General features: G+C 39.7%; 1 protein-coding gene across 7 annotated transcripts; it reads left to right on the top strand.

Moving 5' to 3' along the window:
* Nucleotides 1-70,445: 70,445 nt before the first annotated feature.
* Nucleotides 70,446-261,758, top strand: LOC137255757 (5-hydroxytryptamine receptor-like). Of its 7 annotated transcripts, none has more exons than XR_010954532.1 (5): nucleotides 70,446-70,498; nucleotides 78,843-78,926; nucleotides 114,228-114,340; nucleotides 193,135-193,193; nucleotides 259,429-261,758. XR_010954532.1 is itself a non-coding variant. In XM_067793271.1 (5 exons), exon 5 carries the CDS (start codon nucleotides 259,652-259,654, stop codon nucleotides 261,020-261,022), a length of 1,371 nt encoding a protein of 456 aa, XP_067649372.1. In that variant the 5' UTR covers nucleotides 70,446-70,498; nucleotides 78,843-78,926; nucleotides 186,647-186,735; nucleotides 193,135-193,193; nucleotides 259,429-259,651; the 3' UTR covers nucleotides 261,023-261,758. The 7 variants fall into 7 exon arrangements, 4 of the variants coding, with proteins under 4 accessions (XP_067649372.1, XP_067649373.1, XP_067649374.1 ...); XM_067793271.1 differs by lacking the exon at nucleotides 114,228-114,340 and adding an exon at nucleotides 186,647-186,735; XM_067793272.1 differs by lacking the exon at nucleotides 114,228-114,340.
* Nucleotides 261,759-288,358: the final 26,600 nt, after the last annotated feature.

The raw sequence follows: 288,358 nt of genomic DNA, 5'->3' as shown, positions 1-288,358 counted from the left end.
ATTACTCCGACCAATAACGCCATCCTTCCACACATTACCAGCAGGACCTTGCTGTTCAACAGGAACACGAGGGATCCACATTTTTCAAGTTTTACCCATGTGTTTAGTGTGTGGCTAAATGTGTCCACACTCAAGAACGGCTGAAGGGATGATATATAGACTCCATGAAGGTACCAGCAAAGTTATTCCATGGTCCCTAGTATGGTGGTCTACTCCTTGGAATTTAAAACAAAATGTTTTGCAGTTTGAAATGATTTTTCCTATTTCAAATTGTAACACATACGTTCAATCTAGTTCAGTCTAAAATGCCATCGAATTTAAATGACGAGATTGTTTTTATACTGTATAAATCTCATTTGTATGACACCTTCAAATCGTTATCTACTCTTTTGCTAAATCATTGTTATTGACGAAAACGCGACTACCATCGATCAATAAAAATATTGCATTTAAAATTAATGTTTCATGAGTAGAGTTTATTGAATATTTCCTTACTTACTTAAGCATGGATATTTACTTATAACCCATTATATAGACACAAGAATGGTTCATCAGTCATGCTTCTTAATGCAAAACTTGTTTTGCAATTGTAACTGCTGCAAGACCTGTTTTCACAAATGGTACAGTAAAATATGTATGACGTGTCTTTTCATTAACGCCATTCGTATCTTGTCCTTTATCATTTATCCATATCAAGAATTTTATATGAATCAAATCGGTACATATTCCAGTCGAGGTGCAATGATTAGAATCACCGTGTGAAGTTTCTCGTGAGATGTCATCGCCGTGCGAGATTTTCAGGAGGTGTTGCCGCCATGGCGATATTACTGTGAAATCAAGCTCCACGTTTTTGGATATCGTGAGAAAGCAATCTAAAACATATTAAACATTAACACTCGTGAAAGGAAGCCAACCTCAAGTGTATGTTTTTTTTTTTTTAACTTTAAAACCAATAATAAAACACACCCTGTGTTACAGTAGAAAAAAAACATGCTGATTCTCCAGGGGACTAAGAGCAGCGAGCGACCTTTCTCGCCTGGAAGGGCTAATATGTGTTTAAAAAATGTCGAATCCAAACCTTTTTCTTTTGAACCATGAGGTTACTAAATGTCCAAAGATATATATCTTCATATTTTCACAGTGAGTGAGTGAGTGAGTTATTATTTATCGTCATATCGGCAATATTGCAGCCATATCGTGACGAGAAAAAGTAATAACGACATTGTAGAATGAACGAATATAAGAAAGCCTATTGACGAGGAACAGTAAAACAACTAGTATATATCACAGATATCCATTTAAGACTAGTGATTAAATCTAAAACAATTTAACTATAGTGGACAATAAAATGTATAAATGAGCTACAGAGTACCAACAACTGAAGGTAGATCACCAGACTAGGAGCCATTGGGACTTACATTACTTTTGCTACCTGCATGGACATTTAGAATGGACACGTATACTACGATTAAAATAGCGGGTTATCGATTTAAACTTCCAATCACAAAACATTCATCTATTTACAAGTCTGTTATAAAATCAGTCTTCTGAAAATGCTAGAATTAAACGAGAACTTATGTTACTAAAAAGATCCTTCATAGTTCGTGATTTGAAATATTTATCCCTCGTGATGGAATATTCAACAGTCAAGCAAGACATGCTTGACCGAGATTATTTCATCACAACTGATGCAGAACGGAGGATCCTCACCTTTCAATAAGTATTCATGAGTATATCTCGTATGGCCAATACGACATCGCGGCATGATGACCTCTTCAATCTGGACTGACAACCCAAGTAGGTATAACCAACATAAGGTTTTATTGCATGTAATTTATTAATGCCCACTTTTGGGTGTCCCACTTCTTCTGCATCAGATCACGGATATTAGATCTAATTGTGTAAGGAATAAGATATAGTGTCACTGATTTGTTGTGTGCTGCCTTAGCAGCGAGGTCAGCCAGTGAGTTACCATAGATTCCAACAATAACCAACAGAAGACGATGTCGTATTATATTTAGGGTGTCTTTGAATATATTTAAGAGCCGTTAATATGGCTTTTGCTTCTGCAGTAAAAATAGAGCTGTTATCTGGTACTCTAGTAGATATTGTTCTGGATCCAATGACAATGCAATCTTTAAATAAGGATTTATAACTGCCATATTTAGTTTTTAATTGATTGTATTCTTGTTTCTGACTTTTTAAATGAAGTTAGGTCAACTTCTGAGCTAACCACTTGCTAAGGAGGAGAGGAAAGAAGACGGGAAGGAGTTATATTATGCAGCTCAATGCTGGCTGCAGAAATAAATAGTTCTATTCTTAAGCCAAGAGGCGGCAGAAGAGGAGATCTTTTATTGTATAAATCCTCAAAGAGAGGAAAAGATATGCTGTAAAGCTAATTTTATACGGCGCTGCTCAAGAGATGGTTCATCAGCCTCGACGTACAAGCTGTCAACAGGTGAAGTTCGAAAGGAACCAAGACAAAGAATCTAACAGTTTTAGGTTGCTTTGGAAGCTCCACCATATACAATTGAGTCGTAATCAAACTTCGAACGAACACGTGATCTACATAGGTATAGGCGGGTAGCCTGATCACCTCCCCACTTTGAATTAGACACGACTTTCAATAAATCAAGAGGCATTTAGTTTTTAGGGATTTGATTTGAAAAGTTAAACGAAAATCAGACGTAAGAACCTGGTCTCCTTGGCACCTTTGATGGGAGTGCCATTTTAGAACAGTTCTGGGTTCTTATGTGGTTTGTATTTACGGCAAAAATGTATGAAATTAGTTTTTGATTTAGAAAATTTAAAGACACCATTTATCTATTTTGTTCAACCATAACTGCAGCTGGCGTTCAATGGTATGCAAAGTTTTCCCACGACAAGAAATATTAAAATCATCCACAAAAAAGTGATCCATCGATTGAATCATTTAAAACATTTGATAAGCTGTTGATTTTAATACTAAACAATGTGACAGACAAAGTACTACCTTGCTGGACACACTGATCCTGACTGTAATGATCAGACAGGATTGAACCCACTCTGACTTGAAATTGCCTGCCATTTAAAAAGTTGGATATAAATTGAGGCAAACGGCCTCGTAATCCAAAGTCATGTAAATCTTTTAAAATCCCATGTTTCCATGTCGTGTCATACGCTTTTTCTAAATCGAAAAAGATCGACACTGCATGTTGCCATTAATTATGGCATTCGTAACAAAAGATTCCAAACGCACCAGATGATCGATAATACTTCTGTGTTTACGGCAACCGCATATATCTGCATATCTGTTATTAGGTTATTGGTTTCCAAGTACCAAACAAGTCAATTATCTATCATGCGTTCCATGGTCTTGCAAACGCAGCTAGTTAATGAAATGGGTCTATAATTGGAAGGATCAGTATGATCACGTCCGGGTTTGGGGATGGGAACATCTCGCATCTCGCCATGACGAAGGGAAAGTTCCAATTGTCCAAATGTCATCAAAAATATGTAAGAGTGTCTCCAAACGTGATCCCGGTAAGTGTTTCAGGAGTTGATAATGGATATTCTCAGTGTCTTGAGCCTTATCAAGAGCAGTATAGAGCTCATCAATAGAAAATAGCTCATTGTAATCTTCCCCATTATCTGAATTAAAATTAATAGATTTCCTCTCTTGCTGTTTTTGGTACTTTTGGATTTTAGGCTCATAATTGGACGAAGAAGAATGTTTTGCTAAAGTTTCACCAAGATTATTTGGAATTTCGGTTCTACTAGTTAACAACTGGTCTTTAAGATGATGAATGCAACATTTGGAACCCTTCCCTTTGAGTTTTTGGATCATATTCCAGACCTTAGATATTGGCGTACGAGAATTAATATTTGATACATAACTTTGCCAACTTTACTTTGTTTAAAAGTACGCTGTGCTTTAGCATTTAAAATTTTAAATTTATTCAAATTACGCACCATGGGCTGTCGACGGAAATAGTACTCTGCCTTTTTTCCGTACTTTTCTAGCTTGTTTGCATTTATCGGTAAACCATGGTTTTCGAATATGTGGAATTGCAGAGGACCTTGGTATACACTCGTCAGCAACAAGAGTTACTTCATCGGAGAAACTGTTTATGGCATCAGGAACATTACTGAAAGGTTCCGGGTTACGTTTGTCAACACACACCGTTTCGTATAAAGACCAGTTTGCCTTTTTAGAAATTCCATCTCGATGATGGAGAAAATGTTGGGAAATGGTCACTACCACAGAGGTCATCATAGACTGACCAAATTCGTTTAGTAAGTGTGAGTCTGTAATTGACATGTCAAGGGCTGAATATGTTCCTTTGCCAGGATGTAAATATGTATTGGAACCATCATTAAAAATGCATAAACCGTTATTTGAAATAAAATTCTCCAGTAATTTAGGGTTTATGTTTGTAGTTGAACTACCCCAGAGTGGGCTGTGGGCATTTAGATCACCCATACTGATACAGAGTTTAGGAAGTTTTCACGTAAAGGGCTTGTAGATCAGCCAGTTAAACAGTTGAAGACGGTGGGACATATAGAGAGCATATTGTTATGCAACGTAAGTCGCCCTGCAACAACTTGGAGATTAGTTTTGAGCATAACAGGGCTGTGAATAACATTCTGTTTAACAAGGATGGAAGATTTGCCCTCAGCCCGGGTGGTGAAAAAGTGTGCTATGTTTTGAATTGACGCAAGTCAAAAGTATGAGTTTCTTTTAGATATGTCTCCTGTAAACATATAACTGACGGCATAAACTCTTGCACTAGTAGCTGTAAATCATTAAAATCGGTCCTTAGTCCCCTGCAATTGCACTGTATTAAGGCTGCATTAGTCATTTAAGGGGTAGTAACTGGTGACAGTGCTCTCCCTTTCTTTTTGGGCGAGTTACCACTGGCATTGTCATTAATGTTCACGTGTGTGTGTGTTTGTTGGGGAGGGCAACCCATAACCCATGCTGAGGTGATCGTAACTCCCATACTTTAACTTACGACTGTCCTAGTGCTATGATTGTTAAAACAGGCATCATAATGAGGTTGTGCGTTATTGCCCAGTGGGTTAAATTAGGTCCGATTGCACCACCAAACGGTTTCACGTAGACACAGAAGTGCTTTCCCTGAAGCGATCGTGGCCTAGTGGTGATCAGTTCTTTTGTTCTACTGATTCCAACCAGGATCATGACCGAGGTCACTCCACAGTGGTCAGGCCACGCTGGACATCACACTGTTTCAGCAGAAACGATAACACCGCTGGCGCTCCATATGTTGTGTCGAAAGGTTGTGTCAGTCATCAATTAACTCTCTGCAATCAGGCGACACTTTTCTTTCCTCTGTGTGTTGGAATGTTGGCGACCTTCAGCAGGCTGTTTCGCAACTTATTCAAACGGCTAGTGTGTATTGCTGACCACACCATGATTATATGCGGGCATAATTTCCTTTGTCATATTTTTATATCATGAAGACTTTGGAGAACATACTCACGCATACTGAGTCGTGGAAATAATAACACTTTGTGACTAAGAGTTGAGACAAATAGCAATCTGACAGCACTCCCTGCAGGGTTGGCAATGGATAGATATACATAGTAGGGAGGGAGTACAAGAATGATTGAGGCTTTGCATTCCTGATAGATTAATACGACACTATTTAAGTGCAGTGCGTTAATTACGTGGATTACAATTCTGTTAAATCGCGTAATTCTGTTAAATCGCGTGTCTCATGATGTGATTTATTCACATTAAATCTTTATTTATTTCGCCCCATGTGCACTTAAAGGTGTAAAAATCGATTATATATTTGCAGGATTAACTTAAACAATCATTGTATGACGTCAAAATCCTCCTAAATGTGTTACTAGAAATAGAACGCGTCCCCATGCGTCTAGCTGAGTGTCTGACATCTGGCTATTTAGACACAGCCGAAGATTTAGTTTTGAAGATGGCGACACAGGCCACGTCACAGACAGCTGCAAGGGTGTATGCTTATGAGGCCTAGTTGAAGTGAATGCATTCACTCCTTGCCGGGGAGTGTTGATTGTCTGGAGGTAAAGATAACTGAAAAAACCCATGTTAAAAGAGAATAGGTGCCTTTAAACAGTTTTCTGTGCCAGGTTAATAATGATATGCAATTATGAGAGTGGCTGTTACATTCCACCGACGGTGCACGTACAATGGCAGTATCTTATAAAATCAGTGATTCTAGCCGAAAAGACGCTGACGATAATGTTTAATCAGATGCATCAGTGGTCAAGTTCCCAAGTAGGCCTGGACTCAGAATCCTTGAAGGAAGGTGATCTGCACACACTGTTTGTCTTCATGTAATGTGAGAGTGGATGTAAACGATTATTTCCACATACCGATTCTTTTTCATGCCAGAGTAGTGTAGATGTTCTAACAACTCCCAGAAAATTTTGGTTAGATCAGTTGGTTGGTTGTTTATTTGTGGCCACACTCGGCAATATCCCAGCTATACTGCGGTTTGTAAGTGATCGAGTCTGGACCAGGCAAACCATGTCACTACTCCACCATCAATCATATCATTGGAAAGGTCGCATTGCCACATTGACACTAACACTAACACTAACAAAAGCGGGTAGGTAATCGTGGAAACGTAATCAAGGCCTCGAAAGTACAAACACTTTTTCAAACTGTGTTATGGCAATTCATGTTTGACTATTTAATCACTATACTCTCTACAAACATATGCATTTCAAAATAGGTGACAACAAAAACTGAAACTAATAACTCTCTAAACGCGAATTCGGTCAAAAATCGAAAACGAATTTAGGCCGTAATCGGTAATAAGCCTAACGAGGTGTTTCTAAAAACTCAATATGCGCTTTTGAAAGAAGTTTGAAATTATACACATGACTTTGTCACAGACAGATTACTATTTTCAACTGAAGGACATAATTTCGTTTCTAGAGGTTCCTTGCCCGAGTCATGGGTTAGTAACCGGCTGATGACAGGTGCTTTGAGATTCACACGTGTTCTTGTGAATGTAGCTTTCAAGCGAATCTTCAAATGAACGGATACTTCCTGCCAAGTGTGCTTAACAGTGTTCGTTACCAATTATCCAACGGAGACTGCTACTCAAGGTATTCATTACAGTGAATCAATATTTCGCTGTTATTCCACCTGTTCGCCCACCGATTCAGGTTTGTCCCCCTTCTCTATCGAACTAAATACCTTTTTTGAAAACACATATCTTATTTGATTAAAAATGGAGAAATAAAGCAATGTGTATTGGGACATGATTTGTGCAGACAGAAGTAGGTTCTACGCGATAGGAGCAGATTTGATTGAGCGAGCGAGTTTAGTTTTACGCCGCTTTCAGCAATACACCAGCAATACTCCAATTCCTTTTAATCACAGTTGATCAGTGTTAGTAACGCAACGTTAGTAACGGTATGGCCAACTTGGAGTTATATTATTCTCGTGAAGATCCAGGTTAGAAGCAATGTTTAGCCATCCCTACTTGCTATAAGTGCTGAATTAGGCGACCTGGCTGTTATGCTTCATAACCACATTGATACATGTGGTCGGATCCCAACTGCGTAAATGAATGCTCATGACGTCAACCATTTTTTACTTTAATCTGACTCCATTATATACAGACCGTCGTCATATCGCTTGAATACAGAGTACACAAAGGCAAAGAGGGAAACAAACAAATGCCGATATTTTTCAACATACTCACTTTGTGAAATCATGTAGAACCCCAAAAGAAAGAAACACCCAAAGTAACATCCAAACTGTAACTACAATAATATCCGTGTTTAACGTGTAATACCATCAAGTAGCTTGAGTGTTTAAATTCTTGATATTTTTATTCAGAGCAAATGAGAAATATAACAACTAGCTCAGAAGGTAATCATAACAACGACGCTCCTCACAGCTACAGAACCAACACATTCATCATCACTTATCGATAGAGAAACAGAAAGATTAAAGAAACGAACTGGTTTAACGCTGTGCACAGCCGGCCCTTCAGCGTTTCATCTGAACCACTGGTGATGCTTAGCAATACTTGAAATGTAAAGATGAGTAATGAGAGATCTTGTCAACGGAGAACACCCTGAGGACACGTACTTAACACCCACGCTGTCGTTCCTAAGTGAGACCATTTACTTTCCAACACAAATGGTTTCATGTGCAACAACATGTATATGTCTTTGTGGCCGATCTGTCAGAAATGCGTTCGGTGAGACGTATAATATATGATGAACAAAATGTTTTATGCATTATGTGTATTTATCATGACTATAGAATTTGTTTTAATTACGATATAGATGAACTATTGCCGATGTGACTTAAACTCTTATCTCACTCACACTTTGGGGCTCGTCTGTCAGACTTGCAACAGGGGGTTTAGATGAACAAGATGCATGATTCTCGCCTTGGGATACACACGTGTGTTAAGACGAAAAGAAATGATTGGATGATCAAGATGCATATTTCTGTATGTGTTCTCGCTGTCAGACATACTTATGGTGACCAAAATTGTGATTAGATGCACAAGTTGCATGCATATGTGTTGTCAGAAACGCGTATGTGCCACTTTGAGATGATTAGATGAACAAGCAGCCTGTGTTTCTAAGTTGCCGCTTGCAGAAGCGTTTGATTAGAGACAAAGAAATGTACATCCAGCATTGAAATCTGCATACAATATGTACAATGTTCATACACACCCTTAAGAGCATTTGTTTGCGTGAACCCGCTTTCATGTTGGACGTGTTAAGTGGAAGCGGAAATTGCTTTGTGTTAATAAATTTCTTTTATGAAAATAAGACAGGAATAAGAGAAAGAATACTCAGTGAAACACTTCGCAAACATGTGTATTTTGCTGCGACCCGTGAGAAGGTAATCCTGGTCGTTATCAAACAGCGAAATGACTTCATTTCCCATGAGAGTGGAAGTTAAATGTGGTGTATATTCACGGGCAACACACATGTCCTCGAGACTTCCAGAAGAGCTCATACACAATTGGAATTATTAAGAGAAACTAACACCGGAGTGGAATAAACATAAATATTTCTTTACGAAAGAGAAAGATATGTTCAACATATTTGATAAGAGTGCATCACATGGTTTAAACATATTTATTTCATGAAAAAGCAACGATAGAATTTTCATGAACTGGATTGGTCAACAATCTCAAGCGAATTTATATGAAGATCGCTCCATATATATATATGTGTGTGTGTGTGTGTGTGTGTGTGTGTGTATAATTATATATCTCTCTGTGTGTGTGTATATATATATAAAAGATGTCATAAAAATTTGTAAACTTTCCCTCGATAGTGCTACCCAATCTCAACGTCACATAGTGTTATCGATCTCAACTCCCTGGGGACTATACAACTGTTATTGTGTTTAGTTAAGGACATCCATCGTCCGAATATTTCTAAACCCCCCAAACTGTATAGCCAAACCACATGAGACTTATTTGTTTGTATTTATTCTCCATTCTTAACCTTATCACTATAGCAGTCCACATTTCCATGTCAGCTACCCTGTTCCTCTTTGTCACTTCCATTCATTATTGTATATGACATTTATGGCCTGCATTGGTCATCCCCCGTGGCGCTGTCTGTCATCACATCAACAAGGAAGTGCTATTGTTTCTGTATATATTTATTGTTGAGTCTTTGCCTTTCCATTGTTGTCAAAAACTGTATATATGTGGTCACATCTGTATTGAAAAGTGAAGTCCGGTATTCCGATTGTCTTTGTAGGGACGAGCAGGATTATGCAGAATTATTAGGAAACATCTTGGGGTTGAGCGGTCACCTCATTCATGTATACCTGTTTATGTCATGTCTTGTTGAACCAACGAAAGAATTTTGAACTCATCTATGCCTTCGTTTTCATCATTCGTTCGTCTTCATCAGCATGTTGTTCGTCATGATTGCGAGATAATTTCCAGGTCGACACTCCACGCGTTGACACCTCTAGGCGCACCGAGGTTATTATGACTTTATCATCCTTACTAGGTATTTTACGGCATTTCATCACCAAGGTTACAATATACATTTAATGTTTTACCCCCGACAGCTGTAATCCCTGTGATCAATAACCGTGAAATGTTTTACTTTTCTTTCATTATACGACGTTCTTTCGGAGCTCTGATCATCGGTGCACGGTTTTACTTTCTTATCAGTACGAAACACGCGGCGTAGCTGTCTTGTGGTCCGTTACAAGCTATTTTCAAAATAATTTCTTTTCAACAACAACAACAGCAAATAAAATAATAAAAAATAAATTAATTTTTAAGATCAATTACGCATTTTCTTCAATAAACAATAGCAGCGGAATATCTTTTTACGATCGATTACGCATTTTGTGTGAACAATAACAGCACGTTTTACCTTCTTATGATCAATTTCGTATTTGTTGTCAACCAAAACAATGCAGTGTTTTTCTTCCTTAAGATCAATCACAAGTTTTTGTCAACAACATCACGCAGGCTTGCGTGTTTCGGATCAATAATGACGGCTTCATACATATTTAGAAAATGTAACAGCAAAGTATTGACAGGATATGTATTGACAGAAAATCGATACTGGTTATTCTCTTGTACTGACGTTAAATATTACTTTAAATGGGTCGATGGTTGGCTCAATGCCAAGAGCTTCATAAGAGTGAGTGAGTGAGTCTCACGCCACCTTTAGCAATTCACGGCGAGGGACACCAGAATCAAACCCATGGGGAATCAAACGACCGGACGCTTTAACGACTAGGCCACCTCCGCTACATGAGAACGGTTCAACAGTCAAAGGAAATATATTGTATGACGAAAATTGTCGGTGAGGTAACCCGGTGGTTATGGCGTTTTGTCGCCCGCCGAAGACCGGTATCAACGACATGGGTGCGGTTTGTGCAGACCATTTCCGGTGTCCACCGCCGTGATAGACGCTGGTCCTACAGGGACATGATCACCCTTTCACACCTGGTGCCATTGCCTGGCTCAGAGATCCACTCATATAATCTCTCCTGATATTCATAGATAATGACAATGTACGCACAGTTAACGAATATACCCTGGAAGTTGACAATGTTTTGACTCAAGTATTTGATTCCAGGATTTGACAGGATGTGCAGTTGTGGGAAGGCAATGATAAAAGGGTATAATGACGTCTCACTTAATGAAGACACGGGCCTAGTATTTCGAATCTCACTTAGTGTTAAGACAGTCTTAAGTGCCATACATTGGCATTAAGGTACGACTATCTAAGAGAGCTTCGAAAATATAGGCCCGGGGATGGAATTGGTCTTCAGGAACCCATGCTTGTCGAAAATGGCGACTAACGGTATCGGGCGTCCAGACTTGATGACTTGGTTGACACATGTGAAACCATTTCCTGACGGTAACGCCATCACGTGAATTCCCTTGATCACCGTGTCAGTCGATATACGGTGGCTTAACGTCTTCGGGCGGCAGGTATATACAGCCCCTTCAAAGGACAGGTGTTGACCCCGTCACAGGTTATGTTTGGACCCGAGCTGGTCCCCGTTGGCAGCGACGAGAAGAACAACGTGAACGTTCTGCAATCGCCATCACGTTTTCCAGACATGTCCTATCGAACATATATGGGATGCATTTGACAGACGCGTGCTGAAACGTACTAACCCACACCTGAACAGACAGCATCCTATACAAGCCCTCCAGGCGGCATGGCGTCGGATACCACGTGACCTTGCTCGACGTCTTCGGCTACAAGGAGGCTGTATTGATGCAACTGGTGGAATACAGGATACATAAAAGGGTGGTAGTGAACCTATCGTGTGTACCTCAGTACTTGCGTATCCACTATGTGATTGAAAACTGGTTTTCAGGCCCCAAGTGAACATGCGCTTGTCTGACGCCTCGCATTTCTGTAGTGTGTATATGTGATGTAAAGCTCAGGTGGAATAAAAATGTCATTAACACCCTTGTAGTATGTTAGTGTGTCTAGCTACTCTAATGATAATGACCACTTGAATACCTTGTATACTTCCCTTTCGTATCTGAATGGCATAGATCGGTGCTCATGTTACTGATCACGGGCTTGTCTGTTGCAGGCTTGATTATGTACAAACTGCTCCTATACAGCTGGAATATTGCAGAGTGCGGCGTAAAGCAATAACTAATTTAATGCACGTGCACCATGAAGACTACGTCTTGCTGCAAATACGTACCAAATTTCACGTTGAGATGAAACGTAGCACAATAACCTACTCGCTGATGAAATATTTGAAACTTGCAAAGGGCACGATTACAATACACGTCTCCATGAGCTTACACCTCGTTTGACTAGACCACACGGCGTGTTAGGGTAGGTACGAACGTCCCATTATTGCACCAACTGGGGCTTCATGGCATTTTTGTAGCGTCTATATATCACATTATGGGATAGAATGACGGTGGGAGTTTGGAATTCAGCCTAGGAATGCCAGTGTCCCGCTGTGATTCATATCGACCGTGGTCGCCCACAGCATGCAGGTTGTTGTTTCCTTTTCCCGCACACTAAGCGGGGAGATAACCCGTTATTCAGGCTCCTGTGTTTTAATCGACTGCACCTGAGAAGAACAAGAAAAGATGATTTGTAGTACAACTTTGACTTTCTAGTGAATTCACTCCTGTGTTTTAATCAACAGCACCTCAAAAGAACAAGAAAGGATCATTTGTAGCACAACTTTGAGTATCTAGTGGATTCGCTCCTGTGTTTTAATCAACAGCACCTCAAAAGAACAAGAAAAGATGATTTGTAGTACAACTTTGACTATCTAGTGAATTCGCTCCTGTGTTTTAATCAACAGCACCTTAAAAGAACAAGAAAGGATCATTTGTAGCACAACTTTGAGTATCTAGTGGACTCTAAGCTAACTGCATAAAGCAACCATGCATGTGGCAAGAGTAATCATAAACATGCATCCAGTATGTACCACCCACATGCTTAATTGCTTCATGTCAGGCAGATTATTTCATTCAAGCTATAGTATGTTCGCCATAAACACGTATTGCACTTGTTGTGTACCAGTACGGAATTGGATAATTAACAAGACTGATGCCGACCCAGATGAGTGAGTGAGTGAGTGAGAATGACTTTACGCCGACTTTAGCAATGTTCAAGTAATCACTTGCAATGGGCTTCACACCAGACACCAGAAATGGGCTTCACACATTGTACCCATCTGTGGAATCGAACCAAGGTCTCACTAGCCCCGAAGAAGAGTGAAAAAAACAAGCAAAATAAGGCCTACCATACTACGGACTCCTACAGGGTTCGGTGTGTAACATGTAATATTTTGGAACGAAATGAAATATTATAATTACTGGAGCGATTAATAAAAATATAACACTAGCTGATCAAATTTATACATGTAACAAATGATTCATGCCATACTTCAGACGATATGGCAATATATACAAACTTAAGGAACAATATGGGCTTGCGTGGTTCTATCCACTTGAAAGAAAGATCAGCCTGAGAGACAACATGCATGAATGCATGCACGCATGCACATACGCTCTATCAAGAGTGTGGCAAAATATAGTTACTCACTTGAAGGTACGATCACTACTTGCATGCATACATACACTCACACACACAGACACACACACACATATACATACATACATAAGCACGCACGTACACACGTACGCACTCAAACATACATGCATAGATACAAACATACATACATACATACATACATACATACATACATACATACATACATACATACATACATACATACATACATACATACATACATACATACATACATACATACATACATACATACATAGAAAGTTCAGCCTCACCTAAACCACTCACTGTATATTATGCACATATGTATGATTACACCAAAGATGCATTTCCCTGCTAACTTGGGGAACCAAATGCAAACTTAATTTAAACAATACATATTAAGGATCAAGGGATACTACGTACCTAGACTTATAGAGAGTAGTAATAAATAAATACGCGACTAATATATTTGCACTTTTGGCAACATAAACAGAGAATTTTAACATATACATTCACGTATATTACCGGTACATTTTTTAGGAGTTATGACCAAATTGAGGATCACACAAGGGTCAGCCATTCCTATGTGATTTATGAGTGGACGACAGTGACCGATCGATAAGGGAAATGTCTAAGTAACAGCTATCTATTCATTCAACAAAACTGTCTCAAAATTGACTTCTACTACATGGAAAAAATAGCGAATCATCTTTTTCTGAATGGAACCATGAAGACGACTGAGATCACTGAAATGAACAGGATTAACGACCGATAACTTGTAAAAGGAGTAATCCATAAAACTGACAGTTTTGGGGCTATGCTATGTACATGATTTCCCGTTAAATAGCAGTTTGGATGTTGTGCAAACCCCCGCACCAAAACAAGCACAAAACAAACCCCAAAACAAAAAACAACAACAAACAAACAAGCAAGCAAAAAATAAATACCAAAACAAACACAAAGACAGCAACAAAATCAAGAACACAAAAATATGTTCCTGTTGCTCACCACATAATGATAGTACTTATGTTTTTTGTCTTTCCGGAATACCTTCACCCAGCAGAAAATGGGTGGTCTTACTCCTGCGTATTAACAATCCGACCGTGACTGCGCGCTTTCAGCATTTTCAGACATGGATACATGTAGGCGGTAAAACATTTGTTCGCCTTCGTATCTCGTTTAAATTAATGTAGGTTGAACTTAATATAGCTTACAATAAATATGGAAATGTAGGGGCCGCAGGGTAACATCATAGCTAAGCTTCCGTTCGTCACGCCGAAGACACGGGTTCGATTCCCCACATTGATACAATGTGTGAAGCCCATTTCTGGTGTCCCTGCTGTGTATATTGTTAATGGTGGCGTAAAACCACGTTCATTCCCTCCAAGTCCTTTCTTACAAAATCAGACGCGAAAATGATAAAATTTCAATAGTCAAGGAATAAGACAATGTTTATCCGAACTAGTAATAGTATGCAACTTACCAGTAAGCTACTTAGTAACCTGAGATATTAGATATCTGACCAAATGGGACTCTTGGCTGCATTTTCCTCATGTTCTTCAATCCCACCCAAATTCCGACGTTCCAGCTAATCTATTACACTGGAAACACGGCCAACGCTCCGATAACGACACCGAGGCTATGTCATAATCAGCATTAACTGTACGCTTCCTTGGGATTTCTTGCCACGAATTTGACTGACCATTGATTAAAATGGTTCTATTCATCTCTACGTATTGTGTACACTGTACTGACTGCTTACGCTTGAGATCTTCCGCGGTGATATTAACCGATCAAGTGGACCACTTTACGTTCGTTTAGTTGATAAATGAGTCTGTCTGTTGGGGTTAGGCCTGTTATACTATAGCCATTTGATATTAATTGAACAGTCACAATTCATTTAGACTCGGTGCCACGGACACCTAAGTGTTACTGGGATTCGAAGAATTCTAGTTGTGATTGGCGGCATCAGCTTCGTAATGCCTAATTATGACGCTGGGGAACTGGCTTTGGTTCATTTGCTTAAGATGCAGAAACTGTGCAGTAAACTTCCCCCGCTGTTTGCTAACCAGATACAAACGGTATCACATTGGTAGCAGTCGGGTAGTGGAGTGTTTAAAGCGCACGCTCGTCGCGCCGAAGGACCTGGTAAGATTCCACATGTGCGTACAACATGTGACGCTCATGTCTTGTGTCCCCGATGCGATACTGACGGAATATTGCTATGAGCGGTGTAAAACTAAACTCACTCACTCCTTATCATATTGCTTCATCTGTTCTTCAATGAATAACCTTTTATTTGCTTGTTATATTTTTTGTTTATTTCATGTTGTGTCACCTTAAAAAATGAATGTATGCTTTCTTTTACACGGTAGTTTATTACCTTAAAGTGTTGATTTTTGACAATTATAAGGGGTCACTCAATAAGGTATTTTTTCATAGTGTGAATAGCAATGCTTGAATGAGTTGTGTTTTACGTCGCCAAAAATTATAACATTGGAACACGTGTTCAGCGGATCCTGGCAAGGGAACTAACTCTGCACAGCGTCATGTCGGTACTCTATAGATTGTCAGATTTGCAGGGACAGATCCATTTATCGCATATTTTAGTTGTATGGCGTCTGTCTTTAAATGACATAAACGTATGTACATACAGGTTCGAATAACGCGAACCAGGTTCATCCAGGATCATCATGAAGTATTTCATCTGTATGTTTTTTCAATATTTATATATGTTTCAAAGGCAAGGGTAGCCAAAGTCCCCAGGTGTCTCGTCACTGCACTGTTGTATTACTTCGACGCCTTTGGGCGTCTTGGGCGCATAATCTGTTCTGAACAACTGGTATTTAGGGGCAAGGCATCGGTTGTTTTACAAGTTAAATAATCTTGTTTTACTACGTCGACACCGGCACTTGTGAGTCAGAGACGTTGACTAATTTTTCTTTCCTGTTTTAATATGTCCCGAACAGTTTTGTAATTGGCTAAATCATCAACTCACACGAGGATGATTTTGATGTCTGCGTGAGAATTGCACGTATACACAGTACTAAAGATCGGTACACCATGTATACACAGTACTGAAGATCAGTATACCATGTATACACAGTACTGAAGATCAGTATACAAATATATACACAGTACTGAAGATCAGTATACCATGTATACAGAGAACTGAACGTCATAATAACGCGTACACACAACGCGAACACAGAACACCCACAGCATCCCATAGTACCACACGTAAGTTTCCGGATAGAAATGGTCAACAACCCATGACTCACGCGATCGGACGGTCAGGTTGACTTGGTTGAAGCATGTCACCGCTTCCCAATTACGTAAATCGATGTTCATGATGTCAGTCACTGGATTGTCAGACTCGATTATTATTCACAGACCGCATTCTTAAAGCTAGAATATTGCTTAGTGCAGAGTTAAACAACAAACAAACCTTCATGACCAATTGTACTTTAAACTTCTCCAGAATATTTTAAATCTGTGCTGTGACCCTGATCACTCTTCCGACTCAATATGGAAATAGCCTCCAAATTACTCCACAACAAATACAATCACGGTGAATTAGTCACGCACTAATTCCCGCTTTACAGAGAAGGGAGGAAGAAGGGAACACATAATCATTTGATCCAATTTGAAAAGAATGATTACATTAAAAAACGACGGGGTAATTGATAACAACGTCACGTCAAGCATTAACAAGATTACAGATTCGGTTACAGCAGTAATGGTCCGTGATAACCTCAAACATAGACCATATACCGATCTCGGCCTCAAACGTGGAAAGCGGGTTGATACAGTGGTTGATTCTACATACAACCAGTTTTCTTTTCAATTTTATCAAAGAGTTTTTAAACCATTATGGGCGCAGAGGGATTGGTGGTCCTTGCACTAAGATTTCCCCATCTCTCGCAACAGTTGAATAGGCTAAAGTCACACGCAAAGAGAACAAACAACGTGCGCTTATTGGCAGCGCAATTGCACTCGTCTTGTTATTGCCGCTTGTCCAAGAATCCTTTTAACCACAAGACAAGTTTGTTTTGGAATTAGGAAGGCAGATGGTTTGAGAGCTTGACCAGTCTGGTTTGCAATATAGCTCCGGTGGGAATGGGTTGTAAATGTTTATAACCTCGTATAGTTAATCATTTGTTCAACAGCCAGATTGTCTTGCAAATGTCAAATATCTGACACATCTGAAGAATAAATCTGATTTTGATTTCTCCGAACCTTGAACAGATCCTGTTGTATTGGCTTTGAAGCTCAGCACAATAAAAACATTAATAAAAGTACAATAACACCTTAAGTGATTTATCCGGCATAAACGAAAAATAATGAGCACACGTTTACTGGTCAAGACTTCAACATGTCAGTTTATCGGCATTCTTTTCTGCGATTCTCATGTCCTGTCCCCGCTGAAGTTTCATTCCTGCATGAAATAATAAAATAATGGACCTTCTCAAATAACCCCGCCACAGGGGAAAATTACTTCCTGATGGGAATAGAAAAACTGGTCTTATCTTTGCGCTCTCATTACCCCCAGAACCCAAGATAAGTTTGCTCTTTCTTTGTTTTCTTTAAGTTTGTACGCTACATGCGAATCACTCTACGTCATAAGACAACGTAACACTAGAATTTGTTAAACACATATTTACTTCTACATTTTTTCGCTGTTCTCGCTCTCTTGGAGGTTAGAGTAGAGAAAAGCACACACGAATACAGATGTTTCAGAGACGTGGCAAAATAAACCATAATTTTTCAGTGGATTTTCAGTGGAAACTACAGGAATCTGTAGACCATCTAGTCTCTGAAATGAACATATCTTGAAGATAAGAGACTTCACTGTAAACAAATGTTATGAAAAGGAACCTTGAAATTTTCTTCATTACGCTGTGGAAATCTAGACTTGCCACATGTTCAAGACTTGCATGGGCTCTCTTGGATATATTTGCTTCAGGATCTCTATGGCAGAGTACGGAATCTACAGCTTCACATCTGAATACACATGTGCCATTCATAGATAAACAAGATTTTATTTGCTTTGCGACTTTCATGTAAACCTAATCACCATGTCATTAACAAATCATACTTTCGACGTTTTCCTTCGTTCTGAAATCATTTCATCGTACAAGAAGTAACCAATCTGCAGACAAGAATTTAAGTTTACGTGTTAAATGCTACTTTTCCCCCATGTATAAATCTTTATCCTCCATAATTAGATTCCCGTTTCTCCTTAAATCATCGCTTATCACGTGAGCCCAGACCACGTGACTATGCGTCATTTCTACCGTCGGAGATAAGCTGATTAGGAACATGTGTGTTGGAATGCTGACGGATGTGCCTCCGAGCCATTTACACGCGCCATGAAGTGGAACATTCGCGATATTCGTGAAGAAATGCTGAACATACGTTGTTTGGGGAATAAGGGAATTGATATGATGTTTCGATTAAACCAGGAAGTTATTTAGATAGGACAGGAGCCTAGCTGGAGTAGATTTTGAATAGTTCATTTTCATTCTCGATTTGTAATTGTGAAAGAAAATGTATTATGCGTGATGTTTCTACTATTTTAACCCATGTGCCGTTTCCCTTTTTTTAACAGTTTGTCGTAAAAGTTGTAATCTTCCTTAGTAATTGTAACGAAAAAAACCCCAGACTTTGTACAAAACATTGATATAGGGACAAATAAAAATGTATAATTTCATAATTTCAGAATCTTCAAAACAAATCCTTCAAATGAAACAGGGAAATTCACAAAAATTGCTCTTTGCAATCAGCTGACAGTGGTAAAGAATTTCATTATTTGTTTATAATATATTTACAGTTTAATAGACGAATACTAGGAACTCTATGAAAATCATTCCAAATGTGTAGCGCAAGTAAGGTATGATACTACGGAGCACATACGTTTATTAAAGTTAACCTTTTGCACAAATCACCTTACTAACAAGTTGTTTTTAAGCTTACCTGTTTAATTAACAATTATTGATCATTTCAAAAAACAATGAATAGTAAAGACAATATGTGTCTCTCGCAAGTTAAATATATATATTAAACAATACTGGACTCTCATATCGTTTTGAAAATCACTCAACTTGTACAACCCAGTGGCTGGTCTCCATGGTTGCACATTTTCTTAAAGATCAGTTTATCCCAAACTGGCAAACGGACATTATTTCCAGTCTAAGGGACTTTATTAGCAACACATGATGTAATTTCCTAATTTTGATGCATATCTCCTCCTTCCAAAACGTATTGCGTTACCATTACGAGAACATGTAACCATAGTTTTCCTATTAAGACAGGCCGGTGGTGTCATATCCCAAGAACGAGAGAACATGCCAACTATGCGCTTTTGAAAGCATTGCAGATGAATGATTGTCGTTATATTTTTCCTTGTAAAGTACTAGATACTTTGAGGAAACAATCTTTACATGTTGTTTTCTTTTCTTTGTCTGTCCTTTTTAATTTGAATTTTTGTGTGTGTATGCATGTTTCCAATATATGAATTCCAATATATTGAACTGTATTACGGTATGTATGGCAATTGAATATTGTACTCTGATACCTGTTGGTAATGCATACAATATATATAATTGCTGTGTATATCACACACATACAAATGTATTTTATAATATTTGTGTGTATATATACATGTGTATGTGTGTGATATGCACAACAATTATATCTATTGTATGGAGACAGAGACATATATACTACGATACACACACACACACACACACACACACACACACATATATATATATATATATAATGATGTTAATGATGTTGTACTCTGTACACTGTCGCTGGTAGTCAGAGTGTAATTAAAGTGAAGGTCAGGTTAGAAACTGCAATGAGCTGATCTGATCTTGCATCCACCACAGCCCTTCCAGCATTACCTAGATTGTCATCCGGGACTTACACTCCAAACGTAATATTTCTCTCCACCACGCCCTTCATCTCGTTGGCGCCTAGTGGTTAAATGCGTTCGCTCGTCATTCCTAAGACCCGGGTTCGATTCCCCTCATGGGTACAAAGTGAGATGTCCCCCAAGGTGATACATGTCGAATGGAACATATACTGTTTAAGAACTAAATGTCCTGATTACAGTTTCATGTGTACAATAAAACAGACATAGAAGATGGCACATTCACTGTTGCTGTTTCCCACATATATACTGGTGTATATTCCCACTTGAGTAACTTCAGAGATCGTTTCACTTTGCTGTAATATGTCTGGGCACACATAGATAATAGCGGTCCACACATATACCGATCTCCTCTATCAACCTGTAGCAAATAAACATTCATTGAATGACAGTAAAGAGAGCAATTGCAAAGTTTATCGAATCTCGTTTAGAAAGTGCCTCTTCAACTCCTGCACCCAAGATGTATCATGCATGTTTTTATTTGTATGTAGTGGGCATTCTAAGTTCTGTAATCTACTTTTTTTTCTTCGGTAGAAAGGGTTTGATTTTATTCTTGGGTTATAAAATGGTCTGATGATTTGAATATTAAGACTTGATCTAACTGTCTGGAAAACGGACGTAGATTAGAAACCAACATGAATGGGTTCATTTGTGGTGCAGGTCAGTATCTTCACGTACTCAAAGGAAACATTTTGGGGAAAATATTTTTAAAAAATTAAAATTATTTAATATATATCTAACTGACATAATGCTCCACTTCCTGCTAATTCATCAGAATTGGAAACGGTCACGTGTTTCGTAACACTGTCCAAAGGGCAATTCTTTTTACACTTGAAAGTGGTCACATATTTAAAGATTTAAAAGGACGTAAAGTTTACGAAAACACAAAACAACACAACAGACAGACAAAGTTAACAGTAATTCAAAGGCGAATACAACCTGTGATAAAATAATTATGAACACTTTTTGTATTAAAACAGGACATTTGGTATCGGCAGTGTGAATGTAAAAGGGTGTATTCATAAAATAACACATAGCTGGAATTAGGTTAAGAACTCGCTAATTAAAAACAAATAAAGATACATGCGACGAAGACACCTCACAGATTTCACTTGCAATTAAAATATTGCTGGAATAATGCTAAAAGTTGCGTAAAAACCAACTGACTCACTCAGTTCAATATATGCATATACTAGTATTCTTTGAAATGGATATTAACATAACCCCTAGCCGATAAATTGTATGCAAGGTTTGGAGGAATGGACCTAATCTGTAGCTCTTTCACCCTTATGGTAGGACACAGCCTACTGTTCACAAATACCATATACCCTTCCTATGTGATAGTAATTCTTAAACACATAGCTAAGGCAATGAATTAGACCTTTTAGTACAAAATGTCTTTTGATTGTGGAAATGGCTGCTGCCGCTTTTGACCTACTCAGGGGAACACAATGTAATCTTGATGTAATCTTCGAAATCTCGGATGCAATATAACAAGTGTCATGTTTTCTGTTCCTCAAAGAGTATCGCCCTCTAATGTCGTATCATAACAGCTCCGTGTAGTAATTTTGTCACCGTGATTTCATTTACAAATGGCCAATCAGATTAACCAGAACTATTTATGTACAATCCTTCGTCAGATGCATGCGGCACCCACAACTGTTAACGCAATATAACTATGAGCACAGATATTAACGCCGATCAACGAGCTAACTAGTTAGATTAACGATCTGTAAAAGCTGTTTGATGTTCCATTCAGCAGAGTAAAAACTCTACGCGTCCCCGGGCCTCTTCAAGATTCTTGACATGTTTGAAGGGAGAAGAACTTGTTGTGATAACTATTTTACGTCGTGTTCATTTTTCGAACGAACATGTATTTTTTTCCATTGAGAAAATGACGAAGTAAAAACTGTTTTCCATATCCGGCTAAAATAATTAGATTACAAAAAGTATAATATATGTATGTGGCACACCTGCAGTCCCGCAGTTAATGTTTTCACCAACCTGAAAGTGCTGCGACCCGTGAATTTATCTCCAGTAACTGATGCTTGTCGTAGGCGGCGACTAACGGCATCGGGTGGTCGGGCTCGCTGACTTGCTTGACAGATGTCATCGTATCCCATGGATAGATGGATGCTCATGCTGTTGATCACTGGATTGTTTTGGTCCAGACTGTATTATTTACAGACTGCCGGCATAGCTGGAATGATATGCGTAGTAATGCGTATGATTAAACCCACTGACTTAAAGAACTGTACGAACAGCAACCATCTTGCTTGAATATTTTGATTACTGGATTGTGTGTATTCGAAAATGTAGCGACCGGTGTCATATAGTTGAAATAATCCCGAGTACGTCGTTATTAAGAGACATACGTTGTAGTCTGTAAGTTTTGAGCCTAACACAGCCTAGATTACATTATGGTGTTTTGTGTTCACATGATACATTACGCTGACAAATCTTTGAAAGGAGCAATGGGTTGTGAAAAATGGACAAACTTAGCTTGGAACTTCCAGTGACCACTACTTGCAGAACTGGGGAATATTCAAGCTACATTGCGACCTGTAAATAATCGAGTCTTGAGCAGATAATCCAATGACTGACATCGTGAGCATCAATCTACGCATTTTGGATATGGTGACATGTATCAGCCAAGCAAGCCTGACCACCCGAGCTCTTTAATCGCCTCTTACGACAAGCTTGCGTTGCTGAAAAACAATTCCTGTCCGGATTTTCACGGGTCTGTTAAGTACTTGACGTCACGTATAAGATTTTTCAACATAGAAACATATATGTGCTTGTGCTGACACAAGCCGAGACAAATACCCAGTAAGACCTGTGGGCACTGGGTACGACTCAGTGTGGTGCTACAATGGCTTTAAATATAGAAATCTGGCATTACTATCGTATTGATTTAAAGAAACAAGACCGTTGCTCTGCTTTTAGCCGATATTTCTTATGGATGTGGAAATGGTTTTGTCGCCTTTATTTCCAAGGCAAAAATACTAGGATGAAATAAATTTTATATTACACCCTTTCTCTCCCTTCTACTCATTTAGCGTCCTTTTATGTACCCAAATTGAAGGTTTCAGTAAAAACATCAATAATACAGGCAGTACACTTTCGAAGCTATCTCATTGAGAATTCATGGAAGTATTTCTTTGCCAAGAAATTGAAAAATACCGGAGGTTAAAAATATTTTATTGCGTCATGAATATGACGTCAATTCAAGATATGACATCAAGTGTCATCAACGAAACAGCAGCCTTCTGCGGTAGTAACATTCTATGCATGATTCTGTAAAATTCTCTATCGATTTTTACAGGATGCGAAAAAAGCTTTTCTTTGAAGGAGGATGAGTTTGAGAAATTGGAATCGGAAAGTGAAGTCGATGGATAGAAGTAGTAAGACACATTATTTCGACCCTAAAAATAGAGCTGAAGACACAGTCCAAGTCGACATTTCCAAAACGCCAGCATAGGAATTAGTGTTCAGCAACTTATATTTGGCGACTGAAAGGATCAGATGGTCTGTGAATTGGTTCACCCTTGTCTTCGTATCCCGACTAAGAAGATTGGTGCTCAGGATATCACTCACTGGTCCAAACGCAATTATTAAAAAAACGGAATAGCTGCAATCAACGTACACTAGGACATCTGTCGAAGTGAATAAATACATGTTAAACCTTTCACTCAAGAGAATGAAACAAGGAAAAGGTCAATATGAAGAAGACATGAGGCAGGGAAAAGTGTATACACAGACTCAGAGTGAATAGGGATACATAATGGAAGTCAGATTTACATAAAGACTGGTCAGGCTTTGTCGTCATACATGAGACATGAGTAGGATTGCTGCAGGTAGACAGCCACTCACACTTGCACAACTGGAGCAGTGATTGGTGTTTGTGTAGAACCACTTGCCTCAGCATTCGATCGGGCTCTACTGTGATCAATGAGGCGACGTTGCACGCCCTGTGCACAAGCTCATGGTAGCACTACGCGCTACTAAAGGGACCGTCACTTTTCGCTTTCAGGTTTTTTTTTTACATTTGACGGATTGTGATCAGTGCATACGTATTGCAATTCAATGTCAACAACAACTTACACCTGCTAAATTGACAGTGTTTTCTATTGAATAAATGATTACACATAATTTGGGTTGTCTTCTATTTAATAAAGTGACAAAAAGCTAGACTCGCGTTTCTTTTGCTGTTCAGTATATTTTGTTAGTGTGCAAATATACGCCTTTGAAACTTTATTTATTCAAAGTACCTAACTGTTTCAATATATGTCGAGAGTGCCCCGATAATTTGCCTACTAATACACCATACTGCAAACATTCGGTGTGTATACCACGCTGTCCACTCACGAACCAGCAGCATGTGTAAATGGCCTCACATAACTTCCAAGCCAAATATATGGCGTGCGTAGATGGATATAAATAGCTTCACCCCCAATATATATGGCATATATGGCATCTTATCGTACCTCACTCATAAATGTCAGTTTCTGATTGGATAACCAATCCACCCCACTTACATGCGAATAACATTTTCTATGTTACTCGCTGGAAATGCCGATCTATGGGAGTTTGTTTAGTAGTTCTTGTTAGTAATGTTTGGGTTGTTGCCTAACACTGGTACTCATTATGATCCAATGCCCGTGTCTCAGCCAGTTCAAAAGTTACATTGAAGTGCTCGGTTAAATAGTCACCAGAGCTCAGCATATAACATAGCCTCCACCACGAAAGCATCACATGATGCTGACCTGGTAGCTTCCACCACTAACACAATGTCATGGCATCAGGTGTACCTGAGTACATATAGCTTCCACGACAAATATATGGCATCATATATGGTGGACCTGAGTATATAGAGCTTCCACGACAAACATACGGCATCAGGTGTACCTGAGTACATATAGCTTCCACGACAAATATATGGCATCATATATGGTGGACCTGAGTATATAGAGCTTCCACGACAAACATATGGCATCAGGTGGACCTAGTACATATAGCTTCCACGGGAAACACATGACATCAGGTGGATCTGAGTATATAGAGCTTTTACCACAAACACATGACATCAGGTGGACCAAGTACACATAACTTCCACGAGAAACCTAGCATTTGGTGGACCTAGCTAAAGTACACATAACTTCTACGAGAAACCTAGCATTTGGTGGACCTAGCTATAGTACACATAGCTTCCATCACAAACACTTCAAGTGTATCTGAGTACATACTGCTTTATTTGCATATACCGCAACAGTAAAATGACTTTGGTGAAATATATATGTACTCACTAATAAATGTTATCGTCAAGAAAACCCTGATTTGTTCCACTTCATGGCTTGTCTCCGGTGTTGGATAATGCAGTTGCATTTCTCCGATAATTTACGTGCAATCAGAATAGGCATAAAGAATACAGGGCATGCAGTGGTACCTCCAACGTCTGTCTTGAAAGTTATCTAAAGCATACTTCACCACACAGACAGACAGACTGACCAGAAAACACTGATACAGATTTTAATGCACACTGTCTTAAGCATTAATCAAATCAGTTGACATGACTTCATTTGTGGGTCCGTAGTTTCTTTCGGCAGTACTCCAGCGGTGCAACGGCGGTCTGTAAACAGACGTGTCTGGACCAGACAATCCGAATGACATCTGGATCCGTTTGGAAATCAGCTAGCCAGATTACACCTTAGCGACCTTTTCATAATACATATTCATCGTATCTAAACATCAAAAGAAACTCGGTACAACATGAAGACTTAGAACTTTGGTCGGATACAATCAGTCAGAACAAGACAGTCATCACCGTTAATAGAAACGTTTTCCAGACGGCAACGCATAGATTGTGGTTCTTGTATGCCGTCCAAAGCGCAAATCGGGAAAATGAAACGGATAAAATTCGATCATAAAAAGTAATTTGGGACGAAACCTCTCAAGTGACTTTCCACTGACAAACGCATAAATCCAGTTTGCGCCCTCTTATGTGTTTTTGTAACGCAATTCAGTACATGTGTTTCTTATTTCCATTTCTTGATCATCTGAGCGCACGTAAATAATACAGGGATTGGGATTACAAGTAGTGTATAGCTGTGTCAACATTATTGAACGACACTGGCAAACGTCATCATGTAGGTGATGTAACTACCGATTTCAACACAGTCAACCAAATGTAACAAATGTGCGCAAAATCTGACAGTAACCACCGGATTTGACCTTTACGTACAGTAGTATTATATTCATACGTTGTGTTTTTTTAAAGTTCGGTAAAGCTAAACTTTGGTAAATAATCCACACATAATCTGCCGGAGGAACACAGTGTACATTAATTTTTTATTGCTAAATATGAACTCCGCAAGACAACGTTGTCGATGTCTTTGACATAGGTATGATAGTGGTGTTCAGGGTTGTGTGCAGTGTTTTGGCGCTGTCTTACACATTTGTAGCATTTTAATGGCACTTGTAACGTTCTGGTTGAATCCAATGTCCTGGCAAAAACTTCTTTTGCATTGTAACGTTATTTGAACTGCTTTATGGAGTGGGTTATTGCTACCAAATGCTGTTTTATGTGTATGTAGGTTCATTTTGTCCAAGTAGTGGTTCTATTGTTTCCTGTCTAGACAGTGATCTAGATAATAGTGAAAATGACAACATCTACAGTTGTAATGTTGTCTGAAATACCTCCGGGATTAGTTTAAGTATCAATACCACGAATAAATCACTGTTCATCTGGACGTTTCTAATAAATAAGCAGACAAACAGATGACAAGATGGATATTCAGTCCCATTGAAATAGGATACGTTGTAAATGACATAGATTGCTTTCTGCTGGGTTTGGATTGGATTGATAGGTACACTGGGACATGCAAATGATATTCAGAAATAATAGTAAATAGTGAGTGAGTGAGGTTAGGTTAGGTTTACGACGCGTTAAGCAATATTCCGACAATTTCGCGCCGGAAGACGCCAGAGACAGGTGTTAATAAAGAGACTTTACATAGTCTTTGATAGATTTCCTCATGCGGTATATGTATGTAAGACAGCATATGTATGTATGTATGTATGTATGTATGTATGTATGTATGTATGTATGTATGTATGTATGTATGTATGTATGTATGTATGTATGTATGTATGTATGTATGTATGTATGTATGTATGTATGTATGTATGTATGTATGTATGTATGTACTACGTACGTCTGTGTGTGCGTGCGTACGTGTGGTGTACGTATGTACGTATGCATTCAGAGGACCTAAAAGCAGCGGGGATAGTTTGGTAGGATGAAGGTGGAAATGTTTAGAACAGCAACGAGGAAGAAGCCGTTAGGTGTAGCCTTCTTCCGTACTGACATGTTTGTGGAGATAATTGGCAGCATACGTACCTAGCTGATATATCTGCTCATCAGTCACGCACGTGCTGCAAACAAACACACAGCACGTGCGATATTTGGATTTAAGTGCCAGGAACCGTTACTAGTCAGACCTTGAGAGATGCATAGATACGGAAGGAATGTTAGCTTCCGATTCCAAAACCGTTATTGTTCACACGACAAGCAAAGGCAGTCAGCATTCACAGATCCTTCAGATTTTATTGACCGTAACATAAAGACCTAACAAACATTTGATCACTTTCAAAGCGATATAAAACGATATAAACGATATAAAAGTTCTTAGTCATCCCGTTTCTTCTCTTTATTTCATATTTATCTTCTTAAAGCATGGCCTGTCTTAATGTTTTATCGTCTCGCGTGTTATCATAGTCCAATAAGTATGGAATTATACGTTAGACTTTCTGTTGATAAAAAGCCCTTCAAACCAATGTCCATTGTGTACACAGAGCTGTTGCTATTGGATTGTTAGGGTATGCCACTGGGAATGAATCAGATACACAGTCCTTTGTTATCTCAAGATTATATTACGGAAGTATTTATTGTTTAACTGTATTGATGTTGGCAAGAACATTGCAAATGAAATACAATCAAGGCATTCGGCATCGTGAAATTATAATGAATACAGTTAGGTGTTACAGACGTAGGTTCAACATCACTGGCAATTGTATTATTTAAGGCATCATATAAAGATAAAAACTTTGCGAATGATTGGATGATTAAATCGTTTCATGAAACGGCCATGATAAATATTCCTGTATTGGATTTCGCTGAAGGAGGTTGAATCTTTGTGCCATCGTGACATCTGATCTAACAGATCGATTGATCATGTCATTGTTATCAACACTGGGTCACTGGATGTCGCCAGGATGGGATAACGAGATGGTTTGACGCCTTCTCATTTATAAAGCTGAATTTTCGCTGTATGAATTTGTCACTTGGTTTAGCAGGAGGCGTGTACACGTAGTAACTGCAATAGTTAATAAATATGGGGTGGTTGGGTAGCCTTGAGGTCAGTGCTTTTGATCTCCACGCCGGAGACGTGAGTTCCATTGTCCATAGGCGTGTGGTCGTTTTTGTCCCTATGTCCCCAGTCGTGATTCTGCTGGATCATTGTTAATAGCTTCGCAAAACCAAACTCACTTAAAGTTAGGCACGCTGGAAAAGAGAAAAAATAACAATACTCACTTAAAGGTAGACACACAGGAAATGAGAAGAAAATAGCCATACTCACTTAAAGGTAGACACGCTGGAAAAGAGAAAAAATAGCCATACTCACTTAAAGGTAGACACGCTGGAAACGAGAAGAAAATAACCATGCTTGCTTAGATAATAGACTGTATTCATTTCCCTGCCAGAAAATATGACACACGCAATTTAAACGAAAAGTACTATTTTGATCTTTTTGATCTGGCAAAAACTAATTTCAAAAATGGCATTTGTAGGGAAGCAATACGAAATTATTTGGGGATTAAAGATGCAGTCACAGTTGGCTAACAGTACTTCCATCAACGTAAATGAAATTCATTTTTTCTCATATGTTTACACAGCATAATACATTATTGAAATATGCTGGTATCACTTGACTGTGAAAGTGATGAAACATGTTGCAAATCACTTGAATGTGGAAATGTTGATACATGCTGGAGGACACGTCAATGTGGAAGTATTAACTTATGCTGCAGATGACTTGACTGTGGAAATGTTGGCACATGCTACATATGACTTGACTCTGAGAGTGTTGACACAAATGCAGGACACTTGACTCTGAGAGTGTTGACACAAATGCAGGACACTTGACTCTGGTAGTGTTGACACAAATGCAGGACACTTGACTCTGGAAGTGTTGACACAAATGCAGGACACTTGACTCTGGTAGTGTTGACACAAATGCAGGACACTTGACTCTGGAAGTGTTGACTCAAATGCAGGACACTGCAGTATTGGAGGTTTCATTACCTGTTGGTCGACAACATGACATTAACGAAGCTATCGATCCGACAACATCATCGAAAGCAGGAGTTTGGATAGCGGAAACTATTCGAGAGTTTTCTACAACAACTATGGCGGTTATGATAGTTTGTTCCTGTTTGCCATTAAGTGAAACCAACATATCAGCCGACACTACCGTTTTCAACTTGCATGGCCATGATTCCATTTCTTGACTCTTGGTTCAATTTATGAAAGTTCCACTCCCAATATGATTAAACATTGTGGATAATTCATATATAATACACATTTACTCGCTTTATGTATTACACGAGTGGAGTATTAAACAACGCCGTAAAACCATACTCACTCTAATGGAGAGAAATTTCTTTCACACACAAACGTGCAACATTCCGCCATTGTTTCATACAAACTAATTCAACTTTGTTTTGTGTCGTAAAGTCTTAGGAAACGAGATTTTGGCCACCACCATTCCCTCATTCACGTACAAACGAGCTCAGTCAAGTTGACACAAAGCCATCGTCTTGACCGAAGGGGAGTGTACTAGGGCAATATGTCATCATAATCTCATCTCAGATGCCAGACTGCCAGACTGAAGGATTGCCCTGTTACGGAAGTTCTGCATGACATAACGTTTAACTTAAAACTACCCAGGAAGTATCTGCATGTTAATTTGGTATGAGCGTTATATGTATGTTCTATGAATACCAGATCGATTCACTTTCGTCATGTCAAGCAAGGAGGTGCTATAATTGGTCCTGTGGGAAGCATTGTATTAACCGTTATCGCCCTTGGCTATCAGGAATCTGTGCAACGTCTCCGACGGTGATGAAATTACCCAGGCGCCATGGGAAGGTACAGACATCAAGATGTCTGTCGACGTAATTGACTTTGACTTCAATTACAATATATCACAGATATGTTGATATTCATTTAATTACTGAAAATCGATGAGGGAATTCGGAATATGCAGTTTACCGTGATTACTGGACGTTTTTTGTGTATATTGTATAACGTTTTGTCATATTAATTTTGCATGGACATGTCTATGTTTTTGTGAGATGTGAAATTTAGCATCAACAGGACTGTTGAAGCTTCAAAAGAAAACACTCTTTTTGGTTTGTCTGGTCTGAATTCTTACTGTTGAGTTTAAGACACAGAATGAGGAGTTTATCGAGAACATCGGCTATAGAAGTACAAGTAAATCTGTATCATTTGGCTTTGCAGGAAATTGCTGTGAAACATTAGAGGGGCGACTTTGCAAGTAGTAACATCGTTTTCAGAGATTGCGATCAAGTTTCGTTACAGACGGTAACTGGATGTTGTCGCAAAGTCTTCTTCTTGTGTGGATTAAGTTGTTCACGAGGGGGACAAGGGTTGATGTACCTACTGACTCAGGGAACATAGAGGGTACATCAACCCATGGGCCCCGATTGACCTGTGGACAACGTATTTATCTCACCGACTATTTTGGGTTATTAGTGTACCTTTAAAGCACGGGTATTGGGTCATAATAAGGAGTGCCGGAATAACAACAGCCCAAACTCCGCTAACACGAAGTACCAAACGAATTCTCACAGTTCGGCATTTCAACATTTCAAGCGCGTAATATAGAAGATGTTACTTTTTTGTAAGCGGGGTATATCGATCGGCTCATCCAATCAGAGTCCGACATTTATATCTGACGTAAGATAAGCATCTGTGCATCGTACTCCTTCGCCACACACTCACCGCCATCAATCCCTCAGGACCTCAAGACTCGGCTTACTAGTTCCGATTTATCTTTCTGAGCTGTTGCTTTCACTTTTCATTCTCTTGGCGGGGGACCGTGTTATCTCCGAGAAAGGTCCAACTCACAAGATGGTACCGATTTGTTTTCACGCTGATAACAAAGCATGCTGGACAACGCATGCAGCGAACAAAGCTGCTGTGAACAACAACTTGGAACTCTTCACAGATACCATGAAAAGGATTGCCATGCAGGCGTTTGGGTTTAGTTGGGGGTGTTTAACGCCCCGGACGATTCCAGCTACATGCGCGGGTTATATATAATCGAATCTGGACCAGACAATTCAGTGATCCACAACATTAGCATCGATCTACGATCCCGTTATTCTCCTCTTTCGACATGGGTACAATGTGTGAAGTCCATATTTGATGTTACACGTTTGGGAAATTGGTGGAATATTGGTTAAAGCGGCGTAAAATCATACTCACTCACTCCTCCAAAAAATAATGATGGTGCCAAAAGAGTGGCCTGTATGTGCAGGCGTTCGTCTGAAACGCTGCAAGAGCAGGTTCGACTCCCAAAAGCGACAGCCTTTGTGAGGCATGATTAAAATGTGCTCCGATATGACAGGATTGTTAAGCATGTAAAACCATACTGTGTCGCCTCTATAATCAATGTTTTCCCATGCTGGCAACACGCATATATTTATCCAATATTGCAACTATTAATACTGACTACTTCCTTATTTTACGACCACATGATGTAATTTCTTGAACAGTCGCTCATGTCTTCAAAGAACCTCAGTTATTGATCAGTTTTCTGTCCATGAACAATATAAACCGGAGCTGAGAACATGACATAACATTTGCATTAAGCCGACGTGCAGCTGATAGGCTGTGACTGGTTTAGGATATTGGCTGTGATGAGCGAAGGCAGGTATAGTTAACTGAACATTCTTCACTGGATCTCAGAATAATAGGGGTGACGGGATAGTGAAGTGCTCGCTCATCACACCAAAGACCCAGGTTCCATTCCCCACGTGTGTACAACGTGTGAAGCCCATGTCTGGTGTCCCTCGCTGTTGATGGTATATTGAGAAAACGGCGTACAAACATACTCGCTCCAGCAGACTTATATACATGATGTACGGTTGACGTAATTTACATGTTTTAGTTTCGAGAAACTATATAGCTAAGCGACCCTACATGTCACGGAAGGTTTGGGTCCATACCTGATTGTATGTATTCTACATCTACAGGTAAAAGCGCATGGGAGGATTATCATGTGTGGTGTTGTGCATTAGATCAGCGTTTATGTAAATCGTAAATTCAAGCAGTGAAAGACAATGTGAAAGATACTCTGACCCTTGTTGTGAACACCTGATCTTATGTATATCCAATGATTCTTTTTTGTAAGTTGGTAACCGTATCTGTTTAACGCACAATCGGTTGGAATCGGTTTCGGGGGATAAAAGGTCATGAGTGAATAAGGTTTTTCTCCGCGTTTAGCATTACTGCAGCTACCTAAGGTCAGGGGACATCGAAAATGGATTTAGCACATTGTGGCCATACTTGGTATCAAACCCAAACCTTAGGCGGGAGGAGCGATCGCTTTAAACCCAACGCCCAACGCTTCTAACGTACAGTACAGGTTGTGGTAGTCAGACAGATCACACCGTCCTTAAATCTCGGCATATGTAAACCGATGATTGACATCATGAACAACGATCCACATGATTGGGCCGTATCGGAACCGGATCAACGGGAAGGTTTTCGTCCCACCAGCATGCATCTGAGTGTGAGTGAGTACGGTTTTACGCCGCTCTCAGCAAAGGCTCAACAATATCACGGCTGGGGACATCAGAAAAAAGACTTCACATATTGTACCCATGAGGAGAATCGAACCCGGGTGATCGGTGTGACGAGCTTACGGTTTAATCACTAGGCTACCGGTTATGATGTGAAAGTTAAAAACCTGACACCTTGCCATCCGTGCAACACCAGCTAGGTAACAGTAAACCCTCCACTCTACAATCATGGCACCAGGTGTACTCTCCGACCGGATGTCACCCAGCACCTGTTGCTCGGGTGGGTGTTATGCCAGGGTGGGTACACTCCGGCCTGTCAGTACACATAGAGGACTGACGCTTTCACACTGAAAAGATGATCGATGATGTTGGAGTTACATTAAACACTGAGTGATTCAACTGATCAAAATGCTGATTAATGTAGCGTAACAGCTGAACAGGATGGCAAACCTGATACAGATATTTGTGATCGTGACAGACCAGAGAGGGAGCTTGGCGTTGTATGGCTACAGAGTTTTTACACGGAAATACATGTCATCATAATCCATATATATTCATCAATAATGTTTTTTTTTATTTTTCACTTGTACATTTATTGATAGAGAGACAGATTTTCTCATGGCATCAATTGCAACGAAAATGTATATAAATATTTACGGCTGCGTCTATAGAAAGTGTTGAAATAATACATTTCCATCCTCCTTCATAAAACATTTCTTTGAATTACTATTAAAAATTAGAAATAACCGTGTTTTTACATTTTCTTGAGCGTGGGAACAGTCAAAGAGGCGACATCACGAAGATCTGAATCCTATTCTCCAGACCCGTAGGCGATATTAGCACAACAATGTTGCTTGAAACCACAAGATCCGAATTCAGTAAAACTTATCGTCATTTTCAACCACAGATATACGACCGATGTATTCTATTATGGTTCATATCTTCTTGGCACATATTCTTGGGGTGAGTTCTGTCCAAGATGCGAACGGCTGGATGGCCGAGTGGGTTAGATCGCCGACATTGTGTGCTCTCGGACAGGTGTCTGACTGACTGTGTGACTGGGAGTATTGGTTCGAGTCCCGGATGGGTATCAACCTCTCAAAAGTACGAGAAATTGTATTTTACTGCGAGAGTGTAATCGCAACTCTAAATAGTACGATGTACGTTTGGTCTCTTTCTAAATGGATTTGTGCATTCGTAAGTAAAGGTGTGGTGTCCAAGGTAGGGAAACACTAGAATGTGTAAAAGATGGTTTCCACCGTCGTCAGTGGCGCATGTGCTGCTCATGGCCCCACCCAAAACCATATTTGAACTGAAGGCATATTATTCGTTACCTTTGACATTCTGATTTAGTTTATCAATGTTGTCTTCCAGACAATGTCTCCTTACATCTGCATAAGACCCTTCATCAAGGGGGAGCCATGATGCGAGACTGTGAAAGTGTGGTAATTACCGTTAGGCTGTTACATGGCTCTGATTACACTTTATTCCTAGTATAAAATGGGCCAAGTGAAGGGTTATCTGATAACTGCTTTCAGGATTAATGTCGATTTTCTTTTCACTTAGTGTCCACGGTAGTGCGATATCATTAACGCGGAGCTGGAATGGTTTGGAACTGGTTCAACATTGTATTTGACAGTAGTCCTCAAAGCATTGGGTCTAAAATACAATGACATAAACTGTCCTCAGTTTCAACCACATTCAAACAAAGAGGTGTCAGTTTGTATTTTGGTGTAACAAATGAAGTCATTGATCTGCTGATGTGAAAAAAAAATTATGATTCGCGTAGTTTCTCGTTTATTCTTAACTGAATGTTACTTCAGTACTGCTACACTGAATAAAACGATACACGTAAAGATATTTAAATCAGGTGTTACTTGATATCTTCGGGATCGCTCGCTGTCTGCCTTCCGTGACTACGGGTTTTTCTTTTCATGTCAAAAATATAAGATTTATCTCTCAGTATAGATCGTCAATGCAAACGAGTACTCAGTGTTGGGCATCATCAAAATGGATTCCGTTTGTGTGAAGGGCAAAATAACTAAAACACATAATTCGAATCACCAATCCGAAATCCCGAATCCGTTTCTAACTTCATGTTCCCAACGCATATGAATGGATCATTGTCTATCGACCACAATTTGCATCAAACAAGAATTTTCACAAAAGGATTTCCTCAAAACATACACGTTTCATGACTTTCGCGTATATTGGTAGAATGTACCGGGATGTTTCTACATGTTAACTTGCGCATGATATATAGGTTTAAAGTTGCGTCAGTGAGTGACGGGTTTACTCCTTTATCAGCCGTTTGCTGTATCTCAAAGTACGGTGTCGGTGTGGTGTAAAGGGAGCATTCATATGCTGCAGGTCATTGTTTTGACATTATATTTGTTCAGTTTTCTTGTCTGTTACTAGGACTTTCTAATTAATGTTAATGAATGCGTAATTTGAGGACTTCTGCACACAATAGAAATGAAACAAAAACAGTGAACACCACCACCACCACCAACAACAACAACAAATAAAAAGAAGGCAAAGGTAAAAAAGCGACATAAAACTAAAGCAACAAATATGAGGTTTTCATATTGTAGTTTGAATCACGACACGACCGAACAAGGCCTTAGTCTCTGCCCAAGTACATTAGTTTTCCTGTTTGAAGAGGAATACAAATCGCCATGTAACGTCCGAACATCCGAGAAAAGACGTTACGAGTTGAACAGAATAACTCCTTCATATCCCAAAGGGTTAGCTTTGTACTGACGGTTAAAAATATACGCAGTGAGAAGGCGACTTGTAATAACGATCTCATCTCCCACGTCAGCGTTCAGAGACTCCAAAGAATTGCTGAATCGATTGACGGTGATCTATTACAGTAAATGCGCGCCGTCTCTACATCTATAAGCGTGGGGCAAGCGTATTCGTTTACTATGTGTATGTTTATGAATACTTAATTGCCTCATTGTGTTCAATATCTTCATCAGAAGCAATGCGACCTTGCCGATAGTCCTAAGGGATGGATTGTATTAAGCTCTATCACCTTCGCCTGTAATGAAATTACACGGGGGATCAGAGAGGGAATATATATCAGCATGTCTGTCGGTGTAATTGATTATGACTTTGAAGGTAGCGGAGAGATCACAGACATGCAATTAACAACAGTGATACATTTCATGGAGATGAAACGCATAAAAGATTCAATGGAACATAAATTAACGTTAGGAGAGTCTATTTGGTATTCTGGAATTGTGTTTAGCAAAAAAGTAATTCGTTCGAGAAAATATGAGAAAAAAATATCATGGATTTTTGTAAACGAAAAAAATCGCTTTATCGTCCTCTGAAATGTTCAAGTCTTTCCTATAGGAAGAAAAGTGTCATTTCTAAAAGTAAAATAGGCAGAAAAAACATAAAACCGCCCTACTATTAATAGAAGGGTCCCTTGGTGGTAGATGTACCTGAGAACAAGAACTGGTCCTCAGCAACCAATGTTTGTTGGGATTGGGTGGTCAAGCTTGCTGACTTGGTTAAGACATGCCATCATATCACTGTTACATGATACATGTTGTTGATCACTGAATTGTCTGGTCCAGACTTGAGTATTTACAGACCGCCACTATGTAGCTGGAATATTGCAGAGAGTGGTGGTTACGGGTTTCGTCATAGAGGTTCTGTATGTGAAAGTGAGTGAGTGAATGTTAAGGTTTTACGCCTGAAACATCCAAATAATATCAGGCGGAGGACACCATAAATGGGCTTCCCAGATTGTACTCAAGTTGAAACTCGAACTCGGGTCTTCAGCGTTACAATGGCAGGCATCAGCATCAAGGTAATAACATACTTTCTGTATTTAATACTGTACTATCGATGTACTTTAATGATAATTTACCTTTGTACTTATATTTTATTCATATTTGGGAATACGTTAGTTTAGCACAGTGGTTGGTATTGAGTTTGAACCCATTTGATAACGTCTTTTCACGTCTACTTTTACCCGATAAGGCAATCAAGCTTCTGCACGGAAATGTTGCATATATGGCAATAAAGAAGCTGCATTTGTCTATCCATAATAACCCCAGCTCACACTTTGGTTTATCTAGCGGATAATGCGATCACTAACTTGTTGTTACCTTGGCTGGTCCTCAGTGCCTATGTACTAGTCAGGTCTTGTACAAGCAGACACGCAATGGCCACATTAGAGGAGAAATCGTTTGAAAGTGGACCAGAACGTTAATCCCCATTTCATCCCACTGCCTCTTATTAAATCCTGCGGAAATCGCCTCAAGCGTTAAGGTATATTTACTATCTCGTAGACTTGTAAACATAGACTGTGTCGTATTTCTCATAATCAGGGATTAGAGTTACACAATACATAAACGTGAACAGCTCCAACAGAGAAGCCTATCTGCCAAATTCAGAACCCGCTTTATCTTTCCGTGAAATTGCTTTCACTTATCGTTCTCGCCAAAAGGCGGCATAACATCATGTTAAGAGGGGTGAACTCCCTAGACAGCTTGATTCCTGCTGTGATAATAATGCTTGTCTGATACCATGTGTAGATTACAAGGGACTGTACATGATATCTCGTGTAATGACACAAGGAGAATGGCTACGGCCCTTCATTCCACTTGTATGGGTGTGTACATGTTGTACTGTTGTTTGAATACATGTGTTGAATCGAAATAAGATAAAATGAGTTGAAAAAATGAAAGCTGTCTCTGATGATATTGGGCAATGATGTGCATTCTAGATGTAGTAAAAATAAACGTGTAATACTGAAACGAAGCTACTATATAATTTTTAACATTTCACAGAATCCACTGTTGATGTAGTTGTTGTCAGAACTTGTGCCAACGTTGTTGACAGTGTAGACACAAACTAAGTCTATGAAAAATACATTCCGGATAGAAACAAGTAACTCCTTTCAAACTGAAAACTAGCCCTGTGATTCCCATGGCATTTAAAACCTGAGGATAATCGAGACTTGCTTCATTTAAGGACTTTTCTTTACAGAAAGTCTTTGTGGAGAGGAAAATAATAATCTCCTTTGGGCAATATGAGACATAAAATAGACAGGTTCATTGCATATATTTAGAGTGGCACATGCCGTGTTGTGTAATAAACATCATGTTGAGTAGCACATGCCGTGTTGTGTAATAAACATCATGTTGAGTAGCACATGCCATGTTGTGTAATAAACATCATGTTGAGTAGCACATGCCATGTTGTGTAATAAACATCATGTTGAGTAGCACATGCCATGTTGTGTAATAAACATCATGTTGGGTAGCACATGCCATGTTGTGTAATAAACATCATGTTGGGTAGCACATGCCGTGTTGTGTAATAAACATCATGTTGAGTAGCACATGCCGTGTTGTGTAATAAACATCATGTTGAGTAGCACATGCCGTGTTGTGTAATAAACATCATGTTGAGTAGCACATGCCGTGTTGTGTAATAAACATCATGTTGAGTAACACATGCCGTGTTGTGTAATAAACATCATGTTGAGTAGCACATGCCGTGTTGTGTAATAAACATCATGTTGAGTAGCACATGCCGTGTTGTGTAATAAACATCATGTTGAGTAGCACATGCCGTGTTGTGTAATAAACATCATGTTGAGTAGCACATGCCGTGTTGTGTAATAAACATCATGTTGAGTAGCACATGCCGTGTTGTGTAATAAACATCATGTTGAGTAGCACATGCCGTGTTGTGTAATAAACATCATGTTGAGTAGCACATGCCGTGTTGTGTAATAAACATCATGTTGAGTAGCACATGCCGTGTTGTGTAATAAACATCATGTTGAGTAGCACATGCCGTGTTGTGTAATAAACATCATGTTGAGTAGCACATGCCGTGTTGTGTAATAAACATCATGTTGAGTAGCACATGCCGTGTTGTGTAATAAACATCATGTTGAGTAGCACATGCCGTGTTGTGTAATAAACATCATGTTGAGTAGCACATGCCGTGTTGTGTAATAAACATCATGTTGAGTAGCACATGCCGTGTTGTGTAATAAACATCATGTTGAGTAGCACATGCCGTGTTGTGTAATAAACATCATGTTGAGTAGCACATGCCGTGTTGTGTAATAAACATCATGTTGAGTAGCACATGCCGTGTTGTGTAATAAACATCATGTTGAGTAGCACATGCCATGTTGTGTAATAAACATCATGTTGAGTAGCACATGCCATGTTGTGTAATAAACATCATGTTGAGTAGCACATGCCATGTTGTGTAATAAACATCATGTTGAGTAGCTCATGCCATGTTGTGTAATAAACATCATGTTGAGTAGCACATGCCATGTTGTGTAATAAACATCATGTTGAGTAGTACATGCCATGTTGTGTAATAAACATCATGTTGAGTAGCACATGCCATGTTGTGTAATAAACATCATGTTGAGTAGCACATGCCATGTTGTGTAATAAACATCATGTTGAGTAGCACATGCCATGTTGTGTAATAAACATCATGTTGAGTAGCACATGCCATGTTGTGTAATAAACATCATGTTGAGTAGCACATGCCATGTTGTGTAATAAACATCATGTTGAGTAGCACATGCCATGTTGTGTAATAAACATCATGTTGAGTAGCACATGCCATGTTGTGTAATAAACATCATGTTGAGTAGCACATGCCATGTTGTGTAATAAACATCATGTTGAGTAGCACATGCCGTGTTGTGTAATAAACATCATGTTGAGTAGCACATGCCGTGTTGTGTAATAAACATCATGTTGAGTAGCACATGCCGTGTTGTGTAATAAACATCATGTTGAGTAGCACATGCCGTGTTGTGTAATAAACATCATGTTGAGTAGCACATGCCGTGTTGTGTAATAAACATCATGTTGAGTAGCACATGCCATGTTGTGTAATAAACATCATGTTGAGTAGCACATGCCATGTTGTGTAATAAACATCATGTTGAGTAGCACATGCCATGTTGTGTAATAAACATCATGTTGAGTAGTACATGCCATGTTGTGTAATAAACATCATGTTGAGTATGTGGGTATATTTGAAGAGTGAGGTATGCTGTGCATGCTTAAATGAATTATTGTAAATAAGATAGATTTGGTTAATAAATTACATTAACTTGTAAATTTGGTCTTTGTTTTTAACACTTCTATGTGACACAATATTGTGTCATAAACATTGTACTGAGTAGCACATGTAATGTTGTGTGATATATATTATGTTGAGTAGCACAAGTAATGTTGTGTCACATGTATAATGTAGAGTAACACGTGTAATTTAATGTCATACATATTGTGTTTAAGTAACATACACGATACACATAACACAACATTACATCTGTTACTCAACATGATCATGTATGACACAACTTTTCATGCTTATTATAAAATAATGACTCATTATTACTTGTGTTATTCAACATGTTCGGTGCTACTTAACACATGTAGTACATCAAACCTGACACACTATTAGTGCTTCAGTACAACTTAACACAACCATATCGGACTGAACATAACAAGTGCTCCTTAGCACAACCATATTTGACACATAATAACAAGTGCTACATATTACAGCTGTATCGTTGTTCAGATAACAAGTACTGTGTACCACAACTATATTGCACTTAACATAACAAGTGCTACTTAACACAGTCATAATGGACTTATTATTACACTTGTTGCACGGAGCAATCACGTATGACCTTTCATTTCAACTGGAACTGAACATTTTACTATCTGACTCAACGTTAGCATGCAGCTTTTAACCAATTCAGGCCCGGGAAAGATGGCATTCAGAATAAGAACGGAAGTGATATTTACCATGGAACAGTCTTTAATATTCCATGGGAAATATTTATGACGACGTCTGTGACAATTTACAACATAACCAATCACTTCTGTTTGACAAAAGAGTTTATTTCTTTCATTTCATCTGTCATGAAGACAGTTTTTTCGTTTATGCTTTACTGACGTCTTTTTCTGCCCAATCGTTACAATCACCAGTTCCAAGTGCCCCAACTATTGATCAGTAGCTGGTAAACAATAGACCCAGGCGCTGCGCACGTGACGTGACATTTGTATTGTGCCGAATTACAGCCTATATATTGACTTGACAAACGAGCGATGCCAGACACAGTTAGTTGAATACTCTGTCATTGTTTGCAGAGCATTGGCTTTATTAGGAATACAGACTAGCTAGGGTTAGCCAAACAAATAGCTAGAAATGGAATGATTATATATGTGGTTGGAGGATTCTCGTCCACACCAGTGGAAAATTCAGACTGGGTGCATGGGATGTGTTTTAAGGTGCTGGAGAAGTCTCTAGTGCAAATGTGACGATTGCATGCTGTAATTATCTGATTGGAGAAATGTGACTGTTGTTTGCAAGAAACTCTCAAAGCATGGTACGGGAAAAGAAGGCAAATGCAAAGATTCTAACCAGCTGCCAGCAGATCGTAACTCAGTAAAGAGATGAAACTATGCACTGCTATATAGGAACCCGAAACACCGGGCGAACTTGATTCTCCGGAATAAAAACGATCTGTCTTATCTGGTCTTGGTGAGGAAAAATACCTATGAGTTTATTTTGGGTCCAACTCCTTGTCGACTTCTGATCTTTCATGGTCTTGGGAACGACACGTCTTCGGGAGATAATCTCGATGGTTCCAGAATGTTTGTCCTAGGTTTGCCTGCTGAATAACGTGACTATAATACTAGAATATAACAGCCAACCAGCCTGCCAGGCAGCCAACCAGCCAACCAGCCAACCAGCCAGCCAGCCAGACGGACAGACAATAGGACACTCAGACAGACGCACAGGCAGACAGACAACAATGGAAACAATTCTGTTCAGTTTCCACTCACTACCTTCTGTAAGCACTGACGTGTTGACGACTGTTGAGCATGAGACATTATGTTTATGTCTACTGAAGTAAACAAACAACATAAGCATGAAAACACATTCTTTAAAGAAACAATTCTCTCATCAGACACTTCTGTGCATTGCGGGAAGTCAATTTGCTCCAGTTTCATCGAGATGAAAAACGTATCGAATTGATGTCTCTTTTCCCGTTTTTTGTGCAGGAGAGACCGACAAAGATACGTCACCGTCGTCAAAGTCGTTTGTAGTTGCTAATGCTCCCCATGCACACACATTGGCGGGAGGCGTGAACAGGGGACATATTACTGGTTACCATTGACATTCCCCGGTTATTTTGGCCAGATTGTCTTCGATCCAGCATCCCATGACGTTCCAGAAAAAGTTCAATGTCTGCTGAAATCCGTATAAGACACAACATCAAAGGAGAGTCATGGCGCGAGAGTCCATCTGAATTAGCAGGAATGTGAAAGTGTGCTAATTACTACTAGGAGAACACATGGGTAGGGTTACATTTGATTCCTAGTGCAAAAATAGGTCCATTGAAAGGTTATCGCTTAATATTTTATGCAACGCAGTCTGAATAGTCATGGCTGGTTTCCATTCTTTGACCTACGTATTTCCTGAGAATTATTGATACTTATTTCTTCTGTATTTCTACCGCCTGCTACCGCAGGTGTGACGGATTTTAGTGCTTCAGTGTACTATTTGGCTGCAATGTCATTGTCTCCCCAAAACAGGCCCGTCCTGGTCGAGACAAACGACCCCCTCAGACATCCAGTCACGACGGAGAGCTGTTTAAAAAATCAACACTGGACCAAACAGTGATCGATAATGTGAGCAACGATCCACGCCTTCAAAATGAGACGACACCCAAGAGTGACAAGTGATACATTTGGAGCCTATTTTAACATTTTGTTCCACAAGGGTTAAAAGCATGGTGTCAACATACGTTTAATCATGTTTTGCAAATCCTCTTATCCAAATGTCCGTGCATATTACAACCTTTAGTGCCCCTATAGGCTGACATTCAATTCACCAGCGCACCCGCCAACCACTCATCAGCCGACGTATTCGCTCTCTCGTGTACCCGTGAAGATCCCAGTTAGAATTGGCCTTCAGCAATGCGGGCATATCTAAAGAGACGGGATGAGGTGACAGGCTTGCTACTTTGGTTGACACAAGTGATCATATCCCGATTGCGTAGATCGGTACTCATGCCGTTGACCACTAGGTTATCTGGTAGAAGTCGATATTACTCACTGACTGCCTGGATATGGCGGGGACATTGCTGAGTGCGACGTTAAATTATGTACAAACACTTGCTCAAGCAGGCCAACACGCACTCAAGCACCCCTTTGCCACGCACATGCAGGCAACATACACTCATTCACTCACTTACTCAAGTTTTCTCCGTTATCATACTAATCCAATTCCGCAATTGCCATTTTCATCCCGAAAATAATGCATTGAATCCAAGACCATATTTCTATTTCTATCGCATGATCGCGTCCAACGGTTTCGAAAATGTTCGTGCGGTGTTCCCTCATTGAAGCAGAACTAATTACGTCATCGCCAGTTCATAGGTTCCAAGTTGTTTAGGGCCAATGTCAACAACAGCAGTGTTCTGACAGGGTGCACCGTGGTTGAGTTTTCCTGTTCCTATAGAGATTCACCAACGTTTAATATCCGATGTCGTGTGTAGCGATGACGCCGTTCGCAATGTGGTTGTCGTTACCGATGCCGCCATTAGGAAACTACATTTTACAGGATTCCTTGTCGTTAATGAAATAGGATGGGATGAACGTGGATAAACGTTATAAAACATTACAGAATGTTGGACCCAGATTTACGTTTTACATAATGGGATAGGAATTCAATAATGGTGAAACTGAATTACCAACTAAAATTCACTTTCACGTTGCGATTGTTTATGTAGCAATTTGTAATCCTATCTGATCCCCTGTTGATGTTTACAGTCCCGCGTTAATGCGGGTTACGCATTATTGCATGACATTTAGTCTTCAGTGTTATTTAAAAACCTCTGTTTCTGTTAAGTGTTTGGTAGTTTAAAAAAGACGCCATGTGAAACCGTGGGTGTTGTTGGTCAATCACGTTAACTGGCGTCAAGCGTCTCTAAAGGTGGAGTAACGTCAATCGGTAACGAGGTCTAACCAGGTCAAGGCGACCTGCAAATTGTAACATGATTGTATAATTGTCGACAGTAATGACGTTGCATTTTAACCAAGAAACATGTCAACTGAGTGGACACACATTTGTAATATGAGTGAGTGAATTTAGTTTTAAGCCGCACCCTGTAATATTGCAACTATATAACGGCGATCTGTAAAGAATGGGGTTTGGACCAGACGATGCAATGTTCAACAGCATGAGCGTCACGGTGCGCAATTTTGAACCGATGACGTGTCAACTAAGCTACCCGATCCCGTTAGCCACCTCTTACAAGAATGGGCTACTAAAGATCAATATTAAAACCCGCAGATTCACGGTCCATCTGTACTTCAGTGTGAAAAACTAAGATTTCTGAGTTTCAGGAAAGTGGTATTTCAGTGCAGTGCCATTGATTTGATGTTCACTGCAAAGGAAATATCGCTTTAACGGAACTTGCGGTGGGGTAGACATGTTTTTTAAAGAATTTGCTCGAAGGCCAGGGCCATTTGCCACATACGTGACGGCGTAAAATCATACTCACTTACTACGCCATGTTGTCCAGTATCGCATCACGCAACACAATAAATGGTAATGTATATGGTAATGCAATGGTAATTTTCAAAAAGGGCATATTATCAGCGAGCTTAGAGTCCTTGAGCAGAGGACAACTAGTACTGTAACTGAATGTCCATTCTTCGCTTTGTCCGAGTTACCTTAGTTTGTTTCACAGTCTCAGAACCATAATTATCATTTTCCCTTCAGCCTTGCCCTTCTTGCAACGCCTATGAGGTGTCAGTTTCGGGTGTGAATCACTGCTTCACAACGGCGACGCAATCAGATGTTTAAAAGCGTCATGGAGATAGTGTGTCTGGAAACACGAAAATTGCTGGCAACAACTTGTATCGTTTACAGGCGTCCAGTGCCATTTTGATGCTGTGCTTCCTACATCCTCACCATGTTTAACACCATACACTGTCACAATTCGATCACATGGATTCGATTCATGGCATTGTATAGCCATCCACCGCGTCTGTCAGCATGGGTACGTAAAGAAAGCACAACTGGACATACTCATTTGCGAAGGCTCAAAACAGCATACGAACGTTGACGTTAAAATGGTGGTTCACTTTCACACAGATCTTAGTTACCCTTTGTTGTATGGTCCTACACCCTGTCTACTTAGGTATCTTTGAAGTCTTAACCATGGTGCTTTACCTACATATGTTAAATAACTTTCTAACAATATAAAAGTCTTGAGAGTAAGTGTTTGTAAATTAATTGTCATGTGTGGGATGCGTTCAAACATTCCATGCATTTAATGTAGTATGACTTTTTTGTACTCGTGTGCATGCATCGAGTTTTGACGGTTATCACTAAGAACAAAGGGGTTGTTTAATGGATGGTATTGTAAGTTCTGATCCTATCCAGAAAATTACAATAAGTAGAAAACAACAATTTCCGTTACAAATATATGCTACAGGGAATATCGATAAATATGTTTCATATGTGTGCCAGAACAAAGAAGTGAACATACTTAAGTTTACATTTGGTGAATTTTGGACTTCGTGAATCGAATTCTCTAATTAACAATGTATATTTTTGATAATGAAAATTTGAAGCAAATGATATACAGAGTACTTCACGTGTCTGTTGAAACATGACGTGTCTGTCATTTCGTGACGTCGAGTAGATCAGATGTTTCGTCATAATATTGTCACACTGCTGCCTTATTCGATTTGGAAAATATTGGTCATTACAGTTGTGGAACCCTTCCAAAAGAAGGATTTCTGTGCGTTCCTAGGACTCTTAGGGTTCGTTTGAGTTCCTAGTGTCGGTCGTAGAGTCTCTGAATGGCGATTGGGAACCACATATTTATCGATGGCTACAACCCCTTTGTGCTATAAAATGACAGACATTCCTACGCGAAGGCTAAACCTGGACTCTTTCCAATCAGTAATCAGTGAGTGAATGAGTTTAGTTTAACGCCGGTTTTAGCAATATATCCAGCAATATCATGAAAGAATATATCGATGTTTTCTCATGCCTAAATGAAACACAGGATAAATGGCCAAGCGTGACATTGCACATACATCAAGGTGTATCCTATAACATTTGACGTCTTCACATCGGTAGCAGTTTCCTAGTTCATAGCAATGGAGTTTGAAAATTCTATATTTTCTTTATTTTCCAAGAAAATTATTATATGACGACTTATAGTTACAGTACTTAAATGAGAAAGACAGCTTCTGCCTCATCCCAACTTGAAATCCGCCTCCCTTGATAACCACCTCGGTCGGAATCCATACAATGACATAACCAATGGCAGCAACTGGATACAACTGCTCCATTAAGACCCAGTCCTTGATGATCAAAGACCCTACATCACTTATTATACATTACAACATATTGAATCAATGCAAAGGGTGTTTTAGACGTTTTTATTGTGAATAATCGCCAAACATCTTCAAGCCGTAGGGTAGACATCCACAAACATGAACTATTTGCCCAATTACCGGGAGCAAACATTTACTCGCTGACCTCAAGTCTCTTAGAAGACAGATTAATGGAAGCAATTTTTTACTTAAAATATTTTTATTCACTAAAACGTGATAAGGATTGCGTGGGTGTGTCTAGTCAACCTTCAGATTACAGGATGCCCATCAGGCTGTACTTTTGTATCAGATAGATTTTCTGAATGATTACACGATGAAAGGGTGTGACCAGCAGAATCCCTTAGGCAAATGGAGTTATGGTGCATTTTATTGTGAGTAGTGAGGTTTAACGAACTATGCTGTCACGAGGGTCTTAGAAGTTGGTGTTAAAAAAACCCAACCAAATATTATGGACGTTCACTTCTTTGCCATAACGTTCCTGGCCTTTTCCCTGCCCCTTCGCTGTGAAACGTTTTGACATACAGTAAAGAAGAAGTTGAAATAATATTTTCTTTTTACTATACTGTCATGGGAAAGTTTTAAATCGTGACAATCGCGGCTTTGTTATCTGTGTAGAGGTAGGTTGCTGCAGAGTATTCGGGCCGTTGGATTCTCTTCCCAGTGTCGGAAACCTCCTCTGTACCCTCAACATAGGGATTAGTGTTTTTTTAGTGATAGTTTCTCGTATCATCTAGAGATGGATCCATGTCTGGTTTAATTTGGAGGTTCTTGTACCTTACACAGAGGTAGTCATGCCTAGCTGGCTCTGCTAGTACCTGTACCTTACAGAGAGATAGCCGTGTCTAGTTGATTCTGCTTGTAATTGTACCTTAAAGAGAGGTAGGCATGTCTAGCTGACTGTGCAAGTACCTGTACCTTGGTGAAAGATATCAATGTCTAGTTGGTTCTGCTAGTACTTGTATCTTGGAGACAGAAAGCCATGTCCAGTTGATTTTGCCTGTACTTGTACCTTATAAAAGGGACAAGGTTAAGGTTAGATTAAGAGAAGAGGCCATGTCTATTGAAGTCTGATTGATTGTATCTTGAAGATGGGAAAATGTGTCTGGTTGTGCCTGAACAAGTGTCTTGACGTTCATCAGCGTATTTCAAATGGACATTGCAGTGGTGTCTCAAAACTGTACTGATGAAGTAATTCCCCAGTCAACTACCACAGGTCCGCGTTGACAGGTGTATAAAACCTTCGCCTTTCTCCAATATTTCGCGGACACGCCCTGATATAAATAAATACGGCAGGTCCAACAGCCATCAATCGTTTTAAGGGGTGGTGGGGAGCCTAGAGGTTAAAGCGTCCGCTCGTCATGAAGAAGACCCGGGTTCGATTCCCCACATGTGCCCCATGTGAAGCCCATTTTTTGCTGTCTCCCATCGTGATATTGCTTAAATATTGGTATAAGTGGCGGAAAACACAACTTCTACACTCCTTCAAAGTGTGATTGAGTAGCTTTTTCCATCAGGGAGGCATGATACGGTTTATCGAGGGTGTAAGCGCCGGATTCGCGTAGATTAAAATCGGTTGCGCTATCGGGATTAAAAAAAATGAAACATGCATCTCTGTCGCCCTACAATACGTCAATGGTACGTGTGACGTTGACCATGTACCTATTAAGAACTTTGCCTTTGCTAGACTCAAACCTTTATAGGCCATCGGTATATTGCAGGAACAGTTCAAACTGCGGTGTAAAAGACAATTATTCAATCTCACTGAACTCCTGCATTATTGAAAGATAGCCAGTCGTTTTAATTTAGAGATAAAGCATGATGCAAATTTTGCCAAAAGTCCATGGGGCCATGCCTACCCTTCTTCACGGAAAAATGGATATGATTATTTAATGTATGTTTAATCATACAGATGTTGATGGCAGCTATGCTCCTTAGTCTTCATTTTTTATTGCGATTAAACACTTGTTATAGTCTAATCATATTTAGCGAGATTACCAGCACACCGCTGTTGCAAAGTTGAAAGATTTTCGACTTCCGTATTGTCCAAGTGCGTTCGTTGGGGTTGCTCTCCAATGGTAGTTCAGGATGGTGGATAGGAGACGGAGGACAAAAGTCAGCTGTCGAGTTGAAGACCGTAGCCGCCATGTATTATTCTGGTTGGGATATAATGGTTGAAACAGTACAGGCTGATTGTAAACATGTGGCAGAACGCACATCGCGATCGAGTGGCCAATGTCCCCGATGTGGAGCTCTGCCACTTACACAGACGCGATTCTTCATCGTTGACTAGCCGCACCATCCGCGTCCGCTTCTGTCGATTTTCTAGGACCGTCTCGTCTCCTTGATAGGTCTCTCTGGCTGATGTTCCTAATAGGTCTCCCTGACTGGTCTCCTTGGGTGATTTACCTGATAGGTCTCCCTGACTGATCTCCCTGACTGGTCTCCTTGGCTGATCTCCCTAATAGGTCTGCCTGACTGATCTCCCTTTTAGGTCTCCCTGGCTGATCTCCCTGATCTCCCTGATAGGTCTCCCTGACTGACCAGTCAGGTTTTATGCACAGGGCCATTACCCCACATTGTGCAACGTCACTGACCCATGTACATTTACATACGTAAGATTCGCCGACATAGAGGGGTGTTAACTGACATCTTTTGATAGCGCTGGAGAATTACGGGTCTTATGATGAGAGGGGACCCGTGAAGCTTCGTGGTAGTCCATGTCTGGGGGGGGGGGGGGGGGGGGAGTTTATGATAAAAGGGGATACACCGAATGTTTGCTGAATACATTACATAGACAAAGGGTGTAGAATGTCGGTGCATTTTGGACATATAATGAACCAAATAGATTGTTGTCTTACCCTATGCTGTTTCATAAATAGCTGTTCTCACATAGATTCTCAGATTTATTCTCACTCGCGAACAAATAGATATACCCCAAACTCAAAAACTGAAAATAGGGCACATTGAAGGACTTACACATATCCTGTCCAAAACAAAGAACTGACGATCGGACTTACTCACGAACTAACATAGATACTACTCTCAAACTCTCCTACTCAAACACTGACATCGGACTCACTCACCGACTAACAGATATACAGTCCAACTCAAACCCATATGGTTTTTAGATAAGTAAATACATAAAGCTGTTAACACATTAATGTGAACCGTACATGACGTAATTTGTATATTTAGGTGACCGCCGTGTCAACAATATAAGGAGTTTTAATATTTTAAATTTTGGGAGGGTAACGACTCCGTGTCATTAAATCTGTACAAGTATGCAAACTATTATTTGGTTCATCAAGTAAACACTTATAATTCCACGTGCAGGGAGCTACAAGCAGCCTTGACTTTGACGTGTGAAATTTCACTTTCAATAATCACACATTAAAAATAGTGAGGTTAGCAGGGGGTTCGAACCCGTCCTGTGGCCCATGTGCTTGTTTAGGGGGATTGGTGATAGTTCTGCAATATGCTAAACGTAAACTGAACCCCTACTCAGTTTTACTTTTCTTACCAAATGTAAATGGGTAGATATGATGTCAAAAGTACGAAATTACACGATGCCATTTAGAAAGTGGTCAAATGCAACATATGTCATATTTGGGATTTCACTTTCTTAGTAAAGTACAAATGCTAGTACTTTTTTCGGTTGAGTCCCATCCGGGATTCGAATCCCGGATGGGACTCAACCGAAAAAAGTACTAGCATTTGTACTTTACTAAGAAAGTGAAATCCCAAATATGACATATGTTGCAAAAGTACGAAAGTTCTTTCCTTGCAACAAACTGGAAGAATATCATTTGAGAAATGCCCAAATCTTGGTAGTTTTTATTGGGCTGATTGTATTGATGGCACAAAAGGGTTAAAATCGTTAGACTGCCTCGAAACAGAACCAACCCGATTTGACCTTTCAGAAAATATCTTTGACCTTTTCATCCCCTTGAAATAACCTCTCCCCGCCGAGGGTAGGAATTGATCGGCGCTTAGGGGAGGCGTGTGCGGTATAAAAGATTTTTATTAATCCAATCTGTAATGCCATCCACTTGGAGGTAGGAAGGGAATAAATATTTGCTTTATTATGATATCCATACGAAACATGTAGATTGCAAACTCGCTCACATTTCTGGGATTTTATGCCTCAGGAAATGACTAATGGATCAATAATTTGAAGAATCTTTTGTTGGGTGATTTTTCGTCTATTTCTGGCTCAAACAGTGTAACCTGAAGAACTTTTGTATTAGTATAACATTCATTTTATACACGATTCGTATCAATATGATATAACTTTCAAAAATTAATCTGTCTCACGCCATGTGGAGTTTAAGCATTCATACTTTCTTTAAAAAAATCCTGCAAAATACATAAAGCCAAAATAGCATTTGTTCAGCATTTGTGTCTTTTATCTGCAATGCTTACCATGAACACCTGCTAGCCAGTTCCAAGGCTTTTAATCAACACAAACACGAACCGAGTTCTATTCGAGAAACAGGTATTGTAGGCATTTTTGCAACAGTTCATGTTACTGTTACCTGAAGACAAGGAATTTAGAATCTACTATTATAGAGCGGTATCCAGACTAATTGAAGCGGGACTAATTTGTAACACCGGCGTATCAAGGGAGTGACAGCCGGTTTAGTTAAACGTACAATCTGTCTACTTGGCATGTTACAGGTTGGCTAGTACCAATTCCTGCAAGACAAAAGCTGCACAACAGTCTGCATGAAAACGATTGACAAGAACATCAAACTGTGAAAAGAATTAACAAAAACAGCAAAAGGTTCTTTATGAAAAAGATGAACAAAAAAAACAGCATAACAGTATTCTTGACAAAAATGACACAACGGTCTCCATAAAAAGGTTTATCAAAAACAGCATAACGGTCTTTATAAAAACAAATGAACAGAACAGCATACCGGTGTTAATGAAAATGAAAAAACAGCACAATGGTATGGATGATAAAGATTAACAAAACCAGTTTAATGGTCGGTATGAAAGAGAAGGACATGAGGCTTGGTGATTTCATCACGGTATCGTCTAGCTGTCAAATTGCCCTGGACCTGAATGAGACGGGTCCCGCCTGCTCATGGCCGGGAAGGCTACAATCGTGACTCTTCTCGGTTCAATGAGCCTAGCCTTCTCGGTACCTGATATTATCAACTGCTATGTGCAGAATCCGAAAGCAAGTTCTCCAGAGACGGCCGAGCTTACACGCACAGCAGTAAAAGGAACATTACAATAAAATATTGGATCTACAGCAAGTACTATGGTACAAATATCAGCGCTTGTAATAAGACACGATATACTCAACTTAGCAGAATGTTCAGAACAGTTTACAAAAACTTATAATGTCTCACAAATATTTATGTTCAAGTCTAATTGCATAACCATTATTTTCACGTTTCATGCATTCCTGCAGGGAACGGAGACGTGCTTATCAGGAAAAGTTCACTTTAGAATGTTTGAATAACAATTTTACCATGCTGTGATTTGGTTCCAATCAAACTTTAGGGAAACCATCGTCAATGTTTTGATACCGTTACTCCGAACGTTTTCATAACGTTTCAAAATAACACTTTCAAAGAAAACATTTTAGCGAAACATTTCCCCGAGAAACCACTAGAAAATGCTTTATAATGTTTTGTGTTACCTGGGTAATAATGTTCTGAAAAGAAATCTACCCACTCATGGATTATGCCTGGTGACTATTATTCTAATGTTTTTATAATTAAATACATCTGAAATACAAAAGCCGCGTAGATAAAGTTCTGAGCAAGCGAAGACGATAAACACGTTACTATAACAATGTTGTGAAAAGAAATCTATCTAATTCCGACATGGATTATGCTTCCCAGCACCGTATGTTTAGCTTTGGCAGTGCTTCCAAACTTCCTTGCAAATCAGCTCTCCCAGGAAGTCCGAATTTTACATTTTAGCCTTCCCAGTACGACACCGTCCTCCCACTGTATGAGATACCAGCCCAAACCATGACACTTTCATCACCAAACCTGTCCACTTTCTGTGGACAATTTGCAACGTAGCCTTCGATACGACGTCGATATACACGTGCTCTTCCGTCGGGACGTCGCACCATGTAACGTCACTCATCACTGAAGATAACTGTTCACCTTTGCAATGGCCTTGGGAGATGTTGGCGACACTACTGTCTGCCTTGTTGCCGATGTTGACGTGTGAGGACAGGTCCTCACAAAGATCTTCTGGAACAAATATCAGCCTCGCCTAAGCAGTTCCTCACAGTCCGATCAGAAATTGTTCTGAGTCCTGGCACTACCGATGCTGTGGCGGATGCCGTGGTGAACCCCTTCCGCAAATGTCGAAGCCGAATAAACCTGTCCTGAGCGGGCGTGGTCCCACGGGGTCGACCTGATCTGGGGCGATCACGTGTTGACAATTGCTGCTGGTAGTCTTGCTATGGTACTCTGTGACACATTCGGTTGCCTTGCAATCGGAGACAGAGAAATGACCAATCGCATTGTTGCGCTGAACCTCAGTAAATCTAGGCATGACTTTAACACCACATTTAAGGTTGTCAACTGTGGCAAGAGCATTGAAATTCCCCGACTTTTATTGAAATGATGCATGGAATGTGCCTGCAAAATGAAACGCATGAATTTCTTACCGTTCACAATTTATTGCATTTATTGAAGAAAGCAGATTTTGGTGCGTTTTGGCGAGTTGTCTTCAATGACAATGGTTTCAAACTCGGAAATGTTCGCAGACTGCGTTCACTACAGATATACTGATCACTGGTATACACCAATTATTCAAATTTGAAAAGTTACATGGAAAAATACTATCTATGCGTTTCTCTTTTTTCAACAGTTTATATTTATGCCAACAATTGCAAAGGTTACCCCCATCGCGGGTCTTCAAGATGGCCCAGTAACCCATTCTCGTTTCAGTTTCGGCAAAAATGATCCAGTTAAATAAGATTCATGCTCCTGACAAAACGCGGGCATGCTAATGTGCAGTCATCAGCGACGCTGTGGTGCGATAAAATCAAGGCATCGATTCAGACCACAAGATCCAAACAACATCTCTTCAGGTAGGCATGACACTGACTTGATCTCAAGATCATCTTGGTGTACAAATGCTGCATCATCATTGTTTTGACCGACATGAACTCGATTTGTTTCTGATAGTGCCAAAATACCGGAAATCTTACATGTACATACAGCTATATCAATCTGACTCGCATACCCGCAATATACAGAAAGAAAATGCTTCTCTGATTCTCGTGGTAAGTGTTGGGATACTGGGCATGTATCTCTCTATAGATGAATTTTGTACTGGCTTTGGAGGCCAGTGCATGCTATATGTTTAAACATCATCTACAATGATTCTGAGTCTGCGATCCCAGTTGGTAGGAGGCGGCTCATTTTGGTAAACGTTTAGCATGTTATTGTCAGTGATAGAGCAGGCCACCTGTGATTATGCCCTGTAGACAACAAGCAAACGTGATGAGTCTTGGCAGCTACCAGTACTGTTAACAAGTCCATTTTCTGTGCCAAATTCCTGTAATTAGACATTATGCTTACAAACATATGTTTTAATTCCGTCAGAATCGTGCAATGAGCTGTTTTGAGCAACTGATTATAATGGAAGGTGTTTTATACCTACTTTTATTTTATCTCGAGCTCACAAATATGCAACCCAGCAGTGTTGTGTACCTACTAATTACGTGGACAAATAGACGCGTGACCACTTCTTCGTATTCTGTGGTCAAATGTGCCTTATTTTGTGCTCAGATTTGCTGCTGACCACTAGCTAATTTAGGAGGCTTGTCACTCATCGACTGTTTCCTGTAAGTTTGGAGCCAATTGGCAATGTGGACTCTCTGGCCTCTACCAAATTAACAGTGAAGACAGATCTAAGTGTCGATATGGGTTCGACCAACAGACAGACACGCTATATAACTCTACTCTTAATGACGGGGGATTTCAGAGAAATGGATTTTATTCGTGATTTCATGTTTCCAATGATCTCAATTATTTCCTTTCTGTTGTGAATGGCAATAGACCGTTCCATGATGTTAGGTGGTGGAGTGTTTGCCGATGAGAGTCTATATTGAATCTCTACACAAAGTAGGGCCGGGGATACAGTTGCCGCACCGTTATTGGCAGCAACCAAGATTTCCTAATGGCACCAGTGGTGTACCTAAGCGCTGATCGGACTGCTGGACTGGACGGGAGTGTCCCTTTTATCCAATCCTGAAATGTATTGTCATTGTCTTCAAGGAACGTTGTGTTAGACTCCCCAGAGAGTCCCATACCCACATCTGATGCTCTTCGTTTCTGACCCTTGCAGGCTTTACCAAAGTTCTTTTGAAATTTTAACACCACTGAAACAACACAACATTAAACTTATCCAAAGTCTTTCTCTCAGATGTAAGTAGCATGGTAATCTTACCGTCGTCCTTTCGGACAACGTGCGGTGTTCGTATATGAATTCTCACATCGTGAGTTTTCAGAAAACTCAATGAAACAGTCGTTAATGATAGCTGACACATTAAAATACACCTTAATTACCTCATTACCCTGGTTGGGTCGATGGCTATTCTAATAGTTAAAGCGTTCGGTCGTCATTTTGAAGACACTGTTTCGATTCCACACATGGGTAGAAATCCATTTCAGGTGACCCTGCCTTTATATTACTGGAATACTGCTCACAGAGACGACGTAAATCCAAACTCTCTCGCTTACTCATTACTTTGCTTTAACTTGGTCTGCTTTTCGAACCGTCCTCAGGTTCATACACTTCATTTTATTGAACCAAATCCATTACGCCTTTCGAACGTGTGATACTGAGCTCATATACTTATATATTAGAGAGTCAGTAAATCACCAGTATTTTATTATAGGCTTTCCCATTACATATTATCGTATTTACCAAACTGAATTGAAAGTAGGTCTATACACCCTCTCTATCGCCTATCTTAATTAGTTTATGTCCCTGCTTCGTTAAACATGATTACCTCTCCGAGTTCTATTTCCCGTGTAGACAACTTTCTGCCAGATCAAAGGTAACTGCACAGAATATATATTAAAAGTTCTGTGACATGATGTATCGTTTTGACAGGAACACTGTAGCCATAAATTATAGTCATAAATCACGTCCTCTTTGCTGTGGAGCGGCATTTGTTAAGGTGTCATTATACATCAGACAAATAGGCCTTTTGAGGATGGAACTCTAATCATAGATCATCCATCTTGTGAGGTTTTGACGCAGGCAAGTGGTGAAACGGAAATTCTTCACCAATTATCTGATTTTTGCAATTACAGGAATATTTTTTTATGCTGCTGAAATGTTATATACAACTGTATCACCTGTTTCTCTGAACCAGTTTCAAAGTGAGAATTGATTACCTATTGCATATGATGGAACCATTGGCAAACCGACAATTTTGAAACTTCTTTCCCAAGCTGTGTTGGCGCTGCATCGTATACGGTATCGGGTGAGCATCTAATAAATACTCATATTTATTTAATTTGTAACGTGCTCAGTATAATTGTGAGTATTTGAATTAAATTATCAGCGAGAGGTATAAAACTTTTCTTAAGGCGCTGCAATGTCCGCTGTGATGTCCTACATTGACCGATGAGTGAACAAGGGCAGATAACAAGTTGAAACTTCAATCTGTAAATGTATATCAGGGGAACCTAGAACCACTGAGGCTGGTCAAATCTCCACCTACTCTCCTGCGACAATGATTTGCCTGCTTTGTATTCCGTAAACAGGACAAATACTCAACGCGTTTTTAAGAGATTATATGAAAGTAGTGAATTTTCATTTCAAATGATTCACGTATTGCGCGATTCCTGAATTCCCAAAAGATTAACGACACCTCTTCCAAAATCAATTCCAGTTTGTAGGATAGGTATTTGAATAAAGGGTTGCCTGTCGTGACTTTATCAACCAGCTATAGTGCTTGAATAATTATGACTGTGGTCTTGGAACAATATTAGCTTGCTCTTTTTCTTTCGTGTTGGTCATTTTTGAACAACGGTGTCAACCAAAATGTTTCGCAAGCAAATAATGTTCTTACGAAAATATGTTATATACAAATGTATAGGGCCCATAAGGTACCATGCGTATATTCAAGAGCTAGTTCTGATTCCAAATTGAGAGGACTCGTGGAGGTCCCGGGAGAATAGGCCTTCCCATGATTGCCATAAAAGGCGACTATGCTTGTCGTAAGAGGCGACTAACGGGATTGGGACTTGGTTGACACTTGTCATCGTATTCCAAATCCCGATGCTCATGCATGATATTGTTCACTGGATTGTCTGGTCCAGACTCGATTATTTACATTCCGCCGTCATATAGCTGGAATATTGCTGAAAGCGGCGTAAAACTAAACTCACTCACTCCAAACTGCGAGTCCGCCAAATATGACTTTATCCCACCAGACCAAGTGTACAACAATGATTGGCTGTAGCATCTGCTTGGCAGTTGGGATAGTCGTAATAGTTGGTTTGAATTTGTGTATTCTGCAAGAATTCTCAGTTAATTTCTCAGCATCACAAACTATTGTCGTGTTTGAAAATGTTTCGTTGCAGTAACCAGGTGGTTGAAGTGTTCACTCGTCAGGTTGAGGGACTAGGCTCTGTTCCCCACATTACAATGTGTGAAGGCCCTTTCTACCCACATATTGTTAGAACATGGACGAGACCGTGTAAAGGAGAAGTAGAGTGTAATCAATAATTATAGATAGAGTCAGCATCAGAAGTATTTATAAGCGAAATGTATATTCAGATACAAATCTGGAAACAATGTAATAAAAGACTCTTTCATGTCTAGTTTTGTCTGATCAGAACCAATTTGATCATTATAGGCACAATTACACGTGTTAAATTGATCACAGATGAGCTGTCGTGATATGATTCATGGGTGGCTTGTGCTAGACAGACCCAAGTGCCACTGATGCTTCACAAGGAATAGCTCATTTATGGGCTTGTTTTCTTTGCATCGATGCAGTGTGGTGTTTAGCTCCTATCCAATGTGCGATACTGTCCAGTCTATTATGAATAGATTGTACAGAGTTTCATGAAACCAAAGACCTTATGCTGGCAAGCAACGGTAATCCCAACTGTAAAATAGGGTTATCTATATTTTTCAAGTTAAATAGTGAGGTATGTATCTGTATAACGATCACAGCATGGTGTGTAAAACTGTCTGTTTATTATGGTTTCATGTTTAAAAGTAAATCCTAATGGTTACGTTATAAATTCTGAACAACTGTCATTGACGAGGCAGGTTAGAAGTGCTCATGTTGTCAATCACTGGTTTACATGTTCAGACTCGACTATCCAGCTATAGTGTTAGACTGATTCAGACTGTGATGTAAGACAAAACATGTCTTTAGAATGATGATACTATTTATGTATATACAGCTTTATTGTGCACGACGAAGTTCCGACATAGCTTCGAAAGTCGTTGTCAAGCAAACTGATGTATAACGCTTTAACCCTTACGCTACAGTGGCGCTCAATGTTACAGTATACATTATCCAATATTGCGCAAAAGGTCACAGATTGAATGTCGGAAACTCCATACTGCTGAAACGACTCGTTTTATTGGACACTCGTCAAGATCCTGTTTAGAACTGATCTTCAGTGACCCATGTCTGTCGTAAGAGGCGACTGACGAGATTGGGTGGTCAGACTCGTGGACGCGGTTGACACTTGTCATCGTATTCCAAATCCCGATGCTCATTCATGATGTTGGTCACTGGATTGTCTGGTCCAGACTCGATTATTTACACATCGCTGCCATGTAGCTGGAATATTGCTGAGTGTGACGTTAAACAACTAGCAAACAAAACCTTATTGTAGCATATATAATTGCATGTTTACTTGTACAGAAAGCACTACACCCCTGCAGTTTGAGTTCATTGATCCACTTTTGATAAACCGGTTATGCTCTTGGATAGTTCTCACTGGACCTTTTTGATGTAAGCTTGTAATAACGTAATCACTTTACCGAGGCTATATACGGAAATTTGAAAGCTTATGGGGACCAGCAATTGTTTTGACTGAGCATTCCCCTTTGAAATCATAGCCTTGATCACGAGAACAAAAATATTACGAACATGAAATCGGTTGAAACATTGATTTCGGTATTGTGTATGTGATCAGTGATCGTGATGCGCAGATTCTGTGTTATACTAACCCTCAGTGCCAGGCAACTTGACAAATGATGGATTAAGCTGCCACAAATTTCACATTAAGCTATTTCCACGCAATTAATTGCGCTATTTTTCATTGTTTACTTTAGTTTGCGAGGTAAATTAAGCTTTTATTTATGAAAGTTGACAAAGCTAGAACTGAGGAACATAAAATGTTAAGAGAACACAGACACAACGCCCGGCTTTTCCTTGTTATTAATTAATTTAACCCTTAACATTCCACTTGCGTTAAAGGTGCACTGTCGTGTTTCTCATACAGGAAATATTAATCTGATAGCGATTGGTAATGTAATTGACTGTCTGCATAATCATCGAATTATTAATCCTTCATGCAATACTTGAATTCATATCTCTATTTTGAATCTTTTTAATAAGCGTAATATGTCCATGTAAGAATCATGCTTACATATTTTCACATTTGTTACTGTTGTTGCTATCGTTGATGGGATTGGCATTACTATGAATGCTACATACATACATACATGTAGGAGGGTTCGGGGTACCATTTCCCCAGGGCCCTTGTTCCCTCGACATGAAACCCTGACAATAAATGGAACTGCTCTGAAAAAGGAACTTTTTCAATGTGAATACTCCTCACTAATTCGTTACCCATATCCCAGTGGGTCCGGGTGTATTCTAGGATATCCGGGTACTCTCCCAGTGTCTGTCCAAATAATGGGACGTGGTGAATCCAAGGTGCAGAGAATAGGGGAAATACGCCATCTTAATACCTGGGATGCAAAGATAACATTTAGCAAGCCAAATCTGCAAATGTTAATGTTGCCGGTTGGACGGGTGTTCAGTGATATAAATGATAGGGTTAGATTGATAAGAGACTGATAAACAGAATACGTATAGGTGACCATGATATTTCAGAGGCTGACCGCGGAGCTATTCCCAAGACTATCATTTGCCGTTACTTCCTCTACTACAGATCAAAACCACGGTAAAGACGGTAATTACAGGATTGATCACATAAGATACTATTTTCAGTCAAAATTAATTATCCTGCGCAGGTGTCATCATACCACACATACTACAAAGGTGTCATCACACTACGCATCCTACACAAGTGTTATCACACTGCACATCCTGCACAGGTGTCACCATACTACATATCCTACTGATGTCATTATGCTACTTACCCTTACACTGATGTCATCATACTACACATCCTACATTGATGTCATTGCGCCACACACCCTACACTGTCATCATACTACATATCCTACTGATGTCATTGCGCCACACACCCTACACTGTCATCAAACTACATATCCTACTGATGTGATCATGCTACTTACCCTTACACTGATGTCATCATACTACACATCCTACATTGATGTCATTGCGCCACACACCCTACACTGTCATCATACTACATATCCTACTGATGTCATCATGCTACTTACCCTTACACTGATGTCATCATACTACATATCCTACTGATGTCATTATGCTACTTACCCTTACACTGATGTCATCATACTACACTTCCTACATTGATGTCATTGCGCCACACACCCTACACTGTCATCATACTACATATCCTACTGATGTCATTGCGCAACACACCCTACACTGTCATCATACTACATATCCTACTGATGTCATTATGCTACTTACCCTTACACTGATGTCATCATACTACATATCCTACTGATGTCATTATGCTACTTACCCTTACACTGATGTCATCATACTACACTTCCTACATTGATGTCATTGCGCCACACACCCTACACTGTCATCATACTACATATCCTACTGATGTCATTGCGCCACACACCCTACACTGTCATCATACTACATATCCTACTGATGTCATCATGCTACTTACCCTTACACTGATGTCATCATACTACACATCCTACTGATGTCATTATGCTACTTACCCTTACACTGATGTCATCATACTACATATCCTACTGATGTCATCATGCTACTTACCCTTACACTGATGTCATCATACTACACATCCTACATTGATGTCATTGCGCCACACACCCTACACTGTCATCATACTACAGATCCTACTGATGTCATTGCGCCACACACCCTACACTGTCATCATACTACATATCCTACTGATGTCATTGCGCCACACACCCTACACTGTCATCATACTACATATCCTACTGATGTCATTATGCTACTTACCCTTACACTGATGTCATCATACTACATATCCTACTGATGTCATTATGCTACTTACCCTTACACTGATGTCATCATACTACATATCCTACTGATGTCATTATGCTACTTACCCTTACACTGATGTCATCATACTACACATCCTACATTGATGTCATTGCGCCACACACCCTACACTGTCATCATACTACATATCCTACTGATGTCATTGCGCCACACACCCTACACTGTCATCATACTACATATCCTACTGATGTCATTATGCTACTTACCCTTACACTGATGTCATCATACTACACATCCTACTGATGTCATTATGCTACTTACCCTTACACTGATGTCATCATACTACATATCCTACTGATGTCATCATGCTACTTACCCTTACACTGATGTCATCATACTACATATCCTACTGATGTCATTATGCTACTTACCCTTACACTGATGTCATCATACTACATATCCTACTGATGTCATCGTGCTACTTACCCTTACACTGATGTCATCATACTACACATCCTACATTGATGTCATTGCGCCACACACCCTACACTGTCATCATACTACATATCCTACATTGATGTCATTGCGCCACACACCCTACACTGTCATCATACTACACATCCTACTGATGTCATTATGCTACTTACCCTTACACTAATGTCATCATACTACACATCCTACTGATGTCATCATGCTACTTACCCTTACACTGATGTCATCATACTACACATCCTACTGATGTCATTGCGCCACACACCCTACACTGTCATCATACTACACATCCTACATTGATGTCATTGCGCCACACACCCTACACTGTCATCATACTACATATCCTACTGATGTCATTGCGCAACACACACTACACTGTCATCATACTACACATCCTACTGATGTCATTATGCTACTTACCCTTACACTGATGTCATCATACTACATATCCTACTGATGTCATCATGCTACTTACCCTTACACTGATGTCATCATACTACATATCCTACTGATGTCATTATGCTACTTACCCTTACACTGATGTCATCATACTACACATCCTACATTGATGTCATTGCGCCACACACCCTACACTGTCATCATACTACATATCCTACTGATGTCATTGCGCCACACACCCTACACTGTCATCAAACTATATATCCTACTGATGTCATTATGCTACTTACCCTTACACTGATGTCATCATACTACATATCCTACTGATGTCATTATGCTACTTACCCTTACACTGATGTCATCATACTACACTTCCTACATTGATGTCATTGCGCCACACACCCTACACTGTCATCATACTACATATCCTACTGATGTCATTGCGCCACACACCCTACACTGTCATCAAACTATATATCCTACTGATGTCATTATGCTACTTACCCTTACACTGATGTCATCATACTACACATCCTACTGATGTCATTGCGCCACACACCCTACACTGTCATCATACTACATATCCTACTGATGTCATTGCGCCACACACCCTACACTGTCATCATACTACACATCCTACATTGATGTCATTGCGCCACACACCCTACACTGTCACCATACTACATATCCTACTGATGTCATTATGCTACTTACCAGCAATTACTACATATCCAGCAATTATGTTATCATACCACACATCCTACATTGATGTCATCATGCTACTTATCCTACACTGATGTCATCATACTACACATCCTACATCGATATTATCATAGTATACACCGTCAGTTGATTTCGTTATGGCGTGTATCTATCTCACATCCATGCATTATAAGTCCCTAAACCTACGTCAGCGTGTAGCCACGTGCACATTTATAACTGTTTATACACATATAACCAGGAAACCCAACAATACATCATGCATCTATGTAAATAATATAACCATCACCCTGTTGGATTAAAGACTCTACTTTATCTGTCAAAACACCTATGCAAATACCACGCAGATGTGCAATGACATGCATACAATCATTCAACCAGCATTCTTCAGAAACTGCTTAACGTTTTCAATCAGAAATACATAAAGAAGGAACACGCTGCCACAGCCGTTCAGTAAACAAGCCACGTTTGACCGCTTCTTGACCTCTGAAAAGTCACACACTATCAGAAATCTTTTCGAATGTTTATAGAGAAGAATCTATGTAAACTAATCGATAACCAAACGGAGATCGCTTTTCAAAGCCCCCGCTTGTTACAGAGGAATAAACCACGCTCCTGTCAGAATGGTTGAAACCATTCACACGTCTGACAACGGGATAGACTAGTACCAGTTTCAAACCAATTGTCTTATTCACAGAGCACCGCTTATATATTGCCCTCCGATCAAGGGAACTATCTCCATAAATCTTGCTGTTTACGCATATTACCAGTCTTTGCTTCATTAAGTACTCTGTTGGATTTAATTATAACCGATAGATTCAATTATTCACGAAAATATGCGATTGTAGGTGACTTGAAACATTAATAAGAGATGTTGTGACGTTCTAATACATGCTACTTACCCCCTATTAGGCGCCCTTGAAACGATTCCTGTAATGACTTAAATATAGAGATACTATCATTTGATGACTGTTGGATACTTTCTGGGTTTGTTATGGAATCCATAAACTAATCACCATGGTAACGGTCAGACAGACGATGGTGCTTAAGAAAGGATTATATCGCTCGTGTCCATTATTGCCTCGTTTCGTGATACTTTGCGAGAGGTATACCCATTTATTCACGAGGAACAGATAATTAGTAATTCCTAATATCGAGTCAGTTGTCTTTATTGCCCATGATGAAGTCAATCGAGTTCATGAACAACGCTGCCGAACTCTACAAGATCAGTAGGTACCGTCGAAAAAACGTACGCGTACTTGGCATGAGGTAGAGGCAGTAAATACTATTTTCAGGAAAAGTACTTCAACCAACAACTGCAAAGCCGACGACGATTACTGATAAAATGCCTTAAATTGGTGTTCACTTCAATGAATGAGTGAGAGTAGTTTTACGTTGCGCTCAGTCTGTTCATAACCATGTCTGGACCAGACAATCCAGTGATCAACAGCATGAGCATCGATCTGCGCAATTGCGATGACATGTGTCAACCAAGACAGCGAGCCAACCATGACCACCCGACCCCCTTAGTCGCTTCTTACGACAAGCGTACAGAAGGTGGCGTACAGAAGATCAATTCTAACATGGACCTTCAGAGGTTTGGTCTGCTTTCTGAACCGCTTGTAACATATGTGACATCCATCTGCATTGCTCTGGCTGAAGAGCTGTGAAGATCCGGGTTCCAACGGGTCTTCAGTAGCCCATAAAACAAGATGACTGGACTGGAGAGCATCTGCATTTACCAGAGGGCAGTGCTAAACTGTTATTTTCGTAAAGTCAAGAAAACACCTATCGCGAAAAATGCAAATGAAGATCTCAATTAATGAGACGGCTTGCCCACCTTGAACTCCCCAACCCCTCCCCGACATCATGGTCATTGAATTATCAGCCTTGATGAGACAATGAAGTGCTGGTCTCATGACAATCATACTATGCAGTACGCAGCTGCTTGTCTAATATTCACGAGCAATATCCAATTTCAGATTTCATTTAAACCAGAATGTTCTTCCAAGACAAAATATACCCTCCTCTAAGATCCGTTGTAAAAAGTTGCAAAAACGTCTGAAAGATCTGAAACAGAAAAGATAACAACCATTTGTGCCTCTTGAGTGTACAGACAATTTCACTCAAATAGCGTGATGCACGACTTGTGACGCCGTATGTACACATTGAGGCGGTTAAAAAGCTTCTTTAGGAGACCCACTGCCGAGAAATGTCTCCATTGAATTCTTTCTAATATTTCACTAACATAATATTGAAGGTATCACTTATGTTTGGCATGTCCGAGAATTTATGCTTGAAACATTTCTTTACTGATGGGAGATGAAGACGCGCTCAGCTGTTCAGAGCTAGTCACGTGGGGAATAGCATAGCCTCCATTCCTCGTTCTTCATGTGAAGGCACTTTGTGCCAGTGCCAGAATGCCAGCATATTACAGAATGATTTGATCTGCTGTTATTGTAATGGTCATTTCTGGCTTTCAATCTTTGCATTTTGTGAATGAAATGTAAAATACCTATAAACATCGAAACTATTTCCTCAAATACTAGAAATGTCACATGATTCTGCCTGTTCCAGAAACATATGTTTGCGAATCATTATCAGATTGTGATGATGCGAGGTATTTGCGGAAAAGAGCGTATCCTGCTGTTCCTCTGACGCTACAAACAAATGCACAAAACAGTGGTACACAAGCGGCAGGCAAACAGTACTTTTTATTGGATTCAGTCAATTTCATCACAGAATTTATATTAGCTCTGCTTCTGATTAGAACGGACGACAAATAACCCAACGTGCTTCGTGTAAGAGACTTTTTGAATGGGGATGACAGATAACATGATTTGATTGATGCCTTGACACCGTAACAACTACATTTTATTCGCATGTCATGTGAGATTACTTTTGTGAAGTTTGCACAGCACAAACACACACACACACAAAGACACACACACACCACCCTATCACCATCATCAACAACAACAAACCAACACACAAATTAAAGAACTGAATGAATGAATAACTAAATAAACACATCTGAAATGTGAAATAAATAAGCACATGTTAATAAATAAATAAATAAATAAATAAATGAATAAATAAATAAATAAATAAATAAATGGACGGATGGATGGACGGATCGATGTATGGATGAATGGACGGACGGACGGACGGACGAACGAAAGAACGAATGAATGAATAAGTTTTAAAAAGTAAATACAAACATGTTACATATGCGACAATGGTGGTTCTGAAGTAATATCGTCAACGTCACCACTGCCAAAACTTAACAGTACGTAGATTCATCGGAAGCCTGTCATGACACCAGGTGTTCTCAATACGTACTGTTTCACCCACAGCGACAACACTGACCTGCCACAGATGACACTATGGGTGAATATGTGATTCAAAACCATTATCAGAGGATCGTCGGACGACTGCGGGGCGCGACTCGTCTGAACTAGGTGCGATTCCCCAGATGTTAAGACCACACTTTTCACCATTAAAAGGCGTGGCTAGTTTAATGTACAGGGCAATCCGAAAAACTGTGACAGTATTTAATTCTACTCTCCACAATATTAACACTATAGCGCCACTTCGTCTCGGTGTTATCTCTTTTTATCACCACAAAGAGAAAATGATGGAGCACGTATTTCATCACTACTGGAGGTTCTTCTCCTGTATTCTCCAGCTCACCATCCCTCGAGTGGTTCTACCAATCACAATCTCCTTTATTCCCCGTTGTAATCGTCAAGAGCCTTAATCCACCGATAAACAACTCAACGATTTCATCAGCTGAAAAACGTTTTACCAAATAAACAATACCTAATATGATTTCTTTATGAATAATATAGACTATGGGAATTGTATTGTGCATTTTTTTATGTTTCCTGGGACGTTTGATGCAAAATTCAATCAACTAGTCGGTTGCCCGAATTTCGTAAAGGTCATGGCAAAGTATACCGTCAAATGACGTCAAATGAAAACTTTAATTGTAGCCCCGTGAAGTTGTCCCCGTGTGAGTTTAATGCACCGCGTTATTGACTTTGAGGGAACAAATGGGATTAGTGTAGGTTTTTTGGTAAATCATTGTTCGGTCAAATACTAAAAGCGAATGTGACGTTAATTGAAAATGATTTGTTTCAGTTTTGCGGGGCGGTGAACTTGGACATCATGGCGATTTTTTAATAAGACTCTCCAACGGAACAAACAGATTTCACAAGAGGTATTGACAACATAAGGTACGTAATTATCTCTGTGGAAGAGGTGAATGTTGGTTCATATTCGTTTTAAACAAGCGACATGTCATGGTAATTGAATACCACTGGGAATCTCGGTAATTAAAACTGACACATCCAATCTGGCTTGCAGAGAATGTTTTTGGCAGTCTGATTGGCTGAAAATATTCAATGTTCTTTATCACTTTTTCTGAATATGAATACCTCTTTGAAAATGTAATGATGTTAAACGTTCCATTGCGATATGACTGATAAATTACTGATACATTTTGAATTCGTTCAACGTTCCTTTTTGTGATGTTAATGCTGCATTTGACGTTATCACAGTTTTATTAAAGTGGAATGGCGTCAAATTGTAACATGACAGGTTTGAAATATATGTAGAAGGAAGGTGCCCAAAAGAAAAAGTTAAGTTAACAGGTTGAACAGAGCTTGCTATAGATAAGTGATCACATGGTAATAAAGAAGATGTTGATCAATTCCTATACAGTACAAGCTGTCTAAACCGGTACTCACTGGGACTGAAGAAATAATCCAGTTTAGACAATGTGCCGGATTATGGAGCTGGTGATGTATATACAAGCCACGGGTTAGACTGAGATTATATCCTGGTGTTGACAACTTGCCGGATTGGACAGATGCCTGTTTTGACAGCTTCCACTGTACTTTCTTCCCGCTAAAACTTATTATAGCTTCTCAAAGAATTTGAACATCTGGTGTCAAAGTAGTTTTAGACTCAGACCATTATTTTATCATTCTTCTTGTTTGGACTCAGTTCGAGCAGGTGAGATGGATTATTCTCTGGCTTGGCTCGGAATCCCCAACTTTGCGGCTTCAGCTGGGAGAAACTGTAGCCTGTTGATCGTCAGTAAATTGATAAACCGCCACCAGACAGCCACCAAACTCAAGATCGCCCAAGATCGGGAAGACAGAGAGTAACAGCACATGACAAATCCGACAGATTCTGGAACAGATTCGTGACGCCGACGTCAACGGCTTCGACAGTACTAGTAAACGCCATCGTCATTCCGTGGAACGGCCTTGACACGTCTACAGTTCTAGGAAACATGTAGACTGCAATGGGCACGAACTGCGCATCTGTGGGAGAAAGTGCTGTTTAAAGATGAAAGTCGGTTCAGAAGCGATGTCAGAGTTGCAGTTTTTCCACATAAAGGAGAGCGAGACGAAATTTTGTTCAACCGTTCGACAGTGAGCTGCAATAGTATCCTTTTTGGTCCTAAAACATCAACAGCGGTTACCACCCGAAGAAGTCTTAATACCCAGCGATACAGAAACGACGTTTTGAGACCTTCTGTGCTGCCTTTTATTCAACAACATCCTCGAGGAGTCATTTGCAGCACGACAACGAAAGACCTCAAGTCATCAATCCACAAACGCACTTTACTTATCATTCCGCCCAGATGGACAATTAATTACATTTTCGAAACCAAAACAGTTCTATCTGGAAAACGTTCACAATCTATTACGAAAATGTAAACATGAATATTCAGATACGTCCACTCTTGTATCGGTGGAGTGTGGTATGGTAGCCTAGTGGTTAAAACATTCGCTAGTCACATCGAAGATCAAACCATGTGTGAAGCCAAATTCTGGGGTCTCCTGCTGTGATATTTTGGAATATTGAAAGAAAGCGGCGTAAAGCCATACTTACTCACTGCATCATGCGATATGTCTAAATGAGCAAGCATATGTATAATTTGTCGCCAACGATGTAAAATACACCCCCATCGTCTCTAGCACTGACAATAAATATCGCCGTTTCCTATAACACATTTACGTTCAAATACACGTGCTTGACTGTAGCATAAATACACGTGCGTGACTGTAGCATAAATACCTGCGTGACTGTAGCATAAATACACGTGCGTGACTGTAGCATAAATACACGTGCGTGACTGTAGCATAAATACACGTGCGTGACTGTAGCATAAATACCTGCGTGACTGTAGCATAAATACACGTGCGTGACTGTAGCATAAATACCTGCGTGGCTGTAGCATAAATACACGTGCGTGACTGTAGCATAAATACCTGCGTGGCTGTAGCATAAATACACGTGCGTGACTGTAGCATAAATACACGTGCGTGACTGTAGCATAAATACACGTGCGTGACTGTAGCATAAATACCTGCGTGGCTGTAGCATAAATACACGTGCGTGACTGTAGCATAAATACCTGCGTGGCTGTAGCATAAATACACGTGCGTGACTGTAGCATAAATACCTGCGTGGCTGTAGCATAAATACACGTGCGTGACTGTAGCATAAATACCTGCGTGACTGTAGCATAAATACACGTGCGTGACTGTAGCATAAATACCTGCGTGGCTGTAGGATAAATACACGTGCGTGACTGTAGCATAAATGCCTGCGTGGCTGTAGGATAAATACACGTGCGTGACTATAGCATAAATACCTGCGTGACTGTAGCATAAATACTCGTGCGTGACTGTAGCACAAATACCTGCGTGGCTGTAGCATAAATACCTGCTTGACTGTAGCATAAATGCCTGCGTGACTGTAGGATAAATACACGTGCGTGACTGTAGGATAAATACCTGCGTGACTGTAGGATAAATACACGTGCGTGACTGTAGGATAAATACCTGCGTGGCTGTAGGATAAATACACGTGCGTGACTGTAGCATAAATACCTGCGTGGCTGTAGGATAAATACACGTGCGTGACTGTAGCATAAATACACGTGCGTGACTGTAGCACAAATACCTGCGTGGCTGTAGCATAAATACCTGCTTGACTGTAGCATAAATACCTGCGTGGCTGTAGGATAAATACCGATGTTGGACAAAGCATGTAACCAAACATTTACCACGATTATGCTAAGACTTTCCCTGTAACACATTTACGCAATGGGCATATAAGTGAGTATATCCGGTAAGTTGCCGACAACAACTCCGGGAACATCTATTATGCATTTAATATATATAATAAACCCGATACTGAAGCGATTGCGGCAAGTATGACGACAGAAGAACTTCCACTAATTCAAACTAAACCCAAGCGACACACACCTACGTCAGACCCTTTCGGCGCCATTATGCTTTGATTTACCTATTTTTAGAGCTAAAATCCACTGATTTCATCGCCAGATGCCAACGGATAACAATTTTAGCCTTTGTTGTTGCAGGAGTACCACACAATCGGAATTTACTCAATAAATTTAATTGCTAACCAATCCGGTGAAACAGCACATCTCGCTCATTCGGCTTCTATTAATTAAGCGGTTGTATGGAAAATATCGACCGTACGATATCCGAACGATGGCTTGGCCACGCATGGCGGGGACAACTGTGAAAATGATTCCATGTCCGATACAAGCTTGGATTCGTGTTTTAGTAGCCACCTGTGGTTCTGAGGCGGGTATTTAACAGCTGGCCACGCGTGTTTTCTCACTCAGGTGGGTAACTGTGGATAAAGACTTAATACCATCATCGAGTGTATCAGGTGAGTGGTACTATGTCTGTAGTTATAAAATAAGGATTGTAAATAAAACGAAACTTATAAAGGCACTTTTTAATTATGGATCGTATTCGACTGTGAATAACTCTATTTGTGGAAGCTAGTTTTAGTAAAACTCTATATTTTCTAGCGAAACACGTGTTTACAATGTATGTCTTAAATTTGAGAAAGTGACAGATCATTTTTCAATCGATATGACTTTTCAAAACACAAACTATATTGTTTTATCATTTTCTCATTAAGTCGCGTTGAAAAACAAATTTATATAGAGAAATACATCTTATCGAAACTGAACATCCATTTTGTCATTTCTCACATGTGGAGTTTTTCAAAAGCCTCTTGGTTAAAAGGGGCGTTATTTGAAATATCCATTGTACAAAAGAGCAAATTCATTGGGTCAGGTGACATTATACCAAACTGAGAAAAGCAGTTCAATGACAAAAACATTTTCTTCATCAGCCAACAGTTAATCCTGATGGAACTGCATAAGCCATTTTATTCGTTCTGGTTGTTACGCCCACACATCCACGCATCCTCAAGAACCTGCACCACAGAATATAGTATAACAACTTGTGCACACATGGCAGTTTGAACATCAACCGCTCTTAACCGCTGACACAAATAAATAATTCTAAAAATGCTCCTTTTTCTAATCTGGTATATTTAAGGTTATGATATTATAATCAAACATATATTCATTTATATTATAATGTAGTATTTACATATGCAAATATATACTGTTCGTTATATATATATCGAGTAGAATTGCGTGTCGAACATGACATTGTATGTAAGCATGTACTTTGTGCAAATACATGTACAAATACTGTGCTAATGTAAGCGGAATGGTATAAGACTAAAAAACTATAATTGTCAGTTTTCAACATTTTACCTACGTAATTATGTGCACCAAGCTACGATAATAAGAAATATTTGCTGTTTTATATGCACATGTGGTGTAATGCTCTCTCGTTAAGCGTAAATAAGTACAGCAACTTCCGTATGCATACCATATGATGTTGAGTATAACGGTATTACAGAGGCCGTTATGAGTATGTCACTGGAATATGTTGAACCGACAGGTTCTATTTCTTGAAAGAAATCAATCAACGGCTTTTCAATGAATCAATCAATTGTTTATAGTGTCAGTTAATCGATATTGCATATGGGATTTGCATATCGATGATGTGAGATATGAATGTGTAGAACCCTGCTCCGTGTCTACAACGTGTACAACACTTTGTCCATAGTTACATGTGTTAGATAATGCTGATATAGTGTCGTAGGGTGTGAAACCATGTTTGTGTTCAATTCTGAATTCGAGTTCACATAACACTGTCAGTATTGGGATGAACGGCGAGATGTGACAGATATGGTCATGTACTTGTTGTTTCCGGGGTCGTACAGATGCCATTTAAATAAAAGCGACAAAAACAGTTCTACAATAATAAAACATCTCTGCTATGAGCAGAGTTAATTCCGTGTTTCCTATTTTATCGTGAGCATGTGTTTGTAAATGACTATCAAATGAAGTTCAAACACGTGCACGTTGAAAGGCAGACAGGCGGAAAGACAGACAGACAGATGTAGTTTATTAAATGTGACATGTGCATGATTACATGAAATGAATTACACAACAATGCAATAGGATACTCATTCTGATCTGTTACTTCATTAAGTCTACTTGTTGTCATTCGGGGGAGTTCCTTATCATCCCGAGCCTAAACTGACGAGCAAAAGAAATTACACATGGGTAATTGTTGCTGCTATCCCAAATATGCATTCTAACTAATAACATTAATGAAAAATATTCAGCGTATTAGAACGGAACCATCATGTTTCATTTGCCTAAATGGAACCAAAAACATTTGTAAGTTTCACAAAATTGTGATTATTGTCTCATGCACGAGCAATTGTCGTACAGAGGGTGTAAAACCTGTCTGTCTTGAAGATTGAACAATCACTTGGCAAAACACTCACGAGAAAATTCAAGTATTGACGTCGGCGCTACAAAACGGGTCACAGGAATGTCACAGATCGGTACTTCCAACAGCGATATTGCAAAGATAATGGGTTGCCCAAGACAAACCATTATTCGGCTGATTAACCGTTTAAATATGACAGGTCAGACCCAGAGTTGGACGTCTCAGAGTCACAACACCCCTAGAGGACCGCTGTCTGCGGGTTGTATACCAGCACAACCGGATGTTGACAGTGACGTCAGCATCTGTTACATCATTAGGTCATCGTGTGAGCCTATTCTCAATGACAAAATGAACTTCATGCTGTTGGCATATGGGCTAACCGGCCGCTGGGCCAATCGACCGCTGGGCCAATCGACCGCTGGGCCAATCGACCGTGAGCAGTGGTCATCTCTACGTCGCTGTTAATTGCTACAATGTCAACATCCTTTTTCAATTTCATCAAAAGGTTTTGCTACATTTGTCTTATTGGAAGAAGCACAACCGGTGTACTTTCTTATGCTCGTCAGATTACATGTGCGGGTTAATTCATGTTCCAGTTATTACCAAACACGACAAAACCTTCTTTGTGACCATACGCTAGAACAGCTGAACCGGAGTCCGACTGTATTATGCGTATATGCTTTTACGAACAGATATGCCTAAGAATTACCATCAAACGTGAACTTTGGAAACGCATAGGGGAGTTTTTAGGATATTAATTAGGAAACTATACCAAATGAAAACGAGGTAGCCAACGTCTGTTGATAAAACGAGTTTTGGACCTATTGTCCGAGTTTAAATCCACTCAATGTAGTTGGAAACAGGCAGACTCTCTAAAACGCAACTTCTCCTCATTACATAGATAATGCAATGTGATTGTGGAAAAGGAAATGAACGTGCATTACATGAGGTGTCATGCATTTAATGCAAGGGAGTCAGTGGGGGAGCAGTCATTTGAGACAATGCCTCGGCTGACATTAAAGAACGAGAACATGCTCTTGGACTGTTCGAAGCAGGGACTTCACAGACACCTGATGCCATGCGTCTCCATGTCAACCAGTCAAGCATCAACCGCCTTGTCAGCAGACATCAACAAACAGCAAGTGTTGAAAACCTAGCCAGTTCAGGTCAACGTCCGGTGACGACGGCTAGACAAGACCGACAAATTCGACAGGAGCGCCGCAGAGATCGCTTCAGGACGGCAGCAACAACAGCAGCGAACACCATATGCAGACATGGGAGACGGGTCCACCCCATTACAGTCCGAAGGCATCTGAAACAAGCAGGTTTACGGTCCCGACGTCCCTACCGTGGTCTCATCTATTCCTCGGCGTATGGATGCCATACAAGATACTGTCTGCTGATATGGGGGTACCTTCGTTTGAATGGCGCCCGTGCTTGTTTTCCATGGGCTTTTCACAAATAACATGTGATTTCATTTCATGTCTTACTCTATATTTTTCATATCAAACTCGGCTATGTGTTTTTTCATTTTTTTCAGCATATAAAAGAAGAGTATATATGGGAGGAGTTGCGTACAGTCTTCGAAATTAGCGCCGACCCGGAGGCCCAGCGCCGGTTGTTATTACATCGGGATGGCAGTGTTAAATTTCTGCAGGCCCTTGTGGCCTTCAGTACATTATCTTTTTTTCACAACTGGAATCTTTCCCTAGTTTCTTTCCCCTTTCGGGAATCATCCATGATCCATCAGTTTACGATAACTTGGTTTCACGTCCTGGTCTTTCAGCGTTTTTTGCATAGGAATGTCAACATATGTCTTTCACAAAAAAGAATGTTCTCTGTGTACCACTGGCTTACCCATTTGATGTTTGCTGAAACAGTGTGAGGCTTTGACCAGTGTTTCAGTAGCTTGACGGTTCAAGAAAATGGGCCTGCTTATTTCATTCAGGCCCTGTAGAGCATAAAACCTGCAGCCTGCTGCAAGCCCTGATGATCAACTGACAAGTATTGCAAACACTGGTTGCGTGTAACTACAAAATACATCGGGGGCACGGTTTAAAGTGTAAACATCCTGATCCACGGTGGAGATAGTGCGATGTGTATGGACTTACGAATGGGTTACATCACACCTCAGTGTATTTGCATCACATCAACTTTATGATGTTCAGTGATTGTTTCTTCTCCGGCGTCACCTCGTACTGGCAACCATCAAGAGGGGTTCCTTACTATTTCTTCTCAGTGCACAACCGTGCAAATCCGGGCCATATATTCGACATACCGGTAGTCAACATATCCAGACATTGTTAGCGTTCCGACTTTCCTGCTTTGCATAGTCAGTACAGGTACCGAAAAACAGCAGTTTGAAGTCTGACAAAGATCAGTGTTCATACTAAGCTGACATACACAACTACAGTGGAATTTGTCAAAACCGACATCTGTCCAATCCGGCAAGTTGTCAACACCGGCCAAAAATCTGTCCCATCGGTGGCTGGAGCATTTATCATCAGTTCTATAATCCGGCACATTGTCTAAACTGGATACTTTCTTCAGTCCCAATGAGTGCTGGTTTAGACAGCTTCCACTGTATAATAATTTAATGAACTATAATAATCATCTGGAGTCCTTTTTAATGATGCGTTTATGATCATACACGTATTGTCATTTCAGCTCACCAAACAATACTTCACTGTCCAATTAGAAGCGCTGCAATTTTACACCCCAATCTCTAAACAATCAGACTTGAGTTTCATATTTGGCATTGGTCCTATGTCAATATTTCATCCAAACTTGAGATTCATCGTTTGGACATTAGCGGGATAGAGAGTGTCACATTGCTCGACAGTCCACTATATCAGCGTGTAAGTTTGAATAATAAATGCCCAAAGCAAGGGTCGTTGACAAAAATAAGAGTATTAGGCAGTGGAGATTGTTTTAGCGTGTGATCGTCGAAGTGTTTCCAGCTGTTTAGCTGTCTAGTTTGGAGAGCTGTGCAAGCGGTTCCAGTACTCCTGCATGGCAACAGTGGAACACGTTAACCATTATCCTGTAATGAATACACGATCGTTTGCCTTGAATACGATAGCCCTGTAGATATAACTCGCAAATCGGTAGTCTTGCGTCACGTGGCTATGATGGTGCTTTCAGAAGTATTAAAATTGCCGTATACGGTTGTGTCAAAATCGCTGGAACCTACTAATACTTCGAGTTATCTTAGGTTGGACACCGACATCAAATGATGACTTAACACGAATTGACGGGTCCATGTTTTTTCTTCGATATAATAGTGTATTTGACACATAACAGTTTTTTTACTGTATATATGTTGGTCAAAACAAAAAGATGATTGTGTAGGGATGTGGACCGTTTAATGATATCCGTGTTTCAAACCTTGTCTTATATAACGTCAGGATGGATGATGATATACATCTCCAGAGTTGCAGTTTACCTAAGGAGTCACCATCCTCACTCTTTCACTCAATCACTCACCCACCCACACCTACCCACTTTCGCAACGATTTACTCATTCACTCGCTCACTCATTCACTCACTCACATACCCACTCACCCACTTAGCCACTCACTCACAGACTCATTCACTCACTCAATGATGGCCGCTTTCACCATACAAAACTACATTACATTAGATACAGATATGTAACTCTGCCACAACACAATCGCCAATTTGTTCAACCTGTCAAAGAAGTGGTTGCATTTGTATTCGTCTACTCGTATCTTCTTCTAACTGTGACTTTTCACATACACACAGAAGCGTAAAAAGATCCAACCTCTTATCCTCCCCAATCCTAAGATATTTTGGTGAAGCACGTGTTTACGGATAAATGCGACAAATCCATTATATTAATATGTCCCTACTGAACACACGTCTCTTTCGTTCATAAACATACATTCATTGCTCACTAGATTCCAGATCTTTTTTTAAAAAAACCCTTCCTGGTAGTTGCGCTTGTCAGAAGCACAAACCACATCCTGCTTCTAACATGCATCAAGTTTGTCGTAACGGGTAATATATGGACGTTTTAATTGTATTCTCACATGAGAGGTTTTCTCATTTGCAATGAGATTTACTGGATGGTCCCTGCAAGCAAGAAACAAATATGTAAGATCGTAAGTGAGAACAAAATATGATGAACAAAAGGTGTAGTTGATGATGATGATGATGGTGATGATGATCTTTATTTTTTTACATTCTTCACTGGACGATACAAAATGCTGACCCCCTCAGACTTAGACTCAAATCAGACAATATATCCAAACATGCTCCTCGTTATAGTGTGCAGTTTACACGTAAATCCTTTCTTTAATCACTCACAATTACAAGTTCATTTAGCTGATCGGTTGGTTGTGATGTTTCTGTAGATGAATCCCCATCAAATAATGATGGTACACGAGTATTCTGCACCTCCTTCAGTCAATTGTTCGTTAAACAAGGACATACCGTGTAAGTAAAATAAAGCAATAACACCTGTCTTCGTATTTTCACTGATGCTTCAGGAAAGGGCATGTCCTCAACATGTGTTCGACAAAAAGTTTGGAATTTTTTACCGAGTCATCGAATCTGAAAGCTTTTATCAAACAACTTTTGAGTAAGAGTTTTTGACACTCTTTGAAAACTTCAGTAAACAGCATGACCCATTGTGCAGGAAATAACTTCCAACGTACAAGTAAAGACTGGAGATGTTGAAATATTGCTTGACAAAAGATATTCTCTTTCATGCATAGTGTTTTATTGTTTTGCTATTATTTTTTTTGTTTGGGTTGAGGTGGTAATATTTAATAAGTGTTCAATCTGAACAATGTGAACACAAGAACACGGTTATAACCCGAACAAAAATGACAAGGGAAGATCTCTACCTTTTCAGTGAACAGTCTCCAGTTTAGAGTATGGATCTTACGAAAGAATCCTTGGACTTGTAGACACTTCCATGGAAATACGACGGTGCATGACCACAAACAATGACCATACCCTAACGTCTGACCTGCTTGACCCAATGGATGACAGCTTCCTGAAATACATACAATCCTGACAAATCCACAAACACGACGTCTTCTGACATTAAACATTTGTACCAACTTGAGGCACGTGTTTCTCCTAACAAAATCAATGTATATGTATTGAATATAAGCCTGATGAACTCGACTCATCCGAATCGACAATGGAAGTAATTAACAACGCCATTTGAGTTGGCTGTTGACTAATTCCACCCAATTGACTTATTGATTCGGACAATTAATCCCTTCTATTGTTTGCCAAGGTCACGACAACGGTCAAGCTTTTCTTAGATATATTTTATTGAATTACTGGTGGTCAGAACTTCCCATTCTAAGAACACCTTCCTCTGTCCATCACCAAACCCCTCATCCGACATCACAAATCTAGACCCTATTCGTCAATCGATTACAGATAAGGCACATGTGATCAGAAAGATGAATCAGATCGATGGAAGCGAACGTGTACCACTCTTACACTGCAGTAATTATCCCACGCGTATGCACTACTTCCTGTATGTAGAAACAGATTGAATTGTCACCACTGCGGATCAAACAATTGACAAAATACACGGATGTTTTTATTCGATGGCGTACAGATAATGGTTATTTAGCGAAGGACTGGTTTCCTATTTTCCTATTTTCCAATGTGTATTTATTTGTGTCACTGGAACATCAGTTTTACATCTTTGTGTGATGTCAGGAGACATTAACAAGGGCATATAGGTGGGAATCTTCCCTTGTCCGGTTCATACGGTGTAATCGGCTTCTAGCATGTTTCTGGGCCAGCTATGTAGTTCTCTTAACAGAAGCTTCCACTGAAACATTCACCATTCATCAAATTAATTGTGTCCCATAAAATATTCGTATCGGGTTTCCCGACGTTAATAACCAAATTATGCAACGAATGACTCAGGTATTTGCTAAATACACAGCTACTGAGAACAGGGTGATATATTTTATGCAAAAAAGCTGAGAAGAGCCTATCGTTATAAGATTTCGAACACGCATCAGTCCAACTGTGCAACTTTCCTTTATCAAATATTCATAAATATCAGGGATGTGTTTGTATATTTCCACATCTGCAGAAGGATTTACATACATGTTCACTAAAGGAATACGTTATAGGTATTGAACTGGCAACTAAGAAATTAAACGGTCGTAAAAACGCCCCGCACTGTACACGAGATTTACGTTGGTAACACCTACATCATCGACACATGTTTGCAATGTGTTTGTAAACATTATCTGATTTCCGTCCTATGGTAACATATGTTACATAATCAATACTTATGACAGATGTAGAACTGAGTTAAAATGAAGTGACTGCTTGATCACTGAGTGGCAGTTGCTGATATTGATTGCTTCAGTGGTTAATTGAGTCGTTTATTTGTACAGTGAAATTGGAGATATCTGTAAACAAGCAACTTCTCTGTGAAGTTAAACACCGGAAACCCATGATGTGGGGCACAGCTGACTGAAGTAAGTGTTTTTTTGTGTCTAGTTAGCTCAGTATCTATACATTGATGATATTGTGTTTTGTTTTCATTGTTATATCATGGATGTGTCTCTCCATGTCTGACATAGAAACGTGTTTTCAATCGCAGTACTACCCTGTCCCTCCTTCATACACACACACACGCACACACACACACACACGCCTATACACACACGCACACATACGCCCCCACACACAAAGATACACGCACACACGCCGCCTCTCCCTCTGCACTTGTCTCCGTGTGCACATCTATTATCGTAGTATGTATTTTCTCTCTTTCAATCACTTTCTCTCGTTCTCTCTTTTTTCCTCTCTCAATTTGAAACCACTGATCGTTTTCTGAATGGTAATGCACAAACTACGATAGGGCAAATGTTATTTCTTCGTTCTCAAAATACTCTTAAACGCAGAAATAACAAGTTCCAGTTTAGATAATCATTGAGAGCGGCTTCTACAACATTTCTTTGCCGCTTCAGCGTTGTGGAGTTTTCCACTTTAACACAAACCGTCTTTCAAGCAATTTCAAGCGCTCTTTCCCCAAATATTTGGGTGTAGGTTCTGGGACATGTTTGTGTGCAAAGAGAGTGGACTTTGATTGGTGTCTGGCGTGATTTGTGGTTGGATTTCATTTGGAATTGGATTTGAAAATTGTCTGGACGAGCGTTCAAACACTTAGATGTCTGTCGACGATCTTAGACGATTTCCAGGTGAGAGTAGGATATATAAATGGTAACGACCGTTAAGCGCTCGACTGCTTTAATTCTATTACTCGGTCGCTATTTCATAATTTATTAATGCGGGTTTTCAAGTTTTCGTTTTACACGAATATAGCAATGAAATTGGAAATAAACTGTTTATGGTTTAATGACCGTATAACTGTTCCAGTGGCTGTAGTGGAAAAGCAGTGCGTCATATTTTTCCTTTGACGTAAATCACACACGAACAACTTTTAAATAACTCAAGCGACAAATCATGGTAACATTGGACACTGTATTAATCCAATAAGGTGGGACGTATCTGAAATACTAACTCCTAGTTGGTCGGCAAAGCTAAGCTCATTGTCTTTGTAATGTCTATTTAACATGCTGTGTCGAGGGTGGAGATGTCTCTGACGGATATCATCATGTGCCACAGCTGAAAACTATAAATGCATGCACAGATATATAGTCGACTTAGGATATGTCTATTTAGCAGTCACAGACGCATAAACCACTTACGGCATATCAATGTGGCATGTACACTTTCATAGCCAACTCATAGTATGTCAATGTGGCATCATCACTTGTATATTAAACTTATGATGGACAAACAGAAGATGATAGACAACTCATAGAATATCAGTTTAGCATTCATAGATGCCTAGTCTGTCCATGGTATGTCGATTTTGCATTCCAACACGCATAGCCAACTCATGGTATGCCAGTTTAGCATTGCAAGATGCATGGTCAATTCATGGTATGCCAGTTTAGCATTGCAAGATGCATAGTCAACTCATGGTATGCCAGTTTAGCATTGCAAAAATGCCTACGTTAGTTTTCACATTGACATTTACACATGCAATGGGAAATGATAAACATGCATCGTCACGTAATATGTTAATAGATTGACACTTCCGTGTCATGTCTATGTTAAGTCGATATTGGATTAATACATGAAAATGCAGCTCATCATTTGTACCGATGTTCTATATGTGGTCAATGCGGCATTAAAGGGTGATTTTTAATTAACTTGAAATTAATTACCTTTGAAAAACGCTTGCAGTCACTGCTTGGTATACTGTTGTGACATTCAAATGTGTCCAAAAATATTGCAGGTATATGTGTATATGAATCAATTCAACTCAAGAACGTAACATTTACAGGCATGCAATACACTCTGAATGTATACAAGGTAAATTTAAACACAAAAGGTCATAACCTAATTTCTCAAAACAAAATGTAAACATATACCTTCCATGTTTGCACATTATTATTACTACGTGATGTTTGTAAACAAACTGAAATACAGGTGGTGATCATTCCCGATATGAAGTAACGCGTGGTCGAAGATGATGATCTTCAGTGCAGACATTGTATTGGAGTGTTCCTACTGCTTTGCAATGGCATCAGGAGAAATATGCCTCAGTATTAGAGGAAAGCCTGGTTACATGCCAGTCTATCTGGACTCCTTCTGTCGATTCACCTGGGTGTTTTAAACATAGTTTACTACAAGAGAAAAAAAAGGATTGGAAAATAAACAAACTTCAGTGCGCTTATATAAATGCCTCTCCCTAACATGTACATATTTGAGGAAGCTATTTACAACAAACCAATTGCCAATAGAGTAACAGAATGTACGGGTGCCACACGTTTGCTCTTTATGAATAATTTCATAAGTCACTTTGAAAATGGTGAACAGTGATCAATGGTGATCAACGTTTTGTTAGTTTCAGAGTCCACATCACCAGATAATATCTAAGGTATGTCGTATCCATGTTCATGACAGTACATTGAAACACGTGTCATTATATCAAGACCAGGTGAATAAGTGGTGAATATTGTCTCTTGGGTGACCGCAAGGGCAGGCCCGACTTGAAGAGATGTGTTTATGGAACTTATGAGAATTTACACCCGGTCTTGAGGCGTGCGTGGAATACTAGACATTATCTATTACAAATATTGATATCAAAGAAGAACAGGACACGTATACGTGTAGATATTAAATGTTATCAACAGAGCTTGTCGATTGTTACAAATCGTTCTATTGCCAGATTACATCCGATATAAAGGATCTAGCATAGCGAGTATCTTAGCGTCATTTTTCCTTGGGTGTGTTGCCGGAACCCTTGTCTAGAATTTCAACACGTTTTTAATCGAAGTAGCAAAACATTCTCATTGATATATGGAGGACGTCGTAAAGCCTTGCCTCAAAATATTTTGGGATTACAAACAAATGCGATCGCACCAGGCACAGGATTCTGAGTTAAATGTAATGTTGTCATCCTTCAAACCGGATTTAAGTATTTTTCAAATTTTCTTCTGGAGCAGTTTGAAAGTTAATAGAACTTAAGGAAAATATCAACATGAAAAACATTGGCACACACATTTTGAAAACATTGACCAGAGCTTGCCCTGATACGCATGGCAACACAAATTGCCGTCAAAAAACCCATGAAAATATTTTGAACTGCCATGATCGGTCATGTTTTTGAACATGTTTTGCCTGTGAATTACCAGGTGCCAAACCTGATCTTGGGGTTTTTATTGCTTTTCGATAATTAAACTTGTTTTTGTAAAGTCATTTAATTGAAATATTTACACACCTCAAAACTACTACATTTTAAAAAATTAATTGAAAGTATGACGTGAGACTCTTTTTACTCTAAGTAACCCGGCAGCGTGAAACTAGCTTGCTAAATATTTTAGAGTTCTGTTTTGGTTTCAACTTAAAAACATCTAGAAATATAAATGAGTATATTATGTATCAGTATTATCAGGAGATACTTGAAGGCTTTGAGAATCAGCTAAGTCTCGGCATTCTCAACAAGAGAGAGAGAGAGAGAGAGAGAGAGACAGACAGAGATAGAAACCGGATGTATGTATGTATGTATGTATGTATGTATGTATGTATGTATGTATGTATGTATGTATGTATGTATGTATGTATGTATGTATGTATGTATGTATGTATGTATGTATGTATGTATGTATGTATGTATGTATGTATGTATGTATGTATGTATGTATGTATGTATGTAATATACCTATTGCGACAATGGCTGAGAACAATAATTTCAGGACAATGATCAGCCATAACATTTTGCCATCTCCAGAGATTGACCAGCGGGGCATGAAGGACAAAACAGTGATAAAACCTGAATGAATCAGTGAATCACAGATAATGAGTGTTGACACGAAATGTTCGCTAAAAGGATAAGCATGTCAGGTTGCACCAGTCTCTTGCACAATGTCCATCACCATGTATGTGATTGTTGCCTGACACATGACACCCATCACACTCACCTGATGGAACAGAACTACAGTCACTGAAAAACCCATTACATGGATTTGCTGACACTGAAACTGAATTTGTTTAAGATTGATGGAGACAATGGCGGGTGTAGGTTGTCATATTTGCCCGAATATTCCATAGGGGACACATCGAATTCTCATAGGGCGATAGTAAAGTTAAACGAGTATCCGCTATTGAAGTGCCATCATAGCACAAGTTAGATAAATTAGAACATTTCGTCTCAGTACCATCATATCACAATAATTAGTTAAAGGATGCACGTTTCGTCTCAGTACCATCATATCACAATAATTAGTTAAAGGATGCACGTTTCGTCACAGTACCATCATATCACAACAATTAGTTAAAGGATGCACGTTTCGTCTCAGTACCATCATATCACAATAGTCAGTTAAAGCATGCACGTTTCGTCTCAGTACCATCATATCACAAGAATTAGTTAAGGCATGCACGTTTCGTCTTAGTACCATCATATCACAATAGTTAGCTGAAGCATGCACGTTTCGTCTCAGTACCATCATATCACAAGAATTAGTTAAAGGATGCACGTTTCGTCTCAGTACCATCATATCACAATAGTTAAAGCATGCACGTTTCGTCTCAGTGCCATCATATCACAATAGTTAGTTAAAGCATGCACGTTTCGTCTCAGTACCATCATATCACAATAGTTAGTTAAAGCATGTACGTTTCGTCTTAGTACCATCATATCACAATAGTTAGTTACATAAATAAGTTGAAAGAGCCTTTTTCATCTCAGTATCATCATATGAACACTAAAATTAGTTAATTAGTCTTTTTTCGTCGCAATATGTGTGCTCTCCTCAGTCCTGTCTCAGTTTCATCATATAACAACAATAATATGTTCTGTAGCCTTCTCGTCGCAGTACTCTCAACGCAACACACTATTTAGTTAAAGGAGACTACTCCGTGCCAGCTTTCCCTAGTTTAAGTCCACTAGGTAGTTAAAGAGTCTGTTCTTCTTTCCCACTCCTAAATGGAAGGTGCTGACTTACACTATTAGCTGTGTCGGAAAGAAAAGTGATGTTTAAACACCATCTGAAAGTAAATGTATGCTCGTCTAAACCTTAGAAAAGGTATAACTTAAGAAAGGAATAAACTAAAGCTAATCCCTCAGATTACAATCTGTTGTTTGGAACGCTACTGCTTGTACAGTAAATCTCAGGATTTAGTCATAAATCTAGCCACGGCTGAGTGTTGACATTTATCAAAACTGACAGGCAACACGTGGTGTTATTTTACCTACGCCGTCGCTTCCACCCATTCACCGAAATCTTCTGGCACTTGGCACAAACTCACGATCGTGCTTTACAGAGTATTGTTTATGGACCATGCTTTGATGAAGCTACTTTCATGTTCTTCCAAGCAACGTCCACCTATGAAGACTGACAAGCGAGTCCTCTTACATGATTGTTTAATACACAAAACCATGTGAATGGTTTCAAATGGTAATTTTCATTACTACTTTGCCCCATTAAATTATCAGTGATGGACAAGTGACCACATGCGGTCACCATACCACGGCATAAGCAGGAATTAACAGTATATGTTGTATGTTTTCCGGCTAATTAAGTACCAAATATGCATTAGTAATTACCCCATCAGAGAGTGGATCACTCAACGCGTATGATTGCCTCACACGAAGCCTGAGTTTCATTTCAGAGTGTCCCACAAAATGTTTCACTTTCCTCTTTGGTCTCCACCTGTGATGCTAAGTATAAAAAAATCCGTGTTTTGATGTGTGGAATCTCATAATTCATACATTTAGACTACATTTTGTTGTACAGAATAGTAAGACAGTGTGCGTATTTACTTTGAAGAGAATACTCAATCAATGCTGAAAACTACTTCTGTATAACAGAGAAAAGAATCATGCTATGTCATGTTGAGCTGATAAAATCCATCATATTACGAAGTTTCCAAATAGTCAAACATAAAGGTACATCCAGTGCCACTCTGATGAAAGTTTAATTTCATAATACAATGCTCCCACAGCAAGGTACACAAAGCTTCCATTAAACGATACATCAGTTAATTTTGATCTCGACAAACTATATCACAGGGTTGCTTAAAGGCTGTATTGATTTATGAACATGAACAGACAAGGTCTTTTCCATTATAAACCGAAACATGAGCGACTGCCAATTACAACATTAGGGCGACACACCAAACTCATCCTTAACTTGGAAAGGGAGAGGACTTATATCTGTCATCACGAACTCTGCCTTTGATGTCAAAAACTGGAATTATCTACGTTTCTATGACAATACTAATAGTTTCTGTTTGAAGCGTATTGTTCACCATAATGGCAGTCTTATCTGATCTGGTCAGTTCAGCAAGTCCATGAATTATTGTTTCACAAGGTACACCGCGTTATTATTCCTTGATCTGCATTATTGTTTAACTCACTTGACAACTGTCACTATATTAATGTTGACTATATCTTCTGTAACTTTTGTATATAAAAAGTGACAAAACCTTGCTTGTATGTTAAGCTTTTATGTCAAGTAAGGCAGGATTTCTTGGATGATTTCGACTTCGAAATACAAACTTGTTTAGGAACTGATATTAAATAGTGACAACACACAGTGTTCGCAAAACCATATCCTACCCCAAAGGTTGCACACATCACGCATACAAGAGTAATTATCTTACCTCACACAAATACGTGGCTGAGCGCTCTTCATTTATTTTCAATGTACCCAGCTTACAAGCGTGATTCATTGCAATATACCCCGCTTACAATAGCAACTCGGTACTTCGTGGTAGTTACTTTTTTATCTTTATATTTTATGTTATATGTTACTTAATATTTTTTAACATTAAATGACGCATGATACACGGAAATTGTCGAGATTATGCGAATGGAAATCGATGGAAGGGAGGTAACTCTAAATCTGCTTTTCTTGTGTCGTCCGCAAAATCTAGCGATGGCCACGAAAACATTTGACTCTCTTTCCATTACATAAATTTTGACAAAACGTTCAAATGTAGTTCCTGTGAATATTAAGAAGGGGAATTTCATCATGGTGCCTTTACTATGACAAAACCGACTGGGAGAAACTGCAAGGTGCAAGATTCGAATCGTTTGATCCACACAGGCTGGCTTAAGTGTACGATCCGATACTCATGCTTCAAACAGTTCAAAATTAACATTGAGGTGTTCAGTAAGATAAATACGTCGTTCACTAGGACCATGGGTTGAGGTACCCTCGACGTTTGTTTATATAAACCTCTCCCTTCGGGCCGAGGGACTTGTTCGGACTCATGTAAATATACCGGACGATGCCTCTAATCCAGATAGGGAATTCATTCAATATAACTTTAGCCACAGATGTGTCAAATTTGGAATAGGATAAGAATTTCAGTCGATCGTCACCGCAGTCTGGAAAATCGAATTTGGAAAATGTCTGTACTATTACACTTACAATCAGAGTGTGAGTGTGGCACATTTATACGTGTATACATACATCTGGTTCGAAATTGAATAAAATAGTGTTCAACAGTTTCGTTGCATGATTGCACAATGCCATTTAGAAATATGCAACATGTTATGAGTTTTAATGGATATGTTTTAATTGAACATATAAACTTTGAGCAAAGGTCTTATTGATGAACACTTGCACGGCATGTCCGTTGTATTTGTATAACGTTTGAATTTCGATAAAAAAAATCATATCTTGCCATATTTTACGAATACCAGTTTGACTGAATGACTTTAAATGGCGATAGAGAGGTTCCCTGAACACACGGCAATCGGGTAGGCCATTAAATATCTGGATTCGATCGGGATATTATATTTTGGAGAACCCATGTTGGTCCAGCACAAATGTCGGTAAGGAAATATTATCCTTTCAATGTCCACATAAAGGTTGAAATTGTAATAAACAGAAAATGGAAGAATTGCGAGATGGCTGATTCCATTCAACGTGTCAGTTTGACCTTTGATTGCAACATTTACCTTCATGTGTAAATATGATTCGAAACGTTTGTCGATTTCGGGACTAAACAAATGGAATTTGACTAATTGAATAACTATGTGTTGAATAATATATGTGTAAAAATCGATTTGAAACGTTTCTTTTGAAAACACAATTCTTTACTACTTTTACCATTTAGATTATGTCTTGAATGGTCGGGAAATGAGCATTTTTGGTGAGAAATCAATGTGTCTTGTGAGAGGTCTCAACATAGAATCTACAAGCCTTAACAATTGCGATGCATAACTACACGATATGATGTGTTCCTGTGAAGCACGAGTTGTATTTGACTTCAAGGTGAGCGTTAAAAAAACACGATAGTTGGTTGGTTTGTTTACCCGTCGCACTCAGATATGTAGCAGCCATATAGCGGTGGTCTGTAAATAATCACGTCTGGATTTATCGATGGGCATCTATCTAGTGAAACATGATATGTGTCAAATAGTCAGCGAGCCTGACCGCTAGATCCTGTCAGTCGCCTTTCACAACAAGCATGGGTTGCTGAAGGTTGACTCAAGCCCGGATCTTCATGCTAAAGGCACGAGGCTTTGTTCCTGTGACATCATGGAAGTTTCCATATTCAAGACGTACACAATGCTGTAATAACCATTATACCGATTCGGACCTTTGAAAGCGAGCTTAGTGTACGAAAAGTTCGAGAATGTGTGCTTGTGAGATCGCGATACCGCGAGATTCAGGGTAAGGTCCAGATGGCACGAATGTCCCTTACAGGATTCCGTACTTTTCTTCTCGTGGTTGACAGGCGCCGTATTTCAATTCCTCTGTACTGAACAGATACTGGGCCTTTTTGAGGAGCGCGTTTCTTTGTTCTTGAGAGCAACCATCATAAACAATGTCCCCGAAAGCTAAATTAATCCTAAATGAATCTTTTTGAACTTTCTTTTTTGTTCATGTGTTTGTGAATCATCAAACATTGTCCAGACGATCCGGTGATTGAGGTTAGGCGCTTGACCTCTTCGTTTATTTGGTCTTACATCATAAGACCAGCATGGGTATATTTCAACCTGACACATCGAGTAAACAGTCTAGTACTATTCACTCGCGTTTTCACATATAATGGCGTTACTGAAGTAGATTATTGGTGTATTCACTGCTTCGATACTTATCGATTCTATACCGATATTTACCGTTCATATATATTCTTGTATTTTGTTCTTATATGTTCTTGTATAATTCGGCACAACTTACAGTACAACTGAGATAAAAGGTTTCCCGGAATCACTTTTATTTGTCTTACAGTTTGATGCTTTTTGTCATACATATTTTTTTTACAATTAACATACTGCATTTGTGCGTAATGTATGTTCTAACTGAAGTGTAGCATTTTAGTAGATGATCTTATGTTTCTGAATGTCTCTGAGGAGTATGTTAATTTTCCTGACGATCTAGGACTTCGTCATACAGATGGGTACAATGTGTGAAGCCAATTTCTGGAATATTCCTTGATATTGCTGAAGTAAGGCTGTTAGCGGCGTAGAACCCGAATCACTTTTCTACTCATGAGAATATCAGTTCAACCTTGCACTGATCATCATATTTGACTGTCAGTGAAAACACCACATAACTTAAATGTAAGACTTTCGTCTGGTGTCGATTGCTAAGGGTTATAATGTTTGTCTCTCTATTGGGGCATTGCATGATTGAGCGTGCTAAATTTATATTATGTCTGGCTCAACCATCAACGGCATATTACAAGCTCCTTACAAGTCTGGTCTGTAGACAACCACGAGCTCAGAGACGCTGAGATGGCAGGTTATTACAACTTCATTGTACGGTGAGTACAACGCATTTACTTGATAGCCGGTAAGACCGACATACGACCTCAGGTCAGTAAGACAGGCAGGGAGTGAAAGTGCAGACACTGGGGTGGGGGAGAAAAAAGGATCCGTAAGTGCAAAGGGTTAAGAGATGGAAAGGGGATGGAGTGAATGAAATCGAGAGAGAATGGGGGAGACAGGAGAACGAAAGGTGATGTGATACAAGACGGGGGAGACAGGAGAACGAAAGGTGATGTGATACAAGACAGACTGCAATCCGTTAAAAAGTAAACGTTTAATTTCAAATGTCGTACAGAATGAATATGTGGTACAGACAGGCAGTACGATTAGGGATAAGGACTCCATTAGGATTGACACCACAAAATAACAGAATATCCGATATCTATGTCACTGTTATTATTTACAATAACACTAATCACATTTAACTTCAGAAATCCCATCCTCGTACTGACCTACTGACCAGGAAATACCTTATATTCTTATACATTTGTAACTTGAGGCACCATGTCTCTGACAACCGTTCCAAGTTAAATGATGTCATAATGACGAATATACCACTGGAACAAAACTGTCCCAACTGAATAGTGCCCAGTGTTGTCTCGTTTTTAACCATCAGACTAACCTTCCAATGTAGACAGGTTCTCGAGTCTGGATAAAGTTAACTAAAGTGTCAGTAAACTCGCCTTCTTTGACGGAGAATAGCAAGATAAAGTACCAAGGGATGTGTTTCCAATAATTATGGTCACCTCAGCCTGTCTGAGCATCTATTCTGAAAATAGTCCCCCGAGTTTCAGAGACAGAAACCGATGTGTTCTACAGACGAGGAATTGGAAGTATGACGTTGAAAAACGTGTACCTTCGATTTTCAAGTGTGTGAACCAGTAATTACATTAAATCTTGCCTGGGGAAAGGTCAAAAATGGTATATTGATCTCTGCGACGGTATTGGCGAAATACCCTCAAGCACGGGCCAGGAAATGATATCTTGACCATATATGATACGAACGGGTTCTCTGCATTAACCTACTCAATAGCGTTTACCTACAGCCCTACAACATATACGTATGAGTGTATCACATCCCTATATCGTTTATTTCTTTCTATATGACACAATGCGTGTAGTCTCGTCTATATCGCATTAGCTCACAAGTTTTACTCACTTTATTGCATTAGCACACACCGTTTGTCTGCTTCTGCATCGAATAAGCTCACATCGTTTACTTGCTTTTATGTCGCATGAACTCACAACGTTTACTTAATTCTATATCGCATTAGCTCAACCCGTTTACCTGCTTCTATATCACATTAACTCACATCGGTAAGTTGCTTTTATCGCATTAGATCACACCGTTTACGTGTTTCTATATCACATTAGCGCAACCCTTTTACTTGCTTCAATATAACATTAGATCACACTGTTTACTTGCTTTTATATCACATTAGCTCAAACCGTTTACTTGCTTCTATGTAACATTTGCTCACACCGTTTACCTATTTCTACTTCACATTAACTCACACCGTTAACTTGTTTCTATTTAGCATTAGCCAACAAAGTTAACACACTTCTGCATAACATATTAGCTCCTTTGTTCTAGTTATTTCTATATAATATATATTAGCCTCCATTGTTGACTTATGTGTACATAACATTACCTCCAAAGGTTTACATGGTTCCACATTTCATCGGTTCACAAGTTTTCCATATCACTTTAGCTCACAACGTATTCTCGCCTTTGTATCGTGTGACTAAACAACGCTCAGATACCTCTTTATCATTGTAATATATAACGTTCGGTTACCTTTTCATCACAGTAATATATAACGTACAGATAACTCTTTATCACAGTAATATACAACGCTCAGATACCTCTTTATCATTGTAATATATAACGTTCGGTTACCTCTTCATCACAGTAATATATAACGTACAGATAACTCTTTATCACAGTAATATACAACGCTCAGATACCTCTTTATCATTGTAATATATAACGTTCGGTTACCTCTTCATCACAGTAATATATAACGTACAGATAACTCTTTATCACAGTAATATACAACGCTCAGATACCTCTTTATCATTGTAATATATAACGTTCGGTTACCTCTTCATCACAGTAATATATAACGTACAGATAACTCTTTATCACAGTAATATACAATGTTCAGATCCCTCTTTATCATTGTAATATATAACGTTCGGTTACCTTTTCATCACAGTAATATATAACGTACAGATAACTCTTTATCACAGTAATATACAACGCTCAGATACCTCTTTATCATTGTAATATATAACGTTCGGTTACCTCTTCATCACAGTAATATATAACGTACAGATAACTCTTTATCACAGTAATATACAACGCTCAGATACCTCTTTATCATTGTAATATATAACGTTCGGTTACCTCTTCATCACAGTAATATATAACGTACAGATAACTCTTTATCACAGTAATATACAATGTTCAGATCCCTCTTTATCATTGTAATATATAACGTTCGGTTACCTTTTCATCACAGCAATATATAACGTACAGATAACTCTTTATCACAGTAATATACAATGTTCAGATCCCTCTTTATCAGTAACATATAACGTTCAGATACGTCTTTATCACAGTAATATACAATGTTCAGATACCTCTGTACCACACTACTAAAAATGTTTAGTTATCTCTGTACCACGTTACTACACAACGTTCAGTTACCTCTGTATCACATTACTACACAACGTCCAGTTACCTCTGTACCACATTACTAAAAATGTTTGGTTACCCCTGTATCACATTACAACACAACGTTCAGCTACCTCTTTACCACATTACCACACAACGTTCAGCTACCTCTTCACCACATTACTACACAACGTTCAGTTACCTCTGTACCACATTACTACACAACGTCCTATTACCTCTGTGCCACATTACTACACAACGTTCAGTTACCTCTGTACCACATTACTACACAACGTCCAGTTACCTCTGTGCCACATTACTACACAACGTTCAGTTACCTCTGTACTACATTACTACACAACGTTCAGTTACCTCTGTACCACATTACTACACAACGTCCTATTACCTCTGTACCACATTACTACACAACGTTCAGTTACCTCTGTGCCACATTACTACACAACGTTCAGTTACGTCTGTGCCACATTACTACAAAATGTCCAATTACCTCTGTACCACATTACTACACAACGTTCAGCTACCTCTGTACCACATTACTACACAACGTTCAGTTACCTCTGTACCACATTACTACACAACGTCCTATTACCTCTGTACCACATTACTACACAACGTTCAGCTACCTCTTTACCACATTACTACACAACGTTCAGTTACCTCTTTACCACATTACTACACAACGTTCAGCTACCTCTGTACCACATTACTACACAACGTTCAGCTACCTCTGTACCACATTACTAAAATGTTTGGTTACCTCTGTACCACATTACTACACAACGTTCAGTTACCTGTCTATCACATTACTACAAAACATCCAATTACCTCTGTACCACATTACTACACAACGTAAACAACGTCCATTTACCTCTGTACCACATTACTACACAACGTTCAGTTACCTCTCTATCACATTACTACACAACGTTCAGCTACCTCTTTACCACATTACTACAAAACATCCAATTACCTCTGTACCACATTACTACACAACGTTCAGTTACCTCTTTACCACATTACTACACATCGTAAACAACGTCCAGTTACCTCTGTACCACATAACTAAAAAAATGTGTGGTTACCTCTGTATCACATTACTACACATCGTTCAGTTACCTCTGTGCCACATTACTAAACAACGTTCAGTTATCTCTGTATCGCATTACTAAACAACGTTCATTTATCTCTGTATCACATTACTAATCAATGTTCAGTTATCTCTGTATCACATTACTAAACAACGTCCAGTTATCTCTGTATCACATTACTAATCAATGTTCAGCTATCTCTGTATCGCATTACTAAACAACGTCCAGTTATCTCTGTATCGCATTACTAAACAACGTTCAGTTATCTCTGTATCGCATTACTAAACAACGTCCAGTTACCTCTGTATCGCATTACTAAACAATGTTCAGTTATCTCTGTATCGCATTACTAAACAACGTCCAGTTATTTCTGTATCGCATTACTAAACAACGTCCAGTTACCTCTGTATCGCATTACTAAACAATGTTCAGTTATCTCTGTATCGCAATACTAATCAACGTCCAGTTACCTCTGTATCGCATTACTAATCAATGTTCAGTTATCTCTGTATCGCATTACTAAACAACGTCCAGTTATCTCTGTATCGCATTACTAAACAATGTTCAGCTATCTCTGTATCGCATTACTAATCAATGTTCAGTTACCTCTGTATCACATTACTAAACAATGTTCAGTTACCTCTGTATCACATTACTAAACAATGTTCAGCTATCTCTGTATCACATTACTAATCAATGTTCAGTTACCTCTGTATCACATTACTAAACAATGTTCAGTTACCTCTGTATCGTATTACTAATCAATGTTCAGTTATCTCTGTATCACATTACTAATCAATGTTCAGTTACATCTGTATCACATTACTAATCAATGTTCAGTTACCTCTGTATCACATTACTAATCAATGTTCAGTTATCTCTGTATCACATTACTAATCAATGTTCAGTTATCTCTGTATCACATTACTAAACAACGTCCAGTTACCTTTGTATCGCATTACTAATCAATGTTCAGTTATCTCTGTATCGCATTACTAAACAACGTTCAGTTACCTCTGTATCGCATTACTAAACAATTTTCAGTTATCTCTGTATCACATTACTAATCAATGTTCAGTTATCTCTGTATCACATTACTAATCAATGTTCAGTTATCTCTGTATCACATTACTAATCAATGTTCAGTTATCTCTGTATCACATTACTAAACAACGTCCAGATACCTCTGTATCGCATTACTAAACAATGTTCAGTTATCTCTGTATCACATTACTAATCAATGTTCAGGTATCTCTGTATCACATTACTAATCAATGTTCAGTTATCTCTGTATCACATTACTAAACAACGTTCAGCTATCTCTGTATCGCATTACTAAACAACGTTCAGTTATCTCTGTATCGCATTACTAAACAACGTCCAGTTACCTCTGTATCGCATTACTAAACAATGTTCAGTTATCTCTGTATCGCATTACTAAACAACGTCCAGTTATCTCTGTATCACATTACTAATCAATGTTCAGTTATCTCTGTATCACATTACTAATCAATGTTCAGTTATCTCTGTATCGCATTACTAATCAATGTTCAGTTATCTCTGTATCACATTACTAATCAATGTTCAGTTATCTCTGTATCACATTACTAATCAATGTTCAGTTATCTCTGTATCACATTACTAAACAACGTCCAGCTACCTCTGTATCGCATTACTAAACAACGTTCAGTTATCTCTGTATCACATTACTAATCAATGTTCAGTTATCTCTGTATCACATTACTAATCAATGTTCAGTTATCTCTGTATCACATTACTAAACAACGTCCAGTTATCTCTGTATCACATTACTAATCAATGTTCAGTTATCTCTGTATCACATTACTAATCAATGTTCAGTTATCTCTGTATCACATTACTAATCAATGTTCAGTTATCTCTGTATCACATTACTAATCAATGTTCAGTTATCTCTGTATCACATTACTAATCAATGTTCAGTTATCTCTGTATCACATTACTAATCAATGTTCAGCTATCTCTGTATCACATTACTAAACAACGTCTTGTTACCTCTGTATCACATTACAATGTTCAGTTATCTCTGTATCACAATACTAAGCAACGTCCACTTATCTCTGTATCACATTACTAATCAATGTTCAGTTATCTCTGTATCGCATTACTAAACAACGTCCAGTTACCTCTGTATCGCATTACTAAACAATGTTCAGTTATCTCTGTATCACATTACTAATCAATGTTCAGTTATCTCTGTATCACATTACTAAACAACGTCCAGTTATCTCTGTATCACATTACTAATCAATGTTCAGTTATCTCTGTATCGCATTACTAAACAACGTCCAGTTATCTCTGTATCACATTGCTAATCAATGTTCAGTTATCTCTGTATCACATTACTAAACAACGTCCAGTTATCTCTGTATCGCATTACTAATCAATGTTCAGTTATCTCTGTATCACATTACTAATCAATGTTCAGTTATCTCTGTATCACATTACTAATCAATGTCCAGTTACCTCTGTATCACATTACAAATCAATGTTCAGTTATCTCTGTATCACATTACTAAACAACGTCCAGTTATCTCTGTATCACATTACTAATCAATGTTCAGTTATCTCTGTATCGCATTACTAAACAACGTCCATTTATCTCTGTATCACATTACTAATCAATGTTCAGTTATCTCTGTATCGCATTACTAAACAACGTCCAGTTATCTCTGTATCACATTACTAAACAACGTTCAGTTATCTCTGTATCACATTACTAATCAATGTTCAGTTATCTCTGTATCACATTACTAATCAATGTCCAGTTACCTCTGTATCGCATTACTAAACAACGTCCAGTTATCTCTGTATCACATTACTAATCAATGTTCAGTTATCTCTGTATCACATTACTAATCAATGTTCAGTTATCTCTGTATCGCATTACTAAACAACGTCCAGTTACCTCTGTATCACATTGTTAACAACGTCCAGTTACCTCTGTATCACATTACAATGTTCAGTTACCTGTGTATCACTTCATTTACTCTAGATCACATTTACATGTACTCCGACGTACTCCACATTGCCCATTGATGCAGTTTGCACTTGTAACGTCAGTCACTGTATTGTCTACTCCAGATTCGATTATTTACGGAGGTCTGTCATGAAGCTGAGAAACTGTTGGGAGTGACATTAAACAACAGACAAACCAACCCAAAATGTTTAAGAAATAATGACATTAAAATATAGGACACGAAAAAGTGTACCTTAAATGTAGAATTAACACAATCAAGACAAACGCGCTCAGACCAAAGCGCCTAACCGAGAATTAAACGAAACCGAACACAACGTTCACAAAACAAAAACCCAATTCCAATTTGACGATTACGCGGTGTTTTGTAACCATCCCCTATTTTTCTTTCTAAACTCACACTAAAGGCGGGGGGAGGAGATTGTTGGCGAAAAAACACATTACTGCATCACAGTAATTGTATCGGAAATAACAAATGTTTTCAGAAGACCCTTTTTCAAAACAAAAGAACCCTACTTATCAAGACAGGGAAACCGATGACGTCTATACGCTAGACACAAGGGATATTTTCCCCTTCAGGGAGCGAGGATGTGTTATTTGTAACTGTTAAAAAAACAACGTTACTTTTCCCATCTTAATTCTTCATGGCTTCCATTCATTGCTTCACCATAGTGGCAAAAATAGGTCACTGCGTCCCTATGTGCCAGGGGAAGGGGTCTGACATTAACCTTTGGCTTTCCACATGAGAAACTCTATTGGATTTCCACCACGGTTTTTCCACTCTCGACGGTGGATTTAAAGTTTAACACAATCAAGTTTTAGCACGAAATTGTTTTACGATGCAGAATTTAGAGCAGACCTACGCTCTGGGGACTAGCGGTAATGGGATGAGAAAAAATGCATTACTGAGCAATAAATGTTGCGTAGGGATTTCGAGACTAGACTAAAAATAAGACCATTTAATTTATGGATTTCATGTTCAAAACGTGTGAAATATTTCGCTTTCACTTGAGAATTTTATACAAAGTTTCCATTTGTGGTATGTATGGAGATAGTCCCTGTGTCCCCAACTCGCTTTGTGATTGATGAGAAATTGACAAGCAGCTGACATGAGAATAATGTGAATTTCATACTTCAGCTGTTTGTCTGAGACTGTCAGTTTCTGAGAGCGAATGGTCAGGTGGGTTATGACGCCGCTTCTGTTACTTCCCTTGCACGTATCAAGATCTAATGTTTCAGTTGTACAGTTTGCAGTGATAATGGTACTTGGTTTCTTTGAACAACATTAATGCAGAAGTAGGTTTCATATATAATGGACCAAGTAAGTTACGGATATTGGTATTTTTATTATTCATCAGTGTGTCCATGAGTAAATAGATCATTATTCATAATTTAAAAATTTACATATATACCTAACTATTTTTGTCCCGTATACGTACATTATTTGCTTGCACAACTATTCATTTTAACAAAAATCAGTACTTGTAAGCCTTGATACAATAAATTTACAAGTACTTTATACTCTAACCAATGTATCACTGGACTGTTATAAGTTGCTTGCCACAAAAGTTTGCCTCAGTATTCTAGTATAATTACCGTGTGACATTTAATGACACTCTATATGGACTGTTATATCGTAAATGTCCGGATGTGCTTGTTTAAGTAGTTTGTAAACTCACTGTATATGGGCTGTTATATCGTAAATGTCCGGATGTGCTTGTTTAAGTAGTTTGTAAACTCACTGTATATGGACTGTTATATGGTAAATGTCCGGATGTGCTTGCTTAAGTACCTTGTAAACTCACTGTATATGGACTGTTAGATATTCCATGCCTCAAATCTCCATTTTAAAGATCTTGTACCTGTAAATCTATGTATTAATGTATACAGACTGTAATGCCAACCATGCCTTGATGTACTGCTATCAGTACCTTGTAAACGTATGTGTGACTGGATGTGGACAGTTATATCCCCCAGGCCTTAAATCTCCACATTGAATTACTTGTATAAATATTTTGTACACATGGACCATGTTGTACACAGGACAGATGATCAACACCAAAGTACTGCAACTGCATGCCATCAACAGATAATGTGAGTTCTTAAATTATCTCACAGTTGGGGGTGGAAGACGTAAAGTTCTAACTCAATCCAATGGTTTCAAAATGCCTTTAAATCCCTTAAGTTTAAAGCTTTCGTATGACACTTCTAAATGCAATCCACACAATGAAATAAGTAACTAAAGGTCCTGCCTTGATAGTGGCTTGACAGTGGCTGAATAGGTTGAAGAACCACATGTCTCACAACAAGCAATCCTATTATGCTCTCTTAGACACTTAACATCGTGCCTTATTCCTTCAGAATCCTAAAGCTCTCTCCCTGTCTCATCTTTCGTTTCACACGTGCGTGTGTCTTAAATTCTTTGTCAGGACACTTGTTCTTGATCTGGCCGGAACCCTTACGACACCCATTCACTAGCCAACCAGTGCATCAACCAACTCATCATTGAGGACATCAATGAATCTGTCCCAGCTGGATGGTGACTCACTCCAATAAGGTTAATACCACCTGATTCAGGAATAATACAATTTGATATTATGAAACAGTAGGGGACTGACAACTATGTAACGCTGCTGCCTGACCTGCATGTACCTCATTTACAGTTACAAAATGGCATGTGAAATGTGTGACGAACAGCTGTGCCAGGTGATGCAACATATCGACACGTGGTGACTGAAATAGACACAATATTCAGTAGGTTACAGCAAAGACCATAAATATTCACGATCGATCACATTAGATATGATTAATTTTTACTGACAAACGCATATGATACAACTGAACGCTCCAAGATATATTTACTTCAATTTAAAAAGGGTTACGTTTCTATTTCTGCAACGACTATTGTGGACATCTGCGCTCTCACTGACCCACCTTTCCGATAAAATGTAACTGAATAGCACATATATGGATGAGGTGAATGTTACAAGTATAAGTGTGATTGTCATATAGCATTTCTGTGAATGGTTTAGAGGTGAAAAAAGAATACGAAAGGCGCACACCTGAAGCGGGTAGATGTGATTGGCGTATATATAAAACGGGCAATTATTAATATCGTAAACATACATATGCTGTCATGATACATATTTGAGCGAAAGTGTGTGTGAATAAGCATATACCTGACTTGCATTCAAGCCAAACAAGCATGTATACGTTGTACGGTTTACGTTGTACCTGTACGTGTTCGTTTTACACATGATGAACAATTGGTATGATGTAATAAATCAGTGGTATCTTGGAAAAAGATAGATTAATGCATTTATCCTTTTCAGTTAGCCAGCGATGATCCGGGTGAACTGATCTTCATTAACCTCTTCTTGTCGCAAAAGGCGACTAACAGGATCGGGTGATCAGGGATGTGGTATCTTGGAAAAAGATAGATTAATGCATTTATCCTTTTCAGTTAGCCAGCGATGATCCGGGTGAACTGATCTTCATTAACCTTTACTTGTCGCAAAAGGCGACTAACAGGATCGGGTGATCAGGGATGTTGACTTAGGTTGACATGTTTCGCCGGTTCCAAAGTGCGTAGATGGATGCTTTTGTTCTTGATCACTGGGTTGCGTTGTCCATAAGCGATTATTTACAGACTGCAGCCATATAGGTGAAGCATTGCAAAATGTGACACAAAAATAAACTCACTTACTCATTTTTCACTTAATTGCATATGCATATGACATTTTCCTTTCATCGCTATACGTATATTTGCGTCAAAGTTTTATATAGAGGCGTGATACTGTGACAAGTATACACAAATTCAGTTTTTGTGTGAATTGTGAAACACTTTCATCCAGGAAAATAACACACTTCAGTAAACCAAATTACAAAAGAAAAAAACGACTGTGGCACGGAATTGTTCCAATGATCAAATCAACGCAATAAAAGAAGTTCCATACAAGCATGCATAACAGAATAAACACATTGAGGCATGTGCTAGGATGTGACATTGGTGTGAAAACAAAACCGACAAGACAAACTCGGACACTTTTATAACTAATGAGTGATTATTAGCGTTAAACCTTTTTTGAAATCAATACAAAAGCATCAAAACTAACATAAAATCGCACTTGCATTTAAAATTTAAAAACAATTGAACCGTAAGTCAACAAAGATCGCGAAAAGAGGAATCTAATTTGCAGGATTGTAAATAGTGTCGGTGGGTATTAGCGCCATTGTGTTCTCCTGCTCTTGTGTCGTCAGATACTGATCAATTAAGTGCGTGCCAGGACTCAACTGAGGCAACACCTCAGGAAATCTTCGATTGCCACAACGTGGCGAGCTTTTATCACGTCCATTTCTTGGTATCAATAAAATGTGTTGATATATTGACCAGTTGATCGTGAAGGCGCTGTCCCAGATCAGATACTCAACCGCCTGTTCGGAGATAAACATGTATCTGGTAAGATAGCAGCCCAAGGGCTCGTGTTCTGGGTATGCACTGCCAAACTGCTGATTGAAAGTAATAAGAAATAGTTGAGTGATATCAAGACGCGTGACACCTATTTGAAAGTTTGAGCTCTCAAAGAGGGTCATTTGCTGCAGGAGTGTGATTTCATGAGCTCAGCATTAAAAGAACAACCAAAGAACTTGGAGAAATTATGGCTCGACCGTTCCGTGTTAATCCCAAATTTTCGACTGACTAAAACATTTATTTATGAGCAGCACAAAAATCGGTAATTGGTTAATATCGTATTTTCCCAATAATGAAGTATTGCAGTGCCATGTGGCTTCAACCGATCAGACAACACTGAGAATTGCCACTTTGTTCTTGCGCTGGTCCAGGAAAGCTAGGTATTCTAACTATGTTGAGAAAAATATTTTCCGTATTAAATCGGAATGTCGACAGTGAATAATGCATGTCCTTACCATACTAGAAGTCGGCTACACATCTTTTGATATGAAACCTTAAAGGTATCCATGAACAGCTGATTAGAAATCTAACTCCAAGGGTCTTCCAGGAATTTGTGTTTGGATGAGGACGTGGGTAAGAATGGAAGCAGCTATGTGAGGCCCCCGTCACTATCCAATGATGGAAGGTTTAAGTCTCATATTATTGGTGGTTATCTTCGCGCTTATTGTGGTTTATTTGTCGCCAAGTAGGAAATGTGCACGTGGAAATGAGGCCTCACCAAATATGATTATGTTTGAATTTTTTTTGAGTGACAGAACAGCTTCATTTAAGGCATCAGAAAAACTTTCAAAAAGTGGTCGACATCTGCGGAATATTTCCAATTTTGACTCCCCAATAGAAACAATGTCCGATTGGAGATAATGCTGATACCCGTGTTTTTTAAATTTTAATCTAATGTCAATTTACTATTTAAGTATTCATTTTATTAAAATATCTTGTTATTATAAAAATCATTTTTCATTAATGAATCAGTATATTGTTTAAATTCCTGTTTTTAGAAGTTAACACATTTGTCAAATCCTACATACTGCCTTGAAAATTGATTTTCCTGCTTTATTTCACATCAATGCTGAAATGTCTTTATAATAAACACATACTGAATAATAAAAGTGACCCATTTACGTTTAAGCGAACGTTTATTGGCATATTACTTTTTAAAGACGTTGCCACAAAGGGGTGCCACTTGTCAAACAAATGACACGGTAACTTGCTGTTTTTGTTACACAGTTATTTTTGGGACACATTTTTCTACGAAATGATACCAGATTTAGAAATGTCTTGACATTTTTTTTATTTTTTGTCCAACCGCAACAAATAGTATAAATATGTTATTTTGTATCGTATTGTTCATTGTTCGCTCATTTTCATTTTTTTCTTGAATGATGTTAGGGTGATGACATATACCTGGGTAACGTAAGAGGTGACCAACGCTGGACTCGATTGTGCCGAAGACTAGATTATTTACGTAGTGCCGTCAAAACCAACAATCTCTTGTAACATATACACAATATTTGATAAACCCGTTAAGGGATAACAAAGCATAAAACAGCCTTATTCCTGATATTTTTACTGAGTATTAAAACGCGTGTTCGTAACACAACACAACAATTACCGATAAAAGTAAAAAAAAATACTATCTCGTGCGCTGGCCCTATTATACTGGTAATCAGGAACATTGATGGGTACTCCGAGACATAATTCAGAGAATAACGCCTTTCACGATGATATAGAGACCGTTCCTGAATTCGTTAAACTCCGGGGTTGTGTACAAGTGTTACTCGCAGGGCCATCAATGATGACCTTCCACCATTGCACGGCTGTCGACATTGTGTTGACTCTGCAGAGACGTGCTTCTGGACGCCAGCAAAAACCATCAACACATCAAAGAGCTTGCGAAAAGCCACGAAAACCAAAATCATATTACAAGCCAAGTCATTTCAAATTTTATTGCAATTATTATGTAATTGAGTGAGTCACGTCATCGTTATCAATAACCTTTATCTCAATTGGGCATAACGTGCGTGTAACATTTCAGGGAATTTTTAATATTATTTTATTTCTGCCTCTGCAATATTGTACACACTTAGATATACCCAAAGGACAAAACACACCTCCGTAAAAATGTACATATCCACAAAATATTTTTCTGATAAATCAAATGGAAAGCGGAGCAATGCACAATGTCAATTCTTAGGCGATCAACGCTTCCAAAGTTAATCCTGTGTGTTGGGTCCTGTTTAAGACGCAATAAGATCTGGCAATAAGGAATGCATTTTATCAACGAACTATTATAGGATGTTTATTATAGGATATTTATATGGCGCACATATTCATGCTACTACCGCTTTCTCAGACCGATGGTGTTTGTTTTCCTCGACTATTGGATGTCAATCTCAACGTCACATCGTGTTATCAATCATAACTCCCTGGGGATCATACAACTCTTGCTGCCACTAGGCCCACCAAGTTTATTGTGGCTTACCCAGTTCACAACTGGGTGGACTGGGACACAGAGTACTTTGTCCAAGTTTACTGCACGTTGCTGTACCCGCAACTAGGTGTTTGTACGTATTCATCTGGTCATAAACCAACGGATTCGTGGGTTCTTTTAAGTGCACAGGGTTGTGTACTGTACACTAGGGGTTGTGAAAAATCGGAAAGAGTCTGCACACGAAGCTGATTCGAAGGCTTTTACACTCTGTCACAGGTGGGCTCAATCCTGGTACATCAACCTCGCTGGATCACTAGATATAGCCTGGCGCTTTAGTCAGTTCGCCCACTGCGCCCCATAAAAGCGAATACGTCCAACTATTTCTGACCCCATCTATTTGCTGTATATAATATTCGAATAGCATATAACGAACTACGATTGTAGCTAACAAACCTTTACTATAACCGTAGTTTAGTTGTATATTCTCAAGGGTTTGGAAACAGATCAAGGGATACGTTATGAAGCTGCCGTGAGCTAATCGTTGAGTGAAGTTTCATTTTAGTGACGAGGAGAAATAGCCCAGTGCGTCGGCAGGCGTTGACATCCAAACTCATTTTTGTCCATATGCTTGACAGAACATCAGTTATGGCATGTCAGGTCGGTGCAATAGGTAATTTTTATCGTCTGTGGTTCCAGAAGATATCAGGAAGACCTGGAGGTTTTCTCCACTCCTAAACTGTCACAATCCTGGAATTGCTCTAGACGTCCTCACAAATCGACAAATGTCGCAGTTCACCTATACATACAATAGATACTAAATATGGGTCAGGACAGGTTCAACATTTTTTTTCACAAGCCCATTTTCCAGTTATCGCGATTGAAAAAAGCAACCATACAATAAAAAAATATATTAGCTAAATTCTATAACTAATTCCTATCAACAATTCCGACTATACAATGATAATATGATAATATGTGCATTTATATTGCACCAAACTCCACTCACGAGGTGAATGTTCATAGCGCTAACAGTCAAAGCAGGCATATTATTACCCCGGATAACCCCGGATAACCCAAGCTGCCTGTTAGGCGCGAGAAGGTTATAGTCACGTGATATGTGTGAAGCCCACTCCTAAATATCGCTAAAAGCGGCATAAACTCAATAACCAGTAAGTCATGCTGAGGAACTGGCATCTTCCACTTGGCACTGGGGACCTGCGACCATTCCAACCTGCCTCTGCAGCACTAAATCACTCACTCACTGATGCCAGCACGAACTCACACAGACAGACACCAAACCGCTCACTCACTCTCTCACTGATACCAGCACTCACTCACTCACTCACCCACCCACCCACCAAACCGCTCACTCACTCATCCACTGATGCCAGCATCCACCCACCCACCAAATCACTCATGCCAGCACTCACTCATTCACTCACTCAACACCACACCACTCACTCACTGATGCCACCACTCACTCACCCAAAACCAAACTAATCACTCATTGATGCCAGCACGCACTCACTCACCCACCCATCAAACCACTCACTCACTGATAACAGCGCTCAGTCACTCACTCACCCACCCACCAAACCACTCACTCACTAACTGATAACAACACTCACTCACTCACCCACCAAATCAATCACTCGCTCACTGACGCCAGCATTCACCATACAAAACTACATTACAGATGCAGGTGTGTAACGCTACCTCAAGGTTATCACCAGTCTGCTCAACCACCCAGGATCATTTCTATTTGGATCACTGATCACCATGCAGCCAAACAGTGACATAACTTACCACCACATCTTAGTCAGATATCCTTACATGATCGGTGAACCTATTTTTCTTGTGTAGTGTTCTACCAGCTCTTTGTTCTTGACAGTCAGCCATTAATTAACCCGTCGTGAACAAGATAATAAGGTGTATCAGTTCTCACATCTTGGACAAACAAGATAACTGACCTCCGTCACTGACAGAGTACTGTACGGCTGAAGACTGACCATCTGAAGGTCAGCTCTGTGGTGCTGAGTGAGGTATCTATTTTAACGCATGACGTCACAATGGGCAGCTGCATAATACGCAACTGGTCTGGACAAGCACCCCACACACATACAGATAAACTTAGTTATAAGTGCAGTAATCTTGAACCTATCACTTTGCCTCACCATCAATTCCCTCAAATTATATAACCAGTCTATAAGGTTGCGAATCTCTGACAACAGGTCACGAACACATAAATTCTTATTGTAAAATTAATAGTGAAGATCACGGGGTCAATATGTCTGACCAGACTGGTCATATGTCCTCCCATGACGTAGGGTCTGTCCAACACTAAAATTCAGCCTCGACAATATGCACATGTTAAGTGCAAATCGGTCGAATGTTTCTGAATGCGGCGTAAAACGTAAATTCACTTACGCATAATGTACACCACACATCGGGTGGGAATTGCTCTTCAGCAATGGGATGGGATGGTTGACATATGACATTGTATCCCAGTTGGGGAGATCGTAGTCATATTGTTGATCACTGGATTGTCTTGTCCAGGCTCAGTTGATTACAGGCCCTATGCCGTATAACTGGAATCCTGCTGACGACGGTGCAAGCAACAGAGAAACTTTACCTGTCAATACGATTCTCGTCTCCGACAATCGTGTTTAACGGGTCTCATACTATGTATTGAAGGTATTTCAATCTCCAGTCCTTTCACAGCCGCAGTCTGATCGCCTTCTCACTCGTGTAATCTACTCTACTGCATCACTTTCCGACCACGATGCCTAAAGTTAACCAAACGCCTTTGTCAATAATTGTTTATCGGTGCAAACATTTCATAATTTCGTTTCTGGGACGCATAAAGTAATACATACCAACGGTATAGTTTCAGAACAATAATATCGGGTTGTGCTGTGCATAAAAATCAATTACCAGCAGGTTTAAAGTGAACTGTACTTAGGTGACCCACGGTATTCCATGCAAACACTTTATTTGAATAAAAATTCCATGAGAGGAAATTGGATCTTGTTGTATAATTGATCGTGGCACTCGGATAAATAGATGGTCAAACATAAAAATTGTGTCTGTGAGAGTTGATAATAATTCAACAACTAAAACAGCACGTTTCCTACATAAATCATTTTATTTTCCAATGGATTCCATGTTACGACTGGTCGCCATGGAGAACGCCGATCGCAGATCAGCTACAGTTATATCGTTAGGGACTGTGGGGTAGTCCAGTGATTGAAAAGTTTGCTTGTCACGACGTGGGCTGATCTTCTATTTCTCGCTATATTTCGTAATATAGTGTTGGAATACTGCTCGAGTGTTGGAATAATGCAAAGGGTGGCGTAAAACTACACTCACTCACTCATTCATTCTTTCACTGACTGTAAGTCCTTAAACCAATTTATTGGCGACTTACGTTCAAAGCTTTATGTGAATCAACGGTTCGCATTCTTAGAATGGAGTTCTTTAATGTTGACGTTAAACATACCGCTAGTGTTCAAGTTATTATCAGCAGATATATGAGGCAGGTACTGAACAGTCTTGCATTTAGAAGCCGTACCTGTAATACAGAAGAGTTTGTTTACAAAAGTCGACTTTTATGCAGCGTCCTTTGCTGATGTGTTTGTAAAATATGCCTCTTGAAGCGTATTAATAGCACAGTCTGACAGAATCACGTCGCAACTGCGTAGTTGATACTTACATATACGTAATTTCCTCTTTGTAGAAATATTTATTTATGGGATACTTTCATCTCTGTAGATGACACTTACATTTTGGAAAAGATGTTTTCATCCCTGAATATGTTACTTACATATACGAAGGAGATCCTTTCATCTTCGTAGAAGATACTCACAAAATAGGATACTTTCATCCTCGTAGACGATACTTACACATACGAAGGATACTTTCATCCTCGTAGAAGATACTTACATATACGAAGGGTACTTTCATCCTCGTAGAAGATACTTACATATACGAAGGGTACTTTCATCCTCGTAGAAGATACTTACATATACGAAGGGTACTTTCATCCTCGTAGAAGATACTTACATATACGAAGGATACTTTCATCCTCGTAGACGATACTTACACATACGAAGGATACTTTCATCCCCGTAGAAGATACTTACATATACGAAGGATACTTTCATCCTCGTAGACGATACTTACACTAACGAAGGAGATAGTTGCATCCTCGTAGAAAATACTTACATATAAGGAGGAGATACCTTCTTCCTCATTAAATACATATACGAGGAGACAATTTCATCCTCGTAGATGACACTTACATATAAGAAGGAGATACTTTCATCCGCGTAGATCATGCTTACATTCAAGGAGATGATTTCATTTTCGTGGATGATGCATCTAAGAAAACACACTTTCATCACTGTAGGTGCAAGATAATTTCATCCTCGGCAATAATACGTATGTATACGAAGGAGATAACTTCTTCCTCATAGAACATATTTACGTATAAGAATGAGATTCTTTCATACTCGTAGATCATATTTACACATACAAAGGATACGTTCATACTTTCATGTACGGAGGACATGATTTGATAATACTTGCATATAAGAAGGAGATGATTTCATCCCCGTAGATAATATTTACATCAATATAGAGGATGCTTCACACAAAAACTAAGGATTCTCCAGATATTTGGAAGCCTACATGAAACTGGGTAATGTGACAATCATGTAGGTTTCCCCTCACGATAACTATGACTGTTGGTTTCCAGCAGTGTCCATATATAATAAACTAGTATATCCGTGCATATCGTTATCCGAATCATGATACTGGCTTATGAAGTTTCAGACCCAGTTGGGTGTAGTTTATTCAAATACACAGATGACATATAAATGTTTGACATCGGCTTTGCTCTTGTATCGCAACTCATTTCCATATTATTTGAAAACGATGCTCGTTGAAGAAATGGGTAACTTAACGCAAAATTACCTACTTCTTTAGTTATCTGTGAATGTGTTTCAGACGCCCCAGTAGATTTCCCTCTGTTGTTATTAATGAATTAAGAATAACGACTTTTATAAACTGCCATTCGCAGGTACTGAAATGCGTCAGAGGTTGAAAAATGTGACGTCACAGCAGCAGTACAATGTTTGCTTTATGTTCCAGGCTTAAGCCTTCCTTATGCAAACATCCGAAAATAGACATAATGTGTGAAATTTGAAAGAGAAGGAATTACGGATATGTTTTCCTGCAAATTTTCCATGCTGATAATTGAGGAACTCCATCTGGTAGTGCAGGAGCAAGAAGTATGTGATGACTGCAGTGGTTACCAGGTTGTCCTGTGTATCACTCGTCGCCAGTCGATAATTGTGAGTTCGCGCACATGCCGTGCGTAATGAGCTGTATGGCATACATTGTACGTTCGTTTGCCCTGTCGCGATTTGAGCCGGCATCCCTTCCTTTGGCATCATGTTTTTGAAGGCTGCTGGTGTCTTTTCGAGGAAACTTTCCATGTATGTTGAGGAACTAAGGCAATGAGGGGGTTTCCGTTGTAAATTTTCTCCCCATCAATATTTATCCAGTCGTGTCAACAACAACAACAAATGATTACAATCTTATAATTATTATTCAGTAATGATGATATTGACGTCGACAATAACAATGTCAGTCAAGATTGGGGTCCCCTTTCACGGCCTGTGCGTTTCTCAAAACAGGTTATCATATTATGAGTGAGAAATATATGCGATTAAGTAAAAACGAAGGGGATAAGATCTGTTGTTCTTAGTGTAAAAGTGTCAGTAACCTGAATGTAAAAAGGCAGACATAGATATCTGTGAATATTGCTGGAATATTACAAAACGCCGCAAAACCCTCACTCACTCATAAAAACAGAAATATACCTAAATGTAAAGCATTACATATTTTGACTGTTTCATCAGATGATTCCGAATAACAACAGCGGCAACCTTGCATCCATGAACCAATCAAAAGCGCCTATTTCAAGGTTGAATAACACACGGAAAGGTTCGATTCTAAAATATAAGACATGAAATAGACACAAGAAAAAATAAACATAACAATGTGCATTGATTTGACTGAGGAAATTGATGTCACGTGACCAATTGATTTCTGTTTGCATGTTTGGTATACGGCGATCTATAGTCTGCGTCTGGCACAGTAAGAATGTTACTTCAGGGACCTAAGTAGGTAACGATTTTTTTAATTTGCCAGATACTGCACGGAATCAGTCCATTACTATCCCACTTTCCTCGGATTAGATCAACGTCAAACGACGTTGACAGTTACAACCAACAACGTTTATGACGTGGGGACACGCTACGTCACGCCACAAGATCTTCAGAACTGTGTTGAAAAACACGCACGGATCAATCTGCGTTTGTAAACCTGAGAGTAGTCATTACACGGACATCTGTCTTCCTTCGTAATCCTTACATGGTTGTTTGTTGCGAGACCGACCGGACCGTCTGTACAGATGGTGTCTGCAATTTGACCACCCTGTTAGGAGTCTATTTCCGGAACATACGGTAGACAAGACGTACAATTGAAATCCCAGAGCAGCATCTACTCCTGGGGGTTTTATGCAAGGGGTCTGCTGAGTGACGGGTCGGCCCACTAAGTAAATGACCAGCCCTGGTTCATCGCAGACTAACGTCAGACACGTGAACGTCAGTTTAAAGGGCAAGCACGCCATAATGGACTCGGGTCTTTGTTTGGCTGTCACATGCTTTGTACAGTACATTCAACTTAATGCCGTAAAGTTTCCAGCAACTGTATATGGTATATAAGACTGGATGGTATAAAATCACATTTTGGCACTGAAAATAGCGCATCTATTGTAGATAACCCTTTGTGCTGGATTTTGATGGCAATGTCACTAATTTCAAAAGCGGATGAACCCTTTGCACAAAGATAGAAAATCTGCTTAGAGCTGCGTGTATACTATTCCAGCTCAGTCGAAACATGTTTTCATGAATCACTAACAAATAGAGAAGAGACCAGATGTTTGGGGAATTGTAGATGCCTCGCGGGCGCCTTTGATGCTGTAACAGTGGCATGCTAGCACCGTATACAGGCGTTTACACCGTTCTATACAGTTACACGTCGCTGGTATGGACCTTACTAATCTGCAAGCAACCTGAATTAATGTAAATTTGAATGCTAACATTGTATGCAGACGCTCACAGCGTTGTTTACAGTAACACCTCCATAGTCTGAACCTTAGCTATCTGGAAACAGCCTGACCTAATGTTACTTTGGTATTTGGACACTGTATGCAGACGCTCACAGCGTTGTTTACAGCGACACCTCCATAGTCTGAACCTTAGCTATCTGGAAACAGCCTGACCTAATGTTACTTTGGTATTTGGACACTGTATGCAGACGCTCACAGCGTTGTTTACAGTGATACCTCCACAGTCTGAACCTTAGCTATCTGGAAACAGCCTGACCTAATGTTACTTTGGTATGAGGACATTGTATGCAGACGCTCACAGCGTTGTTTACAGTGATACCTCCATAGTCTGAACCTTAGCTATCTGGAAACAGCCTGACCTAATGTTACTTTGGTATTTGGACATTGTATGCAGACGCTCACAGCGTTGTTTACAGTGATACCTCCACAGTCTGAACCTTAGCTATCTGGAAACAGCCTGACCTAATGTTACTTTGGTATGAGGACATTGTATGCAGACGCTCACAGCGTTGTTTACAGTGATACCTCCATAGTCTGAACCTTAGCTATCTGGAAACAGCCTGACCTAATGTTACTTTGGTATTTGGACATTGTATGCAGACGCCCACAGCGTTGTTTACAGCGACACCCCCATAGTCTGAACCTTAGCTATCTGGAAACAGCCTGACCTAATGTTACTTTGGTATTTGGACACTGTATGCAGACGCTCACAGCGTTGTTTACAGTGATACCTCCATAGTCTGAAACTTAGCTATCTGGAAACAGCCTGACCTAATGTTACTTTGGTATTTGGACACTGTATGCAGACGCTCACAGCGTTGTTTACAGTGATACCTCCACAGTCTGAACCTTAGCTATCTGGAAACAGCCTGACCTAATGTTACTTTGGTATGAGGACATTGTATGCAGACGCTCACAGCGTTGTTTACAGTGATACCTCCATAGTCTGAACCTTAGCTATCTGGAAACAGCCTGACCTAATGTTACTTTGGTATTTCGACATTGTATGCAGACGCCCACAGCGTTGTTTACAGCGACACCTCCATAGTCTGAACCTTAGCTATCTGGAAACAGCCTGACCTAATGTTACTTTGGTATTTGGACACTGTATGCAGACGCTCACAGCGTTGTTTACAGCGACACCTCCATAGTCTGAACCTTAGCTATCTGGAAACAGCCTGACCTAATGTTACTTTGGTATTTGGACATTGTATGCAGACGCTCACAGCGTTGTTTACAGCGACACCTCCATAGTCTGAACCTTAGCTATCTGGAAACAGCCTGACCTAATGTTACTTTGGTATTTGGACACTGTATGCAGACGCTCACAGCGTTGTTTACAGTGATACCTCCACAGTCTGAACCTTAGCTATCTGGAAACAGCCTGACCTAATGTTACTTTGGTATGAGGACATTGTATGCAGACGCTCCCAGTGTTGTTTCCAGTGACACCTGGTCAGAAAATATCTTACATACGCTGGAAACAGTCCGAACTAATGTACCGTTGGAATACGGACATTGTATGTAGACGTTCACCGTGTTCTGTACAGTGACACTTGTTTAGTATGGACCTTAGATGTATATGGACACACCTGAATTCGGATTGCCTCCGACTGGAAAGATACCATGCTAGTCAAGACTAAGTCGTTTATATAGACGTAAGTTCATCGGAAGATTTCACTTAAACATAAAATACTCTAGCATAAAAACTTAATCACTTAAAACTCAAAAACATTAATCTAAATTATAGTATTACGCTACATTATCTGTGAGAGCAAATGTACTCTCCAACACAGGATTTAGCCATAACATTATACCAATGTAACACAAAAAGTTACAAGTCGGAAAAAGCAGTCGCCGAAGAATTGTAAATTTATGCCGAAAATATACTTTTTGTTTCATCCATAGATATTGCAATGCTTTCCGATTCTATTTGTTTCGACAAATTGAGATAAGGACGCGAGTTTTCATTGATGTCATCTTCTGTGTTGAGGAATATTATAAAGTAAGTACATACACCGAAACGTTGTGTTCCTCAGAAGAAAGAAGAGGACATCTATAAACATAATCTCTCTTCCTTATGTGTACCACTCCTAAATGTAACTCAAAGACCTGAGATAAGTAAAAAAATTATTTAGCAAACCAGTATTGGGTTCTGTTCATGAGGACTAATCTCTGCTCATAATAGAACCTTCACAGTAGCTTGTGAGATAAACAGTGTGTACCATCTGGCACCTACGCTTGGCTCTGGGCATTAAACATGAGGGTAATTACAAGCACATGTGTGTAATTGACCCTGAGCCTTCCTGTAAGGTTTTAGAATAATAAACCGGCACCGGACATCACATATAGTGTAATGTAAACAGTAACATCTCCTTATTTCGAACCTCATTTATCCAGAAATCGTGTATTCCGGACATCTGATGCTCACAAAAGAGTTGTATAGCTACAGTGAGTGAGACAATTTTGCATTCTGTGGAAGAATTCAGAATAATTTATGATTCAAAATCATTCACAGTGGTTCAAAAGGATTATACATACGGAACAATATATTAGGATGATACATAATATTATTGAATAAATATTAAAAGAATAAAGGAATAAATAGACTGTAAGCATACATCAACTTGAAGGATTTATGAACCTCTATATGTGTGTAGTTTTAAATTTGCTCACGTATTTAGTGCTGTTGGAGTAAGTGAATTTAGTTTTATGCCTCACTTTGCAATATTTCAGTCATACAGCGGCGGTCTGTAAATAATCGAGTTCGGACCAAACAATCCAGTAGTCAAAAGAAATCTATGCAATTGTGATACGAGAACATGTGTAAGCCGTCTTTGAGCTTGACCATCCGATCCCGTCAATCGACTCTTACGACAAGCATGCTAATGTTGGAAATTAGGCTTACAGAGCTATATAAGTTTGGAAACGTAAGATCATGGAGGACTGTAGAGGTCAAATATTTCACGGTTACATACATAACGTTTTAACAACAGAGGAACATACGTCGCATGTTCCGTTATCGTGTTCTCACCTATCTACTAGTTTCCACCGGAAATATTTTTTTGTGGAATAAATACATTCTGATAATTAAAAAAATATTTTTCAACGGGAAGCTAGGGTTCGAGATAGACTGTTTTTGTAATAATGATATTGTGTCTCCATTCGAGAAAAAACGGTCCTTTGAAGCATTTTCAGCAGAGAAATGTAGGAACTCAGCTGAAACCTAATAAGGATTTACCATCACGTTACATGCACACTGTGTTGTAATATTTCACTTTCTAATTACCTTTCTGGTGTCCCCCACCGTGGTCTTGCTGGAATATAGCTAAAAGCCACAATAAACACACACTTACTCACTCACTCATTCTAATCTCATATATACGGGACAAAAATAGTCAGGGATATATACATATACACATACATGTACATTTTGAAATGGTTAATAGTGCCATATTTCTTTATTGACACAATGATAACATATCAATCATAAAATACCATTTTCCCTAATCTGTGTCCAGTATATTTTCTTCTCTTCTCTTATTATGAAAATAGACATAAATAAACTGTAAAATCTGTTCCCATATTTCACAGCCTTATAGAAATGTTCATGTGGCCAGTCTACCAAATGTAATCTATGGTAAACCTTCGACATCAAAGACTGAAAACAAACAAACAGTCAGGTGGCAAATATTTATATTGCTAATACATGTCTCGTCTATCATCGGGGATCACCCAACCCATGGTACACTGACTCCAAAGACCTGTTCGCCCTAACAGAACAAAGCTATGAAGATCCCATATGACTTAGGCAGTTACAAGAAGTTGAATCTTGTTTCAGATCCACGTAACCAAATGATCTAGGAGATTGGCAGCATGCATGTTAACGCATGTTGAAATACCTATAGAGATTGTCAGAATTCCATGGTAAAAGCTGCCTGCAAGTTCGTGTGTCAAGTAAATTGATGAAATCACGCCAGGGGACTTTAACTGAAATGAAAATGCCTAACTGATTTCCTTCTGACGTTGTCCGTGATGTGCCTACGGGCGGGTGCAATGCTATCATCATTGTCTAAACCCTTCTTACCAAGAGTCGATGCAACAAGTTCTCATAGCGGCTAACAGCTCGGGACTCTTGCAGCGTGGAGCACTGGGTAGTGTAAACACTGTTGCCAGTGCGCGGTGGAGTGGAAAATCAGAACTTATTGGCCATCGGGGCGAACAGAGGTACCTATTAGCAGTGGTCGCTTTGGCCATGTCAGACTCTGTGATGGCAAGGAATGAGTTACATTGAGCTGTTAAACATTCACAAGATGGATATGGTGGTTAGAGAATTTGCACTGGTTATTCCTTGTTTTGGACCATACGGCGTTGATCTGGAACCTTAATGAAGGTCCTGTTTTAAATGTGAACATTCTGACGCGGTTGTTATGGATTGTGTGTTTGTGGATAAGGATTGGTAAAACTAATGGCTGTAGGTGTTTGACGTGTCTCCTCCGAGATAGATTGCTGAATGTGGTTTGAAACATTAACGAGCACTAACAACACTTCCGCGTCTAAATTCAGGTATCGAATGGATAAATATATCCCGACACGGTGCTCCTTGACAACCTTATTTTCTCTTCACCATGACATTGAGATGCATTGTCAGCAGAGATATCCGTCTTCAATAGACTAAGGTAAGTCACATCCCGGAATACATCCAAGAATATCTCTTAACGTAATTACCAGCTCAATGCCAACACCTTACATGAAACAATCGATAACATGTTTTGTGAACACTGTCTATTGAGACGTCGGCTTTGCCTGTTTCAGAACCTTGTAAATGCAATGCCTTGTACATTGACAAAATGTTATACATAATACAAACCGGCGTTGTATAGTTTTCTTACAGCAGAATCTGGAAGCCTCATCAATTCTAATCAGCAGGATTATCGTAGGTGTGCGTTAACGCGTTTTATTCCCTAGTTTCATTATCAATTTCAGACAGATCAAAACATCGACAGTTTGCAATCTGAACTGGTTTGGAGGGTTGGGTAATTGGCATGCGTCTGTGGTATTCAGCATTGGCATTGATTGTATGGAAAAGGAGTTTCCAATTCTTCTATTCGTCTATTCTGTTTTATAACGTGCACATTGCACAGTGATAACAATCCACAACGTTCATCCAATCTTGCCTTTAAAAATATCTGAACATGTCTTCAAGTTTGTAAAACATATGAGAGGGCATAGTGCTAAAGTGATAATGACTTGCACCTTAAACCATACAATGAAGCTAAACCTCTCATGCACCAATAGTGACTATATGGTGATGCAATTTATATTGAATACAAATGAGTGTTGGAGAAATTGTCTCTTTCATCAGCATTTGTAATGCTTAGTGTGTTGATAACACAAAGTGTCGAATTTTGTGTCTAGACAAACACTCATACACACGTGTGATAGGCATTGTAAAAGGTCCCATATTCTACCAGCGTTTCAGTTCGATTAATATGCGCCAGCATAAACACATCAGTACACCAGCAATACGAACAATACCTTGTAATGAGTTCACGTATTCCATGACATAGACATGTTGAATCGCTACTATATATTTCATGTATCACACTGAATACCACTTTATACTGTTCCATTAATGAAGATAAATATATTATGTATACATCCATCATCTTCAGTCTCAGTTCAGTATTGATCCGAGTTGATATTGACCAAGCGTTTATCTTCAGTCCAGTCAGACGCAAGAGAAAATTGTACAGAGAGTTTATAGGAAGAGGTGTCCGAGGGGCCATCAAGTCTACAAGCTACACGTTTTGCATTGCATGTTAGTTTAGGTTTGATTGCATAGTGTCTCTCCAAGAGGTATGCAAAGAACGTATACTCACTTTCAAGGAAACAAGCAATTTATGTACATACGCAGTAGAAACTGGCATCGTTGACAAGTGGAATTTCTACCCAAGATTCTATTTACAACCTTAGGTTACATTTTGATGTCCTCATTCGTCTGCTAACAGCATTAGTTGGGGAACTTTCCTCACAGAATGGCTCGTTTACTAGCGATAGAATGAATTGACTCGAAAATAAATTTGCGTTTGGGTAGAAGAATGGTTAAGTTCTTCGAACGTAACCCTTTGAGATTTAGGAATGTGTATCTTATTTGGAAGAGATTATGTTTCAATTTGTTTGAACTGTTCGCTGGTCATGTTGACCTCGGTTACAATGCAATGACCTATAGATGTATTCTGCTGTTTGCTTAGCCGGTACATGAATATATATGAATATTTTCTGAAAACGCAATAACATGGTTATTTATGTCTCGAATCGTTTCGGATTGCATTGGTTTTGCTGAGATGTCAAAATAATGGTATTGTCTATTGAATAAAACATAAAAATGATACAAAATGTATTGCTCTCATTATCTGTCATGAAATGTTCCATACATAAGTGCTCTGAAAAAAGTAGTAAGATATATATTTTGTAAATTGCAGTGATTTGGATACAGTTTCTATGATGGATTCTGTTGACACTGGAATTAAATATATCATTCATTTAGTAAACAAACTGTTACATGAAAGATGATATTTGTGACGTACATGTATGATTCGAAAAGTCATACTTGCGTTATCTTCGGAGTTCTCTGTTGGATGTGGAAACATTTATATTGAAATGTATATCAACCGAACTGGCATTGAAAACTGATATCTTAGTGAACAAATATGATCACTCGGGAAAGAAGGTTGTTGTTTGTGGTACTTGTCTACAAGTAGCATCTGAGCCTAAACATTGTTTATGGTAACCGTCTGCTGCTGGAGCCCTGTGGGAAACCTTCATTCATATGCTTGAGTTTCTCCCTCACAGCTAACTTGTAAAGTATGGTAAATTTTACTTGTTGGATAAATCTTACTTCTGCGTGTGTGTGCGTGTGTATGTGTGTGTGTGTGTGTGTGTGTGTGTGTGTGTGTGTGTGTGTGTGTTCGTCTGTGTGTACGTGTGTGTATGAGGGCGACAGAGAGAGAGAGAGAGTGTGTGTGTGTGTGTGTGCGTGCGTGTGCCCGCGCGGGTCTGTTTTTGTGTGAGTGTATATGTGTGCAGGGAAGAACATCCCTACCCTGTTTCTCAGGACAGTCGGGGCATGTTTAGATATTTGCGCTGATGTTCTATAGGCTACAGAACTGTCAGCTTTTGTCATAAATTTGCAAAGATTCCTTATTTTGAACAAACAATATAACCGATAACCTGGCGTTTCCTACTAGGACCAACTCCGCGTGTTCATTAAGTAGTCGAAATTATGGTGTCATTCAAGCAAATATCGAACGATAACCATCTCGAAATATATCTGATGATTAACAGGTATCACTGAACAAAGACAATATGACTAAACAGAAAATATCTCCTGTTGTGTACTTAGAAAATAATGTTGCACATGAAAGTGTATCTACCAAACAAAACATTACTTTAAGATGCAATGTTGACATGAAATAGGAAGGTCGGACCATGTACTGATGTATATATGTATCGATGACAACTTTGAATATTACGCAATTGTTTCACGGTTAGTAATCATCGACATGGTGTCTTATGCTAAGGGATGACTGAATGTAGATTTTGGTTTCAAGATTGTCAGGCACGTGTCAAGACAGTTCAGTCACATTCATCTCCTAGAATGTTCAGACACGTGCAATTCCGAGATTGTTCACACTTGTGTATTCCCGAGCTTATTCAGGCACGTGAAATTCCGAGATTGTTCAGACTCGTGTACATTCGAGATTGTTCAGACACGGGAACTTCCAAAAATTATTCAGACACGTGTTCTACCTACATTGCTCAGACACGTCCAATTCCGAGATTGTTCAGACACGTGTACTTCTGAGTTTGTTCAGACTCGTGTGCTTCTGAGATCTTTCAGATACGTTAAGTTTCAAGTCAGAGTATTGTTCAGATGAGGGCATATCCTAGATTGTTGTAACTTGCGTATTTCCGAGACTGTTTAGACTCAGGCACTACTTTATTTATGCAGAAATAAAACATTTAAAAGGGTACATATTACATGATATTCACTTCGTCTCTTTAGACTTGTTAACAGTGTAAATTAACTATCGCATTACAGTTCATTGTCATATGATACTGGTTGATGTATTGATAACCAATTAGCTAGGTAAAAGCAGTTATCGATTCACACTGATGTATATTTACATGAAATGTGATACATGTAACCTGCAGCTGGGCATGCTCTTATTTCATACGGATTGTCAACACCAACCAATGTCCATATACACGTCATAGGGTCTTTGTTCAGGAAACCATTACTTAATCATGGTATAAAAGGACAAATAGTCCTGGACCGTAATGCATTGCGCTAAAAGTGCTTTGTAGACAAGGGATTCTAGTGCTACCATTGATTATCTGCTGATCATCTGGACTTTTAGAAGATATAGTTCAGTGGTACCTTTACAAGAAAGAAACCACAACACAAGTCCGTTAAAAAGAGCTAGTTTATGCCTAAATCTCAAATCTGTATTTTCAGACACGTTAATCGGCCATAAAAGGCGCCATTCGGTTTAAGCAGTAGCAACAGCGACAGCGTTGGCGGCAATAACCAAAAAAACCTCCCCAAACACTGTCAATTATGTTCTTCTTTAAAGCGCATGCCTTATCTTTGCAGAGTACTTTCATTGTTAAAAGTTATTTTATTACTTCATTTGTTTCTATTTTCCAATCCTTCAAAGGCAAATGAAAACTGGTTTTGATATTTCTTTATGTTTTTTATATTTTATGACGTTGTCGATGGCATTTGGTAAATCAAAATTAATTTTTTTCTGCTTTATTTGTCAGAATCAAAACAAGGTAATTTCTCCAAGAAGTTATCTCAGGCTTCGGGTATATCGGCGATATAATATCGTTCAATAGCCATCAAATAGCCAATTCCTGTCCCCTGAACCGTCCTACTGACCTTGCGTGAGTGAGGTTAGACTGAACGTCACAAGGGGCAATACTTCATATTGTACCTGAACCTGAATCAAGGGAGATAAATGAGACCTCGTGGTGAGTTTCACATTTCGTAAGCATGCGTGCGCGTTGAGTGTACATACTCTCAACAAGGCTGTATTACAGCATCTGAAGTAATATTTCAGTTGTTTAGAGTTTGCAAAGTTTGAGGTACAAACGAGAATGCTTAATAACCAGCATCTCTAAGATCGCCTTAGTACTCTTGATCGATCCAGGTTGCAACATTCAAGGTTTCAGTAAATCTTTCAGAGATTTAGACCCGTGAATATCAGGCTTAGAATTTATCGTCAGTAACCCATGTTTGTCGTAAGAGGCAACTGACGGGTGGTCAGGCTTGGTCGACACATGTCACATATCCCAACTGCGTAGGTTTTGCTCATGCTGTTGGTCACGGGATTGTCTGGTCCAGATCAGACAAGTTACAGATCGCCACCATTTAGGTTAATATTGGGGCTTAAACCTAAACTCACTCACGTGCTCTAAGGGTTTTATGGTAGACATTTGGTAGACCTTTCAAAATGTGATGCATCGGTGACAAAAATCATTCCATATTTTGACTTGAAGTAGGTTAAAAAAAACCCCGACCAGCCTTTGCATATGATGTCTGTCACTCGTAACGGTCAAGATACGTTCAACTTCATAGTGATTCACACTTACTTTACTTTGTTATCGTATCTGGTGATGTCAATCGCCGGATATCCTGGTCCCGATTATTTATTGCTGTCATACAGCCGTAATATTGACTTTGAAGTTAAAGGTAATTTGCAAGAGTTGTCGATTTGATGCCCGCGGAGGTAGTCTAAGTACAGGTCAGCGGTAGAATAGAGGATGGCATCAGCCATGTTTTTCATGGTTGGGGAATATTGCTCGAAATGGTACAGGTCGATTGTAAGAGGTGACAGAACACACTCTGGGTCTCAGTGTGACGGCGATTCGACGTATTTGTTGGAGAGAGCCGTTTCGGCTAACGCCCCGACTAGCAGCACAATCCACCCGCTTCTGTCGATGATCTTCCGCTTCTGACTGGAGACCGTGTCTCTGATTGATGATACTATTGAGGTTGACGTACCTAAACATATTATGCAGTGTCATGCATATGTTACAGTCAATCAATCAGTCACTTCGTCAAATGACTAAGACAGTCAGCTATTTCCGCTGTCTTGTGATTCATTATTTTCCCCTCAATTTATGCTGAAACAGGTCGGTTGAAGATATAAAGAAACTCGCGGAAAGGTTCGCACCATTACAACAATGGCTTGCACTATGGCAGTGCCACCAAGCAAACAAAAAAACATGTTCATACTATAGTCGAGATAATAAAGTTTGACTCTGCTTTTTGGCGATATTTCTTATAGATATACAAAGTGTTTTTGTCAGCGTTATCATGTATGAAGCCTGGTTCAAAGAATCTGATTTTGCGTCAGATTTATCATTTACGGACGTGAAGTGCAATGTACATTGCTGTAATCAGAATTTGTGGAAGTCATACTCATCGCATTACGTTTTCGAAAGTATATAACATACCCGAGATGGCAAGCAATGATGCACCCAGGACACCGTAGCGAAGAGGCAGTGGGTTTGGCAACAGGGTCAGTAATAAACGGAACACATAAATATCCACACACCTCTGTTTATTTTGCGTTCAATACCATATACACTCTTCTCGTGTGTGTGGAAGCGTTGAAGAATGTGATATCATCTAAACAGAGTCATTCGGAACATGTCAGTGTTTACGTAAGTCTTTCATTTCGGCAAACAAGACACAAATCAACTACACTCTTGAGCCAGAATTTCAAGCCTTCCAACCTTAATGACGGAACTGAACGTAAATCACCGAAGGAAATCAATGCATTTGATGATATCTCTGGCGTAGTTTCTATTCCTTGTGTGAATACGCGCCAGTTTTTTTAGGTTTTAGAAATTTCAGTTTTCCCAAGAACCTCAACCACTCTTCAACTACGTCCACAAGGCTTGCTGTACATTTGGGTCTCTCCGTTGGTGCCCTTGTGATCATCACATCACATGGCTTAATAGACCCTAGTTCTATAAGTCTTGTTTCCAATCCCTGACTGTGTGAATGACGCATATCTTTTAATTAGATTGCTGGGATTACACACGTATTGGTCTGTGGGGAAATGCGACATGCAGGCGATGATGCTGGCATTCAATAGATTAGCACGTGGATATGTGCCCGAATATCATCACTTGTCCAATGCTTGAATAGTATTGAGATCGGAGAACGATAAGATGGGAGAAAGGCGTAATGGCGAGAGTCAATACATGAAGATAAGCTTTTATTGTATCTGCTACTCGGGTTCACAAATTCGAAATTTGATTCTGGAGAGGATCTATTCATAGATTTTAACCCCACATTAATCTGTTTCGGCGGGTAAACTGATAGAGTATTGTCTGACGTTGATGTTTTGTATTTGCTCGGTCACTTATCTATGCAAGATCCCCGTGTTCACTCACTCACTGACTGAAGACATTCATCAATATATTTTCCATTACTTCCTTGGGGCGTGGGTAAACCGTTGACTAGTCACGCCGAGGACCCCAGTTCGAATCCCTCATCGGTACCATTTTATGTGAAGTCTGATGTCCCCCGTCGTGATATTGATGGAGTATTGCTAAAGCTGGGTTGTACCAAATTCATTCAATCAATTTTTCCGATCGTGTATCCTACCAGGTCAGTGCCGCAGTCTAACGTGGATGATTCACTTTGACATAGTATGATGTCTCCGACCAGACTTATGTTATCCCCATAACATCTAGGGCAGGGCAACGACAAGGAGAGTCTTTCAGCGCCTAGCCGTGTCGCAGACACGGTTGTTGTATTCGTGACCAAAAATTTTATGCTGGATTTTTACGGAGAAGCAGTCGGGTAGCCTTGTGGTTAGAGCGTTCGCTCATCTCGCCGAGAACCTAGATCGGATTCCCCACATGGGTGCAATGTGTGAAACCCGTTCCTGGTGTCCTCGCCGTGGTATTGCTGGAATATTACTGAAGAGGTTCAAGGCCACAAGAACTCACTCACTCGTTTTACTTATTGAAATGATATCAACCTCTGCCTTAAATATGTGAACCAGTTTGTGATTACTACCCACGACATATTCGATTTTGCAGTACATCTTGGTCACTGTTGACAAGAAGGTCGCCAAAAGGACGAGTCTAAACCTTATCTACATGCAGGTAACGAGTTTCAAAGATGTACAACCACGCTTAGATTACTCTTGGAGTGATTCCAGGAGCGTTAAAGAACAGGTCTTTATCGCAACACTCACCACGTTGGCACTAACACCATTCCTTGCGAGTAAGGCAGTCTTAAATGCCCGCCGTAGTGGAATCTTCACAAAGCACTGACACCTTGATACAGACTGATATCCTTTCACAAGAAACGTGATGTTATTCTGATCTTACCCTAGGATTATCTTCACAACGAGGCTCAATGGTAGTACTTACCTGCAGTGGTTTAACAAGCGTGCGTGCGTTATCGTTAAACGAATCCAGATGTGGTGCTACCATCCTGATGAAGAAAATGCTGAATTGGAGATTTATATTGTTAATATCACTATGCATACCATGTAGTTCATGACCGTAATTGTCTGGAATTTGTAGTACAGTGAAATGTTTTACCCAGGTGTTGGCAAGGACAGGATGAAACATGTGAGTCGGATCAAATTCCATGACTGTCATTGGCTGATAAATGCAATGATCTAAGGTCAGATTATAACGGACTACTTCAATGCGTAGTAATACGTTTCTTGTTATTGTATAACACCCAGCGCCACCACCCGTTGGTTTAAGGACAAAGGGTAAACTACCCTTTTAATTATAACAACGGGTAGAATGGCTGTTCCCAGCAAGGGAACGAGTGTTTTCTATCGGTATACGGAATCTCCTGTTTAATGGTAAGCTGAACCTGCTCACAAAGATTATGGTCGCGTGAAGTCATGTGATGTCTCCTGGACCCCAGGAAGCAATGCATGGCGTCATTTTATGGCTGTGAAATAATGTTGTTCCTGAACACCATTATTAGGAAATTTCAGTTCAACTTTCTGAATGTCTATGAATGTTTCTGTAATGTACTCACGAAATTTAAAAATCTGAGGATTGAAGCAACTTAGGGGCAACCCTACTAATTGCTAGACTGTCATGAGAAACTAATCCGCTCTTTTGTGACAAAAAAAAACGACTTACACAATTAAATGACAAGTACTCACTTGCAATTTATTTATTTTAAAAATATACGTTTTCCTAATTAGCGCTCAGAAGCACGTATATCATGTTTCCATATGACAAGGACAGGCTCACTACGCATGCATACGAGCTTTCCGGTCATGTCGACTAAGGGATTATTGCATCCACCGACCTACCCTATAATAAAGTTTTAATGATTTCCGTGAACATAAATCTCACGCTGGCGTCATGTCCATATGATATTTCTTCGGTCAAGTCGATTCAACTATCTAAAATTGTAGTCTGGTCTGCAGCGCAATTACAGCGTCCATATGGGAGGCGAGGTCTAGTATTTCATTTGAGTCTTTTATCACCCTCCACGATGACGAATTATCAGGAGAGATAAGGACCAATACCACAGCACGCAGAACGTGGACCCAAGTCCGGCGAGTCTTGCTTAAGGTGACAGACAATTATGTTATTGTTAACTGAGAATGGGGATTTGGGAATTGGGCGATGAAAGATAGATGCAGCGTCGAGAGGGTCTGGCTTCAGCGGAACGGAATTGGGGACCGCGGGCGATTTACGTCCTCTTGGTGGGCAGAAGATTGCGTTGATAACGTAGGACCAGAGGTCAGAGACAGTTTCCCAGTGAATTATATACGCTTTCACGTTCATTATAAAATATGCTGCGTCAAGGCCTTGGGTTACCGGCCATGTCAATGTATGAATGCTAGGACTGGGATGGTAAGCGACTTGAGAAATATGATAGAAAATTATCTGTAAGGGCTGAATGATCATGTGTCAATAAACTCCGATGTGTGGATTTATCTTAGCGTTTCTTAATGCAAATCGGTCATCTGAAGTCATTGGATGTCTCAGTGTGCCATTGTGGAGATATATAAGGTTTTGCATCATTAACTACAATAGCTTGCATTGACGATTGGCAAATCTTTTCTGTTGGGTGGAAACTTTATTCGTTATTTTTTTTATTTTTCTCCCTCTTAAAATGTCAGTAAGTATTAAATAATATAAAAAATGAGTTAAAGAACCTAGCCGAGACTCGGAGTTTCTGATAACATGTTCACTGTATATGATTGCTGTAAATCCGGCCTCTGAGTATTCACTGGGGTCAAATAGCCTGAAATTCGCAATGTGAGTCGACACTAAACCAAATGCCATTTAAGAGTGTCCAAAGACAGTATGATTCGGAACAAGTATCCCGAGCTGTTAGAGAAGGGACAACTGTCTGTTTGAATACAGTTCATCAGTGGGTCCTCAACGCTTTATTCGTGATTCAGTATGTACACCTACATGGTGTTACAGCAGTGACTAGGCGGCATGTGGGAGGCAATGGCCAGTCAACCTGGCCAACCACTCTCCGAGGGTCAAATCATGACTAACGCAAATCATTTATTCCTAAGGATCGAATCCTGGTCAGACTGCCACGAGTGTGATCAGCCTGCAGTATCCCACACATTCTCCACAATGCCATGCATCAGTGGCTGGTTGGCCGCCATGGACTAGCTATGGACTAGCTATGATTATAGTCATGCATAGTGACAGTGACTAGGCTGCGTTGATTTCGCATCTACTGATAGCAAGTCATTATTTACAGAGCTATTCAGTACACATAACTCAGGCTATATATGAGACTCGTGAAGGTCCGGGGTAGAATAGGCCTTCAACAACCGTTGCTTGCCATAAGAGGCGACCATATTTGTCGTAAGAGGCGACTAACGGGATCGGGTGGTCAGCCTCGCTGACTTGGTTGACACCTATCATCGATTCCCATTTACGCAGACCGATGCTCATGCTGTTGATCGCTCCATTGCCTCCTCCAGAGTCGAGTTTTTTCACACCGCCGCCATGTAGCTGGAATATTACTCGGTGTGGCGTAAAACTAAACTACGATAAAGTTGTATACATGTACTGCACATGTAATTTTATCATGTAACTAAAGATTAAGAATTCTATTCACAAAAAAATCAAGTAAACTCTTTGGTACTATTCATGTAAAAATGAATGATTTAGGATCGCTTCATTACATATCTTTGAAACGAAATGTATTAAGCAAGTTAGACGGTGAGGTAGCCAGTTGTTGAAGTTGTCGCTCATCACGCTGAACGCTGCCTGGACTCGATTCCCAACATGAATTCATTGTGTCAAGCCTATTTCTGGTGTGCCATGACATTTTGCTGCATGATTATTGCTAAGAAACGGCGTACAAGCCAAGTCAGTCTCCAAGTGATCTGAGTATGACCAGGATGACATTTACCACGGGCGCCGTACGATACAGTTGTTTTCGATGTTTCGATTTCTAGGCATCATCGTGGGCGACCGATGGCTACGACGCTTGTGCACATTGTCTACTGGCATCGGGCGATTTCCTTGTGAACAGGGACAGCACGGGGCCGCATAGTGATCATGGGGTAGCCGAGCGATGGCCGTGCGGATATCCCACGATCGCCCTAACATTGTTTCGAACCTAAAATCGTGCGTTGACAGTACGATCACCGTGCGATGGCCGTGCGATGCCACCTACGGAATACGAGCTTACGTTTAGTTCAAAGCGGTTTAACACAATCGTATAGACAAGAGCGCCCAGTAGAATTGTGTTATGATTGTGCAGTCTCCCCCTGCCACCGCCAGGTGACCACACGGCAATGGAGCAACTAGTCATGTGAACCAGACATACAGCGACAATGCGAGAGTTATGGCTGTGTGTACTACAGGGGGCTGACGGTGGTGTTAGTGCTTGCCCAAATAGATACCATATCGCTGTTTAACATGGACGCCCACAGGACCTCTCAGACACGGTATACGACCACTCTTTCTATATCCTTAGTGCCACAAGCAATGCTGGGTAACGACAACCATCTTTTAACCTCTTTGGCTCGTCTCGGTCACAGACGCTCTGCCCATTGGACTGAAAGGCTGCCACTTTATCTTAGACTATCATAATTGTCATGGAGTATGTCGCCAGCCCCAGTTAAAGTCATTCTCTGATAGAACACTATCTAATGAAGCATACGAATTTGCATTAAAGGCAGAGTATGTTGTTTCAGTTAATGGTTTTGTAAGTAATATTCTTTGTGATATAACCGTGTACTCCTCGTGTACTGGACAAAGGTACTAGCACCTGTAGCGGAACGAAGTATGGAAATTCATTGTTAGATCTGGACTTCAGCAACCCATGCTTGTCGTAAAATCCGGGGATGTCTTCAATTATCTACCGATATTTTAAAAACATTTTTGGTATATTTAAAAGGAATACGGATACTTTTATACAATTGATTTAATTCATAATCGGGGCGGAAACCGCTTTTTGAGGAATGGGGTGCGCACTATTAAGAAAAGGGAGGGAGGTGCACATTCATTTTCACCCGATGTGGAACTGGGGGCCTGTCATGCCAAACTATCACCAAGTAACAAGGCAAACTGGCCCGATTCAAGCTGACACTTGTAAAAGCAGGATGATGCATCTGGCCATCGTCTTCCATGAAATACTGAGTAAGACTGAAGATTATAGATGGGGTTCTGAACGCTCATCCGCATTCTTTGTCAATATTTAATTGTCGAGAGTAAGCGGTTTAACTGACGTGAATAAAACAGACCGTTAAATATACTGACCCTCTGAGAACATTGTTGATTCCATATATATTTGGTAAACTATATTCCCATCTGACTGTCTACCATAAGCACCGTGTCTATAAGATTATTAAACAATTTCTGTTACAGCAATCCTTTATCTTTGAGGCACCTGTAACCCAAAATCCGTTGGCACTTTGTACAATTTATCAAACCTTTTTTCCGACAAATTTTACGATATCCAGTTTCTAGAATAATTCAATTACCATCGTTGCTTATTTTTTTAAAAAAAACATAAACTCGTTATTGTTTTGTCAAACAAGGTTTCTGTTTAAGAACTGATTGCTTCACGTTTAATTCAGTCTCGCCCACAAGAATTCCTTTCATCTGAAGTGTGTAAACAGAGGTTTTGAGAAAAAAGTACCCTTTAACACAATCTTTGAACTATGAGTTTGTAAAATCAGTTATTATCACGTGAACGGTTCCTGAAAGTGTGTCTTAAGACGTTGTAGATAGCCTTCAAGTTAACCGATACTCATGTAAGTGACTGCGCTGACAAGAACGATTCCAAACCGTTAACTTTCGACAGGGGTTTATCATGTTGACGATAAGGTTTCTTTGTATATTTGGAACACGTTCAACACCTTGTAATTTGACTCCGTTCGGCTTACAGGAGGAATGTATCTGTGGAATAGAGGTAAATCACGGCGATGAAGATGGCTTAAGGAATACTGAAATAACATCCACACTACTCCCCCACCATGAAACAGATCAGGGCACGTTTCTCTGACAAAAAAACTGAAATAATATGTTTATAAACCATAGTATGGATTCTTTTAACATGACTGTTGCTTCAGTGTGTGTAAGGATCAGCAGGTCCTTGTATATTTTTGTTCAAAATGGTTTTGACAAGTTGTTTTGGAATTACGAGTCATGAAGAAGTATCGAGTTAACGTCAGCTAAACTCTAAGTAAACGTCACGTAATCGTCAGAAAATTCTGTTACTCCTACGTCGAGATACTTTTCACATTGTAAATGTAAATAGAAGCCACAACATATTCATCAGAAATCCCTATTTTTCATGATCAATTTCGCATGAACTGTGAACTATTTTTAACTCTCGTTAACGCGAGTGGAGATCGTGCGTGAAAATGGATGTGTTTATTGCTCCAGAACACTAACATATGCACAGGAAAATAAAAAGAAATGACGTTAAAATGATATCATGATGAAGTGTAAAACAGATGCACCAATCGCACACTGTACACTTAGTGCCACGACTGCCAGTCAGGGTAACGACAAGGTATTAATACACGCATTTTGGTAAGGCGGTGCCAAGGAATCGAACAACCTTCCTTCCACTTGGTCGAAATTGCTGCTCACATTATGCAAGTGGTATTGAATATAGAGGTTAAACCGTAGAGCTTTTTTTCTGACTACCATAATGTTGACAGGTATTAATTTCTGCAGATTATTGTTGTATTATTTGTACTGAGTATGGCTGTGACAGGCGCAATGCTTCTTCAAGATGAATAAGTGAAAAAGATCTCATATAAATTGATATCATAATCATCATTATCATTATCATCCTCGTCGTGATCATCCTCTTTTTGGATAATAAGATTGCTTATAAAGTTGGGTTTTTTACTGGACACTAATATTAATGAGAACTGGGAAATTCTACCACCCTTCAAAGATATTAAATGAACAATCAATACCTGTAGAATTGACAAATTAGCCGGGCGTTTGAGTTAACGCCACCTTCAATAGCATTCTAATCAAATCAAGCCACAGCTCCTTGTCTGAAGAAACTGCAGAAGGATAAAATTTACCGCAAGGGAATGGTATGCTTTGTCAGACCAAGGATTATAATGAAGCTATTCTAGAATCCTGGACAATTCAAGAGACCGAGTTGATCCATATTTACAAAAATATTGATATACTCGAATAACATTATTGCATGGAACATGGCACTAGATGATGACATAATGAAAGGCCATGGTCCCTGATTTTCAAAATTAAATATAGATAGATATGCATTGAAGTCAATCCTAAAGAATACATCTCTTTTAACGCCTACCATTGGTCGTAATGGGCAAAGTTCCAGTGGTAATTGTTTGACTAGGTCGTCGAAAAAGACTAAATCTCAATACGTCATATCATCTGCAATAACGAAATGTGTTTGTGTAAATGTTTGTTTCATAATTATTTTATAATTTAAAAAAATATATCTAAAGGTATGTGATTCATTGTTGAATTTGGTATTGTAATACTTCCAAGCCGGAGCTGACATACGCCGGGGCGTGAATCTGCAGATTCATATCACCGTCCTCATCGTGTTCAGTAGATTCCAGATTGAACACAGGCTTGCGATCCTTTGGCTTGAGGGAAGTCGATCTTACCTCACGCAAAAATTAAAGTCTACATGTTATATTTTGTACGCAATACGTCATATGATCTGCAATAACGAAATGTGTTTTACTGTGAATTGTTTTATAATTTAGAATTAGTATTTCTAAGGGTACCTGATTCATTATTAAATAGTCTCCATTGAAACACTGGGACAGGTCAGCCGAATCATGCAAGTCTTCGTCAAGATACCACTCGATCTGCTATATATAGGCTGATCTCTCAGCTTACGAGGCAATGGAGGCGTATATGAGCGCCAAGGGCATCCCTTCGCGCTTTTGTCAGATGTTGTCAATTATGTTTTAAAAACCCTGACTTGCAATTATTTGTTTACAGTATGTCAGGAACAACCACTTTGGAATAATTTCCTAGACTTGTAGTTTATTGTGGTAGAGTCCGGATTCTCATGTATTTCCTATCATCAACGTATAAACCTAGCTTAAACTTGACAGATGTAATAACGGGATTCTGGGCATTGAGTACAGTTTAAACATTGGCCTCAGCGACCTCAGATGTAGAACATACTAATGGATTTGACATCGTTAGGTTCATGAGCTGCAGAGCTCCAGCACGCTGAACTGTCTTGTAGAGGTGGACCATGGCGGTAATCGTGTAGGATGGTATTACATGGGTATGAACACGTGTGATGAAGATGATTAATATCGCAATAACGTCCAGATGTCAATGTTCAAGACGGTTGGTGTAGGGGTATAGGGCTTTAAACGTGTTGCATGGTTGTTTAATAACTACAACGAAAGGAGTTCTATGGAGAGCATTCATTTGATTTTCAAAGGGATGTGAGATGTTAAATACGGCTTGTGTGGCATCAGACAATCACATACTTAGGATATCCTCCGAACTGTACAATCGACTCAGCTTTCAGCAGTGATTGCTTACGGAAGTGGAAAAGGTATACCGTTTCTATTTAAAACACTCAAGGCTCTGTTTTACGCTTAAAAAATATGAAGTGAAATGTAGTATGAAATAAAACAGGTTTGATGAACAAAGAATATAATAAATAAATTATCACCTGCTTGGGTGCGAAGAAAAATAGCTGAACTCCAAAAGATTCGCAAGTTTAAAACGATACACATTACCAAATCCCCAACACAAGCACGCACGCACGCACGCACACGCGCACACGCGCACACGCGCACACGCGCACACGCACACACATACATACATGCATGCATCAAGAACGAGTTTCCTAGAAGCATGAAAGCTGCAATTTGTAAACTTCAAGAGGAAACTTAAAACTATTAACATGTCCTCGAGGCCCAGAAGAACGTCTTACCATATGTGTGTACTGTCTTACCTATCTCTCTTGGGAGAGTCAGCTGGGCTCACAAACGTGCCAATGTTAAATATAAGAAACCGTTTCCTGAAAATAATTAAAATGAACCACTTTGACACATTTAGACTTGCCCTAAATTTGGTTTTGTAATACTTCCAAGCTGGAACTTCGAATCTGCAGATTCCTATCACCGTCCTCATCGTGTTCATTGGATTCCTGATTTAACAGGCTTGTGATCCTTTGGCTTGAGGGAAGTTTGTTTGATCTTCCCTCACACAAACGTCTACACGTTATATTTTGCATACAATGTTGAAAGCGACAAAGTTGTTTGGCTCATTATAGATGAACCATGAGGCCTTGTGTTGAAATGTGTCGACGTTTGATGTGTTTAAATTATGGTTATCCTTTGTTTCAAGCCGATTCCTTCTTCAGTTACCATTTTGCGATTCTTTCGAACCTGGGATTACCGAATAGTTTCACACCCCCGGCCCCACCCTCCAACTTCTCTCTAATCCGGAATCGGTTTCCTTGTTTGGTGTTTAGCAAATGTCTGTAAATAAACGAGTCTGGGCCACAAAATCAAGTGACAAACACCATCACCGTCGATCTACCTAAGCAGGATACGATGACATGCGTTAGCGAGCGAGCATGAGCGACCATGAGCGAGCTTGAGCGAGCCTGAGCACCCGATCCTGTTAGTCGCTTCTTAGGACAACCATGGGTTGTTGAAGACCGCTTCTAACCCGGATCTTAATATTATCCCTAGAGGTAGTCGTCCCGATAATATACATAATTTTGACAGCAATGGCTGTAAATGATCCATGGCAATACCCTTTCCGAGTTCCGCCACTCATATTTTCAACTGTTTGTTATTTTCTGTAATGAGATAACAAGAAATCTGAATCACTGGCAACATTAGATAAAGTTTCGAAGGAAGCGGTTCCCGAAAGATCGGATCTTACAGGAACCCCTGGGCTGGATAGTTGCTGACCCCACACGTTTAACTTCTATAACCCGAATGATAAATAAACTCATAATGATAAATAAATTTGAACGAACATTTGTTTTATACGACATAATTGCCACCATCACAAAGGTAAACGCCCCGTAGTGGAAGAACATGACCCTGAATCGTCTTTGAAATTAACCCCAGGCGAAACGCGCAAACCTTATAAAATTATTAAGACTTTCAAGGTTCCATACCTGCCTGACCCGTTGTATTATGGGAAAGTACGTAAATACGAAAACTATTCTCGGAATACAGAAGCGGAACTGGCAATTGTTTTTGCGATTCACATAGTCTGTACACGCCTAAATTCGTACCAGATGTTTTCGTATTAAACACGTGTTTTGCTTGACATAACTGTCTCGGGGATACTTACAGGATGGGTTGGTATGAAAGGAACACGTTTTTTCTTGCTAGTCAGGTAAGCACTGTTTATATTATCATTGATACGGTTTTACAATTGTTCTGATGAACAAAACACATCGACATCTGGCTTCTCTTTTGAAGCGTCCGAAACACTGAAGTTCGTTTCAGGTGCATTGACAATGTTGTTTTACGATTTCAACCCTTTCATCATTAACACTTAGAAGATTTGCAAAGAGTGAAACTGATAAATGTGATGTTTATATCATTCTTAAACTTAAACATCATTACATACTTGCTCTGTCGATTGCTTTTGACATATAACATATAATATGACATATAATTTAAGAACGCTTTCAGACCCATATCTGTTTCATTCAGAACGATCAATTATATTTGCATTTATGATCTAATTGTTGTAAACGTGTTTTCTGTTTATGAGTTAGCCTAAATGCTCACAGTTTACATTAAGTATGGGAAACAAAAGACATATGATGTATTGGTGTATATATCTATATACAAATCTATCATGGAAAGATTATGTAACGTTAATTTCCTGTGTTGACGTGTCAAAAATCAGTAGAGATATTCTGTTTCATTTATAATTATTCCTCATATCTTTCTGAACAGCTAAAACAACCAGTGGGAGAGAAACTAGTGACGTCATTTGTGACGTCATCGCGAATGATAACTTCACGGTACTATCATGTGATCATCAAAGCACGATAATGCACTTTCATGACCGCAAAGTCTCCAAGGAAACGCTTAATCCCACTCACGTGATATGTCAAGATCAACCCTGATTTGGTTGATAAATTCAAATATTAATACCATTACTTTCTCATTGTGTGACTATATACTATTTGCCTGATAGAAACTGGTTTATACACAAACCTAATTACGTCTGCAACGTTAATCAGACGGTCTGTTCTATTTCCCCAACAACTGCTGTTATATGACCGGACTATGGCACTGTTGTTAATGACAGGGATCTGGCTGTTCTCATTGATTGGCGATATTAATTGCATATGACCTTACTTGTAACTACTTTATGTGTGTAAGCTAGAGCTATGATTTGGTATGTGGCGAATAATGTTATCCCGCCCTTTAATACTCTAAATAGCCGTTCTCATCCGGTCGAAATAATTTTCATTTTATTGTGATGAAGTGGGCTGGGATAGGATGAAGAGGTGAGGTGAGGTGAGGTGAGATGCGGTATGTTAAAATAACATACGTTAAATTATTAAAAAATGCACATGAATCATATGGCGCTAAACAGCATATGCATTGTAAGAATATTGTAACAAAAATCACTTAGCTGAGCTGAAATGTTGTTTTGAAAAATCGTAACGAGCAAGGTATTGCATAAAAAGAACACAAGTAAAAGATCGAACCCAAAACTAATCTGGATTAATGTAAATTCTACATTGTTTCCAATCTTGAACACAAAGGACTGGTGTCCACAACCATGGGCCATTGGTCAAGCCCCAGTATGTCCGTTATTAATGCCTGCTGGAATCGGATGTTCCGGATCAGACGTCCATCCATTAACGTGAATCTGTGGCACTGATGTATGGCTCCAGCGCCGTGTAGCAGGTTACTTGAATTGGTTCCTTAACCGGGAGTGCCGATACTAATGGTTTTGTAGTCCTGTAGATTGGATCTGTCCTATATTTGTGGCCTGGGTCGTGTATCACACCCCCTAACTCCGTCAGCAATTGTTGTCCTGTCATATGAAATGGAGAGGTTGTATATTGCCACACATGATCGTGTTTGAACTCATGTCGTAAATACACAGTGATCTCCGCCAGCTGCTGGTTACCGTGTACCAAGAACCAGTACATTAGCACGACATGTCTTTTAAGCTGTGACGACCGTTTGTGTTATCTTTCAAAATGTAAATATTTGTTGGCGTTATTTCCTCTACCTAGAAGGTGTTGCGCGGCCTAGTGGATAAGACGCCCGTTTGTGCTGAACTGTTCTCAGGTTCGATTTTGTATAGGCTCATTGAATGTCATTAGCTGGCACATTGCTTTGGGAACTGCTCCCCAAGCAGAAGGTAAATATACTAGGCACATAAAGAAAATGTGCATACAAAAATTTAAAATCTAAATGTATCAAACCTGTGTAGACACACGAGGATTTAAACTCAGAGATTAGTGACATGTATCCGTGACGCCAGTGGTTTCCTCCTTGAGACGATGCAATATGTTGTTGCACGTCATTCCAGGAAAGAGAAACAGAACAAATAAATGCCACACAATACTGTCACTTTGGAAAGCTCAACCCCGCCCTTGCGATCGTTCAAAACCTTAAACGGCTATTGAAACGCATTGCATGCCAAGGCTAACGACTGCATAACGTCATGACGCCATCGGGATGGTCCGTGGGGGAATGTCTCAACGACAAGTGGCTGCACATTTCCATTGCCGCCGGAACACCATTTCTGCACTGGTGAAACGCTACCAGAACACAAATGACGTTATCGATCGGCCACGTTCTGGACAACAACAACGCCAATACAGGACAGATGGATATGGGTGACCCATCTTCGCCACAGGTTTCAGACTGCAGTGATGACTGCCCGGACCATTCTAGGACTTGGCCGTATTCACCCCTACAGAGTTCGACAACATCAGATCGGGATCAGATCACGACGTCCCGCCATACGACCTATCCTAACACAACGTCATTACCCGTCAACGTGTGAGAACGTTATGCACAGGTCTTGGGGAGGAATGGCTGTGGTGATGGTTACGTGATGATTTGGGGTGGAACAACAACTCCTTTGGTGATTGTTCAGGACAAATTAACCGATGTGGACTACTGGGATCAGATTCTTCGACCTGTTGCAATACCTTTTCTGCAACGTCATGGCCCTGGGTTAACATTCCAAAACGACAATGCTCGCCCTCATACGGCAAGGGTTGCTATGGATTTGTTGCAACACCACAACGCTAACTTACCGCCTTACTGCCTTAATTCACCGGATTTTCCCCCGCTAGAGCATGTTTAGGGCGAGATGGATCGACGTCTACGCTCCTCATCCGCCAGATAACGCCCTTGACCTTGCAACCGAATTTGAGAGAATCTCAATGCCGATGGTGACACGCCCATTATTGAGCTTGTGACACGATCGTTTGCCCCTGTCCCGCTTTCAGGGCTCATGATCATGGTGATTGAACTTTTCAACTGAAATTCTACCGACTTGTTATGGTTTCATTATCCCTCCACTATAAAGTTTATATGTACCTTTGACATTGTCATGTCATTGTCGTATCAACTAATTTACATTATTTTGACAATGCACAGTTTCTTTATGTCGCTAGTATGTTATTATTTAATTGGCTGGGACGGTGTGGTATCCAAGTGGATGAAACTTTCCTTCGGCACGCTAAAGACCAAATTTCGATTCGCCACTTATGCAGAATGTGCATTCAAGTCCATTTCTGCTGTCCACGGCCGTGATACTGCCGGAATATTGCTGAACGAGGCACACGTTAGGCTAAATTCACCCATAACTATTCATGGTCACTCTACTAATCGCAGTAAGCATTACACTGTTATAGCATATATAGTACTGAAGGGCCGGGTCAGAATTTATCTTCAGTAACCCACACATGTCTTTAGGGACCACTCACGGGATCGGGTGGTCAGACTCGCAGACTTGATTGACGCATGTCGGTACTATTCCTAAGTATGGCGTTAACAACATCAAATAAAAAAGTGCCTTAATAAAACGTGTTTTTATTTAAAACGTTCCCGTCCTCAAATGATGTTGCAGGAAAACGACCAATGACTTCAAACGTGTCCAGTTTGAATATTCGCGATGTCAATACCCTCGATCAAAGCCCCTGTTGGCCTAATGTAAGAGGTTGAGCATCGTATATAAATGCCAGGCAAGCTTTTGGTTTAATTAAGAGCACTATGTGCAGAATCCCCCCATATAATTGATTCTGTCCCGAGAGAATATTGACGGTAAGTGATAAGAAGGGCATATGACTAGATAGAATCACGGCTCCTTAATCTGAAGGTGATTAAAGCACAGACAAGACGTATACAACATTTATGGGCTGTTTCGTCTTCAGTTTGTGAGGTGTGAGGGTGTTGTCGGATGGAATGTATACAAGGTATTATATACTGGCTATGGTTCCTGGAACTCTTGTAATGTTGATCTGGGCACAACGTGGCAGCTGGTGTGACGACAGTACGCATTTATGATGTTAGGACTAATGGATTGTCACGAGCGTTGGAAGCTTGTAACTTGTAACGACGGAAAATCCTCACGTCCTATACTGGATTAGGTAATACTGATTTATGCAGAAGGTTTTACGGGTTTGGAATGTATCAATGATTTATACAATGCATTCCGTGCACATGTAGGCTATGTGATTAGAGCATCGTGGTGTAACATTCCCTGTGGGTGAAAATGTGTCCAGGAATAGTTTGTGAAGGCGACGAAAATGTAGATCGGGAGGTCGAGTTGACTTATTACGCATCGCAATAAACAGTACGTTTCTCGCGATTTTGCTACTTATCTTTAAATTTGTCATGTTATTTATAAACTGTACTAGCGACTGATTGAGAATCACGAGATACGATGCACAGAACGTTTATCACGTTCTCACTAATTTTACTTTGATACAGTGCCTGAAATACAGATAATGAGATCAGGTTGCATATAAGATGCATCGAAGATGCATGAAATGCATCTGTTTATTAGGCCAGGTGAGGACGCTGAATTCAGACCGTCACTTATATTCACCTGAAATATTCATGTTAATTCATAACGGTCTAGTCTGATGATGAGGTGACGTGACTGTTAGCGGTGCTCTAAAAGTTAATAATGATGACCACGTTGACGTTGACGTCATTGCTGACGACGACGATGTTTATGATAATGGTAATTTCCTGACAGTCGTGTATACTCACTATGCAGCATTATCAGATCACGACTTTGTATCACTCGCTGGATAATGGTGTTAGTACCTACGCCAAAACGTTTCACTCAGTTCAATAAAGACTTTGACGATCCATAGAACTTAGTTTTCCTTGATAATAGTAATGTTGATATTGATCATGATAATGTTGATATTGATCATGATAATGCTGATATTGATCATGATAATGCTGATATTGATCATGATAATGCTGATATTGATCATGATAATGTTGATATTGATCATGATAATGTTGATATTGATCATGATAATGGCGCTGATGTGGACAATGGAAGGTGTGATGATTATGACGTAAAGGATAACGGTCATTACGAAGATCACACTGATGAAAATAATAACGATGACGATAAAGATTACGATAACGGATATGGTGATGATAACGTTGACCATCGCTGATGGCGATTCTGCCTTTACAGATCTTACCTCTTTGAAATGCCCTATAGTATATGTGTAACTAAGAAAGGGAATGTGCCACCAGTAAGGTCTAGAATGTGAAGTTGGCATGTTTTGTACATGCCCCGCAGTGCTCATCCTCTGTGGCACAGCTTGTGCATCATGCTGAACACATAACAAAACCATCATTCCAAACAGTACCCTGATCCCATGGTGGGTACATAATACGTTTTACCTACCACCCACCTACGGAGTTAATGGTGTTTCTGGTTAAAAGGGAAAATATCATTTTTCTAAGATATAGTTTACACATGACTGAAAGAGAATCATTATAACCCAAGTCAATGAATGCTGCACGCTGGATTATTAACATGGTCGTCCTACCGGGCACCCTTTAACAGCTAGGTGAATAGAGGCATGATCCCAACAAAGCCATTTCCTTAGGGAGACCAACAAAGGTTTCATCTGTCTCAGAGTGGGATATGCCCGAAGCTATATAATCTCCCAGGAGTTCGGTGGTCGAAACGGTCACACATTCAACTGCTCCCTATGACCTCCGGTGATTAACTTAACTTGATTTGATATCTGTGTGCTCTTTACGGGTAAAGGTGCTACGACTGGGGATTTGATGTTTCCAAAGTTCATCAGGACTTAAGACTGAAAAGGCTTCAGTGTGAGAAAGAACGTAGATGATATATTGTGACGGTTACATATATAAGCTAAGGTCCAAAGTTGGCCGATAGAGACATGGTGGCGGTTACGATCGCGATTGTCTGGATGAACCCATGAGAGTGTCTTCTTCGTCGATATGTTTGCTTGAATATTTAATATAAGCGCTGGAAATAGCTGTGTTAGGAAATAGCTGTGTTAGGAAATAGGTAGGTTGTTTTAAGCAATATCCAAACCATATGCACTGGGAACTGACTTCAGAATGTTTCACATGGAGAGCGTGAGGATTTGCTTCTGGACCTCCACATACCAGATCCATTCAATCACCTGTTACGACAAGCATAGTATTAAGGACTCCGGACGAATATGCTCACTTCTCATGGATCCAAAATGTCGACAAACGTATTTCTGCAACACAGAATTCCTTTCGTTTGCATAAGTAATCACTGCTAATAGAGAGCCCAGTGTACTACTGAATTTACCATGTGCATGAGTTCATTGATAGCGATTGAGTGAATTTAGTTTTAAGCCCTCAGCAATATTCCAGCTGTATGGCGGCGGTCTGTACATAATCGAGTCTGGACCAGACAATGCAGTTATTATTACACAATGCCATCTAGAAAGTGGTCAAATGTAACATATGTCATGTTTGGGATTACACTTCCTTGGTGAAGTACAAATTCTAGTACTTTTTGGTTGAGTCCCATATGGGAGTCGAAAACGATTTCATGGGAGTCGCTGTGGTTTAGCGGTCTAGGCGTCTGATTTTGTGTGCGGGCGATTAGGTCCCAAATATGGCATGTGTTAAATCCAGTTATTATCAAAATGAACATCGTTCTATGTAATTGGGGTTTGATGACATGTTCAACCAAGTCACCGAGCATGACCACCCAGTTATGGTACCAGTGTTCATAAACTGAACCTGTATTCTAATAACCCTGTGGTACGTACTACAAACAATGTCATCAAGAACAAATCCGGTGTTCGCCTGAAAAACACAACATTGCGAGAACATACGATATTCCACGACACAGTCAAAACAATACCCAGTCCCATGGTGGGTACGTCATATGCCTTTCTGCCAAGCAGATCCCAGCTACTGAGCTAGTTAATGGGGCTTCATATTAATAATTCGAAATGTCCACCCCATATCTACTATAAATCTTTGTGGAGATTCTACAGAGACTTTGAATGTTGAAGCCTTTCCAAGAAAGAAGAGCTATGGAAGCACGAAAGACTGGAACTGCTATAATATCATTTGACAAGGTCTTCACACACTGTGCCCATTGGGAACAGAACCTGGACCCTCGACGTGACCCTCGCCTTAACCCCTCAACCCCACAAACAGCACCTTCCTTCTGTTGTCCCATTGGAACGTTGAACCCATGCACTTTTCTGGTGAGGGTTTCTACCTACCAGCATGTTACCGGTGTGAAACCAGATTTTGCCTTGGTATCTTGACGCCATTTGAGTTCAGTTAAACGACGTATTTTCTCCCAAGATTACTACCAAGGATAACATCACTGTGTATGGCGCCATACAACAGGATAACATCAAGGCGTTTGGCGCCGCAGGAAAAGCCATCAGGATCTGCCGACAAAATCACTCGTCATATATGATCCATCCACGGTTGGACGGAGTCGGAACGGCACTTTGGGAATGCCTGTTTTAATATTTAATAACCAGTAACCTACGGTAATGGATTGTTATTTGGAAAAAATCACCAGTGATTTACGACAACTTAGGACGGGCCTCCAATAAATGAATAACGCCGGATGACGCAGTGCACGTTTGGGAATCCAAAGAAGTCATGGGACGATACGTGTTGTCTTAATTTTCATTGTTCTTATGAAATCGCTGAAAGCCGGTGGAATACCATGAGTGTATGAATTCAGAGTCAGCTGAAGATATTGCTGATATTGGAGGTTTTAGTGACGCATGCTTGTCGAAGAGGTGACAAAAGGGATCGGGTGGCCTGACTTTGTTTACATACATCAATTGTGAAGATCGGTGTTCATGCTTGTCGAAGAGGTGACAAAAGGGATCGGGTGGCCTGACTTTGTTTACATACATCAATTGTGAAGATCGGTGTTCATGCTTGTCGAAGAGGTGACAAAAGGGATCGGGTGGCCTGACTTTGTTTACATACATCAATTGTGAAGATCGGTGTTCATGCTTGTCGAAGAGGTGACAAAAGGGATCGGGTGGCCTGACTTTGTTTACATACATCAATTGTGAAGATCGGTGTTCATGCTTGTCGAAGAGGTGACAAAAGGGATCGGGTGGCCTGACTTTGTTTACATACATCAATTGTGAAGATCGGTGTTCATGCTTGTCGAAGAGGTGACAAAAGGGATCGGGTGGCCTGACTTTGTTTACATACATCAATTGTGAAGATCGGTGTTCATGCTTGTCGAAGAGGTGACAAAAGGGATCGGGTGGCCTGACTTTGTTTACATACATCAATTGTGAAGATCGGTGTTCATGCTTGTCGAAGAGGTGACAAAAGGGATCGGGTGGCCTGACTTTGTTTACATACATCAGTTGTGAAGATCGGTGTTCATGCTTGTCGAAGAGGTGACAAAAGGGATCGGGTGGCCTGACTTTGTTTACATACATCAATTGTGAAGATCGGTGTTCATGCTTGTCGAAGAGGTGACAAAAGGGATCGGGTGGCCTGACTTTGTTTACATACATCAATTGTGAAGATCGGTGTTCATGCTTGTCGAAGAGGTGACAAAAGGGATCGGGTGGCCTGACTTTGTTTACATACATCAATTGTGAAGATCGGTGTTCATGCTTTTAACCCCCATGATAAAAAAGATTTGTCTGATAATCGAGATTGGTCACATGGTACCACTGTTTGAGACTTCCTGGAAGAAAGATGTTATAGAAGGTTAAATGGAATCTGACTGAATGATGAGAGAATGAAGAAAATGAAGAATGAAGAATGAAAACTGATTGGTGATCACGCGAGACCTCATCAAAACCTACAGTCAGTGTCGTATAATGTTCTTCAGTTTATACAAGATGTGTGATGGGTATAAGGCCCTCTTCTATTCTGACGTTAGTCTCTTAGTACTGTTTCTTCTAAAAGTTGTCATTTGCGTCTTTCTTCCAAAGGTTGTCATTTACGTCTTTCTTCTAAAAGGTTCTCATTTACATCTTTCTTCCAAAGGTTGTCATTTACATCTTTCTACCAAAGGTTCTCATTTACGTCTTTCTTCTAAAAGGTTCTCATTTACATCTTTCTTCCAAAGGTTGTCATGTATGTCTTTCTTCTAAAGATCGTCATTTACGCCATTCTTCCAAAGGCTGTAATTTACGTCTTTCTTCTAAAAGGTCGCCATTTACCTCTTTCTTCTAAAACGTTGTCATTTACGTCTTTCTTCCAAAGGTTACCATTTACGTCTTTCTTCTAAAAGGTTGTCATTTACGTCTTTCTTTCAAAGGTTGTCATTTACCTCTTTCTTCTAAAAGGTTCTCATGTACGTCTTTCTTCTAAAAGGTTGTCATTTACGTCTTTCTTTCAAAGGTTCTCATTTACGTCTTTCTTCCAAAGGTTGTCATTTACGTGTTTCTTCTAAAAGGCCGTCATTTACCTCTTTCTTGCAAAGGTTGTCATTTACGTCCAATCAGTTCAGCATCTGAAACCATCTAATTGAAATAAGATCAAAGTTCCTAGTCTAAATATTGTCTGGCGGTGTCAAGGACTAACATGATCTTAATGAGTTCTTTGAGAAGCATTTTAGAAGTTGTATGAAGGAAAACCAAGTTCTGTGTCAACATCTACACTGCAATGAATGCTACGTTTCCGTGCAGGTACTAACACAAGCGACACTTCACTTAGTTGTGTATATATGTATTTGAGACTGTGTGACTTCATGAATGTAAACAACAACAGTTCGCGTTATTTGTGGGGTGTATACAAGGCGTTGTGTGAACTGTACAGGAACAGAACTATTGCTTTCAAGTCATTCGTCTCAGTATATGAAGTTTAAAGTAAACGTTGTTTTTTTTTTCAAATGCATGCCTGATGTAGGACGTTTGGCTATTCATGCTGAAAGACGACCAGGAATAAAGGTTAAAGTCCAACTTAATCACTTACTCACTAAGTTTGTCTATGAATGTAACCAATATACATGTAAACTGAGAAGCACAATATATTAATAACTATTTTTAGCTGACATATTTAGGAAGGCATTCACTATTTTTTGTATATGCTATATAAGTATTCATTCGTTTCCTTGCCATTTATTTATTTATTTATTTATTTATTTATTTATTTATTTATTTATTTATTTATTTATTTATTTATTTATTTATTCATTCATTTATTTATTTATTTATTTATTTATTAAGAGTTGTAGACTGACATGGCTAAATTTCTTTGCTTTGAACTTTGCTGTAAAAGACGTTTTGTGCGGACGGAAGATTATGAAAAGTCATAGACAAAGCGCCTGTTGATAAGTAGTACAGGCCTCTCTCTCGGTAACTTACTAGTTATCCGAAGATTTAGTTTTTAACCATGAACAATGCTTTATACTCACTCTCTAAATAGGATTAGAGCGAGTGAGTGAGTTTTACGCATTACAGTCATATGGCAATAAGATTAAAGGAAGGCATCGATTTACTATCAAAGGCTTGAAGACTTACAGCGACATAAAACGTCACGCGGAAGCCCTTCTTTACAATTCACCTGTGTTATGATTATTGCTTACAACACATACATGAGAAGCAAAGCTCTTGGACACGATCATGCAGTCCTTGTTTGTAGGATTACGCAGCGCGAGGACTTAGCGATCGATGACTACCATTACGTTCACGAAACGTTGACCCCCAAACCATGGTGGTATCAGAGATAAGCTGAAAAACACAATCACACTCACATTTATCGTATCTTATCTCTTTTGTAACCTTATCACAAGATGAATGTCTCATTCGCACGAGGTTCAGCTAACATTGGTATGCCACGCAGTTATTCTTATCCAGTATCACACCACCATTTAATTACCATGGCTCCGCCACAGGTTGCAATAATGCGTAATGCCTTCTTATTTTGGTTCATTAACCCAATCCCACGCAATGTCTTCGTCACATGTGCTCGTTCGGTGATTCACCTTGTGAAAAGGTCAACCTGGATCCCACGTAAGGAACTTGCAAATGCCACTCAGATTGATCATGAAATATGATAACCAGGTGCATATTGTCTTAACTGAAAAGCGAAATCTGGATATAAACAGGTATAGTTTGTGTGCAGTAAACAGGTAGCCGGTACCCATGAATTTCTCTTCAAACAAACAAGTAAATCGATTAAATATGATATAGCTAGGATATCTATATATAGCGCACATATCCACGCACTAGTGCCAATCCTCATAATTACAACTTGCAAATTGAACGATTACATCTCATAATTTTATTCAACCTCGGATAAATGTTGTTGAACAAACGATCTTTGTATGTATTGTTTGGATTACAAGGGGGTATGCATATTACATGAAACACAGAAAACAAGTAGGGTTGGTCTAAGGTAACGCTCACCCTGTACCGCACTCGCAATAGTTTCACTGTTCCAACTAATGCGCTTACCCCCATGTAACCTAAAATCGTATCTGAAACACCTTTTATCCTAGGTTTAATAAAATCCCGCAGCTAAAATGTTCAGTGGGCAATTTAGAATTGTGACGATTCCCAATCTTAATTTCACTATATTTGACTTACGTTTTTTGTTTAATGAGAAATTCATCGGTACGTTTTCTCTGCAAACAAACCATAGTTGTATTTGTTTCCTAGCTATCAGTAAGGTGTGCAGTGGACAAGGTTATCAGTGGAAATCAGAAAGTTTTTCGATTCAGTGTTCAAGATACTAGTAGGTTAAATGATGTTTCTCTGAAGTGACTTAAATTAATGCAAATCATATAGTGAACGGCTCGTATGTCATCTTGGGCAATATTCCAGCAATATCACGACGGGAGACGTGGAGGATGAACATCACCACATCTTGTATGTTGCATTCCATTTTGAAAGACCATGGATGTTGGGTGTCTTCAAAATGGGAAGATTATCAAATATCATTACTATCATCAACATTACCATTGTCCTCGTTTTCATTTTCACTTCAGTTGTCCTTATAATGACCAGTATCTCCTTTTATACCAGTAACTTTATCGTCACTAACATCATCTTCGTTTTAGTCGCCCGCGGCAATATCGGCATCAGTATCAACATTTCTGCGAACATCACCGTCATCACAGGATTTCTGGGTACTAAAAAGATCAAAACAAACTGTCCTCACCAGTAACAATGTCGTTATCGTGTTCAGCATATTCATCGGTACCATTACCAAAACAACTATTACTGTCATCGTCAGAATGTTCACTTGGAATGATATGTTCACTTGGCATAAAGGCAGCACAGAATGGGTTAGCTCATCGTTAGCCAAGGGTACTTGCCCTTCACACGAAGAACAGCGATAGGACTTCTCCCAGGAAACGCTGCCTCCTTCCCACCAAAACCTTTTCGGTGGAAACCTTCCAGCACCTTGTACGTCACCCAGAGTCCGTGTCCCCGTTGGTAAACCCGGTATCACTCTCAATGCCGTTCATGGGTTCGGCACCCAGCAAACTTTGCTTCGAGAATAATTGCGAGTCGGAAATCTTGGTACTTGAGATGCAAAGGCGTGTCATTTCGTAAGCGAGGTCCGCATGTTTTTCTTGAATCCTGTCAATCATATTGTTGTATGAAGGGACAGAAAATTCACGATCAGAGTAAATCGATCTTCGAACCTACTCCTAGCGAGTCATGACAGGTAGGGCTGCAACTCTGCACATCGAGTTCTCCACCACAAAGCTCCTGGCTGCTTGGCCTCGATAGGATATATTACCAATATACAAGGGACACATTGATCTGAGCGCAAACACATTCTAAGTGATTTAACGTGTTGAATAGTGAGAATGAGGTTTGTTGGACCATGCTTCAAATAGCAGTTTAGCTATTCAGTCTTTGCTTGTTTGGGAAAGCTCAAAGTAATTAACATAAAAAATACAGCGAGTAAGGCTGTTGTGTTGCCGGACAACAGTTCACCTAAAGAAATCCGGGTTTATGAGATCGTATCCTAGTAAAATAGGGTAATGTAGCAGCCTTGGGTGAGTTGGGTTTTATGCTGCTTTTAGCAACGTTACAGCCTTATCACGCCGGAGGACACCATCGACAGGCTTCACACTGTAGGGAATCGAACCCGGGGCTTCGGCGGGACGAACGAATCATTCGCACACAGTGAAACCTTGTTAATCTAGACATGCCGGTAGTTATCGAGCGCATGAAGGAACTAATATCCTTTATACAAACATATTTTAACATGGGTCATACAGATTGTGTGAGTGACAGACATTGTGTGAGGCTGAGACAATCATGTAGGCAACAAACCGTTGATCTACTATAATATTATTCGGTACATCTGCCGATAAAAAAATGTGTGAGAGTAGTTTTACGCCGCTTTTAGCAAATTCCCAGTGATATCAAGAAGGGGGACGCCAAAGATGTGCTTGGCATGTTGTACCCATGTAGGGAACAAAACCCTGACCTCCGCATACCGGGCGAACGCTTGAGCCACAAGGCTACCCTACCAATCCAAAAATGGGACAAAGTAATTATCCACTTCATGATGTACATCTTTGACAGGCAGATCGAGATAGAATGAAGGTACGCAACATCACGTCATTGATTATGGTCGCACCTACTTCATCTTCGAACCCGTCCTTTGAACGTACGTTTTAAGAAATCACTGGAGTACACCCCTCCCCTCTCCCACCCATACACACACACACGCACACACCACCATCCCCCATACCACCCTCATTTACCACGACATGAGCTATGACGCCAGGTTTTCGCAGGCTGACTAGGAAAAAGAAAGAAAAACATTTGCCCTACTGGTAGCTTCCGCCAACCCAAGTTTGTTTTTCATCCATGTTTCTTGTGTCCGGACAAAGTAAGAATTGCTGTAAAGGCACACAATCACATTAATCTCGTTGAAGCAACGACAACATTAACGCGACCCAACGCTGGCGTCATTTGATCGAGAACAACCGGCATACATTTAGAATGAAAGCCAATTTGGTTGAAATAGCCCAATTTCACATTCACAAAATGTTTGCTTCAAAGAACAGGCGCTGTTTGTTTATGGCTGTTAAAATTATGGAGGAAGTTGATGGTTGTACATGCGCTCCAACATCAGGTAATTATGTAATTAACTCTCCTAGCCATCCATCATCCCTTTTCGCTGCAACAAGGAACATCGTTACCTTATCGGTGTTAAAGGGGGATTAAACTCGATGAAAGTGGCTGTTTTTGCAAGTGTCATTTAAATGTTCCATGGCATTGAAAAATACGTGATTCAGATTAGACAAAATAGCATGGGCGAAGTAGTTTACATTCTTAATTTATAACAAAATCGTCATTAATATATATCCATGGTAGCAACAGATTTTTTTTAATGTATATGCATCCCAAAAGCATGTTTTGTGAAACCCTTTACAAATCAGTGTTAAGAAATATTCTTATCGTTTATTAATGCCATGTTACATGATCCATAACATCCCTTAATATCATCTTACCATACGAAAATATGTGTGTCAAAGCAAATTCTGTGCACCTTAGGGATTCTACTGACTCACGCGTCTTCAGTATAATGTCACTCGAAGGTTGTTTGATCTGGGTAACAATTGTCAAGACCAAGGCAAAAAAAAAATCATGCATTCACATATATTATTTTAGTGAAAGAAAATAGTTCGCTGCACATGCTGAAATGCATGCACAGAATGCGTATTGAAAACATGGTCCAACCCTCATTACTGGAAAGACAATTCTATGCTTTGAAACAGTCTGGGAGTATTTGTTCTGATTCCAACATATATATTCCAACATAACTCATCAAACGTTAAGACTCACCAGGGTAAATGTAGCCATTTCCTTCAATCAACTGTCCTAAACTAGATTTTGCAAAATGTTCCATACGGTTTAAAAGCTACTATTTACACAAGAACCGGTGACTTGTACAACAAATTCGTAACGATGAAATGGTTATTGTTATGAATTCAATCAATGATGAAACGCAGTGAACATTGGCGAAATCTTAACCCTCAAACGTATACCCTGGGCTTTTGAGGCCCCCATGTGTGTTTGCATGTATGCAAAACCTTTATTGTTATAGGGACGCTAATTTCGGTTCATTTCTCCAAAAGGCCAACATCTTCAAATGTATTGGTAGCATACGTGACAAGCTTTGAAATTTTTTAGCGAAAACATCTTTAATGACAGTGAGGAATATATGAGGTAAATACGGGCTGTGGAAACGGTCTGCTGTATGATGTAAGAACATCAGTAGCCCTTCACAATCAGCAAGAGGGGAACGTCAGGTAAAGTAGCGTTGAAGAAGTTCCTTTCACATGACAGTTCTTCCGATAGTCTTCAGGCAGATTCTGGATCTACAGAAACATTTGATGAAGATTCCACTTCATTCAGAAGACAAAGACATTTATCTAGGAAAAATAACGTAGGAAGATGATAGAAAACTCATCCTGGATCTAGTCTTACTCCTCAACGCAAAATATCCAAAGATCAATCACTGCTACAGCATAGTCCATGAAGAAGACATGTTCATAGTATATTTCAGGAAGCATGGTGGACAGCATTGTGAAATTTTCTTACATTCATGGACAGAAAGTAATAACAGATAAGGGGCCAGGAGATACAGAATGGACAGATACAGACAAGACAGAAATTTGGATACTCATCTGAATTCTACTGACGCGTGTTCCTATTATGAGAGGCAAAATGTCTCATATCAGATTCAGGTCTTTGTTGAGTTCGCCGAAGGTTCGATGACAAGGAAACAAAACGTTTCAGACACACAAACACAAATTGGCACCTATCAGAGATATCTATGATGAGTTTGAACATGCCCTGGCCGATCAGCTTGCACATTACTGTGGTTGCTGTTCGTTCATCCAGTACATGCTAGCAAAACCTGACAAAAAGAGCCTCAAGAATTTCTGGATTCAATATTCTAACAACAGCGAGCATATCAGAGGAATTCTTTTTCTTGGGAAAGCAGGTCGAACCATCCAGATTAAACAGATGATGTTGAATCTGTGCCATATTGGGTCCTGCCGAAATGTAACCACTGACAACTTCTTCACTGACTGCAGACTTGGACTAGAACTGTTGTCAAACGTTGACTTTGCTTGGGACAGTCCTTCAGCATAAGTGCTCTTTGAACCTTAGAGTTTCAAACACAAAAAGAAGTAAATCTCAACACGTCAAGCCTCTACATGCATTACAACAAAGCAAAGGGAGCCGTACACATAATGGTACATCGTTACACTATAAACCGAAAGACCAAACGGTGGCCACGGGTGATGTTTCTGAGCATGTTGGATCTGGCTGGTATAGCTTCATACACAGAATGGGGACTGAAGTCTACGGAGATAAGGATAATGCGATGCAGTTACCTGCAAACTATTGAACACAATACAAGCACATCCACCACAGACGACACACATCTGTGAGTGTTTTAAGTGAGTAAACCTTCTCTGGTAGTATACATTGACCATCTCCCACGAGAGAGTTCTTGGATGCTTTTAAAGCGTAGCATAAATCAACAGAACTCTAAGTGACATTGACCACAGTGTATCCATATTTCGACATCCCTACATCACATATCCGTTGCACAGCTACAATGTGTGTGTTCGGTTCCATGTTTTCAGCTCAATTCAATTAACCCGGTCAGTGTATCTCGTTCAAGTAGGCAAACCCAGTGGGTGGTTGGCCGCGGTTATTAATTGCTTTGTTCTGAAGTTCTTGCAGGCTGCTTGAAACTGCTACACCTCTCTCGGCTCGAGCAGAGATAATAATAAACAAGTGTTGTGTTTTTGTTCTCCTTTGTTCCGTTTCTCTGTTGAAGGTTTTTGTTCCACCACGAACCCAGATGAGATTATTTAGGTTACACGTCACTGTAGCTGTCTCTGAGAATGTCTTCTCTCTTTGATGTGCCAGTACTTTGATTAAAAGCCATAGGCGCAATAACACATTAACCTACATTTTCCTCTCTGTCATGTATGCTTTTACATTGAATTATATAATTTACATTAGACATCATCTCATTAGTCCAGACATCCTGCTTTCCAGGTACAAGCACAATCTAAATGTAGCGTAAACTCGTATTCACTCACTCAAATGTTAATATACAAACCACTTTGCCCAATGTAAAAAGTGCGTTCATTCGCAGTTTAAGGAGACATCAATTTGTAACTGACTGTCCAAACTAACAAAGCTGTGCTATACTTGAACCATTCGTGCATAAGGACCTGCGTTTGGAAGCCACTATGATGACAATCCGCACGGGTGGATCTGTTCATATTTTATTTGATGGTCTAATATGTTTATTTCACTGTAGAGTTGTTTGTAGAGACTATTATGTTGAAATATGATGCTCATACCTTTTCTCGATGGAGCATGGAGTGTGTCTTAAGAGTATTCAGAGCTTCCAGTATCATTGAAAGATACATTGCTGAATATTATTCATGAATAAATTGATACTCTGCATTATTCCCACATGTAGAACACAAATGCCACTCACGATCATATGAAATCTACAGATCTGGGACTGTTACGGGTGAGCAAATGGTCCAAAGGTTGAGTTTTCCAACATGAAACATGATATCTGGGCATAACACAGTGACAGACACGTTACCGTAATTTATTCAGTAAAGGTTCCCGTTATGATAGAGTGCTATTCTAGACGACCATAGTGTAAATGAAACCTCTGCGCTGTACTTTTACACTCAATGTTTTCAATATAACTTTCACGTCCATGGATAATTTGGACTAGATAAAAAAAACTGCAAACATTGCCCGAAAAAATGTCTGTCTGAAAATAATCGCCTAAACGATGATACATGAAGTCCAAAACAAAGCAATAAATCAAATGGATAGCCATGGAATAAGCATTTCTTATTTGTTTAGATTTATCCACCATCAACCAGGGATGTTGACTTTCTTTCGAACATCAGTATATTATGACTTCCAATTACATTTAGAATTGTGCTTAAATACACATTGCTCGCCAGCTCTATTTTGATTACATAATATGCAAATTATTTATTAGAATTATCTATTGATCCAGTTTCTGCTGAAATGTTATTCCGAGTTTTATCAGATTAATTTGAAACTAACTGGTTATGCTGGACCGATTGTATTCGATGCCACGCAGGAAATTGATAAAATATGAGTTGTCTTGGGTGACTTTTCTACGTGAGGCTAGTTTCCGTTGGAACGGACACTGGGATCAAGACAAACAGTATTTTAATTATGAAGTACTTCGTTCGCAGACATTTGAGTAACCCAAAATACTGTTGAACGAAGACACGGAGAATACTATTATCAGTAAAGGATGATCTTTCTGAGTGTGATTACTGTTCTGTTTTGTCAAGACTATGGGACAGAGAAAGCATGCCAGTTGATGACGTACATCGTCCACAGACAGATCGAGATATTGCTAAATGAAGGTATACAACACAACGTCACTGATTACGATCGCACCTACTCCGTCTTCACAAGCCGGTGGATCATCCACTCCCCTCCTCTCCGCCCCGTATCTACAACTACCCTCTAATCCCTTTTTCACCCCGAGTTCCCAATATCTGATAGCGTTCATGTCGGAAGGTACATATCTAGTGTATCGGTTCGGGCTAATTACCCAGCGTAAAGAGCCGTTAGCCTGTAGTTATCTGCGTATAATTACACCCTTATCAGAATACAGCCCTGTCTCAGACCAACGACAGTTCTTTAGACTGTCATTATATTAGCAGCTTGCATAAACAACGGTGTGATATGCGTTCGTACTGTTGAAAATAGTCACAGGTTGCGTGTAATGCTGGTCTTAGCTGCAAGTGACATGTACGCCGGCTGGGTGATAGCTATTTCACATGTAAAATTGCGCGTGAAAATGTACTTTGCAGGGAAATGAAACAGTCTTTTCATTGTCTCTGATGTCGGCAGGGTAGTAATAATACTCTCTTGCGGGTACGGTACCTATAATGAATGATTTATTTCCTCGGCCGCCGCATCAGGGCCCATCACATTAATCAACGCACAGGCTTGTTCTAATCCTGGTTTGAAATGTGCACGCGTTGAACAAGCTCTTGATGAATTACAGAAACTCTCTCAATAACCACTGATGTTGAATTTACTTTATGTGACCTTATCTTGACGTTATTTTATCTGAAATTGCAAGAAAAGTGGACCTGCTTGTGGTTCTTTCGTGTTCTATCAAGTGTTTGTTGTTTCTGTTTTTTGTTTAATTTCTAGTTCTCGTTTCATTTCCGGGACACGGGCTGTTATGTGTACAAAGAGATTTTGAGCGCAGAGTATTCTGTTTACAGGAAATTACCAGTTGAATACTGTGTGTTTGTTTTCTTTCGGCCAGCAAAGGTGTGATGCATCAGCCATCTAGGAGCTCTCAATACATCAGCCATTGATCGTGGTGCAACGTGGATCCCGTTAAAGTCGTAGACATCCTCAAGCAATGTCACTGTGCCACCCATAACGATCTGGCACTTGTAGTCTCTGTACAAGAATCATCACATCGCCTCATTCGCTTATTCTACAGATGACAATGACGACGACGACGACGACGACGACGCCGATGATGATGATGATGATGATGATGATGATGATAACGATGATGATCAAACAGAATCCAGGATAACGACGCTCATGTTTAAGCTAATGACGTTTGCCCAAAATGAAGTAATACTTGCAGTTACTATTGGTCATGATAACATACACTTGTAATGATAAAGTTACAAGCTGTTTTTTTTCTTAAAGACCCACACACACACACTCTTCTTGAACGAGCTTTTACCCACTTTTCTTCTCATCTCCAATTTAATACATGTTAATCCAGTACCTTTCAAACTTTCTTCATCAAATCTAAAATCGATATGCAAAATGTGACCAAGAGTGTTCACATGCTCATAAAACTGAACAAAATCTGTTCTCCCACAGAATTGGACATTTTAAAATGAAAGCTTTCAAAATTAAAAAAAAAATTAAAATAACCGGTCACTGTATATTGTGGAAATATTTTACCAGACAGAAAATGAAAACAAAGAAAGAGAAGTATAATTACTTAACTACTGAATCAGAAACATTGCATGTTGCAGTTGGTATTGGTTTTACACTTTGATAAATACTTCCGGCTGTCGGAAATAAGCCCTCCTTTCGTCAGGTTAAGGATCCTCCACATTTGCCGGTTTGTTCTCCTACCGGCTCATTTACCACTGCATCTGGCTTTCAGATAACCAATTGGTAAGACACCTTGTGAGAAAGTTCGGCCCGTGCAAGTCATTACAAATCGCGAACATACGTCACATCTCCTACAGAACCTGCTTTGCAACGCGAAGAACGCACAGGGTTCATTTGTTACGGGTGAACAAAAGGTCCAATTTGGAGGCAGTGGCCACGTGAAACATACAATCTGAACATGCCAGACAGACAGAGACATTACCGTTAATTATTCAATAAAGGTTCCAAGTGTTACAGATTGCCATCCTAGACGACCATGGTGTAAATGAAACGTCTAACGCTCTACTGTCCTATTGATTTTGTCAGGGATTGGGGAAATTGAAATTTAAGACTTGTAACTTTTGAGGGAATTTCATCACGTCGCATGACTATAGGCATTTCCTGGGGCATATTTCATCCACTAAGCAAATTTGTTTTATTGTGTTAAAAATTTCGTGCGACATTTTCTCCTGCCTTTTAGTTTTTTCAGGAGTTTTATTTTGCTCACACGCTATTCTCAGACGCTACGACGCTGTCGTATAATGAAAAAGAAAAAGAAATGAAATTTACTTGATATCATAGCGTGCCCTCATTTTGTCAAGAAAATGTAATCACAACATTGTTACGTTGCCTTCAAGAAAATAATCTTCTAAAATGGTAATAATATATAATTCTTTAACAGCAAAATAAGATTCAATTGCATGAAATTTATTGCAATTCGTAACAGATGTAGTTATTGCAAACAAATCGTTTAGGGAAAATGTTTGAATATTACCCTAATAATTATTACCCCTTGGAAAGTTCATCATGTGAGGAAACAGGTTGCACACATGGAAAAATTGTAAGATTGTCGATGTGAAATATGGAACGACTGTCCGTTGTGCAACCAGCCAAATGCCTCAAGTCTCGTGTCAGACAGTGCGATAGTTTCATTTCTCGTAAAAACTACACACGCGAAGGTGAAGGACGTTGAGTGTGGTTCTGGTCGCTACCGATCATGAAGGTGATTACCCAGTAACCACAGAATTAGACGGAAACTAATTGATACTAATCCCCCTCACATTGTGGGAATCTTAATTAAAACGCCTTGACATTTACACCTGTACGTCGCAATAAGCCTGCCTAATGGTTGCATCTTTATTAAAGTTTTATTTATTGATACCGGGATTTGGTCTTAGAATTGGGTGGTTGTTTCTCGTGCTACGTTTGAAAGGCAAGTCAGCGGTTTATAAATTTAAAACGGAACTCCATGTAAACTGCTCAGTGGTCCAAGTAAATGAGCCTAGTAAATTACTTGAAATCAATCAGTACTAGAAGCACTGGCAAATAGTATGAACCTGCAGTGTTATGTTTTGGACATTAATCAGAATAATTAATTACTCACATACAAACATACATGTCATTGATAAGAATGAATTATCCAAGTTGAACCAAATCATGATCCTGGTCCTGGACTTCGGTGAAAGTGCTTGTTCTAACCCCGACCGAGTCATACCAAAACATGCTAAACAATGGTACTTGCTGTTGCCGTGCCTCGCAAAATCATGTTATAACACAAACACTGGTCTTTTAGGAATACACATGTTCAACTGCGATGTGAGCTAAAACTGTAAAACCGGTACGCACATACATGCACATGCATATTCACACGCACACGCACACGCACACGCACACGCACACGCACACGCACACGCACACGCACACGCACAAGCACACGCTCATGTGCACGCATACGGACATACTGATGGCAAAAATCCAAGACATTAAACATCTTCACCTCACCCATCCTTGCAGAGTTAATTACCAGTATTCCATTTTCTAATCAGCGTTCATGTATACTTTGAGGTCATTCCCCAGTGCACTAACTTAGGCCATACCCACGTATACACGGAACATGATGCTATTTGATGTGATCTTTCAATCGTCCACGCCTTGGCAATCTTACTTAATAACCTTTCCTATCGCCATGCTTCTTCACAAGCGTTCCCAGGTGTAACGTGTCTGTCACAACCAAGGAAAGTGTGATGAATCAATTAGTTATTTGTGCTGCATGTTTACCGTGTCCATGACTGTTGTAAATCAGTTAACGAACCACTTCAGATCAGTGTGGACTAGACTCAGACATTCCCACCCTGACGGGAAACTAGCAACTAGCACATGAAACTAGCTCTCTCTCTCTCTCTCTCTCTCTCACTCTCTCTCTCTCTCTCTCTCTCTCTCAGTGCCCGTCCCTTTACGTCATCATCAATTAGTATGCATTTACACGACCTTTATAACAAATTTCACCGGTTCCTCACATAGGTCATATCTACTGAACCAAACCAGGAACTTCCTCGTAACGAGCGAACACTCTACCCTCTATGCTACCCAACAGTCACTGCCTGTACAAACATAGTCATACATAAAATCTACCTCCAGTACTCTGAATGTGTCTGTCTGCCCATTTCTTTGCCCCCTCTCCACCTCCCACCCCTCCAGATCCCCACCCCCGCACGCTGACATCATCGAAACAAGGCCATTAACATTCTAGGTACTTATCATTGTCACAGTCCCCGCTTGATGAAGCGACACCATCCCGGTGTCTTATGAGCCGACACTGGGATTCTTTTTAACGCTCATTCTTAATGACATGGATTTGTAAGATCTGCGGAAATGTCACTCTAGTCAGGTACTGGATCAAAAGTCGTCACGGAAAGCACTAGAGCTACATCAGACCATCCAACTATTGCCCACTATCTACCTGTCATTAGGCCATCACATCAACATGCTTTGCTACCAATATAGAAAATATATTGATAACTAATTTCAGATCGTCACACTGAGAGACGGCCACATCATTTGGGACTGGATTAAGTGCATTTTTAGATTTTAGACCCATTTACGAGATTATTGAGTAAGTGCCTTTTCAGACGTTGCGCTGATTTACTGATGCCACGTACAATATTAAGGGTTCGAATTTCCTGTCATACACAGTTGACATTCATTACGGTGCCATTGATCGGGAACCTTCTCAGCCATAACGCGCATGCAGCATGAGTTAAATGCGAGGTTGATGCGCATTATCATGTTGAATATTCCGTCATGACGGCGTCCCTCATCCGCCTCCCTCCTTATTTTCTCTCCCCACAACGGGTGTTTCGTTTTTTCTACCTTCAATATGTATTACGTAAGGTTCTCGCTCGTCTGAAGTTCGTCTCGTTACTTTCTAATCTAAGCTACATTGTCTCCGATAACTCTTTATTTTTTTCTCTTCGACGATTTATTCCTATCGTGCGTTCCATTTTCTCTTTGACAGGTTACTCTTTTTTGCAGACTCTCCAGTATTCCATTTTGCCTTGACATTTCTCAACTTTTTACTTTACCATTCTAGCCCTTCGTGATGTTAATCCTGTCATCTCCATGACTAAGTTGGTAGAGCTTCTGCCCAATGAGCAAAGACTCGGTGGCCGTGTCATATCAAAATACCTTAAAATATGGCACTTTTTATTTCCCTGGCTGGCGCTCGGCATACTGAAACAAGGTCTAACCGATACCATGTGTGACGTGGTAAGGCACTACCACTTAACAAATCTCTGAAAATACAATCATTTGGCTTGTTCCCTGATATTTGGAGACATTTTGCTTGTGGTATTTCTCCTTGATCATTTGTTTTCACCTGTGGACGGTTAGGTAGCCTTGTGGTTACAGTGTTCCTTCGTCACGCCAAAGATCCTTTTTCGATTCCAGTCAAGGGTGCAATGTGTCTACACTGTCTTTGAGTTTGCTGAAATGATGCTAACATCAAACTCACTCACTTACTCATCTTTTCAGCTTGGACTTGAAAATGAAACGGAAGAACTACACGAGGATGACATCACGCTTAATCAGTATGACGTCTTATGTAGATGACTTTGACACACCGTTCTGCGATCTGTTATGGTTTAACGACGAACTGTCGTCCAGACCTGTTGTGTCAAACATTTCGGCTAACTGTTCAGTTCCCAGACTGGATTCTGTTCAGCTAGCACAAGCACAAGCACAAGCACAAGCTACCACTATGACATCATCATGACGTCTTATTCTGCAGCTGTCGTGATCACTGTACAGTCTGTTCTTTCCCACGTATACTCTACAGTTGCAAGGCTTCATTGTATTCAGTTACTGCCGACAACATCATGTCGTTTCACTGCTGGAGACGTCTCGTTATCTAGTCGCTGTTATCACTACACTACAGTCTCATTTCCCTCTCATGACGGTGTGTCTAATTCATTAACCCATACTCAATAACATACTCGTCTGATGCTGCAGGACCTTTTCCAGAAACAATGTGTCTGTCTTACATTTATTGAAGGCGTCGTCAGCAAGTTTATCACATCGTATCTAAGTTTCCTACCTCATCTTATATCGGTTGATTACACTTTTTATACCACGAAGTTGTAAACGTTCCGTTCTACCACCGATCAATTTGGAAATGACTTACAAGCAAGGTTGGTGTTTGTTTTGTTCAATCAATGTCTACGCACCACCGACCTAGTGACAAACCCGTTCAAAAAGCTGTTGATGGCCAAAACTATGTCGGATATCTATATGAGCAGACAAATCCTTGTCCGCGGTGTTTGGGGAAAACCCCTGTGAAAGACGACGAAACAATGATGACGGTTAATTCACCAGTAAACAAGCAACATCGAACACGACGACCTGGGTCAGCCTATCACTGTACAAAATGCCCTTTCCTACTTCAATCCTCAAAATTGAATAATGTTTTGGTGACAGGTCATCAAATCTGTTATGACAATGCAATTTCTCTTTCATGTGAACCCCTATTTTACGACCAACTGTTATAATATCAGCTTATGCTTTGGTGATTTGCAGTTTTAGGACATTGTAACTCTATATTTCAAATTATTAGAGATAGAGACATTGTTATTATAATAACTAATGCAATCGCACATGAAATCTTACGATGAAATACAGACATAAACACTAACACTACAAAAACTTCAGAAGTGATAATATAATATGACCTTGAAACTATTTATACCACAAATGCGTAGGAATTAGCGAACAATTGATGTGTAGGGTGAGCAGCCAGGAGCTATGAGCATGTGTTCATAATTTGATAAATATATCATTTACCACGGTCCGTCCATGACGTTGACTCCCTAGTAAATTCACATTCTAATACCATCAAGTCATGGCACTCTCTCGTCTCCGGTAGGTAATAAAAACATGTTTCCCAGAATATTTCCACACCAGCCATCAATACTTTACCCTTATAAATGATCGTGATTACATCGAATTCTTTTCCGGTAAATGGAACCACGGCAGCCGTCATCGCTCCATCGTCCACCCACTCACAGCAGTAGGTTCATTGTTAAATATACATATGTACTTATGGCATTGTTGTCTACCGTTTCTGAAGCCTCGGACCTGGTACACGGGGGAATGGGTATATTTGTGACGCCATGTCGTGTCTATCTTCAGAGATAACATCGTTGTACCCACATACGGAGGTGATGAAGTCCATTCCTTTAATAGTTTGCAATTGCAGCGTTCAGATTCACACGACAGCCATCTCTGTACTGTTGTGAATGATTGTCCTTCATTTTTACTGGTATCGACCAATTGACTTTTACTTGAGTGCACAAACTCACATATATATGACGACCTACTAATGACTAAAGCCATAATGATTTACGTTTGTTGATTGATTCTAAAGAGGTTGCCAATGCTAAGGCAGATAATTGCTTGTTATTATTAGCATAGATACATATAAATATAGTATGGACACGTTCCTTAGGACCATACTCCTGTAAAAAGTGCTCTTTAGCAAACCTGGATGAATTATCTGTAAATATCAACCTTCAAAAGCGAGAGAATGATCAGTGTTGGTTAACTACAGAATAACATTACAGATTAATTTAACCAAGGGGCATAATTGTGGAGGTTACCTCATGGAACACTGAAATACAACATGACCGCAGCGTGTTCCCCCATCATGCAAGGTAGGACTGCAGTAAGTGAGTAAGGGACAAAGGAAATTGGCGTTCCATGTAGTAGCCTTCGGGAATCGAACCCGTCCCTTCTGCATGACAAGCCAACGCTCTAACCACTTGGCTCCCCACCGTCTACGTTATTGTCACAGCATATAATAAAGTGAATGATTGAATGATTGAATGTAGTTTTACGCCCATTGCAGCAGTTTTCCTGCAACGGACACACGAAATGGGCATCACCCATGTAGGGAATCGATCCCGGGTCTCCACTAAGACGAGAGAACGCTTTCACCACTAGAATACGCCACTACCCCGCTACAGGTCTCCACTGACTTACGTTTGTCTGTTAACGTGATGATGTCATAATAGATGACTCGGTTGATGACGTGTATTGTATCCCTATTGAAAGGATCGATGTTGACGATATCAATCACACGATTGTCTGACATTGTTCTGCAAGCCGACGTCATCAAACGACTTTAATGATGTGTGCGACGTTGAGACAAAACATGTTCCTTCATTTATATATTTAGCGATATTGCTTTTATTACAAGTTCCATTCCTTGTAATTAAATGTTCTTGATAATTGACAGAGGTGAAAGACTACATTTTAGAGTATCAAAAGTTGAATGAGTGAGTGAGATTAGTACTCATCCATCTTCCTGCTATATTGCGGCGTCTGTAAATATTCATGGTTTGGTCAGACAATGCAGTGATCGACCTCATGAGCATCAGCCCACGCAACTTGAATAAGATGACATGTGCCAAACACTATTAGTCACCGTTAGTCACGGCAAACTTGGATTGCTACAGATCAATTCAAAACCGGATCTTCTGGAAGGTGTATGGACATTGCCAGGGAGGACATATGGGATATTGCATATCTGTTTCCGTAGAATGTCACTATCAGATTTCATCGGCGTTAGTCTGTGAACAGTTTCGACTTTATAACATAACCACGATGACATGAATATATAGGTCATGTTCACAGGTATAGGTCATGTTCACAGGGGACAATCAATGTTCAGATGCCATATATTACGGTTTAAGAACAGAAAAACTACACAAAGTGTACACACGAAAGCACATAGGAACATAATCCCTTTTATAAGAACACGCTTTCTGAATCGCTATATTTTGTTTGGGGATTGGATAGACCAGTTAGTACATCATCCCTTCCTCACAGTGGAGACCAGATTTGATCCCAACAATGGAAAACTTTTGAAGCCGACTGAAGATTATACGCAATATGGCTGGAAGATTGCCAAAAGCTGTTTTATTCCCCGTCGTTTCTTTAGGGAAATGCGGTTATGAGTAGGTATGTCTGGCGGCGTTACCATTTTACAATGTTGGCACTATATATAAGTTGCAAAAGTTATAAATGTGTCACAAGTTCAATGTATAAAAACTTGTCTACGACACCACCCGTGACAGCCTGGGAACGCAACCCCTTAAAAATAGTCAGTCACTCCACACACTTATAACAATCTTTTCCTACTTGTTAGTAAACTTTATTTCAGAGGTGTAATATAGTGGATGCTCATATAAAAAGACTGTTAACAGCAAAAAAATTACAAAAAACAGTTCCTGATCATATATACTTTGATGTTAGCTACTCTGCCTTGATTAAGACCGCATATACCTTTGATATACTGGGCAAAGTAAGTTAAGGATATTGTTATTTATATGACTGATCTTTCGTCAGTGTGTCAATGAATAAACAGATCATTATTCATAATTTCAAAATTTACATACACCCCTAACGAATTTTGTCCAGGATAGAACAAACCATCTTAGGGGTGTAATATTATATGCATCTACTTGTCGACTTGTAGAAACACTTGTTGAACTTCATTCCAAGTTTCAATGGCAGGACTCACCACACATTCGAAAGAAAATAGTATCGTACCAGTGTTACTCATTGTATGTAGATTTAAGAATCCCATATCCTCGTTCAAGTTTCTCTGTCATGAATCCGACTGACTATGCTTCTCTCAACTGGTACTGACGAACACACGTACGTGTCCAAATTCCACCCAGCCTCTTCACATGGGACGGGTTCTGCAGTGTTCAAAAACGCTCGTGGCGCGAGGTCATAAATATTACAACAACATACAAACATGCTTAACGCTGCACTGAGAATCCCGTGAAACAAGTTCACATATTCCACCCCGTAGCAAAACTGGGCCTCTGCATATAATAATTGAAACTTAACGCAGAGGAGAGGTGAAGCAATGCAAACAATATCGAGCATGTTATCCCTTAACGGAACCCATCTGTAACTTGCTGCAGAAGAGACTCCGATGTTTACCGTTAGCTTAATCAGGCTCCGGATCTCTAGAAGAGAGCAGGAAGCACTCCTGTATTGATCCAGCGAGTGGTCCAGGATCGCATGGGTCGAACGGGCCTTCAGTTTAGAGCGTGAAGGTACTCTGCCCTATGATGTAAACACGGAGCTAATGGGATGGATACTAGGATGCAAGGGGATCTACACACTCGGATAAAAAGGTAACAGTTTTCTGACTTACACCTACATCTGAAGTATCAGTGTCCCTTCTTGCTGAACATGTTTGTGGTGGAAGAGCAAGTTGTCATTTGGGCCGGTTACATGCCTATTTCGTTATGAAAATGTTATGGATAAATAATGTCCGTTCTTGATACACCGTAGGCTTCGAGATGAAACTCACACAATACATGTGTGGCATTATTGTTGTGACTGTGAGTGGAATATCTACATTAGTATTGTGGTTGTAAAAGTTATTTCATTTGGTTACCATGGTGATACTTTGTTGTTTTTAACAAGTAACGGTTATGAAGTTGATGTAATATGATAATGATAATATTTCATATGCCTGTTTATGATCATTATGGACTTGTCTGGTGAAGGAAATGATATTCCATATAAGATAATATCGATGTATACGTATTCAAAACGTCTCAAGTTTTCACTATGACTGAATATAGTAAATATCTGTAACATGTCAACACGACATGAAGATGTGTTCATTTGTTGTTTTACATATCATCGTATACCTCACGGATATACAAGGTATATCACGAAGACCAGTGGTAAATGGGCAGCGAGAGGGTATCTCTGTGGTTAAAGCGTTGACGCGTCACACTGTTGGATGGGTTCGATTCCTCGAATGGGTAATATATGTGAAGATCTGTTTCCCTGGTATTGGTGGAATAATCGTACAGACAACATGCAGAGTAAACAAAATTTAACAGGAAATGGTGGATAAGACGAAATGCTTTGTTTTATATGTTCGCCGCTTGCGCAGTTTAGTCGAAATACTCATAACGAAGTTCGGTTAAAGCGGTACCGTTTGTGTTTGTTACAACTTTATTTTAAAGTGTATGTAGTTGAGGTCACAACCAACATTCGAACATCGGAAACTAACCAGGGGAAAAGCGATAACACCATTGTATGTATTCCCCTCTTGCGAAGGCACAAATTGTATGATCTTTTCTTACAAACGATCCTCACAGCCAGTTGCATGCTCTCTAGCTAATTTTATACACAAATCATACACAAATACCATCACGTCATGAAATGATATTTATACGGAATATTAACATTTAGTGGAGCGTGATCTAATGCGAATACCATCCTCTATCCGAACATCTAGCAACTTCCGCGTTCAGGTGTCTGGCCGTTTGCAAATACCTTTCTGAACAGAATGCTCACATGATTGTATGTCAACAGCCAACATAATTAAACGAAAACCCCTAATCAAACAATCTTCAACGAGCGCAGAGTTCATTGTACAATACTAACTTCAGAATCAGAATTCCCCCGTGGATTCAATAAACACTGGATTGAGATTGGTTAAACAAAGTCACCCAGAGGTATATATTCACGTTATTTTCAAGCACAGTATGTATTTTTCTCAAATCATAACAACGTTGTTACACGGCAGAATGGAGATAAACGTACTGTGTTGGAAGATCAGAGATCCGTGACGAAATTATAATAGCTCTAATATTTTTATTTAAAAGCTTACACTACGCATGCAAGTTTAAATCAAATTTAGAGCTATTACAATTTTGGTGTATCCCTGATTTATCTCCTAAATATGTGTTCGTGAATCATGACCGATTTATAATGATACATGAGATGGTAGGAGAGCGAGATTAGATGTCCATATCCTATCCTATACGAGGCAACTGTGTCATGCCAGTTTGCAAAGGCAAACACCAACATGTGTGAATGCTTATGACCGGATCCCACACATCAAGAAGAGACGTCAAACATCAGTTATAAACAAAATGTTGCTCAAAGGCCCCAAATTGTATCCTAATGCAAAATCCTGCGTGTGATATGTTGCGTAAAATAACATATGTTCTTCATATACCAGTAATTTGATTGTATACTAATATCATCATGTAAACGGTTTTGAACACTGATATGGTAAACATCTTTGGAGGGCATTTAAAGGTGGATTGCATAAGAATTCCATTTTAGGATCTCAACATATTTATTGTCATCAACACAATGGACCCGACGCAGGAGTAGGCAATCGCTTCGAACGTCATATTGTTCACAACAAAGACGATGACATCCATGAATCTTGCTTTCATTACTGATATGGTATTCCAATGTTTCCTGTGTTATCCCATATCACTATTATGCAAATGGAAATATGATAAGAATATTATGGGTTTTTTTGTCTTTCTTTTCCAATGTCCCTTGTAGTTCTAACCACTTCATACGGGCTATCAGTTTAACAATAACATTCTGTTCGAAAATTGACCCCACCTCCACCAATGTTATCATGTGCCAAAGCATGTATTTCATAACCAATAAGCGTAATATATTGATACTCATAATGTTATCTTTTGTAGTTTTACGCATGTAATAGGTTGTGTTCTGATACGCCAGTGTTGTATAATGGCATTCTGGAAGTTGGTGAGTATCTAACGAAGTGTACATCTTCATGGCAACAACATCTTGTTTATTGCACTGAGTGGCGTGTGAATGTAGATACTTGCAAGATGTAAACAGCTTTTCGTTTTTCGGACACGGTATTTCGTTGCTGATTCTTACACTACTATTCGTTGCTAAAACGTTGGTAAGATAACGATGTAAACTAACAATCTCCATGTAAACGTCAATAAACAATATGTTCTTATCCATGACGTTACGTGCTTCGTTACCCCAGTGGTTTTATATAACGGTAGCAGCAGGTGCGCTCAAAGAAGCACTGCTCTTCTTTAGAAGAATGTACCAGTTAATCTTAAATAGTTTATTTCCTGTGGGGCCGTCAGAAATTACCCATTTCATTTACTTTGCCATCATATAACACAAGTATAATGGTTTCAGATCTACATTTTCTATCATTCCGAAGAAAGTGCAATTGAGGTCCCTGCTTCGGGATGAGTACAAATGTAATAACTATATACTTGCAGTGATGTTCTTGTTATTTATTGGGGACACAATTATAGTTACATAGTAGATCCATTTCTGTTCCTTTTAGAACATGCAGAGAATTCACATAAAACCAACAATAAAAATAGAAGTAGTTGTATTATACAAGTATTCCTTCTTGAAACAGAAGTGCTTTCTACTTCGTCAACGCTCAGTTGCTGAGATCTGTGTTGTCGTCAATGTTGCATTAAACCATTTTGTTGAGTGAGTGATATTTTACGCCGCTTTCATCAATATTACACCGAATTTTAGGAAGCAGTGTCATGATGTCCCATTATCTTTACTCACTACTTGCACTATATATTCAACATAAATATGTCAGATTTTTATAAACTGGCTATTTTATACCTTAAACAGCCCCACTCATACGGCTGATATATTCATGTCTTAACCTATGTGTACCTTCGTAAGGCGCCCCACCTGATTGATGCATGTCATCGTATGCAAAATACCTACATCGATGCCCATGATGTTGATCACTGGATTGTCTGGTCCGGACTCGATCATTTGCAGGTCCAATCATGCAGTTTAAGTATTGTTGAGTGCGACTACACTAAACTCACTCACTCACCTACGTAAGGAAATAAAGAGTCGAGTACAATCAAGTTGATTGTCATCAGTTTAATATTATTATTATTGATATTACTATTTTAACGGAAATCCGGTTGCTGAATAATGAATTATGATCAATGAATTATTTATCAATACGAATGAAACATTCAAACACAATCCATAAAATCAAATTATTTTTCATATATTTGGATCAATTACAAACGTGCGTGAAAACGTATCGGAATCTCCCATAACAGAAGAATGAAACATTCCGGAAGAAACACAAGCAAGTCCAGCAAGTCTTACTGTTATCATACAGAGCAGTTCCATCAGAGGCAATGAGCGAATCAACCTCTCCCCCTTTCTATAGTACAGAGTAAATACAATAAAGCAGGCTGGCTGGGGGCCCGTCTAGCTTCATGCAGACACTGTAGCTGTATCAGCCATCTTGCCTCATTTACCGAGTCATCTTCGTCATAACTGCAGATACTGAAAGAGTGACTTGCCCTTGGAAAAGCAATTTCAAAATATAAATTGCTTTATCAATCCCGTTCTTTGGCCGCAAAAACAAACAAAATCAAAACAAAATTATCATTATATCTGTTCCTGTCCACGCATGTACTTGTCTAAATTCTTATCATATCCGAAGAACATCTTTACACATTTGGGTTGAGGACATGAGAGAGTGAATGAATTTTGTTTTATTCGGCAATATTCCAGCTACTATATTTTAAGTACCGGAGTAATCAACTCTGGACTAGACAATCCAGGGACCAACATCATGAGCATCGAGATGCGCGACTGGGATCTTATGATATGTGTCAACCAAATCAGTGAGCTTGGCCACCTTATGCCGTTAAGCCGACAAGCATGTTTTGCAGAAGATCCATTCTAACCCTGATCTTCACAGATGTTGAGGACATGAATATGCGGCGGAAGAAACATCCTACGGCAAAATATCACAGAAATATCCCGACCGCAAGTATGTCTATATTCAACTGTGAATTTGGGAAAGTGTTATTTTGGTTCTTTGGCCATCAAACTGAAACCAAAAATGCCACAGGAAACAAGGACATCTTCTGCAATGACGTAGTGTGCAAAAAATGAAACACGAGAAAGAGACCATCTTTGACATGTATGTACATACTTGCATCATCGACTCCTGACACTGATATTACACCAACGCTGATGGACAGCATTTTGAGTAAAGAGTAAAAAGATAAAAATCTCAACCAACAATTGAATGTCTCACACACGTAAATGCCACCTTGCTGATGTATATGTTCTCAGTAACAAGGTGTTTAATGATGGTCGTACATTATCTGTCTCTGTCTACATTATGAGTCTCTGAGCCTTTTGGATACAAAGGGTAGAAGTTCGAGATCTCTGAAATTTGAGACAGTTGTTCGATTTTACATCATTCCGCAACAGTTCCTCGATGTAATGTGTTACATCATTTCTGTTATAATTCAGACTTAAGTCCCTGATGACGAAGGTCTTTCTACAGAAAACCCCTTTGGCAGGGGAACATTCAAATGTCTTTGGGGTTTGAAGCAGAAATACATTCCCGGAAACATGTGTGTGTGCGTGTGTAAAGCGACCAATCGACTAAACCATTTTCATAATTACAGCCCAACTGTGCCACAAATATTAAATGCGATTCCTGTTAGGTCTGAAACGTGTTTATGAATCACAACTTTCCTAATCACATGTTACACCAAATAAATGGCAATCCAAAACTGACAGCATAGGACATATGGTGCAATTTTGCTTTTGTCACCGAAATGTGAATATTGCAAATGTCTAGCACTTGAGTTCTATAATTATTTTTCAGAAGCTTTACTGGCCTAAACGGATCAAGCAGGCAGCATATCCACAGTCTGCACACACTTGCGGTGTGGATTTAGCATTTAATGTCACTCTGAAGGTATCTCAGCCTTATGACAGTGTGTCACATTGATGGGGTAGAAATGGTTGAAGGTATGGTGGTGTTATTGATTTCCTAGTTTGACAACCATGATGAAGGTATGGAGGTGTTATTGAGTTCCTAGTTTAACAACTATGGTGAAGGTATGGAGGTGTTATTGATTTCCTAGTTTGACAACCATGATGAAGGTATGGTGTTATTGATTAACATCCATGTTGAAGGTATGGCGTTGTTGATTTCCTAGTTTGACAACCCTGGTGAAGGTATGGAGGTGTTATTGATTTCCTAGTTTGACAACCATGATGCAGGTATGCTGTTATTGATTTCCTAGTTTGACAACCACGGTGAAGGTATGGTGTTATTGATTTCCTAGTTTGACAACCATGATGAAGGTATGGTGTTATTGATTAACAACCATGATGAAGGTATGGTGTTGTTGATTTCCTAGTTTGACAACAATGATGAAGGTATGGTGTTATTGATTTCCTAGTTTGACAACCATGATGCAGGTATGGTGTTATTGATTTCCTTTTTTGACAACCATGTTGAAGGTATGGTGTTATTGATTTCTTAGTTTAACAACCATGATGAAGGTATGCTGTTATTGATTAACAACCATGATGCAGGTATGGTGTTGTTGATTTCCTAGTTTGACAACAATGATGAAGATATGGTGTTATTGATTACCTAGTTTGACAACCATGATGCAGGTATGGTGTTATTGATTTCCTTTTTTGACAACCATGTTGAAGGTATGGTGTTATTGATTTCCTAGTTTGACAACCATGATGAAGGTATGGTGTTATTGATTTCCTAGTTTAACCACCACGGTGAAGGTATGGAGGTGTTATTGATTTCCTAGTTTGACAACCATGATGCAGGTATGGTGTTATTGATTACCTAGTTTGACAACCATGATGAAGGTATGGTGTTATTGATTTCCTAGTTTGACAACCACGGTGAAGGTATGGTGTTATTGATTTCCTAGTTTGACAACCATGATGCAGGTATGGTGTTATTGATTACCTAGTTTGACAACCATGATGAAGGTATGGTGTTATTGATTTCCTAGTTTGACAACCATGATGAAGGTATTGTGTTATTGATTTCCTAGTTTGACAACCATGATGAAGGTATGGTGTTATTGATTAACAACCATGATGCAGGTATGGTGTTGTTGATTTCCTAGTTTGACAACCACGGTGAAGGTATGGTGTTATTGATTTCCTAGTTTGACAACCATGATGCAGGTATGGTGTTATTGATTACCTAGTTTGACAACCACGGTGAAGGTATGGTGTTATTGATTTCCTAGTTTGACAACCATGATGCAGGTATGGTGTTATTGATTTCCTAGTTTGACAACCATGATGCAGGTATGGTGTTATTGATTACCTAGTTTGACAACCATGATGAAGGTATGGTGTTATTGATTAACAACCATGATGAAGGTATGGTGTTGTTGATTACCTAGTTTGACAACCACGGTGAAGGTATGGTGTTATTGATTACCTAGTTTGACAACCATGATGAAGGTATGGTGTTATTGATTAACAACCATGATGCAGGTATGGTGTTATTGATTACCTAGTTTGACAACCACGGTGAAGGTATGGTGTTATTGATTTCCTAGTTTGACAACCATGATGCAGGTATGGTGTTATTGATTTCCTAGTTTGACAACCATGATGCAGGTATGGTGTTATTGATTTCCTAGTTTGACAACCACGGTGAAGGTATGGTGTTATTGATTTCCTAGTTTGACAACCATGATGCAGGTATGGTGTTATTGATTTCCTAGTTTGACAACCACGGTGAAGGTATGGTGTTATTGATTTCCTAGTTTGACAACCATGATGAAGGTATGGTGTTATTGATTACCTAGTTTGACAACCATGATGCAGGTATTGTGTTATTGATTTCCTAGTTTGACAACCACGGTGAAGGTATGGTGTTATTGATTTCCTAGTTTGACAACCATGATGAAGGTATGGTGTTATTGATTTCCTAGTTTGACAACCATGATGCAGGTATGGTGTTATTGATTTCCTAGTTTGACAACCACGGTGAAGGTATGGTGTTATTGATTTCCTAGTTTGACAACCATGATGAAGGTATGGTGTTATTGATTAACAACCATGATGAAGGTATGGTGTTATTGATTTCCTAGTTTGACAACCATGATGAAGGTATTGTGTTATTGATTTCCTAGTTTGACAACCATGATGCAGGTATGGTGTTATTGATTTCCTAGTTTGACAACCACGGTGAAGGTATGGTGTTATTGATTTCCTAGTTTGACAACCATGATGAAGGTATGGTGTTATTGATTTCCTAGTTTAACCACCACGGTGAAGGTATGGAGGTGTTATTGATTTCCTAGTTTGACAACCATGATGAAGGTATTGTGTTATTGATTTCCTAGTTTGACAACCATGATGCAGGTATGGTGCTGAGAAACGATGAGACAGAAGAAACAGAAAATTGGGGAATTAGGAAATTTAGGATTCGAACATAAAGTGATACGTTTCTGACACACTTAGATACTGAGTACTGCAAATCGATGTAAAGCGCATATGGGGGATCATTACATGTCAGTATGTGGTTATGTGAAATTTAATGTGTCAATATGTCTCTCTAACATTTACTGGGAGGTGGGACAGTCAAACAGTTGAACGTTTGCTCGTCACACCGAAGACCGAAGCTTTGATTCCCCATATGCGTATAATGTGTGAAGCCCAATTCCTAAATCCTCTGCAGTGATCCTGATTGAATATTGCTTGAGACGGCATAAAATCATATTCACTCTTAAGTGTAAACTGTCCTATTTCAGGGAAGTAACTATTCATGAGGTAAGTTTATGTTGTCCTCCTTACGTTTGTGTGACTGCGTGTACAAATATAACTGTGTTTATGAGTGAAAGAACTATTTCTTCTGTCCTTTTGCAATCATTTCTTAGATACGTTGTTATACAATATTATGCTGTTATCACTTAATGTTTTATGTCTGGATGCCGCTTGGAATTTTGTGGCCATACATCATACATTTCACAGTCTCCTGACAGAGATGGAACGTTATGAGTTGCGGTTACACAGATACAAAGTTCTCATTTTGGTTCCTGAGGAGTTAGCAAGCGCTGACATCTATATACGTTATTTAGCGCGGTATATTGGTGCTCAGGATAACACTTAAATGTTAAGTCAACAAAGACGTCGCCAAACGCAACAGCTTGGCCATGTATTTGAAAGATCCTGCGGGTTGTTTATGCCGCTGGAAGTCAAACAGGGTTGTAAAAGAGCCGATATTTTCATCCCGATCACCTGTTTCCTTTGTCTTTACTTAAACATTTGAAACGGGTTTATACTTATGAAAACACTTCAGCTCTAAAGATATGTTGAAGGTTTGAGCTTGCAAGATACGTTAAAGGTGAACTGAGAGATGAAATACACTATCAACCAGGTACCATCCTCTGAGTTTGAAGAACCTGAATTTATCGTTAATGCCTTTTCAAAAGTTTCATTTTGTGTGAATTATACCCTGAAAAAGTGCATTTGCACTACGCATACCCTTATCTAAGCTTATATTTTCTGTCAAACACACGCCGCAACGTGTTCTCCCTCCTGCTATCAGTTCATCTTAAACTCATATTGTTTGAAACCATGTGCACATGCTTTCCTTAATTAATATTGCAATGAGTGAGACAAGAGGTTCCGGACAAACATAACTACAAGTTCGGGACAAGTCAAATGACATTTAGTGAACAACGATGTACTGTTGTAGATTGTCTTTTGTCTCTTTTCACAAATGGTACACGTTATATATACTAGAAGCATCTGGTCCAAGTCATATTGTTCAGAACACGTACACAATAATTTGATTTATTTGGGCTGACGTTAATCTTAAAGTCAACGAGATGCTGATAATATATTCCAAATGGATTCATGTCCTGCGCAGAGGTGTCATCGCTAGGCGAATGTATAATTCATCACATATGTGTGAAGATGAGACTGAGTGTGTTCTAAGATACGGAAGCGCATGTAAATCTAAAACGATGCAATCAATATCGTTGACGGTATTCTGTGGAACATGCTAAATAACTGCCATTATTACTCGAGGGAGAACGCGCATGTTAGAGTGCTCTCTCTTCAGCCCAGAGCACATTTGGTGAATATGTAAATATATTTGTAGGATGTTACCCTGAGAATTACTGACCTTTGTATTCGATAGAAAAATTGTACCATGTTGTGTCTATGTAAACACATTCAAACGGAGGAGTGAGTGTCCATCTGTGGACGAGTGGTTACCGATATCTCAAGGACATGTTTTCCCTACTACAAATAGATGCAGTTGAATAGAAGCATGCAGGGGTTTTTTCAGTTGAATTTCAACATGTGCAGTTGTTCTTTCAGTCCTCAAGTGACTACAGTGAGCCTTTCTATAATATTGGATCTGACATTTTTGCGCAAACGTTTTCTTCTTAAATAGGAACCGCTCTATTTGTCCTCAATCAGCATTTCACGTTGAAAGGTTTGATAAAGGGATTTCAGAATTTTCACTGCAGACATTGAGAGGAATTTATCATATTGTAACAAGGACGACACCATCTCAGGTGGTGACTTTTATGTGGAATTTTCACAGTTTTTACTGTAACTTTTACTGACAAGCATGTGGACGACCGTCTTTAAGGTTAGATCAGGGCGTGTTTAGGTATTTCACGAACACGTGATTGGTTTATAATTATTCAAAATTACTGTCATCACGATTTTGGAAAAAAAAGTAATAAAGCATCGGTTTAGCAGATATTTGATATTAATTATTCATTATAACGCTTTCAAAAAACCACTTGAAAGATGACCCCACTCTCACCATATGTTCCCTTGCTTTTTGAAGTGAAAATTGACTTAAAAGTATATATCTGTATTATATTACGCTTCAGTAAAGTACAGATTATAATTCCGTTTTGAGGTTGAGTCCCATCCGGGATTTGAACCCACACCCTCAGAGTAAGGCACCTAATTGCCAGCACACAAATTGACTTGTCGCTGCATGTGTTGGTAACGGGCGGTACCGGTGGAACAGGATTATTGACATACTCGCAAGCACCCGGTGTCCTCTCAGTTACAGATTCATAAACACATGGTAAATATATAATTTAGTCGTATTCATACAATTTCTCTGCTATAAGCAGAATGTCTTAAGCACGTTGAAACGGACTGGTCGTCTTGATTGAAATTCCATTTGACATAGTTGTAAAAGTAAAATACTTTTTTCACACATTCAGTTTTTCTGAAACTACCTGTCTGACTGAATCGAAATATTAGATCCAACTGATACGTAAAGGTATGTTGCTGGTCAACGTCTACAAAATACAGCTGATTTGCGGACAAATTAACTCTTTTAATCTGCTTCATGCTATTCCACTGAAAGGACTCATTTTCCCACCTTTATTCCAACTGTAGCATCTGTTGGAAGTCCTTGCACCTATAACTCTATCTCGTCCACCTTTTCGGTTCATTCCGCTGCTGAAAGAGATATGGATTGGTATAGTGTGCTGGTAACATGCTCATTGGTGTCACTCAGCCGTTGAAGTGACAGGAATGAAGTACGACCGTGTCTCCCAAGCAAGCATTCTTCTCCACCAATGGAGTTTTATTGCTCTTTTCCCGTGATGGATGGCCTCTGTTGCCACTGGGTCCAGGCAGGGTTAATTTCTTTCAGCCCCTCGCTCGTAAGTTATTTGATTTCGGTCTAGGAGTGGAACCCTATGTGAAGTGCTATGTTAGGCTATTCGATATTTTTTCCACTGTTCTTGTGTCTAAATCTGCTTTGCCTGATGTCAGTAACGGTTTCTGGAGAAGATTTCACTGTGTGTGGAATCGTTACTACTTCACCAGACAATTTGGAGGGCTTTCGGCATGGTAAAAATTGCCAGTTGGTGAACTTCATCGTACCAACATCTCCATGTAAAAGACATCGCCCGTTTTTTTCATCTTCCCCCAACTTCATTGGCACGTTTTAGTATGAATAATGATAGAGCCTTTCTTAAGCATTAGTGGATTTCGTTATGGCCTACAAAATTACAGTGCAGATGAAATCGAATGGCAGGGGATTTGGCAGTTTTTGGAGACGGGCAGGCGTGAGTGATCATTTCTAAACATGGTCTCGCTGAGCTGTGTTTTTGTCGTGTTTAGCATATTAACTGCAGGTTCGGACAAAATTCATGAATATAACTTCACATACAAAATGCTAGACTTGTCACACAGTGGACGATTCATTTTTTTCAGATTTGTATTCATACCATCATACATGTATTTAGGGGTTACTGTCTTAAGACAATTTTATAATACACAAGACGGTGGAGTAGCCTGTTGGTTAAAGCATTCACTCGTCACGCCGAAATCCTGGGTTCGATTCCTCTCATTGGTATAACGTGTAAAGCTTATTTCTTGTGTCTCCCGCCTTGACATGCAGGGAAAGTGCTGTAATTGGCGTAAAAATAAACTTATCGTGTCACTCACTATAATATACTGCCACAGTAATCGAGACGGTCGGGTAGCCAAGTGGTAAAAGCGTTCGCTTGTCAAGCAGACATGACGGGTTCGATTCCCACAGGGTACATAGGAAGCACCCGTGAAGGTCCCGGGGTAGAATAGGCCTTCAGCAACCCATGCTTGTCGTAAGACTAACGGGATCGGGTGGTCAGGCTCGCTGACTTGGTTGATACATGTCATCGGTTCCCAATTGCGCAGACCGATGCTCATGTTGTTGGTCACTGGATTGTCTGGTCCAGACTCGATTATTTACAGACCGCCGCCATATATCTGGAATATTGCTGAGTGCGGCGAAAACTAAACTCACTCACTCACTCAACATAGAAAGCCAATTTCCTGTTCCTCTTGATATTATATGAATATTGTTAAAAGTAGCGTAAAACCTCACTAACTTGTTCACAATAACGAATATGACTGTAACCATAAGAAGATGCTCTGGAAATATAATAAACTGCTATAATAACGCGTTTGCCGCAGATTTAGGATAATTAATCTCACGGCGAATGAAGGTTGAATGTTTCAAGATTAAAGGAAGGTAGGGTAGCCAAGCTGTCAAAGCGTTCGCTCGTCACCCCGAAGGTCCGGGTTCGATGCCCCTCATAGATAAACTGTGTGAAGCGGTTTCTGGTGTCTCTCGCCGTGATTTTGCTAGAATAGTGTTACAAGAGACATAAAACTCAACTCACTCACTCCAATTTTTGCCAGAATATGTGTACTTACTGGATGGGTATGTAAAGACATGACACATGCATGACACTGATACCACTTACGCTTTATGAAAAATATTCATTCATCAAAAAGCCAAGAAGAAAGTCCACAGGTCGTGTCATCTCTCACCTCAGAGTACATGACGCATGGTGTGTATTTTTATAAACTTAAATTGAATTGGCCATGACAACTGTGCAATGTATTCCCAAATTGCTATGATCAGTTTTATGAAATGACAGGCATCCCTAGGAAGGATGTTAGAGTGTGCTTTTTATTAGGCAATAAGGCACGTGACAATACTAGTTGTCGCCACGAAAGTTAGGATCACCGATTTTATAGTAGAGACGCCTCAGGAATCATGCCATGTGGAAATCATCCATAAATCGATCCAGTGGCTATAAAAAGGAATTACTGACGTCCGAAATAAGCCAAGAAAAACAAGCCGGGGCGTTTTTAAGAGTTCAACATATTAAGAACTTCGATTGAAATTCAAGTCCTGGAAATTGAGTGTTCCGCAAAGGAGAATTTAAAGCGACGCTCTTGCAGAAAGCTCACCAAATCAATTAGGAAGGATTTACCTTAAAATCCAGCGGAGAATGGTTGTTTTTGCTTCATTCCAAATCACAAAATTCCCGTTTGTTGTTCATTCCCCCCTTCCTTTTGATACTGTAATCATCTTAATCGACAGTTTCTAGATTAATTTGTGATCTGAGCAGACAAAAAGATCTGCGTTTAGATGGAGATGCCTCCAGTGAGACTCTGTGCTTGAAGGGCGAGGCAAACAAATTTGAAACCTTCATACAAATTACGCCATATGGAAGTGCAAGAAGTGTCGAAATCCCTCAGTGTGACACTGATTGATGGCAGACACGAGACACCGAGGACACACTTGAAAGGTCAGACAATGCGTAAAAACCATCATGGAGACACGATAGAAATAACCTTTCTATTCTGGAAACCACATATTCCAAATGATTACTGTTAGATGTGCGTGTAAAATCATATTTCAACACAAGTCATCAAGATAACAGTTACCATTGGTTTCCAAGTTTCTGTATGACTTATGTCTGAGATGCCAGCTGTGATGTATTTGGAAGTGTGTGAGAAAAAGGTTTGTTTTTTAGCACGGGAATATTTCATTTGAAACCTCCGGCTGACGCCGTCGGTTCCAACTGCATTCCCGTGCTTCAAATGACACCGTCGGTTCCAAATGCATTCCCGTGCTTCAAATACTCAATAACACCCGGAAATTGGCCAACACATGATGTTTATCTCCTAATTAATCGAGTCTGGATCTAGTGACTGCCATCATGAGTGTCGATCAAATGAATTGGCATTCGAGCCATGCAAGAAAGTATGACCACCCTGTATCTTTGGCCATCTCTTACAACAGGCATACGGCCAATTTTTGCCCAGGTGTCCACGGATGACGTGTATAGTGCCTGCCATATAGTGTATATTTGTAAAAGAAAATTATACGACACGTATATGAACTGGTAAAATTGATGTATGACGTATGATGTTTACTGCGGTACATATTTAATGAACAAATACCTTTGGTACACGTACAGTTGGTAGAAATGCATACGTGTGAACAAATACACTCGGAACACATACCCTTGGCATACAAAGTTGATATTAGAAAGACACATGTATGAACAAATAACCTTGGTACAAAGTTGATAGAAAAAACACGTGTGAACAAAAACCTTAGTGCATGGTTGAAACAAAAGCACATGCGTGAAGAAATACACGTGGTGCACGGTTCCTGCAAGTGCTGCGTGAACTGACAATATGTAACTGGACTAGTATCAAATATGTAACAGCCTTGCAATACTGTTGCGTGCACCTTCATATACATTCTGTTATAACGATTTGTCTCACCTGTATGGGAATTACTAAGGAATGCAGGCACATGACTCTCAAGGATGACTATACAATGGGACAGGCGTGTGTTTAACGGATTGGTTCGTCAGGGTTCGACACTGGTTCAATTACCCACATGGATAAAACCTGTGACCGTTTTTGGTGTCCCCCGAGGTGATATTGTTGAAATTTTGCTAGACACGGTGTACAGCCATACTCGGTTTTTCCCAAGGTGCGTACAGCTGAAAATGCATTTATATCACAATATTGTTGAAAGCGAGGCTGGAACAGGAGATAGGTAAAGAAATAAAGGAAACAAGGTGTTTGATAGGTATCCTCCGCCTTTCACATATTATCAAGAAATGCAACAGATTCCAACGATTCCATAAGTTATTATACTGGACAAAGATGGGAAAATATGTAAGTTTTGAAATTATTTATAATGATCTATTTATTCATTGACACTCTGATGAAATATCAATCATAAAATACCAATATTCATTTTGTCCAGTATATATGCATTATATATAAATGAGTTCATTGCTGACCTAATGAAATTTACGGATATATAAGCTTCATGTCATTCATTTCAAGGTCATCCTATGCAGCATATTCTCTGTAAGCACACTTCAAAAAGTCTTCTTCAACCGATACATTCATGTTAGTAGAAATATGAACTCGGCATGTGCCGAAGACGCTCTAATGATTTCACAGTTAACGTTATGGTAAAGTCTGCAGTTCAAGAATCCTTTACCTGGGCCAGTTGAATAAAGATGGAGCTGTAATCAATTAGTGCCCCTCACTAACGAGATCCTGCAGCGGATAGCTTCAGTAATCGTCTTTCCTATGGAAACACGGATCAATGCTAGTTGATTGCTAGTTGGTAGAATAGAACCTAATAATTCCCTCAATCTCAGGATATAGGCGATCCATACGGCAAGAGAAGTGCAAATATGCCCCAACCAATGAGGAAATGTTCCCCCTCTGAAATGCCGTATTTGACAGGCGATAATGGCCATGGTCAACCAATCCCTGACCATTCTACTATACTTTAAAACGCCGGACATTCTCGCCATCTAAGTTTAGGTCATGACGATTTTAGAATCAATTTAGCCCTGTTTCCTTCGAGCTGTCGTTATTTAGACAGAATCTAATACCATCCTCTGAGCTTCCTAATTTAAAGGTCAGAACTATTTTGCTTAGGACTCTAGTGTTTGTATTTCTCTTCATGTGGAGATTATCCTGACGCTCTTGCTATTCTTTCTGGCTTGTGATAACATGTCTAGTGTAGATATTTGTTGGACCACTACGATTAAGAACCTTAATGATGGGATCATAGGGATCATAATGAATTATTTACCTTTGTCTTATTTTCATAATTATCTGATAAAAATCGTTAGCTTCACATTTGTAAAGGTACGCCTCGATGTTTCTTTTGTTACCGTTTTCTAATCAACATACCACGGATCTGAGACGGCAGTGTGCTATATCAATATCATCCTTGTGATCCTGACGCATGGTGTCTGTTTCATTGATGCTTGTCAGAATGATACGTTTTCTCGGTAATTGGAGGATCCTAACACAGTTGTCAGCATGATTCTAAAGGAAAGATAACATAGTGTTGATATGGCGTGTTGATGAAGTTTGCCACCGACCATAAAGAATATTGTCAGGATTGCCAGTGCTATTTCATAAATCAGGAATCTTCTTGGAGTGGAATCGGCAGGGAGCAAGCCGCCATGACCCCTATACTTCACAAGAAGTCATGCTTGCAACTAAGGAATTCTGGTTGTTTTGTAAGTTTGGTCTTAGCTGGCAAAAGCTAGTGTTATGAGTTAATTAAACTGAATAATGCTGGACTGCAGACTACATGACACTTCAATACAGCCCCCTTTTATCGCTTCTGTACAAAAGTCGTCCCTATTATGCATTCTGTATGACAATGAAGTCCCTATCATGCATTCTGTGCAATAGTGGAGTCAACTCACCCATCATATACACGAGTGCTTCATCACTTCATCCATTCTATACGACAAAGCAGGCCACATCTTGCATTCTGTACAAGAATTCAGTTACCATCATGCATTCGGAGTGAAAAAACAACTCTAGCTTTTGTACTACTGTATAGCAATGTAGTCCTCATCATGCAGTTTTGTACGATAGCACAGTCCAATCATGCATTCCATACCACATCAAGTCGCCATCATTATATATGAGGAACAGAAACGTCAGAACAGTTTCAAACGACGTCGAAAAGATCGTTTGACATCTCTGTTCAAAAAGAATGCTCGACATTATCTGAAACAAACCCTGATATGCAGACATCGTACAAACGGCCATTCATATAATTAGGGACACAAAAACATCTTGCTTCTATTGATTACATTTCCTAAAAATGACACAAGCAATGACGAATTTCACAAGTGTTAAATTAAGCTGTGTGTCTACTGACATGTTATTCTTGATGCGGACGCATGCTTCTTCACTGTGCCTTTCTCCTGTAGTTTCACCTGTCAAACATGTGTTCTACGAAAACAGTATGTTGGAATACCTTTGTGGAATCTTTTTTTGACATTTTGATTCACAACATTAACTAGTCTTTTGTGGCACTTAACTTCAAATAAAAGCCACACCTTAATGCATGCCATGAATTAAAATCTATTTCCAAAATCGATCGTCGATTTCGAGTGTGAGAGATATTGCATTATGAAATTAATGTGTACGGTCGTTTAGGCAAGGCTATGAATCCGATCTAAACGATGCATGCACTGGCTACCATGAACTAAATCATAATCAACTTTTAAATGTAGCCAAACTAATAATTTAAGGATTTAATCGAATGGAAATATCAATAATCTCGTTTTTAAACGGTAATGTTTCATTAATGATCTCCACAGGAGCCCTCCAGAAGAAAAGGCATTAATCAATATTTGACTTCATGCAAAAAGCGTTTCAAAAGCAATCAGCAGGTTGCTAAAATATAAATCAAGGACAGTATTCTCATATGTTTGATTCCCGAGCAGAATAAACTCTTTTCAAGGTTCGAGTAATTCTTTTTCTAAACTTTCTATGAGGTTGGAATCATTTGATTGTTTCTGTAATGACTAGGCAAGCTAAGACGCGCATTTAGAATATACGATCTGGTAGATTCCTTAAGTCGATAGCCTCCAGCAAGGTTGAATTTTTCATCAGGACATAACCTGCGCAAAATCAATGTTTGGCCAAGGCCGTAACACCGAACTCGATACGTAGCTTTAGTGCAGACTTAACTTCCTGTACTTTTATTTGTAGCGTTCATTGGTGTTATGCCCCTCGTTTCATTGATCATTAATTATCGGAAAAACAAATGCAGTTCCATGTTTACTGTGGACACGTTGTGTTAACTGTAATCGGACAAATACAACCGGTAAAATTGAAAGGTCAAACATGTTTCGTCTGCTGAAAGAAACGTATTCTTCATTTATAACACTGGTCACGCAGATTTCACAGTGTTTTCAGTTTTCAACTGCCAAACTTTATTATCTAACAACGAACTGAATGCACAGTGGCCGAATCATCACAGGTTCCTATACTGACAGAACACCAACAATATCCGCACGAAAGGGGGCTTTGTATCTTTTATGACCATTGAATCTAAAAGGGTTCATTTCCTCAAATGTTGTAGAATCACAGAAGGTTTTAATGGCCTCACCCACTATTAAAACACGCATTAATTTTTTTAAATGGCTGGAATTGACATTTCTGTTACGTTGATCGGCCAATCATATTGCGTCTTGTCATGAAACTTCTGATGTGGAAACTTGGACGGAGTTTGAAAGAAAAGTTGTTTTAATGAAGACGAACTACCCATGCGGTAGAAAAGATGTATATTAGTCGATAGGAGTTTGAGTCGACATAGGATTACCGCTCACAAGGGCAACCATTCCATTATATTACCGTTAGTGTGTCAGCCTGAAGTATTGAATCCGTACCTGCCACTTGTCTTCCCAATTCTCTTGTCTTAACTATGAATAGATATACGTCGAACACCACTTTGAGAATTTCCCTTCTAATTGGTCCTGTCTGGCACGTTACCAAACTGAACTGATTTCGAGATGGTTTACCCAAGTAGCCGGACGCCAGAGTGGCGTATTGCATTCAGACGTCTTCCCCTCGAGCCAGCCCAAATCGAATTCCCAGAGATATTGGGACCCATGACACTGAAATAGCTGACCTATCTCCAGAGGGCTGTAGAGGGAGTAGTTATGAATAAAAATGACCACCTATATTCCTTTGTTGTGGTAGCCGTCATTCGGAGTGTCCATTTAATTCAATTCGTACTATATTGTGTAGTCTCTAAGGGGATTTGTGGTATATTTGATGTAATATCCCCTAAGTATAGATATGAATTATTGAATGCAATATTGCTTGTGTCTGTCTAAGAGTCGGCAATTGATGCCTCGTGGAGATATTCTGGGTATACGCATAATTAGCTTCAGTCTATCGTTGTGGCTGTGCTCTGAATACTTTGTTTCCGAGTTTCTTTTTTATTTTAACTGTAGGAATAATTATAATACAGATTCAGGAAAAAAATGCTAAATATGCGGACCTCACCTTTGAAATGTCCCCAGTCGTCAACCCCCCCCCCCCCCCCCCCCACACCCCCCACCCCTCACTGTTCTCGGTGCCCTTGATTTGCCAAGGTTCTCTACCTGGAATACAGTCTTTCCGACCCTTAGGTTAATGCAGGAGGTTACAGTGTAGGGGAGTCTACATATTCTTCGCAAAGAGCTTGGTGGGTCGACTAGGCAGCGTTTCCTGAGAGACGTCCCATTCCCTGCCGGGGCTGCGTGTAGAATGGACAAGGGCTCTAAGGTGATGTTGAGTGTTAGGAATCTGGCTATGCCAGGATCACACGAACCCACCCTGTGGCATTATATCATCGTTATCTGTGAACATACCAATGTATACGCAGCCACAGAAATGGTGGTGAATGCCACGTCTCAGGGACATTTTAACTCCTATTGGCCATAAAACTGGAGGATTAATTGGCGTATGCTTTATCCCACCAGTTACCCAATTTCTGCTGGGTGATCACAGGCAATTGTGAATACAGTCACTTTAAGTGCTTCATTGTGGGACAGGACAGAAGTCTTTGAAACTTTCATGAACCAATCTGCCCAACACAGTCACCGTTCCAAGGACTCTTTGTGACCAACGTTGGTTAACTTCTACCGAATTGTGACATGGGCCCTTATTCTCCGAACGTTCATAGCCCTACGAATTCGTAACTTTGATCATAGCAAATGTGTTAAGGATGGGCTCTCAAAGTTCGTAATAGCTAACCTGGGCTCTATACACAAGAAAACGCACCATCACGAATAGGGTGGTTCTAAAATGTCAGTTTCTTTTTGACTTGTGTGATGGTACCGATACCTATTAATCTGTTAACTTTAAGTCGGATCGGTTAATCCAAGGAATGATATCACAAGCCAGGATGACCATCCGAACCCGCAATATACCGCTTACGAAAAGCATGGGTTGCCGAAGACCAGTGCTGACTCTGAACCTTTTCTGGAGAGTTATTAAAGCAAGAGTATGATCTATGTAGCAGTGTCGTCAGTGCACTGTTGTGATGAATGTACATGCATAAATTTAGTTTTCGTAAGATCAAAGTAACACATTTTTGAGGAATCATTTTACCTACAATCACATAATTTCGGTTTAATCTTTTGTTGTTTATTTACCGAATGGCAACAAATTAATCAAGATGGTTAAAGTGCCGTGAACCCATTTAACATGGCGGCCTATGGGATTGTGCATTCTGTAACCATACGTCAGTTGATAAACGTGATGTCATTAGTTAAATAGTGGTCGGAAACTTGAACTGGCATTATGTGTTCAGGGCAGAGATGATCTCAATCTTACATGTCAGATTTGACAAAGATCTATCCTAAACTCACTTCATGAAAATCATTTATGCTACACTGAAATAACATGTAAGTCAATGCAAATTATGTTAAGCGTCAGAATGCATTTTGCACGAGTGTGAATGCAGTCAGTTATGGGTTACGATTTCTCAATTTTGACCGAAAATAACAGAATAAAAAATCTGGAACAAGGGGCAATTCATTGTCCATTGGAAGATTGAAAACATGTACATGTGCTTGTGAATCACTACCAAAATGTCGATATTAGTCTTTACGATACCGTTAACGTATTCTGCCCCAACGGTGACATATATCACAAACGCACGCAAAGGCAAGTCAAACAATTGGACAGCCTAACAGATCTTTACACCTCTACCCTCCACGCCGTCATCTGGTATAAACATAAGAACGGGTGCAGAATGTCTGTATATATTTCAGTATAATAGATATAGAACAAAGACGTATACGTCATATGGAATAAGAGGCGTACAACCTACGATAATGCTACTATACTCGGATCAGTGTTGTATGAGATTTAATTATCCCATGGTTTCATTGCATGGCCCTCACGTGTGAAGGTTCTGTACATCTAAGTGTAGTAATCTAGAGTGAAACGCATAAACCATGCCTGACTTTCTTGATCAGCACTCTCATGCAGTGGCAGTCGGAAGACAATATGGTGCTGGGGTGGGCACTATATGTGTGTAAAACATGCAGTGGGGGAGCGTAAAATGGGTTTGAGGATGGGAATGGGGATGAAAATGTTTTGTATTTGGGTTCGGGTGGTTGATGTAGATGCTGATAGGTTATTGGTGGACGACGGGGAATGAGTAAGTGAGAGGCTCAGTTTAGCGTTACGCCGCTGTATGAAATATTCCAACAGCATCAAGGCGGGGGAAATCCGAAATGTTGTACCCATGTGAGGAAGCGAACCCGGACTCAGAAGGAGTGGTTGGGTTCAGGCTGGGCTGTCTATCCGGACGTTTGCCAGCTTCCTAAGGGTTTGGTAGGCGCTGGAGACGAGGATCTGTTTGGGATAGGGACCTACTTAGGTTTTCTCACTAAGTGAGATCTGCTGCAATGGGCTCCCTATAAAGCGACATCACTCCGGACGAGCGAAAAATTTCATTTTAAATGGATGTCGGCTTAGAGGTTTCACACATTGTACCCATGTGGAGAATCGAACACGGTCATCGGCGAGACGAGCAGACGCTCAAACTACAAGGCTACCCCGACCGCCCTTTATTCAGTCTGACATAAATGTGTTACGATTCAGTCATTTATGATATTTTATATTGACTTGCCTTTGCATGTGTTTGTGACCAATGTTCTAAAATGGGATATAACGTCGGTTTCAAAACCATTGAATAAACCACTGAGGCGATCTGACATAGGAATTTAGAATAACGGTGAATAAATTCAACCACATAAAGACAAAATAATGTAACATTAACTTCGCTCAATATCTTAGCAGCAATGAATCGACTGCTTCACATATTTGGACCGGTCTAAGAATGTCAGGGAAAGAAGGTCATACGGTCAAAACACATACATGTCACACTGCCTTTGTTGTGCATATAAAGTATTGGCAATAATTACACCTAATAGACGATTTCACTGCAGGCGTAGTAATTAAACTTGCCAAACAGATCCATTACCCGGCGTTCATCACTTACGAAGTTAAGTAGTCGGAGTTTATGTTCTTGTTTCTGTGGTATCGCCAAAGGTCCTATTCACATTAGCCATTGTATTAGTACAATTGGGGTTGTCATCGCCTACAGTGCCTCATTGGCGAATGACTTTTCGAGGTTTGGTTGTTGTTTGGGACATTATCAAATAAAGCACATTCTAGCAGCGTCGAGTTGCGTGCATGGTGGGTGGTAGAACATAACCGTCTTTCCTGTGCTTTTTAGATCATGCTGTGCAAAGCCACATCAAAGCGGGGAAAACAATGCGGTTCCATGTTGTGTGCTTGTGCGTCTTGATTATCCAACCGAACACGCACCTGCTGTGTAACGCCATATTCCATCCTTTTTGAGGAGTTATGGATTGAATGCCTGATACTTGAAACATTATTCCAGCCACTGAAACGAGTTTCTCACTTTCTTAGTTAGCACCAAACAATGGAATATTTACATACATTAACTAAAAACAGCTAATAGGATTGGGTGGTCAGTATAAAGAAATATATATTTAGTATCTGACAACGCAAAGTGTTCATGCCACTCATGCTATGCCATGCTGATTATGTCTGTGAGACTTAACACAACCTATAATGTATGCATTTTACCCGAACCGTGAAGATCCGGAGTAGAATGGGTCTTCAGGAACCCATCCATGGCACAAAAGGCGACTATGCTTGTCGTATGAGGCGACTAACGGGATGGGGTGGTCAGGCTCGCTGACATGGTTCACACATGTCATCGGTTCCCAATTGCGTAGATCGATGCTCATGCTGTCATCACTGGATTGTTTGATCCAGGATCGATTATTTACATCTATAGCCATATAGCTGGAGTGTTGTCGACGTTAAACAACAAATAAACAAAACAACCAAACAACCAACATAAATTCCAAACAGGACTTGAAGTCCTGAAGGATGTGTTGCTGTGATAATAACCAGGTACATTTCATCAGACCGTAGTTAATAACGAAAACCGCAACAAACCGACTGTGTAATAAATTTATTTCTAGTTTCTGCGGTATGCCTGGAAATATAATAGTTCTGAGATTTGCTGCACTCGGAACATCTCAATGATAAAATATAGACTTTTCAAAGGTAAGTATGTACATGCTTTAGTCGTTTCTTTATGCTTGAAAGAACGGATGTTGTGAAAAGTCTCAGATTGCAATGTCCCAGTCATATAACACGATGTTGCGAACCCGATTCGTCACAGCAACGTCAACTTATCAGTATACGTCAAGTCAATATATGACCATGACAAAGTTCAACAATCAACTTATTTGAATGACATTTAAAAGTTGCGATGAATAAAGTCAACATTATTATTATTAATGTAAGTGGACGTAAGGTAGCCCAGTGGCAAAAGCATTTGCTCGTCACGGCGAAGATCCGGGTTCGATTCCCCACATGGCTGCAATGTGGGAAGCCCATTTCTGGTATCCCCCGCCTTGATATTGCTGGTATGTTGATAAACACGACCTAAAACCATACTCACTCGCACACAATATTAATTTTAGAGACGTATTGGCGTAGCTACGAACACGGCAATGAAGCACGTGGAGTACAATATGATACAGATGACGATCAGTAAGTCAAACAAAATCAAATTCCGATCTGTAATTAAAACACACACCGAACAAATACACATGAGGCAACAAAACACGCAACACGAACACGCCTTAGTTCACTCCATTCACCACCAGCTTCACAGAATAGTGCCCCATATTTCATTGGACACTAGTACAGACCTAAAACCACTAACAGTCCTAAACAGCATCCAATCCTTCAAAGCCGTAGGTATATCTCTTATCAAGAATGTCCTTTTAAATCGCCTTTAATCCCACATAACCGCCTAGTGCTAAAACATAAAAAAAACATTGAAGCAAACAATACAAGCATGCACTGCGTCGGAAAGGGCAGGTTCATCATCATCATCATCATCATCATCATCATCATCATCATCATCACCATCATCATCAGTAATGCACATTACTTGCTTGGTAACCATAAAACCTCCCCCGTTGTATGTCACGATCAAGCTTACATTGAGAACGTACTACCTCCCACCTGTCTGATGGTATCTTCAACACCAGAGAGGATCATCATCATCATCATCATCATCATCATCATCATCAGTAATGCACTTTACTTGATTGCTGTCCCTAGAACCGTTCCCGTTGAGAGTCACAATAGAGATGGCATTGGGTGCAATTTCAACATTCAGTTCAACACTAAAACGTATTCAAATTTGTATTTTTCACTATAAAGCCCATAGGTGTCCGCTAGTGTATAAAAAGCAGATTTTTCAAACCAGATATAACAAAGCGATTCATTGGATGTTCTGGAAATCACTCGAATTCTCTTGAAGTGTCAAACATGATCTTCGGTTATTAGGAACTGAATTTAAAGTCTCTACAAGCAGTGTGCAGAGTCAGAATTGCGTGAATGGAAGAATTCCCCTCTCAGCAACTGAATTTGAATTCAGTAGGTTTAGCGAATAAAGTTAAACTCGTGGTAAAACCGATCTTCGGGTATAACGAATTGAATTCACGAATCCTTAGTTCTTTATATAACAGTGTGTACTGTATCGTATTTGTTCGGAGTTCGAGTTTGAATTGTTAAAACACGATTTTTGACGGCTTTTAGGGCCTTGAGATAATGTCGATACCTTTTACATGACAACACCGGCAAACAGATTTATGTATTAAGTCACTTACATTTTGGTATTCGCTCTTGATAACACTGTGGCTTACAGACGAGCAAGGTTGTCTAACCCTCATCAGTTCATCATTACTACAAAAAGGACACTTCGATTCATTTAACATCAAATCAAGTTTTGGGGGCAGAAGCAAGTGAGGAAATGGGTTGTAAAATGTAATTTCCTAGTGCGGAGCAGCCAGAAAATAGAATTTATGGCTCTTAGCCTGGGGATTCACGTCGGAGTTCCCTCCCCTTTGTACTCTCCGGGCGCTGAGGTGATTTTATCAATCTTAAGTTCTTATGTAGAAAAGGCCCACGCGATGCCTCTGGGAGAGATTCGATAATATCTCTTAAAGATGTTCACTAGTATGGGTCCCTAGAGACTAGCCAGTGTACCCGTGCCTTCCATGGTCACATATACTTCGATCCGTTTCACTGAGCTAGGATCAATCTTAATCAAGCCTCTCATGAGATTCCTTAATCGATATACACAGAGACTCACGTCTACAATGCGGAGATCTATGAGAAGACATGCAAGCTTGTATATAAATAATGTTACTATAAATTTATTAGCTGTTTCTTTCATACACAGGAAGTGCGCAATTGGACGTTTTATGTAGGGTCGGTTTAGCAGGAATTGAGACCACTTTGGCTCTTATATTACAGAGTCTGTGTTACAGAAACTGATTGAATAATGGACTGAGTGAAAATAGGGGATTACAAGTAATTGCCTGACATATCAAGACATCTTGTCAACAGCTAGGATGGTCGGTGTGATTTCAGGCAGTAAATCTGGCATTTTACATCAACGCACGGTTTATTAGATATGCAATGACGTCATCGGTTGTGTATATCTACATCACTGGGTGATATGTAGTGGCGGGAACCAGAGGTCAAGTTCATCTGTGGTGAGATCACATATTCTTTCACACTTGTGGCATTTACTTTTGTCAATCAGTGTAGGCTCAATTCAGAGGCCTGAGTCATCAAAGAAGTCCCCCTTATGTGTTGCTGCAGCTTCAACAAAATTCCAGTTATATGGCAGTGCTTTGTATATACTCGAGTCGAGTGATCAACAGCATGAGCATCGATCTCCGTATCCGGGATATGGTGATTTGTATCAACCATATGATCCCATTAGTTACCTCCTACAAGAAGCATGGTTTAGTGAAGACCAATTCTTATTCGGATCTTCACCGCAATTGAATGTGATTTTACATGGTGTGTGTATATGAGTACGAAAACGGAATTTTCCATTTATTTGTCTCATATTTGCATGCCAAGCCAGCGACCATTTTCAATCAAACATTTCCGCATTGCCTTGAGGATATAGCATGACCTCATGGGCGCAATACGTTCATGTTGTATCTAAACTTGTATATATTGTAGGTAAAACCGTACAAGGGACAGATTGTGACCCAGGTTTCTCGCCTTCATTAAAAGAACATTTTCGCTTACTTCTTAGCACGCCTACCCCGGATCTGGAAATGGTCTCTGCCTGTCCAAAAGCCTTTTTCAACAAATCAATGACGGCGAACGCATTACCACCCAAAAGTATGTTTCATTTTTCACCTTTTTGTATCCGATTAATCAAGTTAAATGTTCTGCTTCTTCTTGGATGATCAGGATTAAAGACCACATTACATTGAAGGGAGTTTGCAACGATCTTTCAGAAGAAGAGTGGTTTCAGACATAAAACACACTCATATTCGTTTAGCAATTGAAACATTCTAAAAAAGTGATCACAAGGAAGATATGTTTTCCTCCGTGGCGTCTTTCCTGAAAGATGCATGTAATCAATCATATCATGTTGAATTTGCCACCCTAACACGGGGCGGATATTTCATTTAGTATCTGATGTGGAACTGACCTTTAGCGATCATTGCCTTTGATTGCCTCAACCGCGTGTTTCATGGATGCTCAGTGCTCGGTCGTCGACGGTGCGTCACTGGCTTGTCAACTGAAGTTCTAATCTTCTTTGAAGATGGCCCGATGTCCTGTGGGGATCTCGCAAAGGTGCCATCTAGGTCAGAAGTAATTTGCTCGTTCCATGTGTCGACTCCCCGAGTGTTTACACTGGCCAAAGCTTGGGTGACTGGTGAAAGATGAAAGCAACAGCATCTCAGCGATTGGTCAAGAGGGTGGTGTCATTGAGAGACGGGGACATGTATGCCATGAAACTTGACTTATCTGGTCCCGTCTGGTATGCAACACTCGTCTTTAGATTTTCCAAGTGCAGATTCACAGAGTGTTTACCCTGGCCGAATTTTGGTCGGAGATGAAGGCGATACACTCTGAGAGATTGAGAAAAATAATTATGTTTCCGTGACAACATGTTATACTATAAAACCTCATTAATCCGTACCTTTCTGGTTTACACTGGTGAGATCCTTGATGAATAGTTGCAGATGAAAGAAACAGCATCTGCGTTATTGATCAACAGATTGGTGTCGTTGTGACTAAAGTAGGAGGTATTTTATACTATAACATCTGGATCCTCCGGAAGTCAGCATTCGTTTTCGGGACATCTACCTGTTGATAGATCATTAAGGAATTCATGGTTCTATCTGTTAGATGGGAGTGACTGTAGGTGATTCAAGTGACATTGCAAGTCAGGTTCCTTTGTTTAGAACAGTGGGCAGTGGATAGACTATCACTGGAATTGTGTTCAAATCCCAAGCGGATGACACTGCAATGGTGCGCTGAAATTGATGCTGACGGGTGGTATTACGTATTGCGCTCTTTCAGAAATCTAAACTTTTCGGAAGAATAATCAGGACCAGGTGTTGTGGGTAGCTGGAATCACCCATTCTGAATCCGGTGCTCTCTAGACTGGACTACGGTTCAGCATGCTTTTTGGTATACATCAAAACCATTTCTCCTAAAGCTCTAGAAATTTCAAAATGTCTCTGCCAGGATCACAGGGAAGACATCCAAATTCGCTCACAGCATCTCTGTGTCCTTGCACAGACTCCAAGTAGAAGCAAGGATTCAGTATAAGACTCTGTGTCTAGTCGGTTAGTGTCTGTGCCAGATATCACACTATGGTCAAGCTCCATCTTTCCTACCCAGTCTGGTCCAAATCTACAGAGCAGCTAGATCACTTCACCTCACAGCTCAGTGCCGTCTTAACGTTTCAAAGTTAAAGTTAGCAACTTTTGGTGGAAATCCTGTCCTGTCCTATCAGCAAACTGTGGAATGTACTGCCCCCTAACTTAAGACATGTCCCATCCTTTGACTCTTTCAGACGACAACCCAAGACCAAGACCAGTCTTTCCAGGGTATCGTAAGATATGAAGCGTGAGGAATATACCCACTTTATATAAACTCTCACCTTCGTTGTATAAAATACTGGTTCAAAATACTGAATATGTATGACCAGCGGCGACCCGGAACACGCTGCTTAATTTAGATAATACTGGTTATGTAACATGACCATTAAATATAAGATATCTGTTATTCTCGGATATGTGTGGATATTCCAAGGTGTCGGTAACGAATTCCGTCAAAGAGCCATGGATATGTTTCGCCAGAATTGGATGAATACCTTTAATTTAGGGTCTAGATTGTAGGTATATTGATCCTTTAAAACTCTTATCGAACCTGAGACATATCTAACAAATATTACAAGCAAGAAAGTAAGAAATACAATAATTTGATTTAGACTTGGCTTGGCAGATATAATGATCAGTTTTGGTCGTAACATGTCACTGGCCAGCATCTAGAACTTTACCCTCTCTGTATGGCGGCTATCGAGGACGAATATCATCACGTTGTTTATATGCGACGCTTGTGCCGATTTAAGAAAGGATCATCATCATCATCATCATCATCATCATCATCATCACAGTTGGGTAGATCAATGCTCATGACGACATTCTCTGAGTTGTCGGCCCAGATTTGTTCATTTTCAGACCGACTACCGGAATGTTACAGAATGCAACATTAAACAACAAACAAACTTTGAAATATTCGTAGAAGCGAACATGATACAATTGTACTTCGTAACCCATAGCTGATAGAGGGCTGTTAAACGCAGCGAAAAACATACCCATTTGCTCCGTCGGCGTGATTGAGCTATTTCTTGATAAATTGCTGACTGAAAGGTCCATGCAGGGGTCCATTTACGCTATTAATTGAATAGCCAATTTGAATGCGATATGCTGTTGTAATGCCTGTGTTTTACACTAACCGCAAGTCGTGTTGTTGCTAACAACTGATTTTAAACGCCGTCAATCATGATTTAGTATCTAGGGAAATTCGTCAAAAACTATGCGAGGAACATGTATATACGTGTTGTGCTGAGGGTCATGTTGACATAATGTTTCCATTATACATGTAAAAACACGTTTAATAACTCTCATTGATATTCTGTGAATTAATAGAAATACAGAAAACTGCATATTTAGTCAACATTCTGATGCTTTGGTGATGTGTTTTTCAATTCATGCACCCATTCACTCGCACTTACGTGCGCGCACACAATGATGTCTGAATTATCAAACGTTCGTCGTTCTCTCCGTCCACCTAGAGGCGGTGGAGTAGTGTAGTGGTTAAAGCGTTCGCTCGTCGATCCCGTTTCGATTCCCCACATGGTCACATTTCTGGTGTTCTCTGCCGCGATACTGCCGGATTTTTGCTGAAAGAAGCGTACAATTCTACTCACTTATTCTACACATGTGGGAAATCGAACCCGGGCCTTTGGAGTGACGACCGAACCCTTCAACCACTGGGCTACCCCGGCACCATCGTGACCAAAGACAGACACCCGAGAGTAACACCACACCTTCACCACGAACGCTTTAACCACCAGGTGTCAGCGTGGAAGTAAGTGTTGGTGTTTGTTCACGTTTGTGCTTGACATCTTCCATTCAAGGGTGTCCTTCATAGAACACCCTCAGTTTGTACCAGCTTCAAGATAAGTTACAATGCATGCAAGTGTACCATTTGAGAGTCTGTAATAGCATAATCTCTACCAAATTTTTTACCATAGATACAACCTAACATCCTCACACATTCTGCATAAATCAGAACTGATCGCCCAATAATCAATACAATCCAGTCAACATTAATGCATTCAATGAATACATTACACAACTGAATGCGAGAACCAGTGATGTGACACATAGTCTGTCAAAATGATTAATAACTATTGGATTTTTTTCTCTATTTCTTTCGAATGTGTGTTGTTGATGATTTAAGCGTTATGTAAACGAAGACAGATACGTCTTGCATAAACACCACACCAAGATAGTGTTGTCAACAGGCTGTTACTTTCTGAACTCACCACCGTATCAATATACATTCAGTCTCAATTCTTTTGAATGCCGCCATACACAGAGGATCTGTACCCTTTAAGTGGTACGTGTGGTAACCTAGTAGTTAAAGCGTTCGCTCATCACGCCGAAGACTGGGGTTCGAGTCTCCTTTACGTGACTGCAGTTGTGAGGAATACGGGAACATGTGTTGAAAGTCGTAACAGCGAGTAGTATTGGAGATAATGATTTTCACATATGGATGTGGCTAAAGTTTAGTATGACCTTGTATACAGTAACCAGATCGGTCATCACCCATCGAACGCCATTTGCAATCGTCATACAGAGAGCATGGATGATAGTAGCATAAATGTGAGCCTTCAACCATCGAGGAAGTATAAGAGAGTCGTGATATTGGGCCAGTATTTGTGGGCTTAGAGGAGGGTTGGAAACCAATTGAAAGTATTGTTGCTGTACAGGGATGAGTGAATCAGTTACTAGTTTAAGTTAAATCCGTAGTATTCCACCAATACCGTGACAAAACCAGTTATACATTCATAATACACCAAGCCAAATTACAAAAAAACTTTCAACGCTGGGCGGAAACAGCAACTACATTATCACGGATAGAGATGTAAACTGAGTGTGTGATGGAGAGTTGTATACCAATAGCTATGTATTTGGACTAACAAAGAAGTTTTTACCCTATAGCTGAGTTGTTGGGTCAACAAGGAAATTGAGAATGTGTAATTGTGTTGTTGGGCTAACAAGGAAGTTGTAAACTATGACTGTGCGGTTGGACCAACAAGGAAGTTGTAAACTATGACTGTGCGGTTGGACCAACAAGGAAGTTGTAAACTATGACTGTGCGGTTGGACCAACAAGGAAGTTGTAAACTATGACTGTGCGGTTGGACCAACAAGGAAGTTGTAAACTATGACTGTGCGGTTGGACCAACAAGGAAGTTGTAAACAGATAACTCTGTTTTGGGAGTAACACGGACATTCTAAACCTGTAACTGTGTTGGTAGGCTAAGTCAATAACTGTGTTGGTCTGTTAAGAAGGAAGGTGCTAAGCTATAACTGCTGTTGGGCCAACAGGGAAGTCTTTACCTGGAAACAGTCTTGTTGGACTGACGAAGGCGTTGTGAACCTTCGAACTGTGCTGGTGGGCTAACAGGGGAGTTGTAAACTCTTAACTGTGTTGTTAGGCTTTGCAGGACATTCGTAAACTCAGGAACAGCGAGCGTTGTTAGGCTTACGGAACAGTATTAAGAGTATTGCTACGATATTACTGGAACCAAGGGGGAATTGTGCTATTGATATGTTATTGTTGGGAGTACTGAGTTGCAAACACGAGAGCAAAGCGAGTTTGGTTTCAAAGATGGAAAGATGGAAACCGTCCTCAAAGTTGTTATCTTCAAATAAAAGTTGTAAATACTGATGTACTGTCCACTGGCTTAAAGTAGACGCGGAAATACTGGTATAGTCATTATGCTAATGAGTCTGAGGCAGATCTGTAATCACTACCACAATGGAATTGGGATAGGAAAAGAGTTGTTTACACTGGACCAATGCTGTTAGACTAATGGGAGATAACCAATGGTGTGACTGGATAATAAAGTGTCAATATCAGTACAATTGTATTGGGGTCAGGAGAATAATGTATTCGTTGGTTCATTGCTCTAAGGATTACGGGAGAGTTATAACCATACCTGAATTACGATTGAGGGATTACCGAAGAGCATGTATAAATTTCGAGCGTTCTTTCTCTGATTTAATGATTAATGTACATGTTAGGGAATAGATTTTGTTAAAATGATACTGTCATGTTATTGGGATAGAGAAAAAGGTTATTTAATTCAAGTGAAATGTAGGATGACCTGGTGCGCGGTGGTTTAGGATTATGTCTATACATTACTATTGCACTATTAGGGGAGTCAGTTTAGTTTAGTTTTTAGCATCAATTCAGAGTGAGTGAGTAGGCTTTTATGCCACTGTCAGCAATATTCCAGCAATATCACGACTTGGGACACCAGAAATGGGCTTCACACGTTGTACGTTTGTGGGGAATAGAACCCCTGTCTTCGGAGTGACGAGCAAACACTTTTACCACTAACCTTGATAATAACGATGCTACATGTCTGACATAAAATTTGCAAACATTGCACTGCACTTACATGAATGTTTGTGAAAATGATTGTGGAACGATATTACACCCAGCGAGAGGTGTGTACAATTATATTGTGCTTAGACGGATAGTTGTACAAGAATGCAAGCTTTCATTTCCGTGTTTAATTCTTTTAGGCGGATGTCGCACATGTAGGAAAGGACTTTGAACTATACTGAACAGCAAAAGAAACGCAATTTTCGAAAAAGTGAAATTTCGTAAACGTAAGCATTGATGTTTATGTCTTCTATTTACAAACTTGACATGAAGTCAAGTTGCGTTTCTTTTGCTGTTGACTATATAATATATATATGTGTGGGTGTGTATGTATATGTACATGCATATACATACATACATACATACACACACACACACACAGATATATATATATATATATATACATACATACATACACACACACACAGATATATATATATATATATACACACACACATACATATATATACACACATACATACATATACATATGGACAGATGAACTAAAATATCCTTTGATCCTTTGTTGCAGACCTGTGTATGATTCAAGCGGTGCAGCAATGAACAGGGCAGCTGTCAGGTAAAACAAAGGTAGGTGTGCATTTCCAAACGAACATAAAATATACAACTATACATATAATGTATTACAATATCAACTGCTTCTCCTAAAGGCATTGGCACATTCATCAGAAGGACCAGACTTCAGTGAAAGCTGTTTAACAGTTACAATTATTGCAATGTAAAATGCGTCGTCAATTGATCAAACCAAATTGAACAATCTCTTTTAAATTCCAGTAATTATGGTTGCACCAATTCAGCATCCGTGCTAGGTTTTCCTGTTTTCAGTATATTAGCTGTCTAAAATATTCATATATTGTACTGGCTAAGGCGGTCTGCTGTAACCTTCAACACCATAGATAATAGTGAAATATTATATTTGGCATCTAACAACGACAAATGTGGACGCCAACGTGCTGTACTATGTCGATTATGTCTGTAAGACTTAGACACTGAAACACGTCCTATTATATGTACATTTTACCCGACCCGTGAAGATCCAGTGTAGATCTTGCCACAAAAAGCGACTATGCTTGTCGTAAGAGGCGGGTATAACGGGATCTGGTGATCAGGGTGACACATGTCATCGGTTCCCAATTGTGCAGATCGATGTTCATGCTGTTGATCACTGGATTTTCTGGTCAATTATCTCTAGACCGTATAGTTTGAATATTGTCAGTGAGTCTGACATCTCGATCCCATTAGTCGCCTTTAACGACAAGGATGCGTTGCCGAAGACCAAATCTATAATTGATCTTCAAGACTTTAAGGACATCCCACGGCCTAAATCCCACAGAAATATCCCGACCGCAAGTATCTGCCTTTTCAACTATGCCTTGGCAAGGGTGGTTTATCAGTTTAATTACATCTTCACGGATCGCGTTTTAGCGACCAGTGAAACACGTCATACGGATGTCATACAGCGTCAGCCATGTTGGCTGAACTTGACCAAGGACAAGCTTCGGACAGACACCCTCACAGGGCAAAAACATACACATTTGCCTCAAAATCGTGACAATACCATACAATATTAATCCTAATATATCGATTTCCATTTTACACCACTGTCCTTGCTTTTTCTTGACAATTCCGGTCACAACATCTACTGTAGTATTTCACTATCCATATCCATTTTGTTCATGATTATCAAAGGGCTATAACATGGAACTAACATCTCCTATAATGATGGGCGTCTTATTAATCCCCTAGTATTTATGCAGTATGTAGTGAATGTGCATATCTGATAACGTTTTCACGATTTGGATCAAACATTCCATCACGCTTATTTTCTCCTGCGTATGATAATTTTCATGTCAAAATAGAAAAATCCTGCCTTGTGCGTGGTGTTTTGCATCATGTTCGCAAACCACGACAAAAGATTTTAACATTTATGCATTTATGCCAACCATTGTTCAGCGGCCTATCTGGAAATAGAAGCCGAAAGGGTCACGAAGTCAGCATTCAAAATTGGACTCGTTGTGCGGTGCGTGTTATTAGTATCAATTTCCAGATGAATGATGGTTGTACCTTTTCTTCAATATCCCAAGAGGCAATAATGTTCCCTTTGTGTGAACGTCCAAGTATGGTATTCTTACCGTAGAGCCTCCTATTTAAGACGCAGGTGTAATTGTTAACATTGGTAGCATTATTATTAACATGACGAATCATTCTTCGAAAGTGCCGATGTCTCTGAGGTAACCTTATGAATCATATATATGATCACCTCGTGTTTTATCGATGCAACTCTGTCTATTCTAGACGGATATCGTTCAAGGAATATTTTTGTGCTATTGAGGTTTCAGGACGGCTGTGTGTTCAACGTCTTTAGGTTGCCATGACCTGGGCAGTATGATTTCTTATTACACTTGGTCTAGACCGTAGAAGACAGCTGTGCAAACAGCTTAGATTAAAAGAAAATAGCCCAGTTGTGGCCCGTGCTTATCAACCAGAATCAAGATGGCTGTTTTCCAGTTTTAGGTCAAAAGAGAATATTCCCAGATACAAATAACGTGCGTTTTTAAATGAGTCACACTACTTTACTAACTCGTGATTATTTACAATTATTTTAACTATTAATAACGGAACACGGGACGTTTTTGCTGATCTTCAAATGGCTTTCTGTGCATTTGTGGCGATGATGACGTCCCTAAACAGCAGTGCTGAGCACGGTAATCAAAGCAGCGGTGTAATCTCAGAGGTAATTAAATCAGTCTTAATCGGAATCAATACACGCATACACAGAATCGGAGATATTTTTAATTTGAGTTTCACAATGAAGGCAAATAGTGTAGGAATTGGACAGCATTAGCGCACATTACAATGCGGTCCACCAACGGTGAGCACGCTCGTCCATTACGCTTTACAATGATACTATTGTGTTCGTTTCAATACTTCCCCCACGTCAGAGATCACATGAAGCAGAAAGCGAGCCCTCCTTATCTGCTTACAATATTCTATTTAGTTTTTTTTCTCAATGTGGAACATAATTAACGTGCACGCAATAGAAGAAATGAGGAAAACTGGCGGAGGTTTTACACAATGTCGCATAAAACTACGGGGAATCTTTCAACGCGGAAAATGAAATTTAAATGAGCAAACATGGCGGACATGCTCTCTGTAGGAAGTACGATTGAACGGAATACGAAACATGTCAGTGTAGTATGTTATCTTGGTTCCATCGCAACAACATTGTTGCGTGGAAAATTCATAGAAACGGCTCGGCCAAAGTCAATATTGGTTCTAAAGGCATCAGCACACTCAACAGAAAGACCCGACTTCAGTGAAAGCATTTTAACAGATTAAGACCAGAGAAGCGGGACCTGGTACTTTGTATTACCGTTGACCAAAATTCCAGAATCGAAAGCATATTTTTGTTTCATAAACGGGTATGGATGTTAATCGACAACCGATGAATAAGAGCTGTCAGGGATTAAATTTCAATCTCGAAGTTTCATTGGCTAGGAAGTAGTCTTGCGTTGATGTTTGAAAACACAACACAATGCATTATTGACTCTGTCGTCCAGCAAGCTTCAGATTGAGACGAGCAGTCTCCCTGTTTCCAAGAATAGGCTTCAAATGAAGACGAAGGAGAGGGAGAAATATAGATTTAGTCACGGACACGGTATATTCTCCACAATAAAGTGCTTGCGTGATAAATTTCTGTTATTTGGATATTAAAGCTTGGACAATTACAAGCTAAGCTCTTATACTGTTGCCACAATTGGAATTGGAAATACGTTTCATGTTCCGAATCTCGCATTGTGGAATCGGTCATGGCGTCTGAGATGAACGTTTGTGTATCCTGATTGAACATTTTTCGACACAGTAAACTTGTTTGAACTCTGAGTCTGGGGAGGGGCTCGTTGATATTTTGGCAGATTCAGTATCGTTACATTACGACCTCATACTTTTCATGCTCCCAGTCACAATAATAAACTCACGCGTAAGTCAAAGTCTTTACCACGACCATCGAGTTCGGCACAACAGTATGAAATCGTAGACAGGAACTATCCTTACTGAACTGTTTAACGAAATAAATTTACCGAATGAGGCTTTGTCAGTTTGATATATTTTGTGGATACTATTGATTCAAATAAGGGCTTGGAATATTGCATCCATGCCTTCTCGCCACAAAATGTAACAGTATAGTATAACATGTGCGTCACGAGATTTGGGGCGATGGGTTTGCCTTGAGATAAAGGCGTTTGCTTTTCACATCGATTCTCTGTAGTGGTACACTATTTGACGCCCTAATCCCAGTGTTACTATGTGCTAGGAACAGTGTTTACGCTACATCCCCATATGTGAGGGTGATATGGGAGGTATCAACGATTTGAACTGAAGATGGTTGAGGGTTGAGAATGCTTGAATGGGTGACCATACTTCACAATTTGACTCCTAGAGATTCTAGGATTCCGGTCCTACCCCACTACGAAGCACGCCATGTATATGCTCTCAAATTAGGCATGTGAGTTTTTTTTCAAAATGGCCTCTGTTCACCCAGCAAAAAATGGTTCCCGGTTAGACAGTTCATTAAACCTCTAGCGCCTCACAAACGTGTTATCCGGAGTAATAATCACCAGATTACAGCGATCACAGAGCAAATAGTCAGATGGATACTTGGCGCCATGTCAATGAATTTTTATTGTTGTTATTATTGCATCTCACATCTAATGCACAAAACACTGCACAACAAATATTGCCGAGTGAGTTACATATTTTTATATAATCATGCTTCTATGAATTATTCAGAATAACGAATTTACAGTTAAATTTCACTTGGCTTTCAGTTTTTTTATTCCTTCAGTATAGATGTTAGGTTTTTAAACACATATTCCAAGATATCGCTAGTAGCAAGTGTTTTAGACTGAAACTAGTACATTCGTATACATGGCACGATTGCTCCTACAAGCGGTGATGAAGACAGACACGCAGGCGCCAAACTGTATTTCCGGATCTTATTCCCAATATGTAGCTACCAGTTAGTTCAAATGCCGCTGTGATAAAATGCCATTGGACGTGGGAGGGTCGTTTCTTCTTGGAAAACCAACGAGTGTATGTGTCGTGGTAAAGGTATGCAAGATCTATGGACAGAAGTTTGTGCAACAGATCCTGTCTGTGTTGTTCTGCAACAGCCACGATGTGTATGTTGGCGAATTTTGTACAGAATTACTGTCTCATGTGAATTATGGCTACACATGTGATAAAGCCTTTGAGATCTTGATTCAGGAGGGTTCTGACTGCCCGGTAGTCAGGCGCGGACAGGTGGTACAGTGTGACAACATACAAACTCTCAAGTGAACATGAGCAAGTAGCGAACACGATATGTTCAGGAGCAGGCATTTGGGGTTTTTTGTTTGTTTTTGTTTTCGTATCAACACTGTTTTCAATGATCCATCGCTCTGGATTAAAAAAACGATTTTTTCAATGGAATCTTTATCGACCGATACTCAAGGATGATTAATCTGTGATCAAACTCTCTGATCTCAATGCCTCTCAGCTGTCAACAGATAAACCATTAAGACGTCAAAGGAGACGTGGCTGAATAAGTTTGCGGCAAGATACCAAGGATGCACCAGTACAATTCTTGTGACGATGTTCTTTCCTTGCCTCTGTTATTGGAGGTGTTGAACAGGGAAGATCGCAAAGAAATGCCATGAGTGAGGAACATACTGACACTTGAGGATACACGCGGTCGACGAGTCCCCAGGGGGTACAGAGGTTAGTTCTCATGAAATGCGATCATGAGTTGATCATGAGGACATTCTCGGGAATGACCACGACATGATGAAGGTTTCATCACACTGGGTTCCAAGGCTTCTGATTCAGTTCATCATTTGTGAGAGCTACATGTCTTTAAGCAGACTCTCTTTTTATCAGTCTTGGTTTTACCACTATGAGCCAAATACCAAACAATACAATTGTTGCAATATCTTACGTCTCCTCCTTCATAGAATGCAAAGGCTGCGTAATCTTCTGGGAAAAGGAATGTTTTGCTTGTCCGAGATTCGAACAACATCCTGCTGCTTCAGAGCCGTACATAATGTAGTGCGTACGCAATGTGACTACTAATAACCAGATTAATGACTTAATCTGGTTATGTAACTGCGGGAAAATGTCACTGTTGATCGTCATGGAAAATCCAATAAAGATGTGGTGTTCCAGCAGACCAGCGATGCAGGGGTTTTGTATTCATGACTGAAATGTATAAGAGTGGAATTGCCTGTAAGAACATTACCGTATGTACTACATTGACTGCCACGGTTTCATCGTGTCCCTATTGGGAACCAGAACCACAGTACTGTTGGTAGAAGTGTATGGAACTGGGAGGGGTTTACACTGGAACAGAAATGAGCTGCAAACTCCATTATCAGGCCTTTGCATGCAAGAATAGTATGTTTTTATTTCTTCATTTACGTGATATGTATTCCTACCCCTTTCTGCGACACTACCAACCCAATCCAACCCAATCCAACCCATTCCAACCCAGTCATCACAATGAACTGCACATATTTTCTTCTAAACAAAAAGTGTGTCCATAGAAATATTTGTCGTGTATTTTTTTCCTTTAATCAAAAACATAATCCACACCTTTAACTTAACCTCTGGTGCTTAGCAACGAAGCATGTCAGCAGTATTACCCGGATGTCAAAGCAGACCGTCGATTTTATAGCAGATCCAATGTCCGTCAATTAGCGTTAACGACCTGACGGAGCTTGTGTTCGACGTCTTAACGATACTATTCATCGTCGTTTAGCCTCAGTGGATCGAATTACATGTCACAAGGCCTATCATAAGCTAGATGGAATCTGTAACTTCATTACATCACGCAGTATATAAACCATGATACGCATCCAACAGGCGTGTTCTTTTCAAAGGAACCAGCAAATCATTCAGGGATCGTGTCAAACTCTCAACTGTTTTTTTTTTCTTTTAGTTTTTAGCAATATATTTCTTAATGGTCATGTACCGCAAGGGAAGGTGTCAAAAACCGAAGCAGGCTTTGTTTCAGAGGATGTATAGCGTATTGCTCTGGTAATGAAGGTCCTGTGTGGCTCTGACGGTGGAGGAGGAGGCTGTTGACCGATTAGTATGGAACTCTTTGACACAGAGCGCTTGTATTATTTACAAAAACAGCAGAATCCATTACTGTTGAAATGAATTCTTGAGTTACTTACATAAAAACATGCACTGATGTTAATAGAAATCTCACAGGACAAAGCAGTGACAACATACGCTCGCGGTGTTTGCTGTTGGGTGCCTCTTGAACATGTTTAATTTTTCCATCTTGTCAAAATACAATGTTGTACTTCCGCGGAGACAGATTTGATATTGCATCTTAAAGTCAGAGCAATGTGGCTTTCTTGGGGATTGTATTACAGGAGCTTTGTTCACTTGTGAAATCAAATTGATGGAGATCATACAGTGGCTATTATCCTGATGAGATGTACTGGTTTCTCACGGCGTGTCAGTGAGCCATACTGATGCACAGTTTCAGTTTCACACACATGCACAGTTTCACACACATGCACGGTTTCAGTTTCAAAGACGTGACAGTTTCAGTTTCACACACAGGCACAGTTTCACACACATGAACAGTTTCAATTTAACACACATGCACAGTTTCACACACATGCACAGTTTCACACATATGCACAGTTTCAGTTTGGCACACATGCACACAATACACCACCTCTGTTTTCATACAGTACAATACCTCTGTTTTCACACAATACAATCACACAGTACAATACCTCTGTTTCACATACATACACAGTTTCACACACATGCACAGTTTCACACACATGCAGACTTTCAGTCTGGCACACATACACAGTTTCACACACATGCACGGTTTCACAAACGTGCAGAGTTTCAGTTCCACACGCATTCACAAGGTCAATGCTCTCAGCACTACCAATCGAAGAACAGCACATTATTAGCCAGGACAACCCAAGCTGTCTGTTAGGCACTAGAAGGTTATAGTCATATGACTTATTCCACCTGATACCCGTCTTGAGCTGGGTGAACAGAGGCAATTGTGAACAAACTCGCTTGCCTATGGTGAGACCACATGTATCACATGTCTCTTGGCTGAAGAACTGAAAGGGACACTCATATGGAGTTTCATTTACGTTACAACACCCGTTTCATCCATTACAATACCTCTGTTTAGCACACATTAAGAGTTTCAGTTACTTTACAACACCCGTTGCACACAATACAACACCTCTGTTTCACACACATACGGAGTTTCAGTTATTCACATCACAACACCCGTTTCACACAGTACAATACCTCTGTTTAACAGGTATACAGAATTTCAGTTACATTACAACACCCGTTTCACACAATACAATCCCTCTGTTTAACAGACATAGAGAGGTTCAGTTACATAACAACTCCTGTTTTACACAATACAATACCTCTGTTTAACATAGAAAGTTTCAGCTACATAACAACACCTGCATGTTTCACACAATACAATACCTCTCTTTAACAGACAAAGAGAATTTCATTTACATAACAATACCTGTTTCTCACATATACAGAGGCTCAGTTACTCACATTACAGTATCACAATTTCACACAATACAACACCCCAGTTTTCACACATTACAATACCTCTGTTTTCACACAGTACAACACCTCAGTTTTCACACATTACAATACCTCTGTTTTCACACAATACAATACCTCAGTTTTCACACATTACAATACCTCAGTTTTCACACAATACAATACCTCAGTTTTCACACAATACAACACCTCAGTTTTCACACATTACAATACCTCTGTTTTCACACAATACAATACCTCAGTTTTCACACAATACAATACCTCAGTTTTCACACATTACAATACCTCTGTTTTCACACAGTACAACACCTCAGTTTTCAAACATTACAATACCTCTGTTTTCACACAATACAAGACCTCTGTTTTCATACAATACAACACCTCTGTTTTCACACAATGCTATACCTCTGTTTTCACACAATACAATACCTCGGTTTTCACAATGTACAACACCTCTGCTTTCATACAATACAATACCTCTGTTTTCACACAATACAATATCTCTCTTTACACACAATACCATACCGCTGTTTTCACACAATGCAATACCTCTGTTTTTACAGAATACAATACCTCAGCTTTCACACAGTACAACACCCCTGTTTTCATACAATACAATACCTCTGTTTTCACACAATACAATACCTCTGTTTTCACACATTACAAGACCTCTGTTTTCACATAATGCAATACCTCTGTTTTCACACAATACAATACCTCTGTTTTCACACAATACCTCTGTTTACACACAATACAACACCTCCATTTTCACACAATGCAGTACCTCTGCTTCCGCACAGTACAACACCTCTGTTTTCACACAATACAATACCTCTCCTTTCACACAATACAATACCTCTGTTATCACACAATACAACACCTCTGTTTTCACATAATGCAACACCTCTGTTTTGACACAATACAATACCTCTGTTTTCACACAGTGCAACACCTCTCCTTTCACACAATACAATACCTCTGTTATCACACAATACAACACCTGTGTTTTCACACAATACAATACCTCTGTTTTCACACAATACAATACCTCTGTTTTCACACAATACAACACCTCTGTTTTCACACAATACAATCACACAATACAATACAATACTTATACAGAGGTTCAGTTACATACATTACAACATGCCAGTATCATACAATGCCTCAGTTGATGCACTGCTGTATTCAGCGGATTCTGCACTGCACGTGCACATTGCCAACAAAGAGACGAAATCAACACATTTATGCCAGAAACAACTGTACACGCCCAGGACAATCTACAGAAAAAGTGTGAATGTTTTTTAATTTTTTTTGTCTACAAAATACAAAGATAACTTTACTGTCTAACAGCGTTCCTGTTGTTTCCTAGCAAATGCAAGTAGTCATGTCAACAATACAGGCATTTTTACTGAATGCTGTAAATATTCTTGCACCATTATCTATCGTTACGAGATTTAATTGTTCAGAACCTGTACAGGTTTCTACTACATGCCTATCATACTAATATAAGTTCCTCAAAATACTACCACAATAAGATATCAGCATTGTTTTGAGGGAGACAACGATTACCTCTATTTCCCTGTGAGGCTTCCCTTGGCTATCATCTGATTTCATATCTCAAAGCTCGGAAAGATATTGGAAAGATACCTTGCAAGATTAGAAATTAGCGAGAGGTTAGCTGTACACATTAATCAGTGTCTCGGTGTATTGAGGTGAACCCGGGTGAGTGAGAGAGTTACGTTTTACACTGTTCTTAGCGATATCACAGCAACATCACAGCGAGGAACAACAGACATTGGCTTCTCTCATTGTACCCGTATGGGTAATCGAACCCGGGTCTTCGGTTTGACGAGTGAACGTTTCGGTTACAAGGCTACCCCACCTACCGCAGATTTAAGATGGCATATTGAAGGCATCAAGATGAAATGATTTTTAAGCTGTAAGTATTCAGGATTGTTCCTGATTTCGTACGAACGTGAGTTATTCAGAAAGACAGGACTGACCTTTCTGTCGATGTGGGAACTAGGAACTGGAGCTGATAGGCGGACCGAACGTATTGTCTTTGTGGTAGATGTCAGTTCAGACAGACTGGTGACATACAGCAGACTGACCAAAACACATCTTGCGTCAGTTTGACACAATGGGTTCATCATATTCAGCAACCCAGGCAATCTGGACGGAACAGCTACCAGCGAGGTCACTCGTTCAACAGATGTCTGACTTAACCTGTAAAACGTTCGTCCATATCTGTCGACTTTCGTACAATCAACGTTCACGGGGTATTGTGTTAACGGTTTATGACAAGTATGTCTTCATCGATTGGATTATGCTTTCAGAATAAACTAGTTTTCAGCCTCTAATGAACCTTACCGGGTCACAATTCTCCAAATTTCACAGTCAAGATGGTCTTCTTCGATAACGCATTACGGACTAGTACAATGTAGAGCTGCTGTCAAATTTCTTAATGGATGTTAATGTGATTTCACTGCGAATTACACAAGTAGACTCACGCATCCTATTCATTGTGTTAGGTTGTGACTGTGACGTGGCTAGCGATTTTGTTACACGGTACTCTTTCTTACATGTTGAACTTCCATGATTGTAGTTTTACCAATGACAAGTATACATAACGTGTCGTGCGGGCATAACATAGTCTAAATCTCGTGAATCTGAATGCCCTTCACATTGGGAACACTGCCCTGTTGTAAGTACTTCAGAAGTTGGTGAACTGTTCAATGTTCGCTTGTTTACTGCCCTTATGTGTCCTCCAGTTGTAGGAAGGAATTTTCAAGAATTGGGGCAAAGATTGTTGTGATTGAAAATACCAGAATATGACCCTTGCACAAGCTCTGTGCTTGCCTCTAAGTTAGACCATGCCACCTCATGGCAAATTATGATTAATGACCAACAGGTGACATACACATTCTTCATTCTAGAATTGTTATTCCTTCGCGAACCAAATCTCATCGCTGGTTGTAAGTGAGCACATGATTGTCACAGCTAGTGGGTAAACTATCTAGAACAGGTGAGCCGTTGAGGTTTTATATTTATTTTTCATTTCGAAGAGGTCACTTTTAGATACTAAATTGGCCTTTGATCCATCATCACTATGATCAAGGTGGTGCATGAACCCTGGTCTGTATATATCCTCCCATAATACGCCGATAAACTAAATAATATATACATATGAACAGATACGGCGGGTGTGTGTTTCAATATTAAACAGTACCAGAGAACAAACATTTCAGATTTTGAGCCGAAACAGTTCAGTATATTTCAGTTAGATTCAAAACCGATTCAATAGCAGAGGCAGTCTGATAGATCACTGCAAAATGTGATTGCACCTAGAGGGGGAGCAACGTTAATGTCACGACCCAAGCACGTATTTTGTCTCTGACTGAAGATTTTAAATGCTGCTGAGTTTATGACGATCTACAGGACTTCAGACCCACCAGAAGAAATATCGACCCAATGTAACTAAATATAAAACTTCGATGTCAACGGATTCCAGTGAGAGTCAAAGGTGATCACAGTGGGTGAAATTATATCAGCGGGACACTGAAAATCAATAACACCAGGTATCCCCGAGAGGGGTAAGGTAGATTTCTGTTAAATATATACAGTAAAAGCAGTAACTAAAACCACAAACAATCGCCTGCTATTAATTCAACACACAGTCGTTCACACTAAATTCATTTTGTAGGTTATCCAATATCCTTACAAAATCAAGAAGAGGTGCAAGTTTGTTTCTTGCGAGGGAACACGGAAAATGTATCTAACTACAATTAATGAAGGACTCTTCAGTACCTTCTGGGTTCCTTCTGAGTAGGAAGAAATGTTTTCCACAATCTCTCTCTCTCTCTCTCTCTCTCTGTCTGTCTCTTTCTCTCCCTCTCTCTCTCTGTCTCTGTCTCTCTCTCTCTCTATATATATATATAGATATATATATATATGTTGTGTGTGTGTGTCTCTCTTTGTGTGTACCATGTGTGTGTGTGTTTAAACTGAACGTATCGTTCCAATTAACCTTTTTTCATATAAATTATTAATGCAATGGAGTGGCGGAATCAGATTCCATTAGACGTGACCGCAGTAAGGGGTGAAGAAGCTTAGTGGCTTTGTGGATGGCGTGTCGTCATTCACCGACAGCGTCTGTTCGGTGACCCTAAAATTAATCACATGTTTGTGGGGCCCAGACTCGACATGGCAATCGTTAAGGCTGAAATACTGACTATAGTGCCAATATTTTCAATGTGTTTATAGTTTATCAAGAATCTGACAAGATTTTCTACACATTTCTAAACAAAGTTTACAATGAATCAACACAATTTAGAACATATAAATAAACGTTACGACATATGTACGTTTATCAACAAACTTTACAATTGAACAACAAATCTGTCAACGCATGAAGGAACATCATGAGTGTCATTGAGTGTCACACTGAGTGTCAGCAAACATTTTGCAATGTATCAAGGGGCGGAGGTGTAGCTTAGTGGTGTTTGCCCGTCATACGGAAGATCCAGGTTAGATTATCCAAAAGAGGACAATGTCTGAAGATCATTTCTGGTAAAGCCCATTTCTGGTTTTATCTACAGACCTTCCATTGAGGAACAAATGTTTGATTGCACATACAAGTTCTTCAATTCTCGGTATTAGCCCCATCTGGCAGTGAATATTCTGCGCCGCAATCCAGCACCAAATATCGTCTAAACAGTTATGAGTACTTATCCGACTTCGAGATATGCAGGGTCCCCAAATGATTAGAATAGTATCCAATAAAACAGTGCTGTATTACAAGTCTCAAATATTCAGTTACTGAAGTGAGAAAAAGAACAGATAACAAACTTTTCAAACATGCATGCTTCCACACACCTAAGAACACACAAACACGTGTTGCCCCACCTACAAGGGCAATCGCAAACAGCCATATTGCACTACAGAATCTGTTCCGAAAGCATCATCTCACTGCAGACCACAAAACAACCATTGTGTCCAGCGACCTCGCTTTGAGACTACTGAAAACTTATTAGTGGGACAAGTGTATCCTAGCCTACTATTTAGCACTCCAAAGTGTATTATTTGACTCGTGCCATGTTCGCCACCTGATGAGAACATTTCCGACCAAGCTTTCGATCCCCTAATTTCCAGGATCGATAGTGCAGCCGCCATATTGAATGCCATGCGGCGGTTGACACGCGCATTCGCCGAGCACGCGGGAAGACATTAGGTTCATTAATGCCTTTGCTCGACACACGCGAGCTGTTGTACTCCGCCGCCATGCCAGCCATAGCATTACCCGCGCGATATCGAGCTAAGGACAGACCCGCTAGAAGACCACGATTACAGGAGCCAATACCATCAACGCCAACTGAAGTATAGAGTTGGTGGGACGCCTTTACAGTCATTGTAGAGACCGTTGGTTGATACAGCTCTGTGGGCAGGTTCCAAATGACGGCCCGTTGAACGGAAGTTGAACTTTATATGGAATCGTGTCTTTTCGTTTTGAAATACGGAGTTCCTTCGGACGAGATTTAAGCATGAGCAAGTTTTGTGCGGCATATAAGACTTGTGCAAATCACATTCATGCAGGAATTATGGTCTCGGGACTACGAGTTGAGCAACCAACTAAGATTACTTAGGAGTAGCGAAGGGTAAGTTGTCATGTGTTAAAGCTCATACTCGCGTGCATGCCAGCGTTAAGAATCCGATTTGAGGGATATTGACATAATTTCTTAGATGCACAGTGACATTTTAAATCTCAGTATTTTCATGAAGTAGATGTTTCACTGATGGTTTACACACTCGTCCGAACATGTAAATAAATGAAAATATTTGAATCAAAAATCAGCTCAGTATTGCATTGTTGAATGGAACTACCACTCTCTGACGACGACTACTGAATTAGATCACTGTAACGTGAACGGTTGTATCTGTGTTAAAATCGAATTCCGTTGTATCTTTAATGTGTATTTTTGTATGATTTTTATCGAGAAACTGCTCAGTCATTTAGACACTTCATCGACTTTTGTGGATTGAAAACCCGAAGTGGTTCCAGAGTTTGGTCGTATGTTCCAAACGTGTTTGGTAAAATCAACAAGCTTGAATTCTCTTGACGATATCGGGAAAGTTTACAGTCAATATCCGCGTCTCATAATGACATTATAACAAGACTGGTCCAATACGCTCCATGAATACATTGTAACGACTTGAAAATAAGTAGCAAATAAAGCGAGAGAAAATCCGTTATTTCGGGAAGATGCGGCTCAAAGTCGCCAGACTGTTGGACCGCATGCACAAAAAAGTAACCGAAGAGAAAGAGAGCTATTCAGAAGAACATATTTTCACTTCATCCGTGTAGATGAAATCAGTTTACGTACGCCTTGCATGGAAAGGATGCTTAAAACGCGCAACACACATATTACTTTAAGTTATTATTCCTTAGCCTTAAGGCTTGTTTTAAACTTTTGCTAGAAAACACGTACCCGTGTCGACAGGGCTAGAAGTCAAGTAAATGATAAGTCGTTCAGGCAGGCGTCTGCAAGAGTTACAAGATCGCTGGTTCGTCTTGGTTCAGCTGCTCAAGGTAGAGTTTTAGATCTCGGGTAGGTTCCTTGAGGTAAAATTTGGATTCATTGGAAGTGGTTAGGTTGTGTGAAAGTAGCATTTGGAGTCACGGGTAAATACTGTATCGTGTTGAGGTCATACTTGGGTAGACGGGTAGGTTTTCGGTTGGTAAGAGGTAGCATCAGGATACAGGGATAGATACTGGATCGTCTAGAGTGGGTGAGTGAGTTTGCTTTAACGCCGCTTTGGGCAATATTCCAGCAGTATCACAGGGACATCAGAATTGGGCTTCACGTGGTACCCACGTGAGGAATCGAACCTGGATCTTTGGTGTGGCGAGCAAAGACTTTAACCACTAGGCCACCCACGCCACCAGGGTTGACTGGAGGTAGGTAGCATTTGGACACGCGGGTAGGTGGGTGTTCGGTTACCTAGAAGCAACTTTGGTGGACGTACAGTTGTCGGGTCGGCTAGAGATCGAAAATATGGTACACGGGTACATGTAGTTCCGTACACGGGCAAATGGCAGCAGGAGGTAACACTAGCCTACAGGAATACGTGTCCGTATAGAAGGTTTAGAAGGTGAATCTTTGAGAGTTCTCTCTTTGCGTATTCTTTATCAGCAACAAATAGAATAATCATGATTCGTCGCTACAGTTCAGTAGAGAACACACAGTGAACTGTTTGAGAGCATTTTCTCACCAAAACATCATACATTGTGTCATTCTGTCTGAAATACAGTGGAACATATACACTTTGACACACGAAAAGCGAATGTATTTGTCATTCATCGTGAATGTCTGCATTCATATCTGCATACGTAAAATTCACATGCGTTCATTTAAGTTGCACGCAAGTTACAGAAAACAATTACATGAAATGTAGCCCATGATACACATTCATTGTAGATGTACAAAAATGCTTTACGTGACATATGCACGAAAGGAACTTTTAGTAAATTCTGGATAACCGCAGCAGCTAGATTTACGTACGTAACCATGTACATTTACCTCTTAAGTATACTTTTAGATATATGTCTTGATACACGTACGTATATACTTTACTAGAAGTGCGTATAACGATCTCCGGTTATAACGATTAAACTTTACAGACCATTTTCCGTTCGTTTTAAGGAGAGTTTACTGTTCTGTGAATATTAATTAAAATTATCAAGGGAAAGGTTTGTAAGTATATAATGTTCAATACTTATCGGACATAGCGTCAGATTCGGAGATGTTCGTTTTGAAATACTTGATTCTAAATGATGAAACTTAAATACAAAAAAATACACCAGATTTGTTATCAAAGATTTCTATAATAAAAAGAGAAATATATAGCCATGTAATGAATTATGAGCTTTCCGTTACTGACCTTATGTTTTTCGCGTCACATCTATTACTAGACATGTAATTTTAAGGGTCAGTCTAGGTGTCTCATGTCATGTCATGTCATGTCATGTGAGGGGTGGACTCATGACCCTGCCTTCTAATGTATTAAATAAAATATTTTATATTTATGACCTGGAAGAGTATTAATGTATATAATAAATGAAGAGGCGTCAATGACCCGGGGAACAGGGTAGTCATCCTTTTCAACTTAGAATATTTTGCTGGAATTGGCGTTTTTGAGTGTGTGTGTGTGTGTGTGTGTGTGTGTGTGTGTGTGTGTGTGTGTGTGTGTGTGTGTGTGTGTGTGTGTGTGTGTGTGTGATATGAGGCTTGCCTTGCTTTACAGACTTCATTAGCTCAAGTTTACAGAATCATATATCAAACTATTGACTCCAACGTTGCACGACCAGCCAAACAAACAAACAGACAGACATCTACTCCTATGATTGTTGTTTTCACCAGTCTCATGTTGGTAAACATTGAATCCGTTATCACTGTATTCCAGAGATAGCTCAGAGGTGTCCATCGCTAAAAGCTGACTCACGATACAAGTCTGAAATATACATGATTAATGCGCAGGCACTCTCAACAGAGGAACGAAAATGTCACGAGTCTGACGCTTAGCAATTAGTTAGCTCTCTGTCACGTTTGACACTCTGGAAAAGACCTTGTTGCAAGTTGATCCACACATTTTAAATATAATTCCTCAATTTTTACTATGGTGGTAAAGTTTCTTTTTTAGGAAGCTCGTGATAAAAATGGGATACAGGATGATTATATCAAATATTAATTTCCGGTTTCGTAGGAAAGTGTTGGATGTCCGCTTGAAAAGAACAAGCAAAAACATGTTTGTCCATAGAGCTGGAATACAACAAAACATATCTGAACCAGGCACTTCACCTTCATGTAACAAACATGAATGCATCATACGTTTATGAAACAACTACTAAGGAAAAGAAACCTCTTTTATCGGGGGGTGATGGGGTAGCCTAGCGGTTAAAGCGCTCGCTCATCACGCTCATCAAGACCCGGGTTCGTTTCCCTACATGGGTACAGTGTGTGATGCCCGTTGGTAAAGTGATATTGCTGATATATTGCTGATATATTGCTAAACGCGGCGTATAACAAAACTCAATCACTCCTTTATCCGAACATGAAGTTAGTCATTACTTCGTGAGGAATCAGTACATCTGTTCTTGAAGCAAGTGTTACTTTGGGAACTTTATGCTCCTTGTCAATCGACCGGACTATACATTTGGCTGTTTTTTTAGTTTAACACGGCACTATTGTAGCAATATTCCAGCAGTATGGCAGCGGTCTGTAAATAATCGAGTTTTGGCCAGCCATTCAGTTATCAACAGCATGAGCAAGAACAAATTTACTTTGTCAGATACGTACGAGCGCGTACGTTTACGTGTAAACAATACAATCAACGGACATTCCAACGTGTAAACAAAACAAAACAATCAACGGACATTCCAACGTGTAAACAATACAATCAACGGACATTCCAACGTGTAAACAATACAATCAACGGACATTCCAACGTGTAAACAATACAATCAACGGACATTCCAACGTGTAAACAATACAATCAACGGACATTCCAACGATCACAGGTCGGGTATATATCAGTCACTGGGAGTTAATGTTTTCTCTGACATGAATTTTTGATCCCCCAAATGGTAAATGTGCAATCGGTGCTAGCATGGAATATTTCGACACTCTTCATTTACATTCACCCTTATCTGTTATGTCATAAACAAGTTTAAGTTCAGATCTGGAACATCTGTGCCATGAGTATTCCTGTATTGTTTTCCTGAAACATGTTTTCATGACGCATAACAAATTATATCCGGGATATCACGAAACCAGATCTGCTGTCCACAGGTATCGCCTCCCGCGAATTTCCTTTCCTGTCCCGGCTGTTACAGCGGGTGACTGTCATGGGTGTGTATGTCCAGAGTCAGATCCGGGTCAGAATTGATCTTCAGTAACCTATATGCACGCTTGTCATGAGACGCGACTATCGGGATCACGTGGTCAAGCTCGCTGACTTGGTTGACACAAGTCATCGTTTCCCACCTGTATAGACCGATGCTCATCATATTGATCACAAGATTGTCTGTTCCAGGCTCGGTATGTACAACGTTAAACGACAAACAAACAAATTACGCCATCGCCGACAGCAACTACACCTGGCCATGCTGAATAATCATATCGTCATCTGGGGAGGTGGCGTGGCCTAGTGTTTGCTCGCAAACAGAAATCTCCGGTTTGAGTCCCCGCGTGCCGTGACATCGCTGGAATATTGCTAAAAACGGCGTAAAACTAAACTCACTAACTCACTCATCTCGATATCTCTCTGTGTAACGAACATAAACTCTGAACCTTCCACTTACTACCGTTTTTATTTCAACACGGGATAATGTTCCACCAAAGGTCCTGTTAGCCTTTGCATTGGTACAAACATCTGACATCATTGTCACCAGATATTATCGTCGAGTCTCAAACAGGCTTGGCTTTAACACGATACCACCATCACCAGTCACGTATTTAGGCGTGTCTACTTAATGCATTAGTGCAATTATGCAAAAAAAACAGGAACGGTTTGGTAGATTCCTGTGGTTCTGTACACACACACACACACACACACACACACACAAACACAATTTAGTGCCTAGGACTGCCTATTTCATGATAAAATATCTGTTCTACCGTGACAACAAAATTAGCACGCCTGTGTATTTGTGCTTTGATGACACTAGAAGGGATAGTTAATGTGATGGTTAATGTATTGACCAAATTAAGAGCAGAAACACAGCTGAATCTATCACTCGGTGTACCAGCTATCATTAAAAGGACACGTTGAATACTAATGGAATACTCACAGTGTTAGCAATTACTCTTCGATTTCATCGCTAAGTCCTCTTTATGACGCTGTAGTATATAAACGGCTATTCGATGCCATTTTCGACAATAAGCACTTCAGTCCCTATAACGTTGTCCATACAGCATGATGTCAAGTGCTGTGGGATGTCGTTAGTTAACATGTCCTGAATGTCAAGCGGTGATTCACTCATTTGAGGTGGGGTAGCCTCGTGGTTAAAGCTTTCGCTCGTCACACCGAACACCAGGACCTAGATTTTCGACGCTCTCTTAGCTCTATGGTAGTCGTATGTTAATGTGAATGTGTGACATTTGCGATTATCTTAGCGACAAGAGAGGCGATCTAGGCCCAGGGTGCGATTCACCACATGGGTACAAGCTCTGTTTTGGTTTTCCGCAGCGTGACATTTCTAGAATATTGCAAAAAGCGGTGTAAAGCTAAACTCATTCATTCATTTGTAGGGGAAGTGGGATAGTCTTGTGCTTAAAGCGTTAGCTCGTCACGCTGAAGACCCGGGTTCTATTCCCCACGTGGGTACTATATGTGAACCAAATGCCCGATGGCCCTTGCCGTGGTATTGCTAGAATATTGATGAAAGTGACCTAAAGCCATACTCATTCGCCCAGTCACTCAATTCTACATCCCATGGAAACTGTTTCGATAAATAGCGTGGACGCTATGCGTTGAAAAGATGTGAGAATTATAATAAAAGGACTATTTCGCATTATGTCTATAAGACATTACATATATACGTAGGTTCTTGCTTACCTACTTAAATGGATAGTGACTTTCTAGAAATACCTGAGGTGATGACAGCATGTTTGCCGTACGGGAGCCATCATGCGAGGATTTTAAGGGCTCATACCAAGACGAACGTTCTATTATTGGAAGCGTGAAACGAAGGCCAAAGGGTCGAGTGCTCTTTCTTCCACCGCCTCCATTTAAGCGGCTAAGCTCTAAAGGATTATCTGCCTGTCTTTATTGGAAACTATAACAAACGGCTGATTGCAGTAGAAAAGAATAACTGCACACGGCTTCAAGTTAACTGAATTGCAAAGCGATTTCACAAGTGGCTAAATGAACGCTGTAACGTCGAAGGCAAGACGTCTCTTGTAGATAACGTCATAGAACACCCACACCTTCCAAGGCCGAGGAAACAGAAAGAGGACGCTGCGACATTTTGGATCAGCGGCACATGGATGATCAGTTACTGGAAGTGCCGTAATACCTCATACTTGGTATCATTTCTTCATGATGTAGCCCAGTGGTTAACGCGTTCGCTCGTCACGCCGAAGGCCCGGGTTCGATTCCCCACAAAGGTACAATGTGTGAAGCCCATTTTCTGGTGTCCCCCGCCGTGACATTGCTGGAATATTGCTAAAAGCGGCGTAGAACTAACTCACTCACTTATGAATCAATGAATGAATGATGTTATTCTAGCCATGCGTACGACACACTGTTAGTGAATAAGTAGCTTTAAGACTGCAATTTATGCTGAACCCACGTATGTCCAGTAATTCTATTCTTCGAAGGGACAAGTCTAGATATCTAAGCACCCCGTATGTTCTTTAGTAGTTTTAGAATTTATCATTTAAGATTTTAATTTTTACCTTACAGACATTTGCAAGTCTAGTGAATAATCTGCTTGCGCGCAGCCGTTTTGCTTTGTGCATTTTTTTGCATTCCTCACCAAGTTATTTCGGCACAGGATAAATGCGAGCTACTTTATAGTGCGTTTTGACTAACGAAAGTTTTATCTATAAGGTATTCCAATTATTTGTTTTTATTTTGCAAACTATGTCAGGATTATTTGCAATGTTACAAAAACTTTATCAAGAACAGCAAACGAGCTATCTTCTTGCGGGATCTTTAGTTCCAGACTCCACTGTTTACAACCTGACGCCGTATAACCAGAACATATCTTGGTAACATATCTGATAACAAACACTCACTTATTTCATAGTCGGTTGTGGGTAGCCCAGTGGTTAAAGCGTTCGCTTGTCGTACTGATGCCCTGGGTTCGATTCTCCACATGGACGCAATGTACGAAACCGAGTCCTGTTGTACTATGCCTGAATGTTGCGGAATATTGCTAAAAGCCTACTCACTATTGCATGTTACAAATTTAGCTGCTACAGGTTTAATAGCAGATGCTTAGCATTTTCTCAACATCTGGAGTTTTCACAGATTTTCCCCCCTCAGTTTAGAATCAATATTCATCGTAGTTGCCTTTTCGCAGCTGATTATCTACTAGTAATGTCAATATAATTCGTGTAAGAAAGCCCCACTAAGAGTGTTATTTCAATGTGAACGAGGTAAGATGACGTGTCTCAAGGTAAAGTATTGTTTAGTGAGTATGATTTTACGCCGCTTTGAACAATATTTAATTATACCATCCTTTTGCATGCGGAGGGACAGACGACAGCGTTGCAGACCACAACACGGAGAACTGACAATTCGATAATCAAAAGCAGGCTTCAGACACGTGATTATTAGATCCTGGTCGTGTAAAGGGAGACAACAACTATTCTTCAGATTCGTTAATAGTGTCCCAATCCCCATAATGATTAATGATATAAGGATATATCCAAGAGAGAGATGGGGGGAAGGGGCGGTGTGGTTCTGAGGGGAGGTAGGCAGGTGGGCAAGGGCGGGAACGTATCCAGTGAACTTATACGCATTATCTGATTATTATTTATAGCGTTCATTCACCCCACTTAAACCTGAATTTGATACGCATACAGACACCGTGTGTGACGAATATCTTTATGTTCGATATGGCACAATGTTATGAGCCTTGGCAAAATCCCTCTCGCTCACTTTGATCCAAACGTTTGTGGTAACAGAATTAGAGAGGCAATTTGCTCGTTCATATCGACATCATCAACTGGTCACGAGGTGCGTCGGTGACTCTCGTCTAACGGTACAGTGTTTGAGCACAAGAGTACCACAATTAGTCCTGTAGCCAACGACAGCTGATAATCTGGAAGCGTGAAGATCCTTAAATTCGGAGATCAGCAAAATTAAGATCTTTGAGACTCTGTACATCTGACTCACCGCGTCCTAAACACGTCACCTAGAAGTGTTGCTTCTCAATAATTTCAAGCAATTGAATTTGTAGGCCTTTGAACTTTCGAATTGACATTTTTATGTTGTGTGAAAATTCTCCTTTCTGCTTTTTCTGGCAAGTCCATCTTGTACAGTAAGACAGTTTGTGATATTACAATCACCAGTGGGGAAACCTAACTGAATCGTAGCGATTTTTATGTTTCCCCTGTAAAATTAGCAGATAAGATATTGCCGTCTCTTAGTTTTCTGTAAATGTTGACAACATGTAGAACTAACGCCGTGTTTTTAGAAAAAAAATATTTCAAAAAGTTTTCAAAATGTAAATAATAATGAAAAGCAATAATGTGTGTTCCTATTTTGCGCTATGATTGTACGTGAAAAGTGCATGATCAATGCGTTGATGTCACCCTAACACCCGAACGATAATTGTTCCTAGAATCTATGTTTAGTATAAACGGGGCTTTAGCAGTTCTCTAATAATTTTAATAGAACACTAGAAAATGGCTTCCCTCTTTGAACAATATTCTCGTAACATTTTCTCAAGTTTAATATATATATATATATATATATTGTCGTGAGTGAGTGAGTTTAGTTTCACGTTGCACGTTGCAATATTCCAGCTATATAGCGACGGGCTTTAAATAATCGACACTAGACCGGGCAATCCAGTAATCAACATTATCATATTACCACTAGACCGCTTTACAGTCATATCAGTGAGAGGCACATGGCGGACTGACGACAAATAATGTCCCACCCTAGTAACATTAACCAGAGGAAAGACGAAAGGAAACACGATGACGAAAGTACGTCATTTAGCCTATCATGTAAACCCGTTGATATCGTCTGAATTTCGCCACTTGTCAACAACCCAGAAATTGGGGATCAGTTCAAAGATTTTAATGTTGAATAAGAATGTATGAAAGATCATTTTGAACATACTAAATCAACCATTCTCTTGTCCCCCCAAATATATGGAAGAATATCCCACACGGGAAATGTGGAAATAACGAAATGCAAATAGGTTAAAGGCATTACGATTTTTTTTCCATGAAACTTTTGAACATACCCCTCATGTTAAAATTATGGCGGTTATGTTAGATCCTGCAGCGATAGTCAAACATATACGATCATGCATTCAAGGCAACTGCATTTGTCGCTGTGAAGCTAACCATGGCAGGCGTCGTAATGCGACTGCAGCACGTGAACCATCGATGTAAGTGATGAATCATTAATACTCATTGGTCTTTAACCGATATTGATTGGAGCATGTTTATCGTTGGTATCATTGTTTACTGAACCCAGACAGTTAATTGATGCATGGGTTCTCTACTGGTTATGTGATGGTTGATATGTCTGGCAGTATGAACGTGAAAGACTGGAGAATCCTTCCCTTCCGTGTGGTACATTACCTTGAGGTGAGAGTGATAGTTCAAAGCTTTCATAAGCGTCATGGTTGTGACAGTTCATCCAGACCTAAGTTGGAGTTCTTGTCACATGACGCCATTGTTTTCATGAGTGTATTGGTATTTGTGACTTTTATCGTTTCTGTTTGATGTGGCTGTGAGCGAATCGTTTTCCGTTTCTGTTAATTGTTTGTGGGTTTTATGCACATAACATGGTCACGGACAGATATATATCGCACTGATGTGAAAGGTTTATATTTCACGCCGTCTGCGTTTGATGTGATGTCATTGCAATCGGGTGTCCATTTGATGAGGTTATGGGTAAATTAATGTTCATATCTGTGGAATCTGTCAACTGTTTCAGGATCTTGTGACGTTAATGTGTTCTCAAAAATACATAGCACTGAAAGGGTAATGATCCGGAATTCAGTGTGACGCCAATTTAATGTGGTGTCTGTACAATCTGTCAACTGTTGGTGGGTTTTATGACTTTAAAGGCACCACACGTACCTGAACATACAAGTTACATTTCTCTCAATACATTTAACGATCAGACCTCGGGGAAGCTTCTATACAATCTATTCCAGAAGAAAACACGCATACAGATTAAAATATTAAATACAAAGTTGAAAGGAATTATTGCAACGTTGCATTAAATCGAATCTCGTGCCCTTTACCGGCCGAACATCATTTCAAGCCCTATAAAGTTATGTCCCTTCGAGCGCTTTTTACGAATATCCTACTTGTGATTGAAACCAGTTCGACATCCACCAACAATACCACGTTTTTGATATACGGATCAATTGCTTACATCCCATATGACAAGCGTTCTCTGAGCGGAAGCTGTTCTCTCGAAGTTTTCATTTATCGATTTCAGGGTATGCGGTTAGGGATAATATTTTATTTTCTTTCTTTTTTCTGTTTTCATCAGTAAGAGGCTACAGTGCATATGCTCCAATATGTATAAAATAGCCCCAAAATTGCCGAAAATATGTGATTGTGTGGTTTAAGCACGTCTTGGGCAGATAGAATTAGGCAGACGCTTAGTAATATATTGTCAGTCATTATCGCAGTTAAATGTGGCAAAATTAAACGCAGACTTCAACAGAACGGCGTTCTTGTATGATGCATATCACTTTGAATCGTATGCGTGAGGGACATCTGTTTAACTCCGCTTTGAGCAGCATTTCCATGCAGGCCATGTATACAGCTTGGATATCGCTAAGAACTAAACTCACTCACACCCACATTTTTACCGCCAACGTCTTTGTACCCACTGTTATAATTCCATAAGCATTGTAAGTTATCAAGATATCTCAATCTATGAAAGCGTGATGTTGAAAGAGATTTTGAGATTTCTTCATTCACTGCCATCGATTTTCAGTTATATCCAAACCAGTTACTTTCCAGTTATTTTCAATTACTTTCCAACCGTGCCAAAGAAGAACTGGCTTAGAAACATTATAATGACTTTCACAATGTTTATATCGGTACAGCATTCGGAGAGAGAAGATCTGAAGAGCCTGTCAAAAATGCCCCTCCGAAAGAGCAGGCTCAACAGGGTACTTGACACGTTCAACTTTGCTGATATAAATCGGTCAGAGAGAAAACGATGAAGCGAAGAAACAAATTAGGTTCCCATCATTGATAAGTCAGAGCAGTATATTTGGAAGCTGGATGGCATCAGGCAGGAAGAGTGGCAGCAGAGGGGGAGAGTCGAGTCACCTCATGATAAACTGTCAGACAAAGTCAGGTCGTGTACATATATTTGTGATGCTGTAATGGCTCTATTGAACATTTCTACTGAACATTCATTTGTCTTCACTCACATATGGAGTACAATATACTATGCCTTGTCCCTAGTGTGCCCGTTACTTGTGCCCTCCCCTCCCTTCCTGTGATATTGTTTGAATAGTACTAAAAACGGCGAATATGAACATACATTTTATAGTGTTTCATTCAAATGTATCTGGCGTCGATGCGTGCAAACCAGGACAAAACTCTTCATATTAAATCCATGTAAATGCCAGTTATGGTTGCTCTCAGTATGCAAATTGTTGCCACGCCATGTTTTGTCATACTCAGTACCAACTTACGTTATGTTTCTAGTTTATGCACTTCTAGGTCATATTGATAATTTACGTGGTAAAATCATCGAATGAGTCATTGAAAGTGTGAATGAACTTTAGACAAGACGCTATGACGATATAGCCACACTCAGAAGTCAGACATGTAATGATGTTATTGCGCACGAACCAGAAAAAGACAACAACTCATTCCTATTTTAATAGCAGGAACAATCGGCATTTTCACACGAACAAAAGTATTCCAAGACTGGTCCATTATTGTAACACCCACTTGCTCAGCTCCCCGCGGAATTTGCTTTTCATACTGCCATTTACACAGCATCATTCAACAGTCAAACTCTGCCAGTTCCACAGATGGGTCATATCCAAGTTCATTGTTTTCCTTAAGCTTCAAAAGTTCAAGGACATTCTTTAACCTTTGCATTGCTCGTTCTTTACATCATTCATGTAGAAATAGATTCGAATATTGTGTTAGAACGCATATATTTATCTTTGAGGTTAGGCTACATACTCTTGATTTGTCAGCAAGCTGAATGAATGAATGAATGAATGAATGGACGAATTCAACCTTTCCAAGCGAAGGAGTAACCAATGGGCTTCCCACTGTCCCGTATATGAAGGGAAAAGACACAGACACACACAAAAGAACACACAAACGTGGACACACACAAATGCACACTAACAAACATAGTAAATGGACAGACTCTAGTGTGACATATATTGTTTAAAGAAAAGACACTACCATGACTTAAAGCCAATAGAAATGTATGTACAGTAAACTCGTATCGAACTCAAAGGGAGCACCAATTTAGTTCCATATAGACGTAGTTTGTTATACGGATTTTGAATATACGCAGTGGCCGGGGCACTATAGCGATTTAGTTGCATCCATCAGTTCGTTATATCATCAGTTCGTTACATCCATCAGTTTGCTATATCCGGATCCGTCAGTTCGTTACATCCATCAGTTTGCTATATCCGTCAGTTCGTTACATCCATCATCTCATTATGTCATCAGTTCGTTACATCCATCAGATCGTTATATCATCAGTTCGTTACGTACGTCAGTTCGTTACGTCCATCAGTTCGTTATGTCTGCCAGATCGTTATATCCATGTGTTCGTTATATCCATCAGTTCGTCATATCATCAGTTCACTACATCTGTCAGCCGTATGTCTGTCTGTATGTATATATATGCAGACGTATAAGGCGTTATGTGTGCAGATGCATGCTTTTTGTCGCCTTCAGTCGCAAAGATTTGGCCATGCGCCAAGTTGTCCAGTTTGTCCGTGATCTGATCTACTTCCTTACCCAGCCCATCGGAAACATCTGTAGTAGTTGCATCCGTCATACAGATATGCAGATCTAATCATGTTTTTTTCAGCTGAGAAAGTCATGTAAGATGAGTTAAAAGTTTTAAATAACTTATTGCATCCACATTTCAACCACCAAATGTTATGTAATCTTTACTGATGCCTTGTTGACACAGATGCATTCCACTGAGATTTGAATGAGATTATTTGTTGCTGTTTTAAACAACAATTTACTCACATGTCACTCTGCCAGCTTTAGGATTGGGGGTGATGCACGCCTTAAACACATTTTGTGAAGACCACAACGGTTGTTGGTGAGAATTTAGATCGAGGGTTCGAACTTTCGACCAGGGGAACATGACACGAGAAAGGGCGGTAACTCTGTATGCAGTGTTGCGGTAGTTTCAAGATAAACTGAGGAATTATTAGTACTGTCAAGCTACCGTTTTGTGCTTCCAAATTTGTTTGATCGTTTACGTGTTTTGTTGTTGTATCACACTCTGATATTCCAGTTAAATGCTTGCTGTCTGTAAATAATCAATCCAAAGATTTGGCAAATTTCGCCATATATGGTGAACAATTACTGCGAAAGCTGAATTAGCATATGTTATCTGCAGCTGTCACACACGCCCAAAGCTCCTGGCAGGGTGGGACATCCGAGTCGTTAACAGATGCCTTGAATGATTACACTGATAAGTCGTTCTTGCTGTATGGCTGCATTTCCTTCTCTTGTGACAAAAATACAAATAGTAATTACTAAGGTATGCTCGCCTATTTTTCAGATGGTGGTGTTAGTAATCAATACATATTTTCATGAAACATCTGTTTTCGTCAAGACAACTGCTTGTGCCAGCGGGCGGACGCCTAATGGTTAAGGCGTCCGCCCATGACACTGAAAATCCGGTTAGATTCTCCACATGGGTACAGTGTGTGAAGCTCATTGTTTGTGTCCCCAGTTATGATGACATTGGAATATTGGTAAAAGCGCTGTTAAACTAACTTCACTCGCTCACTCTGTTAGGTGTTGTGTGGATACAAGATGTGTGTCAGGAATTAACTGTGCGCTGCGTCTCTTGAACGTGTCAGTGTCCTATACCCATGTGTTCGAATGATCCAAATTAGCCGGGAATATAATTTTAGATTTGTCTGCCTTTGATGTTGTAGTGCTTAGCATCATGTGACCGTGCCTCCCTTCGTGAAAATGTCACTTTTCCTCGCACGCCATTCTCTTATTAGTGTTTACGTCATGAATATTCATGAAGTGATACTGCCATAGAGCAAGTGGTTTGCATATTTCCGGAAACGTATACGCGTATTTTGAAACTATATGTGTGAGTGTGAGAGTGTGGCATTTGTGCACATTGTGTAACACGTCAGTGAACGATACTGCATCATAATCATGACGGTATGTAGACATTCGTGTGATTCGTGTTATAAGTATTTTGCCACGGGACATGTACTCAGTATGTGGTATATCTTTAGAATATCTACAGTATGCATGCTTTTATACATGTGCGTGTGCGTGTGCGTGTGCGTGTGCGTGTGCGTGTGTATGTATGTATGTATGAATGTATGTATGTATGTATGTATGTATGTATGTATGTATGCATGCATGCATGGATAGGTGGATAGGTAGGCAGTTAGGTGTGTTTGAAGATTTGATTATACAGGTAAGTCGGTAGGTAGGTGAGCAGGTAAAATACCTTGTATCGTCTCTTTTACTACACAAGTGGGTCATATTTGTTCGTTAATATAACATTGCTATAATTACTGGGCTGAGATGCATTTTGTTTTGATGCCCATGTTCCGTTATTGACACAAACATCGGTGACGAATGCCACTAAATGGCATGTTGATAGTCTCTTCTATAAAAAACATTCATGAACTATTTCGGACCTATAAGTATGTGATTCTTATGTTAAATGTAACGTTCCTTGATCGTCATAATTCGTTTGATGGTGTTTATCCGTAAAGGGTCGCTGTCTCATCATTTGTAGAGACATTGATGATCGATTGTGAAGGACGCTTCTTGTAGGAACATTGTTGCTGATCCAGATATTGCAACAACAACAACGCTGTCTGGATGATAAAGGAAATATGATCTAAAACGGAACTGAGAGACATCAAAGTTCAGTCAGTGTTTGAAGATGTTCGATCCAGGCAATCTGGCTGTTTGGACGGAGCATATAGCTACACAACAGCTACGCATTAGCTACACCATAGCTACACATACACACCTATCTGACGAAGTCCATTTACACAAGTGTCCTCACAAGTGACGAAAATAATAAAGAGAGAAAACAGTTATGTTGATTCTGATGATAATATCGATAATTTTGATGAAAAAATGACAATTCTGCTAATCATTTCACCATTGTAGCTATGACTCTTATACTAAAAGATTTTCCCTGTAATATCATTTTTATTATACTTTCATACCACTATGGCAAAGGTATAAGCATTGGGACGTCACAACTGTAAACCATTTGTCATACGTCATTTATACTCTGCAATATCCTGATCGAGTGATATATGACCGTATTGTGCATGTGTGTGTCTGTGTGTCTACATGATTGGGCTTTCAAGGGACCTTATTGTGGACAAATATTATTCATTGACCCAATTTTCGAATTCAGTCTTAATAAACTTATAACGTGTCATTCGTGCAAGATTTTCCTGCTATTTGATGCCGTTTTCCACAATAAGCACTTCAGTCTTTACAACGTTGTCCACACAGCATGATGTCAGGTACTGTGGGATGTTAACATGTTCTGAATGTCAAGCGCTGTTCTCGTTAGGTGATTCATTCGTTAGAGATGGGGTAGCCTAGTGGTTAAAACTTTCGCTCGTCACGCCGAAGACCAGGGTGCAATTCACCACATGGGTACGATGTGTGAAGCCCATTTTTGGTGTCCCCGCCGTGATATTGCTGGAGTATTGCTAAAAGCGGCGTAACAAAAACAAAACAAAACTAACTCACTCACTCACTCATCAGTAGTCTAAAAAAGCTTGTCCCCACTGTAGTGCACAAAATGAAGGAGGGGAAACTAAACGTAACGTATCTGTTAAACAAGATATAACCTCTAGAAGCATCACTTTCTTTGCCAAATAGTGGACGGATTCCATCTAATGTCCCGGAAACAAATGGTGACCGGCGGAAGATCGCAGAAGGGACGAAAGAAACGAAGTTTCAGTATTGGCAGTATGACAGTCTTGACAGTCTTGACAGTGACAACAATGAACATGTAACGCCAGAGAATGAGTTTAACATAAAATGAACCAGGAAAGATATTACAGCTATTCTGTTAGATCTAGTAACGTTATTCCCTAAATCGGTGTAAACGGATAATGGCCGTAGAACGTCAACAATTTTCGTTTACAAGATCGCGCTCTCATTAGTGCCCCGATACGGACTTAGCAAATTCTATCTTTCTACATAAGTATGAGTAATTGTCTTGGCGACAGCTTAGATCACACCAATCACCCACTTAGTGTTATTGTAACGTCAACGCAGTGTTATTGTAACGTCAACTAAGTGTTACTGTAACGTCAGGTTAGTGATAAATACGTCAACGTAGTTTTGCTATAACGTCAAGTTAGTGATACGATAGCACCCAGTTTGAGTTCACCTCCAGAAACTGCTGGGACAGTTTATACCATTGTCTCGCAGACATCACGATCCGTGAATGTGATTCCGATTGTATCAGAAGAATACATTCAAGAATCACTATGAAATAGTGTAACCGGGTTTTTGCAAAAGATCGGCCTTTTCTTGTTCCCGTGACACACGTGTGAAGGTAAGTTTTTTTGTGATCCTAGAACACACGGAGACATAGAGTTCAGGTCAAAGTATGAAACAAAGAATCGTGTTGGTCACCAAACCAAAAGCAAACATCGGCAGCCGTAATATCATGTGCAAATGTTGGTTATCAGGGGACTAGGTAGTTGACGCAATTATTTGGACTTGTGCGCATGTGAAACAATAGGGTAACCTTATACCACATCATGCATATTGGTCTTCCACCACAATTAAACTACACAATACCAATGTAGATTGTTTCAGTCCTGCTCAGCTACCATGCACTGAACAGATATACCGTTTGTCCCAATGGTTATGAAGTTATGTTTCTAGCAAAACACAGTTAAACCGTGTACCATCTTAATTTGAACCGTGTTAATCTTACAAACTTATATGACTGCCATGGTTTTGATATGGTTGATCTAAAGTATTGTCATCATGGCTTATCCACACACTTAAATAATGCTGAAGGTTTTCGACATGTATTGCAGGTCATCCCCAAAACATCTCCGTTCCTTAATGTCGGCAACTGAGTGACGGGTTACATTGTCTATAGTGATCAGTGTAAATGCATCATAAATGCATACAACTTTGACAATCATTTAGCAGTGCAATTCCATTAACGCGGCTGAATTATGTAACGCCAAACCTTAACAAAACAAGGCGATGTCGTTCATTTGAATCCACCGGGACCACATGTCATTGCGTTCGGAAGGTATCGTGTTGCGTGAAATAACTTCATGGCTTGGAAAAAAAATTAAGAATGAACCTATACTTTGGGGAAATCGCATGTATGATCAAAGTGAAACAGTTGCAGGATGAACACACAGTTTGGAAGACTGCTTTGTTATGACACGTGTCCGTCTGTGACAATGAAGAAACTGGAACAGATGTTTATCGTAAAGTTGTCAGCTTTGGATTAGACTATGGTTGACTTTGTCATTGGAGTGTACTGTGAAAACCTGTTTGATTCATTACTTATATATGTGCTATTGGTTTGATCCCTCAAGACAAATATCAGAAGTCACTGAGTTCATTAGGTCCCCGACGTTGTAATGAGGGATGGTTTGCCGTACCTTGTATTGATCACAAAACACATAATTAATATATTTTTTTCAGCTGTTTGAGGACTAGTAGGGCTGAGTGAATGAGTTGTGTTTAACGGTGCCGTCAACAGCATTCCAGTATATCGCGGGAGTTTGTGCCTAATGGTGGAAGGAAGCCTGAATGATGTCTCAGATATTTCCCACTTTCGAAACCAACGAATACTGTACCAATGATACTGATCCACCTTAAAGGCTCCTTCACACGTATTTCGAATTGGCAAGAATGCAAAAATCATTTTCTATTCACCACGAATCTGTTCAGAACACTTCGAATGCAATTAGCATGTAGTGAGAACACTTAGAGTGCATTTCGAGTGTACCTTAAATGCCGTTCGATATTTTTCTACTGGAATGTACCTCGAAAGTTTTGAACATGTTTTAAACACTCGTGCATATTGTAAGAATTGATTCGAATGGTTGGGATACCTTCGGAATGCAGTAAAACGTTTACGAACCCAGTTCGAATTTCCTGGAATCTCCAGAAATATTTACTCCGAAAACATTTGGACTCATTCTGTCTCTAATTTGAAGTGGCGGTGTTGTATGTTGATATGGTATCGGGTGGTCAGGGTCTACATGCATGACACATGTCATTGTATCCCAGTTGCATAGATCAATGCTCATGTTGTTAATCACTGGATTGTCTGGTCAGGATTAGTTTATACACAGGCCGCAACTTAACTGGAAAGTTGTGTGGCGTTAAACAACAACACAAAATGTGTCTATTGTTTCAAACTTAATTGTCCACCTATTATTCCCCTAACGCACATGTTGTAAGTGTTGTCTTACAAGGCTTAACCGACATAGCAGAGGAATTTAATGTTTGGAGAAGATTCTATCACTAAATCACGATAAGACATTTCAACACGCTTATATCTATGTACAACGTTTACTGGGAATAGATCATACAATTGGATTTGTAGTCAAGGCAATAAATGGTGTAAAGCCTTTTATTCCAAGATCGGTTTGGTCGAGGTTCCAGAAATGTTTTAACTATATTTTGGGTTAATTTACCGTTTTATGAATAGGAAGCTTCGGCTATTCAGCCATCGTATGACTCATACCAAAATTTGTTTTCTTCTTCCAAACTTTCAAAACAGTTTTGTCAGCAAGACGTTTATCTTTCAAATATCATGTTTCCACGTAAAGAGCGTGTTTACTTTACAGTGTAGTTTGAGATGACTTTTGTCAAGTTTCTAATTATTCTGTGTTGTTTCAAGACACATAACTCGTCTTCGGTGTTTACCTGTTTACATACAGACGTAAACCCTTTGATTTTTTCTGTAACTTGGAAATTCGGTAAGACTGATGCATTGCTATATAAAGAAACAGCCAGAGAAAACAAACACTATTTACCCACAAACAAGAACAAGGCAGTGGTGTGGTAGCGATAACACAGATGTACAACCTGAAATTTCGGTAGGAAAAAAATATGTTCTTTACTACCAGCTGCACTTCGAGGAAACTGACTTAATTTATCACTCTGGAGTTCATGGCTTAAATCTTAATTCACACATTCATGAACATTTACAAGTACATGAGTATTTGAATTCGTTTTAATACCTAATTAAGGTTTGTAATTTCTATCAAAATGGGCACGTTATCAGTCTTCAAGATGGTCAGTAAGATTTGTCCAAATAGAGTGTAAGAAACGTATACTATCAATGTCTATATGGCACTTATATTACACTTGTAAACTGACAAACCCATTCTGTCGGTTCTATTTATTTGTCTGCAAGCATATCTTAGAGGCTAGAGAAATCAATGCAGTGTATACAACTACCTTGTTTAATGCATGCATTAATCGGTTTAGCAGGGTCCCATCGCAAGATAAGCTGCACGTCCTCATTCAGCCGCAGTGATGCAATACGAAGGATGTTGTGTATATAACTCTTACTGAAAACCTTGTTCTTCTGTGAATCTTGAACAGAATCAATGTGTACACAGTCTTATACATGAATGTATCACGCTGGTATGTTTACTTCAAAGTAAGCATAATATATACACTTTCTTGCATACTGGCATGGTATCAGAACGAAACAATCCAGATTACTGATGTTTTATTATTCTTGCTATTGATGAAACTTGTTTACTGAGTTGCATGCAAGCACTGTTTGGTGGATGTCGTTTTTTAAAGACAGATTTAACTGAAATATCCTGTAGGCTTATCACACACACACACCGTAAATTGTGAATGTGACTGTATTTGAGGTCGGTATATAAGAAACTGGGTCGCATGTATACTTATGTCATCTGTGGTTGCCAGAGCATTGAAAGCTTTCATTGTCTAGAGACGAAATCTTATTTGGGTTTATTTTGTCGGCGGTTTTTGTGGTTATTTTCATAGCAACATAAGTCCGTTATTAGGATGTATTATTTTGAAATAGACAGTGGACCAGGATAACCAGGACAGAAACTTCTTTATTAATGCACGAGCTGCTGATTATTTTTATTTTCATTTTTATTTTATGTTTTATACTACACTTGCGATATTATATATTACAGTTTGAGTTCAGTCTTGAAAATAGTATTGACCCTCCATCTTCAGAGAACTTTACGCCCTATTAATACGAGCAAAACACGTTAGCAGGACCAGATTATACCCTTGTTTTATATTACTATGAATTGGCCGATATTTGAGGCTTGTATATGTGTTGTTATATCTATCCTTGCTATGCCCTTTAGCCACCATACAACAAAATGCTTTAACTCGAAAATGTCAACACCAGAGAGTGACAGGTCTGATTAAAAAAACCCATGCAAATGTCACCAAACGTCACGACTGAAAAATAATATTCATCGAAACAGCCACAATGCCATAACTAAAAGACATTCAAAATGTCAGGGAATTACAAGTCTCATACATCAAAAAACCGTATAGAATAAAAGGCTTGTAGTTAAGTGTGTCAAAGCCCCAAAATGATGCAGTCTCCTATATCTGTTGAAGCACATTTACCTGACTTTGAAAAGGAAAGAAGCTATAACGTTATATAAATGGAAGGACTGAAAACACACTCTATTCATTAAACAAGTATGCGGGAAGATCTCGGTCCTCAGCTTCCAATGCTTGTCGTATGAGGCGACTAAGGGGACTGGATGGTTAGGGTCGGTGACGTGGTTGACACATCGTCGTATGTCAGTTGCCGAGATCGATAGTCATGATGTTGATCACTGGATTGTCTGGACTAGGTGAAATATTGCTAAATACAGCTTTATCTAAAACGGATATCAGCAAATACGTGCAAGACAGTAACTATGTCTATAATAATTCAAGTCGATCTGCCAGAGAAAGGTCCATCTACTGAAACATGTACTACTGGACCTAAAAGACAAAGAAGGGAGGGCCATCGTGTGAAAGGAACATTCAAAGCCAGTGACACAGCCAGACTGCATCGTTAAAACAGAACTTACCCCTCTGCGTCCCGATCCACATACGTTCGTATCTTACCGACCTGTATTAACGCTATGGTTTATCATAGATTTACGAATGTCGCATCGCTACGAACGGATCGGAACCCTGTGTTGTAGCATTAAATCTTCATTCTTTGGAATATCGCTCACCAGTGGCGCTTGTAATACATGTGAAAATGTAACGAAGGGGATTAAAGTTAATCCCTTTACGGTCTGATATAATGGGAGATCCTCGTTAAGCATTAGCTGCCACTGTGACAGTTTTAACATCTCATATGTCCAGAGGATTCGATTGTGCACTCAGAGCGCCCAACGCCATTCTGCAAGCGCACGTAAACCTATAATCCTTGTGATCGTTCGATAGCTCCGATATCGTCATCTAAGCACAACGCTTCTAATGTATTTGCCTTTGTGAAGATTACTGTTGATAGAAACCATCCCGACATCCAATTGGACGTTGAACTTGCCGCACAAGGCTCTGTTTTACCGGGCGTACATCCTCTGTTGAGAGCTGTCTCTATCTCTCATCTGATGAGCTGTTCGCTTCGATTAAGTCGACGGTAACGCACATGGCAAACTTGCAATATCGAACTCAATAATGGCACACGTGTTGTTGTAATTACAGGATTTATAGCCCAAATTTCTTGGAAAAGTTGCTTTGACCTTTTCGATGTATGGTTCATCGGACTAGCTGGCACTGAGTGTGTTGTGCTGGCTCTGTATTGTGGATATGTCTTTGATGTTCAACGGAGTGCAAATTAGTTTGTCCTTTTGGTGTTTCTTTGGTCAAATAAAGAGGACAACCGCTGCCGCTTTAGGCGTTAAAAGACGGGTCTATGTACAAGAAAAGGGTACTGATATAATTGTGTAATCAATATTCAGCAAACATGTATGTAATCCTTATTGACCTAGGGTCATGCAGCCATTAAGCAGTGTTTAGAAAACCAACTAAACCCTCGTAAAATTTATATCGATTTTTTATTTTGGCATTACAAGACGAGCATGTGGAGGGTCGCGTCTTCTGTATTATGTAACACGGCGTTTCTAGGCTACTTCTCGAAGAAGGGGCAATAGTTAGCTCAGAAACGTCATGACACACAATACAGAAGAACTTGGCATCCATATACTCGTCCTGTATATTCACCATCACCAAAACGTCTCTCAAGAATCTGATTTGGGCAGTGTACAGTTTTAGCTCACTTGTCTTAAAAAAGAGTCAGTTGAAGTCATGGCCTGCTTTTCCTTCATCCATTAAACATTACAGAAACGACATACGTACATACGTAGTGCGAATATAAATATAACTTACTTAATCACCTAGTGGATGAGTCTTGTTTTATGCTACTTTTATATCCGTGCAATATCACGGTAAGGGACACTAGTCATGTGTTTCACTCATTGTACCCATGTGGGGAATCGAACCCTGTTCTTCAGCCATGACGCTTTCACTGTGTTCAAAACAAGTGCTGGTGCGCATGTCGTTAGTAGTTGCGTTTGCAAGAATGTTCCTTTGTGATACAATCTTTCATTTTTCGCCTAATTTGACATTGGTGTTTATACCATACTGAATACTGAAACTCCTTATTGACATGCCGTTTTTAGTAACGTTTCTTTGGTATTATCCTGGTCTTTTCCTCCCTGAAATAAAATAAGTAGCGAAATAACCTCTGCTAAATGCAAAGTTAATTATTCGTCCTTATTATGATCATAAGCATTTTTAATACCCATGAAATAGTGACGATATCAGGTGTTCACGTAAAGGTGAACAACCAGCTAATTAGTGACATTCGTCACAGGCAGGCACAAGCAAGTAAAAGGTTCACTTGAAAAAAAACCCACGTGAACATAGTGTGTCAGAATTGCAATGGATGTCCGTTTTGTCACTTATGTCTAAAACATGCACATTTTCTCCGCGACTATAACATACATATTCTGTCAGTTGAACTAACCGCTTGAATGTTGTCATTGTGATCAAACAATAAGCATCTTTGACATATTCGGAGGATATGATGGACTGTGGACAACAAAGGATGGAACTGCTGAAAGGAAGGATAGGCTGGCTTTTAGAGAGCTGAAGTCATATATTGTTTGTTATACGGCGCGTTTTTATTCATCACTATTTATGCAAGGCTCTAAACAAGAAACAGATCAGGAGACCTCATCGGTCATTTTAATCTCTATCTCAGTTGGGAACTAGCTACAGCTATCAGACCATCCAGCAATCCAAATCTGATACATTGGTGATAAAAATTATGTCCGATGCAATTCCACATTTTGCCTTGTACTGTACCTTCTTTTCAAGTGATGAATTGATTAGACCTTGCATGTGTTTATGGCGGTATCTCTTGTGATTCGACTTTGCATGTGTTTACGGTACCTCTGGTGGGGCAAAATGCGCTTCCTCAATTTCTTGTATCACCACTGTTTGATAGAGGCTTGTTCACAAACGGGCATTTGTCTAGTTGGGAGTGCACAGTGAACTCTGCTCTCGACAAATAGTTCACGTTGATGTGGAAATTGTTTTTTTACAATCGTTTGTAGTACTAGCATAAGCAAAGGAACCCTGTTTATCCAGACAATTTAACTTGGATATACACTATTCAGATTAGCATATGTGTCTTATTACTGAGTATCACTGTCTAGACTCGGACCTTGTTGGTATGATGGGTCTCCGTGATACTAGGTCCATTCTCGGCATTATGCAGATTTATATATCAGTAGGTCCATTCCTGGCATTGCCTTTTATTGATGTATCATGTAGGCCCATTTCTGGTTGCCTATACTGATATGTCATGGCGGCCCATTTCTAGCATTGCCTAGACTGATTTAATACGTAGGACAGTGCATAGATTAGCATATCACGTAGGTCCATTTCTGACATTGCCTAGAGCGATATATCACGTACGTCCATTTCTGACATTGCCTAGAGCGATATATCACGTACGTCCATTTCTGACATTGCCTAGAGCGATATATCACGGGGGTCCATTTCTGACATTGCCTAGATTGCTATGTCATTTAGGCCCATTTCTGGCATTCCCTAGATTGATATATCACGTAGGTCCTTTTCTGGCATTCCCTAGACTGCTACGTCACGTAGGTCCGTTCCTGGCATTGCCTAAATTTTGTATGTGATAGAAGCTCCATTCCTGACAATGCCCAAATTTATTTATAACCGCAGAACTGTTCCGGCATTGCGCAGATCAATCATTCACGGCAGAGTTATTTCTGATACTCCATTACTGGCAAAGTACAGATTGGCATATGCCGGGAATCGTATTCCTGGTTCGGACAAGACAAGTATATAATGTCCAAATTGTTTCACTGTTAACTGTCCAGGCTGGTATATCTAGGAGGTCCCTGTCATGGCACTGGGTTGATTGGCATACAATGTTGGTCAGTTCCTGGTATTGCAGAGATGGGTATGCTGTGGGAATAACGGTCCCTGATTTCTCCGTTTGTCCTGTGACAGGGTTTAATTAACATCGTCCAGATGTATGTGTCACAGATGTATCAAAGCCTGTGTCCAGATTAGCAAACTCTTGGACATCATGCATTTTTAGCCACACCCACGTGAGAATATTATTCATTATCATTATAATCCATTCATATAGCGCCGAGTTCCAACTAGGCTTCTTATCGGTACTTTGGTTTTCTCTCGATCATAGGATGTCAATCTCAACGATACTTTGTATTATCAATCTCAACTCCCTGGGGATCATACGCCAAAACCACGGAAGCTCTTTTCTTGAACATCCCAAATTAGGCCTTCCAAACCAGTCTGTAGTTCATCACCCAAGTCTCGTTCTCTACATACTGTCATCCAATAACACATTCACACTGATGTATGCGACAGAATATGCATCATCCAATTAAATAGATGAACACCTGCAACTCAAACTCCACTGATGTACGAAGCCATAACCGTAGAACTTTCTTGTAATCAATAATATTTCTTCTGGAATGTTGCAAAGCGATATTACCGGTTTGAAATACAAATCAGATTCTTTTTCCAAGCGTAAAAAAAATCCAGTGCCCGTAGACAGCACTGTCAAATGGTGGGCGTCTAGTTTGTGGCACTTTGACAAGAGGAGACAGATTCAATTATCAACGCTTTCGACTCCTGGCGCTAGCTTACACAATCTGACTCAGATGCATACCCTGCATTGTCGCTGCTATTTTGATTAAAATACGAATGATATTTTGCCAGAGGGAATCACTGTAGTATGTTTGATAAAAAACACCAGACATTATTCCAGCTATATGGATTAGCAAATCCTTCGAAATGAAAGGGATACTTGATATTAATGTGCATATTTTCATGCAGCGCATGCAATGATTCAGTGTATAAACTGTCACTGGACGCTAATACGTGGATTTAATATGGTTGCCTTAGGGTCAATATCACTGGTAGACTTTCTTCAAAAACAACTATATACTAACGAAGGTAATGATACAGAATTTTCAGGATAGGTAATGGTGGCATGTAAATGTATCCATATACTGCCTTCCTTCACCCCCTACACCACAACTCACCCACCCCATCCACTTCCTCCAAGCTCTCTCCCAGTCGTCAATCCTGTTAAATGAAGAATACAGGCATTATGCTGTCTACTGTATGTAGCGAAGGATTCCAATTTAGCATTCCAGCAATATCTTGACGGAAATTGACGACTTAAAAAAATACGTGGTCTAATTTAAACGTCATCTTCGAGATTGGAACCTTGACATTATGCAACGCTGTATTTCATAGTGAATTGGCTCGTAAATCCTCGGCATGATAATTTGAAAGGTTCTTTTGGACACTTGGTCGTGTCTGTGTGACAAAAACGTAGCTTGATGATCAGAAAAAATACATGCTGTGGGCGTCATCTTTCCGTCACTTTACTGGCGTTTTATGCTAAGGACAGGCTCCTTCACGAGACTCCTTCACGAAATGCTCATTCAGTTGTTGCAGCAGGGTATCTGTAACCTTTCTGTATATGTGTGTGAACTGTAATCATCTCGGCTGATGTAGTTCGCTATCGCTCTCCTTTGCTGTCCTATTACCTGTGATAGTTGGTTCTAATGCCGTACGGGAGGTAGGGTTGGCCTAGCGGGTGAAACGTTCGCCCTTCAGAATGTCTTGGTTCCATTCCCCACATGGACACAATACGTGAAGCCCACGTGTAGTGTCCCACACCACGATATTGATGGATTTTGCGAAACGCGGCATAAAATTCCACTCACTCACTCCTATACGGATTTGGCGATTATATTTCCACGTTTTCTCGAAAGCATACGCGTGCTTGGGTGTTTTTTCATGGTAGTCTGAGACTTGGGCCACTTGGTAATCCCTAGCTAACACGTCGTCATATAACTGTTCATAGCAACATTCTAAACCCAGCGAGTGTGTCTTTACGCAGCAATATTCCAGCCAACCCAATTCGCTTACTGTTGCTTCGCATATCACGTTCAGAGGTAGTAAAAGGTCATTAACAGTGGACTGTTGCTCATGTTATCAACCGCTAGTTTTGGTGACAAGCGTTTAGTTGTTTACAATCCAGAAGCATCGAAATACTAAATGACAATCAAACGGCATTAACCATTTACCAACTATACTCCATGTACATTCACTGAAACATACAATCTACACCGATGAAGGGTTGCTGTCAAAGTTCGAATATTGCAGTTCAAGGTCGCAGTTTTTCTAGCCTTCATTCATGTCCCAGATATCCCTGACATTCATGCGATAAAAGCCACAAATTTCTGGAACACAGTCTCCAATGACTCCCAGAGAAGTGATTTTGACAAGGTGACGCCATGCACGATCACTATGGCAATTTTGCCTTTGTTCGTTGAGCGGTCCCCGCTTCCGCCTCTCGTACAATTGAATTGCCCCCATTTTACGAATGTCGAACTCAAGATACTCAATAAGTGCTCTCCTTTTGACTATCTCAGACGTTCAAATAACTTCACGAAAATAATCAATTGACTGACCAAGCTACGAATAAAACTACCACTGTGAGAGTAATTTAGCACGTTGATGTAAAGTGTAAATGTAAAGTGTCGAGAAAAGAAGTTATTAGTGGTGGGGGAAGTATCGTTTCAAAGATTCCTTCTGTCTGGAGTTCCCTTGAGCACGAAGAAGGTGTTAAGAAATGTCTGTCGTCACGAAACGGTTACATTGATGTATAACCTTCGGAATAACTCGGGATAATTCGGTAATCTCCGGGGTCAGCACGTCTGGTTGATGGAGAACGTCGGAGTCAACAGTTTCCTTTCCGCTTCTTCGCAATGAGAGTATCTTGGACTAATCTAGAATTGTCTCATTGGTGAATATCCCGGGAACAGTCTCTGGGTATTTTATATTGGCAACACTAGACTGAATTAGCGCTGAACGGGGAAAGGTTTTATGACCGAATTTAAGTTCTTCAATCAATATGTGTCTGACAAAGATGACCTCAGTGAGTTCAGGTACAAGTCTCTCATAACTTCTGTGTCCACCGTCAGAAAGCAGCGAATCGTGGATGCGCTAACAATTCTGATAACTACTTGTATGTTTGGAGAGTGCAAAGTTGTACACACATGGGTAAACTCGGTGACTGGTGGTGGAATGGAATATCGGTATTACCGTTTGGCATTGGATGAAATACGACGCAATATTCATTCATATATATGCCATTTCGTTTATCGGAGTGTACAGAGTCCAAAGTTATTACTTTCTTTGGCTTCTCTTGCAAATCTGAAATTTTGATTTGTGTTGCGCTTTATATGGTTGACTTTTATGAGAAATCTATATTTTATAAGACGTATTGACCTTTTTCATACTGAGAGTTTGTAAAAGTGAGTTTTTTAAGTTGAATAATTCATCTCAGTCACAACAGGTCGTCCTTTTTTGTATTAATGTATTATTTATAATGTTCAACTAAAGGGTAGTGTAATGGGATACTTGATAAGGCAGTAATGAACGGGTTCCACATTTATGTGAATGTAATGTAGTGAGTGAGTGAGTGAGTTACATGAATATTCATGGTTCACATTATGTGGTTTAGGAAGTCGGGAGTAAATGAGAACCGTGACGTTTTAATTGAACAAAGTATCTTAAACTTCATGTTTCCCTCCATCAAACTTTCAACTACAATGCATCTTCAACTCGTGGCACTTACGAAATCATTTGAATTGCTCTACGCAATTTTTCATCCGATGGTTTATGTTAACCAAGTCAGAGAGTCTGACCATCCGATCCCGTTAGTCGCATTTTACGACAAGCATGGGGTACGGAAGATCAGATCTAACTGAGATCTCCAAAGGGTTCGCCCGAGAGTGAAACCCACAGCACATGTATATATCTCATGACTAATGAGCGTAAGCAGAACCTGGAATGTCAAAGGGGCATAACTGTGTTTCAAAATGGCTACTTGGCGACCCGATGCCTATAAAAAACACTGTTATGTGTGCAGTACGATAATTCAGAGCTATAAATTCCTAGAACAATAAGGAATTCATATCTACAGTAAGTGAATTCAGAAAGATTAAGTCTGTGCATTCCTGACCCTGTCTGAAACAGTGGCGAAGTAATCAGAGTCGATTGGAGCCGACCGTAAGATTTATGGCAGAACAAGGCACGAGGGAGCACTGCCCTGTCTGATTCCACCATAGGTCTGCTTCAATTCTCCATCATCACTATGTATTAATGTATCAGTTTCCATCAAGGCTGATGTCTGGCCCAGTACCTTGGGATGTGATAGAGAATTGATTAGTATCACAAAATAGCCATCAGCATTTGCCATCAGCGTGTTGTGCTTTTGTGATGAATCATAACTGGGCTTTGGATCATTGTGATGTTTGGGACTAACAATAGCGATAACACTGGCCTTTGGCGTCAGGACATTTCTCTTATTAAAGGTTGTTTCTTTTGAGTAGAAAGGATTTGTTGTGTGGGGAAGTATCTCTGTTACATAGGAACAAGAGGACGGAATTGTTGTGTGAGTTATGTGTATGCCTTGGGAAGAAGAATTTACCCTAACACATGTTTTATTTGGGATTACACTTTCTCAGTAAAGTATAAATTGTATGGCATGAACGCGATTCCCTCAGTGAAGTCAGCCTGGTCTGAGCTCATCCTACAGTCTCACCCTAGAATCGTTGATTGCTTGGTTTGTTGTCTCTAATCCACTGATCAACATCACGAGCATCGTTCCACTCAAATGGGTTCCGATGGTTTATGTCAAGCAAGTCAGGGAGCCTGACCATCCGATCCCGTTAGTCGCATTTTACGACCAGCATGGGGTACGGAAGATCTGTGTACTCTCATCTGGGACTCGTGAATTTTTTGTATGGGAAGGTGTCAGTGTTGAGGCAGAAAGCATCCCTCTTGAGTGAGAAGAAAACGCTGTTGACAGTTATCTTTTATGTATGACAACGTTAACGAGTTAACGTTACACAAACGTCCACGTTGAAATAGTGAGTGCCTTTGGTAAATGCGTTGCCGTCGCTGTTGAACGTACCATCATCTCTTTCGAACAGTCCAGTTGAGTCAGCATCTCTGTTGAATGTACAGACATCTCTATGGAATATACAAGCGTAATTGTTGGATGGTAAAGTCTATGATTTGTTTACAAAAATTGTGGACCTTGTACCAATGCATTTCCTCTATTATACGTTGGATTCTTCTTCCGCTAGGCCTTTACACGAACAGAATATAATTGCCTGTCTGCATCCCCGTCTCATCTGACGCGATGTCTCCTTCAGGGGTATCTGTTTTATTAACAGGGGTACCTGTTGACAGTTATCCTGACACTGCAATTACTTCGAGAGCAACTTGAAAGCGGTTGGTTATGTTTTCACCAACAGTATCGGTTGCATGGGCCGATGCATTTACGTAACGTTGATTTGACAGACGTCTGGTTTTACTCCAGTGCCACAAATACATTCGTGCTACTTTTCATGGTTTGCTTAGCTTCAAAGCAATCATATCTTTCACTACAGGACTGAAACGACGCCTATTGACGTACAAGGCCATTGTGACTTTTCGAATGAAACTGACGACATTTTATGGAAAATAGGTGAAATTTTCTTTTATTTGCCAACCTCATCGTATATAGCCTCTTCTTGTAACGGCTGTCTACTTAGCACGTTTTCAAAAACTTGTTTTCTTTGAAATCCTCGATATACGTTCGTGTTGGTGCCGTTTTTGCATAAGCAATGTCTTATTAAAGACACCCATTTGTCACCATACAAATTAAATAGAAAACGCCAACTTAAACGGCAAGGATGAACCTGTTTCAACTTCCATCCAAAATATGATCTATTGGCCGTAAAAGGCAAAGGCAATGTGAACATTGAAAAAATTCCCGAAAATCAGTCTTGACACCAGGTGTTTGCGATAACGATGCTAGCCTATACCAACCGTAACTCAGACGCACTGAAATGCGTTTGGTGCCAGGAGGAAGGATATTGAAAAGCGATACCTGGTATATCATGATATGTATTTGTGAATTCCTATCCACACGAACCTATTCAGCCCTCAGGTGTTATCCATCATGAAACAAATGCAAGTCGTATCTGAACAAGGAAACATGATTTAGGCCTGAAATGAACATCAGATTCATATATACATCTGAACCAGGAGGAAAGCATAATTGGCGATGCTTAATTCCTACTTTATTGTCTCATCGCATGCATTTCGTTTTAACCATATCAGTGAGGAAAGCGAGCATTAAGGAACAGAGTCAGTCTTGGAGGCCCAAGGTTTGGTGGTACATTTGCTGGAACTTGCAATGCTCATGTAAACTGACGAGCAAAAGAAAGTACACAGGTTTCTTACAATAAGATAAAAATAGCAAACCCTTTTGAAGAAATGGAAAATGTATTTCGAGAACACTGCAATACACGTGTTTTATCAGCAAAATGACATCGTCACAATAAACAGCGATGTAACTATGGCCACTGCAGAAGGTTCCTACGATGCTGGAAGGTCAAGACTATTCAACGCAGCGGTCGGTATGCCTGTATACCAGCAGCACGAAGTCGTCTTGACGCTGTGAACTGACTCTTCAAAGATGTGACTGCTGATGACGTCGCCGTAAACATCAGCTTTCGAAGGTGAATAACGATAGCGATCCTCTTGGGGTTTTCCGACTCTGGGGCGTTCACTTCTGGTCTGCCTTACTGAAATGGTTAAACAACCAAATTATTGTTTGTCTTGTGTTTTTTTGTTATGTTGTTATGTGATTCTTCAGGCTTCACGCTAAACAGGTTTCATACGCTCTGGCCGAAAAGTGCTCGTACAGGAAACAATAATCACAAATTTGCGAAAATTCGTGCAAAACACGAACAAATGCTTTTGGTTTCATTTTAGTAAAATAAAACATTGTGATTGCTTTCTAGGCAACCAGCGTCTTTCATAATCTCACTAGTTAGAACGCCAATTTTGGATTGCAGCAAGGATAACATCTGTGCACATTCTCTGCTCGTCAGTGTACATAAAGTAGGCGAGAACAGTAATGAAATCATAGCTCAAGAAATGATTCTGAAAATGTTCTGGAATCAGGTTTAAGGTCAAAATAATATCCTACTTTTATTCATGATTCTGGACACGTAATTAAAGAGTCATGATTGCAGATTGTGTGGATATTGTAATTATTGATATCATTAGGAGGAGTCGTACGTTTTGTGGGTATTGTATGTTTCCGCGCGCGCACACATGTGTGGGTTGTATGCTTGTTTCTGTATGTCTGTGTGAATGTGCTTTTGAGACTGTATAAGATCTGTACCAGTTATATACTCACGCGAAAAAGTAACGCAAACCAGGTATAAAGAATGTATGTGTGTATTTTTCAATATCAAAAGCAAGATATACAAACAGGGTCCGATAGATAAAAAACTGACTGAAGACATTTCATAGGCTATCAAGACTGAAAACATCATTAACATTTTGAAAGGTAAATGGGTTGACAAATACGGATCCCGCTGGTGTCGACGGTAATGAAACTGACGAGGGGTGAGCAGCGTTGTGTCGATACCAGTTGTGTCGTGGTAATGTTTACGTCGAAACGACGGGTAACATTGTGGACTGATGCGCCAGCTTCCAAACGTCCGATAGCCAGGTTTCTTTCAATTTGAGTTAAACATGGCATTGTGGAACAAGGAGTTATAGAGACAACTTTTGTACAGTCTTATGCCCACTAAAGGTGGTGACAGTTCATGCATTCCACGTGATGCCTGCGCTCTTTGGTATGGCGCGTTTTTGTGATTCCTTCTACAGATGTGGTTTCACTCGTGTCTTCCCTAAACGCAACAAAACTTATGGGTAACACCATCAGGCTGCACAATATGCCAAACACTTATATCAATTTAAGGTTTCAAGTTTGTTATCTGTTTAGATAATACAGTTGAGTTTCTTATGCGTGTGAGTGAACATGTGCAATAGCAACTGAGCCCAAAACATTGAAGCTATACAATGACCAGCTGTTTACGACGTTGTTGACTGATATCTTGACACGGTCTCATGGGGATATAAGGTGTGCATTCAAACATGTCCATGTTTCGACAAATGACACCCGGCATACAAACCAAATGCTTGGCTGGATTTCCCTCCTTTACATGTTTACGGTACACGCAACAAAGTTTCAGACTAAATGCTTCTTGTGAAGTGTCTGTCTTGATGTATAAATAAGAAGCATGTTTCCGTCATGTCGCGACGTCAAAGAATACTTCAACCCAGCATTCATTGAAGACATCAGAGAAGCCTATTGCCCTGGAGACATCATGTAGTTAAATCTGACAACCTGAACCTATCACTGACATGGGCGTTCATCTACATATCTGACCTCTACCATGGCCGTTAGGAGCAATGATGATTACAAAATATAAACTTTGCTCTGAATGCCCTGGCAAGCATTCAATCAATCATCTTCAGTTAGAAAAATGTTTCGTTTTCAAATTTTAAACATCAATCCGAAAGATGAAAATGCAAGTTAAAGACACAACACGTACAAACAGCGATGCAAGCTCAAACAGTTCACAGTCATACATCTATCATGCTTCTATCGGCCGCCGTGTTTTCATATTAATTCCCATACGACGTCAAGGCGAAGAATCAAAACTTTGTTCCAGCCGACCCTTTGATTGTTCTGTGTTACACTGGCGTCAAACGAAACAGTTTCGAGATACTCTTCTGAAATTAGTTTTCCGGAGAAGATTGCCGATGTTGAATCAGCACTATGTATTGATCGAATCCGGTCGATACGGGTTCATTCATAATCTTGGCTACCGCCACGTGTCATGATGATTCTTGTTTCAGACTGTAACGTAATGTGATTGATAGGTTGGATAGGCGTCTATTAATAGATTAACAGATTAACAATGCATTTCTCCTCCGCAACTAGCCATTGAAACCATTTGAATAGATGTGGATGGCCCCGCCGTTCAAACATGATTGAATGCAACCCATCACTAATGCATGTGATGAAGTCATTCTTATGGGGTATTTTCTTTGTTAATAATGCCAGGATTACTGAAGCGAGGATAACAAGTCCTGATGTTTTCTGACAAAACACGCCTCGTAACAGAACCGACACTGAATCAAAATACTAGACCTTTTACAGCTGGTCCTAAAATTTTACCCTGATAATGTAATGTTTGGGTAGGTGCTCTCGGTATGTGCTGTTGCATGCGGGAAGGATTGTAATGGAACTTCCAATGTAATGTTTGTCAAATTATGTTCGGTCCCTTTTGGCCTGTTGTAATCTATATGCGTATCGGCAAATACGGTCCTCATTTGTAAAACCACATGGATTTCATGTCGCCTGTCGTTTACCTTAATGGCGATTAAATGACGTGTGGTTAGACAGTCGATGAACACGCAGTTCGGCTTTTAGGGAATATTGTTTCCAATGCAAGATGCTGAAAGTTAATTTGGTTGGTTGTTTGTCGTTCTGCTGCGTCATCTCTGTTTACGTCATCGCTGTTTTCGTATGCTGATGTATAATCAATATTTGAAGTTGTCATCGCGTCATAATGAGGGACATGTAATATACCTTTTAGTGTTCCTTGCGCCGTTCGGTTTGAACGCTTCCAATTGTTTTGGGGTAGTTTTTGGTTTGTAGACAGGTATATGACCAGATAATGAAAACTCTTTTTTTTAAATTTGGTTTTGGTTTCCTGAAGCGTGCTGAGTCGTACGTGCATCTATTGTTTCACACTCACTCACTCACTCACTCACTCAATTACTCACGCAAACATTTCCTCACTAACTCAACCACTCACCCAAAATCAATCACTACCTCACTCATTCATCCAAACTAGCTCGCTCACTCACTCACTTACTCACTGTATTCTGTGCCACATTTTCCTGACCCCACAAAGTCACGGTGATAATGGATGTTATCCTGTCGTTAACCTTTCCACCACGTGTCAATTGTCTAATTACCCCCGGAATTTGAGTACAGCAACATTTTACCCTGCTCAAACCAGTCATACTGAACCTCAAACGTGTTACTTTTGCCATTTCTTTCCTGGTGCGTCATTGTGTGTTCAAATTAGCGTGATTCTAACTCCCTGTTTGAAGGTATGAAGAATACAGGTTATAGCTGAACCTTCGTTCTCTTATTTATATGCGTAGTTTCTATCGCCAACATTTATTCTGAAAAAGCAGTAAATGTCCACTGAGAATAGCCTTTATGGTCGAAAGCAATCAGGAACAATTTGCTGTCAGTATCTTGAGGCGACAGGGTGCCGATATCTTTGGTGCCGGTTCATGTGGTATAGCACGATTCTCTCTTTATAGGTTTGTGACTTTTCAACGTGGAAAATCCGCCGAAAGCGTTTGCTTGTCTTTCTGATGCCATTTTAAACAAATTGGACAGGCGTTTATAACACGTATAGATTTACGTCCTATTGAAAATGAATCTACCTTTGACATTGTTTCAGTGCCCTAGTGATTTGTATCCAACTCCTGTTGACCAAAAGCATGTCTCGTATTGATGTTTGTCTTTTGTGTATCTAAATCTTCTTCAACCCTGAACTGGTGTATTTGCACATGGAACGCCTATCGAACAACAATACATCTGTGTGATTTAGTTTACATTGCTCGTCCCCGCTATCAGAGTCGTGTATGACATGTTTTACCAATATCTTTGTGGTAAACATGAAGCAACTTTGCACAGTGTTCATCAGCCCCTGGAGACCATATTCAAGAAACCGTTAAACAAGGGCCCTAGTCGTGTCCAGCGCTTTCTCCTGCAGTTGTAGCCATACAGGTTCGACGTGGTGTTCAAGGAAGGTAAACTTATGTACCTCGCAGACACGTTATCAACGGCAGCTCTCGAAACGAAAACAGCAGAAACACAGGTAAACCAAGTGTATGGATTGGAAAAAATCTAGAGGATATGGAGATCTTCAAACATATTTCCTCAAGCTGTTTAAAGAATCCGAATAGAAACCATCGCTGACTCTTCAATGACTGTTTTGCGTGATCTCATGGCGATGGGATGGCCAAAGGCAAAGTGACATGTACCTGCTCCTCTACATCATTACTTTGAGATTCGAAACGAACTCTTTCTGTACAATGGACTGGAATACAAGTGAGAAAATGTGGTTATTCCATTTACCCTACAGCAGGAGATGCTCATGAAGGTACACGTAGTTCGCCAATTTCCAGAAAGAAGTATTTGGCGGTCAAGAGAGGTCATGTATTGGCCAGCAATGCAATCTGCAGTAAAAGACCAATGTGTGACCAATGCCCAACATGTGCCAGCTATGGGACATCCCTCACGAAGGAGCCCATGTGTTTTCATGCAATACCTGATGGTCCATGGTAGTTCATATCCAAGAACATGCTTGAACGCGAGGGCCGATGTAAGGCAGTGGCAGTGGATCACTACAGTGACTGGTTCGAAGTGGATTTGTTGAGACCAGACACGACAACAATGAATGTCATATCCATAGCAAAAGCACACTTTGCTCGATACTGAAGATTACAAAAGATCTCGCAGAAAATGAACCTCAGTATGTATCAGATGAATTCAGGAAAGTTCCAGAGACTATGAATTCCAACTCACCACACGCCCCTCTTATCACGCTCAAACAGCAGGAAAAGCAGAGTCATGTGTGAAGCAAGTGAAACGGTACCTCAAGAAGTCTAACTCGTTTGAAGGTCTCATCGAGCACCGAAACACGCCTGACCAAGGCCAGACATATTCCCCAGCTCAAAAGTTCTTGTGAAAAAGAACCTGGTCATTCTTGCCGCTATCGACGTCACTGATGATGCCCCCAGTTGCTCTTGTGAAAAAGAACCTGGTCATATTTGCCGATATCGAAGTCACTGATGATGCAACAGTTGCTCTTGTGAAAAAGAACCTGGTCATTCTTGCCGATATCGAAGTCACTGATGATGCCCCCAGTTGCCACTGTAAAACATGAACTCTTAGATGGAAGAATGAACGCTAAACGTCACTATGACAAGGATGTGACAGGTGAACACCCTAGACTCAGTCCAGGAGGATATATCTATGCACAACCGAATGATCAACAATGAGCTGAGAGATGGAGGTATGGACAAGTAGGTGCTGCTCCAACATCTCCTGTGGCATCCAGATCAGACATAATCGTCGACATATTCGGAAGGCAGCGCCGTCTTACATCAATGAGATCTGAGACCAGCCTATGTATATAGTATGCTGATAGTGTGTTGCTGTCTGAGAGTTCCACGCAGGAACAACGAGAAATAAGTCCAAAGCGAGAAGCTGGACTTCTAGTGATGAAAAGCATGCCATCTTCAGAGTATTTGTGCTAATGGGTACCGAAGTTCACCTGACTTACATGTTAAAAGTTACATTTCAGTGTTTCAAGGAAACAAATATATAACGATTACTCTGTGCAGTACAGGTGGAAGTGTGTCGTTGTGCGGAGCCGGATGTAGCTAGGACTGCTGGGGTGTGGTCCAAACACGACGCGTTGTGTCTTCGTTGTGAAGGAGAGTGAATTCTCTGCCTCTCTACATTGACGGCATGTAGACGACGTTGTCAGCTTATAGCCTGTGCCGTCGATATAAAGCTTACAGCATCGATCTAAGTCCACATTGTGAGAGGGAAAGGACACCATCTATGTAGAATCTTTACACTCGACGTAAATCTACCCGGCGACGTAAAGCATACATAATTCACGTTAAGCCAACATTTCCACTTGGGGCCACGCGGTCGGCGTAAAGCAGCCATCGTCATAGTTAAGTGGACACTTTCCACTTAAAGACACGCTGTTGCTGTGAAGTATATTCCCTTGTATTTAAACTGAGATTTACCACTTAAAGTCACGCTGTTGACGTAGGCATACACCATTCATTTATGTCGGAACTTCCACTCACGCGGTCGGTGTAAAGCATACACTGTTCACGTTAAATGGACACTTCCCTCTTAAATCCAAGCATATACCGGTCGCGTTAAGTGGCCATTCTCCTCTTAAAGAGACGCGGTTCAGCGTGAAACATACATAGTGGTGGCTTGCGGACCTGTGCTTAGAGTTCAAGTAAAAAACTCTTTTAAAGCTTAACAACGATGGGAGTGCAAAGTCCTTGGATGGGTGAACGTGTTTGGCAGCTTGACTACGGAGAGTTTCTCCGACTTCAGAACTGCCCCACAACGAAGCACATTTGATATGTCTCACCATAGACAAGTGAGTTTGTTCCTAATTTCCTCCATTCACCCAGCAGAAAATGGGTACCCGGTGGGACGAGTCATGTGACCTTTGCTTTCTAGCGCTTTACATCTAGTGTAAGAATGTGTTAGAGGAATGAGCATGGTTAGTAGCGAGGGTGCGTGGGCATTATAAATATGTACTACATTACTCTTTTGTAATTATTGTCTTAAGCCGACACTTTACACTCTGAGAGATGTGGTCCGTGTAAAACATACATCAGTTACCTCAGGTCGACACTTTCCGCCGAAGACCACGCTGTTCACGTAAAACATACACCGTTCACTTTAAGTCGACACTTTCCACTTAACGTAAACACTGGAACCTAAGCCGTACACCAATCACGTTAAGCCGTCTCTTTTCACGTAAATCTGTGTGGGCGTAAAGCCAACACTACGACATACAGACAACACCGTTGACGTAAATCTTCTTCATGGACGTTTTTATCCGTCCCCAGTCACCGTCACTCCCTCCTCCCTGCTACTGAATGGTCGGTTCCACGCCAAAATATATCCCCAATGGAACAGGGACTGCGGTTACAACTCTCAGCGGCTATCAGCCTTCATTTCGAACAACAGCAACTACAAGCACCACGCACTCCATACGCTTGAAGACATAACAACAGTGTAATCATCAAGCCATTTGGTGATTACAGACTGATGCACAATAGCTCTCATGTATAGATTGGTGGCGGCCTGTCGTAGCGATTTTCAGAAAAAAAACATCTAAATTATGAAAGCACACAACAGTTATTTGCAATCTGCACATATAATAGTGTGATATCCTTGAATAGTGCTGTTGTATCGGTGGCAGGGGATTTAAATGCTTCTCATTTTGCTGTTGACACAGTTTGTCAGGGGGACAGCCCAAGGCTCTGTATTAACACTGAAACACAGGAGCATCCCAGCGCGACGTCGAACCAGACATCAGCACAAACTTTGTCAATATGAAATATTTATACATTTATACAAAACCCCAGGGAACAGGGTCGTGTCGCTGTTTAGAACGCGACGTGTATGTAAATATGCATGTGCACAATTCAACACGACGGTAATGTTGTTGTATTTGAACTGATTTGTTTGAGCAGAAAGAGTTTGGGTGGACTCTGTGCGTTGGTGAAGGAGTGGAAACTGACGCGACGAGACTTTTGCCAGCTTGATGATTCTTACCAGCATTCATATGGTGCTGGTATAGACTGAGGTTCATTATCGGAGTCAGATCTGTGGTGTAGCATAGAGGTTAAAGCGTTCGTTCGTCACACCGAAGGCACGGGTTTGATTCCCCACATAGGTACAATGTGTGAACTTTTCTGATGGCGCCAGCATTGACATTACTGGAATATTGCTAAAAGCTGCTGCCGTCTCGTCTTTGAATATGCACACTGTGGAACATATAACCAGTTCCATCAGCTCCTACCATGTATACAGTACAGGGAATTATGAGCTAATTACTGTATTACCAACTTTAATCTCTGCGTGTATATCCTGACCAGGTCCCCACTGGCTTAATTCATCGGGAAAGTAATTTATGATGAGATAAAGCAAATGCAATAAATCCTCGGACTGGACAAAGGTAGAGGCATAGGACAATAGGTTTACATAGTATAAATTGGGGTAATCTAATTCACATATAGTCGATGAAGCTGTGTCACGAAACACGGCCATGAAAGAAGTCGTTAAGTAGCCATAACGAGACATCGTTACAGCCTGATTGGTGTTCTATTGACCTGAATGAAATCCGCAATGAATGAAACGGGGTTTCATAAAATTAGATTCAGACACACAGAAATGTGTGTATGGCAATGCTGGATTATCAACACATCGATCATGTTTTCCAGAGCTGTAGAGGGATCAGTTAGAAAACGTTTCTCAATTAATTTAATCCGTGTATATTCACGAATTTTGGTTCTAGTAATGGGATGAGGGACAGTGCAGTCAGTCAGAGGTATGGCATCGAGCAAAATATAATTATTCCACTTGCCTAATTCTCCTGATAGATTCTGAGAAGGCTTTTGATACAGTGTCCAAAGAGTACTTGAATATTGTTCTAGGTAAATTTGGTTTTCGGCCTGAAATCACTCGTTTGATAAATATACTGACATATGAAACTACATCATATACCATCCAACATGGTAAACTCTCTATTTTTTTTCGTTACGGTATATGAACTCGGATTCAGGCAAGGGAATCCTCTGTCACGGTACCTCTTTATTTTTGTCGCTGAAATACTTGGTTGTATGATTAGAAACTATGGTTTAACCATAATTACAAAATCTCAACACATTACAATAAACACTGGGCAAGTAAAGGCATTCTTACAATTGAGGATGCTGATGTGACAAAACCGCTTGATTGTCCTATGACAAGCTCAAGGAAATGCATTATATTAAAGGCACATACTTGGACTGTTTGCATGCTTTGAATATATAATTATTCCACTTGGGATGTTTCATGGTTTTAAATTACTCTGACGTTCATGGTTAGTTAGCATGCCATGGCTTTCGGAATATTTACAGAGTTTATAGACAGCGAATGTAAGAAATTGAAATGTGCACATGGTTTATAAGTTTTGTTCATTCGCCTGAAACCCATAGAATCACCAGATTTATTTTTATGGTGAATCTGCCCTGTAGTGTCAAGGTGACTTCGTGAAGAAACTAGACCATGTTGTAATGTTTGTACAAATGTCCGCAAGTGAATGAATGAATGAATGAACTACTAGTAGTTGTTTACCGTTAGGTGTAATGCCTATCGGTGGTCTTATAAAATCATGAAATCCCAATGAATTATGAAACCAATGTGGATGTTATGTCTAAATCATTCGAGACGTAAATCCCCCCCCCTGTAACAAACTCTGTTATCTGTGATACGGATTCAGTTGATTGCAGTGTTTTAGGATATCTTGTTTTCATATTTAGGACCAAAGGATGGAATAATGAGTGTCACCCGTAATCGTCACAGTCGGTAATTGTTATCAACCTTTTCTATACACACCAGACAGTTCATAACCTTCCTGGTTTTTCCGAACATTAGGACCAATCTTGATTACTGAAAATCATTGAATGCACTTATTGGTGGTATTTGCTTGCGTATCACTATTAACTCTGCAATATGTCGTAGACAAACTGTTCATCATATTCTCTGATTGCCATATAGTTTTAGCCAGACGCTATTATGAAACATTTTACGATGGAAGATCATTGATTTCCTGATTGTAAGTCATGTATCCTCTCTGTGGTTGTCTTACTACAAATAGATTGTAACCATTACTTATTTGGACGTCCACTTAGGGAGCTGTATTAAAGGTACGATACTCCGTAATGAACGAATCAATACACATACTGCCTTTTTTCTGGGAAATGATGTTTTTTGAGCGTCTTTGTCGAATTGATGTCTCCTTGATTCGTTAGCCATATGGTGGGTTCTCAGTGCACGAGTGCCAGTTCACAAAGAAAAGGGGAAATGAATCTTATATAAATCCTCTATTCCTTTATTTGTCCTGAGAAATTGTTCTATGGGTTACACATATGATGAATGATTAGATATGGAATGAGTGAGTGAGTGAGTGATTCCAAATATGCTGATTTCCTGTGTGTGAAAGGAAAACCCAAAGTATATGGACATGGCGTGAAGTGTTGAACCTCACAAGACTTGACTACATGTCCGTGCAAGAAACAACGTGAACATGAAAGGTCTAAGACCATTAATCAATAAACGGCAAAAGATCGTTTTGTATTTTTAAACAGACATATTGTTTCATCAGTGACTACAGTATGTTGATTAAGATATTTTAAAGAACCCATGTCATTTCATTTTTCATACTGCGGCTCTATATACATTATAATGTCAGAGCGTCCTCAAAACGCATCGGGATATTACATATTTATCAATTTAAAATAACAACTGTGTTTATGGTTGGCGTTTGGATACTCAAAACAGTAAATATCGGTCGTCGACTCAAAGTGGTCTGCATTATCGAAGTTTGAAGAGGTAAATACTAAGACAAGTAGCACATATACCCGGCGTTTTCAACACAGTGAAACATTCTAACAAGGATATGTTCGTTCCATAAATGTACTGATAAAGTTGTAAAGGCTCATTAGGATCGTACATGGGGCATTCATCCATCAAAATCACTATGGCTTAAAAATATACTCGATCAACTCTCGGAGTTAGTTTAATCTTAGTGCATGGATCTCTATCGTCGTGATGAAATGTGGTTATATCTCGTTTAATCTTAGTACTGGTTCATTTATTAGCCTGTTACAACGAATTTGGGTTACACTGTCTTAGTTTATGAATGCTTTCAGTTCATAGCTTGTCTCTTTCAGTTATCATAATTGTGTGCATTTCTCCTTAACTTGTAATTGTACACAATTTCCGATACCTTTTAAAACGACGTAACTCACTTTGCGCTGCGCAGATTGTGAACTGAAGTTTTGAAGTGATTTACTTCAGCAGTAAACTAATTACCAAACAATGTAGTATCGATACGTTAACGAATACCCGCCGTTAGCAACTTTCTCTCCGGTTCTGTATATTGATTTTGTATTACGGTAAACCTGAATACCGAATAGTTGTAAACAGTGTTGCAAAACAAATTCTTGGAAGTTGAAGTATGCGAACTCCCAGAGGGTGATGCCTTTATATATTGCGGTATTTTCAGTTATGCTGTTTTGATTTCCCTAGTTCATGGCTGCATATTGAACCAGGTATATAAACTTTATATCTATCCGACTGAAGCTTACTTTCGATGACTCAAATAAACATTATGATGTTTGTGTTATCAAAGGGAATTTTTAGCTATGACAGTCTTTTTTGCTTAGGTTTTACGATTAATCGATACTGGTACAAGAACATATGTCAGTTTTAGGGGTATCTGCATTTGTAGGTTTGGGGCAGAGGAGTTAATATTGATCTTGTACACATCTGTATTATGAGGTGAGCTCACCTGAAATGGAGTTAACGTACCTATCAAAATGTTTCACCAGAACAGCGCCGTGCATACACTTGCATATACAAGTGCATATACATTTTATACTCCGAGCCGACTGCTAGTGGGTATATTCCCATAGTACGAGGCAGGGTAACAACATATTCCATAGTTTGACGTCCTTTAGAATGGTTATGACGGTGGGGGTGTTCGAGTGGTTAAAACGTTCGTTCGCCACGCCGAAGTCGCACGTTCGATTCTCCACACGATTACAATGTCTGAAGCCCATTTCTGGTGTCCCCTGAGGTGATTTTGCTGGAATATTGCTAAAGGCGGCGTAAAACCATCCTCATTCATTTCTTTGATACAACGCTGCAGCGACCTTCACCTCTCAGGACAGGCCCTCTTTTCGCCATTATACAGCAGAATATCACCAGCATTAGAGGAAATATGCAATACATATCACAGCCGTGGCACCAATCAATGAAAAATATAAGGAAAAACGGCTTCAAGGAAGACGTAAAACCCAGCTGATCCTAAGAGGAATGTACCTTAAAATAATGACATTGCCAACGCGAAACGTGAAAAGGGGTGATATTACCCACCTCCAAACTCGTATTTACCCAGACAGACCCATGCCGTGGTGTTCAGTTGGAATATTCCTTGGCTGCAGACAGAAAGTGGGGAGACTGGGCTATCAGCACGTCTCCATGATGAAAATGCCACATATAGCATCTGTGTGATGTCTGTCTGATACTGTTACTTATTCCAAACACAGGGGGCCGTTTGCACTGTGACCGAGTGGTCTAAATCACAGTTATGTCCTGTGTAGATATCTTCAGGTGGCACAAGGAAATATCCGTCTCAACTTCACACTGCCTGTTTAATGGGCAAGGATTCGTCCTGCAACCATGGCGATGGTGCTCACAATGATGGTGACTATTACCACGGCGACGATGGTGGTGATGGTAATGGTGATGTTAATGACGTTCAGGATGATAATGATGATGATAATGATGGTTATGGTAATGATTGAGATGATGGTGATGATGATATACTCCTAGGAGATATCGTTTTGACAGGAGACATCGTACATACGGTGCTATGACGTCATGACCTTGATGGCGTCACATTGATACGACATCGCTGCATTGCAAGTCGAATGGTTGTACAGCGTTTAGAGATGTAATGTTTCCTTGAAAACTAATGAAGAATGAATTTTGACGATAAATAGACACTTGTGTCTAATGATATCAAATACATCAAAGCCACGGCAAGCCTCGATTATTTGTACCTTTATCAACTCGTGTTGAATATCAGTAGACACTGTGTGTGATTCTCTATATACAAACACCATTACACAGATGAGATCTTTGAAAGGCATTTAGATGAACACGAGTCAGAGATTACCTGGCTAAACAAATCAAGAAATTGATATCATTTTTTTTTCAATGTGCTACATGTAATCTTCTAATATCCAATGACTGTTATTGCCGGTCACCTACACAACTAAGAAGCTAAATACAACAGTCGTTAATTTATCCAATAGCGACGGCTTGCACTTCCTAACAATATCGTGATCCTATTTCTGTTGTTGTGCTTTGACTTAGCGGTGAGTAGGTATCCAGTATTTATCTCGAAAGTAATCGATAGTTATTACCGGGGCATATAAGAGGTCCTCTCATCATTGAATAAAGTCAGCGTTAAAATCACTTCCGCTGGCTGTTATTTAGTTTCTTTATAGTCTCAAAGTAATATTGATTTGCAAGTGAGGCGAAAAGAATGCGATATCACGGATACCTTCGGGTGTTTCCGGAACACCTTTCCGGCAAATGGCAAGACGATGATTACCTTATTTGCAATTACTACGACAGAAGCAGTATTTCTTTACTCAAGGAATCACCGAGATCAGTCGAATTGAGACGACAATAATACAGACTAGTGTTTTACATGTAAACAGCAGGGCACAAAAAAATACACTCATGACACAGATAACAAAAAAATTAAGGGCCATCGCAATTTTCAGTATTAATGTATATAATATTTCATATTATGATCCATGTAATAATTAAATATCGAGTACTGGGGTGATCCTTTACTTTTTAGTTGAGTACTTACGTCCATTTGTTAGTGGTTAGAATGAAACAAAAAATGGAGATTGTTTATTTATTCGAGCTAAAAGCAGTTTCGACCTTAGGTTTCCTGCGACTGTTTCGACCGTGATAGCGTTAAATTCAGTATTCTCGCTAAACAACACAGTTCGATTTTCCATGATAGGTATAATATTATGAAATCTTACCATAAGCTGAAAGAAAGACCCGCCAACGGGAGTTAAGGGAGTAAATTGAGTCAGTGAGTGAGTTTAGTTTTACGCCACACAATATTCCAGCTATATGACCGGATCTTCACGGGTCTATGAACGTAAAGACCATATTTGCCGTCATGGTACATTTCGTGGACAAACTTCCTTTTGCAGCTTGTCTCAGTTTATCACTGTAACCAAATGTTCTTGTTCAAGCCTGTACTCTTGCCTGCTTGGACGTTTCATAATTTCGGAGGTAGAGCGCAGAACACTCCGTTTTCCAGTCTTCGTCCATATGATACTGAAATCTCTGTTCCAGTAAATCTCATAACATCATAACATATATGGATGTATGCAATATATGATTCAACGTGTGCTATCTTCCAGTATTAATAAACTGACGTCACCGCAGGGCCGCTGCCCTGTTGTCCTCGAATGTGCTCTCCTATTGACCATACTTCTATCGTTTGTGCTATAGTCCATTTGCTGGGTGGAACATCGAAAATGTTAAAAAAAACAATATTAATCGTTTAAGTATGTAACAATACACACTCAAGTAACAGCTGAAGTGTTATGCAGAGACAGTATTCATTTTTGATACATCAGCTCAGATTCACGTTTTGTAAGTCTGAAACGTTACGGTTATTGACCGACGTTCCGTGAAGCCCCGTTTATCCAGACCGCACTATTCTCAGTGTAAACATCCGGATTAACTATGAGTGAGAATGCCAAGGCAATATAACGGTAAAAGTGAAATCTCCAGACAACCCCGTAGCAATGGTCTGGAAACAAGGATTCCTGATTAAGCAATATGGTTTCACTGTTTTCTCAACACGTACAAAACCAGAATAATATATCATTGGAGACACAGCTCCAGCATATAGAAGACCTACCTATCGAAGAAACCTTTTGTCATCATTGATGAATATCATGGCAAATCTGGAATCGGGTACGTTTCAGTGACAGATTCTTCATCGGAAATCTCGTTTCTTAAGATTATCGTCTAATTCGCTTGCACTCTACATTAAGATCTAGGTAAGAGTCCAACGTTAAATATTTACACGGGTCTTACCGGATACCATAGTGCGATCTGCAGAGAGAGTGTGTTTACTCGGTTCTTAGAAAGGATGGCATTGTATTTGCTCTGGCAATAGACGTCTAGTGAGAATTTGGAATGAGCGTTGATTGATCAGCTGTTTAGTAGTCTGTTGACCAGTAGATGTGACTATGCCCCGCCGAAGCAGCCTCCTCTCTCAAATTAGACAAATAAAGTTAAACTTTCTTGCTCTTTAAGAAACTTCGAATCGAATTGTGATCAGCGTTTCTTCTCTTTCATTGGTAATCGCCTACGGATGTTAGAATGCACTGGATATTGAATTTAAAGCACTCCAGTGCCATTGAAGGTCTACACGTAATTGGATCATATTCAAAACCAGTCATAAACAAAATGCGATGATATAACATGTTTTATTAATCATACATGTAATACACTGACCAGTCTGAATTACTATCCTACAGCCAAGCGAAACTGTCCCATTAATGTTGATCCACCATTTCTTTGCACAGATCACAAACAAGAACTCACTTGAAAGGTTTTACAATAGCCAATCAGATTATTTCACATAAAAATGGATTGGTGAAAAAAGTAAAGTACAGTCAGTAGGAGACTTAGTTTTCATTGCTGGTTTCGATTTTGACACATTTTACACTTTGTGGAAGGCTCTTTCAAGGTTGTAATCAAGCTCCACTCACGCAATGTCACACATGTTTTGTAAGAATGGATCTTAGGACACACAGTTGCATCGTATTTCCTATTTCACTATTACACATTCTTTTCCTTTTGAAACGAATGCCCACAGCTCGAATACCTAGTGGTAGTACCGGGTCACATCGGTGACATTATATAATAATGAGGGTACTATGGCTGATGACAGTTTTTTGTGTTCCCCGCCGTGATATTACTGGAATATTGCTAAAAGCGGCGTAAAACTCACTGACTCACTAACTTATATGGTAATGTATGTTTATATTACGGTAACCTTGGTGAACAAGGTGTATGCTCAAAACATTAATGACCCGTGAAGATCCGGGGTAGAATAGGTCAACACCTGCCACAAATAGCGACTATGCTTGTCGTAAGAAGCGACTAACTGGATCGGGTGGTCAGGCTGGCTGACTTGGTAGAGACATGTGATTGCTTCCCCATTGCGCAGATCGACGCTCATGCTTTTAATCACTTGATTTTCAGGTCTAGACTCGATTATTTACAGACCACAGCCATACAGCTGGAACAGTGCAGAGTGCGACGTGAAACTAAACACGCTCACTCAAACCACTAATCTCGGTCAAATGGCCAGTGTACACCGCAACCCACGCAGTTTTACTCTAGTTATCGGAAGCTGCCTGTGAGGCCCTGAAATGGTAACAGTCATGTGACCATCTCATCCCATCGGGTACCCACTGAGGGATGGGTGATCAGAGGCAAATTCAAACATAATCATTTCCCTAAGCGAGACCACATCTGCTATATATGCTACATTTTAGCACTAGCGGTGAAAAAACTCTCGGTGGCTAAGTTGCCAAACATGTTCATCCATTCAACGTTTCAAAACATGATTTGTGATCTGTTCTCCTACCGAGCCACACACCACCTCAGTACCATTTTCGGAAACCCCTGATGGCATCATTGATAATCAATGTGTTTTCATGTAAATATCCCAAAGCCTTCCACCTTTGTACCAAATGGAAACTGTTAAGGCGGAAATTTTAGACGAGTTATTTTGGGGGCTGACGTTGTATAATGTGTTCGCTAGTTGTTTCACGCCGCAGTCAGACACATTTCAACAATATGACGGCGATTTGTATGCAATCGAATCATCTTGAGCGTAGATCTACATAACTCAGAAATGGTGACAAGAAACGTAATGGAGTATGCATAACCGAACCTTACCACCTGATCCTTTTACTCGCCTCTTGCGCAAGCACTGGTTGCGTAGGACCAACATTCCCCCCCATAGAAGCATAAAGGTGTATATTCTTTGTGTTATTCTCTCAATATTTGTAGTCAATACATAAGTTCTAGCCAAGGTACGCATCAACAGAGGTTCTTTCAGAACATTACTGAAGCGCAAAATAGAAATACAATATTTGATGTCACGAAAGCCTTGCGAAATGAACACGCTTTCATTCTGTGAAAAAAGACATAAATGGGTAAGCACTTAATCAAATCGTGTAATCAATACATGCACGATGGATGCTTAGGACTGCACGGATAGAACCACGGCTGGTTTCCTTTGTATAACTACCGCACCATCAGCTTCAGCTGTATGTCACATCATAATGCATGCACACGCAACGAGTTGTTCTGAACTGTTCATCGTCCTTAGCGTTCCCTCTACTGAACAACACTGGTGGCGAGCACCATACCCTACTAATGACGTTATTTCGTGCCTTCAGTGCATGACTGGAGTCTTTTGATGACGGTGTAGAAATGCAGTGTGTGTTGGCAAGGTATTACCTGAACGCTTGACTAGGTTCTGAACATCGAAGGGAGTATTACTGATCAGTGGTTATAAGTACACGGAAATTAATTATCAACGTCTTGGTGTTAGCGCTGATCAATATTGTTAAGGTGAAACAATAGAGAGTGCTTTCTGATCAATATCCTGTCAATATTGCCACGAAGCTTTTCAGTCACCTTGATCAGTTTTCGAGTTTATTCAGTAAAACATGTTCGCATTACAATGCACGAGAGGTTTGGAGACTTAAATGCATTTGATACACATGCACTTCAAGTTAATGGTATACCATGAGTCACTGATGTTCCAAATGTTTTCAAGAGCATACCTGTCTGCGGAAAACAATCAGTGGTTATCAATGTATGGATATTTGCAATGATGAGCCCGAAAAAGCATGTGGATATGAATCGTGTAGATGTTGAAAAATAAGTATAGTTATACGATCGAAAGTAATCAAGTGCTTATGAAAAATGTAAACGATACCTTTTTGTTTTATTTAACAAGAGGCGTTAAAGTGGGTCGCTTGACAGACTCGTTTACTTGGTTAAGTTTGATCCGGCCGGCGTGGTCCATTGCTCTTGACATCAATCATTGGTTTGTACAGACGCTATTCTTTATTACGACGTGTAAATGCAAACATAAAAAAATAGTCTTACACATATTCACTCTCTCTCTCTCCCTGTCTCTCTCTCTCTCTCTCTCACACACACACACACACACTCACACTCACACACAAATATATGCTCATTCAATTCCGAAATGCTATTAAATATGGATGGCAGTGTTGTTACGAGTGTGAGCGAATCCTTTCCAAACCGAGGCAGCAGTTACAAACATACGCAAAGCCACGACAGTTATGAAGAAATACATGACTTCAGAATATATTGCAGAGCAAAACCAGGGAGCTCTACTTCAATTCGTTTGGGTCAAGAGCGGACCGATGAAGCGCAATATAAGTAATAAACTAATAAACATAAAATGCTAAATTTAACGCTGATCATAATGAAAACATCAGACCAACTGTGTGAATTTTCTTTTCAGAATGTATGTCCTAGAACAGTTGTTTGTCTAAGTATCATTAAAATACTGACACATTTCACTATTTGTTACGAGGGAGGAGAGAAAGGGACAGCCAGGTGTGCGGGGAAAGACAGGGGAGACGGCACAGCACATGTTAATGAATCAATAACTTTGTCGATACTTGTGCACGTGCTTCTCGACACCAGGTTGTGAACTGTGTCATTATTGTCATGATTGTTGAACCATTTTTTTATTACCTTTTACTTTTTATTACCAGGACATAAATTCTTCACACAAAAAACCTCACCAATTTCGTCAGCTGCTTTGATTACGATCGGCGTTTCATTGAGTAGTTTATGTTTAATTGTGTTAGATAGTAATCCATCGGTCCATTTTTGAGCCAAACTGACTGTAGTTTTCTCACCGACGCATCATCCACATATACTTGTGTCTGTGTTTGTATCGATAAGCTTTAGAAACTGTATATGATATGTCAATCCTTTTATGTATCACGCAATTATCCAAATAATGTAGATGAAAAAGAAGGCGTTATGACCAAAGCACTATAGAATATCCCTATTTATGTTCTCTAAGTAAAGACCTGAGAAAGCTTTGACTGGAATTGGTATTATTCAATCAAATAATCCTTTGTTTGTCTTAGCCAGAATGACCGAAGTCATCGATCAATTTCTGATATAGATACTGATTTGTCTGAGATCTGTCTAATGCTGCTCCATAAATGGGAAAAAAATACATTATGCTGTACAAGAGGCACGGTTAAAGTATTTGCCCTTCTTGGGGGCACGAGTATAATCAGTCATGCAATAACTTTAAGCTTTTTTTGCGTGAAACATTCACGGCTTCAGAGGGTAAAACCGCGGCAAGGTACACAGAAAGCTAAATTAGCACCGTCGACTACGTGAGACACCGCCAGGGAAGCTTACTAGCACTGAAACAGGAGAAATGCTTCAGCAAATTGACAGATGTGGCGAAAAAATAATGAAACGTCACTGCTGTTCTTCCCACGCCGACGAGATTGATTACCTAGCCGAGAAACAGCAAACCAAATTAATCCAGACCCTGTTTGATCTCCTTTATTCAGACCTCCTTTATCCGAATATATGTCATACCGATGATCAACTTGATTGATAGGTTTGTTCGCTATGCATGTTTAAATCGGGTCGGATGATGGTAACTAGATTCCATGAGGTCAAATTAGCACGTGATGACAAGTAGTGTAATCACTAATTCCTCAAATATAAAAAAGTCAAGGCCAGAAAATAACCAGTCTCGATTATCTGTCATGACTTTATGAGCATTTTCAGCAGCAACACTCAATAGGTAATGTGCAAAGACACCTGTGGCAGCGGTCCTTGCAGAGTAGTGGAGAAATGTGTGTACGGTTCCCCATGTCGTATTTACAGCGGTGTAATTATTTGCGTGGAGTTCCTTTCTTTATTGGTGCCATCATTCCATGATCGGGTTAACACAAGGGTAAACGTTAGGTTGGGCTTTTTTCCCAGCGTGCTTATGACAATACGCCGTTACATAACTGAACTAAAAGCACTGTGACGAAACAATTAAATTGGTAAAACGATAGTAGATATATATCTGTTCTACACAGTGGGTTCCTCCTTCTATGTGATATTTTGTCGTTGACGAAGGCCAACTGAAATTACATGTATGCCCAAAATGTCAAGTCGTGAACCTTGAGAAAAAATAATAGTTTAGTGGTTCCGATGACGTCATTCCTAATTTTCTAAATTTAACATTTTCGTTTTCAATCAGAGGACTCTTCATATAGTTTTCAATATATCGAACTTCACCTTTTTGTTGTCTTAGATGGTCTTTTGTTCGCTGTTTGAAAAAAAGACACTTTTCGGAAATGAATGGTTAAAGCTGAAAAGAAAGGAAACATGGTAACCTTGCCAGTTTTGAAAAAAAATGGAAATGTTTTTGCGGGGTCCAAATGGGGACGAGTTCGAGAGTACAACGCTCCAACTTGATCAATGGCAGTATGATAAGGTCGGTTTGTTTCCATCCTGTTATGTCAGGTTTTTTAGTTTTATAATATTGGGATAGGATTACACAGATGGTCCCAACACTGGAACGTCAGGATGAAAGGTCCTTCAGCCAGTATAATTCAGCGTTAGGTTGTACTGTTCTTTTTTGTATTGCCAAAGAAAATCAACATTGGCTGAATACGTTCTGACATTCATTTATTGGAAAATGTTCTGAAACCTCTGATATGAGGTTCTTCGCCATATTTCACTCATTTTAATCTTCATGTTTTGCCTATATGTGAAGCGATGTTATTAAATCGGAAATGCAGGTGTTGGAACGAATTAAGTATGATTGTAGAAGTCTAAAGGGTTTCCTAACTTAATAGCATCCCTGAACGTGTGTGAACTATGAGTGAACTCCAGTGATACACACATTCATTCATTCTTGTTATATTGTAGCATCATGACACTTTGAAAACGGATTCATAACTATTTATTAGATAAGTAATGATATATTGCGCATATGTATACTACAAAACCCTTAAAACCACATATTCAGTCAACCATACATCCACACTTATGCACATTCCTCCCTTCCTTCCTTCATTTCCGTTATGAATGATGGGGACGATGATCCTTTCGTTATTAAACAATGGAAAGGATCTTTGATAAATATTGACCTCTCTTTTCTTCTTTTCAGAGGGCCACGTCACTCACAATGCCAAACATCGCCCACGTCAGATGGGGCATTTGTACCTGCTTGCAAGCCAAAGGGAGAGAACTCTTGTTTGAGACAACTCAAATGAAGGAAATTCGAGGTGGATATCTGCCTTTAGACTTGAATAATCACTAAGAACCTTTTACCACTACCCGTCGTACGAGTCTTTCATCTTAGTGAAACCTCAAGCAACCAAGCATTGGATATGGAAAACACCACCGAAGGACTTCCTTATAACGTAGCCATGTATATATTCGACAATGTCACAGTCAATGGGCTGGACGATAACTTGACGGACAATGGTACAGACAACTCCGTTGACAGACGATATACCAACCACGTTCCGAGATACAATGAGGGCATCATGATCTTCATTTGTTTCATTTTGGGTTCCATGATCTTGGCGACCATTCTGGGAAATGTGTTTGTTCTCACCGCTATTTTGATAGAGAAAAGTTTGCAAGGTGTGTCGAACTATTTGATTCTGTCTCTGGGCGTGACGGATTTGATGGTAGCAGTTTTGGTGATGCCTCTGAGTTTAGTTAATGAAATAAGCATTAACTGGTATCTCGGCGGAGAGGTATGTGACATGTGGATTTCAATGGACGTGTTGTGCTGTACGGCGTCAATCCTCCATCTTGTGGCTATATCATTTGACCGGTACTGGGCTGTGTCAAACATAGACTACATCAGAAGAAGGTGTGCCAGACAGATTATGCTAATGGTTGTAATTGTGTGGTTTGTTTCCGTGAGTATCTCGATCCCACCTCTTTTCGGTTGGAAAGACAACGTCGATCCAGATGTAACGGGACAATGTATGATCAGCCAGGACCAAGGATATACCATATTTTCTACAGTTGGTGCGTTTTATTGTCCCTTGACTCTCATGCTTGTGCTGAATTTTAAAATATATAAAGCGGCGAGGTCAAGAATTCGGAAAAAGAAATTCGGAGGAAGACCAAGGCCGGCTCCTGTGCCGGTTGTGCAAGTGGAAAATACCGGAAACCCGTCTCGGAACTCCTCCGGAAGTGACGTAAGCCAAGATGGCTTCAGTATGTTTAATGGTTCCTGTGTAAATATGAACGAGATCTCTCGGATTGAAAGTACTATTGAAGGACCAGAGGATGCCCAAAATGGCCTTCAGACAAACAATGGCCTCTTAGGAACCAATGGAAACTTCCCCCCAAATTTCGGGCCATCTCTTACAGTGCCTGGAAATGTGTATGTGTTGTCAAAAAACAGATCAAATAATAATAGCAAAAGGGCAAGAAACAGAGAGAAAGATAAACTTAGGAAAGAAAAAATTGAAATGAGGAGGGAAAGGAAAGCAGCTCGGGTTTTAGGAATAATTACTGGTGCTTTTGTTGTTTGCTGGCTGCCGTTTTTCATCATTGCTCTGATTGCTCCTTTCTGCAAGGAAAGTTGTACGTTCCCTCCTGTCATGATGAGTTTCTTCTTATGGCTTGGCTACTTTAACAGTTTACTCAACCCCATCATCTACACAATATTTAATCCAAGTTTTCGCACAGCATTCAGAAAAATATTCTTCAGAAAGTTGAGACTTGTTCAAAGGTGAAGACTGTGATTTTTTTACATATTGTTGTTGATGGTGTTAAAATGGGACAGTTTCCTGAAGTCAAAACATTGTCACATAGCCTCTCTATCGTTCATCAATAATTATGATCATTGCATTCATAGGACGTGTTCAATCGTCCAACGGCTGTTTTAGACCGACCCCTTTGTGACAGCTGATAACGGAATATTCATGATACACAAAGTGACGACAAATATAATCCAAAAACGAAAACGATCGTTTTGTAAGAGAGAAATGTCCATGTATCTGAATATTTCTTCCCACGTGGTGTAAAACATCAACACGTTTTATTTCACGCAATCTGCTGCCACAGACCTAACTCCGTTGTACGATTAAACTCGTTACGTTTTAATACGTTGCGTGTCTGTTAACAGGAATCTATTTTGCAGTTTCATAAGAACTCATCCAACATTTGTCATTTGGGTAAGGCGATATGAATACATTCGTGTTACTGACTTCAAGAAGTTTTCCCATTACCTGTAAATATGTGTCACCGTGTAAATGTAAAAGCATATGTACTATACCCTTATGTATCACTATAAATCTTATTTTTACTGTAGCTTTCTCATTTCAATCAACCGGAAGTTATACCGCGCATGCGTATCACGTCATCGGCAATACATCCCAATCTTCTATTTTCTTGGTGCATACTTTATATATGCAAGGTCGTAACATGTGGATGCATTCTAATGCAAATAAAGTACCATATACTTCAGAATACAGTTGTTTGTGATAATAATTGGTAGAGTTCTGGGTGAGTTGCAAGGGAGGTAACTGTCTTTATAAATATGGGTTTGGATAGTCAACCGATCGAGTCTGATCATACACAAATTAATGCAAATTTCTAATGCAAATAAAGTACCATATACTTCAGAATACAGTTGTTTGTGATAATAACTGGTAGAGTTCTGGGTGAGTCAGGCTGTGAACACCATTTTCCCTTGCAAGGGAGGTAACTGTCTATATAAATATGGGTTTGGATAGTCAACCGATCGAGTCTGATCATACACAAATTAATGCAAATTTCTAATGCAAATAAAGTACCATATACTTCAGAATACAGTTGTTTGTGATAATAATTGGTAGAGTTCTGGGTGAGTCAGGCTGTGAACACCATTTTCCCTTGCAAGGGAGGTAACTGTCTATATAAATATGGGTTTGGATAGTCAACGGATCGAGTCTGATCATACACAAATTAAAAAAAACAAACAAACTAAAACGCACATCTACCTCGGCTTCACGTTGAACACGACGGCTGCCGTGCAGATTACGGCTGATTACAGGATTATACAACGATTGTGTACGGTTTACACAAATATTTTCCAAATCTTTTCATGTTTTAATGAACCTGCTCAAGTGATTTTATGTGACCTGTTATATTACACTATTGATCATGATTTTCGATCAGATCGCCTTGACTGGGTGCCGCTGTTTTGTTTGAAGCAAAGGTAACGCTGTCTGAAGTGGAAGCTTAATGGTAGGCAGGAGAGACATCTAAGGGGCATAACTCGTAATACCTACTTGTGACGTTTCGATGAAGCAAGCCAAGTTGAGCAAGGATGAATACTAAATTTGTGTAGTCCGTTAACTCCCTTGACTCTTGAGCATGATTTGATGGGTTTGTTATTATTATTTTTTTATTTATTTGTTTGTTTGTTTGTTTGTTTGTTTGTTTGTTTTGAAAATGGTCCTAACAAGCAGGGGCATAAGAGGTAACAATTACGGATTTTCTGTGCATGGTGATATAGCTTGCTATTTTATGCTGTCGGAGTCATATCTGACAAAAAGGACATCATCGGATAGTATATATGACAACGTAACATACTATATCATTGTATACGTTATTGTAACTCGTGGTGTTACCTTGCTCAAGTAAAATTGCTGGCTGCTGGTAACATAATGCAATGGCACTATGTACTTGAAACATGGATTTAGTAAATTCAACCATTTTAATTTCAGGAACCATATACTTATAGTCAAGAATATGTTACAATGAATAATATTGTGCATCATTTGGGACACAAAATCTAGATGTTCTGCGTCTCCAAAAACATATACATATATAATGGAGTAGAATCAGCATTAAATATGATATATGAGTGACACAATCGTGTGTCTATAGCTTGAATACACAACGCTTTTTTTCAGAAATTATTTGGGATTACACTTTCTCAGTAAAGTAAAACTTTCAGAATGCGCGAATCTTATTTCATATTTTTATGCCGCAGTCATGAAATTATGCGCATTGTTATAATACGTCCGCCTCCAAATTTAAGAAAATGTTTTATAAGATATCAACGCCTCAAAATAATCTGTGTTGTTCATGTTGGTCGAACAGATCCCGTTGGGGGTAAAAGAATGAACAGCGACGAAACCAACCTTTTAAGGACGGTTGTTAGGTTTTGACAAATTCACCTGTACACATAATTCACATAATAATTTTTATTGTCAAATAAATACCAAAGTAAGAAATTATACTAAGAAATCTTACTATTGATCGTCATGGTCATCCACCTAGACGTACACCACAACTGACCTTTTCTATGAATGTCAATTTAGACAGACACATAAATGGAATATAGAAACCCCTTTGATGTGCAGTCTTCCTCGCCTGAAGAGCGTTCCCCAGAAACCAGCGCGACAGATCCTTTTGCGAGCATGTCAAGATAGATATCCTACAGAAATGATGTCGCGCCCGGATATTCCTGTCTTCCAAAGGAGTTCTTGGGATTAATGACCTCGTAATCTACATCTTCCACAACAACGACCACAACCACTTGCTATGATTGTACGATTGGGGTAATTTGCTTTAGCGTTAACCGGTGTAAAGGTATGGGAAGTTACTGTTTCAATGTGTTTTTGTGTGCGTGATTGTCATGTGTCACATTCAAGCTTCTCAGGCCCACACAAGATCCTCACAGAACATTTATAACGCTTCATCTTCCATTTCACAGGACATGTCACTCACTTAGGGTCGGCTATGAGATTTCAGAGCGCCTCATTGACAAATTGATTGAGCAAGAATGAAAAATGTGGTGAGTCCAAAAACACATGACACTGATAGATGATCATGATCTCTAGAATAAACATCAAAGAAAACAGATCTGTATTTAATTCGAAATTTATTCCGAAACTAAAAGCACTGAACACATAATTTCTTGCTGCAGCCTGTTTTCCAAGTATTAATGCGTGTGGAAACAGATTCAAGCAAATATGATTAATGCTATACAAATGTTTGGAGAAATTACTGCATAGAGATGGGTTTGTACATTAAATATCCATTTAGCAATTCAATAACTGAAATCATTGATGTTACAAACAAACTTGAATTACCCCTAGGTGAATAACCCCCCACATTAACTAATGTTTTGCAGATAGTCAATGATTATTTTTCAGCTAACTGACTACTTTTACATGAACTCCTGAAACAGCGTTAATAATGAGAGCGAGGTCTTCGCTGTACGGTCGTGTAGGTCTGAGATTCTTCCGTTTACAAGCAATAACATTTTTCAGATTGTGTCCGCCAAAGTGTCGATGGTGTTATAACAATAAACCAACCCCTCAAACTTCAAATCACGATGCGTTAAGTGTGAGTGAGGTTTTACGCCGCACTCAGCGATATTCCAGCTATATGACGGCGGTCTGTAAATAATCGAGTCTGGACCAGACAATCCAGTGATCAACAGCTTGAGCATCGATCTGCGCAACTGGGAACCGATGATGTGTGTCAACTAAGTCAAGCCTGACCACCCGATCCTCTTACAACAAGCATAATCGCCTTTTATGGCAAGTATGGGTTGCTGAAGGCCTATTCTTCCCTGGGACCTTCACGGGTTCGTTAAATGTGCAAATGAACTATGCAAAACAAGTACCATCCTTTGTAAATGCACAAAACATAGGTGGCGCCATATAAGAGGTGGGTCAGTTTCTCTATTACGAAAAGTTTAAAAAAGGTCTGAAATATGAAAATGCAAGTATTATAAACTGGATATTATTCATGTTTGTTCCAGTTCTATTTCCAGGGAATCAGCAACTTTGATGAACATAGCTTGGCTATGCGTTTCTAAAGTAGTACAGTATATTTTGCTATTCTATCGATGATATTTTCAACTTAAGTGGATATATGAATGGAATGCCGTTGAGATGCAGCCTTCTTTGTTTGAAAAATGTTCTCCTGCAAACTGGATGACATTCGCGTATGGGAATATATCCGACCTTCATGAAAGCGGCCATGGCCGGATATTGCTGTCGCCTCAGGGAGTTCATGAGATTAATGACGTCATATACTACCTCTATACATCTTCAGCAGTGACTACAGTTATTTGATCTCATTTCTGGATTTGGCTATTTGATCTTGCGTTGACCATATGGAAGCTGTAGATTTATAGTTTTTCGATGTCAGCTTATTTGTATCTGAGCCACCGCGTAATAGGTTTTACCGTCGTACACTGACACAGGAGCCTCAAAAACATTATAACTCTTCGTCATTAATAGGAAAGGCGATGATGCATTTTTTCAGAGCAGTCCATTCACAAAATGATTGACGAAGGATATAAAAAGTCTTAAACCAGAAACATGACACTGATAAATGACCGTGCATTTTCCAGAGAAAACACATCTGTGTTTAATGTGAAGTTAGTTTCGAAATTGTTCTAAGACATCATTTGTTGCTCCGTCCTACGTTCCAAGTAGAAATACTTGTTGAAATGGATTCACACAAATATTATTAATGTTGTTCAAATGTTTGCTGACATTCTTGCCTGAGCGTAGGTTTATACATTAAGAAGTAATTTAGCAATCCAATACCTCAGATCGCTGAGATGACGAAAAATATGTGAATAACACTGTGAGTGGTCCAACTGTGACATGGTATCGCAATGAGGAAGCATTTAGAAAACCGGACATACGTACAAGTGCAAATAGCGTAAAGGTAACATCAAACTCGTTGATACGACTTTACCTTTCCTCATCTTCCCAAATGTTTACCGCATCGTCAATAATATGTCCAGCAGCCGAGGTACAGACACCAATGCCTCATGCTCTGGATATTGGACAAAGATTCCTCAAATTCGTCTTGATTGTCGATTTGCAGAAATGTATTGAAAAGTAGAGTAGAAGCGGCTTAGGCAGGATCAAGAACATTCTGAAATATGTTACTCGATCTGCATCTATTATAATGTACTTTTCCTGAACGGCCATTGAAAGCTTTGTTATGGCGAACTTGATACGATTGGAAGAGTACTTCCGTTGTTAAGTTGTTGGCTGCCAGTTTCTTTTTTGTTATGTGGACAAAACAATCCTCACAATAAATGTATTATGATCTCCTAAAACAGCAAGTGCTATTTGGCACTGAATCGTTGAGACAGCATCATTGATTCATCTGGTCAACATAGACTTTTATTTTCGTCATAAATAGTGTTTTCATTGTGCTAATGTTGCTGCTAATGACGTCTAATGAAGGTTTCGACAGTTTTCCGACAGTTTTGTCTGAACGTCATATCACTTAGTGGATACGAACCGCACTTGATGTCCAGTCTTCAAATACAAAGACTTTTCACTCATCCTTATACAACGGTTTCGAAGAGGAAGACTGTGGACCTAAGCAGCACCTGCATCCATTCCAAGGCAAGCATTCATTGTTTAGTTCAGTGAAGATGAACATATGAAACATTTTAAAACAGACACTGTGTAAGAAAATACATTCATACTTTCTATCTTTGGTAAGCAATGTTTGTCCAAACAAACCGGAAAACAATAGTGGGACAAGGACAATTTGACTCTGTATTTAGAAACGAGTCATGCAAGAAACATCCTCGTGTTTTTCGTTGGTTCTGAGAAGACGTGATACAGTTAAAGAAAAGAATGTGAAATATAACGGAATACAATTCATCAGTCCAAATACGTGACACACGACAGTGTATGCAGTTACCAAGATGATCATGATCACCCATGCACAACTACCCTCAAGGTAACACACTGACCATTCGCAAAGGTTAATGTGGAGGAGAAATGTAATACTCTTCGAATGTCCGCTGAGGACAGCCCCTGCCAGAGAGAAGAGGTGTTTTTTCCCCAGAAATATTGCCGTCATGGTATTGTCCTGCAACAAGACAATATGCACATCTTCGTCTATATTGTCGCCCACAAATATATTTTGAGTCGCGTCTTTGAAAGGCATTTTATAAGTTGTATAGATGAAGGAAAACCAAGTTCTATGGATAGTCAACGTCTTCATTCCGATGGACGCAACGTTTCGACGTAGTTACTAACACCGTTATCAAGCAACAGATCAAGCTCCGTTATCACTCTCTTGATAGCGGTGTTAGTACCTACGTCGACACGTTACACCCACTACAATAAAGAAGTTGACTATCCATAGAGCTTGGTTCTCCTTCATCCTCTGGGTCATTAAGATGCTATTATTGGATTGTCTTGTCCATCACATCCATTTGGAATAATGCTGACTGTGATGTTAAAAAAACAGAAACATAAATATCACTAATGCTATATTTCTCCAAATGATATTTCATACACAAACATGCATACGCACACATACTTCAGTGAGTGACTTGGCATATCAATCAATTTATTGCTGATGGGTATAGTTATCTGTTATTTAGTTGAGTCCATGCCATGGTTATGATATATATACAATGCAGAAACAACGGCTACTCGTGAGACAGAATCTACTGGTCTTCAGCAACCCATGTTTGTCGAAAGAATTTACAGAACGTATTGTAACCATCGTTGCATTTTCACACACAATACAAAGCACTATTTAGGCCAGGAGCATTAGACATTGGGGAAAAAATAGTAGAAAACTGAATTTTTCAGGAAAGCTTCAGAACGTCATTGCAAAGTACAGAGTTCTGCAAATTCTACCTTGTGGCATTTTCAAAATCATTAAAATGATCATGCACACAGATATCTTGTCAATGATTATATATGCCATGTGATATATCAAATGAAAGTGCATCTCACAAGGAATCTAAATACATGACTTTTAACACCACTCATACATAAGACAATGAAAAATGGCATGATAACAACACATTTGATGGTTGTGCTTTTGGTCAAATTTATTACCAAAATGTTCACAAAGGCTGACTTAATAAATGTTCAGCTGTTACTGATGAACGGAATTACCATCCTCTTAAGATAGATGATTTTATCTCTTTCTTTAAAAAAAAACAAAATTAACTTTGCATCCACGTGAGGGTGATAAGCATATATGATATGTTGTCTGGTAAGCAGTACAGGAAGTGCATTTCTCTAAGAAAAACAAGGTCACCAGTGGGACTAGAAATTATGAATTTCATCATGATTTTTTCCAAAACATGTAAGTAAATTTTGATTTTCAAACTATTCAGTGACTTTAAGCAACAAAAGATGTGATATTTTCCTCTTTTTCATGTATAATTCAGTCCTTTAAAAACATCAGTTTGAAGGTCCTGCTTCTCAAACTTTCGCAGGAGATACTATTTCCCTGATGACAAATTATAGATGCAGTTATTTTGGGGACTTTAAATGGACAAACTATAATATTTTTTTTCCTATTTCAGATAGACTTTCTGCTGCTTGTCTATGCGTTTGGGTGAACTTTATTGAAGTAAGTGTTTAAAGCACAGAACAACATAAAACACAACATAATGATGGAAAGATGTGGAATGCCAACCTGTTGAAAAGACATTGCAACCGATCGTGTTGAAGTTCGTGAAAAGGGTCTTCATGGTCTTGTCCGAGCAAGTATATTGAGAGGAGATGGTTACCAGTCAGATTCAAACAATAGAGCAGAGTAGATGGTGCCGGGCCTTGATGGGTCCTGGTTGACAAAAGGAAAAATCTGAATGCACAAGCATCAAATGTGTTGTTATCATGGCTTTTTTTGTTGTCTTATGTATGTGTGGTGTCAAAAGTAATACATTTAGATTCCTTGGGAGATGAGTTTTCATTTGATATGTCACATGGCATAAGTATTGACGAAATATATGGGTGTCTAATCATTTTAATGGTTTTGGTGGCCATTTTTAAATTGGCGGCCATTATGAAAATGCCAAAATTCATGATATCAATATATTTAGAGTCCTTGTGAAATGAGCTTTTATTTGATATATCACATGACATAATTATTGACAAATTATCTGTGTGTATAATCATTTTAATGATTTTGGCGGCCATCTTGAAATTGGCGGCCATTTTGAAAATGCCACACGGTAGAATTTGCAGAACTTTGTACTTTACACTTGGCAATGATGTTCTGAAGCTTTCCTGAAAAAATCAGCTTTCTACTATTTTTTTTCCAATGTTACCTACTGTTTTGTGTCTAATGCTCCTGGCCTAATTGTCAAACAAAGGCCTACGACGGAAACATTTAACCATCACTGATATTTAGTTATAGATAAACACAAAGATTTCAATGACGTTTTCGTCTCAATCTGGTATATAAATAGAAAGTATAATTGACTTTGGTGTGCACTCACCCTTGCGTCAATAGCGTACCTCTGCAATCTGGCTGACACGTTGTATTTCTGTCATTTAGGGGAATTCTATGATTAATAAAGGACGTCTAAACTTCCGCAGCGGGTGACGACGGCCATTTGATATGATTTCACGATTTGGACAATTAGCGTTTGTGTTAACTGTTTGGAAAGTGTATATTTATTCTGTGTCAGACTGATCTTATATATATCATGGTTGCCGCGTTTAGGTTTGAGCTTCTTAGACAGGCATTGGGGCTTGACATTCAGCACGCTTCATCGCCAGTAGGACAGGAGAAGGTACTTTAGAAGAAAACTAATAACAGAGCGCCTCGTTGACAAATTGATTGAGGAAGGATGTAAAATATAGTAAAGTCAAAAATATGACACTGATCGATGATCATGCAGTGTAGAGACAAAACATCATGGAACACAGTCATGTTTTTAATTCAAATTTAGTTTCAAAATTGAAAGCATTGAATTTGTGTTATTTCCGGCTGCGGCCTGCTTCCCAAGTATTAATGCGTGAGGACACCATACAAATATGATTAATGCTGTACAAATGTTTCCTTGAATTTTTTGCTTGGATTTTTGTGTTAGTATAATTAAAAGTCTTTCAGCAATTGAATGAGTGTGATTCAAACAAACGTGCGTTATACTTCAGTGAGTGACTTAGCATATCAATTTATGTTTTGCGGATGGGTATATGTCATTTATTTTAGTTGAGTCATGGTTGTCAAACGGTTCTCTTGCAGGCTGTCGTGCAGACATGCAACAATTAAGTTCGACCTCTTTCGATAGCAGTATTGAAACACGAAACCATTTCCGTGGTTTGGGTATCAAAGTCTGGTATATATGCAAATATATGCGAATTTGTGCACCAACCGAGAACACCTTGTAGTGTCCCAATAACAGCGTGAATACAATCCCTACTTGCTACAAATGATGGCTGCAACAATAAATTTAGATTTTTGTTATTTTGTAAATGAAAAGTATAATAAATAAATCATTAATGATAGGACTGGACGGTCAACACTGTTTTGATTTTATTGCTCCATATCATGATAGTTGTGCAAATCGATGTCCAATTAGTGAATAGCCTGTTCAAGACTCAGTTACAGACTGCCATCGCCAAACTGCCGACTGAGGTTTTGCATAACAACAACAACAAAACCAAAGAATGATAGTAATGTCTGTACGGATAGACAACTATATTCTGTACAGGCGACGTTTTGGACATTGATTCTAATGTCGTAGAATCTGTGCCGAAATCGCCTACACCGAACAAAGAAGCTGTATAGCCATGAAAATTGTTCTCATTTTTCATCTCTTCAATTCCAAGAAAGCCAGTCAAAGGAAACAAAACATTACACAAAAACACCGACAAGACTGAAACAATGATACAGAAAAGAGACATGGAACTATGATGTAAATCAGGTTTGCTCATCTGGTGATCTATTGTTTTACTGCTTGAATTTCTGAACATTGTTCTCACTGTTAAAGTCGTGATTCTACCAAACTGTTCTGTCTGATGATATTATCTCTATGTAATAATATAAAGGTCGAATGGCTAAACAGGCCTATCCACGCTGCCTCCAAAGTCGCCAGGTTGCCTGGTTTGATTTCAGCCTCTACCAGACGTTATATATTATTCTGGTTACTAACTGACCAGGCAATCGGCATAAAGAGAATGGAACAAGGACTGTTCGGTTTGGTGAGTGAGACAGTGAATTTAGCGGTCAGTAAATAATCGAGTCTGGACATGTGTCAACCAAGTCAACATGGCCACCCGATCCTGTTAGTCGCCTCTTATGACAAGCACAGACGCCTTTTATGGCAAGCATGGGTTGCTGAAGGCCTATTCTACCCCGGAACCTTCACGGGTCTGCTCGGTTTGGTATCTCAAAAATGGCAAATGTTATAAAATCAGAACTAGTGCGCCCACATATTGGCACTACCAGCAGCATGAGTGATGTTGTCAACAGGCACGCACCTCGTAAGACAATAACTGTGATTCTTCGCACGAGCACATCTTGGTTTAATAAGAGCATTCGTCACGCAAACCAGATCCGTAGGATGCTGGAGCACCAGATGAGACAGTCACAACTTGTGATTGATTTAACATTTGCTATAATATATACACTTTCTTAATCGATCGCTAATGCACAGGCTACCATCGTTGATTGTGTCCAGGAGATTCAGCAGGGAATGTCCACACACATTCTCCAACTAATCGCCGACAAGAGAGAACTAATTATCATTGAATCCAAATCTTTGCTTGCAAACTGTCAATTTCCCTCGCTGAAGCTTGGCGACTGTGATGTTGTCCCCAGTTCTCAACCAATGAGTCTAGGTCTGTTTTTTGTTTGAGTCACCCTTGCCATCTGAGCGACCCATTGGTGCCGTATTCATTTCATGCTACTACCATTTAAATAACATCAGCTTCATCAAGAAGCAAATTGTTAAGGATGCAGTCAAGACAGTAGTTAATATTTTAGTCACATTGTGCATAGACAACTGTAATAAACTGTTCTATGGGAAAGGGATCACTGCATGATCTAGTTCCTGGGTACATCCCTGACGTCCTGACCATCTACACTCCAAAGTCAGGTCAAGACCATCAAGGGCACTCAATGTTCTAATAACCAGGAAAAGGCACTATGGCGATAGATCCTTCTTCAAAGCCGGTCCTGGCACTGGAACCGTCTTCCTCGCAATGTTCAAGACAATGTCACTCTCGACCAGCATAAACCACAACTGAAAAAAACACGTATTCAACATTGCACAAGCAATGGACGTAATGCTCTTCAAGAAGAGACTAGGATCTGTCTTGAAACGTGACCTTGTATAATAAAGAAGTTGAACCATAAAGCATTTTTAGTTTGATTCCTCCAACTTCTAAATGCCTTTGAAACAACTTATATTGCACAAGCGCTTTTGAGCAATATGTTGGAACAGGCGATACACAAACATCAACTTTATTTTGTCTATTATTTTACATACTCCCATATGTTTAAACACATCACCAATATCATTAAACATATTATCAATAGCATTACCCGCAGACAGATACTGCAGTCTCTGGATATCGGAGTAAGATTTAACGAATATGTTCTGATTGTCGATTAGCAGAAATGCATTGAAATGTAAAGTGGAATCAAACTGTGCCGGATCGAGAACAGTCTTGTACAGACTACCCTGCCTGCATCAATTACCCACATGCACCTTTCCGGAACGGCCATTGTTTGTGTTGAGAACACGGTACTCATGGAGCATTACACCCATTGTTACGCGATGGGCTGCCCGTTATGACAATGTTATGTGGGCTATGCAATTCTCAGAATAAAGTAAATTTATGATCTACTGAAAGCAGCATTGCCAAGTAACATTTGATATTCAGTCAAGAAGATCAGACGCAATATACATTACGACAAGTACTTTACATCAGATACCAAATCGAAACCGCATTTTCGTGTTTGTGAAAGTGAAGCGATTATTACGAGCGACTTGCACGTGAGGATTGTATCTTTCTATGCTTATATTTTTTGCACTCTGTGGTGTCTAATATCACAGTCAGGAACATTTGAAAATTATTGTCGACATTCTTTTCATAGTTATTACCCAAAAAGATCACCTTTGTGCAACTGCCTATAGGCTACAAACATCAACGGAGATGGGGTCCAAACCCACCAACAAAGGTCAGGATGGAGGAAAATATCATGATCTTGGATTGTCCTTTGGGGATCGTCTCTGTCATAGAGATGAGGTCTTGTATCGGAAAGATTGCCTCCATGATGCTGCATGACATGCAACAAGGCAATAAGCACTTTTTCGGCTCATCTTCTTCAGTAGTTCACTCTACACTGATCATCAAAATCCATCACAAAATAATATAACATGACTGCTTTTGTGCTTCTACTAATAGCCAGTAAAGGGGCTACGTATACTCATGTGGGTGGTGTTAGATATGAAATCTTTGGTGAAACAAGGGGCAGCCATTCTCCTTCACCAATATCAATGACCAGGACTCGTGTGTAGGTATACTGTCCTGCAGAATACTCCTACCTAGATAGGAAATCCATCACAAAAAGACATGGCAAGGTAATTTAGGTGTTCACCAGTGAAAAAGAAATACAACTATCGGTATGCATATTCATACTGCTACATTTGTCCCAAGTATTACAATAGACCAGAAATAGTTCATACAATATCAAGTACGTAATTATTTCAATAATTTATAACATATTATAACAATGTCTCCAATATTATTATGACATAAAATATTGTTTGTACATTAGATGATATTGTCTAAGAAATCGGTCGAACATTTGAACATCTGTTGAAGCGCCCTCGCACACACACTCAGACACTCAGACACACACGTGTGAATGAACATCACAATAAAAGTGCAGTATTCGTGAAGGTGACGCTAACTCTTTTCATCTCGTGTGAAATCACCGCACCCAGTACTTCCGGAATGCTTAGCACATTATCAACAGTATGAGCTCTAGCCTGTGTACAGATGGGATAGCTCCTTACACTGAAGGTTGGATTAAGATTGGACAAATTCAACTTGAATCTGGATTGGCATAACTGCACAAGGCGCAAAGTAGTAGCGGGATTGATGGGATTGTTACGATCACTCTTGAATAGATTTTCTCTTGAGCAGATTTCCTCCATCTCCTCCGATTACTCAGATGTACTTACCGGCCACTCATATGCATATAGTGTAGGAACTGATACGGTTTGAGATCTCAGTTGATTCTAGTTGTTTTACGCCGCACTCAGTAACTATACATCCCAGCAATACGGCGGCGGTCTGTAAGTAGTGTGGACCAGGCAATCTCGTCATCGATTACAAGTTAGGTGGTATTACTAGCATACATAAGGCAAAGTTTGATTCAAAATGTGTGTGTGTGTGTGTGCGTGCGCACACACACATATATATATACACACATACATACATACATACATACATACATACATACATACATACATACATACATACATATAGCGGTATGTATGTGTGTATATATATGTGTGTGTGTGTATATATGTATACACATACATACATACATACATACATACATACATACATACATACATATATAGCGGTATGTATGTGTGTATGTGTGTATATATATGTGTGTGTGTGTATATATACACACACACACATATATACACACATACACACATACACACATACATACATACATACATACATACATACATACATACATACATACATACATACATACATACATACATATATATTATATAGCGCTGAAATATCACAAAACTCGGCGTAACACCATACTCATTTACTTACATACTCACCGAATCTGACTTATACTTTCCCAGCCTCAATTCAATTCAGTCACCGGCCTCAATCGTCTTCCTCTAAGAATCCTAGCCTCTACCATGAACTCTCAACCGAAAACATTGTCAGCAATGAAACGTCATAACACGGCACCTCCCATTGTCAACCATGTTATCCTGACATTCACACTCAAGCTGCCGTCACTGTCACATGTTGGTACCGTGCAGCACGGATGAGGTGCTATGATTCAAGCATTATACCTTTGGATGGATGGAAGGTTAGCCTCCTTCACAAGCACACTTGTCGCATGTACCATATGTCGCCTATCAACACGGTACCGAATTAAACTGAGGAAACATTTATGCCTGCACATTTCTTTTCATCTGTACACTGCTGCGGTTGTTAGGTTACAGAAGTAGGAATTCCGGAAATCCCTTGTGAATTAGTTTAAAAAACTACACTAAATATCCAGTCTTCAAACATGAGGCCTTTTCACACATCACTTGCTGAAGCTTTTGAAGAAGGAAAACAACCCTCATTGACCTAGGTTGGTCCTGGGTATTCCTGGGCACGCCTTCAGGATTACGTAAAAGTAACCTGTACATAAAATATATGGTTGACCATTGCCTATGGTGTCAGCATGTTTTGCCTGGTCTAAAGTTACCATCATGCAGTTAGAATAGAACCAGCACACACATGCACATATATGTATCAATGATGCCTTATTTCCCTTAATACTATTTTACGTGCTTATAAGCACGCGACCCGTGAAGATCCAGGGAAGAATAGGCCCATGCTTGCCACAAAAGGGGACTATGCTTGTCGTAAGTGGAGACTAACAGGATTGGGTGATCAGGATCGCTGACTTGGTTGACAAATGTCATCGGTTCCCAATTCCGCAGATCGATACTCATGCTGTTCATCACTGAATTATCTGGTCCAGATTCGATTATTTAAAACCGCCGCCATATCGCTGGAATATTGCTGTTTAAAACAAATCTCACTCTGTCAATCAACGATACGAGCACATGTAAATACTTACTGACTCAATATATGATGATGATGATGATGATGATGGACTCAAGAAGGCAATTCTCAATTACGACAGACATTATTGGAAACATGTCTGTATTTATATTTTGTGTTTTCAGAAACGACTCAATTCACCGACATGCTTCTGTCAGTAAAATATGATCAGTCATTCTCAACAAGTAACTCAAGTTACAGCAAGTAGTTGGATCATCCATGCACAACCAGCCATAAGTTACAATCATCAACACTCTTCCTGTCCCAGCAATAAAAATCAATAAGGATCAGGAATTGAAAAATCTTGGACGTTTCACTTGTCAGTTATAAAAATACCATCATCTTACAGTATGACATAGGACAAACAATACACTCTCTCTTGAGATCATGCAAAATGGACAATGGTGAAAAAATACATTTAAAGGCCTCTCTAAATCAGTGACATCAGAATCATATTTTAATTACAGTATTATTCTTGTACACCCACTATTGTCAAAGAAAGGCTTAAGTATAAAACTAAGTATACTGGACCATACATTTAACCATTACTGACAATCACTCATACATTCGTGAGTGTGTTCAATCGATGACACTTTCATCTTAAGTAGATTTATAAATGGAACATAGAATCCTTTTGAGATGCAGTCTTCCTCGTCTGACGAGCATTTCTCAGAAAACTGGGCCACAACGGCTAATTCTGGTATGAACAGATATCCTTCTTTCGGAAATGAGGCCGTATCCGGATATTCCTGTCGCCTCAGGGTGCTTGGGGCATTAATGACGTCATAAGTCTCCTCACAAAGGTTAGCGTTGATTGGCCGATTTTGATGATTTGCCTCATCTATAACTGTTTCAAAGCTATAGATTTATATGGTTTATAATGCGAGATTTTCTCAATCATGTTTGGCACTTATCAGATTGCAACTTCTTTGACTGACATTGGAGATCATTTATCACGTTTCATAACGTAAGTAGGTGAGACCATGTTGCTTTACTTCAAATCTAACATTTCTATTGACAGATAGTATATTGATTAAGGAAGGATGTAAAAATGTCGTAAAGCCAAACATTCCGACAGTGATAGATGATCAGGCAATCTCAGGACTGAACATAAAACAGAAAAAGATGTGTTTTCAATTCAAAGTGTATTTGAGAGCATTGAATGTGCATACTAAAACATAATTTATGGTTACGGCCTGCTTTGTAAGTATTAATGTGTGTTGTAAATGATTCATACAAATATGATTTCTGGTGTACAAATGTTTCCTCGAATTCATACATTAAACTATTTAGCAAATCGATTACAAATAAATGTGACTTGCTCACAAGTGAGTGCCCCATTACATTAATCCGCATGCTACCGATGATTATAGTGTATTGTTAAGCTGTCATGGTTTACAGACAATTCTCCCGTACATGGCCTTGTATGGAAATTTAGCTAGACACCTCTTTCAGGAGTTCTAATTATAAACATTGACAGTGCTAATTGATAAACAGTGATAGTGGTGCTGAAACAATAAATCTATTCCGCGCTTTTGGTATCGAGATCTGACATATTATGCAAAGCATGAACCTCTCAATGCCCACGATAACATCGAGAAAGCATGTCCTTGAAACCATGGTTCCTGTCTGTTACCTACGTCACTTAAAGGTCCATGCCAACAAGCCTGTAACTGTGGGAGTAATAGCATAAAAGCACTGTACTTAACTTAATCATCCCGCGACTTAACAGTCTTAGCTGATACGTACATGCACGGTTATGAAAGGTATCAAATCCTTACAGTTCGTTTTCCATTTAAGAACTACACAACCGAACATTTCGGGAACAAACCAGAGCAAAGGTGAAAAATACAGGATGACTGCAGATCAGTGACATCAGAGTAATCAGTGACATCAGAGTAATCAGTGACATCAGAGTAATCAGTGACATCACAGTAATCAGTGACATCACAGTAATCAGTGACATCACAGTAATCCTCGTACACACATTGTTGTCAAAGAAAGGTTTAAGTATGAAACTAAATATGTTGTACCATACATTATAAACATTATTGACAATCACTCACACATTCGTACGTGTGTTCAATCGATGACACTTTCAGCTTAAGTAGATTTATAAATGGAACATAGAATCCTTTTGAGATGCAGTCTGCTTCGTCTGACGAGCATTCTTAGTAGAGTACTTTTTGAGTCCTATCCAAGATTCCAACCCCCACCCTCAGAGTCAGGCATCTAATCACCAGCACACAAAGTCAGCCATCTAATCAGAAGCTGTAGATTTATATGGTTTATAATATGGGATTTTCTCAATTATGTTGCCATATATCAGATTACAGCCCCTTTGACTGACACTGGAGCCCCAGAAAGCATTTATTACGCTTCATCTTCAATAGGAAAGGCGATGTTGCTTTAGCTTAAATCTAATATTTCAGAACTTCTTTTTGACAAATAATATATTGATTGAGGAAGGATGTAAAAATGTAATAGGCTAAACATTATGACGTTCATAGCTGATCGAGCACTCTCAACAGTAAACAGTGCTGTTAGTATCGAAATTGAAAGCATTGAATTTGTGTTCAAAACATTGGGGTTGACTCTGTAACCAATAAAATATTTTGAAAATCGAATTAGAACAATGTCTAACATATTTGCATGTGATAATGTTTATTCAAAGCGGGATATAGTTATATTTGAAGAAAACCAGAAAATTATTTTATTATGCCACTGACCCAAAAAATGAAAGGCATCTATTCACTAACATGCTGGAAGCAATCTATCTCTGCCCCGTTTGTTACGCGGGTGCTACTGCCATACGACATCTATGCAAGTATAATGTTCTTGAAATGGCAGTGAGGTTATGTACTCAAACAGTGATGTCTCGTCGTCGTGTCACCAGAACTGTCAGCAGAAAGAGCATACACTAGCACATTCGAAGGTTGTCTTACGTCAGGGACGAAGTCACATGTCTCACCTTTGTCCTTAGAACAGGGAAGTGATTATGGACAGCACCTTCAAATGAGGAAAATATTTTTGATTTTCGTTTTCGTTGTTGTTATTTTTGTTCTTCGGCACTCTGGTCATGCGATCCTGTTTGTCATCTCCTGAAACGTATACATGATCACGGAAATCTGACCCAGGTGCATTGTCAGATACTCCTCACCACAACCCCGTCCTTACAGCATCACTACTCCCCTTCATTCGCGTTTAGCCACACCCATACACACTCACACACCATCTCCGACGTCCACCTTCCACCCTCGTCTTCATTTTCATCTCCCTCTTCACCGTTAACTTTCCCCTAGCCCCACGAACCAAAAGCATCCGTTAACCATCTCACGCCACGCCACGTTCCATTGCTGCTTAATTACCAGCACTCATCGTCATCGTTCTGTCACTTCTACCCTGCTGGTTTATGCCTGCCAACAAGAACTTTTCCCGTATTGAACCACACAAACAAAGATTAAATCTGAAGACAAATGCAGCGTTTAATGTGTTCTTCAGTATGTTATAAAGGGTTTTGGTCTAGGTGTACACTGTTCTAGTTGTTGGGGCAAAAATAGTAGAAATGAGGAGATCTAGGAATTAGTAGATAGCAATTGCACTGACCGTCCAGTTAGCAAACAATAATCGTTTTCACACATCCTTAGTCGCGGGCTTTTGGAGAATCAATGATCAATGACCTCAGTTGATCCTGGGCACACGATCAGATTTTACATAAAGTAACAGGTTGGTGCAAGTTCAAATATGATTGATAATCTGATGCATTTCAAAATGTTATGGGTGGTTTTATAATTGACATTTTGTGGTGACCAAAATCTTTGAAGCTACATTCACGAGTTCAGTATTCAGTATTGTTTGCAATTCACTTGCCGAGGCAACCTTTTCAGCATTATCATCCGCGAAACCCACTGAGATTCCTGCTTAGAATTAGTTGCCTCCTACCTTTGTTGGTTATTAGAAGCTTCATTAATGGATGGTGGTCAGCCATCGTGTTCTGATGTCCTGGGTCTCTACGTATTCGTCAGTATACTCTATCACCTACCAACCAATCGGTTTGGTGCCACAATGGGTTTTTTTTTATTAAAAAATAAAAAATAGTTAAAACACTGGGGCAAGAAAGAACGACACTGAAACTGCAGCACGAATAACGAGCCAGTGCCGTTCGCTGACTGTTGTGTCTGTCAAACCTAATCACTGTCAAAATCATTGGAAGCATTGTGAAGGCTGTCCGTGAACTTTTGCAATATTTACGATCAAAGGTAATTGATTGCGTCAAGCAAACACGATAGTCCTTCAGCTGTACAGTAATCGTCAATGTTTGTTCTAAACGTTAATTTACCCATACGTTGAAACCACGGTCTGGATTTCTCTGAGGATGTCTGTGTTTTCAAGTATTCGAGACTCGGGGGTTTAAAGGCGTGGGGATTTCCATAGTTGGCTTTGATGTCTCAACACTTTGTTAGGCTTGACAAGTTTACATTCAAAAGTAAAAAGAAAGGACAAAGCTCATAGGCCGTGGACACGCATGCAAATGGTTTTGGATTTCTAATCCCACAACAATCTGCCCGATCAAAGTGTTTCAGTGTCTCAAAATGGTTATGTTTTTCAAGATACGTTTATAAATGCCAGTTTAGTATTTACTCCTTAACAACAGGATATTACAGAATGCTTAAGTGGCTTTTTCCCGTTTTACTCAATATTCACAATATGTCACTGTAAGAAACATCAGAAATGGGTTTCACATATCCACTTTGGAAATCCAAACTGGCAATCATACGTTTTCTAGGCACCCGTCCAGGGGTAAACTGAATCAGCAAAACCCTTGTCGGTAGTACATTTCACTCACCATGCAATACATGGGTGAGCATGTGTTTATGAAATACGTTAAAATATAGATGATACGGCTGTTCGCGAAATGGTGAGCGCTCCCATCCCCCGTCATAAACATATGCAAAGACTACATCTGTCCACACTTGTGTCCATTAGTGCCACGATTGTTCGAGCATATGTTATCAGTCGCTAAATGTTGCATAGTGCTTTGTCAGCAAAATAATCCTGTTCCCTCAATAATTGTATAATTGTCCACACTACCACTTCTCTTCCCGCGTGGACCTTTTGACAGTCTAGGCTGGGGTCGATCCCCCAGGATCCCCATTCCGGTAACCTCCAACGCTATATTTCTGACACATAAGACCCAGAAGTTGCCATAAGTTTGAAATCTGCTCGGAAGTAGTTATTGTTCTTTAAGATATACAATACGTATATATAATACGATGCACAAACGACGATGCGTATGAACTAACATGAAAACGAACGTCCACTTTTCACTATTGCTGGCTCAGCGAGTTTTCCAAAATCAGAGACGCATGCACATAGAGAGTGTTCATCACAAATAATCTATCACAACGGTGGACACCACAAATGGACTTCACCCATTGTACTCATGCATCGAATGGAACCTAGGTCTTCGGCATGACGAGTTGGGTATTTGGTTTATTAATCGTTCTTCTGTTATATTGATACAAAACACTTTGACATTTCTAATCACATTAGTTCTCCATTACACAAAATTAACTAGAACTCAACATTTATACAATGTTGGGATCGGTGGAGTAGACTAGTGGTTAAAACGCTTGATCATCACGCCAAAGACCCGGGTTCGATTCCTCGCATTGGTACATCGTGAGAAGTCTATTTCTGGCGTCATCATCTGTGATATTGTGGAATTATTCATAAAAAAAGCGTAAAATCAAAGTCACTTACTCCTCAAACTGATTCAGTGTTTTACCACCAGGCGTGTGTCATTTCCATGATTCTTCTGGAGACGCAACAAGCAGTCCGACATACCAATATAACGTAGTCAAAAAAGACACTGAAGAATGTGAGACACACTGTTCTCATCCACACCTTCAAGTTTTAGATGAACACTTACATGAATAGTAAAAAAGGGGACCGGAATAGAATAATTCATTAACCGTGGAGTGACGACCTGCTTTAAGCACTAGGCGAAAACCCCGTCATAATAGGTGACTGACAATGTAGCTGTCATGCTCTGTATTGCTGATACTCACTGGATTGTCTGATTCATTTACAGACTGCCTTGACATATCTGGGGTATTGGTGATTGCAACATTAAACACCTTAGTTATACCTTGTCCCTTGACAAAAATAATCCCTCAGCAACTCATTAACATATATAATTGGCATAATGATCATATCTTTTCACCACACTTGGCGCATAGACTGGTGTTTTAAACTGGTATCATTTAATCATTATAGAAAATAATAACTGGCGAAACTGGCGAAACTGGCGAAAGTACACTCACTTTGCCTCATGCATATTCATTAACAACGTTAAGTCGTGGTTTGGCGGTACGTTTTCTCTATTTCTCACAGGACATCTTTTGAAGAATGTATTCAGACTTTAGACGTTTAACGGCAAGGGGATTTATGTGTCAGACTTTATATTAGGACAATCAGCTTAGCTTCACCGCCAATCAAGGAAAATGGTCCCTCGTCGATGAGAATGAATGCAGCAGCCTTTGAAGTCTTAAAAAACTAACGTAGCAAATGCTAGTGTAAGCTCTCGAGTGACCAGTTTTGCAGAGTGTTGGGAAGTATATGAGTAGACAGTATGCTGCTAATCAAGATAGTATCTCTTCCTCTGTGTTACATGCCCAGAATACCCCGTGCAGATTCGGGTCTTCAGTAACCTATGATTGCCGTTACAGGTGACTAATGGAATCGGATGGTCATGTTTGGACGAGACATCTCATCGTATCCCAATTTTGTAGAACGCTCCTGATAATATTCATCACAGGATTGTTTGGTTCCGGCCCGATTATTCACACACCGCCGCCGTATAGCTGGTATATTGTTGAGTGCGGAGTTAAACAACAAGCCAGCTAACTCACCCAACAGCTAAGGCACACAATAATGACGATGCTGTGGTATCAGCACACCTTTCCATCACGTAAATTGTCCTTGTATAGACCTGTGTGGCTTTGTGCACATTAGCACGTTCAGCTGTTGGACCGACTGTTTCCCAACCCTTATGTGGTTAGTTTTTTCCTGGATTCAAAGATGTAATATTGAAGCCACGTAAAAGACATTTCAAAATTCCAGTACAAAATTTGTACCACATTCCAATATATATGTGTGTTCACTTGAACGGTCCATTTGTTTTTGGTAGCGTTTATGTTATATCTCATTGATGATAAATGTGAGCCAAATTCAGCAGGGGTCTATGTAGGCAACAAAGTCACTATAAGTCTCCAAAGTCTCTACTATTATGATCTTCAGTTGTTGTCCACCTTAATATTCTGTTGTTCTGTATTGAAATATCAGATTTGGCTTGCAAGCTTGTTTAGGTGGCACTTTGATAGTCGAGCGAAGTCATATTACTTTCTTTTGTTGACAGATACATACATAGCCTAAAGTTCTATTTTATTAATACAATATTACCAAATTCTTACAATCACGATATGGTTCGAGTACCACCGAATCGACTTTTAATTATAACTCACTCGCCAAACCTGATCGTTTAGTTTATTAAGTTAATTACCGACTCGCTAAAAGTGCGGTCAGGATTTATCTGAACCATTGCGATATTCATTAACGAAAGTATCTGACTGCGTCCATCAAACACATTATTCCTCCAGCTGTACAGTAATCGATAAATATTCGGACTTACTGTTAATGTATAACAGGTATTAGACTATGGTTTAGATTTCTATGAGGATGCTTATGGTCTAATGCACGCAGAACGTTGAGGCATAAACGCAACAAAGATTCCATAGAGAAACAAATAAATCTACGTTCAGTTTCATTGACGGACGACATCACCACAGGCGATCGTGTCATTGAAGTACAACATCACCACAGGCGATCGTTCAGTTAAGGACGGCATCACCACAGGCGATCGTGCCATTGAAGTACAACATCACCACAGGTGATCGTGTCATTGAAGTACAACATCACCACAGGCGATCGTTCATTTAAGGACGACATCACCACAGGCGATCGTGTCATTGAAGGACGACATCACCACAGGTGATCGTGTCATTGAAGTACAACATCACCACAGGCGATCGTGTCATTGAAGGACGACATCACCACAGGCGATCGTTCATTTAAGGACATAACCACAGGCGATCGTGTCATTGCGAGGATATATATCTAGACATAATGCACTGTGAAGCGTTTCAAGTCGGGGGTCATCTTAAAGTTTTTAAAAAAACCCTTTAATCCAAGCAATGATACGTGGGTCTGTGGGGCATCACGTCATCCTTGAGCACACTTTGAATTCTGAGTCCGGAAGATTCTGATCCACGAAACTGTATCAAGGCATCAGTGGTAAACTAGTCTATGTAAACTTAATCTTAGTACTTTTCGTTACACTCCAACAAAACCTAATAGGAGGTAGCGTCAGGTAACCTTTGAGCGGCCTATGACCGTCCAATCAAACGCGAGAAGGCCGAACGGATTAAACCAATCAGAAAACGGCTGCTGTTTAGTCGCTAGTCACTGACACTGATCCCTCAGGAAACGAAAATCCGCATAAAACACGGGTATTTGGCCTGCAGTATATGTGATAACAGTCATGGCTATCATTAGCTAATATTTCCGCAAGCTGACGTCCTTGAATATTGGCCAAAATGCTGTTTTCAGCGACTGTGTACTCACTGTTGGCAGTACTGTAGCGTGCTCCTTGTGCGTTACCCTGTAACGATCGTATTCAGAATCGTTCGTGAACAAGTCTGAATGTCCACTTTCGCGATTTGGTAAGCTGTTTGACGTGACCTTAAACTAGGTTTTGTTAGACTCAGTTGAGGAGTGTAGCGAGAGTTTACTTAGACTGAATGGGAGACGTACGTCTGCTAAGATGGAGGAAAGCCAAGTTTTCGCACTGACTTAAAAAAAATCATCAGCGAAAACTACATTATAGCACTTATGCAAATCGGTGGTGACAAAATCATCCTCACAGTTAATTCGATGTACAAGCACTACTACTGTCAATCAGTGGCCTAAGTATCATCCTTGGAACAAATATTGAACCATTACTGCCATTCACTTGCAATAAAAATATATGCAGCGTTTTCTAATGAGGACGTTTCAACTTTAGTAGATATAGAAATGGAACATGGAAGGTTCTTATGTGGTATGGAGCGTTCTCTAGGAAGCTGGGCGAGAGATGCTAATTCTGGTACGGACAAACATCTGTCCTGAAGGAATGAGGCCGTACCATATGTTTGGTGGCGTTCGGGGCGTCTTAAACTATATATACACTTCCTCCGTAGTGACAATAACCCTTTGCTATGACTGGACAGTTTCGATAATTGACCTTATCGCTTACCGTTTCGAAATCATTGATTTATATTGTTTCAGTGTTCGGTTTTATGTATCATGGCTGTCACGTATCATGTTTTAGGTTTTAGACTGGCACAGGAGCCAGAAAGAACATTTATCAAGTTTCATAGTCAATGGGAAATGCAGAGTTGGTTTAGATCTGAGACCCCAGACCGGCTCATTGACAAATTGATTGAGAACTGGTGTTAAAAAGTCGTAAATCCACACCATTTGACACTGATAGATGTTCATGAAAGATCTTGAATAAATATCAAGGAAAAACATTTGTTTTTAACTCGGAATTAGTTCCGAAAGCATTGAATTTATTTTCGAAAACATAATGTCTTGCTGAGGCATTCTTCCCAATGCATGTGAAAGCAGATACAAATAAGATTAATGTTAGACACATGGAATTATAGCTTCAACGTGGGTCTGTACATTAAATATCCATTTAGTCATTCTTTTCATCGGAACCCTCACGTGACAACTTGAATTGCCCTTAAGTGGGTGACCCAACACAATAACTGATGTTTAAAACACGGTTTTACATATTTTAGTGGCTACGCTCACTGACGGTATTCCTGTACACGGTCATGCAAGCCAGATGTTTAGGCGTCAACTGCAGCATCCGGTGCCCTCTGTCGGGCGGATGTTTCATAATACTCTCTGAACACAAGTAACCAATGGAACTTAGGACCTAGCACTTGCATGTCTCTCAGATATCTTTTTAGCTCTACATTGTTGCATGTAAAAGTCGAGGAAATTCAGTAATGTTGTGTATTACTAAACAGAAACATCGTTAGATTTAGAGGCAATGTTTCTGGGCCAATGCTAGTTCCTTCTTCGTGTGCAACAAGGCAGATAGCACACTTTCGTCACATCCATTTCAAACTGACGTGTGAGGATGATTCTACACATGTAACCAGAATCAATTCAGTTTTAATCATACAAATGACAACAGCTGGTCTTGTGCTTGCTATTCCTCTAAGCATGGCCGTTGAGAATTCATGACGTTGGGAAACCTCATTAACAAAAGACGGGATCAGATGGGAAATGTTAAGCGGGAACAAGGTCTCCAGAAACAATACAGCACTGTACCATATGTTCATCATTATGTTGCCATCGGATAATGCAAACCTTAGTTGTCAGAAGCCTTTCTGTCGTATGGACGGAGGAAGGAAAGAATGCCACATTCTTCATCACATTAAAAATGTGTCTTGGATTATCTTTGACAGATCGTTGATCTTCGGCTTTTCCGTAGATTTTCATAAAATCGCAAGCCCCCTTATGCAAGAAGCCACGATAATACTGTGTTCAAGCAATCGCTGAAATCGATTCTGTCACGCTTTGGCACTTACCCCAGATGCAGTCCATTCAACAATGACTATATTATTAATACATCACGATAGATTCCTTTAATAGTGAATATGTCATTATTACAATACGATAGGTTCCTTGCTATGCTTTTGTAATATCTTCCTCAATTTGAAAATTCAGTTATATCAAAGAATGTGAGACATCAGACTGGTCATAGACCGATGCGTTTTGCCGATTGATGTATTTGCCGGATCTAATCACTGCAGAAATTCTTAGGGTGATTGTGTAGGCAGTCCCTGGACAAGTGCAATATTCATGATGAATGGTAACCGATTGCGTCATGCAAACACATTATTCCTTCAGCTGTATATCGTCAAATGTTTGACATAATCGTTAATTTACTCATACGTTGAAACTGCGGTCTGGTGTTTTCTGAGAATGTCTTTGGTCTCGAGTACTCGGTACTTGTGGGTTTAAAGGCGAGGGTCTTTTTCCACAGTGGGCTTTGATGTCTCAACACTTTGTTAGACTTAACGTCTACAGTCAACAGCAATAAACGACGGCGGCACATCAGCCGTGAGTACGCATACAAATGGCGTTGAAACTTTAATTCCAAAACAGTCTGCCCGATCTCAAGATGGTGCTTACGAGGTTTTGACTTTTCTCGAGAATATAGGTACCCAAGGCTAAAGAATAGGAGTCATGTTTTTTTCTAGATATGTTGAAATGCTAGAGATGGTTTTATTGTCAAGAACTAAAAATCTCCATCGTGCACTTTTTAACTAACCACCAATGCAGTATCTTAACTATGCCACTGAAAGAAATTCGGAAATGGGATTCACACATATAAACCTCATGTGAAATCAAACCTAGGACTTTTTGCGTGACACCCGTGCTTTACCTACTTGACGTGACTAGGCGTCAGCGCGAGGGCTAAACTGTTGGTTTCCCAGATGATGAAAAACTATGCGCAAGTGTTTCCTTCAAGACATTACGAACCACGATTAAATCGACGTTTCTATAAATTAATGATGCATGGTGTTTTGCTAGTATCTGACGGTATAGTCTTGCCCAGTTTACGATGGTTTTGAGATCCTGGTCCTTACTCAGCTGTGCTCAGCAAACTGCCCTTGCTTGGTCGATAATTCGCCAGTTAACCTGATCTCTTATGTCGATTGTCGACTCCTGAAGATACGGGGTAAAATTTGTCTTCATGACCCAGTACTTGCCACAAAAGGCCACTCTGCTTGTCGTAGGAGGCGGCTAACGGGATCGGGTGGTCAGGCATGCTGACTTGTTTGACACATGTCATCTGTTCCCAACTGCGCAGATCGATGCTGATGCGGATGATCACTGGATTGTCTGGTCCAGGCTCGATTATTTACAGACCGCCGCCATATAGCTGGAATATTGGTGAGTGCAGCGTAAAACTACGCTCGCTCATGATCATCCGTCATTCCACGTATAAGGCAACTTCCAAATGGACCAGGTTCTGTACAGCGGGATCCCTTTGTTGCATATGCCCACTAATCATGTCCCAGGTGTGCTCCAAGGGTTAAGACCGGAGGTCGTTCAATCATGAATATGTCAGGGGCTGCTTATTTGTGAATATAATCGATGATTCCCCCTTTGCAGTCCATGTTTCTATATTGCTCGTTCAACATCTGTCACATCACGGGGTGAGATGGGCAAACAATTACAATTTAGCCTCAAAAACATTATGTGACAGAGCCACTCTGTGTATTGAGCTAAAACGGATAATCTAATATCCAGTAAATCGTGTTATTCCTTTCCACAAACACAGTTTTGAGGTTTAGGCAGAAATTTTAA

Source organism: Haliotis asinina, chromosome 11 (assembly GCF_037392515.1).
Source record: "Haliotis asinina isolate JCU_RB_2024 chromosome 11, JCU_Hal_asi_v2, whole genome shotgun sequence".
Lineage (NCBI taxonomy): Eukaryota > Metazoa > Mollusca > Gastropoda > Lepetellida > Haliotidae > Haliotis > Haliotis asinina.
The sequence above is the reverse complement of the archived record's forward strand: the minus strand, read 5'-3'. Positions and strand labels throughout refer to the sequence as shown.

Bases quoted from the DNA above. Each gene is read 5' to 3' on its own strand.
- LOC137255757 (XM_067793272.1), top strand. From the start codon at position 259,652: ATGGAAAACACCACCGAAGGACTTCCTTATAACGTAGCCATGTATATA.